Below are 243,793 nucleotides of genomic sequence, written 5' to 3' on the forward strand. Positions count from 1 at the left end.
AAATGATAATGGAATGAAAGTAAAATTTTCAATTGCTAGCTAATAAGTCACTCTATGCTACCACCCTTCTCCCATATCTTATTTAGTGGTGCATTCTCAATGGATGCACCTCATACTCATTTTTCAATGGATATCCTTGAGATGTGTCTTCAATTTAGGAAATAATTCAGGAGTCCATTGGAGCCAAAGTCTTAGCTGTAGGAAGAACACACTCATGTGCATCATCATGCTGCAGTGACTCCTTCTTGGTACGAACATACTCATTTAATTCATTGTTTCAAGTTTCTCAAGGTCTTCACATAGCTTGGTGAAATCAGTCATCCTTTTCACCATATAGTCCTGGTGACTGACACCTTTCTTTGCTGTTTCAAAAGACAGTTAGCATGCACTTCCAAGCAAAAGACTGAATTAGGTTAGTAATTTTTATTTTAGGGTCATTAATAGACTCAACTTTCAACCCTAATCACAGTTTTGTGACTGGAGTTGAAAGTTGAGTTGCAATACTAACAATTTGTCTCATCTCTTTCACTTCACTGGTCAAATTATGTTGCACTCAGCCACGTGCTATTGTAGCCCAATTCTGGTTGATTGTACTAATCCAGTGTTCAATTTCAATGCTAGTGATCTCTGACTTATTCAGTAACTTTTCTCCAATTAACTGCTCAACTTTTCTGCTTATGGAAATCTTCATTTTTGTGCCCACTTTGTTATTGATCATTAATGTCAACATTACTTTTTCTTGTTCTTTGTGTCCATCTATCACATAATAAAATCAGTGCAACAGTTGTTTCACTGATTTTATTATCGATGGTAAAGCATTTAACATTTTTGTGCATCAAAAATTCTATTACTACACTCTGTTTGGCATACATCAACAAATAGATACAAAATTAATAATGGAAAACTCACGTACAAAGATTATTTAATAGTATAATTTTTCTTCAGTACATTTTAAGCTCAAATTAAACAATAACTGACAATTCCAAAAAGCACCACCTAAGTAGCTGGTGTAAGATAACTAAAAAGGTCAATAAATTTCCTAACAAAAAAAAATATATATATATATACACAATAAAAAGTTAGGAAAGATTAGCTGATTTATAAAGTACTATCTCCCATAAATGGGATAGACGTAAACCATTGGATCTGTTTAAGTTAGGAGAATGAAGTAAAGTTTCACGTTTCTTTATAAAGACGTTCCATGAGGAACCGACTTTTGTGGAGGACTCTTGTCTTTCTCCAATGTCTAGTGAAGATGGCATGTTCTGCAAGTCCAGACTTTTCAGGTTTAAAGTATTCAATATAAGATTGGTGTTCTTCTAGCCGAATAGAGGCAGATCTTCCTGTTTGTCCGAAATAAGATAATCCACAAGAGCATTGAATTTGGTAGACACCTGGATAATTAAGATGTAGAAGCTTGTCCTTAGGAGAAGTGAGAAAGGTGAAGATTTTTCTAAACAGTCCAAAGGCAACAAAAATATTCAGCGGTTTTAAAACTTTTGCTATACGTTCACTAATGCCTTGTATACTTAAGGGAATAGGAATGTGCATTATTTCTTCTGTATTTGAAAAGAAAGACATATTAAAACTACTCAAATCCCTTTTAATGAAGCAATTCTTATAACCATTAGATAGAAAGGAAGAAGTTATATATTGCAGTTCTTTCTGTAAAAGATCGTCTGAAGAACAAAAGGAGTGGGCCTGATGTTCCTGCCTTTTGACTGGGATGGTGATGAGATTCAGCATGGATATAATGACCTGTATGAGTCTTTTTTCTATAGACTGAGAAATGTAGGTTACCATCTGGTTGACGAAGAATTAAAAGATCTAAAAAGGCTAAATGCTTATTTGCTTCTACTTCTAGGGTAAACTGGATCCTGGGATGAAGTGCATTTAACTTAGTGAGAAACTGTTGAAAAGTTCATCAGAAGAGCCATTCCATACAGCAAAAATGTCATCGACATATCTGAACCAATGAGTAGGCTTGGGAGAAATGTTGTCAAAGATACGTTGTTCAAAATGTTCCATAAAGAAATTGGAGATCGCAGGAGAAAGAGGATTGCTCATTGCTTCAATTTGTTGATACAACTTAATTTTAAAGGAAAAATAACCAGAATGTATTACAAAATCAAATAATTTTACAATGTCTGAAGAAAATTCCTGTTGCAGTAATTCAATGCTTTCAGAAAGAGGCATATTTGTAAATAAAGAAACATCTAAACTGATCATGATATCAGAAACGTCCAAATGAAGATCTGAAATTTTATTTTTGAAATCCGAAGTATTTTTTATACAAGTATCAGTTCTTCTAGTTGAAGAGGAGAGTAAATTTCATAAAAATTTTGAGATTTTGTAAGTGGGGCAACCTATACAATCTACAACTGGTCTAGATTTGAATTTTATATTAAAAAAAAAATTGAATATTTTTGTTGCCTTTCGACTGTTTAGAAAAATCTCCACCTTTCTCACTTCTCTTAAGGACAAGCTTCCACATCTTAATTATCCAGGTGTCTACCAGATTCTGTGCTCTTGTGGATTATCTTATTTCAGACAAACAGGAAGATCTGCCTCTATTCGGCTAGAAGAACACTAATCTTATATTGAATACTTTAAACCTGAAAAGTCTGGACTTGCAGAACATGCCATCTTCACTAGACATAGAGTTCATTGGAGAAAGACAAGAGTCTTTCACAAAAGTTGGTTCCTCATGGAACACCTTTATAAAGAAACATGTGAAACTTTACTTCATTCTCCTAACTTAAACAGATCCGATGATATACGTCTATCCCCTTTATGGTAGATAGTACTTTATAAATCAGCTAATCTTTCCTAACTTTTTATTATATAAATTTTTTTGTTAGGAAATTTATTGACCTTTTTAGTTATCTTACACCAGCTACTTAGGTGGCGCTTTTTGGAATTGTCAGTTATTGTTTAATTTGAGCTTAAAATGTACTGATGTCTCCTCACGGTATACCTCTTTTAAAACTTATACATTAACAAAGTTGTAAAAGATTTATATATTATGTATAATGGATTGAAGTTGTACTTCTCTGTTTACTGAAAAATAAATCTTCAGTTGTACACACAACTATTTACTAAATTGTAGGAGGAGGATGGAAGTTGGGGAGAAAAAAAGATTGTGTTTTAAGGCCCATTGCATGCTATGCCCCTCACACTTGCCACTTGTAGCTGACTTGCTGTTAAGCATTCAGAATAACTTTACAGCATTAGATGACATTTAGAATAAAGAAATGCTGTAGTAAAATAACTCGCTTTTTAATATTGCACTTAATACAGTCATTGAAAATAAAACATTTTAAATGGTTTTGATGAATTAATCTGAAGATGTTAATAAAAATGAAAGAAGTAATTGGTGGATCAATGCTTCCTTATTGGCTCAATTACTAAATCTTGGTCATCATAAGAAGCAAGGGAGGAGAAGTGAACAATATGACAGATACACAAAACCCCTAACACCTTTGCATTTACTAATGAAGAACTTTATATCTAGTGATTTTTAAATAATTCAAGAAATGAATTAAAAGGCATTCTACTTAATTGGACAATGAGTAATTAAATTATATTAGATAGGTAATAGGAACTTGGTTCTTTAGAGTCCTTTTTTTTTTAAAGTTACATCATTACCTACAATTTTCAAACAATTTTCCTCTAAATTAATCTGTTATCCCAAGACTCCAACGTTATCAAATCTTATATTTCTGTTTTTTAAGGCACTTTTTACTGTATCAATCCATCTGCATCTTGGTCTTCCTCTGGATCTTTTCCCTGGCAACCTGGCAAAGAACACTTGTTTTGCTAATCTTTCCTCTTCCATTCTATTTAAGTGACCATACCACCTGAGATTAGCCTTACTAACACATTCCTGAATGCTAACAATAGCAAGTTCTTTCCTAATATCCTCATTTTTAATGTGATACTGCCATCTGCTGACTCCACTAATCTTTCTCAGAACTCTCATATCAGAGGTCTCCAGTCTTTGATCAAGTGTTTTATTTCTAACCCAGCTCTCAGATCCATAAGTTAAAATTGGTTTGAATGCTGTCTTGTATACAGCTAGTTTATAGTGTTTTGATTAATTTCTCTCTTACTCCATATAAATTTATTCATTTCACTTCCTACCATACAAGTTTTTCTAATTCTGTTGTCTATTTCCATATTTAGTTTGCCATCTTCACTAAAAATTGTACCAAAATAGCTGAAATGTTTTACTTATTCCATAGGTTTTTCATTAGGATACCTAACCTGGTGTCCTTTGAAACTACAAAGGTGCTGGATGGCATGACCCCCAGAATGCCTATCCTTCCTTTCCACAATCAGACTACTGCTTCTACTCCACTGATCTAAACACCTGCTTTGAACAAGTCACAAAAATTATCCTCACTAGCATAAAGGCTTTCATTCTTCATTTCCATGCAAAATTCTCATCTACTTTCCAAGCCATGGTTTAACTAAGGTGTACCAAAGCAGTTGAAGAAAAAAATTCAGCATACTACAACTGGCTTGCAACAAGAACCTCAGCTTCTCACTCAGCTTATGCTGAAACAAGCAGTAAATGCAAAACAGTCATCAGTAAATCAAATCTGATTTCAGAAAGACCAACTATAGAAAATTTACCTCCTGTCCAAATGAAAGTTATTCTTCTGGTCTCATGCAAAGGCCACTGGACACACTTCTCATGTACTTTGACCGCTTTCTCTCTCATCCAGATGGCACACTTGCTACAGCATCTAAACATAAAAATAACCTACTTCTGCATAGGTGACCAAGGCTTCCTACAATACAGAAAAAAAGTACACCACATGCCTCCTTTGCATTTCTCCAGAACTAACACCTGTCCTCTATTGTACAATCTTTTTTTACAACTGCTTCTTATCACAATACTTTGGAAGGAAGCATGTATCCAACCTGTTTGAAAAAAAAGGGTGATAAAAGTTTATTGTTCAACTATCAGCTAATAGTCATCACCTCAATTCTCTCCAAATAATGGAGAAAGCCATCAACAGTCAACTTCTCCATTACCCAGCAGCCTACTGGTTAATCACTGGCCACCAGTATGAAATCTGCCACTCTAGATCCACAGCAACCTCTTAACCTACATCGCTGGACATGTGGCACAGAACGTTTTGGAGAAATGCATTGTCACTCTTGACATTTCCAGAGAATTTGATCATGTTTGGCAATGAAATCTGCTCAGTAAATTGCCATCCTTTGGACTACGTGCAATTGGGTAGCAAGCTTTCTCTGATCGTTCACTGCATGTCATGGTGGATGGCTCCTCTCTTTGAACTTCTCCACCAATGCAGTAGTTCCTTAGGGCTCTGTTCCATCACCTGCCTTCTTTCTCATGTGTATAAATGGCCTACTGTCATCAATATTAATTCCATCCTCAGCTTTACCAATGATAGTATACTTAATTCATTATATTCATTCAGTCAGTGCTTACTCAGGCATCTCAATCTTCAAAATTGTCTGCAGTGTGCCTTAAACATTGATCCTCCCTTACCTTCTGAACCAGTAGTGTTTGGTAGTGTTGAAGGCAACCATTCTGGTTACCTTCAAGATAGAGCTATTACTTGTCAACACAGCATTTTATTTTTAATGTTATTCCAGTTTATTAAAAATATTGCTCAGTTTGTGTTAATGGCTTCATAAATTTTATTAATTTTTCAATATCATATGTTAAGCACATTTTAAAGCTTCATGAAATAGAATTCTAAAATTATAAAATATAATTTTTTTTAGGAGGACTAATTGCAATTAAGGAATTACAAGATTTCAGGTGGTTTGATCGTATTGTTATTCCTGTTTTTCTTACAAATCACACAAAAAACGAATTTGAAAAAATAGAAGATCCCCGAAAATTATTGGAGGTAAGTATTTAGAACAGTCAGTTAATCTGAAAGTTAGTCTTGATAACTAGTTGCAAGTAACTGTAATCAAGAGAACGTAAGTTGAAAGCTGAGGTTGAGAAAGGAGATGAAGTGAATGCAGTATCAAATTAGATAAGTAGTTAATGAAAATTTGAAATGAAGAAGGGTTGTATAAAAATTAGAAGAGGTAAAAAATTAATTTGAGTGTATTAGAGATTCCTGGTCCGTGCGGTTAGCTTAGTGGCTATGCGCTTCGCAACCATATGCCTGGGGGAGGAGTGTCCTAGGTTCAATTCCTGTTGCCGTTGTGAGGAGCTTAAGGATCTTTCTCAGACATGGCCAAGTTGGCTGGTCTTGGGCATGGACAGCACGGTTTTTCTTCCCAGTTTATCTGGGGGTTTTCCTCTTGCGAACAGGCAAACTGGCCCACTGAGCGCACATGGACTACAGTCATGTGCGCTCAGTGCACAGTACTTCCCAGCCATATGCCGGTCCTGAGCGTAGATAAAATTGGAATGGGGGGGGGGGGAAGCAATGGTGAACTACCCTGTAAAAATCTCACTTTGTAGGCATTGTTAATAATGGATTCAGAAAATGACTGAAAAGGGAAAATCAGGCAGAGATTCCATTATTGGAGGTGTTCTAAATAAATAAGAGTTTGCAAGATTTGTTTCCTGGGTGGAAAGATAAGTAGGATGATTTATGGCCTTTGATCAGGTGTGTATGATTAAAACAAGTGGTAGAAGTTTATCAGAGTGGATATAAGAATGTTTCTGCAGAGGGTGAAAGATAATAATGTGATATGGAAAGCAGTTAGTATGCTACCCATAACAGTTGAGTTGAGAAAGTAAAATTAGATGTGAAAGAGTAGATAAGTATGTGATGGGGAGGTGGGAACTGCAGAAATGGATAGGGATAGTGAAGTGAAAGAATAAAATGTAGCACAGAAAAGTGGAAGACGGTTGGATTGGGGGGGGTGAAGCAAAGTGTATGAAGACTAGAAATAGGAATAAGTGTGTATCTGAGATTAGTTAGAGAAAGATGAGATGACTGAGAACACAGATTAGCTTTGTTTCAGTGTGATAGGTTATAATAATTATTATTATTTCCTGATAACCTCCACGGAGTCGAAGACTCATCGTGGGAGGTCAACACAAAGTCTATTACCGCTCCTTAAACTCATCCACAGTCGCAATGTTGACCATTCTCTCAGGCAGTGCATTCCATGCTTCTGCCACTCTCCATGTAAAAAAATTACTACTTACCCTTTTACTCGCCACCTTCTTTTGCTACTTCTAGGGATGGCCCTTGCTCCTTTCCCTTGTTCTACCATATGAAAAATCTCCTCACTGTTAATATGATAATAAGTGTTGAAGAATACCCTTCAACACTTAAATTTCTTGATCATATCTCCCCTTGGCCTTCTATCTACTAAACTCTGTAGTCCCTATGCCCTTAGTCTCTCCTCATAAACAACATTGTACAGTCCTGATATCATTTTTGTTATTCATCTCTGTACCCTCTCCAAGGTTACTTTATCACCTTTAAATCCCGGTAACCAGATCTGAGCACAGAAATCCAGATGTGGTCTAATCAAAGGCACAGCACACTTTTATCTCTTGCAGTCATTGTTCTCACCATTTCTGCAGTTCTCTAAGATGTCTTCACAACCTTCGCAATATGTCTCCAAAACTTTAAATATCTACCCACAAACACCCCAGGATCCCTTGCTTCCTCCACTTTTTCTAGTATAACTCCACCAAGTGGGTATGAAGCATCCCATTTGTGGATTCCGAATTTTAAAACCTTACATTTAGTTGCATTAAACTTGCATCCTCATTTATTTGTCTGCCTTTCCAGCTTATTCAAATCCTCTTGAAGAGCCAAAACATCAGCATTATTACTAATAACCCTCCCAAGCTTCACATCATCTGCAAACAACTTAATCTCCCTGTAGTCCTGTGACAATATCATTGATATAAAGACTGAACAGTAATGGTCCCAGGACTGAACCCTGTGAAACTCCACTTGGAGCCTTCATACTCCCTGATACTGCTCCATATACAACTCTCTGATATCCAACAGAGCCGATCACCAACCCAATCCATTAACCTGATATCCAAACCCATATGATGCAACTTAAATATCAACTTGTCATGTAACACCCTGTCAAATGCCTTGGAAAAATCCATTGTAAAAGGTAACCAGATTACTAAAACAAGAGTGCTCTTTAACAAATCCATGCTGGCCTGCAAAAATAATATTACCCTCATCTGCCCAATTCTATATACAAGTTCTTACCAATTTCTCCAAAATCTTAACAACTACAGAAGAAATACAAACAGGTCTATAGTTTGATACCTCCATTCTACCACTGCCCTTATGCAATAGAATTATTTTACCCTACTTCCACTCTCCAGGAACCTGCCCTATTGCAATATTTTATTAAACAGCCAAGTTAATGGCACAGTCAGTTCCATAGCACATTACCTTAAAACACATGGTGAAATTCCATCTAGTTCCCCCTGTGTTATTGACATTCAGCATACTCAATATGTGGAACTTTAAATCTCTATCCATGATCACCCCAGGATTCCTTGCTTTCCTCTTCATTCACTTTTAATACTTCACCAGTCATTATCCTTCTAGGAATAAAGCCTGTAGTACAGGGATGGAACTCTAATAAAGTGATAATTAAAATAGCTGAACTACGTCATTACTTTGGTCACCCATTTCCCATCTTCACCCAACAAGGTAATCCATCCACTATCATTTTTCCACCTACTTAACACATAGCAAAAAAAAAAAAAAAAAAAAAAATCCTTGGGATTCTTCTTAGATCAGTCACAGTCTCTTCTCATACTCAAATTTTTCTCTCCTTACAATACTAGTCACTTTCCTAGCCCAAGCATTATATTCCTCATTCAGCTGTTCTCCACTTCTCTCTTTATATGCCTTTCATAATCCCTTTTTATTCTGTCATTTTCTTCACTCAAGGTACACAATCTGTCGCTGCTGTCAACAATTTTTTCTTAAGTTTCTCCAATGCACTAATGACCTTTCTTCCTTCAGATTCTTTCATCCATTGTATTACTACAAGCTAAGTCTATAATAGTTGCCTTCCTTGTAATTCCACATAAATTCTTTCTGATTTTATTAGAAGAATAACTCTTCTAAATCCTGATGGTGTTGAGGGTTACAGATGCAGAAGAAATTGTTCAGTTAATGAGTGCCCGTTTAAAAGCTATCAACCTGGTGTACGCAACATTGAGCTCACTGTTACCTCTTCACTACATGAAGAAACGCAGGTGTATGAGGCCGAGGCATTAGAGCTATTGCACAAATTGAATAAGAATTCAGCAATAGGGACTGATGGGATATCAGCACATGTGCTAAAAGAGTGTTCAGCTGAACTGGCCATTCCTTTAAATAGACTGTTTAATATGAGTCTCAGAACAGGGAAGATTCTACAGGAATGGAAGGAATGTATAGTAATTCCATTGCACAAGGGTGGTGCAAAGACCGATGTATCCAACTATTGACCAATTAGTATCTCAGGAGTAGTGGTGAAGATTTTGGAAAAATTGGTTAGGGCTCGCATTCAGAAATGGATTGACAGTGAATTTCTACTTTGCAATGAACAACATGGGTTTACTAAGGGAAGATCATGTTTTAGCAACTTGCTGACGTTCTATAACAATGTTACCATTAAACTAGACAAGGGGAATGGATACACCATGATACTTTTGAATTTTGCTAAGGCTATTGACAGAATACAGCATGGCAGATTGTTGCATAAATTGGAGAAAATGGATTTGGGTTATAGAATATTAGCATGGATAAGAGGATGGCTGACTGACAGATATCAAAAAGTGGTATACAGGGGATGTCAGTCTGCAAGATTTAAGGTACCTAGTGGTGTACCACAAGGATCATTACTTGGTCTGCTGCTATTCAATCTGTACATTAATGATATTGGGAAGGATTTGACATGTGACATACAGCTGTTTGCTGATGATGCAAAGATAGGTAGGGTAATCAGGAATGCTGCTGATATGCAATACTTGCAGAATGATTTGAATAGGCTGGAATTGTGGGCATGGGAAAATGGGTGTCAGTAAATGTAAAGTCATTCGCTTCGGCATGATTAGATATCTAATGTCGTATTATATTGGTGGGATTAGGCTAGAAGAAACTGATGAGACTAGGGATCTTGGAGTGTTAGTAGATAGGAAGTTGAAGTTCAGGGGCCATGTGGCAAAGATTGCAAATACAACTCAAAAGATAATTGTAATGCTGAAATGAATGTTTCACATGTAAAGATAAGGATGTTATTTTGCCTCTTTACAAGGCCTTGATAAGACCTCACTTGGACTATTGTGTGCAGGTCTGGTTTCCATTGTGATTCTTATATATTGGAGAGAGTAGAAAGGAAAGTGTTAATACTGATTATGAAGACAGATTGAGAATGTGTAGACTGCAGACACTAGCAAACATAGAAAGAGGGCTGGCATGATTGAGACTTATAACTTCTGAAAGGGTCATACAGGATTTCAATTGATGGAATTTTTCAATTTATGAAGGGTAGAGAAAGGACAAGAGGGCATCCTTGGAAGCTAAGAATGAATGCTACTAAGAAGGGGTTAAGGACTATATTTTTCTCTCACAGGGTGGTGTGTGACTGGAATGGATTGCCATTGGATGTTGTGAGTGCAAGCAGTGTGAATGAATTCAAGAATAAATATGATAGCTGGTGTGTGTAGCATGTGGCCTCCCTTGATGAGTCTCTGACTCCCTGAAGGTCTCTTAATAATAATAATTTTATACCTCCATATGCCTATTCGTCCTCCAAGTCAAGACTACATAGTCACTCTCACCAACAAGGGAAGTATGGCATCTGTCACAATTAGATCTCTAATGCTATAACCAAATCCAAAACTCTTGATCCTCATGTGTTCTCTACCACATGCTGCCTAAGACAGTTGTCTCTCAAGAAATCCAAAAATTCAGTTCCCTTATTACTGCATGCTGTCTCCTCTGCCCAGTTTATATCACTATGTTTGAAGTCCCTCATAATGATTGCTTGCTTTGCACTTGTCAAACTAATTTGCCTAAACGTTTCCTGCTCATTGCCATCTGTATTCCCTGGTCTGTAGCAACATCTCACTAAATATCTTGTCTTATAAACATCTATCTCACACCATATACTCTCAAAGCCATTGGTGTTATTTCATTGAGATGCTTTACCCTGAGAGTGCACAGTTCATCTCTTATCATGAGTAACGCTTTTTTTTTTTATGTGGTTACCACCTATGAAAGGTTATTACTAAACCTATAGTGTACATTTGCACCATGGGTGGGCAAGGATTTTTTTGCACCTGAATTCTTGTTTTTTTTCCCTGTCCTTACACACTCACTTGTCCAGAAAACAAGTCTCTCCAAATGCCTGCACCCTTCTACATTCAAATGTAATCCATCTCTTGCTCACTACTCTCTTCTGTCCTCAAATGTACTCCATGCATCCACATGTTCCAGACCTCTTTTCCTACATTCTTGCTATCATCTCACTGCTCTTTTCTTCCCCTCTGCATTATTTATCGGAGAAACATGCTGACTATCTTTCAGACACATTTCTGCTGCACTATCTCTAACATCAACCTCAAATCTCTTGGTACACACTCCACTCCTCTCAGGTCATTCATCCCAACCATTACTATTATCTCCTCAAAACTTTCATCCCTCTTCATTGCATTGCCACACTCGCTATTGTTTCACCAGGCAAACACTCCTCTTGCACTCTACTCCCCCCCACACACACACACATCATCCAATCTCCATACATGACACTCCAAATAGATTCGATCATCCTTTTCTCACTGGCATCTCTGACTCTTATGACTTTCAATCTCTCTCTCTCTCTCTCTCTCTCTCATTTCTCTCTCACTTCCCCTTCTCCCAATCCATTGCAGCTCTGTGCCTTGCTCCCATGCTCACTCTCAGCTTTCTGGAGTTACTTCTCTTGCACTGACTCTCTCATTCTCTCTCTTTCTCGCTTTCTGATGCCTTGCTTTTACACTGTTAACTTTCTGCAATTTCCTCTCCCATTCTCTTGCCTTCCTCTTTCCCTTTCTCTCTGATGTCATTCTCTTACACCTACTCTTGTTCCTCTTACGCTAGCCAACCTCTCTAACTAATCTCTCAAGATCTTCATTCACCCTCCTCAACTCAGTCCCCATTCCTTCCATCTCCTTTCTCGACAATTCTGTTTCTCTCTCCACACATTCTGCTTTCAATTTACATTCACACACAATCATGGCCATCAGAAAAACCATCTCCATCCACTAAACTATGCAAGGCTAAATCCATATATACATCTTTAGCATTCTCTCCACCCTCCAACATTACTGGCACCCACAAACTGAAAATCACCCCTTTCTGAAGCACTGTCCCTGTTGCGAACTAAATTCTGAGATGGAAACATGTCTCCCAGCGACTCCCCCTGCCTACATTGAAATGCACACATACACATTCCCATCTCACACCTGCCACACTTTTAAACAGTGGGATGCATACTTACCATATGTGTAGCAACCTACAGAATTGTCAACTATGCTACAAATAACATATTGTTTAAATGGTGGGGGGACTAGGTGTAGTGCTAAACCTGCCGACTACCATGTTGAATACTTTTGATACACATGGAGACAATGCTGAAACAGTAAAATCCTAACAAAATACCACACGATCATACAAAAAATTATCAATTTGAATAGTGCAAACTGAAAAACCAGTATGGTCATGAAATAAACAATAATATCTCTCCTTACTACTAATACTTTTCTTTTTTTAACAGCTCGCATTGCATATTGCATTAATCTTCATGTGCTAGCAGCACCACCATCATAATGGAGAGGTAAATTTGACATCTGGTGAGAAATTGAACAACATAGCTTGGGATGGTGGTAGACCAAGCTGTTCAAATGTGCAATCAGAAATTGTTTCATTTGCAATCAAAAATGAAATTGTTCAATTTGCAATCTATGTCATTGTTTAGATACCAGAAGTATCAGGAATAAGGGAAATTTGTGGCACTGAAGAAAGTAATATGCCAAAAATTATTGGCATAAGACAAGATTGAGCACGGATGTTATACCAGTGGGAATTGAAATAAAAGGCATAGTATTTTCTTTGGGAGGAGGGAATACATAATGTTGATGATAGAAGAATAACATCCACTTATGAGGGGATACAAGAAGGTAGTAGTGGCACTAGTTTTGTTGATGCTGCATCATGGCGAATAGGTCGAAACATATAGTATGATGTTGTTATGACCTAAGAATGTGTAGGATTCTGATTGTAAAATGGTCAGGCAAATTGTTATGTAATTGTTTAAATTGTTAAAGAGTGGTTATTATGGATAATTTCAATTATAAAAATATAGATTGAAAGCAGGAATTAGCATCTGGAAGAAAGATAAATGCATTTCTTGCATTTTTTGAAGAAAAGATACTTGCACTAGTATATGACAAAAAGTTTACATAGACACTGTGAGTTTTGGATTGCATTGTAGCATTTGTGAATGAGGTGCCATTTCTGCCTCTAGTTTTTTTAGGTGATCATCAAATACTGAACTTACATATAAAAGGAAAATTGCTACCATATCAGAAACAGTTTCATATGCCGCCTTGGCAACTCCTCATTACTACTAAGAAAAATGTATGTTGGGTGCAGAATGAACAATTTGGAATTGATCAAAATATGACTTGCCATAATAGCATAAAAAGAGTAGTGAAGAGGGAAAGAATAAATCCTGTATGTGGACTGGGCTAGTCAAAAAAATAATTGACATTGCAGCATATGGATTTGTACCAAAAGTTAGGAAATCAAATAAGTTGGAAGTAAGGATGAAGGTGAAAATAGCAAGTAATCTGGAGAAAGAAATTGTTATGCAAACACCTACTGTACTTTTATATTTAATTTTAAAGTTCTAATAATAAATATAAGAAACTGATCTTTTGTGAATATACATAAAATTAAGATTTACAGTACATAATTGCTATTTACATAAATATAATATTATTTATGTGTAGAGCACAATTCTTATTGACAGGGTATAAAATGTATAAAGTGGGAAGTATCAGTATAAACTGATTAGTGATAAAATGATTACTATAAAATGCAAACAAGCATGTCAGCACATGGTAAGAAATAGGTATTATCAGTACAACCTATAAGCCTACTCCCCACCATATATAAAGTTTTCACAAAAAATATAAATAATAGAATAAAATCTAAACTAGAGGGAATGCAATCCTGTGAACAAGCTGTATTTAGAAAGAATTATAATACTTTGGACCATATTCACACATTAAGACAGCTCAATTGAAAAATCAATTGAATACAATAAACCCTTATGCCTAGCCTATATAGACTACGAAAAGCATTTGATTCAGTTAAAACATCTGCAACACTAAAAACACTTGAAACCCAGGGAACTGAGAAACCATATATTGAAACACTAAAACATATTTACAATAATGCAACTTCTGTAATTAAATTATATATAAAAAGTGAAAAGTTCCCAATATAAAAAGGCATCCGGCAAGGCGACACCATATCTCCCAAATTATTTACAGCTGCACTAGAGGAAGTCTTTAGAAGCCTTGATTCGGAAACAAAAGGAATAAACATAAATGGAGAAAGGCTGCAACATCTGAAATTTGCAGATGATATTGTCCTAATAGTAGATAATCTTGAAGATTTGGAAGAAAGGCTAGGCTAAATCAGCTAAATGAATCCTCCAGAGTAATTGGATTAAAAATAAATAGAGAAAAAACAAAAATAATGATGAATAAATATATTAACCATAGAACTGTCAAAGTTGAAAAACATGAAATAGAACAAGTTACTTTATATGTATATTTGGGCCAATTGTTATCTTTTGAGGAGTGCCAAAGAAAAGAGATTGAACGAAGAATTCACCTTGGATGGATGGCTTATGGGAAAATGAGAGACATATTCAGAAGTGACATCCCTATGGGTCTAAAAAAGGAAAGCTTTCAACCAGTGCATACTTCCTGTCCCAACATATGGAGGAGAAACATGGACTTTAACAGAAGCCCTAAACAAAAAGCCGAGAACAACATAACATCGCATGGAAAGAAGTATGCTAAAAATAGCATTAAGAGATAGGAAGACAAATACCTGGATAAGATCTCAAACAGGTATCATGGATATTGTAAAAATACATTAAACAGGCTAAGTGGAGATGGGCTGGCCATATTGCCAGATGCAGTGACGGGAGATGGACTAGAAAAACAAGAATGGAAACCAATGGATGGAGCAAGATAAAGCGGAAGAACGAGAAGAAAGTGGAGGGATGAACTGGAACAAATTGCAGGAGTGATATGGATGGGAGAGGCAGAAAACTGAGTGATATGGAAAATCATGGGGGGGGGAGACCTTCGTCCAGCAGTGGAGAGAACCAAAAGGTTGAAGAAGTAGTAGTACTGAGTGAACCATGGAAGCTGGTTATTTTCATATATAGCAGATATCCACTTACTGATTAATTAGGACAAAAAAGAAAAAAAAAACTTTCATAGTAAGCAAATTTCATGATCATTGAGCAATGAGGATTTTTTTTTTTTTTACCTTTCAGTTGTCTAAATTGTTTTTTTGTGTTTGATATACAGATGGTGTTTTAATAAAGAATATGTAAAAATGTATAATATGTTTCATGACTTGTTTTTCTTTTTTTCAAGAAAATATGTATGTAAAAGTAAACATGACTAAAGATTACACTTTACTTTAAAAATAAAATAATTAAGTAGTTTAACCAATAAATGTAAAAGAAAGATGCATTTTTGGAAACCTGCTCAAAAACAAAAATAAATAAATAAACATTGATAAACACATCTATTTATTGCTTTTTAATTAAAAAAAAACCTTGACAAATTGTAACAAGAAACTTAAATGAAAAATATTTTAAAGTGATGCAAAAAATCACACATTCACCTTTTTTTGTTTTCCCTAGCTTGTTCAGCAATACAAATTTTTATATTCAAATTGTGAACTCTTTTTTTTTTAGATTTCTTAGTTGTGCCTTGTTTGAAACTAATTTGCTAATTGCTTTTTTCTTAGGCGCATGAGAACTAGGTAAACAATTCATTAATTCAAATAGTTCAAAATCTCAAAATAGGCAAAGCATGCATGTCTACATGTACTCTGAGTACAGTTTCTTGATTAAGCATATGTGTGATGCATGACAACAAAATGTTTTTTTCTTGCATGCTCTTTTGCATAAGATGAGATGAAAAGCTGAAGATTTATTCTTTCTCTCTGACTGACTGTAAACAAAAACAAATAAGTTGGAAACTTGTTGTAGGTGTCACGTATACAAAAAGTGGGTTTGGTTGCTTGAAAAAATACATTGCACATTTTGGTTTAATATTTATTTTATAGCATGGTATCTTTGTGCGTTTTTGGGGGGGGGAGCAAGTTCAGTGCTTTGTCACTAATAACATCATCAGATTTTACCCATTTCAACTGTAAAAAAGAAAATTGTGTACCTTTGAAAAATGTTTAATACATTCCAAAGGAAAAATTGTGTATACTGTAGTAAGTAGACACCTACTGTACTTTGATATTTAATTTTAAAGTTCTAATAATAAATATAAGAAACTGATCTTTTGTGAATATACATAAAATTAAGATTTACAGTACATAATTGCTATTTACATAAATATAATATTATTTATGTGTAGAGCACAATTCTTATTGATAGGATATATCCAAATAGTTATATATGTATTTGATATTATAAATCAAATATCACAGTAGATGCTCACTATAACAAACTTGCTGGGACTATGGGAATATTTTGTTATTGTGGATAGTTAATAGTGAATTTCTTTTAGATAGCATTGTGCCTTTCAGGATTTGGTGAACACTTTTCAATAGTTATACCGGATTTGTGATGGTGTTTGCTATAGTGAGAGTCAACTGTTCAAATTTTTAAAATTAGTTATTTTGAATATTAAAAAATATATTAAGTTATTTATTGGAGATAGTGTGGGATCATTCCTTTTGGATGCAAGACCACGTAGGTCTTGAGACTACTAATAATCACTGTTGTAGGTGTCACATGCATTAATGAGTGTAAATCCTACTGACAAGTGCCGTTTCCCTCCCACATATAGCACAGATTGATGTAGCAGATAAGAATTCAAAGTGTACAGATGTTGGGTGAGATGGAAATGGAGTCTTTTTGTAAAAACCTATTCTTTCTGCCAGGCTAATACAAATTTTTAACTCAACGGATTTCTTATTTTTCTATTTCTGAAGAATACTTATGGGATTCAACAGCCAGAGCTCACTCACTCTCCTTATAAAGCATTTCTAGAATTTGTAACTTTTGTCATAGCTGTTGTTAAATGGCCATCTTGTATTTCTCTTTACAACTTGATAATATTTGTGTATCCCTTTCATCATAGTTTTGTTTAGTACAGATTTATGTCAGTACATTGTCCAGGTTTTGTTGTTTTTCAACTAAAGTAGTCAAAGTATTTTCTTAATGCAACTTCCACCCATGAATAATTGTGAACTTATAGTGTATTAGTACCATGGGTAAGCTAAGTTTTTTTTTACATAATCTAGAAACTCTGCTCTAGAGAACTAGATATGGAACATTTTCAAGCCATTTTAGGTATCAAATAAGTATATGCTTATGAGTAGATTCACATTCATAATGGCTGAGCACCCCCCCCCCCTCTCTGTTACAAGTCTGGCAAGATCTCATGTACCTGCAATGGGAACAAGGTCAGCAACTATAAAGAATGGGAAGAAAAATACCAAAATGAAAACAAGTGTGAACCACCAACTATAAAAAAAGGAATACTAGTGAAGAATCAAATGCTACTAATAACCAGCGTGAAAACCTAAATTCAAATGCTGCATTGAATTGTGCAAATTATACGGTTGATGGCAAACCTCAGAGAACACCCTCCAAATCTATTTCGTAAATATACTCATTTCTAACCTAAGTGCTGTTTTATTATCATCTCCAGTCTGCAAAACCTCACCTACTTTTCCTGACAGAAACTCAAATTTCAATCTCAAGCACTACTCTTCAGCTCGTCAAATTATATTCCCTTTGTCTCTTTCACCTCAAAGGTGGAGTTTGTTCTGTGTTCGTATATCATATCAAAGAGTATATTCTTACTAAATAGCTTAAGGAAATTACAACGTACAATAGAATATACATTAAAATAAATTTTAATACACTTCCAATATTTCGGCAATGTCACGTTGCCATTATCACAGGAACTTAAATATAAGACACGTGCACGCAAACACAACACGTAAATGAGGAACGAAGCAGGATGCTATTCTTTCTCCTTTGTATAGTTGTATACTATACAAAGAGTATAGTATACAACCCCAGCGAAGCCCTTTAGGCAGAAAGACCTGGGTTCGATTCCCGTCCGTGACATGAGGATCCTTTACCTGGTCTCTTTTAACATAAGGTGAATTAGTCAGTCTCATATGGAGTTGGGGGGGGGGGGGTTCACCTTGAAACTTGGGTTTTTCGTCCCCCAGAACAGGCAAACTGTCCCAGGGAACACACACATGGATTACAGTCAGGAATATTTAAGACCCAACCATAGGCATGAGTTGTAGTTATGCCAGTCCCGAGCCCGGATAAAATGGGGGGTGGGGTGAGATGGTGCCATACTTCCCTATAAAAAGGGCCTCATGGCTGTTGTATCATCCATCATATGCTAAATAAATAAGCATGCAACCTAAAATATCCTGAATTTAACTGCTGTTGGGTGAAGAACTTTTTAAATAATTAACTATAAGTAGTTTATATCAACTATGAATGATTAACCAAGTTTGATTCTATAAATTAAAGATGCCAAGAAATTATATTCTTGGTTTCATACTTTATCCAAGTGTAAACAAACAAAGTTTGTGCATGAATTCACTTTATGACTGGGCTACTTGTGTATAGAGGCTAATGACTTCATCAATTCACATCAGTTGCTTTAGTATCCTATAATGTAATGCACATATCCTTATGGATATATATAATGCTATGCATTATTGGAAGGGCCACTACCCAGACTGGTTTTGACCTTTATTGAGGTCTCATCAGAAGATGATGAGATCTCATCCAGAAGCGATACTAAGGTTGAAGTAATGCAGAAATCATATGGCCTTTCCCATAATGCATAGCATTATACATGTCTGTAAGGATATATGCATTACACATTATGAGATACTAAGGCAATTGATGTGAAGTCAGTAGCCTCTATTATAAAGTCCAGTCGTGAAGTGACTCCACACACACAAACTTTGCTTGCTTACACTTGAATAAAGAATGAAACTAAGAATATAATTTCTTGGCATCTTTAATTTATAGTATAACAAGGTGAAAAAAAAACGTTTCAACAGGTTTGATTATTTATCATCTTATTCCTGATATGTATCCTCAGAGGATTTGCAGGATATTATGATAGTATTACATGAAAACATTACATCATTACCTACCTCCGATCAATAATTTTCCTCCAAATTAATCTGTTTTCTGTCAAGACTCCAACATCATCAGATCCTATATTTCTGCCTTCTAAGGCACTCCAGCTACATCTTGGTCTTCCTCTGGATCTTTTTCCTACCAACCTGGCAAAGAACTCATCATCATCAAATTCCTGCCATGTACCCTCAAGGGGTGTACAGGATATGATAGTACTACATGAAAAAAATTACATCATTACAAACTTCCTATCTAAAATTTTCCTCCAAATCAGTCTGTTACTTGTCAAGACTCCAACATTATCAGATCTTATATTTCTATCGTCTAAGGCACTTTGTACCGTATCAATCCACCTATATCTTGGTCTTCCTCTGGGTCGTTTTGCTGCCAACCTGGCAGAGAACACTTGTTTTGCTAATCTTTCTTCACCCATTCTGTTTAAGTGACCATACCACCTGAGATTAGCTCTGCTAACATATTCCTGGATACTGACAATGTCAAGTTCTTTCTTAATATCCTCGTTTTTAATATGATATTGCCATTGATGCCATCTGTTCACGCCTCTATTCTTTCTCAGGACTCTCATATCTGCAGTCTCTAGTCTTTGGTCAAGTATTTTACTTCTGACCCAGCTCTCAGATCCATAAGTTAAAACTGGTTTGAACACTGTCTTGTATACAGCTAATTTAGTGTTCCGACTAATTTCTCTCTTATTCCATATGAATTTATTCAATTAACTTCCTACCATACCAGCTTTGCTGATTCTGTTGTCTATTTCTGTATTGAATTTACCATCGTCACTAAAAATTGTGCCTAAGTAGCTGAAATGTTTTACTTGTTCCATAGGTTCTCCATTCACAACACAGTTGACATTTCAATGATTCTGCCTATTTTCGTTGTCTTTGTCTTTTTATTGCTGACCTTCATACCATATCTATTACAAAAACTATTCAATTTAGTCAGAGAATCTTGCAGACTTGTAGCGGATTTATTTAGAAGTATAACATTATCTGCATAAAGCAAAGAGCTGATAACATCTCCAATTTTGATATCATGTTTAATACCACTTTCCTTCATAATGTGATCCATATAGATAATGAATAACAGAGGGGATAATGTACATCCTTGTCTCACACCAGATTTAACATTAAACCATCTTCTTGTACTTCCTTCAATTCTAACTGCTGACTTACAACTCAAATAAAGACTAAGTATTGCTTGATATAATGCTGCATTGACACCATATAACTGTAGCATATTGAATAGCTTCTCTCTTGGCACCTTATCATATGCCTTTTCCAAATCGACAAAACTTAAATATAGATCTTTGTTATATTCCCATGCTTTCTCGACTATTTGTCGTAAAGTGAAGATCTGATCTTGACAGCCTCTATTTGGCCTGAATCCAGCTTTTCTTCCACAATTCTTCTCAATCGTTTCTCAAGTATACTTGCATAGATCTTGCCAGGAACACTTAGTAGGGAAATACCTCTGTAATTCTCACATTCAGTTTTATTTCCCTTTTTATATATGGGTACTATGAGAGCTCTACTCCAATCATCGGGAATTCGTCCTTCTCTCCAGGCTTTCTGAACTCTGCAGTGCAGCCACTGTAAGACTTTTATACCACCATACTTCAGCATTTCTGGTCGAATATCATCTACTCCTGCTGCCTTTCCACATTTTAAGCCTTTGATGGCTTTTTCTACTTCAAGTATGGATATGTATTCCTGCCTGCATGCCTGGTCAGTGTTTTTTACCACTGTGCTGTCATCACTGCTTGTTTCATTTAGCAGTTTTTCAAGGTAATTACTCCATACTTCAAGGATATCTTTTTCTTCCATTTTCATGTCACCTTTATCATCTCTAACTCCTTTTACAGCACTCTTTCCTCCATTCCTAAGGTTCTTCAACAACCTCCAGAATTCAGGCAATGGCAATCAAGGAAAGAAGGAGTAGCAGTCAGTCTCAAGTGTTGTAATGTGGGCAGATATGAGAATGGGGAACTGGACAATGAGACTTATTTGTGCCTATGGTCCCACAGAAGGTTCTACTAAGGTAGAAGTGGAGGAATTTTTTGATGCTTTAGAAAAAGCAACTGACACAATGAAAAAGGAAAAGTTGGGGATCTAAATGCAGAGCAGGAAATGATTGTGAGACATACAAAAATATTTTGAAAAAATTTGGAGGAAAGAGCAAAGCTAATAATAATGGCAAATATCTGTTGTATTTCTGCTCAGGACATGGACTGGTTATTACTAACACCATGTTCCAACATAAAAATTTGCACTTGCACAAATTCACATGGAGAGAAGAGGCGAGGAAAAAGAAAAGTCTCATTGACTATGTAATTGTTGATAGTGATGTTTTCTCCCTGGTGCAGGACACCAGAGTGTACAGAGGATTTGAAATTGGAAGTGATCACTATTTAGTCTTGAGCAGGATAAAATTGAATTTCATATTGAAAAGAATGACATGTAAGAAAGTTTTAAAGCGAATAAAAGTTGAGCAGCTCTCAGATGTGAACTGTAGACTAAAATACACAAAGATTATTGAAGAAAAAATGAAAGAGTTTCAGAACAGGAATCAAACCTTGGAGATTCAGTGGCAAGCCTTGAAGAAACCCTGATTGATTCAGCTAGAGGGGCATGTGGTGAAGTTGTCTGCAAGGATAGAAACATCAGAACTCCCTGGTGGACACAGGATGTTAAAGAGGCAGTGAAGGAAAAGAAGAAAACATATCAAAAGTTCATGTCAAATAAGTCAGCTTGTGCTCTTAGAGAATACAGAGACAAATGCAAGAATGCTAGACACTGTAAAACTAGCTAAACAAAAGTCATGTAATGACTTTGGCAAGAATATAGAAAATAAATATCAAGAAGGTGGCAAAGAACTCTTCTTTTGTTAATCTTTCCTCTCCCATTCTGTTTAAGTGACCATACCATCTGAGATTAGCTGTGGTAGCACATTCTTGATTGCTAACAATGGCAAGTTGTTTCCTAATATTCTCATTTTTAATATGATACTTCCATTAATGCCACCTGTTCACTCCCATAATCTTTCTTACAACTCTCTCCCATGATGAGTCTTTTGACTCCATGGAGGCCTGAATAATAATAATAATAATTTTCTCCAGTCTTTGATAAGTGTTTCATTTCTAACCCAGCTTTTAGATCCATAAATTAAAATTGGTTTTGAACACTGTCTTGTATACAGCTGATTTAGTGTTTCGACTGATTTCTCTTTTATTATATATAAATTTATTCAGCTGAGTTCTACCATACCAGATTTACTAATTCTGCTGTCTATTTTCATATTTAATTTGTCATATTCACTAAAATTATACCTAAATAACAAATGTTTTACTTTTTCTATAGGATCTCCATTCAGAATATAGTTTGTTTTAATGTTTCTATATAGAATATCTAGATCATCTAGAATTATCTTCAGTTTTCATGTCACCTTTATCATCTTTGATTCCTCTTATAGTATTCTTTCCTTTATTTCTAAGCTTCTAGCTTTTTTATATTTTGCTGGTTTTATATTTCATTGCTGATTTTCATACCAAATTTATTATTACAACAGTTATTCAATTTAGTTGGGGAATCTTACAGATTTGTACTGGATTTATTTAGAAGTATAACATCATCTACATAAAGTAAAGAGCTAAGATTAACATCACCAAATTTGATACCAGGTTTAATGCCACTTTCCTTCATAATGCTATCTGTATAGTTAAATGAATAACAGTAATGAAAATGTGCACCTTAGTTGCATACTTTATTTAACACCAAACCATCTTTCAGTACCTTCTTCAATTCTGATTGCTGACTAACAACTCAAATAAAGAATATGTATTCAGTATAATTTCCCATTTATACTATATAGTTGAAATGTTTTGAACAGCTTTTTTCTTGTCACCAATCATCCAGAATTTGACCCTCTGACTAGACCTTCTGAATTGTGCAGTGCAACCACTGTGAAACTTTTATACTTCCATATTTCAGCATTTCTGGTGGAATATCATCTACTCCAGCTGCCTTCTTCCACATTTCAGGTTTTTGGGCTTTTTCTACTTCAAGTACTGATGTGCATTCATGTTGAGTGTTTTCTATTACTGTGCTAACACTGCTTGTTTAATTTAGCAGTCTTTCAAAGTAAATACTTCAGACCAGTGAAGAACATATAGAACATCTAGAATTATCTTCAGTTTTCATGTCACCTTTATCATCTTTGATTCCTCTTACAGTACTCTTTCCTCCATTTCTAAGCTTCCAGCTTTTTTATATTTTGCTATCTTCCTGATATTTATTTATTTATTATTATTGAGTGACACCTCCAAGGAGTTCAAAGACTCATCAAGGGAGGGCATCTACTCAACTCTGTCTCCTCCTCCTCAACTCAGTCCACCAACTACAGTGAACCACATAATCTAAACCAAACTTTCACCTGATAGACATCAAGAAAAGCTTATGTAATTGGAAAGTGAATAGTTTTATGGTCCTGATAGCATTCCTTTATTTCAAGACATTGGAGGGTAGGGGAGATAACAAGCACACAGTTACAGATATCTTTTCCTTCATTTCTTTATATACTGTTCTTGTTCAAATTAATACTGAATTTTTGTTTCAAAATCCTTGCCAAAAGTGTCCTTACCTCAATGGTTCTTCATATAAAGGAATCACCAACACAAAACCTGATCTTTATTTTCATGCTTGCACTCTTTAAAGCTCTGCTTTCTCGCCCCTTTCTTTTGGGTCTGTATCATATCATCTGCCAGGCATTTCTCCAAATACTCAATCTCATGTTTTGTTCTGTGAAGAATCCCATGTAAGTGGTCTATCCTTCCCATTATCATCTGATCATTCTCTTCATTTTCCACTGTGTTTTTCCACTCATACCACTTGCAACATCAACTATTCCAGTTTGCATTATCACTCATTTCATCTTTCAAGTCACCGCTATCACCCTTCTTACTCTCTCTTCACACTTGTTACATTCACTCACGAAACTCGTTCCCAGTTTCATTCTCTTTCCAAAAATCTCTTGTTCTGCAAAAGCTATTCATTTCACACAGGGCTGCAGCGAATGTGATCATTCACTATTAAAATTGCCCACCGTTGTTTTGTGTATCAGCACCATGATGCACAATACAATGTACAATAAAACAAATATTAAACCTGACAAACAAATATTAATCAGGAGTTGCACATAAAGAAAAGGTTTTGGAGGGATTATAAAGAAACGGGTGATCAGCATGCCCATGAGCGATATAAGGCACAGGCAGGAAGGATAACCAGTATGGTAAGGAAAGCACAAACTAATTATGAGAGAAAGCTAGTTGATAAGGCCAAAAGAAACCCTGAGGAGATCTTTTGCTATGTGGCAAGTAAAAGGGAATGATTATGGAAGGATGACTTCAAAAAGTGCTGATGGTGGAGAGATAAGAGAACTAAAAACATATAGCTGAATTTCTGAGTGAGCATTTTGAAAAGGTATACCATCTAGGTGGTGTCATTGCAATGCCAGATACGATATTGACTGACAGAAGAATGGAGGTGCTTAAAATATTGCATAAAATATTGTGAGAATGTGCAAGAGAATTATCAGCTCCTCTGACCATGCTGTTTAATTTAAACCGCAGTAGTGGAAAGTGGGAAAAATAGTCCTATTGCATAAAGGAGGCTCCAAGACAGAGGTAGCAAATTAGAGATTATTCAGCATCTCAGGAATAGTAGTTAAGGTATTGGAGAAGTTGATCTATTCTTAAGGTAAGTGACAGAGATTATGGCAGTCTGTGGAATGCTCCTTCTGAGAATAGATTGATGGTCTGTAGGCTTCAAAAATTAGCTGATAGATGTTTAAGTTATTAAAGGGGTTTTATAGGATTGACACTGGAAGTTGTGTAAGAGTGGTTAAGCAAGCATGTTAGGACTAGGGGTTTTTTGCTTGGAGGGTAATGAATGGGTGATTGTGGGTGCATCGTCAATGTATGAGTTTAAGGAGAGGTAGGATGGGGATTGTGTGAATGATGGCTTACGTGTGTGTGTGTGTGTGTGTGTGTGTGTGTGTGTGTGTGAATAAAGGGATCTCACAATAAGTCTTTGACTGCATGGAGATACCTGTATAATAATAATAACAATATCTGCTATAGTTAGTTTCTTTATGTAGATAGTTTGCATAAGACATCTGTCACTCATTTATCTTTGTCTTTCTATTAAAATGATTTGTACTTTTGCAAGTTTTTCTTTGATCTTTCTAAGTAAGAATGCTTAAACACTTACTGAAGCCAGTGTTACTTTTAGAGATGTTGCAGGTATAAGTGAGAGACCTCTCTTTATTACTCCCACTGACGAGACCTCAATAAAGGTTGAAACTGGTCTGAGTAGTGGCCCTTCCCTTAATGCATAACAGTATATACATGTCTGCAAGGAGATGTGCTTTGCATTATGGGAGATACTGAGACAAGGAGTGAGAGCTTGGTCCACCTTTGCTCGTAGTTGCCTGGTGTTGCACTACCTTACCTCAGTCCTGAAGATATTTTCAGGTGCAAACTTTGTTTGCTTACACTTGGATAAAGGATTAAACTAAATTTATTATACTAATATTTCTCTAGTATTTTGTGGTATTCTTGCATTAGCAGTTGTCTCTGGCCAGGTGCATTCAAAATTTATTTTTATTTTATTTTCCTTTTATTTTGGTCCAGATTATTTTTGTACGCTTTGCAATACTTGAAACTTGATTAACATTTACACAGAATATTATTGCTTAGTTTCTTCACTGTTTCAGTCTTTGTGAAACATGTGTATACTTTGAAATACATCAGTTCCAGAGATGGCTCCCCATCTTTGTACAATCTGAACTATAATGTTCCTTAATGTATCTGTATTTCTTTCTGTTATTTATTTCTTTATTTATTTATTAGCTATTTTATTTGTAGTTCTAAAATATTGCTCAGATACAAGTGAGCTATTTCAATTTACACAGAATTAAATTCTGTAAAATAAAAAAAAAAAATATATATATATATATATGTATGTATATATGTTTTGTTGTTTTTGCTTTAGATTCCATATGGTGTCAGCGAACAGGATTGGTGTTTACTTAATGATAAGAATGCTTCCCCTGAAGAAATATCTAATGCGGTGAAGAGGATTGTGAGCATTCTAAGAAATGAACACTTAAGAGAAAAAACAACTAAAATTGAGAGGAGAAAGAAGTTAAACTTACGGAATTTAAAAAGGACTTATTCTAAAACATAAGGGTAAAATAAAATTATTTCATAGATTTTTTTTTTTATTTAATCATGCAACCAGTCACTTTCTTAATGGAGGGGGGGGGGAGACTATATTTTGTCATGATGTGCTCGAAATCTGATTTAAATGTCCTGCCAGCAAACTTACCAGACACACTGAAGATTTTTTTAAAAAAAAATCACCAAAGATATAAATAAAGAAATCGTCTTACCCTTTTAGAAGTCCACCAGGCCATTACTGGTAGTTGAGTTCAGGGATGTCAATGATTTCAGAACTTCATAGTAAGAGTATGGCAGACAGTTACAACCTAATCCATAACAGGTGGTATTGTCTGGAATAATGTATTTGAATGTCGAGTTTACTGGTTTTGATATTAAAACCTGAGTTTTTGTAAGGGGAAACCCTTCTTGAAAAAGTGTTATAAAATAAACTTTAAAAAAAAAAAATTGTAATTTAAAAATTATCATTTTTGTGAATATTACACTTTCCATTTTATAGTAACAGTATCAAGTTAAAAATGGATCTTAAAATCTTTTATTTAGGAGAAAAAATTGTTAGTAAACTTCTGTGGAGTTTGAAGTTTTATTGGGGGATGAGGAGGGATCTTACCTTAACCACCGGTGTCATTGTCATATTACACATTAAACTCATTTATAAATTATAGCTGGATTAATTTTATATGTATATAGACAAATTGCTGAATTTCTCATTTTAACAAAACAAAATAGTGAGCTAGTCAGCATATTGAAATATGAATGCCATTGCTTCACTGATTTTGTCTCTTAACAGAGACCTAAAACTATTAAATTTTGTACAGTTTCCTAAATAATAATGTATTACAGAATTGACATCCATCATATGGCTGGAGAATTAATATATAAGAATATCATCGTCCTCGTTTTATACAAATATGGATCATTGCCTGTTGCATTCAGCTTTCTATTCCATTTACAGAGAATTTGTTTTTATACTGGAAATAAATGGTTTGTATTCTTGTGTATCATTCTATTTAATGGTATTGTATGTTTCTTGTATAGTTTCTACTTATAGTTATTGCATCATAATTCTGTGAGAGCTATTAATTCTAATTTGGAATATTTCTAGGTGATAATTTAGGCGGTAGATGGCGGTATTGTAGTTGCAGTTCGTTGTAGTGGGTGGAGAGAGAGAGAGTTGTAGAGTAGGTGCCCCTGCCTTGATGAGTCTTTGGCCTCCCCGGAGGTGCTATTTTGACATCATGTGCATTCACTATTGCTCTACCCAACTTTGCATCATCAGCAAACAAATGAATAGTTCCTCTCAGATCCTTTCCGACATCATTAATGAACAAATTGAATAGTAGTGATCCAAGAACAGAACCCTGTGGCACACCACTAGTCACAGGTCGTCTTTTGGACTCTACTCCTGAATAAACTACACTCTGATATCTCTCCATCAACCACCCTCCTATCCATCTCACCAACCCTATATCCATCCCCATATGCTGCAGTTTGCTGATTAGAATTCTTTGTGGTATCCTGTCAAAGGCCTTAGCAAGGTTCAGCATTATGACTGTAAACCCATTACCCTTATCCAGCTCAGCTGTCACTGTGTTATAAAACGTGAGCAAGTTAGTGAGGCATGATCTACCTTTCACAAAACCATGCTGTCCCCCATACAGTATCCTGTTATCATCTATCCATTCCTGTATTTTTCTCTTGACTACTTCCTCCAAAACCTTGACAACGACTCCTGATATGCTGATCGGTCGATAATTTGCAACAGCAGTCTTGGAACCTCCCTTATGTAGTGGTACTATTTCCCCCTTGGGATAACCCAGACCCAAGACTCAAACTAAACAAAATGGTCAAGGGCACTGACAATTCTTTTGCCGCTTCACGTAAGATCTGAGCTGGTATACCATCCAAGCCCACAGATGTATTCACATTAAGGTTTTGTAATATACTATTCACCTTCATTTCATTCATCTCAATTCCCATATAACCTGTTGGATCTTTCATTCCTGCAATATCACCACCTGAATGATATATTCTTGCAAAGTACTCACTCAGTAATTTCACTATATCAACTAATTCAGTTACGTCCCTACCATCGACATTCCTTAACATCATTCTGCCGTATACATTTTTTCTTTTACTTGCAGCATATCGGAAAAACTGTTTGGGATTCTCTTTAGCTTGCGTGGCTAATTTCCTTTCATAATCAGCCTTTGCTTTCCTTACCACACTCGTTACCTTTCTGGCCTGTGCTTTATACTGTTCGTGTACCTGCAAGTCACCTTTCTCCTTAAATTTCCTACACAGTTGTTTCTTTTTTTGCAGCTAACTCTAAATCCATCACCATTCCCTACATCCGAGGCACCTCAGAAAAAATTACATGAAGGGTATAGTATGTTCAGGAGGGACAGAGAGAAAAAAAAATGGGGGGGGAGAGTGTTATTGATGATAGCTGATGAACTGCAGCCAAGGAGAATTGAAGTTGAACTGCAGGATAGTGAAGAGAGCACATTTGAGGTTATTTGGTGTGAGATTGAGACAAGCAGAACAAAATATACAGTTGGGTTCTGCTATAGACCAGGTGATGGAATAGATGGTGGAGGTAGTATGCATAGACAAATAGATGCAATGAGTGGAAGGAGGGCAATTATTATGGGGGATTTCAACTATGGTAACATTGATTGGAAGGAGGAGAGGACACAGGGGAGGAAGGAATTGGATTTTATGTAGTTATTAAGGGATAACTACCTGAGACAGCATGTAATGGAAAATACTAGGGGTTCAAGAGTGCTTGACCTAGTAATTGCATCTGAGAATTTGACTGTAATGAATATGACCACTTTACCACCAATTGGTGTGAGCGACCATAAGGTTTTGACCTGGGAGGTGACCAAATGTGTGCAATTTTCAATTAAGAAAGGGTACATGTGGAAGTGCCGGATTGGTGAGTATGACAAGCTCAGGAGATTGCTTGGTTCAGTGCCATGGCATGTAAAACTGCCAAGGGCTGGATGTTGATAGTGCATGGGAAGTGGTAAAGGAGTGTTTGAAGGAAGTAATGGCTGACTGTATACCTAGAGTCCGGATAGTAAATCAAGTAGGGGTTAAATGAATGAATAACAGCCATATGGCTGGTTTTTGTGGGGCAGAAGGCTTTCTCTTCAAAAGTCTCCATAAAGAAGTTGGACTCCCAAAAATACATAAAGAAAATGTGCCATTATGTCTCATAGGGATGACATTGATTCCCCCACATACAAATTAGCTAAACATTTGGCCAAAGTGCTCACACACTATACTGGCAACACATCATCACACACAAAAAAAAACTCAGCTCACTTCAAAGCCAGCATAGAAAACCTTACACTCCAACATACTGACATAATGGTGAGTTTTGATGTCTCCTCCTTATTCACAAATGTCCCACTCAAGGAAACCTTAGAGCTAATTCAAGCTAAATTTCCTCCCAATATCTCAGCCCTATTTCAGTTCACAATGAACTCGGGCTATTTTGTTTGGCAGGGAAAATTCTACAAACAAATAGAGGGGACAGCCATAGGTTCACCACTCTCCCCACCCTTGGCCAACTTCTTTATGGAGACTTTTGAAGAGATAGCCTTAAACTCTGCCCCACAAAAACCAACCATATGGCTTCGCTATGTTGATGATGTGTTCGTTATTTGGCCACATGCCTCAGGCCTAAGAAACATGCCAAACCTCAACAAATTTGGTTGCATGAGACTGCCCCAAATTTGGGAGGCATACATCAGGAGCAGTGGGCGTAGCTAGAGCTTTTGCCACCCCTCTCAGTACACACCAAAAATACTACAAAAAGTCAAAACAACATATAGGGAAATAAATTTCAACATTCTAAAATGTTAATTTTCTTGCTTTTCTGTTAGCAAAATCGATGACATTTGCGAAGTCTATTTCATAGTAATGTAGGTAATTCTTAATCAATTTTATTAAGAAAAATTCCTTTCACGACTAGCAACACTTACAGCAATTGTGAGGAAAATTTGCATTAGTATGACAATATTTGGAACTGAGTTCTCGAGACTGTATTTTAGAATCAACTGTAAAAGTTCAGAAAGGTTCAAAGTGTCACCCAGGGCAGACCCCGCCCTAGCTATGCTACTGATCAGACCTTCAGCCCAACAGCCAAGAATACTTACATAGCCCGCTAAGGGGCACCATCAGGATTTTAGGAGAAATAATAGCTTCCTCACTTTGTCCTCGTTTACTGTATGTATTGCCTGCATGCACGTGTCTTTATTTTAAGTTCCTTTGAAGATGGCAACATGACGTTGCCGAAATATTGGAAATATATATTAATGTTTAATTTAATTTATATTCTAGTGTATGTTGTGAATTCCTTAAGTTAATTAATAATCAAATCTCTACGAGTAATATGTGGCCTGATCAAAGCTTTGTACAATGGAATCATAACATCCTTACTTCTACATGTCAGCATTCTCTGCATCATTCCCATAATCCACTATTTTAACAGAATGTCTACAAAATTTCAAGTCCGTATCCACTATCGCCCCAAGATCTTTCATCTCTGAAATATCCCCACTAATCCTATACATTGCTTCCCAAATTTTAAAGCCTTACTCTTTGCTATGTTAAACTGAATCCCCAAGGCTACAGCATGCATACTACTTCTCATAACTCTCTCCAACTTTACACCATCTGCAAACAACTGAATATCACCATTTAAGTCCCTTCCAATTTCATTTACATACAAATTAAACAGCAATTTGAAAACAGACCCCTGGGGCACATCACTAGTGACATTCCTTTTCTGTGATATTACCCCCCCCCCACCATAGACAATCTACCTGATACCTATCAGACATCCAATCTACTATCCAACCCCATCTGTCCCAATTTAACTGCTAGTTTTTGTCGTGTGGCATTCTATCAGAAGTCTTCGAAAAATCTAAATACAGTTGTACCTCGAAATAAGAGTTTAATTCATTCCATGACCGAACTCGTAAGTCAGAATGCTCATATTTCAAATCAGTTTTCCACATTGAAATTAATTAAAATGCGATTAATTCGTACCAGCCCCCAAAAAAACCACTCCAATTTTTTTTTATAGTAGTGTATTTATAATGAACAAATATTGTATACAAACAAAATAAAACCAAATACAATCTAAAGAAATAAACAGATGTTGGTGGAGCCGATTAGCGTATGGTATTAATTTTTTCTTTCGCTTCACTTTTGCTTAACTTAATTTTCTTCTTCACTAGTTTTTTTCTTTTTTGCCACGCTTTCATCACTTTCATCTGCAGGGTTTCAATAGAAACCTGTCCAAGGAGCTTTGTTTCTTCCTTCCTTTTAGAATGTTTCTGAAATGAGTTAGGCAAGTGTCATTAAATAGCACTGCTGCAAGACCAGTTGCAACTTTTTCAGGGTGTTTCTTTTCAATAAAGTCCGAAATTTTTCCCCACATTGCCAACACTTTCTTTATCTCATTTGAAGAGATAACCTCCTCTGTGGTTATACCAATTTCTGCAGAGCCTCTGTATGTTTCTGCGTGTGTGTAGTTCCATCAACTCCTCCGTCAGTTCCTCAGAATGTGTAGCGACAAGATCTTCGATGTCTCCCTCATCCACCTCCAGGCCCATGGACTTTCTGAGGGACACAATCTCCTCCAGCACTTCCTGTTCAGATCTAAATCCTTCAGCCACAGCTTTTTCTATGCAGAGGTCAAGGTCCTTTTTATAACACCCTGCCAGGCCATATCCATAATTTTGAGGCATATGACAATGTTGTAGTGGTCCTTCCAGAACTCTTGAAGGGTGAGGTTTGTGCTCTCCGTAACCTAAAAGCAGCGGCGAAACATATGTTTGGTAAAAAGTTTCTTGAAATTGGAGATCACCTGTTGGTCCATGGGCTGTAGGATAGGGTGGTGTTGGGTGGAAAGTAGAGAACCTTTATAAAGCTGAACATCCTCGAGGATGTCGTCATCAAGGTTTGGCGGGTGGGCAGGAGCATTGTCAAGGACGAGAAGGGCTTGCAGGGGTAAGTCATTGACCTTGAGGTATTCCTTAACAGTAGGACCAAAGACCAAGTTGACCCACTGCATAAAAAACTGCCTGGTGACCCACGCCTTTGGGTTTGCCCTCCACATAACCTGCAGTTTTTCTTTTAAAACCTTATGTGTCTTAAAGGATCTGGGGTTTTCTGAGTGGTATACAAGCAGCGGCTTGATACTTGCAGTCGCCACTCGCATTTGCACACAGTGCGAGGGTCAACCTATCCTTCATGGGCTTGTGATCTGGCATCTTCTTTTCTTCTGCCGTTATGTAAGTTTTGCTTGGCATCTTCTTCCAGGCGAGCCCTGTCTCGTCACATTTGAAAACTTGTTGGGGGATATATCCTTTGGCCTCGATCAATTCAGCAAAGATTTTTACAAATTCCTCAGCTGCCTTAGAATCGCTGCCTCACCATGCCTGACAACGGAGTAAATGCCGGTCCTTTTTCAGAAATTTTCGAACCACCCACGACTGGCTTTGAACTGCTCTTGTGAAGCCTCCTGTGCTGAGGTATCTGGGGTCTGCTGAGGCAAATCTGCGTAAATGGCTCGTGCCTTCTCGCAAATTATAGTTTCTGTCGCAGTGTCTCCTGTGAGCTGCTTCCCTGTCAACCAAAAAATCAGCAGGTTCTCCATCTTTTCATGGACAGAGTTGCGTAGCTTTGAAATAATTTTAACGCCCTTAGCTGGAGTTATAGCCTTTATCGAGTCCTTCTGCTTCAGAATAGTACATATCGTAGAAGTAGTGTGATCGTACTGCATTGCCAAGTCTATTACTCTTACGCCTTGCTCATGTTTGTCTATTATCTCACGCTTTAATTCCATGGATATCATCTTTTTTCTTTTCTCACCACTGTTCTTTACACTCACCTTCTTTGGACTCATGGTTATACTAAAAAAATTAGCTAAATAACTGTACATACAAAAAAAAACAAAATTAAAACTCAGCATGACAGAAATGCTTCTGTTGTGAAGTAAACATGTGAACTGAACGACGCGCAAGACTCGGGAATCTGAGCAGAATGGTGGTTGTGACATCACTGAAGCAGGCTCATATCTCAAATTCTGACTTGTAACTCAAGGCAAAAAATCGACTTGGTGACGGCTTGTATCTCAAAGTACCACCGTATACTACTCTATTCATCACCTTGTTATAATAAGTAAGCAGATTGGTAAAACATGTTCTTCCTTTAGCAAATCCATGCAGTCTGTTAAAGAGAATTCTGCTGCTGCTGCTGTCAACCAAGTTCTGAATCCTTGTCCTCACTAGTTTCTAAAACACCATGACCACACCTCCAGACCAGTTGATTGTGTTAGACTAATGCTTCGTTGAGCGTTGATTCTTAATTTTGAATATGACTTATCAGTTGCTTCCTTGTGGCCAGGGATCCTAAAATTCTCCCTGGGTCACAGACTATAACAAATTTATTTGTTCTGCGCCAGTTAGAGTTATCTATCTTAATAAACTATGGGTCCATAACTATCCTTCTTGACTCTAATCAGGTAGGATGGTGTCTGGATTTTTTGGAGATTGCAGTCATGCCCTTTTCTAGCCTTAATATTACTTAATCACTCTTTCCCCTTTTTTTACAGTCCGTATTTTGGTGAGTGGCAATGTTGTTCTCAAACACAATTCGATGACCAGGATTCAACTATAAACATAGTTTTATTTTCACACCAGTATACATGAAACATAAATCAATCAATTCGTTAATTCTCTTAAATTAGATTAAACACTTTACATAGCATTACATGACAATTTCAGAATATGACATATCTATTATAGTTCGCCCACCGATTTGAGGTCCCTCAACACTTCTGTGCATGTCAGAAAAAGGAGAATCCATTCCGATAATAGGATAATCAGTCTGTCTTCTGGGATGTAATAATAAACAAACTGAGTGTGTTTATTATTACAGGTCGGAAAATTTAGTTTTTCTTTTACGAACATTGCTGTTTTTAAAGTGTAACTATTTTGCTTGTATAACAGTTGGAAAAAATGTATGTAGAGTGTTAATACGTGCAAATACTGCGTTCTACATAAAACAGTGTCACTTCGCTCCATGATAAGTTTCCTTTTATTCTGGGACTCTTTAAAACAAAATCCGATTTCATGAAGTATTTTCCTTAAAGTTATCTTTTCCCAGGAAAATTAATTTTTTTTTTAAGCACAGGAATCAATTTCGGAACAGTTGGCACTCTTTTCTCGACCACGTAAAATTCGTGAATAGCTCTTATAACGTCTACATCAAAATCATTCAAAGCTACGGTTTTGATGATTTTCTTTCTCTGGCGCTTTTTTTTTTTTTTTTTTTTTTTGGAGATTTAAATTTTGGCTTACCTTCACCTTTTGATTCCTTACGAATTCTTTTAACAGTTGACCCCGATACGCCCGCAATTGCACTTGCACGTTTTATGACTTGAGAAAGGGGAACAAGAAGACGGCCTTCTGACGATTCTTTTTTGCAGAATGTCGCGAATGGCACATTATTCAATATTCTTTTGCAAGAACTACTGAAATGTGTAACAATAGAACTTGTTGACTGTACTGTATCCATCATACAAATTAATAATAAAAAAATAATGCAAAAAGAGAACAACGAAAATCAAGCTAGTACTAGTACAGCGATAGACAAGAAAGCACGTGATTTCGCATGTTGGCGACCAATTCGTACATCCCTAATTTCTTTCTCCCCTTCAGCATGAATCGACTATTCTTGGCACCAAGCCAAGAAGGGATCTAGAAATGGTGGGCGAACTATATCTTCTATGAGAGGGCATGCACATAGGTATATACTAAGAATTGTCTAGACATGTATCTTTAGGGAGACAGCTAAGGTAACATACACAAACAAATTCTTTTGCAAAGATCACATAACATGGCTCTTTGGACTACCAGTCCAATGTCCCTAAAAGCTCCACTAACTAACAAAATAGTCTCAGTCTTCCTTTCTGCAAATGTGCTTAAACTGAATTTTTCATTCAACACTCCCTCTTGAACTTTAGCTAGGTCAAAATTACCTTACCATTTCTTGCAGCATACGGTCTCCTTCAATCACCACGTGCGAGTCACGTGCATATTCTGGTTGGACCTTTGTTCACTCTGCAGATTGCTTTCTCATCTCATGGATTGATGCGCATTGGATTTCTGCCGTCGTTGGGAAACATCTGAGGTTCCTGTCTGGAACTTCTGTATTCTACAGGAGGGACATCACGGTTCGGGTTTCATTTTGGATCCGGGCCTTTTTTCATCGGTCTGCACTTGGAGGTTTTTTGTCAGACCTCCTTCTCACGTCATACTTCTTTCACCTTCTTCCCCACTCTCCCGATTTTAACAACAACAATGTTACTGGTTTGCTGGGTGAAGCATAAAATGCTTTTTGTTTTCCCTTTTGTCTGTGTCGAGAAGCTTGATGGGGGGAGGGTTGTGAGCCTTATGCTTGCACTTTGTGAACTATGGGGCTAGCTCTGTTCTGCTGAGAGCAGGATTGCCTTGGGTCTTTTATGTTTATGATAGTCATCTTTACTGTAACTGGAAACTTGTCTGATTAGTGGGTTAGGATGAGAGTGTGCATTGCTAAAGAACTTTTTGGCTTGGTCCTGCAGGAGGGAGTGGATGTCTTGGGTTCTGGTTTCTCTATGAATTGGCGTGTTTCTGACGAACCATGGGGCATTCAGGATCATCTGCAGGCACTTGTTTTGTATCCTCTGTAGTTTCAGGATGTTGGATTTGGATGTGTGATAATATGCGTATGTGATAACTGGTTATATTACCATCTGGTATCGTAGCAGCTTGTTGCAGTTGATCAGGGGGTAGAGCTGGGCTATGGCTCTGGATGTCTTTGTGCCTATGAGCTTGATGTGGCTTAGTTTTTGGTCCAGGTGTGCTCCAAGGTATCTGGCTTCTGTCTGCCAAGGTATCTTTTTTCTGAGCAGTTGAATGTCATCTTGGATGAGGGCTTTGCGTCTGGTGAATAGTATAGCTGTGCTTTTGTGGGGGTTTACTTGTATCCTCCAGTCCGAGAACCATTTCTCTAGTGTTGTGGTCTCCTGGAGACAACTGATCGCCAGGTGTGGTCGGAGAGATCTTGTCATCATGGCTATGTCGTCCGCGTATAGGGCTGTGATGGTAGTCCTTGGGTTCTCTGGGATGTCTGCCACATAGATTGTGAAAAGTAAGGGAGCCAGTAGGGAACTCTGTGGTACTCCTGCTAGGATTTTGCGCCTAATTGAGATGGTGCCATTTATTTTAATCTGCATAGATCTGTCAGTGAGGTATGATTTTATTAGTCTGATAAGGTTTGTTGATATGTTGACCTGTATGAGTTTGTAGAGTAATCCTTGATGCCATACCTGGTCAAAGGTCTTTGCAACATCCAGAAACACTGCAGCTGTGTGCAGGTTCCAGTTGTATCCTTGTGTGATGTGCTCCACTAGTCGGTGTATTTGTTGCACTGTGCTGTGTACATGGCGGAAGCCAAATTGTTCATTTGGTATTATTCCTAATTTGTCTGATTTTTTCAGCAATCTTTCTTAGGTTGGTTAGGAGGCTGATAGGACAGTAGCTTTGTGGGAGTTGTGGATTGTTTCCTGGCTTTTTTATTGGTATGATGTGGCAGCTTTCCATGCAGTGGGGAAGTGTTGTATCCTCAGTATTGCGTTGGTTATGTTAACCAGGTACAATAGCCTTTCGAGGAAGTAGTTTGATGATTCTGTTTGTAATTCTATGTGTATCTGGAGCTTTTTTGTTATTAAGATGTTTTATGATGTTGGTTATTTCCATTGGAGTAGTGGGGGTGATGCTGTCTGGGTTGTCCGTGGTCAGTCTTAAGGTACGCTTGCCCTGCTGGTGGATTTTATAAATGTGGGTGATGTTTATGTTGTCATATGATGGGCTGCATTGTTTTTCTAGGTTGTTTGCTATTGCTTCTGTTTTTTCTGTATCAGTGTGTGCAGTTCCATGTGTGGTCTGTATGGGGGGGTAGTGGGTTGTGTTTGGTGCTCAGGGTCTTCAGAAATTTCCATATTGTGTGATCTTCTGGGTTGAGTGATGAGAGTTTATTTTCCCAATCCTGATTCCTGTGGTTTTGAAGTGCTTTTCTGACTTGGTTGGTCAAGTTGTTCAGTGTTTTCTGGTCCTGTGGGGCTCTTGTGTTGTCGTATCTTTTCCTGGCTTTGTTTTTTGTTCTGATTAGGTCCTTGATGTTTTCTGGGAGCCGTCTGGTTGGGTGGTTGATTGTGGTTTTGATGACTGCTTCTAGTGCTTTTTTGATTTGGTTTGTTAGATTGCTTACTGCGTCATCTATTTCTTCTTATTTGTGGATGGTGGGTGTAGGGCCGATATATTCTGGTAGGATTTTCGCTAGCTTGTCTCATGATATGAAGGTATGCTGGGGAGCCAGTTGGTCTCGCGTGCCAAGTTTGATCAGGACTTGGTTGTGGTCAGATGATAGTTCATTGATCGTCTCTAGTTGGTACTGGTAACTGATGTTTTTAAGGATAGCTATGTCGAGTACATCTGATCTGCCATGATGGCTGTAATGAGTGTGCTCGGTGGGTACTGCTACTACAACTGAGTTAAGTGTTGAGTAGTTGTGTAGTATGCATCTACTTCTGTTATTTGTGGTGCTGAACCATGCTGTGTGTGTTTAGCGTTTAGGTCTCCTGCAGTGATGGTGAGGTTTGTGGTGCTAAAGATGGCATCCAGGTCTTCTGTCAGTAGAGGGTTGCTTGGTGAGTTGTAGGCAGCATAAATCTTGAGGCTTCCTGCATTGTTTCTGTGGACTTGTATTCAGGTTGGTAGTCTGTGGGTTGGATATGGCATTGTGGTGGAGGTATGGTTTGATATAGATGGCGTTCCCCCCCCCTCTGATACTGAGTCTATCCATTCGGTACATTGTATATCCTCTCACTTTTTGGTTGTTAGCAGGTTTTAGGTGGGTCTCGTTGATGAGTATTATGTCCCGGTTGTGTCTTTGTGCAAATTCCTGTAGTTCTAGTGTCTTACTGGTGAGGCCGTTGGAGTTCCAGGCGGCAATAAGGAGCGAGTTGGGTTTTACTTTGGTTTTATTCATTGTTGAGTACTGCCAGTATGGAATGGGTTCCTTGTAGGAATCTCTTTGTGGAGGATGCCATTGGGTTTGTTCTGCTGAATTCTTGCAGCATGGTGGCTAGCGAGGCAATCAGTATTGCTGTGATTTTGGAGCCTGTTTGTTTGCTCATATTGTGTCCTTTGGGTGGGTTGCTTCTGCATAGGTCTTGGGGGGGGGCCTGACTTCTTTGGTTAGGGTTCTGTCAGTTGGCTGGTTGGTCAACCAGGATGCTTTGAGTGGGGGAGGTTGGGTGGGTCTTGTAGTCCACACGATTTTTGGGGTGGTAGTTGCATCCTTTGTAGTTGGCTGGGTGGGGTCCTCCACAGTTGGCACATTTGGCTGGTGTGGTTCTTGGTTTTGTGCATGTAATGGTTTGATGTTTCTCTTCACATTTCAGGCATTTGGATTCAGCTTTGTACTTTTGGCAATGGTGGCATTGCCCTGCTGATGCCCTTTTCCTGAGTGGTTCCCTTGTTATTTTAAGTCTGCAGACTGCAGTTATGTCGTAGATTTGTTTTTGAGTATTGTGGGCCTCAACTAACACAAGTGGCATTGGTTGTTTGTTGGATTTGAGAATCCGGCTGACTTTGATTGGGGTTAGGCCCTGTTGTGTGAGGTCTGTTGTGATCTCCTCGGTGGTTATGCCTTCGGCTACCCCTCGGAGTACCACCTTGAGGTTTCTTTCGCTGCTCAGGGCAAAGGTGTGGTACTGAATCTTGGTGTTGTCCATTATTTTGGTCATTTGTCTGTAATCCGTGACCATTGTTGGTTGGATATTAACCACTTCGTCTGTGTTTTTGGCCCAGGAGTAATATATTTTGTGTTGTCTGAGGTTGCGTGCTATCGTGGTCCATTTGTCTTTATTGCGAAGGATTACTGGGGAGCCTTTTCCCTTTTGTCTTGGACTCCTTGTGCAGGTGTGTCTTCTTCCATTTGAATGTCAGCAGTCCTATGCCTTTTACTGGTGTGTTCTTCTGGGGGGTTCGCCTGAGTGGGAACTTCGGGTGGGGGGGACGTGTTGCTCCCCTCAGTCATATCTTCCTCGCTTCCTTCATCGTTAGTGCCTTCTGGTTCTACTTTAGAGTAATCCTTGAACGGTGTGTGTGTGGGGGGGGGAATTACTCTTATAGTTCAACCTTCCCTGGCCAGTTGTCATTAATAAGTTTTCCTAGCCTTAGGAATTCCCTGTATACATCATCGAAGTTAAGGGGTTTGTCCATTGTCGTGAATCTAGATTCTACTAATACAAAATTGGCTGGCACTTACCTTCAATGTTTTCATCACAGTTCCATGACTCACTGTTTTACTGCACAGTAGTTAATCCAAATTGTTGTACATTCGTCATTCACTAATCCACTCAGCGATCTCAACAATCACTCCAATAATCACTCGAGATCAGTCACTACTCCACTAACCAACTCACTCCTCTCCCAATTTTCCTATCAACTATCAATTTTACTGACATAAGGGGTGAAGCAAAAAGCGTTTCATATTCCCGGCTATCTTGAGAGAAACTGTGAGTGGAGAAAGTTTGAGCTAATTGCTCGCCCTGAGTGGGCTAGGAGATTAGTCCTCAGTGTTGAAGTTTAGGATGGCTTTAGGTCTTTTATGTTTGAAATAATCCATTGCGTCATAATCTGCAGCCAGTTGGATCAGTTTGTTAGGGTGCACAAATGCTTTTGAGAAGAATTTGATTGCTATAGTCTGCATGAAAGTGTAAATATAGGGGACATTTGTGTCCCGATGTAGCTGGACAGTTCGGATGAACCATGGGGCGCCCAGGATCATTCTGAGACATTTATTCTGGACACGTTGTAATTTGAGAATATTAGAATTTGAAGTATGACTCCAGGCCGGTGAAGTGTAGGTGAGTATTGGATGAACCATCAGTTTGTATGTGAGAAGTTTGATTCTGGTGCTCAGCTTACTGTTTCTGTTAATTAGCAGATAGAGCTGGGCTATGGATTTTGATGTTTTGCACAGAGAGTCTTGATATGGGAGCTGAAAGTCAGTTTTCTGTCCAGTATTACACCAAGATATTTGATCTCATTTTTCCATGGAATTTTAGTGTTCAAAAGGAGAATATCTTCATTAGGAAGCAGTGATCTTCTGGAGAATAGGACAGCTACACTCTTCAGAGGATTCACTTGGAGTCGCCATTTGGAAAAATATTGTTTGATTAGCAGTAGGGTTTCTTGATGGCTGGGTGAGGCTTTAAAGATCTGGCTAATATCGCTGTATCATCAGCTTACAGGGCTTTGAAGATAATGGGTTGTGTGGTATATCATACAAGTATAAGGAGAATAGGATTGGTGCTAGTAAGGATCCTTGTGGAACTCCTGCCAAGATGCGTTTTTGTGTCAAGACTACCCCACACATCCTGACTTGCATGCGCCTATCATAGAGGTATCTTTATAAGATGAATGATTCCGATTGGTACACCAGATAATATCAGTTTGTATAGCAAACCATAATGCCAAACCTTGTCAAATGCACTGGCTATGTCAAGGAAAACAGTCCCAGTGCATTGACGCCAGTTAAAACCCGTGGTGATGTGTTCCACCAATCTGTGTATTTGCTGCGTGGTGCTATGCGACTGTCAGAAGCCAAACTGCTCCTCAGGCAGGATATTTAATCAGAGTACTGAATCTTGAAGTCTGGTAAGAATTACCTTCTCAGCAATTTTGCCGAGATTTGAGATGAGGCTGATTGGTCTGTAATTTTGAGGCAATCTGGGATCTTTTCCAGGTTTATGGATTGGTATTATGTCCGCCAGTTTCCAGTAGGAAGGGAAATGTTTGTAGTGAAGGATGGAGTTAATTATATTTGTCAGGTGGACAATAGCTCTACGTGGTAGAAGCTTTATAACTAATATTTAAGGAAATTGACAGCGTATACTGGAAATATAGATTAAATAAACTTTAATATACACTTTCCGATATTTCGGCGAACGTCACGTTGCCATCTTCTTGGGAACTTATTAAAAGGACACGTGCACACAAGTACTAATACAACAAATGAGACTGAGGCTAGGACGCTAGCTTTTTCCTAAAGTCCTGATGGTGCCCCCTGGCGGGCTATATTGGTAGTTCTTGGCCTTTGGGCTGAAGTTCTTTTGATAAAAGTTTCAAAAATTAGGGGCAGTTTCATGCATCCAAATTTGTTGAGGTTTGGCATGTTCCTAAGGGCCGAGGCTGATTCCATGAATAGTCTTTCATACTTGAACTTGCTGCGGTGTATTACTGTGGCTTTCTTCCATCTTATTCTGTGGCAAGTGTCCAGAGCGTGGTCTGCAAGCCCTGAGTGGCTGTACTGGTGAAATCGGATGTAATCCTTGTGTTCTGAGATTCTGATATTTGCTGTCCTGCCTGTTTGGCCAAAGTAGGACAGTTTACAGCTGCAAGGGACCTGGTATACACCAGGTAGGTCTAGGGGAAGTGGTTGGTCTTTGGTGGAGCGGATAAGGGATGCCAGTTTTCTATGTGGTCTGTAACAAGTGGTCAAGTCATGTTTTTTTAAGATTTTATTGATTTTTTCTGAGGTGCCTCTGATGTAGGGAATAGTGATGGATTTAGAGTAATCTTTTTTGTGAAGGGGAGGGGGTGGTGGGTTGTGGATAACTGGGTTAAGTATTTTTTGGATTTTTTGGAGGGGGTAGCCGTTGGCTGAGAAAGTGTCACGGATGTGATTTAGTTCTGTGGTTAGGGCTTGATCATTAGAACAGATTATTTTTGCCCTGTTGAATAATGTTTTAATAACTCCATATTGTTGTGGGGGGGGGGGGGTTGTTGGTGAATGTATCTACCTGTATGGGTGGGTTTTCTATAAACTGAGAAAACCAAGGTTCCATCAGGTTGGCGGGTGACTAGTGTGTCTAGGAAGGGGAGGTTATTGTTTTCCTCTTTTTCCAGGGTGAACTTGATTCTAGGGTGTTGGTTGTTCAAGTGTGTTAGGAAGGAGAGGAGTGAATCCGGGCCATGTGGCCAAATAGCAAAAACATCATCAACATAGCGAAGCCATATGGAGGGGAACAAATAGAGGGGACAGCCATGGGTGGTTCACCACTTTCCCCACCCTTGGCCAACTTTTTCATGGAAATGTTTGAAGAGAAAGCCTTAAACTCAGCCCCACAAAAACCTACCATATGGCTTCTTGGATGAATGAGAAATGAATGAGTGAGGGGAGGGGGAGATAATTTTTCAAGGTTTCCCAATTTTAATTGTATTGGGTTATGGTCTGATGACAGATCGTTAATCGTCATTAAATTGTATTGGAGTCTCCGTACTCCACTCTTGTCTGCGTCTAGTATTGATGGGAGGCCTCAACGTTCAAAATCCAAAAATCTTATACAATCTTGATGTTCTTTGATTCTAATAGTAGCAGAATGGGAAGTCTGTCCAAAGTAGCAAAGATGACAAGAACAGGGTATTTGATAAACACCAAGCAAGGATAAAGTTGATAATGTATCTTTGATAGGTGGTATATCCTGTCATCTATCCTATCCTTTGATAGGATAGATGACAGTTTCTGGGCTGGTTTGAAGGTGATGTATAAATTATATTTGAAAGGGTCCTTGCATTTTTGGGTTTTGAAGGTCCCAGGTCTTGCTTCTTATGCCATTGACACTAGACACAGAGTTTACTGGAACTGTACAATGATGCTACAATACAGTAAGTTCAAATTTCATTATCTGTTTTTTGAATCGTGTGAAACTCTACACCACTATCCTAATCTTTATCAGATGACTGTATCCCTATTTCTAAGTTTTGGGAAGTGATTGCTATTAATTGTTTATAATTTTTATATTTTTACTTATTTTAAATTAATTATACATCTATTCTCACATTTCTGTCATCCATTTGTGGGTGCACATGTTCTGCTATAGTTAAGAATTTTGCCCATTCTCTCTCTCTTTCTCTTAAATTCTTTGGACAGTTTTGAATTGTTCTATGGAGAATTTAGTCAGATTATTTTTGAAGTACGGAAATTCTTGTGTGATTGTTTTTCAGTGAGAATGTCATTTTGACCACAGCAGAGAATGGAATGGCTACAAATTCAACAAAAGACATAAGGAATATTGTAAATATCCTATCCCAATGGCTTTAACAGGCCTTTAAGGCCTGCAACCTTCCAAGCATGCTTGGATTTCGTACCCGAAGTACGAGGATAGGATGGTCACCCCTATGCCTCTAAGTATTCCTGACTGTATCCCTGTGTGTTCACGGTTTGCCTGCTTGCAGGATGAAAAACCCCAGATAAACTGTGGGGGGGGGGTTTCCTCTGCTGTCCACGCCCAAGACTGGCTAACTTGGCTATGGCTGAGGAAGATCCTTCAGCTCCTCACGTCGTTGATGGGAATCGAACCTTGGACACTCCTTCCCCAGTCATATGGTTGCGAAACACAAAGCCATTAGGCTAACTGCACGGACAATATTGTAAATAGAAAGACAAAAATATCAAAGTTGAGAAAAAACTAAAATCAGAAAATTCTAATTAGCAGTGCACGCTTTTTCTCTCGTAACCTTCCTTCCTTATTCTACCACGTACTATGTTTATTCACCTTCCTATTTACTAGTCATATGCCTATGAACACTGGAAAATTTATTTGTAAGACTGCACCATCCATATATCAATATTCGACATAAGACTCAATAAAACGACTGGTAGATCTCTCTCTCTCTCTCTTACTAGCATAAATTCCTTCAAAGAAGTTTACATAAACAGTCATGATTCTTAAGTAATTAAACTGCACTTTTAATTCGCTTAGTTGTTTCCCGCTCACAAGTCCGATTATTTTTAGAAACAGTGCACTGTAAGATAAAGGATCAGGCAGCACTCTTTTAACAAATAATTAAAACACATTTATTTACATTAATATGAAATATACATGAATCAAATGACAGGGGGATTGCTTTCTCTACCCATCTATAAAATCTTTAGCATAAAATTAGAACCCTTTTACTTCAACACTAAATAATCTCTTTAACTCCAAAACTTATTTACTCTCTGCTTACAAATTCAACTTATTAAACTTCTAGTTTACTCGCAAAGAGGTTAGCTAACTCTCTGCTAAGTTATTTTACAAATTTGATATCAACTTCTAACATGCCAATTGACTCTCTTATGGACACTTCTTATTACTATTAAACTAATTTAAGTCTTACACTAAAGTCTTTCTGGCATTTCTTTCACCTCAGATCTTAAGCTTCCTTCAGCGGTATCATCTCGGGATATTGGCTGGCTTTTGGACCGCAATTTGCGGTACTCGAATAGCACATGCAAGAGGTTTCAGCATACGGGCAAATTCTCCTTTGGATCCTACTTCGGGAACTTCTGCTTCTTACTGCCACCACTTCTGCTACTAATTGGCGATGACTGTAACTGCTGCCGACTGGCTCTGGCTCTCTGGTAACAGCACTTTGCCTTACTCTGTCTCGACAACTGGATCTTGGCTCTCCTCTGTCGGCAACTGGACCTGGACTGTCCTACTTAGTAACTAACTGGGGCCTTGCCTCTCCTCTTTCTCTGCCACCACTGCTCTGGTTCCGACTGTCCTCTGTTGTGGTTCCGACTGCCTCTCCTCTCGATGATTGGCTCAGTACCCCTTTTATTTTGTGATCTCAGGATCTTGCACTAAGGGTAGTAAACCCCTAAGAATTCGGCATGACTCTTTAAGTTCGATCTGCTCTTTGTTCTTCTCCGAGCACTCCCCTTTTTTTTTTATCTTGCCGGTCAGCAGAAACTTGTCTCAACCTAGTAGAACTCTTAGATACCAACTTTAAAGGTATTATGCTCAGAGCTCACAAACAATTTTCTCATACACATGACTGTAAACAAGTTTCTTGTGCTCTCATATAGAGCTATTATACAAAGTTCTGGTGGCAAAGCATTGCCTTTGTTTTTGACGTTAAAACAGTAAATACAGTCGCTTCCTATAGGGTTAACTAGAAACAAACAAGGTTATTTACAGTTCTCATGGGACTTGACCTATGTAAAAATCGATGTAAAGTGCTTTGGTATTTTTAAGCTACATCGAATTTTACAATACTCTCTCAGTTACAGCATAAATCTATTAATGGATAAAAACAGTGGCTTGAAGAATCAGTACAAGAAAAATTGCTGATTAATGAAATAATTATTGAAAATAGTATAGAGTATCCTAAACAAAAACTAATTTTTTCATCATTGTCACTAATGACTTTGGGTATAGTACATGACTTAAGAACTGAAAAAATAAAAATGAAACTATTTTATGGTTTTAAAATTAATTATATTATACAAATAAAAATAAATCTTATTTTTAAGAATATTGCACATTTTGTCACCGCAAGACTGAAACAGCAGAAAAGAGTAAAATGCAAAATACCAAATGTAGAGTCTCACTCATGCATAGAGTCGATGCATGACTCAGCACTATGTGAAGCAGGTCCCTTACTTTGTGTACAAACATACAAACTGCAAGCACATATACATCTGAGAGTTGCAGGTATAATAATTACAGCTCTTGAAATGTTTATATTATGACTCTAGATCCGATGTATAGTTTATAACATATATACTGAAATGGATGGAATGGCATGCATACTTGATTTGCATTTCAAAGTACAGTTGATTCAGTAGTGGACTGCTGTATTAGGAGTTATATATAATAGAGCTATTATATTTTATTATGATTGATTGTATCTTCTGTGTCTGGATTTTATTCATTTATGAATTAGTGTACCGAAACGATGTATTATTTATCATAATGTCATGTTGTATTTATATAATGTCACTTTTTTAAAAAAAATCTTTAATAAAATCATGATAAAAGTTTAGATGTGTAAATATAAATGATCATAGTTAAAATCCAATAAATATTTTTTAAATATGATGCATTTTTATTTATTTATTTATACTTTCTACAGTATCACTTTAAATATCTAATAATAGTATACCGTAGCTCTCCCCCTCCTTATCCAAGGGTTCACTTCCACAGTTTCAGTTATCACAGTCAATCGTAGTTCGAAAATATTCAACAATTTTTCCAATGTATCCGCGTGTACTGTATACACTACCTGCCTGTTAGTCATGTAGTAGCCATCTGAAAATATTAAAGAGAAAATTCCAAATATAAACAATTCATAAGTTGCACACCCTTCTGAGTAGTTCTCAGGTATCAGATCGACTGTTGTGGTATCACAGTGCTTGTGTTCAAGTAACCCTTATTTTACTTAATAATGGCCCCCAAAGTGCAAGATTAGTGATGCTGTAATTTGGACATACCAAAGAGAACAGAAGCCATAAAGTACTTCCTTTTAAGTGAAAAGGTGAAAGTCCTTGAGTTCATAAAACAATAAATAATAAAAAAAAAAAACGTTTGCAGAGGTTGATAAGATTCAATTCACATTCAGATAACTTTTCTTACATTATATTGTTAAAATTGTTCTATTTTATTATTATTGTTGTTAATCTCTTACTATTAGGAAATAGTATATATAGGGGTCAGTACTATCTGCAGTTTCAGGTATCCACGGGGTGGGGGGATATCTCCCCCCTCCTTCCCCCTGTAAGGGAGACTACTGTACTAGAAAAACAAATAAATGTCTTCCTCATTTTCAGTTACACTAACCAAAAATATTCAGCCATACAATGTATAACTCTATCATATTTTCCCAACATTATGTTATATACTTTTTTGTAGAGGGGGAAAGGAGTATTAGTATGGCAAAGAATATTGTGTAAATGAAATATAAGAACTTTCAAAAGCAATCTTAACCACATGTTTACAGTATTATGTAACGTATTGCATCTATTTTCTTATTATTATTACCCAGAGACCCCATGGAGCCAAAGTCTCATCTAGGTTCTTTTGTCACACACACACAGCTCATCATACTGCATCCCAAACACACACTCAAATTCTCTGCAGACACCACACTCTCAGGCAAGGCATTTCAATCATTCACAACTCTGAATGCAAAAAAACTTGCTTCTTGCTCTCTTGTTCACATCCTCCTTATACAGCTTCCAGGAATGACCTCTTGTTCTCCCCCCCCCCCTCATCTCCCATCATTTTATGAAAAACCTCTTTAACATTGATCCTATAACAACCCCTTATCAACTTGTACATCTCTATCATATTACCCCTCTTCCTCCTATATATACCAGACTCTGCAAATTGCATCTTCTCAAACTTTCCTCATATTCAATATTCCAGAGATCAGAAACTACCTTAGTCAGTTGCCTCTGGACCCTTTCCAACATCTCTTCATCCTTTTGAAAACTAGGTGACTAAATCTGTGCACAGTGGTCCATGTGTAGCCTAATCAGAGCCTTATACAATGGAATAAGATTACCTAACCCTCCACTCCAAAAAAACACAAGGAGAAAACACCTACTCAAAATCCAAACCACAACATAAAGAAGCAACACTGGGGAAACGGAGAGCTCAACTATTCTCCCCACTACACAAAAATATTATACATATAGAAATCTACACTACCATCCCACAAAAATAGATGCCCCTGCTGGAGAATCCCACTGAGGCTAAGGGATACAAAAAACATCCTGCTCCCCACACGTGACTAGGGAAATGCCCAGGGGACAACGAACATGTACCTCTCTCATCTCTCCCCTTTCCCTCCACACCCTGCTCTTCCCCTCTCCCCACTTATGAACAGCTGGTACCCGGGGACAACGAACATGTCACCCTCTCTCCTCTCAACGTTGCTGGAACTCGCATCATCTGGCCCTCCTCACACTCAAGGGATCATAAATTCTGTTCGGAGCTCCTCCATGTATTCTTCACACACAGAATGATTCCTTCTAGTCTGTTTCAATTTTTTTTCTTTATTACTATCCTAAGTTTTTTCTTTAGCCTATCACCACTTGAACAGTAGTTATAGTATATTTTTTATAATGTATGTAATGCTACTTTTTACTATCTGTTATTTTCATTTGTGCTACTTCTTGAATGTTAATATTCAAGTTTTTAATTATGTTGTGTTAATTCATTATTTATCACAAATACATATAGAGCCTGGCTGTAACACATGCTGGCTACTGAGTTATAAACTTTTATTTAATACTGTGTTTCAGTATAGGCATGCGACTACCATCAAAGATCTCTTCAACTCCCTGCACGTAGTTCAGTGAGATATGGATTGGGAATAGCTTTCATTACATGCTTTGGTCAACTGCTGCACACTGGAAGTTCTGTTTATCCTTACAAGCCTTCTCAGATGATGGCGATCTCATTCCTCACAGACTCTCTTAGGATGACAGTTACACCTCTTAGACAAGCAATGCCGATTATTTTTTCACTGATTAAACACCTGGGATAGCTTTTCTTTTGAGAAACCAGTCAGGTGGGCACCCACAATAAGCCCTTTATCCAACTCCAGAACACATGATGTGTGTCATCATGTGTTGCCAGGAACACGTGATGATGCACTTGACCAAGTATTTTGTATATACGTTGCATAAGTAATGTTTACATATCTGCATAAAGTTTTCTAATTCATTGGCTGATATGTGTACATCTGTTATATTATGTTGAGAGGTCCTTGCTCTTCTTTCTTTTTTTTCTTCTTGCTCCTTTCTCCAATGCTATTAGAGTATTCAGAGGCTAGGGGAGCATCTTTCCTCCTTTACTTTTCTTGATCTCTTGCTGTGGGAGTCTGCCTTCTCTCCCAGGTATTTGCCTTAACTAGTAAGCTAAATACACACATGGAAGAGGGTAATGGGAAACCACTTCTGTATATATTTTGCTAAGAAAATCTTATGAGCAGAGGCTAAAGTTATTGTGATATGGTGCTGGAAGATGGGACACACAGGTTGAAAGAATAATCCTAATCAGAATAAAGGCATATCAGGCAAATGTTACACTTACACAGGTGTATGCACTCACTATAGATGCAAAGGAAGATAAGTTGAAAAATTTTACAGTAGATTGTGACAAGCAGTATACAGAATTGATAAAACAGATTTTCTCTTGATGTGAGGTGATTCGATATTAGAAGTCCGCGTGGTTAGCCTAGTGGCTGTGAGCTTCGCAACCATATGCCTGGGGAAGGAGTGTCCCAGGTTCGATTCCCGTCGGTGACGTGAGGTGCTGAAGGATCTTCCTCAACCATAGCCATTGGGCGTGGACAGTAGGGATTTTTACCCCAGTTTATCTGGAGTTTTTCATCTCGACATGAGACGATGAGAACTCAACACCACTGAGGACATGGGATACACCGGGATGTAGGGCTGACCACCTTATCCTGTGAATGGTTTGAGGCACGATGATTAATAAACCCTCGACAATGCAAGGTAGAAGAGGGTAAAAAGAAGGTGAGACATGAGAGATTAGGTGATTGGTCACTGGTTGGTATTAGGTGAGTCACTGACCTGGTTGGCCTGAGTGATTAGCGTATCCGCTGTCCACCCAAAAGGCTGTAGGTTCAAATCTTGCAGTGGTCATGGATGTTTGTGATTGTCTGTGAAAATACTAGTGGTAGTGGGTGGTAGGTGGCATTCGTGTAGATGATGATGATGATGGTAGTTGCGATTCATTGTAGTTGGTGGATTGAGCAGTGGAGACAGAGTTGTAGAATAAGTGTCCACCCTCAGTGAGTCTTTGGACTTCATGGAGTTCTCAAGGCCGGTTTGCCTTTGCGGGAGGTGTCATGTAATAATAAAAGAAAGAGGCATCACTGGAAAATTTGGTTTAGGACTGAGGAATGAAGCAGGAAAAAAGGATGTTGGAGTTTTGTGTTGATAACAATTTCTTCATAGTAAACACTTACTTTCGACAACATAAAAGAAGATTGTATACATGGACTTCACCTAATTGAGAATACAGAAATCAAATAGATTATATTGTTGCCAACAGAAGATATTTTATTTATTTAGTGTATGATGATACAATGGCCCTTTTTACAGGGAAGTATGGCACCATCTCAAACCCCCCCCCCCCATTTTATCCAGGTTCGGGACTGGCATAGCTGACAAATCAGGCCTATGGCTGGGTTTTAAGTATTCCTGAATTAATCCACGTGTGTTCATGGGGCTGGTTTGCCTGTTCTGGGATATGAAAAATCCAGGTTTTTTGTACCCCAAACAGTACCCCACAATACTGATATCATTCTTGACACAGAAGATGGTAAAGAAGTGCTATCCAAGTAGCAAACACACTATCTGGTGCAGCATGTGGAACAAATCATGACTTACTGATATCTAAAGTTAAATTGAAATGAAGGGACAATAACAAATTTGATTTAAATCATATATAAACGAAGCATTTAAAGTAGAAATCTGAAATAAATTTACTTTTTAGAGGACAGGAAAAGAATTAAAAGAACTGTGGGAAGAAAAATGTAAAGTAACAAAAGAAGCAAAGCAGACTAAGTAAAGCAACAAGAAAGAAAAATTGTAAATGGCTGTCAGAAGAAGCTACTCAAATAGAAGAAACATGAAATTTCGGAGAAACAAAGGGTTAGATAACTAGGTGGAGATTTTCAGAGACGGGTCAGGAAAGATAAGGAAAAAATATAAAAAAAACGCGTGCAAGAAAATTGAAGAAAGCAGTATGACACGTTGAACAATGAAATTATTGGGAAGTTTATCCCTATATTAGGAGTTGTAAAAAGTAATTTGAGAAAATGTTTGTTGGAATAAGGAGCAATGAAAAAAAAAATAGAATGAGTATGTAGAGGATTCATACAAGAAAGATGTTAATACTGAAGGAGAATTTGTTGAGGAACCCATGATAATAAAAAGTGGAATGGTGTCCAAAAGCAAAAGCTCCTGGAGCTAATGGAGTGTCAGTGGAATGATTGAGCTGTTGGAGATGAATTAGTGAATGTGTTAACTGAAATTTGTCAACAAGTTTGGAAAAAAAATATACTGGCCTAGTGATTGGGAAACATCAATATTTATCCCAATTCCAAAAAAAATTCCAGAAGGTATAAGAATTATAGAACCATCTCTTTAATATTACATGCAACTCAAGTTATGCTGAAAGTCATCCAACAAAGTTGGATCCCTATATGAATAGAAAAATGTGCAAGAACAGTCAGGCATTAGGAGAGGTGGAGGAATTTCAGTTAAATATGAGATGGATTATTGAAAGAAGAAGGAAATATTCATCTGTTTCGTTGATTATAAACTTTTGATTGCATGGATTACAACAGACTATGCATTTAAATGAGATCCATGGGAATACTTGCGCATCAAATTCTCTTGATAAGAGTATAAGGGGTTTGGCATGGTTGTATACTGCCCCCTATCTTTTGAATATTTATAGTGAATAAATATATTATGAGAATGGCTAACTTAGACAAAAAAGAATTTAAGATATGAAGATGCCTGTGTAGCTCAGTGGAAGTGGCGTTTGCACTCCGTGGTGCTTGACTGCACGAGAGAATATGGGTTCAAATCTATTCGCTGAACAGAGGAAGCCATTTTTTCGACCGGTTCCCGAGTTCGTCGATCTTTGGCTTGGGCAAGCGGCTTTTTCGTCCCATAAACTCAGGAAAATCGACCATTGAACCCACACTATTTTCAGACATTAAAAATGTGTGTTAGGGACCAAGAGATGGTGGCACTTGTTAGCTGTCTCTTCACTGCATGCCGATTAAATTACCGATGGCCTTAGGCCAAATATATCTGATTGGCTACCAGTGGAGATTAAACTGCCCACTCAGTCTCCAAAAGGTAGGACTGAAAAACGGCCTCGCATACTCCCTATACTGGAATAAAGGGCGTTAGCTGATTTTTTGATATGAAGATGATACAGCCCTCATAAAAGAAACTAAGGAAGATCTGGAGTAGTTGATTCTACTGGTTAAGAAGAAAAATCAACAAAGCTGGACTCGATTTAAACATCAGCAATACAATAGCGATGGCTTCCGGCAATTTGAATCAATTTATATTAGAGGGAAATAGAATTCGTTGAAAGTTATTATAGTCATGGGGATGGGGGGGGAATTATGTTAAACCTGCAAAAATTATGAAAGATAGAGGTGTAAAGTCATGAAAGTTCGGTTCGTCAAAAACAAGGGCAGTTACAGTACTGATGTATGATGTGAAAGGTTTATCATTAAGAAGAAAGACAGAAAGCGAATTGATTTGTTTGAATTATCGACGTAGAGCAGACTTATAAATCCCATTAACTGAAAGAATGACTAATGCGAAGATTTTAGATAATACTCCTTGATGGCAATGATTGCTGAACAGAAGTTGATGTACTTTGGTTATATTATGTGAGCTGGTGAATCATTGGAAAAAGCAGTTATGTTGGGGAATATTATTATTATTATTAAGAGAGACCTCCAAGGAATCGGACTCATCGAGGGAAGCCACATAATACATGCACCATCTATCACAAAATTAAAGGTTGGTCGATTGGTAGAGCCTCTGCTACTAATGGCTCAGTTAAGTAAGTTTGAGCGCGGTTAGTAGTTGGAAGGGGACAGTCTTTTGATGCTGTTGGCACTCTCTCGATGAGTCTTGGGACTCCCTGGAGCTGTCTAATAATAATTCATCAATTGAAATCTTGTATGACCCTTTCAGAAGTTTGTAAGTCTCAATCATATCTCTCCTCTTTCTCCTGTCTGCAGTCTACAAATTCTGTCTTCATAATCAGTGTTCCACAATCCTGATTTAATTTTTAACTGTCCTTTGTACTCTCTCTCCAGTATACCAGAATCACAACTGAGACCAGACCTGCGTGCCATAGTTCAAGTGAGGTCTTGTAAAGAGGCAAAATGACATCCTTATGTGAACGTTCGTTTCAGCATTGCAATTATCTTTTGAGTTATATTTGCAATCTTACCCCTGAACTTCAACTTCCTATCTATTAACACTCCAAGATCTGTAGCCTTTCTTCTAGCCTAATTCCACCAATATAATACAACATTGGACATCTGATCACGCCGAAGTGAATGACTTTACATTTACCGACATCCATTTACCCATGCCACAATTCCAGCCTATTCAAATCACTTTGCAAGTGATTTGAATAGGCTATCACATATCAGAAGCTTTCCTGATTACCTTACCTATTTTTACATTTCTACTATATCTATCTTTGTATTTCACTTGTCAAATGTTTCCCAATATTAATGTACAGATTGAATAACAGTGGACCAAGGCCTGATCCTTGTGGTACACCATTATTTATCCTAAATCTTGCAGACTCACAATCCCTGTATACCACTTTTTGATATCTGTCAATCAGCCATCCTCTTATCCATGCTAATATTCTAAATATACCCAAACCCATTTTCTCCCATTTATGCAGCAGTCTGCCATGCTGTATTCTGTCAAAAGCCTTAGCAAAATCGAAAAGTATCATAGTGTATCCATTCCCCTTGTCTAGTTCAATGCTAACATTATCATAGAATGTGAGCAAATGACCTTCCTCTAGTAAAGCCCTGTTGCTTATTGCAAGGTAGAGATTCACTGTCAACCCGTTTCTGAATGCGAGTCCTAACCAAATTTTCCAAAATTTGCTTCATTCTTGTGCAATGGAATTGCCATGCATGCTTCCTATTCCTGAAGGATCCTTCCTGTTCTAAGACATAATATAATAAATAGCCTGGTCAAAGGAATAGCTAGTTCAGCTGAACACTTTTTAGCACACGTGCTGATATCTCATCAGTTCTTATTCATTTTGTGCATCAGCTCTAATACCTAGTTCTCATTCATCTGAGTTTATTCATCCAGTGAAGAAGTAGCAGTGAGCTCAATATCGCGTACACCAGGTTGATACCATCTAACAAAATGTGCACTCATTAGCTAAACAACCTCTTCTGCATCTGTAACCCTCACGCCATCTGGATTTAGAGTTATCCTTTCATATTCATTCTTTCTTTTACTTAAAGCATATCAATAGAATTCTTGTTGGTTGTCTTTAGTACTCAGACTTTGCTTTCCCTACAGCAGTTGTGACTATTCTAGCCTGCTGCTTATAATTTTCATAACAGACATCATCATTTTCGTACGAATTTCGTTCTTAATAAGATTACACATCCATTTGACTCCTACCCTATTTATTCTTTGAACTCTTGGGACACACTCTGATATCGCATCATTTAAGTATTGTTTAAATGCTTCCTATGCACTGTCGATATTCTTCCGTCCAGCAACTGATCCCTTTGCACTGAACTCAGTATGCTCCCCAGTTGGTCATAATTTCCTGCTTTGTAGTTCAGCATGTAACATTTTCTGAATGGAACATTCATAAATTTAGTCGCTTCCCAAGTGAGCACTGCATGATCACCATCGCCAACTGGAGGCAGAATAGCTGTCTTTAACTGAAATGCCTTTTTGACACTATAATAAAATCTAACACTCTTTGACTTCGAGTTCCTTCTGCATGCTGCTTGAAGAATTTGTCCCACAACAGCTCAATAAATGCCTTTTTATTCTTCTCATGAGATTCTACTGCTATCCAATCAATATTTGGATAATTAAAGTCTCCCATTATGATTACTCTTTTTGCGCTCATCTTTTCTATTTGATGATGCATTTCTTCATCATTAGCAACCGATCCACCATGTCTGTAACAACACCCCACTATATAATTGATCTTGTTAGGTTCCACCTCACACACCAATTAGCTTCAAACTCACTGCCCATGAAATACTTTTAGTAGTAGTATTACTACAGTCCCTGCGGTTTGCCTAGTGGCTATGCGCATCGCATAGCCACTAGGCAAACCGCGGGGACTGTAGCACACTGAACTCAGTATGCTCCCCATATGCCTGGGGAAGGAGTGTCCTAGGTTCGATTCCTGTAGACGACGTGAGGAACTTAAGGATCTTCCACAGCCAAGTTCACTGGTCTTGGATGTGGAGAGCAGCGTTTTCCTCCCAATTTATCTGGGGGCTTTCATGCTGCAAGCAGGCAAACCAGCCCGGTGAACACGCTGGTATTAGAGTCATGAATATCGCTCTTAGGGGATGCAGCAGAGGAATGGCGAACTGGCTTCATTAATTCGCCAGTAAGCCCCTCCTAATGAGGGGACTCGATCCGGCGTAAGGGACGGATAAGAAGGATAGTAGTACTGCAATCATAAGTCTCAACTCTAACTGGATTCAAGTCATCGGATATCATTAGCAGCACGCCCATCCTCTCTATCCTTCCTAAAAATACTGTACTGATTACACTCGATACCAGTTAGTATGTCTGATTCTGATAGCCAGGTCTCACTAATGCCTATATATTGACTAAGGCAACAAACTCTACCCCTTTGCTGAAAGAAAAGGCAGGCCGAGTTGGATGGAGAGCCGTTCACAAAATCACCAGGAGTCGAAAACGATGGGACGGCACATACCAAGAACTATATATATTTTGAATAACGGCTTCACACATCTAAGAGAAAAGTAAATATAATTTATTGCTCCTATCTATTTCGCTCAATATATCATGAGCTTCTTTTAGGGAAAACACCGAAAAACTGGTAACAATATAAATTCTGCATGCAAAAATGATTTATACAGCATGCGTATGATATGGCTCGTTCTTGTATTCAGAATTTATGTTACCAAGTCTTCTCTCTGAAAGAAGCTCATGATATATTGAGCGAAATCTCTGCACACAGACACCATGTGTCCGGAAACAGTGTTGGGAAATATGAGACAGTCTCGCTGTAACGGCAGCCAGCCTTACAGCTAATGTTTTCACCACCCATCGGACTGTGCGAACCCTAGTGGGCACGGCAATTAAACAACTAGTAACATACCAACAACAACATACGCATATGCCTAACTTACGTAAATAAAGCATTACATAATTACTCAAAAAAATTGCGTCAATGTAATACGTTTACGCAATTTTTTCAAGGAAGCAACAGTAGACGTACTTTGAATTTTATCCATCATAATTAACAAGAATAGAATAAAACAAACAGTTTATAATTCACAACGAAAAGACCAAAGACACTGAGAGTAATGAACACCGAACACGTTGAGTTCACGAATGCTGAGCATCTGTTAGTCATGACAGCGTCCTGTCGCTATAACTGTTGCATGAGCAAATGCAGTGTCGCATAAATGGGGATTAGCCATAATTGAAAAACGTCGTATGGGAGGATCATCGTAAAGCGAAGCGTCGTAAGACTGCGTGTTACGGTAATCATCTGAGGGGAAATCACACCAACTCCAGAAAATACGGAGTACCACGTAACAAAAACAAAAATGTGTTCAAGGTCGGTTTGTGGGAAAACAGGAGCACCTGATGGAAAACGAACCCCATAATCACAATATGAGCAGACTTATTGAATGCTGAAAGAAATAAAAATGAAAAACTAAGTGAATCACACGAGTGTCCAAACCGATACTCGTTCCACGAAATTCATCCGCCTGTAAGAAAGCCTGTGTATATTCACTCATTCACTTATCTCTTCATGCCTTCTCTCCTTTTTATTTATTTATAATTTACTAAATTTGTTTTTAAATATAATCCATATATATTATACACAAGAGCTTGTAAAATTGAGTTAAATCTCCATATATATATTTCCCAATACTGTTTCCGGACACATGATGTCTGCGTACAGAGACATGATGCTGTGATCTGGTGTGGCACGGCTGTGAAACCACACCACACGGTTACTTTTGGAGAATGCAGTGGTACTTGCTGGATCGCTTGGGGATGTTCAGATGCCCAAATTCTGCAGTTGTGAGTGTTGACCGACCCATTCAGATAAAATGAGCCTCATCAATCCCACAATAATCTCCAAGGCCAGTCATTGTCGACCTCCATTCGGGCAAGAAACGTTATCGTGAAGGTCATGGGCTTATCATAATCTGCGGTAATTAGTGCTTGCAGACGACTGAACTTATATGGATAGAAGGGAAGCATTTTACCCAAGATTTTCCAGACTGTACCATAAGCCACATCAAGTTTGCGAGCTATGGCTGGTCTAACTCCTAGTGATCCAGTTTCTTCAAACTTCTTAATCATAGCTCTCAGTGCTACAGCTGACATAGGACCTATACGCAGGTTATGAAGCTTTCTAAATTCCCGAAGGGTCGCTACGGCATTGCACTGTTTAAGGTAAAACAACTTAACAAGTAAAGTAGGCTGAGGCAAGGTAGGACGCATATTGAGCACAATTCGTCGTCATTCGAATAACTGCCTAAATGTTCCCAATCCCTTTTTAAGTGGAATTGGTGGCCCTGCTGTCACGTACGCACAGTAAAATTTGCATAATCCTTTTTACCTGCGTTTAATGCAAACACTTGATTGCTTTCGGCTCTGCCAACGCCAAAATTTCTCCTATCGGCGACTTTTGGTACTAAATCTTTTTTCTTTTCGCGGAATTAATCTCCCCACACCTTCGAAAGTCTCAATATAAAATGTGGTCTCATTCCGTGTATTAGTTTTAGCTACAGATACCTCCAAAGAGGGAAAGTTAATTTATGGCCACTGTGATATCGGGTATATATATATTATTATTATTATTGTTATTATTATTATTATTTTAACGGTGTCTCCATGGAGTCAAAAGACTCATCGCGGGAGATCCGACATTGACACACTAACCATTATTTACACAATACCTGTCATACCTCTCCTTAAATTCATTCACAGTTGAAGCATTCACAACCAGTTCTGGCAAAGCATTCCACCCATTCACAACCCTCCAAGTAAAAAATCTAGTCCTAACACCCTTGTTAACCACACTCTTACACAATCTCCAGGGATGACCCCTCGTTCTCTCACATCCTGCATTGGTCTTAAGAATATCATCAGTATCAATCCTGTAAAATCCCTTTAACAATTTAAATACCTCTATCATATCTCCTCTCCTACGTCTATCAGCTAGTTTTTGGAGCCCACAGATCATCAATCTATCCTCATAGGGAACATCCCACAGACCTGCAACAATCTTTGTAACCCTCCTCTGAATCCTTTCTACCACTTCCGCATCACCAAGAAATCCTGGCGACCAGATCTGTGCACAATAGTCCAAATGCGGCCTTATTAATGCCTTATAGAGTGGAATAATAACTTCCCTATCCCTGCTTGTTAGTGTGTTCCTCAACAACCATGTAATTTGATGTGATGTTTTGGCAATCTTAGCAATATGCCCTTTAAACTTAAGTTCTCTGTCCACAATAACTCCCAAGTCTCTTATCTCATCAACTTCCTGCAGTTCAATTCCGTAAATATAGTAAACAGCATGCGATTTCATCCCCCCGAAGTGCATCACCTTACACTTAGCCACGTTGAACTGACAGCCATTTATGTGATGGCTGTCAGTTTTACAGGATGACTTAAATAGGCTGACGCCTATTTAAGTCATCCTGTAAAATATCCACATCATTTGAATTGATTATCGGTCTTCCCAATTTTGCATCATCAGCAAACAAGTGGATATTTCCATTCAAGGTATTTCCAATATCATTGATGTACAAATTAAACAATAGAGGACCAAGAACTGAGCCCTGAGGTACACCACTAGTCACTTGCCTTTTCCTGGACTCAGCTCCTCCGTAAACCACTCTTTGATATCTGTCCGCCAGCCATCCTTTAATCCAAATCACCATCTTCGGATCCAAACCCATTTGCTCTAATTTATGTAACAGAGTTCCATGTGGAATCCTGTCAAAAGCCTTTGCAAAGTCAAGCAGTATCACTGAGTAAGGATTTCCTTTATCCAACTCCACTGTTACTTTATTATAGAACGTAAGCAAATTACTTAGGCAAGACCTACCTTTCACAAAACCATGTTGCCCCTTATAAAGTATCATATTGCTGTCCACCCAGTCCTGAATTCTAATTTTAACTAATTTCTCCAAAATCTTAACCACCACTCCAGATATATTGATTGGTCTATAATTTGCAACATCAGTCTTAGAGCCTCCCTTGTGCAATGGAACTATTTTCCCCTCTTTCCACTCTATTGGCACTTTACCAGAACTGAGGCTTAAATTAAACATCCTGGTTAGAGGAGTTGCTAATTCTCTTGCACATTCTCGTAACACATGGGCCGATATGCCATCTAACCCAATGGCAGTGTTAGCATTAAGGTTCTTTAATATATTAAGCACCTCAATTTCATCTATCTCTATACTCTCATCTGTCAATGGCACATCTGACACTGCACTATCACTACGAAGATGGTACACTTTTGCGAAATGATCACTAAGCAACTCAACTATTTGATTAGCTTCAGTAATTTCCTTACCATCAACACTTTTTAAAGTAATCTTTCCATGGATATTCTTCCTTTTACTAGCCACATAGCGAAAGAACTCTTTAGGGTTTCTTTTGGATTCATCAGCTAGTTTCCTCTCATAATTAGCTTTGGCTTTCCTTACCATACAGGTTACTCTCTTTGCCTGTACCTTATATTGCTCATTGGAACGCTCATCACCTTTTTCTTTATATGTCTTCCACAACCTTTCCTTTATCTGCAACTCTTGTTTAATAGTATTAGTCATCCATTTTACTCCTACTTGATTTCTCCTTCTGACTCTGGGAATACAGTCTGATACAGCTTTCTTCAAATACTCCTTGAGAATCTCCCACGCACCATCAACATCTCTCCCCTTGAATTTCTCATGCCATAATACAGCTGAAAACTGACTTCTCAGCTTGCCATAATCACCAGCCTTGTAATTCCACATATACCCATTCTTATTAGAATATTCAGTACGTCTTTCAATCTCCCAGGTCAAGACCACATGATCGCTTTCCCCAAGTGGAGACAATGTAACTAAATTAGTTACTGGTATGTTCTCCGATGTTATGACCAGATCTAACACTCTAGAATCTCTTGTCCCTTCCATCACATGCTGTCTCAGGTAATTATCTCTTAACAAATGTATAAACTCCATTTCCGTTGTTCCTTGTGACCATTCCTTCCCCCAATCTATGTCCCCAAAGTTAAAATCCCCCATAATAATTACTTGACCTTTACTCATCGTGCTAATTTGCCAATACATGCTATGTACATTCTCCCTTATTCCCCTTGGATTATAGCAACAACCAATTACATATTTCGCCTTGTTAATCTCTATCTCACACCAAACAGCCTCTAATGAACTGCCCTCTACATACCTGTCACAGTGAGGTACTCCTATCTTTTTTGGCTTTAATGTTTCATCTATCATTAATAAAACCCCTCCCCCCATTCTTTCATCTCTGTCCTGCCTGAAAATACTGTACCCCTTACATTCAATCCCAATAACTATATCATTTTTGGTTAACCAAGTTTCGCTAATTCCTATAATTTTTGGCCATGTTGTACTCAGTAATGACAAAAATTCTTCACACTTATTCCTAATACTTCGAGCATTGGTATACATAAACTGCAATACACCCTTCCTCCCATAATATCCCTGTGTGCGAATTACCCCACTCTGTCTACTGTTAACATTCTGCAAACAATTAATCCCAGTTTCACAACGATTAATGACCTTAGTACTATTTACAGCTAACTCTATCACCTGCCTCCCTAGCAAATCCCATTTCCCTGTTTATGACCCTTTACTCTGTCCTTTATCAATAAATGTTCTAAATGCCAAGCTCCTAATCCATTTAAGTGCAAACCATCTCTCTTAAAATACTCCTTCCTTTTATCAAACTCATCCCAGACATTCATAAAATGAATATTCAGTTTCATTTCTTTGCAAAACCTTTTACACAATCTGGACACCATTCCATTTACTATAATTGCTCTTCTGTTCATTTCATCACAATCAAATCGTGGTAGCACACTCATGATCTTTCCACTCTCACTCTTTGCATTCATTGCAATCATTAAATTCTTCAAATCCCGTCTTACAGAAAATCTTTCGCTACGAAGATCATTCGTCCCTATAACTGCAATAATCTCACTCACTCTATCTTTCTGCAATTTCACAGCCCTAGTTATATCCTTAATCTTTGACCCTGGGTAACACGCTTTAATTACTCTACCATCCTTCACACCCTTAATTATAGAATTCCCATACAGCACAACATCTTTTTTGCTTCTTCTTAACTTGACATCGTTTACTCCCACTGATGCTTGTTTTTGTTCCTGAACCTCTCTCACATTCTTTAGTATATCACTCAGCAATATGTGTGTATCTATTTCTGCACTATTTATTCCATGCACATATTCACTTCTGTCATTCTCATACTTTGTCATTCTTAATCCCCCCATACTTCCTATTCCATAAAAAATATTAGAACATATTGGAATTCTAAAAGATAGATTATACAATTTGGTCAGATCAAAATTATAAAATATATTACAGTCATTTAAAAATGTCCGTTCATTTGTTTCAGGAGAACTTGCACAACACAGTCTACTCCACATGCTTCTATCCGATACATTGGGATATGGCTGTATAAAACATGTATGTTCCCTATGTGACTGATGGTAGCTAACTGCGAAGTCTTGATGATCACTTAAACTTGGGATATTAGTCAAACCAGATGTATCATCATATATTACATTAAAACTTCTGCGATCATACGAGTCACTTAATACAGGCAAAACATTTGATATATTAGATGTGGAATGGACTGCACAGTCTTTCGTTTCTACTTTGACATCAGATTCAAGAGGGGATACTATAGAAACACAAGATGTTAAGTAATCTGGATTGACATCACCAGCAACCACAGAAGAAATAGCTGACTCAGATGACATACCCAAGTTTGTGACTGGCAGGTGAGAATCAACCGTAGCATCAGAAACCGACAACACACTGCCATGCACACATTCACCTGAATTGATGAAAGGACGATCATCACCGCTAAAAACCGTGATTGCAGCATCAGAAACAGACAACACACCGTTATGCACACATTCACCTGAATTGATGAAAGGACTGTTGTCATCACAACCCAAGGTTGTGACTGTTAGGTGAGAATCAACTGTAGCATCAGACACTGAACAAGACAATACACCCATATGCACACTTTCACCTGACAGTTGACCCTCAGCAACCAAGTGAACAATGATCGGTTTCCCTGCTTCGTGACGATCATAATCTAAAGCGCTCTGCTGTATGCCTTCCACAGAATCATTGTACTTATTAGCAACTTCCAAAAAATCTTTCATTTTTAGGAACTCTGCAGATTTTAACAATGATGGAAGCATATCCCATGAAATATTAATTTCACCATGGTACATATATTGGATCATCAACCTTAAGTCGTTGAACTTCATGTCATTTAATGTCACAACAGGATGACTACTTGGGTTCTCTAAAAATAAGCTGTATAGAAAAGTGCTGCTTGCAGATAGTACTATTTTGTGAGCCTTAAGGGTCATTCCTTCACACAGTAATGTTACATCCACCAAACTTTCACTAGCAAGTAATTTATTAAAAACAGATAATATATTAGGTGTGTGATTGTGCCCTTTCAAACAAATTATCTGTGATCTTGTTATCATATTGAGTTCTGAACTAAGCTTAAAATAAAATACTCATATTAACCAACATTAAACAATACCTAACAAAATTTACATACGTTGCTTGAAATAATTATCTCAGTATTATACACTTATAATCAATAGATTTCATTTAACATCCAGTATATATGCTCAGAGAATGGCAGTAATAGGCTTAACAACAAGAACGCGATCACTATAACATATCATTCTCAAAATGTTTCATCAAACACGTCATTATATGAATAACCAAAAATATCTAACACAAGGATTTACATACGTAGCTACAAAGAAGATTTAACTGTCACAATAACGAGATTAGGCTTAGCTGCAACGATGCCTAATCATACAATCTGATACCAAATACAAACCATTATGTCAAATGCAAAAATACTCGACACAAAATAAAAATCAATATTATATATATATATATATATATAAAAAGATTTAAAAAAAAAAAAAAAAATCAGCTAACGCCTTTTTATTCCCGTATATACGGGAGTAGGCGAGGCAATTTAGCCCTATCTAACTTTTGGAGACTGAGTGGGCAGTTCAATCTCCACTGGTACCCAATCAGAGACAGATGGCCCAAGGCTATCACTAATTAAGCGGTACGCAGTGAAGAGAGACGGCTCAAATGTGCCGCCATCTCGTGGTCTCTAACCCTAACACAATATATTTAATGTCTGAAATAATGTGGGTTCTACGGTCGATTTTCTTGAGTTTACAGGACGAAAAACCCGAGTTTCCGGGAGGAAAAACCTGCTTGCCCGTGCCAGAGATCGACTAACTCGGGAACCGGTCGAAAAAAGGCTTAGAAAAATTTCCTCTAGTCGCCGACTAGACTCGAAACCAAGACTTCCTTCGTGCGGCCTAGCGCGGTGGTGTGCAAACGCCACATCCACTGAGCTACACAGGCTCTTGAGCTACACAGGCTCTTATATAAAAAGATTTAGAAATTTTAAATTTTAAAAAAATTCCGTAACCCACCCATTGTACTAATGAACTAGTGTTTTAGTTATACCACCTTTAGTCGGCGGAAAACATTAAAAAAAAGCAAAAAAACATTTCACTTTTCCATATCTGTTCTTCCAATATTTTAAGATCATCCTTACTACTTTACTTAACTTTCAGAAATTGAGCGATATTACTTTTAATATTCGAATCTAATTCATTTATGAATATGTTAAACAACAAAAGCCTCAACACTGAACCCTGTTATACTCGTCTCTTAGCAACCCGTCTCTTTGAAGATTTTCTTAACACTACTTCCTGTCGTCTGTCACTCAACCAGGTTCTTACTTATCATTATTTCGTGCATTTAGGTGAGAAGTCTCTAATGTGAAACGCTCGCCCAAGTTTTTGATAAAATTCAAATAAATTACATCATGACTATTACTTTGAGTCTGTTTCTTTCTTGACTTCATTATTTAAAAAAAAAAAAAAAAAAGTAAGCAGATTTGTGATCACTCTCATTAACGAAGTCGTGCTTAACAACTGATCTATGTTAAGAATATCCCGGAGAACAATTCGTAATTTTGCCATTACTTTGTCCGAACACAAAGAGACTCACTGCTTTGTAATTTTATTATTATTATTATTCGTGACACCTCCAAGGAGTCCGAAAACTCATCGCGGGAGGACACCCACTGTACAACTCTCCGTCACCACCACTACCAATCAACTACATTAGCGCCATCTACCACCTACAACCAGCACTACTTGTCTCTTCTGCTGTTCACAGTGATCGCATATGCACTTGGAAATTACTTATTCAATTCTTCTGCATCCAGCCAAATAGTTGCAGACGAACTACTAAGCTTAATCCATTTCTGTTATTCTTGCCTCTTATGACATATGGAGATTAAATCTTTAAATTAATCGTAGCTAGTCGTAATTCAAATTTTGCTTTATAATCTTCAATTAACATTTTACCTAATGTTAGGTGATGCCCATATCTAACATACTTCAGAACTGATTTATCAGATCGCTAGTAATCTTTATTACGAAATTTATTCTAAAATGCAAAATATTCTCATAGTGTACCTTCAGATACGAGACTTTTCGATACTTCTGCGCATGTCAGAAGAAGGAGAATCTATTTCGATAATAGGGTAATCGATCCGTTATTACATGTCGGAAAATTAACTTTTCTTTTATGAACATTGTAGTTTTTAAAGTGGTAGCTATTTTGCTTGTATAACAGTTGGAAACTTTTACGTATAAAGCACGTAATTTTGAGTGTTGATGACCAATTCGTACATCGCGTTATTTCCCCCCCCACACACACACACTTCAACATGAATTGACTCTTCTTGGCACGTTGCCAGACTAGGGTTTTTGATCTGTGATCCATTTTGCATTAACGTTTTTTCCATTAAATAATGTCTCCCAGTAAATATTGTTTAATTCTGTTAGCATACAATTAAAGTAAGCATTTTTTCCCCTTTTCGAATTCTACTTTTGATGTTTCTAATTATCATTTCTCTGGTGTTATTATTAAATCCAAGATATTACCTCTTCTATTATATTCATTATTACATACAAACCTCTTTCGATAGTCCTGTTAAAGATTTTTAACAGGACGTGTTGAAAATAATATTTCAAATCATTACAACTAGCATACTACGACGTGAGAATTTTTTTCCCGTTATTTTCATTTTCATTTATTTTTCATTAAGTGTTTAGAAACAACTAAACACTCAAAATATCGAATATAGGATCCTATTGCGCTCGAAATAGTATCTAAAATGCTAATATTTTGAAAGAATTCTCACAACCTACAAGCTGTGAACGAAAGAATTCCTCACTCCCAAATTATATTATCTATGAACAATTAAAGAAAAAATCATGATGAAAATGAGTTTTAATAATGTATAGATTATTTGGTTTGTCTGTCGTAAAAGCCTTGAATCAGCAATAGCTCAAGCCCACTGTCAGTGTTGGTTGAAAAGTGGAGACTGGCTGACTTCGATCTTGAAATGTTACTTAACATAAAACGATTAACGCCTAGGTGTTACAGATTTGTGTAATTATTTCTTGTTAGATTGTTTTATTGCTAAAGTGGATTGTATAATTATGCATACTTTGAAAAATTATAAAATACGTTATGGTTTTTTGCAATTCTCAAAATAATTTGCTCTTATGATTCTTCACCTATAAAAGTTCTGACTTATCCCAATGTGTGTTAAGGATTAAGTGCTGGGAAAAACTCATGATAAAAGTTTAATGAAAAGCACTAGGAAACGATTAAAAGGCAGATACATCCACAAAGTTTCCCATTTTCCTCCCACCGCTCAACAATATGGTGTAATAAGTTTTAAAAGAGGTATACCGTGAGTAGACATATCGATATAAAATTAATAACGGAAAAAACTCACGTACAAAGATTATTTAATAGTATAATTTTCGCCTGTGTGTGTCACAGGCATCTTCAGTACATTAAGCTCAAATTAAACAATAACTGACAATTCCAAAAAGCGCCACCTAAGTAGCTGGTGTAAGATGACTAAAAAGGTCAATAACTTTCCTAAAAATAAAAAAAAATAATAAAAAAATAAAATAAAAAAATAATTTAAAAAAATCAATACAATAAAAAGTTAGGAAAGATTATGGGAGATAGTACTTTACAAATCAGCTAATCTTTATATAAAAAAAAATAATAATAATATTTTTTTCCTGTCAAATAATACTTTATTATTATTTGATAACTTCAGGGAGTCCAAAGACTCATCGAGGGAGAGTGTGCCAACAGCATCGAACGATTGGTCCCCTTCCAACTACTATCTGTCAAATAAATTATATACATATACATACAATTTAGTAATACAGACAATTTTTATTCGTATGATACATATAATACACATATTTATATAATACATACAATTTAATATAATTACATACAATTTAAAAAATAATACTACAATTTTTCACTTGTGGTTCAATTCAGATTCCAATTTATCGCATACTTTGTACAGTGCGCAAGTCACATGGATCAACAATTCGCGTGTTATTAATAGTAGTAACGATTTTAGTAATAGTTTATAATCAGTTATAGTTCTGTTATACAGGATAGATTACACGATTATCAATCTATCAGTATTTTTTTTTTTTTTTCAGTTCAGAATGCTAGGAAAATATCTTATTTAAATTGCATAAATAATGATATTAACAATGTGTTTTACATCTTTTTTCACATTCATATTTACAATGATGATTCATTTAAATTTACAATGATTCATTTTTTTATTAAGTCGATTATAATATTTACTCGTTTCTTTGGGTGGTTTCTTCCTCGAAGCTTTGCAGAGCTTATCTGAAGAATGTTATCAGTATCTTCATTATTGTTATATCTTCATTACTGTTTTGTTACATAATCTGCAGTCTTTGATTATGAGGATTACGTGTAGATGAGTGAGGTGATTTTTAATCCCGCCTACTTCGAAGCTTGGGTTAGCTTTTATGAAGAGAGTGGGATTAGCCTTCACTCTTTAAGTTGTTGTTACTGTTTATGGATGGGATGTTGGCATTGGATGCTGGTGATTTGTGATGTGTATATTAGTGTTAATAGTAATAATAATAATAATAATAATTTTTTTAAACATTTTATTATGTCTCAGTATAAATTACATACAATAATAATATTTACAATATTTACAATAAGGATTATACAGAATTTTTGAATTTAGAATATACATAATTATAATAATAACAACAATAATAATTTATTTATTTTATTTATTTATTTTATTTTATTTTTTTTATGTCTCAGATGAATTGCATACATAGTTGCTGTAGTCATTATATATATATATAATATTTATAACGCATTACAAGTGTGTATAACAGATACTTGCAAGTTAGTAATTTTCTTCCTCGAAGCTTAGCAGAGCTTATCTGAGGAAGATAATATATGACAGAGGATGGTGGTTTCATGGTTGTGTTCCTATACTGGTCACAAGCCAGGTGTTGATTTTACTGTTTGTTGGTATGTGCTTGGAAGACTTCGACTGCTATTACAGTTTAACTTTTTTTTTCTTTTTTTCTTTTTTTTTTGTGCAAATAGGGTTGGATTTAGACATGGTGTGTTTGTTTCTTTGTGTTCTTGTAGTGATAGTTTTTGAGAGGGGGGGGGTTGTGATAGGTTTGTGTGTGTGTGTGTGTGTGTGTGTGTGCATGTGTGGTGGGGGAGAGAGAAACAGGAATTGCTCTAATTTTCATTCTCGCTATAATATTTATATAGTGCCTGTTTCAGCTCTCTGTAATAATAATAATAATAATTTCTCCTAATCCACGATCTCTTCAGAAAGATTTCAGTAATGCTATCACCATCCCCAATGTCGAGGCTGATCAGAAAAATTATCTAGAATCTTAAAGAAACATAGACTTTGCATCACATTCAAACCCTACTTAAAACAGATACTCTTAACCCCTTCACTAAACACAAACTCCTTCCTCTCTCAGTTCCAGGTATATATAGAATTCCTTGTTCGTGCAAGTTGGACTACTATGAACATATAGGAAGATCAGCTACCAATCAAATGGAAGAACATAAAAAAAAAAAATACACCTGCAGTCATTACTATAGTCAATCGAGCCTTGCTGACTATGCTTTGGATAGATACAGCTTACATAAACAAATAAGACCATCATGCTCCATCACAGTAAATTTAGAAGAGAGAGACTCAATGGATGTGGCGTTTTGTGTAAATGCTGAACGAAATACAGAATTCGGAAAGCATCCCAGAATATTTCAACCTCGGTTACACAACACTGATACCAAAAAATAAAGACACCACAAACAACGCAAACACACAATGGAGAAGCATTACACTCCTCAACACAGACTATAAAATCTTATCCAAAATCATATCGCAACGAATTCAAATACACATACACAAAATAATATCAGAATCCCAAACCTGCGGCGTAATAAACAGAAAAATAGAAGATAATATTCTGACAGTTAGATGTATATACGAACACTACCAGGCAACACAACAACCATGCCTGTTGGTAAGTCTGGACATAGAAAAGGACTTCGATTCGGTTAGTCACCAATGCCAGAAAGAAGTCATTAAAGATGCAGGTTTCGGGAAGATGTCAAACATATACAACATAGCAAATAATAATAAATAAGAAACTGTATGCATCGGTAAAAATTGAGTATCCGTAAAACAGGGAGGCAGTTTATCAATGATCATTTTTGCTCTTGCGAGCGATATCAGGACATCCCGGCATAGCAGGTATTCATATAGGAGATGAAGGAAAAATAAAAGTACTAGCTTATGCCGACGATGTTACGTTAACGCTGACCACAGCCGAGTCCTTCACGATTGCTTGTAATATATTTAAATGTTTTGAAAAGGCATCTGCACTAAAACTAAACTTTCATGAATGTCACGCGATGTTCGTCGGCAGGTGAGTAAATAAGCCAACCATGCCGAACGAAATTAAAATCAATGAACGCCTCCCTCTTTTAGGAATCACCATAGGGGATCAAACTCAACATAACGAACAATGGGCAGTAGTCCCATAACAAAATTACAAAAATTTCACAAATGAGACCCAGACAATTATCCATAAAAAGTAAAGCAAAAATATGTAACCAGTTCTTACTATCAAAAATATGGTACCTTGTAACCAACATTAATTACAATGGCAATGAAGCGGACAAAATTCACAGAGAATGTGCAAAATTTACTTAGGGTTCGAAATACGAACTCATACGGAGGTCTACAATATTTATAGAAGCTGGAAGACTGGGTTTAATAAACGTACATTTAAAAACTCTAAGTGCAAGAGCAAAAATTTCATAGAAAGAGATAATTCTGAACAAAAAGCATGGATTGCATATATTATACACTAGATGCAAAGAATAATGCCCCACCAAATAATTTGTTCCCTGCTGCAATCGAATGGCAAAATACCAAAAATGTTCCATGAAAAATCGGAAGGGTACAACTTCATTAATAACCAAATAGCAATAAAAGATTTCCTCATAAATAGCCTATATCACTCTCGCGCGAACAGTCATACCACCACAACACCGAGAGACGAAAGAGGTAAATTAAAACAATTCAATGTACTCAAAAAGGCATTCAGATCCTATAAACCGAAATTAAAAACATTTTTCTACAGAGTTCACCGCACTTGCATACCCACCAGAATATGATGCACATACAAAGGTATTCCACTTCAAGCCCCAGCCAAATGCTACTTCTGCCCTGAATCAGAAACACTATATCACATAATGCTACACTGTCCCCACTATCGGTGGCAGGTTATTTTGCATCCTAGGCAAAGTTTACAAGTGCGCCCCCTTATTTCTTAAACTAAAATGTTTCTAATTGACATTAAACAAAATAAAATTGTCTTTCAGCTTAAATTAATAGGACTTTTTTTTTATTTTATTTTTTAATTAATTTGAAAATTCTTTGTTATAATTCATTTATAAAAAAAAGTTATAAAATACCGAAATTTAATATTTTAAAATGTTAACATTTTAAAATATTTATCTTATTGCAGTTTGCCTAAATGGTAGTGCCGACAGATATACTCAAAAAAACTCAACAAACAACTAAATGAAATCCTAATATATATATATGTAGAAAGTTTTTTTACGTTGGGTATATATTATGTTAAAGATACCAGGCAATTTTAAAAACTAGGTTTTTAATCCTTTTTCCCAAGTAAGCAAACAGACAAGAAAGTCAAGTTTGCGGCTGCACGTAGTGCCACTCGTGGTAAAGGTGGAGCAAGCTCTGATCACTTTCCTTAGAATTTTCCCCTAATGCAAAGCACATTTCTTTGCGGAGATGTATGATGCTATGCATCTGGCTCCCACTGACGTGACCTCAATAAAGTTCGAAACCGGTCTGGGTAAATGCGTAGGAAAAAGGATTAAAAACCTAGCTTATAAAATTGCTTGGTATCTTTAACATATATATATATATATATATATATATATATATATATATATATATATATATATATATATATATATATATATATATATTCCCAAGTAAGCTAAGTTTGTGTCTGAAGTATTTTTAGGTCTCAGGCAATTTGTGGTAAAGGTAGCATAAGCTGTGATCACTTGCATAAGTATCCCATAATACATGATCAGCGCTTATGCCGCCTTTACCACAAGTTGCCTCAGATCTAAAAATACTTCAGGCGCAAACTTAGCTTACTTGCTTACTTAGGAAAAAAAGCATTAAAACCAAGTTTATAAAATTTCTTGGTATCTTTAACGTATAGTTTTTTATTTATTATTATTATTTTTTTTATATGTTGGGCCCATACACAGGAGGTTGGTTGGTCAACCTATAGTACATTAGTACCGTGTATGGGTAGTGGGTTGGGAAAGGAGAAACTTGTTTACATTTGATTTGAATGACTTTAAATTGTATTCCTTGGGAAACACAGCAGGTGGGAGACTGTTCCACAGTCGAGCAGCTGCAGGGATGAAGGAAGAGGAAAAGAAACTCATTCTGTTCATTTCTAGGTGTACTGTGAAGGAATGTTGTGCAGCTCATTGGAACACGTGCAGCAGCAGCTGCACGTGTTCCAATGAGCTTAGTACTGAGCGGGGGAATTATTGATTTTTTTCGGACGAGCATTTCCCATGGAAATATTTGTAGAATATACTTACTGCAGAGACAAAACGTCTGTGTGAAAGTAGGGGGAGAGAGCTGGTAAAGGATGGGTCATTGATAAGTCTAATTACCCTCCTCTGTATTGAGTCGAGCATTTTGTGAGAGCTTTTAGGGGCCCCACCCCATATGTGGGAGCAGTATTCAATAGTTGGGCGGATTTGTGACTTGTATAATGTTAGTAGCTGTTCAGGGGTGAAGTAACGTCTTGAGCGAAAGAGAAATCCTAGTTTTTTTGAGGCTGAGGATGCAATGTTTAAGATATGTTTGTGCCAGGAGAGGTTTGATGTGAGGATGATTCCGAGGAGCAAGATCTCAGGCTGTCTGGAAATTTGGGTATCATCGAAAAAGATACTGGGAAAAAGTTGTACTTTTTTATGGGAAATAGTACAGAACTGGGTTTTGTTGGCATTGAAATTTATGAAATTATCCGAACCCCATTGAAGGATGGCTTGGAGATTGGAGTTGAGGGTGGTGGTGATTGATGTTCTGTATGATGAGGCGAGTTGTGTAGGGTTAGGCTTATCAAATGCAAACGAGGAGTGTAGTGTGCTGTCATCCGCAAAACTGTATATTGGGTTGGAGGTCAATTGCAGTAGGTCGTTGATGTGTAGCAGGAACAGGGTTGGTGAGAGGACAGAGCCTTGTGGGACCCCAGCATCAATTGAGTGGTGCGAGGATAGGGAGCCGTCCTCCATCACACACAATGTGCGTCCAGACAGAAAACTGGCGATCCACCTATAGAAGTCCTGGGTCAGACCGAATGAAGGTAGTTTGCCTGGTAGGCCTTTGTGCCAGACCCGGTCAAAGGCTTTGGAGATATCTAGTACAACCACTTGAGATTCTCCAAACCTCTCCATAGCATTTGTCCAGAGATGGGTGACGTATGTGAGTAGATCTCCTGTTGATCAGCAGTGGCGAAATCCATACTGGCGGTCATTTATTTGGTGAGTATCTTCAAGAAAGTGTAGGAGGTGGAAATTGATGATTTTTTCCATTACCTTTGACAGGACTGAGGTAAGCCAGATAGGGCGGTAATTGGATGGCAGTGACTTGTCACCCTTCTTGGGAATGGGCTGAATATAGGCCAATTTCCAGTTTGTGGGATAGATTCCAGTTGGAGTAGGAGAGTATATATAGGTGACATAGGATAGGGGTCAGTTCTGGACCACAATTTTTCAGAAGAATTGGGGGAATGCCATCGGGGATTTTCTGTGTCTAATTGGGACAGTATTTTTCTGATTTCATCCTGGCAAAAGGATATAGGAGACATTGTATGTTGGGTGTCTGGAATGGTTGGACATTTACCATCGTCAGTTATGCATGCATTTGAAGCAAAGTATGAGGCCAGAAGATTGGCTTTTTCTGTGGGTGATGAGGCAGTAGAGCCATTAGGGTGTGATAGGGGTGGGAATAGTGTTGGACAGAAGTTACGGCCAATTGCTTTAGCAAGAGACCAAAAGGCTCGGCTGCCGTTTGGACAGGCTGCTAGTTTCCTGCTTTTTGCTCTTTCAAACTCTGTTTTGGAAGCATTGATTGTTTTTTTGCATCTATTACGGGCTTCGGTGTAAGCTTTAAAGGAGGATGAGGTTCTTGATTTCAGCCAGTTGTGGTATGTCTGGTATTTCATCTCTACAGCCTTGGCACATCTTTTGGAGAACCAGAGTTTCATTAGGGAATGGCAGTTCAGAGCGATGTGTGGAATGTGGGTATTCATGCCGGTAAGGATTACTTTGGTAATAAGCTCGGTGCATATGTTTGGGTTGGAAGGCCGGAAGCAATAGTCCAACCATGGGAATGCGGCATAGAAGTTGCGGAGGCTGTGTAAACGTTGTTGCATGGGGGAGGAGATGAGCACTAGGTTGTGTTCAGAATTACCTAGCGGGCTCACTACTTTCACTGTGTATTTGGAGGGGTCATTGGTGAGGAAGAGATCTAGGGTGTTTGGGGAGTGGCTTGGGTTATCTGGTATACTGGTTGGCATCTGGACAAGTTGTGTAAGGTCATTGGTGATGGCAAATGTTTCTGCATCTCTACCTGCAAGATCTGTACAACTGGAGGAGGAAAGCCAGCTAGTGTTGTGGACGTTAAAATCTCCTAGAAGGATGATTTCGCTTTTGGGAAAGTGGGATTGGAGAAAGTCGACTTTTAGGGAGAGGAAATTAAAGAGCTCAGGGTGGTTAGTTGCGTTGGGGGAGCGATAGAGGCAGCAGATGAATTGAACTGCGTGCGGACGGGATGTTTTCAACCAAAGAAGGTCAAAGTTGGGTGATTCTAGGTTAGGTGCTCTCTGGCAAGGTATGTCTGAGCAGATGTATGCGCAGACACCACCCTTGGGGCGAAAGTTGTTGAAGAGTGAGTAGTTTGGGAGGTTGAGATAAGTGGTGCTGGGATGAGGTGAGATTTGGGTTTCTGCCAGGAAGAGTAGGGGGGGTTTGGTAGACTGCAGGTGGTAGTGGACACTATTCAGGTTGGAGTTTAGGTCACGGATGTTGGTGAAGTGGATGTGTAGGGTTTTGTGGGACATTTGTTGGGCCGCAGGGGTCTTACACATTTCCTATGCGGTGCCTGCCTGCTGGTCTCCATGGTGGCTGCCAGTGGCATCACTTGGTTTTTTCACCAGTTTATCTTGTCTGTAGTTGATGGTCCAGCTGCTGTCACCATTTTGACGTTTTTCTTTGAGTTGTCTTCGAAGCTGGCGTTTTCGTTCGCTTTGTGCAAATGATAAGTGTGGTGCACATATAGTACACCCAAGATAAAAAAAAAACTTTCTACATATATACTGTATATATATACAGTATATATATATATATACATTTCTACACACACACACACACACACACACACACACACACACACACACACACACACACACACACACATATATATATATATATATATATATATATATTTATTTATTTATTATATATATATATATATAATAAATGTAAAAAAAAACCATTTAAATAAATTATGACTTACTGCTAGTATGTGAATCTACATACCAGATTACAAAATTTAATAACTGAAAATAAATGAATTTACAATTACTTACATTTATCTATTTTAAAAAATCTTTAATTGTTGATTGTTTTTGCTTTTCGTTTTTTTTTTTTTTTTTTTTTTTGATATAGCGCCAGAATGCTTTGCATTGAGTTCAATGCTTGACCTGTTTTTTACTATCGTGTTCATAGTGGACACAGAGAGCCCAAGATCTTTTGCTAAATGCACACGTTTTCCGGCATGCCAATCCACACGTATATATAATTAATTTAAATATATATATATAATGAAAACTTTTTACCAACAAACTTGATATTAATATTGATATAAGCAAGTTTGAGCTCGGTTAGTATTTGGAAGGAGATGAATCGTCCGATGCTGTTGGCACACTCTCCCTCGATGAGTCTTTGGACTCCCTGGATGTGTCTAATAATAATAATAATAATAATAATAATAATAATAATAATAATATCGATTTAACATTACAATCATTATTATTAAATTATATGTTTTAAAATATCTTCATTAAATACAGAATATATACAAAATATTGATATGAAAAAATACAAATGACAAAATGCAAGAAAAAAAATTATAACAAAATTCAGTTAATGCCTTTTATTTCCGTATAGGGAGTAGGCGAGCTGCTTTAGCCCTATCTAATCTTTGGAGACTGAGTGGACAGTTCAATCTAAACTATCACTAATTTAATCAGCATTCAGTGAAGAGATGGCTAACAAGTGCCGCCATCTTGTGATCTGGTCCCTACACTCTAAAAAAATATTTTTAATGTCTGAAATGGAAAAGGTAAAACGAAAATGGAAACCACAAAATATAATACATATAGCAAACTGGAATGTAAAAGGAATAGCATGTGGGTTCTATTTTCTTGAGTTTTACATGAGTAAAAACCTGCTTGCCCATTCCAGAGATCGACTAACTTGGAACCAGTCGAAAAAAATTAATGTTTAGAAAACGTTCCTCTGGTTGGAGACTACATTGAATCCAATTCTTCCTTCATGTGGTCAAGCGTTATGGAGTGTAAACCACTTCCACTGGGCTACACAGACCCTTAAAGAAATTAGTATTGAAATATAAATGTAATAGAAAAAATTTTTTAAAATTATAAGTAAAAAAAAAAATCAGCTAAAGCCTTTTTATTCCCGTATAGGGAGTAGGCGAGGTTGATATAAAGTGATTTCATAACAATATTGTTAAAATGATAAAGATGATCGCTCTCAAAATATTAAATGAATCATTGTAAATATCCATGTAAAAATGTAAAATACACTATTATTGTTGTTATTATTAACGTTTAGTTCTACCCACGAAAGGCTGTCTGCTGCAAACAATTTCAACTTCATTCGCTGTGAACAATCAGTAAGCACTGGGTGATTGTTGTCAGAGAGCAGTTTTGTTGTGTTAATCTAATTCTAGGAACACAGCTAAATTATAAATTGTTTTTTCTCTACTATACTTTCATTTTTATTAATAAAACAATAAACTTTTTTTTTCTTGGTTCTGTATGCTCGGTCATTAGGAAAATGATTCTAATGCTAAAATTTAGAATAGTTTAATGTAATCATCGCTAAAAGAGTGCTCGATTCAAGACTGTTCAATGAAAGAAATTCTTTTTTTAATTTATTTATAATTATTTCATTTTAATGGGGAAAGAACAAAATGATAATAACACCGATTATTATCATTTGCCATTTTCCCTTACATGTTAGGCTTAATGACCTGTTACGCCATTTAACTTGGATTTCATTACTGATCGAGCAGTTATTCCAATGTACACAGTAAAAATATAATAATAATTCTTTCCTGATTTGATGAAATTTGGTCGACATAGATATGCCAAAAATTAAAAAGAAAATAAAGAAAATAGCTAATGTACTCTAGTATATAAAAGTTTAACAGGATATGAATCTTTCGCCTTTATTTCCTATCAACATGTCAGATTCAATGACTTATTATTATTATTACGTGACACCTCCAGGAAGTATAAAGACTCATCGAGGGAGAGTGTGCCAACAGCACTGAACGATTGACCCCCTTCCAACTACTAACCGCGCTCAAACTTGCCTAACTTTTTGCGAGCCATTAGTAGCAGAGGCTCTACCAATCGAGCAATCTTTGCCAGCAAAGGTTGGTCGATTGCTCAGACAGAACAATTATTAGTGTCCTGTCTGAATGGATACATCACAACCATGGCCCATACATATAAAAGGAAGCACATGGTCTTGGAATTCTCATAGACAAACATTAACAGTAAAATAGGCCATATACTGAACAGCTTAACAACTTTCGACATGGTACTGTCATAGGTTGCCTGCTTACAACAACTGTCCGAGAAATTTCTACCTTCCTGCAGCTGCCAGATCAACTGTAAGCAATGCTATTGTCAAGTGGAAACGTCTATAAGCAACAACAGCAGCATATTTGGCAGACCACACAAAATCACAGAACGGAACCACTGATTGCTGAAGCGAATGGCACGAAACAATCGCAGCGTCAGTCGAAACACTCTTTACTGAGTTCCTAAATGTCTCCGAAAGGAACGCAAGCACCATAATTCGTTGGGAGCTGAAGACTATGGATTTCCATGGCCGTGCGGCCACACACAAGCTAACATCCGAAAGGGCAACTCCAAGTGTAGGGTGAAGCGGTGAACTCGCCACCGCTGTTGGACTCTAGAGCAGCGGAAACGCATTCTATTGAGGGACCAGTAACGCTTCGTCATCGGGCAGTCCGATGGACGAGTCTGGATTTAGAGCAGCATATCAAAATCTGTGGAAAGCCTTTCCAGGAGATTGAATGCTGTTATGGCAACAAAGAGCGGACCATCTTCACCCTAATGCCTTTCATATTAGATTTCGAATTGGGATGAGCAGTCGTCTAGATATTTTTGATCAGATGACGCATGTCTGTCGGTTGTCAGTACAGTTGGATTTGTCTGTTTTGCATAAGAAAAACCTGATTTTTGCAGCATGAAAAAAGCCTTCCACTATTGCATAAAACAGGATAATAACTCACCTTCGATTTAAAAGACATTATAAGGATTCGTTGCATTCTTCTACAGGGTTTGAAACCTTTTTCAAACCAAAAATCATCGGCATTATTAACTGCATAGCGAAGATTGCTAAATCCTAATCTTTAAATTCTGCCCGACAAGCATTGAATTATTAATATTAGTTCGAATAATTTTTCTGTATTCTCCTAAGAAAAATGCACATATTGCATTCAAAATTCAATCCCAATGGACACCTATGTAGTTTTTTCCCCCTTTTTTATGTGATTTCCACCCATGAAAGACTGTAAACCTACAGTTCATTAGCCCATAGACGGCCTAAGATACGTATATATATATATATATATATATATATATATATATATATATATATATATATATATAAAACAACCACCATTCTTGTCCATGGGATTCGACCTCGTAGCCTGTTGGTTGGAGAAAAAGATATGCTAACCACTCTGTTATCAGACTAAGAAATCTACATCCCAAATTTTAATAAAATACATCCAGTCAAGAGGGAGTTAATATAATATATCCTTTTAACACATTTTGTCCCTTTGTACCTGACATGATGCGATTTGTGATGAGAATACAAATATTGGAATATCTCAGCAGTTCCACTCTTATATCAGGGCAAGAGGGTGTAGAGGACCTATCATATCACAAACACACAAAAAATTATCAAATAAGAGGTAAAAAATAAAATATTCAGATTCAGTTTTATAAAAAATGAATTTTATGTAATAAATATAATTTAGAATTTTAATAATAATTCTAAATTATAATTTTTAATAATAATTTAGAATTATTTATGCATTTTATTACTCATCCAAACATCACCGTCAGTCAACAGAACACCCAGACAGTGAGGCACCCAGTGGGGATGAAGGAGAAGGGACCCAACCCTCAAAGAAAAAGGAAAAAACACTAGCAAAATTTTCCAAAAATCTTTTCCTAATTAAAATTTATTTATTTATTTATGTTGTGTCGTGTCTTCTATTTCTATACTGCTTACGAATTAACGATCATTGCTGATGCTCAGTCATTGGTCGTATGCGATGCGTAGTGTGTATTCTCAAATCGTCTACTAAACTCCCCCCCCCCAAGATTAAATCTTGTGTGCGCTACTGCATCCGGACATACCCAATAATAAGTATTCAGTGATCTTTGATATTTTACTGATTTAAAGAATCCGTAATCAGCTAATGCCTTTTATTCCCGTATAGGGAGTAGGCAAACGCCATTTTAGCCTTTTCTAACTTTTGGAGGCAGTTCAATCTCCACCGGTAGCCAATCAGGGATAGCTGGCACAAGATTAATATGAATTATATATGGCACTCGGTGTAAAGAGGCGACTGACAAGTGCCGCCAGCTCGTGTCCCTAATCATAACACTGTTTGATATGTTCTACGGTCGATTTTCTTGAGTTTACAGAACAAAAAAAAAAAACGAGCGAAAAAACCTGCTTTCCCGTGTCAGAGCGCGACTAACTGGGGAACCGATCGAAAAAAGGCTTAGCAAAAGTTCCTCTAGTCGGCGACTAGAATTGATCTTATGACGCTGTCTTCGGGCGATCAAGCACCATGGAAGGCAGATGCTACTTCCACTGAGCTACACAACCATTCCATTATATATATTTTTCGATTTTTGTCGTTATGAAGTAAAGTGTAATTGTCGAGGTAGGAGAATAGAACTTATTTAGTTTAACTGTTAATTAGCTTGATTTATAACTTTATAATATGTAGACATATGGTATGTGGGCATCCATTCGTACTCTTGTGCAGGTCCTGCAAATGTTAGGGATGGACTGTATCTTAATATATTTTTGCGAGAATACCTAATCTGAATAAAATGAGTTCATCGAGATTCCCTGGAATAATTTGCAGAAGAACGAAACGACATTTACAGGTGCTTACAGACCTATTCAATGTCTATTGAAAATCTTACCTAAAATGGTCCTCTGCTTTATGCAAATTGTAAACTTCGTTTATGTATATAGTTGTGTAATTAATTTTGAAGCATATAAATTTTCTATCTCTTGGTCATCTATTTTCATGTTCTTTTCTTACCTAAACTAACAACTTAGAGTTGGGATACTCATGGTAAAAGTTTAATGGAGTCACAAAACCCTAGGAAACGATTAAAAGTAGCATTTCATGCTTCCAATATTTCGCTCAATTACAGACACATCGTCAGGGAGCACAAAATGAGACTTGTAACACACACACACACACACACACACACACACACACACACGCAAATATTTGACTGCTTTCGGCTCCGCCAGCGCCAAAATTTCCCATATCCGCGAATTTTGCTACTAAATCTTTTTTTCGCGTAATTCATCTCCCCATGCCTTCGAAAGTCTCAATATAAAATGTGGTCTCATTCTTTGTATTAGTTTTATCTACAGATGCCTCCAAAGAGGGAAAGTTAATTTATGGCCCACCAACGCAGGTAAAAAGCATTATGCAAATTAGGATATTCTTATTATCATTGTAACGCGCCACATATCCAGCTGGAATGAGTGACGGGCTGTAACTTACACCGTCGAAATGTTATTATTCATTTTACCTGTCTTTAATGTAATTATCCGCTTGTTTTCGGCTCTGCCAGCGCCAAACTTTCCCCTATCGGCGAATTTGGTATCTTTTTTTTACGGAAATCATCTCCCCGTGCCTTGAAAAGTCTCAAAATAAAATTTGGTCTCATTCCGTTTATTGGTTTTAGCTACAGATGCCACCAAAGAGGGAAAGTTCTTTTATGACCACCCTGTATATATATATATATATATATACCAACCGTCTAAGTTGGTACATCTGTCAATAGTATTCATGTGAAATTGCAAGTCATTCTATCAAGTAGTGTGTATTATATAGCTGTCTGAAACAAAAGTGTAGACTGTATATCTTGTGGTTATAAAATTCTTTCTAAAAGAAGGTTTAACGCCAAAAGAAATTCATTCGAAGTTCATAAAAGTTTATGGACACTCTACTCCTACTCTACTCCTTCCTTTTTTTTTTTTTTTTTTTTTTTAGTAAATTAAGAAATGGACTGCCGAGTTTAAACGTCGCCATATCAGCCTTGAAGATGATCAACATGAAGGACGTCCAAAAAGTGTAACAACACCAGAAATCATTGATCAAGTGCATGATATGGTATTGGATGATAGCGAGTCATCCAATACCATATTATGTGCGTGAAATTGCGTCAAGTGCGTGAAATTACTTAGACTATAGGCATTTCAAAAGAACGTGTAGGATATATTTTGCATGAAGAATTGCAAATGAAAAAACTTTGCACAAGATGGTTGCTGCACTTGCTCACAGCAGATCAAAAACGCACTCGCATGAAAATCTCTGAAAAGTGCTTGGAGCGATTTATTACTATGGATGACACTTGGATTCACCATTACACACCAGAAGCCAAACAGCAATTAAAGATTCGTCTTCCTCTGACTTCTATTGCTTCCCAGAACTAAAACGCTTCCTCTCTGGTGAGCGTTTTTCTTCGAATCAAGAGGTGATTGCAGCTTTAGAGGGGTATTTTGCAGATCTTACTGTATAACACTACAGCAACGGGATAATGGCGCTGGTGCATCGCCTAAATAAATATATTAATCTTAAGGGAGATTATGTTGAAAAATTAAAATAATTTGAAATTATAAATTTGTTTTTTCACTGTTAGATCGAGAACTTTTCAGACCACCCTCGTATAACATTAAAAATATCTGAAAATAATTTTTAATATTATATATTAAATTTAATATTAATAAAATTGTTAATAATATTTTTGCCCGCAAGCATGCAATTTATATGTGGCGATACTGCTCGTTGAGCAGTGTCGGATTCACTTTTTACGTGCAGTGATAAGTGCAAACGAATATCGGTCAGTTTGGCCGCATTAGATCGCAGCATTTGTTTCGTGTAATGATAATTGAGAAAATATAATTCTTTTCATATACTCAGTGACAGTCGTCATTATTCGACTTGAATCTATAATAAATAAATAATTATATGTTATTTTTACAGAATAGAATAAGATTTACCAAAAATATTTTATCCTTACCACGAACATACACCAATAATAAAAGTTTCTTATGTCAGAAATTGCGCGCGCAATCATACAACTTATCTGTAGCGACACTGTTTAACGAGCAGTGTCGGTTTCACTTGTTACGTGTATGACAAGTGCAAACGAATACCGCCGAGTCTAGCTGCAACTGATCGAACGTTATAATTCCGACACTGCGTTAAATCGCAGTGCATTTGTTTCGTAATCTAAAGCGTTAATCGAACAATTCCAATTATTAACTATTCGATCAATCTCGAAACATAAGCTGAAATCTTTAACATGTTGTATTGCATTTATATAATATTGTAAGCATTGTTATTATTTATAAACACAAACAAATTTTAGTTTTTTCGTTTTTTCCTTGGGGGCGCTGCAGTGGCGCAGTGCTTATGTACAAGCTGCCACTGTATTCAACTATACCTTTATGTTTTTCTATAATGACTGTCTACTTAGATGCCAAACATCAAGTTCGATTTGTAGTAAAACTAATTTCTTTCAGCTGAAAAAAAAAAAGCATCTGAGACATGATATAGGATTTTTTTTTATTTCTGAAATAAATAAATCCTCTAATTTATTCAGGTGGAATTCTTTTAGCCATTGCCCTTATAAATCGATAGACAGACCAGTTTCAATTGTTAGTTGTTACCGGTAGATCAATTAATAACGGCCGATAACTTGTGATCTTTACTAATCACTAGAGGGCAGCACACGGCTATCTCAATTTCGTATTGCTAACACTTATTCGTATTTTTTTAATGGTGTGATTTCTACGGTCGTTTTTCTGAGATTCGGGTTAAAACTCCATTACAATCCCGAATAGCGGGAGAGTGAGACTTATCCTTCCCCCCATATATATAATTTTTTTTTAAAGTACTTATGTAGTCCTGTGAAAATGGAGCTTGCTTCTATAGTGCTGCACTGCAAGAAGATGACCATTTTAAGTTCAATGCCAGGGGATTGTTCTCATGGACATCGCTAGGTCTACCATCCTCTGTTTAACACAACTTGACCGCTAATTCTCACCTCGAAATTATTCCAGACGAGGTATTTCCCCGCATTGTGAGAATGTGGCCTGATAGATCTGATCTCCTTCAGCAAAACAATGCTCCATGTCACATGATTCGCATTGTGCATGCATGGTTTGAAGAGAATATCTCCAAGCATCCTGTGTGCTCCCCTGTCCCCCATAATTCTCTTGATTTGAATCCCAACGAATATTTGTGGGATCATGTGGAATGCACATCCACTAGTCGAAGCCAGTGCCTCGCTCGATCGTTGGCCTCCAGGATATTTATTGTATAGTTGGTTCAGAATACCTCACAACACTTTCCGATCCAGTAGAGTTAATGCATATAAGGGTATCTCGAACAAAAGGGGGCCCACCACAATACTAGATGGGTAGGAGGTCATATCATATTTTGGCTGATGTGTGTGTAGTGTCAGGGCCAGCTGAGTGAAGGCTATGGGTAGAGAATGGCTGTCAGTCTGTCTTCAAAAAATTTCCTTAGCAGCTAAGCGTACCCTCTTGAAGAATGAAAGGTATTAGTGATTTTTTTTATTTCTTAAAATAAATTTGTAATACCTTTTATTCTCCAGAGAGAGAGAGAGAGAGAGAGAGAGAGAGAGAGATGAGGTTAAAAGCAGACCTGAAGGCGCGGAAAATCTATTTGCTCACGACAAAAAATTGAATAACATGCGAACTAGCCAAAAGAAGCCAAGGAAAATTTCTTCTAATTGAAGACTACTTTCCAGCCAATAACCTATATAAATCGAGATAACTGGACCCCCACTAAAGGAAGCAAAGTATTCGCTTCTCGTGTGGCTGTCAAATTGATTTTGAGACAGACTTTGGACAACTGAAATCTTAGAATCAATTTTACAGCCTTATCAGTGAGAAATCAATTATTTTAATTCCTTTTATGGAGGTTCGGTTATGTCGGTCTGTATTCATGTAAAAATTACAATATGCATGATAAGCAACCCACACAAACAGATATTTATGAACTTATTTCCATTATCCCCAAAAGTTACGAATTATATCTTCATTAGATTCACACCTGTTGTTATATCAATGACCAAGAACTAATCAAAGTATTCCAGTAGCCAAAGTTTTTAATTAGCTGTGATCAATTATTAACAAAATTGAGTTTATTCATGACTATAGCTTAACAGCTCCACCTACGAGTAAATTTTTGACAAACAGAAGTGTGGAGCAGCCAATTCATAATTCAGTTGTGAATTGGCTGCTCCACATTGTGATCTTCAAAATTGCATCACGCTAGGTACTTTGCAGGTATTGAAGAGTGAAATCGGCACAGGCGTGCTTTTGCAAACTTCCATTGTTACTACACTGAATAGAATACATTCCTACAATGTGAATAAACCTGAGTATATGTTTTTAATATCCCTAATTGAAATGGCAACAGAAATAATGTTACCATCCTCAATTCGGGATATTGAGGAAACTCGTCCAGAATCTAGTGGCATCGAAGTGATTTGTGGTTTAAGGCAGACAGTGTTGTGTTCCACCGTGTCCTAGATGAACTGTCAGGACAGGGCGCTGCTGAACATTGATGGAGCATGATCTGTAACCAGTGCAGTTACCATGACCAGTAATGGTAAAAAAACAAGGTCGCTTTTCAGTACTGGCTTCATCATTTTTGCTGCTATGCTACAAGACGGGTTAAATACTTTTTGGCACAATGACAGTCAAGATGTAGAATATCCTCCATATTCAATGGATACGAGTCCAAATGACTTGGGTCTGCTCCTGAATGCATACGTATCTGCGATATAGTCTGAAAATTTACTCTAAAAGGTTCCAGAAACATTTTGAAAATAACCATTCCTAGCAGATTATGATGAATTTCTCCTGATTTTCATCACATTCTCTGGAATTCGGTTTCTCTTTAAATATCCCTGTCACATCCCCAAAATACCAATGGGATTGAGATCCAGTGACTGAAGGAATCGATTCGTTAAGTTAAACTCACTATCATATAAGCATTTCTGAATGATACATGCATTATGATATGGTACATGGTCCTATTAGCGATATCAATCAAATACAGTAAACAAAAAATGTGGAAGTTGGTGCTAATATTAAGTGGCCTAAAGAGGTCTAGGTAAACATGCCCGAAACTATCGCTTTGTTGCGACAAACATGACGACCACACCTTGTCCTTACACTGCATGAAATAAGAGGAATCAAAATTTATTCCACGTGATCTTTCTGGCAACTCTGTTGTTCACCGCTAATATTTTATTATCCCCTTTAATGGCAGTTATTTCTTACTAGATGAATCCTTAACACTTGCAGTTATACAGAATACGAATGCAATACTTTTAACCAGGTGTCAGCCATAGTCATTAGGCCAGTTAAATTTTTGTAATTGTTATTACAAAAATATTTTGTAATTGATTATTACTGTATCACTATGTACAGATCTCTTCTAGTTATCCAGCTTTCATCCTTATGTGACCCTAGATTTTTTATATGTTAATAATGGCAAATAAAACTCACAAATCTATTACGCACATATATATATATATAGCTGCTTAAAAGTGTTATTAAAAATATCACTTTTTTGTTTTTAATGTTCCCTCGGAAGGATATTTTCCTGAATATTTTATAGCTAATTTCAAAACCTCAGCAGAGAGGGTGAGGAAGTGTTTATTTACGCCTTAATCTCAAGTATTTAGTTAGATACAGCAGGGGCGGCTCGTGCACAGGCACTACAGCACCCCCAATTTTTCTCGATATATAAATATATTTATTAATATTTGCTTGTAATATTTAATTTTATCATCAATAATCCTATACAATTCTCTTATTTTGTATAAAAAAATAACAAAAATCTGTCTTGTAATACTTAGGAGGGCTAAGGACGCTAGCAGCACTGTGTTTACCATAGTGTTATATTGCTATGAGCGCAAGCATATGCACGTCATAGTGAGAAGCGAGCTATTAGCGTAATGCGGCACTATCCGTCGCGAAGTTCCACTGTTGTTTTATTCAGTTTGCGCCAATAGTAGTGTTCGTAGTGCTTATCGTGTTCACTCGTCTCTTTAAATATTTGGACATTACAATTAAGGATTTAATTGTAATGTCCAAAATTGTAATTGTAAATCCATTCATTTAATTACAATTAAAGGAATGGATTTTATTTTTAAGTAATTTTGAATTATACTAAACTGTATAATTTTATCGATAATAAACAATATTTTTTCATGAAACAAAACAAGAAGAATATATTTTATTTTTAAGTAATTTTGAATTATACTAAACTATAATTTTATCGATAATAAACAATATTGTTTCATGTTTAATTTTTTTTAATTTTTACCATAATTTTGATATTTTGATATCCAAACACGTATACACTGTACTTTCAGTGTGTAAGTACAGTGTATACTGTACTTAAAATAATAAAATAATAAAATTATTTTAAGAAAATAATTAAAAAAAAAAAAAATAAGGCCCATTTGGAATGCTTGTGAAAACAATTTCTGTAAAACTTATGGAATAAGTTTTGAAACTTATATATATATATATATATATATATAAGTTTTGAAACATATATATGTATAAGTTTCAAAACCTTAGTTTTCTTTTGTATTGTAAAAAAAATGCAATAATTAATGTACCTCCATGAAAACAAACAGAAAGAAAGCTTCCCTTTTGTCAAATAGGTATAATTTTTGTACCTAGCTGAGACCGTACTCATCATAGTTAATATAATGTAGAAAAAAATTAACGAAAAAATTTCCTTTTTTTAAAAAAGAAAGTGCGTGCTTATTATCCTTTTTTAAAATTTTTTGTTATTCAATTCTTGTTATATTGTGGATGTGTGTAATCAGAGGCTGATCTGCAGGAAGGGAACGAAACAAACCCTACTACGATTCCTTATGAGACTAGGATATGTGTGTGTGTGTATAAACATTATACATACAAATAAAATATGCAATTGTTATGCATCACGAAAGATAACTAAAATCAATTGTTTAATTTATGTTTATGTTAATAAACATTACTTTTTAATGTCCGAATGTTTCATTCCATTCTAATATTTTTATTCATAACTTTGTCATAATGGTATTTCTTAATAAGCGCACGAAACAACGACATCACATGACATACATAGATTTAATTTTTTTTTTTTTAAACTTCATTTCGGATATACGTAATAAAGTTATTTTAAAATTTGTTCTTGCCATTTGAAAGTGAAACTAAAAGAACAAAAGCAAAATCATAAAATACATAAGCTTTGCTCAGGATCCTGCTAATACAGTACTCTATCTGCTCGTGAGTTTTGTTTACAAAACACACACACACGACAAATTCAATCAGCCTGTTTTCTAAACGATTACATTAATAGTATTCAGCAAAAGTTGTTTTAATGCAGATACTAATAAAATATTCAAACTTTTTTTTTGTTGTTGGAAGGAATGATGTCTCCAATATTACAATCGTATTTACAAACACCTATTCCCTTCTTAGTTGGTACTGTAACATAAAATCAAAGTTTCAATGGGTGTGACAAGGATGTTTAATGTACATTTAAAAAAATGTTCAGAATAACATATGAAAATATATGTCCTTATATAAGAAAGAAAGAACATGTATTTATGGTTTTATTGATAAAATGCACATATGAACCGTCCAGGACAAGTTTTCATATCTAGTCCGCATTTGCAAAAAACTATAGTTAAAAAAAACAAACTTGTTACTTGATTTTAACCTTATATTTCATCTGCACCTTCCTTAATCTTCTCTCATGTAAGTTTAGGGACAGCTTGGTGAACGCAGTTCCACATTTGTAACATTCCGAACTTCTTTCATTTGGTTAAACAACACGTTTCAGTTTGTTTATGCTTACTTCAAAACAAGTGATTAAAATTTGGGCATTCTTGATACGTCACTACTTTCTGCATGTTATGACGTCTAATCGCAGAGGTTCTTCCGGTTCCATGTGACGTCAGGGGCTAGGGTGAAGACGAAAAATGGCGGAGTGCTCCATCGCCCGCTGTTCCCAAGAGCGACGTTTCTTTCGAAAGGAATTACAAAGATGGAGCAAAGATATATTATTTCTTGTGGGTAAGTACAACAACAAGTTTAAGGCCAGGTGATTGTTATCCGTACGGTTATATATCACAGGGAATACGAATTTATTTCCATTATAGGTAGTTTAAAACAGCAAGTGGTTCCCAAAATTTTGACTGTCGTACGCGGTCTCGTTCGTGGCCAGTACGGTGGTCATCGTCACCTCCGAATTTCGTTCACCGGTAACCATATTGCACCGTAAAATTAATAAACAGCGAAGCTGTGGTAACCCGTGAGCAGCCCGAGAAAAATTTTGAACGAACGGATATCTGAATTCAGTGTGTTCTTACGTTTGTAGCATTTGGTCAGAAACAAGTGACATTTGCCGAAAATTGTCCTTGGGCAGATCAAAGAACGAACGCCATTATGAATTTATGGCAACATTTTAATTACTGAACTGTTTGTGTAAGAAAATGAAAATGAGAGGTACTCCTTGAATCGTTGTTACTTATGATTGGTGAACGCACGTGAGGATTAAAAGGCTTAACATCTACCTGACTTCCGTGTTTGTTGATGTGTCGAAGAAATGAAACACTGTAACGGACTTACTCAGACGGTTTGTTTTCACCCTCAGCTCAACCTGCTGTCGTCTCAAGATGGCCGCCAATGACCTAATAACAGTTTATGTTACATATTCAATGTGATATCTGATATAATTGTGGACATGAAATACAATTATCAAGAATTTGCTGATATATTTGGCAGATGAATGTTTTGGTATTTTGGTGTCTCCCAGTGCAATAAGGAAGGTCATTAGTGGTTCCAAATCTTTTTATTGCAGGTAATGGTAGTTGTGGTATGTTCTTACCTCAAGGCCACAAAAACAGCGTTGCCTTCTCCAAGGTCATCACTTTGGACACGTGATTTCAAAATCAGATTATTAAACATAGACTGTGTGGTGCTCTCTAAGGTCATTGCATGAAAAATGTGAAGCATTGTAAGAAGGAATTATTATAAGAATCTCACATGACTTAAGTGGTATTTTAAGTAGTTTTGTAAATTGCAGTATTTTAACTGCCTTTTATAAAATTTTTTTTCTGCTGATGACAATTTTATATATCATCAGAACACTGTCACACTTTGTGAAAGAACAACTTGACTTTACAGCAACGTAGTTAATGTGTGAATTTTTGCTATTGTTATATGACTCTAGCCAAAGTTTCCTATTGTTTATTTTGAAATAAAATATTTTGTGTCGAAAGCAGATGAGCTCATATTTTCATCTTTAATTTATGAATTTCCCACAGTATTCTCACATTCCTTATATAGCAGTTTACTTAAGAGAAGAATGGAATGTAGATATCGTCTTTTAAGGTATTTCATATTTTTTGGAATTGCATAGGATCCATATCATGAAATTCTGAGGTAGATGGCTCTTGGAATAGTATTTATTTATTTTTTTTTAAATAATGCTTCAAGATAGAACGTTTTTATTATGAGAAATGCTGTTATCAAAAGGAAGCAAACTGGGTTAGTTTAAAGAAAGCTGTTCCCAAATTTTTCATCTTAAAGGGTGTGCTGTCCACTATATATTTTAATTGCTCAAGTTTCCTAGTGGTAATGTCTAACAAACTGAAATGGATTTTTAGTGATAATTAGTTTAATGATTTGATGATGCATACAAATCACATGCACAGTGAATTATAACAATCACTCACTGTGTTATAATTCAATAAACCTATTCAATAAACTGTCATCCTGTTGTCTGCTTTCCACCTGTTGCAATTGGTAGCCAGTTTCCACTTTAACTGTTTACAATATTTTATGGTGAATGACTTTCTGTATTCAGATTTATACCAGTGTAGGAGTACTCAGTGCACTACTCTTTCAGACATTTCCTCTTAACATAACATACATAATCCAGTTCAAACATCCTCTTACTCATTTGACAGTCCCTACCTAAAACACTGATTTCCCTGTCATTCTTCTGTTTCTCCTAGCAGTTCTGAGTATAAGACATTTGCCCTTGAGTACTTAAAATATATGTTTGACAACCATCTTTTTTTTTTTTTTTTTTTTTTTTTTTTTTTTTTTTTTTTTAGGAACAGTTTTGGTTAATTTTTTTATATGAAACTTTCTGACTCTTCATCACTTTTCAAGTGAAGGTGAAGTGTCTATTTTCATACAGAGGTAGCAAGGTTTTTGCCATGCAGAATGGCTGTTTTCCATACTGCAAACTGGGCTAGAGAACTCTTGCAATTAATCAGTCTGATATATTGCTGTCGCAGCCATAGTTGCTTCACCTGGTATTCCAACCTACACCATTTTTCAATAGCAAAAAGAACAGTTTGATTACTTTCATTGCTAACATAATGTAGTTCAACATATTCTTCCAGGTCTTGTCGGAGGGAGAGAGTAGTGGTATGCAGGAAGCACTGTTGAAGCCACAATATTAATTGGAGACTAGTGTTGTTCTCTATATGAGTGTCATGTTCAAGAATTGATCTTCTCTCTCTGCATGTCCCTGCTCTATCCTTTCATTAAATTCATAATCAATGGTGTAAAACAGGACTGCTCAAAGCACTGCCTGCGGGCCACATGTGGCCCGCGGTGTGATTTTGTGCAGCCTGCCTGTGGGTTTTGAATTTCATGAACGAAAAAATAAAATGACAATTTGAATCCAATGCGTATTAGATATTTTAATTCTATCACTAATCGATAATCAATGTTGGTAATTTTATTTGGTGCTTTTACATCACTATATACCCATGTGTTTTTCAAATATTAGATGTGTCAAAGAAGCGTTCTTACACTGTTTTGTTCAAACGCGCATGCTCTGGGTGCTCACAGGGAACGTGAGCTTGCGATTAGTGTGCAATTAGTGTTGTTCTTTTGCTCAGCTTTCGAGGTTGTGTCACTGCTGCTCACCAAATTACTAGATATGCATTGTGGTGTGGCCTTCTGATAATTTTTTTTTATGCAGCTCTCGAATTACCTAAGATTGGACAGCCCTGGTGTAAAACATGCAACTAACAGTGATAGTGTTATTGTGATTGAAATCACTTTCACATCCACTTCACCAACATCTGTAGCATAAATGACATACAGACATCTAGATCAGACAATCTCTTGACAAATCCGAATTGCAGATTATATCAACCACAGTCCACTTACTTTCATTGCTAACATAATGTAGTTCAACATATTCTTCCAGGTCTTGTCTGGAGGGAGAGAGTAGTGGTATGCAGGAAGCACTGTTGAAGCCACAATATTAATTGGAGACTAGTGTTGTTCTCTATATGAGTGTCATGTTCAAGAATTGATCTTCTCTCTCTGCATGTCCTTGCTCTATCCTTTCATTAAATTCATAATCTATGGTGTAAAACAGGACTGCTCAAAGCACTGCCTGCGGGCCACATGTGGCCCACGGTGTGATTTTGTGCAGCCTGCCTGTGGGTTCTGAATTTCACGAACGAAAAAATAAAATGACAATTTGAATCAAATGCGTATTAGATATTTTAATTCTATCACTAATCGATAATCAATGTTGGTAATTTTATTTGGTGCTTTTACATCACTATATACCCATGTGTTTTTCAAATATTAGATGTGTCAAAGAAGCGTTCTTACACCTTCAATCTCCAAATGGCTCCTGTTCTTTGTGAGAACCAACATTGCTTATTAGAGAGTGTCAAATTTAGACTTCCACTATTGACTTCCTCTGTCTTAAGATTTTCTTGCCTCATTTAGTAACATCTGTCTCTTCTCCAGATTCTGAAAACCATTCTGAATTTCTTCACCCCTTCCTATCCCAGAAGTTTGACTTTCTTTTATTCAGCTATGTCATCTTCCTAGTTAACCTAAATGTCCATAACTAGCTGATTTGATTTCCCTTTTCTAACACCACCACCAACTAAGCTGGATGAGATGCAGAAGTATTTCTTATAAGCAGTGACCGAATCCAAGTCATACTGTCTACCAACCAAAATTCTTTTTTTTTTTTTAAATCAGTTCTTTGTTTGTATATACTTTGAGATCACCTCTTTTGTCAGTAACTCAGATCACAATCTTGTACAAGTCTCTTTCCCTCTCACAGAATGCCTTCTATTGAGGCACTCTCGACCTCATGTCCTTTGGCACTACAAAGGAGCCAAGTGGGATGACCTCTAGAACTTACTCTTCCTTATCCTGTAATGATTGAAACACCTGCTCTGAGCAAGTCACAAAAATCATTCTCCATTATGAAATCCTTCATTCCTCCTCCACCAAAAATTAATGTCCACTTTTCAAGCTGTGCTTCATTGAAATACGCACTAAAAAAAAAAAGGATGCACTTGGTGACTTGCATCAAGAACACCAGCTGTATATGTTCAGCCAGTGCTGAGGCATGCAGTAAATGCAATACAGCCATCAGCAAATATCACCACTCAGTCAGGCAATACAAACTAATCTTTAGTTTATCCCCCCCCCCCCCATTCTACCTTGCCCTTATGCAACAGCATTAAGTTCGCCCACCGATTAGAGATCCTTCGACACTTCTGCGCATCTCAGAAAAAGGAGAACCCATTCCGATAATAGGGTAATCAGTCCGTATTGTGGGATGAGTTGTTTATTATTACCGGTCGGAAAATTAACTTCTCTTTTATGATTATTGTAGTTAACTATGTTGCTTGTATAACAGTTGGAAAATTTTACCTATAAAGCACGTAATTTCGCATATTGGCGACCAATTCGGACGTCCTTCATTTCTTTCTCCCCTTCAGCATGAATCGACTATTCTTGGAAAGACGCGAAGCAGGGACCTAAAAACGGTGGGCGAACTATATCTTGCCCTTCTTCTGCTCCTTGGGTATCTTTCGTGTAGCCAGACTTTTATTGAAAAGCCAGGCAGAGCTGCCAGTTCTTTAGAATGTTCTCTTACAATGTAGCTAAATTCCAGTCTCATTCACTGACATCTGGTATACATATTCTTCTCATGCACTTCTAAGCCTTGAATCCTATTTGTCTCTAGTAATAAAAAATACTTTTCAGGGTTTTTAATGATCACTTCAATAATGTGATCATTAAACAATTCTGCTCTGTCAGCTGCATTGGTCATTAGACCTCCATTTAGGTAGCAGGGTTTTTCTCCCGGAAACTCGGATTTTTCATCCCGCATACAGACAAATCGGCCCTTCAGAACACACGCAATTTACAGACAAAAAAATACTAGTTGTGGTGGTGGGCGGTAGATGGCGTTGATGGAGATGATTGGTAGTAGAGGTTCGGTGTAGTGGTGGAGACAGTTGTATAGTAGGTGTCCTCCCGCAATGAGTCTTCAGACTCCTTGGAGGTGTCACGAATAACAATAATAATAATTTCCATCTAACAATGCCAGTCTTCTGCACTCATTTCTCCTACTGACTACATAATGAAAGAATTCCTTAGGATTTTTCTTGGCTTTCAGGGCTAATATCTTGTATATCAGTTTTTTTCTTCCTTACAATGCTAGTCACTTTCCTGACCTGTCTTCCTCATGCAATGGTCCTCCACCCCCACTCCCTTTATACTTTTCCATAACCTTTTTTTCCTGTTTGATTTCATTAATCATCCACTTTAAACCAAAACATTTTATTTTTTCACTTGAGATATACAACTTGTCATTGAAGCTAGTTCTTCACTAGTTCCACTGGTGATATCTCTCCCTTCCAATTCTTTCATCCATGGAACTGCTCCAAGCTGATATCTAAGACTGTTATAATCACTTGCCTTATAATTCCACATAAATGCCTTTCTCCTTAATACTCCTACATGAATATTCATCCTCCAGTCAGGACTGCATAATAACTCTCCAACAGGGGAGAAAAATGACATCTCAGTTATGATGCTAGGAACAAATCCAAAACTCTTGAACCTGTTTCTCCTATTACATGTTGCCTAAAACCTTTGTCCCTCAAGCATTTCAGAAATTCTGTGTCCTTACTATTACATGCTGTTTCTTCTTCCCAATTTATGCCACTGTAGTTAGCATTTCCCATAATGATAATTTGTTTTGTGCTTGCTTAACTTAACTGCATAAACATTTCCTGCTCTTCTCCCTCTGCATTCCTGGCTTATAGCAATATCCTACTAAATACCTTACCTTGCCTACCTCCACCTTGCATCATATGCTCGCATAACCATTAGCACAATTTCCTGGTACTAATGGTTATAAATGCTCCACTCTGAGAAGACACAACTCATCACTTATAAGTAATACTCCACCATCCCAATTTATTCTTCCTTTTCTGTCAACCACATTTCAGTGATCCCAACAATCTTTGGACAGGCTGAGGCTATTAATGCCACTAATTCATTCTCTTTATTCCTGATACTCTTAGCATTTGTAAACAGAAGCATCAGTACATTATCATTATTCTTATACATGCTGTTATTCCCTCCAGACTCCATTTGACTACTAGCCTATCTCCGAAGTGGCTATCTCTACATGAGGCTATCTCCACCTGCCATCACCATCCTCCCTGGTGACTGTAGTTCTCTGCCCCATTATTCTCACTTGCCCAGAAAACAATTTCTTCAGATGTGTTCTTCCTTCCATGTTCAGATGCAGCCCGTCTCTCACATGTAGTTCTCTTCTATCATCAAGTGTACTCCAGACATCCAACTTACATAATCCAACATTATGCTGCATCCTTTTTAATGGGATTGGAAAAGCATGAGTGCATCATCCTACTCATTATGTTTTGTAACAAAAGTGTATGCAATGCTTCCTACTTAGCATTTTTACAGAAAAGACTCATGTTTGTTGGGGCACCAATGTCATGTTATGCTGTGTTTATGGTTTAAGGACAATGATGGAAAACTTAACTAACACGTATAGTGCCGATTTCAGCCCAGTAGATGCAAGCTAGACCAGCACATCCTGCAAACTATACATGGCCTGATCATTATGTTGAAGCAATACGAGGTGTGACAATGTAATTCCTGGAACAGATGCGTAGTGCTTCGGTTGGAGTCATGTGAGTAATTGTCTTTGTACATGCATGCGTTAATCTCAAGCCGATAAAGCCATTTGTTAGTTGGCTATTGCAAAAACAATAGAGATCTGTGTGTAAACTTTGGCGTGAAAATGTGCAATCGAAATTTGGAGCAGCGTGTTAACATCAAGTTTTGTGTGAAAATTGGCAAAACTGCTACTGAAACGTTGGAGTTGTTGAAAGTGGCATATGTTGATTTCTGAGTGTTCTGAAAAAGTCAAGTGTCTTTGAGTGGCATAAGAGATTCAAAGGTGGGTGAGAAGACGTGAACAGTGACCCCAGTGGGCAGCCAAAAACAAAAATGATGGACACAAATGTGAACAGAGTGCGAGATTTGGTACAATCTGACATACAATTAAGCATGTGATTAATGGCTGATGAATTGCAAATGAATTGAGAAACACTCAAGGTAACTGAAGAATTGGGTATGTGAAAGATTTCTGTGAAGTTTGTACCTCGGATCTTGACGGACGAAAAGAAGCAGTGGCGGCTTCAAGTTACTGATCTTTCTTCAAAATAAGCATGTTTCCAAGAGTAATTATGGGTGACAAAACCTGGTGCATCCAGTACGATCCCGAAACATAATGCCAGAGCATGCAGTGGAAAATCCTGAGTTTGCCATGTCCGAAAAAAGCATGCACGTCATGTTCGCAGACCAACATGGTCTGCGAACGTGACCATGTTGGTGTGTTTCTTTGATCACAAGGGGGATAGTCCACTATGAATTCATTGAACAGGGACAAATGGTCAACAAACAATGTTGGTTGACCATTTGTCCCTGTTCAATGGTCAACCAACGATGTTATTTAGAGGTGCTGACAAGATTATGAGAATCTGTTTGGAGAAAAAGACCTGAATTGTGGCTTAGTGGATCATCACGACAATGCACCAATCCATGGTGCGCTCATCGTGAGGGGGTTTCTGGCCAAAAAAAATGATTACCGAATTAGGTCATCCTGCTTATCACCCGACTTAGTTCCCTGTGATTTTGGACTGTTTCCAAAATTAAAGACTGCGCTAAAAGAACCAAGATTTTCTGACATTGCTGATATCCAGCAAAATGTGGTAAAGGAACGCGAGAGTATTCTGGAAAAAGTTCCAGGCATGTTTCCAGAAATGGGAACACCATCTAAACCAATGTATAAATGCATAAGGGGGACTACTTTGAAGGTGACAGTAGCTACTAATGTATAGTTCCAAATGTAGGTTTTTTTTACAAGTGCATTCTGGGAATTAAATTGTCAGACCTCGTAATGGTGCAAAATACTTGACTTATCACGAGGTGAAGAGTATGCCTAGGGCAGAAAGTATGATTTTCAGGTTAATTTATTCAGTTTCTAGTTTGTCTTTGAATTAAGTGAATTCAGTTTTCACAGAACCCTAGGATTCTCTGAAAACTTGCAGGAGTTCCCCAAAGTGTACAGACATTTATAACTTGTATTAGACGTAGTTTCTGAAAAAAACCTGGTGAATGTGGGAAAATACTAATTTTTATTAAATTGACTTATTTCTAGGATGTATCATATGTTTTCTTCATGATTAATGTATTTTGTAGGTAACGAATGGTTTGTTTTTATAATTCCTCTTGATAATTTTCTATCAAAAGTTTCATAGGGGTTCTGTGAAAAAGATATACTTTTATGTAGGGTTCCACAATCTCAAAAAGTTTAAGAAACATTGATCTCAAGTGTTGGGATAGTGTTTGGTCTTTATATATATATAAAGACCAAACATGGAACTTTTTCAAGCCACATGAGGTCTCCAGTAAGCAAGTGGTAGCCTTGCACTGAAAGTGGTAGATGAAGTTCATCTACCACCTAATGAAGTTTCACAGAAATCCATTCCTACATTGGGATTCAAATCCCAGCCTGTTGATTTGAGAGTGTATCCACCCTCCACTTGACCAACCAGACTGGCAGTATAATTGCACTATGGACATAATTTTGTTTTGCTCAGTTTTCATAATTTAATTGTTATTGTTATCATTTAATGGTTGATAAACCATTTATCAGCCATTACAATTTGCCTTTGAAACCAAAGTCGAAATGACTCAATACATTTTAATAGAGATGTTGGAAATCACAGTTTTATAGAACAGCATGAATGTTATGGTTTAGAATCACAATATGGAAGTAGTGGTCTGCTGCACCCTTGCTCTGATCTCTCTTTAAAATAGCCATAGGCTCAACTTTCAGTGACAGTTATAGATGGAGACCAGCTGTCTCTTGATTTCCAAAAATTACTTATTTAGGACTAAACAAGCACTACCTCCCTTTGAAGAATAAATGGAGTTAGTTTGGTCTTAATTAACATTTTATAACTAAAATAACATATTTTATTAAATTTAGTTCAGTTGATTGGTTGCATTGGATTATGGTCAAATTAACTCAGGCTAATTGTGTATGTTTTCTAATGGTTAGTTTACCTGTTTTGCGAGATGAAAAACCTGAGTTTCTGGGAGGAAAACCCTACCGAATGATGCTAGCTAACTTGCCTTCAATTGAAAAACTCTGATAAAGTTTCTTCATGTCCTAGATAGGATTTGGACTCGGGTCTTTCTAATGAAACGATATTGTTAAAACTGACTGAGCTACAGACTCCCTTCAGTTCAGTGAGAGTGAATTTATTGTTATCATTTAAAATCACTTTGCCAACAAAATAGCTATTATAGCAGGGAAGGGATCATTTATGAACCATTTTTAAACCTAAGAATGAAAAATTACACAGCAGCAAAGGCATATGATCAAATGCACACAGCATACCAAATACGTATCCCATTTTTGGCTTACCTACTGTTGACATAATTTTGTTTAGAAACCGGTCTGGGTAGTGACCCTTCCCATAATGCATAGCATTACACATGTCTGCAAGGAGATGTGCTTTGCATTATGAGATACCAAGGCAAGTGACGTGAAGTCAGTCCACCTTTGCCATGAGTTGCCCCAGTCCTGAAGACACTTCAGGTGCAAACTTTGTTTGCTTACACTTGGATAAAGGATTAAACTAAATATATAATTTGAGTGTTTTAAAAGAATTAACTTTCAGTATAGCAAACACCTTTATAGTGAATTTGCTTACTGTATGAGTAAAAAACTATGGCAGTTCCAACCGATGTCCCATAAGTATGATGCTTTTCTAAAGAAAATTTATTCTCACAAACTCTCCACTATAACAAATTCTTCGTGTGGTCCTTATAGGTACCCTATAGTGACAACTGTTTTCTTCTGCTGCTGTTAGGTCTTAGACCTGTTGAATCAATGTTATTGCAATCCGTCATTCCACCATTTTTGTGATCCTTCAATTAGTCGTCTAATGATTTAGAATCACAATATCGAAGTACTTGGTTTCCATTTTTCTGTTTGTCTAATTATTCTTTCTTCTAGCATTCTTTTGACATGAAAAATTTTGCCATTCCTTTTTCCTGTTTGCTGTTCATTCATTTACTGGTTGTAAGGGACATTTTTTGTATATTTATTCATTTTTTATTTTATCAAAGTTTGTTTTTCTCATAATTTTCCTTAGAGTTTTCATTTATGTGGCAATGTTTAACAGTTTGATCTTAACTGTTTTTGCTCTTTTTTCAGATATTCAAGTTAAAACTGGTCTTATTATACTTTTATATACACTTGTCTTGTAAGTTGCAATGTCTAGATTTTTATTTTTTCATATTGTTCTTTTTAAACATCCAGCAATCTTTGATATCACCTCACTTTTCACTAATGTACCTTTAGACCCTTGACCTTATCAAGCCACATTTCCATCCTGATATAATTGAATTATTCACGTTGACAATACATGCAAGTTCTTTCCTGTGAAGAGGAAAAATATACAAGCAGCTAGATGGGACTGCTATGTGTGTCCCCAGCAAACTTCTATATGGAGTATTTTGAAAACCAAGTCTCAATGCAGCCACACAAAAACCAACAGTTTAGTTGCACTATGTTGATGATGTGTTTGCTGTTTGGCTTCATGTTTCAGACACATTAGAAATTTTTGGCACATCTTAAATAGCCAACATCCTAAAATAAACTTCATCATAGAAAAAGAAAGTAACAATAGTCTCTCCTCTTCAGATACATTAGTGACACAATTTCCTAATGGCTCATTATCCTTCTCTATCTACAAAAAACCCAGTCACACCACCACCTTTCCCAACAGTATGGCATCCTCAAACTAGGGTTATTTGTTCAAATGACAGCCCTTGAACTTGAGCTTAGGGACCTTTGACACCTTTTTAGCCAATGGCTACAGCCCATGTAAAATGGATAAAATATTACATGCACCCCCCCATCCTTTCTATGCCCAACACACAGGATCACAGCAAAACCATTCCCATTCCATGTGTTAGGGTACATCAGAAAAAATAGCCTAAGTTCTTTACATATATGATCTCCATACCACTTTTGAACCTTTCATTCAACTAGCTTATATGTTCTCCTAAAGATTGACTATATCCTCTTGAACATTTGGGAGTGTATATTGCACCTTCAGTTAACATCTTGAAGAACATAAAAATTATATCTGAGATCATCTGTATGGCAAGTCGGGATTGGCAGACCATGCTCTGGATACTCTACACATAGGATCATATGGAGAAAAACATCTTTATTACATAGAAGTCATTACAGGTCTGAGAGGCTATTCTTAGAATCAGCATCACCTATGAAGCACTCTTCCAACCTCAACAAGTATGGGTGCATTAAGTTACCAAAGATCTGAGAGACTATCATTTTAAGACCTGATAGCCGGACTTCTCTGAATCAACTTTGTAGACCCATAGAAGGTACCATGTTAGGACGTTAGGTGTCATTTACAATTTAAATTGTTTCTACAGTTACTTGGTTTAGTGTTGTGTGCCTGTCGCAGTTTCATTGTACTCTGATGATGCTGAGTAGAAAACCAGCAAAATATTAGCGAGTTTAATAACTATATTTTTTCCTCTTGGTGTTATCTATACCATTCAGCTTTATTATGGATAATGAAGACCACCTAAGCCTTTCTATAGAATTCAGCAATCTTCTTTACCTTTAGCACTTGCTCTTTTACTTCTTTTTCTGTTATTCCTTCTCAATTCCAAGTTTTTAAAATTTATTACTTATTCAATTCTTTTCCTGTTTATTTTTAACTTACATCTGATTGGTTGCCTACTAATCATGAGTGTTGATATTTTCATATTATACTTTTATTAGATTTATTAGAAACAAATTATTTCTCTTTGCAGATTATCGTCCGTGTCTGCTAACATTTCTAAGTCATCTGCCTAGCAGATTGGATTTATTGTCTTATTAGCAGTTTTTATTTAATTACATTATCTTTTTTGTTCTGTTATTATTTCATTATTGCAGTATTTTATTACACTTATCTGTATAAATATCTTTGGTTTTATTATCTGTGTTTTTATTTTTCTTTTCATTATTATATATAAAAATCTTGTAATTTTATATTATTGAATGCTTTGTATAGATCTATGAAACATGTGAAAACCAGACGTGTTCTACTGATTTTTCTGGTTGCAAACATTTGCATCTTGCTGGATTGATTGTCAAGATCTAATACCTTGTTGTACATCATTTAATATTAGATATTCATTTTTAATTTTTGAATAAGTTTTGTACAGATCTGCAAGGTGGTAGTTGGTAATAGATTCATCTCTCTCTCTCTGTAATTATTTGGATCTGTTTTTATTTTTTTAAAAACTGTTGTATTCTGTTAATTTTCTATAAGCTTTTCTGCTAATATTGCAATTTTGTATGATCATCCATATCTAAAATCATCTTGTTTATCATTTAACATCAATGATTCCTTTTTTGGAATTTTTTGAATTAGTTTTTACAGATTTTCAAGTTAAGATTAATCTCTTGGTAGTTATTTGGATCTATTTTTCTCCTTTAAAAAAAATAAAAAATTGGCTCTAAGATTTTTTTCTTCATTCATCTAGTACTTGCTTTTCAGAAAATGCTTTTGTGGCAGTTTTTCTATTTCTAGCCTATCTAAATGTATCTTTTATTTCTTGTGGCATTATTTCTGAATCTTCTTCACCTTTCAGATTTTTAGGCAAAGTTATTTTTATCAGCAAAAAATGCAAAATGTTATATTAAGGCAATAATGATCAGCGAAAAGGATTAGCTATAGTATTCAACACTATGAGGATAATAGTGTTGAATACTATATGAGGGCAATATCACTACAGTGATATGAGCTGATATTGGAATGGAGAACTGGACAGTGAGACTTATTTGTGCTTATGGTCCTGCAGAAAGTTCTACTAAGGAAGAAGCAAGAGTTTTTTGAGGGAAAGATGCACATTATCTCCACTCTTATTCATGTATATGGATCACATTATGAAAGAAAGTGGCATCAAGACTGATATTAGAATTGGAGACATCAAACTTAACTCTTTGCTGTATGCAGATGATGTTGTATTCTTAAACACATCTAGTGCAAGTCTCCAGGATTCACTAACTAAATTGAATAACAGCTGTAACAAATTTGGCATGCAAATCAGCAATAAAAAGACCAAAAGTATGAAAATAAGCAGGAGCATAAAAAACTTCAGCTGCATTCTGAATGGAGATTCTATAGAACAATTAAAATATTTCAGCTATTTAGGCACAGTTTTTAGTGAAGATGGCAGGTTAAATCTGGAAATAAACAATAGAATAAGCAAAGCTGATATAGCGGGTAGCCAGCTGAATAAATTTATATGGAATAAGAGAGAAATTAGCCAAAACACTAAACTAGCAGTATATAAGACAATGATTAAACCAGTTTTAAGTCGTGGATTTCAGAGTTGCATTAGAAATAAATAAAGCACTTGGTCAAAGACTAGAGACCAGAGATATGAGGATTCTGAGAAAAATTAGGTGAGTGAACTGATTGGCAGCAGGGTCATATTCAAAATTAAGATATTGGAAAGGAACTTGACATTTTTAAGTGACCATACCACCTTAGATTAGCTCTGCTGACACATTCTTGAATGCTAATAATGTCAACTTCCTTAGAAAGGAACTTGACATTGAATGGGTGAAGAAAGGTTAGCAAAACAGGTACTTGATGCCAAGTTGTCAGGAAAGACCCAGAGGAAGACAGAGGTCTAGGTGGACTGATTCAGTCAGAAGTGCTTTAGAAGCACTTAGATACGACAATATTAGAGTGCTTACAAGTAATAGATTCATTTGGAGGAAAATTGTTGATAGGGGATTTACCTGAACACCCTTGGGGGTAATATCAGGAAATTGATGATGATGAAATATAAGAGGCATTAGAGAAAGCAGCTGGCATAAAGAAAAAGTTGGCTTATTGGAGTTCTAAACAGCAGAGTAGAAAATGATTACCAGACATATTGAAATGTTTTGGGAAAATTTGGAAAAAAGAGCAAAGCTAATAATAATAACACCATGTTCCAATAATAAAGATGTGCATAAATTCACATATGGAGAAGATGAGAAATAAGAAAAGTCTCTTGACTGTGTTATTGTTGATAGCAGTAGCTTCACACTAGTTCAGGACGCAAGAGTATATCGATGATTTGAAATTGGAATTGATCACTATTTAGTTTTGAGTAGGATAAATCATGTTGGAGGTTTAATGGAGTATTGACAGCACTAGGAAAGGATTAAAAACTAATTTTAATGCTTCCAACATTTCGTCTCCATCACTTGGAGTACAAATAACACTTGTAAAACACACACACACACACACACACACACACACACACACACACACACACACACACACACACACACAATACTTAATGAAACATGTGGATGACTCTAAAGTTCCATCTAGGCGGTGCCCCCCGTATGGGTATTTGTAGTTGGCCTAGGATGTAAATCGGGACCTCTGACGATTATCGTTTCCCAGATTTTAGGAAATTTTTGTACCTGTATTGATTTAAATTATGTTGATTTCTGAGTGCCACTGCAGATTCCAAAAAACAATCTTTCTTTTTTAAATTTACTGTGATGGAGCATGGTGGCTTTCTTCCAGTAGATCCTGTGAATGGCATCCAATACATGGTCTGCAAAACCAGATTGGTTATAGTTGTGATTGGAGATGTCAGCTTTGTATTCATCTAAATGGATGGTGACTGATCTACTTGTCTTTCTGAAGTAAGCCAACTTGCAGGAACAGGGTACTTTATATAATCCAGGAACTGAGAGAGAGGAAGAAGCCGAACTTTGGTAAAACAGCTAAGGGCAGCAAGTTTCCAATAGGGTTTAAAAGTGGTGTAGAGGTTGTACTACTTTTTTAAAAGACCTGGCTATTTTTTCTGATGATCCTCGGGCTTAGGAGATGGTGATTGCATTTCTGAAATCCTTCTGAAGCAATGACTAAGGACTCGGGGGGGGGGGATTGATTATTTTGTTAATTCTGTAAGTACTGTATACATTGGCTAGAAGGGTGTTGTGTATATGGTTGACTTCTGTTGAAAGAGAGGTACCACTGGAAAGATTATATGCTCTCATGGTTAGCTTTAATGATGCTATATTGTTGAGAGGGATGGTGGGAAAAGTTCTTGAATGTATCTACCTGTGTGTGTGTGTGTGTGTGTGTGTGTGTGTGTGTGTGTGTGTGTGTGTGTGTGTGTGTGTGTGTGTGTGTGTGTGTGTGTGTGTGTGTGTGTTTTCTATATACAGTGAAGGAGAGGTTAGCATTCAGAAGTCATGTCATGGTAGGAAGGGTAAACTATTGTTATTTTCCTTTTTCAACATAAACTGGATTTTTGGATGTTGACTATTGAGGTGACAGAGGAAGGTCTAATGTGTTTATGAGGTCAAATAGAGAACACATCTACATATCTTAGCCATATAGAAAGGGGGGGTAGGACTGAGTCCATAGCTTGTTTTCCATGTAAAAATTGGGAGTGGGAACCAATAGCAATTCCCTTTGTCTGTTTTTAAATTTGTTTCTCCAAGAAAAATAATCAGAATTGTGAAAAGAGATTCTGATATCGCAGAATCTCTTTTCACAAATGAAAAGAGATCTGAGATATCAGAAGGGAAAAAAATGCTTTTTTTTTTTAAGAGTGTTAAGGTGTCATTCAAGGAAATATTGGTAAACAGTGAGGTGATGTCAAAGCTTACCAATATATCTGTATTAGTTAAAGTTCAGATTTTCAATCAAGGTTTTAAAATGGGCTGAGTTTTTTAATATAGGATGTAAGTCCAGTGAGGAGGGCTAGAGAGTTTGCCAGCTGTTTTGACAATTTGTAACATGTCAGTGGCATCTACTATAGCAGGCGTTCCCAACCCTATGCCCGCGGGCACCATGGCGCTCGTCGACCAATTTGTGTGTGCCTGCAGCTGCTCAACCGTGTGCAGTATAGTTTGAAATAATCACGTGCACATCAAGCAACAATTCATGGCATGCTATATGATGCATGCGTTAATGACACATGACGAGTATTAAACGCATGCAAATGTAAAGTAGATGCGCATAATTTTAATGGTGCCTTGTACTTAAATTTTTGAATTATTTTGATTTTTAATCCTAAAATGAGTGAATCAAGTAAAAGACAACGAACCTATAATTTTAACACCGACTGTGAGGAAACATATTGTTTCATTAATTTTAAAGATAATTGTGTTTGTTTGTTGTGCAACAGTAGCGTTGCAATTCAGAAAAAACATAATGTTGAATGTCACTTCCAGATAATGCATGCCACTTTTAATATGAATTATCCACTTAAATATGAAATAAGAACGAAAAAAATAAATCAACTAAAATTGAACCTGTCTGCCCAACAGTCGGTTTTCACTAGACGTAATAACATGTAAAAATGCCACCATTGCTTCTTTAAAAATTTCTCACATGCTCGCAAAGAAGAAAAAGCCATTCCAAGATGGCGAGTTGTTAAAAGAGGCATTTTTGACTGGTGCCGATTGTTTATTTGAGGGATTTTCTAACAAAGGTGAGATTATGTTAGCAATACAGGATTTACAATTGTCAAATAACACCATCACAAGAAGAATACATGTAATTTCAATGGACATACAAACTCAGTTAAAAAGTGATTTGGAAATATGTAACTGGTTCTCTTTACAATTTGACGAGTCAACAGGTGTATCAGACACAGCACAGTTAGCAGTTATGGTGAGAATGGTATTTAGTAACTTCACTGTAAAAGAAGATCTACTGAAAATTTTACCCATGAAAGGACGAACAACGGGTGAATATATTTATAATACATTCAGAATATACGCCAAGTCAATAGATATGCCTTTGCACAAGCTGTCTGCGATAACTACTGATGGGGCACCAGCAATGGTTGGCAATATTAATGGATTTATTGCACTCTGCAAGAAAGATCATTCATTTCCAAACTTTATGTCCTATCACTATCCACCAGGAAGCTTTGTGCAGTAAAATACTGCCCTTTGGACATGTTATGAAAGTTGTTACAAAAATAATCAACTCCATTCGAGCAGCCCCTTTGCAGCACCAACTTTTCAAGGCTCTATTGCAAGACATTGAAGATAAAGAACCTGATCTCATCCTCCATACTGAAGCACGTTGGCTCAGTAAAGGTAAAGTCCTTACAAGATTTTTAAGCTTAATTGAAGAAATAAAAAAAATATCTTCATGTCAAAAATGAAACTTTTGATGAACGAAATGACTTTTGCTCGCTGTTGGATTTATGTTTTCTCACAGACATCATGGAAAAATTTAATTCTTTAAATTTGGAGTTGCAAGGAAAAGATAGACATTTTACTAAAATGATAGGCTCTGCAAACTCATTTAAAGCAAAACTGGATTTGTGGATATCACATCTGTAGATGGGATCTCCCGTTCATTTCCCAAATATGAAAAAAATGGTAGGCGATAGTGAATTTAACTTGTCACCATTTGTTAAACATCTTCAAGTGCTTAAAGAACAGTTTGAAAAGAGATTTCAGGAATTTATTATCATTGAGCCAATGATCTCCTTTTTTATCAATCCTTTTACTTGCCAAGTAAATATAATGGAAATAGCTGCATGCATTGCAAATCTTATTCAAGTATATGCTGAAGAACTGGAGCTAGAAATTTTGAATCTTCAGAATGATATTACGTTAAAATCCCATATAACAGATGAAAAAGTCTGGAATATAGTGGATAGAAAAACATTTCATTCTTAAAGAGAGCAACGCACAAGATAAAATCATTTTTCGGTTCCACATACCTTTGCAAATCATTGTTTTCAACCATGAATATCATAAAATCAAAATATAGATCACGACTCACTGATGAGCATCTTGATGATTGTTTAAGAACTGGAATATCATCATATTCTCCTAATTATGAAGCACTGGCCAATGAAATGCAATGCCAAAGATCACACTAACTTACACATTATATTTAAATTTTTATATAATGTAAACTTTTAAGAAATAAAACATTTGATTATAATCTAAACTTTGTATGTATTCATTTAACAAAAGAATTCAAAAAATATGCTTGACAAAATAAATGGTGCCCGTCGCCCTACCAGTATTTTAGAATGTGCTCTAGGAAACAAAAATGTTGGGAACCCCCAGTACTATAGTATAGGTCTTAGGGGGAAATTGGGTGTTTGAATTTTGGCAAACTTCATATCTGGGGGGGGGGGGAGCAAAGGGTTTGAGGTTTTTTTTTTTGTGTGTGTGTGTGTGTGGTATCAGGTGGCTAGGAAGATATGTTTTTAAGTAGGCTTTTTTAATTTTTTTAACATGTGTTTTAGTGGGATCTAGGTAGAGAATAATAAGAATAATATCCATTTTTTGATTATATTCAGTGGTGTTAAGGATGACTGTGGCATTACCCTTATCCGATTTGTTGATACATTACTTTTATCTTTTTTGTAAGTTCTTTACATAACAGTTGCAAAAACAGTAACAGTTGGCCATATCTAGTGGCAAAATATTCTGGAAGCTTTGAAAAAGTTTAGAAATGGAGGAACGACTGCAAGGTGATAGGATAACTAAAGGTAAAAGATATTCCAAATGTCTAGAGTAATTACTTTCAAAGTTTGGGTTGCTAAATGTAGGAAGTGGTGACAGCACAGTGGTAGAAAACATTCAAGAGGAATGTAATCAGGAGTACATGTCAATACTTGAGTTAGAAAAGCCACGAAAAAACCTGAAATGTAGAAAGGCAGCTGGAATAGATGATATTCAACCAGAAATGCTCAAATGCGCAGGCATAAAAATTTTACAGAATAGTTACACTGCATAATTCAGAAGGCCTGGTCAGATGATTGGCATAGAGCTCTCATAGTACCCATCTAGAAAGGGAAATAAAACTGAATGTGAAAATTACAGAGAAATTTCCCTACTTAGCTTTCCTTGTAAGATTTATGTGAATGTACATGAGAAAAGATAATTTGAAAAGGGAAGCTTGAAGAAGAACAAGCTAGATTCAGACCAAATAGAAGTTGCGAGGATCAGATTATCACTTTAAGACAAACAGTTGAAAAATCTTAGGAATATAACAGGGATCTGTATTTGAGTTTTGTAGGTCTGGAAAAGGCATATGACAAGCTGCCAAGAAAAAACTGTTCAAAACGCTACAGTTATATGGTATAAATGGGACTTTATATTGGGCAACACATAGCATTTGAGTTGTAAGTCAGCAGTTAAAAGTGACAGAGGTACAGGAAGATGGTTTGATGCTAAATCAGGTGTGAGGCAAGGATGCACATTATCTCCACTGTTATTCATCATCTATATGGATCACATTATGAAAATTGAAGATGTTAATCCCAGCTCTTTATGTTATGCAGATGATGTTATACTGCTAAATAAATCCAGTACCAGTCTGCAGTATTTCCTAACTAAATTGAATTACTGCTGTCATAAATTTTGTGTGAAAATCAATAAAAAGACAAAGACAGTGAAAATAGGCAGAAACATCAATTGCACCTGTCTATAGAAGAAGTAAAACTTTTCAGCTATTTAGGGACAATTTTTAGTGAAGATGGCAAATTAAATATGGTAATAAACAACAGAATTAACAAAGCTGGTATGATAGGAAGTGAACTAAATAAATTTATATGGAATAAGACAGAAATTGGTTGGTCAAAACACTAAACTAGCTATATACAAGATAGTGTTCAAACCAATTTTAATTTATGGATTCAAGAGCTGGGTTATAAATAAAATACAACAGTGGAGACTACAGATATGAACGTTCTGTGAAAGATTATGAGAGTGAACAGGTGGCATCAATTTCACTATTATATTAAAAACAAGAGTAATAGGAAAGAACTTGACATTGTTATCATTCAGGAATGTCAGCAGAGATAATCTCAGGTGGTATGGTTACTTGAACAGAATAGGAGAGAAAGGTTAGCAAAATTAGTGTTTTTTGCTGGGATTGCAGGAAAAAGACTCAGAGGATGGCCAAAATCTAGTTGGATTGGTACAGTAAGAAGTGCTTTAGAAGGCCCAAATATAAAATCCAATAATTTTGGAGTCTTGACAGATAACAGATTAATTTGGAGGAAAATTGTCAATATGAAGTTGGAAATTATGTAGTTGTAGAAATATCATAATATCCTGTACACTCCTTGAGAGTACGTCATGAATTTGATGGCAATAATGCTATTTTTCCGTGTACTCATGTTTTAATAAGGTGTTTTTCCCAGCATTTCTGTTCAGTTCAGTGTATGTTTGTAATTCACATTATTTGGTAACATAACACATGGGAAAATTGTCAGTCATATAACACCATACATGGTGAGACATTATCATGTGATTTGTCTCCCTGACACACCCACAAATGACACCATAAAATGCAAAAGTATAGCATGGCTGTCAGCACTGGGGGTAATTAATACTACAAAACACAGTTAAAATCACTGATGTTTAAGGATTTTATCACAGCACATGTTGCTTAATATCTTGACAGAGCATTAAAGATTATCATATATTATGTTTTGTCAGTATTTTGATGACATTAGAGTACACAAAGCACTCTGTAAAGAAGAAACACTTTATTTATACAAATAAAGACATCATACTAAATACTGTGCAATATTGAGTAAGTCAGAGTGTATTATTATTACTTCTAGCCTTGGAGGTTGTGTAACCACATCAACGTCATTATGGATGAAATACATTGCTCCTCATGCACTTCATATCCAACAACTTTGATGTATACATGTTAAGGCTGATTGAGTTGTTAATGGTCAAAACCAGATAACTGAAAGCAATCAGCACATCGCCTGTAAAGAATACAGAGAACTGTGCAAGGTCCCCCCCCCCCCCACTCAAAATCTCCATTCTTCTTGATGGTCTATTATTTAGATTGTCCACTGATTGATTGAAAATGAATGAATGAGTTGGCAGTATGGGACATAGCCACCCTAATTATATTCTTTATTGGCTTAAACCACAAATAGAACCTCTGCTGATTTGTAAGAAAATTGTTTATATAATATAATAATATGAACGTAATTGCATAGTACTATCGTAGTATCCAGTACTTAATACTCTTGCTGATATGTGTCAGGAATTGATGACAATGGTAACTTTTATGGAGTCCTTGAGCTCACTGTAGGAATTCCAATTTAGTTCATACATTGCCTATTATCTGTTTCCTTAAATTCATTACTCTCAGTACACTAATTATTGAATGTACTGAGAATGAATGAATTTGGAGGAAGGTGGAGATGCATATAAAGACATCAGATCAGTCTGCCGACTCCATGGAGGGTGTAATAATAATAATAAATAGTCTGCAAACAACTTGGATTATGTTATTTTTTTAACCTTTGAGATTGCTTAAGGATCCAAGCTAGATAGCTGAGTTATGAAATGCCAAAAAAATTAACATGTTTACACGCAGGCATTGGGGCAAGGGCACCAGTGACAAGATATTTCACTTATAAAAATTGTCACGCTGCAAAAAAGTTCATATCTGTGAATTTGTTGTGGGTGCCAAAAATCTAGCTGTGCCACTGTGTTTACATATGCAGTCCTTTTCTGCTTTGAAGCCTAGGCCAGGTGGACCTCCCTGAAGAGGATCTTGGATATTACACTCATAGCATTACCTTCCTCCCTCCCTCTCTCTCTCACACACATTAATCTGATGCCTTTGACATATTTGTTCCTGCATAAGCAGATTATCATCTCTTTCACATATCATTTCTTTTCATGGTCTCAGCCAAATCTTCACAACTGGTAAACATGCTTTTCTTAGGGAATCAGTCTTTGTCAACAACATGCTGATATCTCCTTTTTCTCACTCTTACAAAAAAAGGGGAGCAAGTAATATGCAAGAGCATAAAAGAATGTAAGATGGTATGTAAATACCATCTTACATTCTTTTATGCTCTTACATATTACTTGCTCCCCTTTTTTTCCTCCAATATTCTAGTCTTACAATTCATTTGCCATTCTTTCTCCAGACCCTTATTTCTCTATTATGACTTTGTCGGTACCATATTTTTTTCTTTTATTGCAACTTATTTCATATAATTTTCCTTACCTGTTTTTACCTTCATTTATTCTTGCCTTTTTCTTGCTGTTTTTCACTTGATTCTCTTTATATTTGTCTTTTTTTTTTTTTTTTGCTGACATGTGTTTTTGCTGATCATTGCTTTTCATTTGCTCATCTCACTACAGTCACCCCTCGATTTATGTCCGGGTTCTGTTTCATTCAGCAGGACAAAGTGGATATATTAAATCAATAGAGTTATAGGGGTTAGGGACTTAACCTTAAAAAGTATACTGTCATTTTAATTTTTAAACCTTATTATAAAACTGTACTGCGTGTGTTACTGCCACTATAAAAAGGAGAATAATCACCCAAATCTTCCACCACAATCACATCTTCATTACCTTCCCTGTGTGATTGATCAGGCTGTGGCTCTTCTAGTGTAACCTCTGTTTTTTTTTGATGAAAATGTCCAATGTGCTTTGCTTATTCCTCTTCTTCTTTTCATCATAAATTTGTTCATAGCAAGCAAATGCATCATGTACTTTTGTTTCTATTATTAAGTAGCGTTCAGCATTGGGGTCCATGTCTTCAGCCATTTTGAGAACATCGCTAACTGCAAAGAACATTTCTGCAAGACCCTTCACTGTAAATTGTTTAACTACCTTTCCTGTTTCTCTTTTCCCTCTTCCTTTTCTTGTTTTTTTCCTCTTCTGCAACAGTTGTTCCTCCAATTCGACCAATTCTTCGTTGGTCAACTCTTCAGGGGAACTTTCTATGAGTTGAATTATGTCATCATTTCTGGTCTTACAACTATGCCCTCTCTATAAACCTTACTATAATTCTTCTATAATCTACTCTTTCCCCCTTCAATATACCCTTCCTCCTATGGGTTTAAATTTGGAAAAAGGCTAGTTCAGAAGCCTTAAGGTAGCAGCCGTACCACTGACAATGTTGGTGCTAGTCAGGGGACTAGCCCTAACATTGTCAGGCTAGTCCCCTGACATGGAGAACATAATTCTACTTGTAAGCTGACAGAAAAAGATAATCAGATTGAATCTATGGAATGGAAAAAGTAAAACTAAAATGGAAACGACAAAATATAATACACAGCAAACTTTCCAGAATGTAAGAGGAATAGCATATAAAGAAATAGAATTAGACCAACTATTAAATGAAAGAAATTTTAAAATAGCAGTAATCACTGACACAAAAAAGAAATTAAAAGGAACTATGAGAACCGAATATTTTAATGTGATATACAGTGGAGTTGACAGAGACCAAAGTGCACAAGCAGGAGTCACGATTTGGATTCATAACTCCCTTTCAAAACAGTTAAAACATTATAAATTATGGAATGAAAGAATAATAGAAGCCAGAATAAAAATAGATAGAGGCTATTTAACAATAATTGGTTTATATGCCCCAGAAGAAGGAAGAGAACAGGATAATATTGATTTTTATAATCAGCTACAAAACATATATAATAAAATAAATAAAAATGATTACGTAATTTTAGCAGGAGACTTAAATGCAAGAATTGGAAACACGAAAATTAATAATAACATAGGAATACATGGAGAACATACTCTAAACAGGAATGGTAAAAATAATGAATTCCTTCTATAAACATAAAGACATACATAAATATACTTGGGCAACAAGAGGATGGAAATCAATATTAGATTATTTTATATTAAATGAAAAGACATCAAAATTTTCACTAGATGTTAGAGTTCACAGAGGATATGAAATAAGCAGTGACCATTTCCTTGTTAAAATAAAATTAAGATTACCACCTAAATGGCTACAAGTAACAAGAACAGAAAGAAAATTTGAAACATTTGTTTATAAAACTAGACTATTTAATGACACAAATGTACAATGGCTATATGAACAAAGAATTAACCAATATCTAGATAAAATAAAACAAAATGAAGAAATTGAAATAGAATGGCTTAATATAAAAATGATACTAAATTCAGCAGCAAATGAAAGCTTAGGAAAGACCAAAAAATTCAATAAAAGGAAAAAACTGAAGATCTGGGATCATGCAATCGAAGAAATAATCAAAAAGAAAAAAAGAAGCCTATCACAAATGGTTAAGCAGTAAAAGATTAGAAGATGAAATAGAATATAAAAGAATAAGAACCATAGCTAAAAGAGAAGTCAGAAAAAGACATAGAGAATCATGGAACAAATTTGTTTCTAATTTAGAACATGATTTATATAAAATAAGACCCAATGTATATAAGATTTTGAAACACTTAAATGCAGATACCAAAGAAAACATAAAATTAAACACCGAATTGAAATTAGAAGAATTTCTAAATTACTACACAGAATTGTGGACAGAAATATTTTAAAAAAGACAATTGGCAAACAATTAATGAAATTGAAAAGGAAATAACTAAAGAAGAATTAGAAATCAGCCTGAAAGAAACAAGAAACGGAAAATCACCTGGAGAAGATAAGCTCAGTTCAGAACTATATAAATATGCAGGAACAAGATTCAAAGAAAGACTTACTATTTTACTATCCTCCCAATAGAATGGAAAAAAGCAATTGTGATTCCTATATTTAAAAAAGGTAATAGAGATGACCCTAAAAACTATAGAGGTATCAGTGTACTAAATTCCTTCTACAAAATATATAGCAGAATCTTAAATAGTAAACTAATGAAATATTCCGAAAACTTTATTTTAGAAGTACAGAATGGATTTAGAAAAGGACGATCATGTATAGACCCTGCCTTTTGCCTATTTAGAAACACATATTGCATTTATTGACTTTGAAAAGCATTTGACAAAGTTAAAATCAACATATTAAAAGAAAGACAAATACCAAATAATATCCTAAAAGCTATCACAAGTATATATGAAAATAATCAAATACAAATAAGATTAAATCATGAGCTCTTATATATGAGAGAGATAAACCAAGGGGTCCGACAGGGATGTCCCCTCTCAGCAATGCTTTTTAATATTTACTTAAATGAAATAATAATAAAATGGAACAAATATTTACATCAAGGAATTAAACTTTCTCCAACAGTGAACTTAAACACTCTCCTTTTTGCCGACGACCAAATAATAATTACAAATTCTGAAGATAACTTACAGAAAGCTATTTTAGATCTAAATGAGATAGCCAAAGATTATCATCATCATCATTCATCAAATTCCTGCCATGTACGCTCAAGGGGTGTACAGGATATGATAGTACTACGTGAAAAATTTACATCATTACTAATTTCCTATCTACAATTTTCCTCCAAATCGGTCTGTTACATGTCAAGACTCCAACATTATCAGATCTTATATTTCTATCATCTAAGGCACTTTGTACCGTATCAATCCATCTATATTTTGGTCTTTCTCTGGGTCATTTTCCTGCCAACCTGGCTGAGAACACTTGTTTTGCTAATCTTTCCTCGCCCATTCTGTTTAAGTGACCATATTACCTGAGATTAGCTCTGCTAACGCATTCCTGGATGCTGACAATGTCAAGTTCTTTCCTAATATCCTCGTTTTTAATATGATATTGCCATTGATGCCATCTGTTCACGCCTCTAATCTTTCTCAGGACTCATATCTGCGGTTTCTAGTCTTTGGTCAAGTGTTTTACTTCTGACCCAGCTCTCAGATCTATAAGTTAAAACTGGTAAGCACCCCAGCCAAAGATTATGGTATGATAATATCAACAGAAAAATCAAAAACTATGGCCTTTAAAGGTCAAGATCCAGCAAGAACTAAAATAGTAATAGATAACAAGATCTTAGAACAGGTGAATTCATTTAACTAGCCAGGATGTATGATCACATATGAAAATGAAAAAGATATAAACGTAAAAATTGGAAAATATTTAAAAATAACAGGTGTAATTAACTCTATATTTAAACCAAACCTAGTTCAAAAACAAACCAGACTAAAAGTATACAATACATTAGCCCTACCAGTCTTAATGTATGGAAATGAAATCTGGACAATAAAACAAAAAGACAAACAAAGATTAATAACAGCAGAAATGAAGTTTATGAGAAAAACTGCAAAGTATACCCTATTTGATCACAAAAGAAACTAAGAAATTATGAAAGAATTAAACCGAGAACCAGTAATAGAAAAAATTAAAAAATATAAACATAAATGGATGGAACACGTTCAAAGAATGAAAACAGAAAGATTACCAAAACAAGCCTTAAAAGTGCAAGCCATTAGGAAAAAGAAAACCAGGACGTCCTCTTAAACGATTCAATGATGACTTCTAAGGCCAGAACAGGCCATCCTAGGCCTAAATCCTTGATACGCATGATGATAAATTACGTCGTCATCTTTTACTTCGAGATTCAGATTGTTTGTTAGGCCCACTATTACAAACTTCCAAAATCATGCACAAACCTTTTTAATGTCTTTTCCATATGCCACTCATACATTTATTTATTTATTTATGCTTATCGCTACATGAAACTGGTAAGTGAAAAGTACAATCACAATTTCTAGCAACAAATGATGAAAATCTTAACATATAAAATTTCATTACATAAAAGGCACAACCAGCTTTCTAAGTCTTTCCTTTTTTTTTTTTTTTTTAAATAAAGTAAAAGTAACTTGTCATAATCAAGCCAAGGACAATTATCGTCTTGCTGTAACAAGTATGATAAGGCTGCATGTTCTCACAACACTTCACAACATAAATGTAGCTGTATCCTAGGTTTAATTAGAGAACAGTTATGTCTTGTGTGAGAAAACTTGATCCATCAGGGGAGGCCCATTTCACATTAAATCATCTTCTAACATGAGGAGGAGTTCTGTTGATACCATGACGAGGACTATGAGAATAAAGTCTTCGTGGTGAGATGGGACCGTGATCTTCTGTTTCCTCCATAACCACCACCATACCAACTACAGGTCAAGGTCCAGGCTCATACATTGAGAGGTCACTCGTTCCAAGCCACAGCAATATTTTTAATAGCATGATAAATATTGAATGTTTTCCAGAATTGCATGAGAGTCTGGTCATTTCTGTCAGTAGCAGAAATGGCTTGTGAAAAAGTTCTCCATAGATAATAAACCTTAAATGCTGCAAGAATCAATGAAGTAGTGTTTGGACGGAGAAACATGACCTTGAACTTGGTGAAGATCATCGCTATAAGACGGATGACTTGGAGCATTATCTAGAATTAATAAAATGTTAAATTCTACATTTTCTTTCACACAGTAGCTTTTTATTTCACTCACATAACAGTTGATTAAGGCATCCTCAAACAATTTTTTAGAAATCCATGACTTCTTATTGCTCCGATAATGAACTGGGAGTATGCTTCCTAATGTTTTTGAAGATTCATGGATTCTCACTGTGCCATATATCACAAATGGTTTCAGTTATATCCAGCCACATTACCTGTAACAGAAGCATAATAGGCATTAAGAGCTTTGAATCTTGGTATAGATTTTAGCTTTTTGTGGATGAATGTCCTCTTGGTTATTTTTTTCCGAAACAAGGACGTCTCATTCATATTAAATATTTGCTGTGGCAAATAATTTTCCTCCTTAATAATTTTATCCAATTTTTCCACAAACTCCTTGGCAACCTTTTCAGCACTTGCAGATTCTCATACATTTTCACATTATGCAGCGCAAAACGCTGCTTGAATCTCTTGAACCAACCAGAAGAAGCGTTGAATTCGTAGTCATAATCGGGTTCTGCTTTCTCCTTCAACATGTTGAAGAGACAGTGCCTTAGCGGTTATGGTCGCAGTGCTAAGGGGTATGCACTTTTGGTTCAGGTTCTCTATCCATGATGCAAGTAGCTTTTCCATATCACTGATAGGACCTTGTCAGTGCTTCGTCACTATTGTCGATTTAATACGGAAGCAGATCCTTTCACAGCCGCTATGATTTTATCCTTATTTTTCAAAATGGTTGTCACTGTAGAATGAGACCATTCAAAGTCATGTGTGATCACATTAACGGGCTTACCAGCTTCATGTTGCTTTATAACTTGCAGCTTCGTTTCAAGATAAATTGCTCACCTCTTTTTCTGTGATTCTTCTAGGTTTTTTGATTGTACGTGTAGGGGGCCATGTTGCACAAAACATCATGAAATATTTAACGATAAATACACAAATAACGCTTTTCTCAAACACAAAATCAACAGAGGAACTGTTGAAGACACGTGCCAACTGCCGAGGGAGGCTGCTGCTGAAAGCAATGTTGCCACCGTGCATGCTTTACCTTACGTTTGCTTGCATCTTGCTCGAAAGTATAGCCAAAAATGTTATTTATTCCCTTATGAGATCATGGACCTATCTTCGAGAGGACATAACTCAAACGGACATAAGTCGAGAGATGACTGTATTTTTAAAATTGAAATCATACTTTTTACATATGTCATACTTTCTAACATAATGTCTTCTTACATAATAAGAGAATTAATTTGTATAAAGCTATCATATTTTAATTTGGGATGCTTATCGTTTGCTTTGCACTATTTAACATTTTTCTGGTTTAAACCTAGATCTGTTGAATAATGTATGATTAAGAGATAAGTTGGATATTCTGTTGTTTTAACTATGTGTTTTATTGCTGGTCCTTATTCACTTTAGATAATTTATGAGACATCTGTTTCTCCATATAGTAGCAGATAACATCTGACTGGATCTACTTCATGTCATACCGACTAGATTAATTCATGGCATGAAAAATGCATACCTTTTGGATACCTCAAAACTAGATAGGTATTATTTAACTGTGCACTGGTGACATGATGGTGACTTTGATATAATCTCACTCCTCTTGAATATATTTGTAAAAATGCTCTTTCTCATTCAGCAGATTTTCTCTAAATATCATTTATACATCAGTTTTTTATAAATATATATTTATGCATCTCACTGCAACACGAACGGATGTTAATGAAGTACAGTATATGTGATAGAAGCTTTTTATTGTCTGGTCTGAAACTGTCACCTGGCTTATTGGTGTCCTAAAGTAGCACAAAAGATGCTATGTCGCTAGAGGAGAGTTCTCAGTTGTAAACCGTTATAGGTTAACAACCTTTCATGTATGGCATTGTCATAAAAAAATTGTTGACATTGCTGTGGACTCACTGTATTGCATGCTTTTCATGACATATAACAATTTGTCTATGTCACACACTGACATATAGACAAATTGCTTACAAGTTTTCCTTAATGCCCAGTTTTTTTATAATCAATCCCACCCAGTGGTGTGCTGGGATTGATTATAAAATTTTTCAAATTTAGCAAGCCGGTTGTTAATGTTTTTAAGTCGGGCGAGCTGGTTATTAAAATTCTTTATGAATGGTGGTATATACTTTTTCTCATAAATATTTTGAAATTGTATAATAAACACTTACATATATTATTATTATTATCAAAAATAATTGCATAAAGGAGAATTCACAAAACACAAACTCAATTTATGAACGGGAATTTGGAAACGATTTTATTTACTAAACAATGTCTGTATTCATTAAAACACAAACATGTTATCAAAACTCCCGAACTGGGTATTTGAATAAACAATAATACCTTATTTTTCGGCAAATTTCCAAGAACTTTAAGTTCTTGGAAATGCAACCTTGTTGCACTATCGATAAATACAAAAATTCGTCACGAACAGCTACAGTCACTGGTCATTTAATCGACTACAAGTGGCAATATTAGTGTTACATTTTTTTTTGTTCAGGATTTCATTTGATAATAGGTAAGTTGTAGGTAATATAGGAAAATTTTCTTTAATATATGTTTTTATTTCGGTTCTTTCTTTTTTTTTTTAATCATCATCATCAGTATGGGCTGTTCCGGCCTTAGAAGTCATCGTTGAATCGTTTAAGAGGACGTCCTGGTTTTCTTTTTCCTAATGGCTTGTACTTTAAGGCTTGTTTTGGTAATCTTTCTGTTTTCATTCTTTGAACGTGTTCCATCCATCTATGTTTATATTTTTTAATTTTTTCTATTACTGGTTCTCGGTTTAATTCTTTCATAATTTCTTAGTTTCTTTTGTGATCAAATAGGGTATACTTTGCAGTTTTTCTCATAAACTTCATTTCTGCTGTTATTAATCTTTGTTTGTCTTTTTGTTTTATTGTCCAGATTTCGCTTCCATACATTAAGACCGGTAGGGCTAATGTATTGTATACTTTTAGCCTGGTTTGTTTTTGAACTAGGTTTGGTTTAAATATAGAGTTAATTACTCCTGTTATTTTTAAATATTTTGCAATTTTTATGTTTATATCTTTTTCACTTTCATATGTGATCATACATCCTAGGTAGTTAAATGAATTCACCTGTTCTAAGATCTTGTTATCTAATACTATTTTAGTTCTTGCTGGATCTTGTCCTTTAAAGGCCATAGTTTTTGATTTTTCCGTTGATATTATCATACCATAATCTTTGGATATCTCATTTAGATTTAAAATAGCTTTCTGTAAGTTATCTTCAGAATTTGTAATTATTATTTGGTCGCCTGCAAAGAGGAGAGTGTTTAAGTTAACTGTAGGTGAAAGTTTAATTCCTTGATGTAAATTTTTACTCCATTTTATTATTATTTCATTTAAGTAGATATTAAAAAGAGTTGCTGAGAGGGGACATCCCTGTCGGACCCCTTGGTTTATCTCTCTTGTATATGATAGCTCATGATTTAATCTTATTTGTATTTGATTATTTTCATATATACTTGTGACAGCTTTTAGGATATTATTTGGTATTTGTCTTTCTTTTAATATGTTAAATAATATGTTTCTTTTAACTTTTTTTTTTAATAATTAAAATAATTTTAATCAGGGTTAGAGTTTTGCGGTCGAAAAGGTGGATAGCCGTTAGTTGAAGAGAAATGAAATAGAACGAAACTTCTTAAACATTAAAAGGGCAAAATTTGAAGAAGCAGAAACAAAGACATCTGAAGATACAATAGAACTTTGTGAAGAATCAAATTTTTCATAAAGCGAGCCGGTTATTAAAAATTTACCAACACAGTACTGGTATGGCATTGTCATAAAAAAATTGTTGACATTGCTGTGGACTCACTGTATTGCATGCTTTTCATGACATATAACAATTTGTCTATGTCACACACTGACATATAGACAAATTGCTTACAAGTTTTCCTTAATGCCCAGTTTTTTTATAATCAATCCCACCTGAGTGGTATCAGAATTGTATGACACATTAGTAGTGTGTGTAGACTAGGGTTGGGAAGTAAGTACCTTTTGACATTTTTCTTGAAAATTTGGAAACTGTTGATATTGTTGATTAACCACCAGTCATGACTGCCAGTCGTGATATACTTACATGGAAATACATGGAAAGCAAGCATCTATTGAAATTGAAATAAATTGGATACAGAGATTAGTTGATATATTTCATCCTTATGGATGTTTGGTGATTCAAGGAAGGTTATTCACACCCTACTAAAATTATCTTTCAATAATATATCATTATTATTTCATTAGTACATTCACTATTGCAGACATTCTACAAACAGAAGGCAACAGTTGAATGTTTGGGAAAAATATCTCTGTTATTAAACCTTTTTTTTTTATGTTTAAATAGAGAAAGTTTTAAGTTCATAAAACAACAAGAGTTGATTAGTTGTTACCATTAAGTAAAATACATCTATTAGTTTAACTACCGTGTATTTAGAGTTTTTTGATGTTTAAATCCTGATGATGTCATCAGTTCTATTTTAGGTGGTGAAACTAGTAGGTGTATTTTACTTAAGTAACAACTAATAAATTTTGTTGTTTTATGATTTTTTCATATTGCTATTACTGGCTCTGTCCTGCCTACCAGAGTTTTGCATAGTTTCTTTGTTGTTATACCTGCATTTTCTACTATTTATATTTTATCTGCCCTGTTTTGGACTCGCTGTCATTAGCTCCGAGGAAGCTATTAACTTATGTTTTAAGATAAGAAATAAACATTTGGTTCCTTGATAAAGATTTCTGTAATGTATGGTCATAATTCTAATTATCATAATTAGAATTATGATAACTGCCTGACACAGGATTGCTTTGGTGGTGACTGAGAGTTTTTGTCCTCTTAAGGTTTCTGTCTGATTTCTGATGAGAACCAACAATTCGAACCTGCTGTCAATCCAGCAAAACTTTAATTTTTAAAAAAATCCTTAATAAAAGGCAAATATGTGGGCAACTGGACAGCACTTGTGTCTTTTAAGTAGTGCAAACTACTGTTCGACCCAGATGTGAGACCCTCGACTGGCAATATTCTGAGAAGAGTCAGTTCATGTTGAAGGGGAGAAAGGAATAAGGTGATGTATGAATTTGTTACCAACACGTGAAATCACATGCTTTATATGTACATTTTCCAACTGTTGTACAAACAAAATAATTGCTGCTTTAAAAACTAGAATTTTCATAAAAGCTAATTTTCCGACTTATAATAATAAACACTCATCCCACGAAACACCTTGATTACCCTATTACTGGAATGGATTTGCCTTCTTCTGCCATGTGCAGAAGTGTTGAGGGATCTCGCATCTGTGGTCGCACAGTAAGTAGTGCAACTTTTATGCCACAGGCTGTGTATTCTCATAAGTTTTCTGATCTTTTCTTTGAAACTTTCCAAGTTTCTATATATATATTTGTTTATGAAATAAATTTTATAAATCAATATTCTGAATAAAAAATATACTCACATTAAAATATTTTATGTTTAAATGAGTATTTATATTATTTTTTTTATTTTTTATTTTTTCAAAAAATTTGGTTATAAAATTTAATTCAGTATGCTTAATCTGAATATTTGGAATTTGGTTACGGTTCAATGCATCCCTAATACACTAGTGTCCAAAAGCTAAGAACGAATTACGTTTTTACCTATATATGAAAAAATTTTCTTGACTACAGCCAGATGTGGACATAAATTTATTGGCAGCATAGTAATAAATTATATTACACAAAAAAATGTGCTATAAATTTTGTACAAATTAAATTTCAATACATTTGTAGCAAATGTATTGAAATTTCTTAAGGAATTAATGTACAGTGTGTACCAGAAACTATGTGGAGAGAAATTTCAGTATGAAATATGTCCACCGTGAACTGCAGTTCTCACAACATTGTATCGTGCTTAGCACCAAGTGATTCAGGAGTTCTTGAGACAAACTGGCCCACTCCTCTTTCAGAGCAAGATTAAGGCCTTGTTTGATTTCTGGTGGGGAATTTTGAATGCGTTTCCCTATTGTGTCCCAAATGTGTTCTCTGGGATTGAGATCTGGGGTGTGTGTGCTGGTCACTCAATTCAATTAATGTCCTTGGTCTTCAGAAGTATCTCCACTGCTCATGTATGATGTGGTGTGGCATTGTCATCCATAAAAATGAATTCTTTGCCTACAGCACCATTGAACAATTGAACATGATCTTGAACAACTTCGTTACAATATTGTTCACCAGTCCATTAAATATAATGCCACCCAACACCATGACTCCAGCGCTACTGTATCTATCCCTTTCAAGAACATTCTCAAGATGGTAAGTAGTACCACTTTATGCCAGATCAAGTGTCTTCTAGAATCTTAGGAAAGACTAAAATGATTCTCATCTGTAAAGATTACATTAGCCCATTGGTGTCTTGTCCAATTTTTATGGATACAGCACCACTGAAAACGTGCTCTACGATAAGCTGTGGATAGAGGGATGCAGACTACAGGACTTTGGGCATGTGCCTGAAGGCCTGTAGTCTGTTGTGTAGCCACAGTTGTTGAGATATCTGCTTGAATGGAGCTGACTTGCCATGTAACAGTGAAATGTAATGCTCCATGGTAAAGTGAGGACGACCTCTCAGCAAACATGTGGAACACATTCTATTGGTTTGAAATGCTGCCCTGAGCCTGGATACAATGTTATGTGAGATTACAAACTCTCTGGCAATATCAGTAATTCTGCGGTCTTCTTTAAGCTTTTCAATAATTCTTCCACATGTGAAATCATGTAGATGTTAATCTTTGAGACATTACAAGACATCCAAGTTTGCAACTTTATTTGTTTACGAAAAGAGCTTCCTTCAAACGCAATTCACTTAGCACAAACTTTTCCCTTTTATCCTGTTGAGTGCTACCACATGACCACTTTGCACATAATTCGAAAATGTAAACATGTACCTGCTTTCTTCTTGAAATCATCAATTATACAAATTGCCACAAGCTGATTTGTATGAATTTTCATTTATTATCTTCACAAATTTGTCCTTAGGTTTTGGACATATTTATTAGAAAATATGAAAGTAATGAATCAGTAATAATTGTTAATTATGCTGCAGTTGCTCTCTGTAAATTTGAGTAGTAAGTATTGCTGGCAGTTCAGCTTTTCTGATTATATTAGTCTTCTTACATCCTGGATCAGAGACAGCCTGGTGCCTGATATTAGATAACAGGATGGTTTGTTTTTGTTGCAGTCTTCATGTTAATTCCCTGATTGGTTATTTGAGTTCTCTCTTTTAGTTTCCTGTGTATGGTCTCGGCTTCAGAATTCCATCATGTCCCTAATATTCTAGTTAGTACTTAATTCATGCTGCCTAGGCAACCTCCAGCACAGATCCAGGTTCCCTATCTCTAGGCTTCTAACTGGGGTATATAATATATATTCTAGTGTTGGGTAATAACCTCAAACCTGAGTATGTTCTCATGCTGAATGTTTGTTCATATTAAAAAATATCTTGCCACTCTATATGAGATTAATTCACCTCTGGTTGGAAAAAACAACAACAAAAAAATTCCTTAATTCTGAAGAAATGTTCTTCATGTTAGCAAAGGGAGGGTATCAAACATGTCTTCAAAACTACTCAAAGGTCATCTATCTAATACCACAATGATGATGATAAATTAACACTATTTTCTGGTAAGGTACATCGTTGAGACATTTCAGAAAAGCTCCCTTTTTAAAATTTAAACTTAAAAAAAAAAAAAAAAAATTAATTGGATCTACCTAGTGTAAAACATGTAATATATAGCATTGCATAAACGTGCCAAGAAAAAGAAAAAAAAAACGGTCTAAATTTTTTTTTTTTTTTAATATCCGATACACAAGAGGTCAAGAGACCTATAAGCACATCAGTGCCGTGTGTGGGGTGCAGATGATGACTAAGATAGAAGTTTATTGTTTTGTTTGAAGAGCTGTAAGTTGTAATTGTTTGGGAATACTTCATGAGGGCTGTTCTAGAGGTGGACAGAATAAAAGAGGAAGAGGAGAAGCAGGTTCAGTGCATTTGCAGTTGCACAGTAAAGGGATGCTAGACAGCTGCTGCTCTTGTTTTAACAGGTGCAACTGAAAGGGAAGGAATGATAGGTGTCAGTTCACTGGAGCACTGACCATGGAAGTACCTGAAACACTTCATCTGTGAGATAGAGGTTGAAGTGAATCTGTAGGAGAGAAATCATCAGTGAGCCTAACTGCTTGTCTCTGGACAGCATCAAGAATTTTAAGGGAAGCTTTAGGTGCACCACCCCAAATATGTGAGCAATATTCTAGGCATGGACAGATTTGGGATTTGCATATAGTTAAGAGTTGGTTGGGTGTAAAATATCCTTTTGAGCAAAAGAGAATGCCTAGTGTTTTGGATACTGAGGAGGCTATTGATGTGATGTGTTTATGCCAGTAGAGACTGGAGGTAGACATTAGTCCAATCAGAAAGACTTGATGTTTCTTTCTTTTTCTTTTTTTTCAGAGAAAAGACATGACTGTGTTTTGGTGACATTGAACATGACAAGGTTGTCCTCACCCCATTGAAGCATAGTATGAAGATCAATGTTTAGAGTGCTGGTGGTAGATGATCTTGTAATTATATATATACTCATTCAACAACCCATGCAGTATATAGTTAGGAGTTGGTTGGGTGTACTTGCAATAGGATGAGTAGAGAGTACTATTGTCAGCAAAGCTGTGGACAGGATTAGTAGTGATTGTGAGTAGGTCATTTATGAAGGAGAAACAGAGTAGTTGATAGGACAGAGCCTTGGGGCACTCTAGCAGGTGAAGCTTGAAGAGAGAAGCCATCTGTCATGACTTGCAGAGAAAGCTGGCTACCCAATCACAGAGGGCGGCAGGGAGACCAAAGAATGGCAATTTGTTGAGCGGGCAATGATGCCACACATGGTCAAAGGCTTTGGAAATGTCAAGAACAGCAGCACAAGTTTCTCTGAACCTTTTCATTCATAGTGAAGAATTTATGGAGACACAACACAACACAACACAACACACACACACACACAGTGTTAGAATAATTACTTTACTTAACATTAAGCAAGTAACAATCAACGTTTCAACATCTGTATTGAGGTCATCATCAGGAAAATATACGAGGGCTGTTCAATAAGTAATAAGACTAATTTTACTGTCGCGAAACCACTCATCACAATATTAATTTCTTTGGAATAAAGAAATTAATATTGCTGTCTGTATTAACAAAAGAGGTTGATAGATGGCGTATACGGGCTGATGTGCCAGAGTGTCACGTGACTAAACGCAAGCTTGTTTTGGCACACCTACGAACCTCGACCAGTCGTCGGAATGGAAGCGTCCTTGGAACAGCGTTATGCGATTAAATTTTGTGTGCGTTTGCAAAAATTGGCATCAGACACTTTTAACATGATACACGAAGCTTTCCACGATGAAGCAATGTCGAGGGCAAGTGTTTTTTGCTGGCATAAAACTTTTAAGGAAGGAAGGAAGGCAAAATGTGGAAGATCTTGAACGTGAGGGAAGACCTCAATGTCCATCACAGAGACAATGATCAACACAGCAGCGATTATCATCAAGGAAGATCGCAGAATTACAGTATGCCAGCTGCATGTTGTCCTGAATATTTCTGTGGGAAGTGTTCGCTCATTTGGGACTGAAACGTGTTTGTGCCCGATGGATTCTCAAACTCTTGACACCAGAGCAAATGCAGCATTGAGTGGATGTATGCACAGAATGGAAAGAAAACTGGAACAGGAAGGCGACAACTTCTTAAGCTTGTCTGATGCCGATTTTTGCAAACACACACAAAATTTAATCGCTCGTAAGCGCACCGAAACAAGCTTGCATTTAGTCACGTGACACTCTGGCACATCAGCCCGTATATGCAATCTATCAACCTCTTTTGTTAATACAGATAGCAACATTTCTTTATTCCAAAGAAATTAATATTGTGATGAGTGGTTTCGCGACAGTAAAATTAGTCTTATTACTTATTGAACAGCCTACGTACATATGTACAATATAAAAGCTACTTGCCTCTGCACTATACAAATGTAAAATGAATCGAAATGTTTGGTAATCATTTATGCTAGCCTAACGTCTGGTGAGGGGGGGGGGACTAATTTGGCAAAATAATTTTTACCTACAAAAAGAAGGTCCCCCCCCCAGCTAACTTTTACATGGAAGACTTTGAGCAACGAGCTCTAGATTTGGCCAGCCTAAAAAACCCAAAGTCTGGCTCAGATATGTTGATGATATTTTTACCATTTAGCCTCATGGCTGCGAAATTAAATACATTATTAAGCCATCTGAACAACACAAACATATCCAATTCATCATTGAAATCAAAAACAATGACTCTCTTCCTTTTCTAGACACAATTGTCACACGTCTTCCCTCAGGCTGCCTCTCCTTAATTGTCTACTGCAAACCTACATGTTCAGTCCAATACATACATAAAAATTCATACCGCCATCCAACACAATAACCAGGAGTCATCAGCACCTTCAAACACAGAGCCTTAACAATTTGCTCCAATGAACAAGCTCTGAACCAAGAATTTGAAATCATTAACCAAACATTTGTAAAAAAATGGCTACAATAAAAAAAAAAAAAAACAGTTCACAAGATCTTCCATAAAAATGCCATTAAAAGCAAAAAAGATTACAAGAATACCATAGCCATACCCTACATTAGGGGCATTTCAGAAAAAATAGATAGAACACTACTTAAATACAATATCACTACAACCTTCAAATCTCTGGCAAAACTAAGAAATTTGCTTAGCTCTTCCAAAGATCCTCTTCCATACCTTGCCCGCCCAGGGTTTACAAAATTCAATGTACTTGTAACCTATTTTATATAGGGGAAATGGGACGCAGCATTCTGATCAGCAAAGATGAACACAAATGCCACATTAAATACCTCCATTATGGTAAAACAGGCCTATCAGACCAAGCACTCCAAACATGCCACAGAATTGACTGCAAAAGCAAGCACCGAGTCCCTAATTTTCTTTCATATCAAAACCTGGTATGAAAGAAAATTCAAAGAAGCTTGTGAAATGCTAAAACATCATCCAAATCTGAACAAAAATGATGGATTAATTATTCCAAGAATGTGGATGACCGATCTTCAACCAATATAGCAACCAGAACAATCCCAGACAGAAGAAAATCTCAATACGAAAAGACTGTAGAAATTGCTTATTGTAGTTCCATTTTTTTTCTCACCAGAGTTCAGGCTAGGATAAATGATTAGCAAACATTTAGATTCATTTTACTTTTGTATAGTGCAGTAGCGTGTAGCTTGTATATTGTACATATGTATGTTTTCCTGATGATGACACCTCAATACAGATGTCAGAACGTCAATTGTTAAGTAAAGTAATTATTCTAACACGTGTGTTGGATCTCCATAAATTCTTCACTATGAATGCTCACCACTGTGTAACCTTAAAGAAATGAACCTTTTCATGGCACATGTCCAGTGGTGGATGATGAAAGCTACAAGGTCAGCTGTGGATCTTGAATGGTGAAATCCATACTGGTGGTTGCTGATTAATTGGTCGATAGTTTGATGGTTGACTTCTGCCACCCTTTTTTGGAATAGGATAGATATGAGATTGCTTCCATACATGTATAGTAGATTGTAGAGATGATGCAGGATGGGTGTTATTTCTGGAGCACAGTGTTTGAAAACAATAGGTAGGATGCCATCAGGACTAGAAGACTTTTTAATATCCAAGTTTTTTAGTAGTTTCCTGATTTCTTTTTTGTCAAAAAACTAAAGGAGGCATATGGTAGGAGAGGTGATTCTCCTTGGTCATCAATGCAGGAGTTTGAGAAAAAGAGTGGTGCCAGGAGGTCAGTTTTATCTTTGAGTGAAGTAACAGTGGTGCCATCATGATGGGAGGGGGGGGGTGGAAGTGCAGAAGAGCAGAAGTTGCATCCAACAGCCTTAGTAAGGGCATGGCTTCCATTTGAACAGGAGGCAAGTTTTTGCTGATGGCCTTTTTAAAATCACTTTTGGATCTGCTGATGACTGATTTACATATGTTGTATGCTTTTGGTGTATACAGTATAAAGCTGGTGCTTGAAGCAAGTCACTTATGGTATGCTAAATTTTTTTATTCAATTGCTTTGGTTGCTTTGGTACATTGGTTAAACCAGGGCTTGGAAAGCGGATGAGGATTATTCCTTGATTTGGGGATGAAGGTCTTCATTCCAGTGAGAATAATTTCTGTAACTTGTTCAGAGCAAGTGTTAGGATTAGATGAACAGAAACAATAATTAGACCAAGGAAAGGAGGAGTAGAAATTCCAGAGGTCATCCCAGTTGGTTCCTTTGTAGTGCCAGGAATGTGAGGTTGAGAGTGGATGGGGCAGAGCATTCTCTGAGAGAGGAGACTTGTACAAGATTGTGATCTGAGTTGCCGAGAGGAAAGGTGACTGTTACAGTGTATCTGGAAGGAGAACTGGTCAAAAAGAGATCCAGAGTATTTGGAGAGTAAAGTGGGTTATTGGGAATTTGAGTAGGTAAGTGTATGGTGTGTGTGTGTTAGGTCATTACTTATGGAAAAGACTTATGCTTCTCATCAAGCTTGGTCAGTGGTGTTGAAATAGGGGAGCCAGTTTGAATTGTAGATATTAAGATCACCAAGAAGAAGATCTTACTATTTGGATAGCTGGATTGTAGATGGTCGAGTTTCATAGAAAGGAATGCAAAGAGTTAGAATAATTATCAGTGTTTGGAGACTGGTAGATGCAACAAATGAATGTTACTAAATGGGGCCAGGAAACTTTGAGTCAGAGAATGTCAAAAGTGGGGGATTCTAAATTAGCCATTCTCTGGAGGGCTATGTTGAATTTCACAAAGGCACAGGTACTACCCTTGTGGCGAAAAGAATTATGAAGTGTATAGTTTGGGCAGTGGATGTGGACAGTAAGAGATGTAGTTGCAATCTGGGTTTCTGTCAGGAATAGGATGTCTGGCTGAAAGACTGCAAGTGGTGGTGATTGTCATTTATGTTTAAGTTAATGCCACAGATATTAGTAAAGCAGATGTGAAAGTGAGTTTTTAGTGAAGAGATTCTAGCTTTGTTTTTGTGTTAGTGACCGTTTGTGATGTGACTTTTTTGACGGGATTGGTTCATGAAGGAGATTCATTTTTGTTACAGTGTTGCTGTCATTCTTTGTAGGAGCCTTCCTTAGTTTAATTGTGATTAGCTGAAAATATAGTGGGGATGTGCAATGAGAGACACTCTCAAACATAACTTCTATAAAGAGAGAAACCAGTCTCCGTACCATGACGTGGCCTTGACAGTGTTCCCCCCCACTACTCAGACTCTCTCCATGGCCTGGCAGAGTATGTGGCAGTGGGATTATGTACCACTTGACTGGGAAGCCTCCTGACTTGTTACTGATAAGTTAGAGCCTGTGCACTAACTAGCGGCTGGCCTGCAGCACCACTGTTTTTACTGATGTACCCTCAAAATGGAGGAGGTTATAGGTCTCTTAGTATGTTCGTCATGTCTGTGAAGGTATCACTCACACTGCACGGAGAAGATTGGGGGGGGGGACAGAAACCTGAATTCCTGCTCTGGAGACCAACATGGCATTTGCCACTTCACACCTCCAATAAGCTGGGTGATGAAAACCATCTACCACCTAATGTTTAGTTGGTATATAGTTGTACTATACTATACCACAACACTTGCCAGCGAAATGTACTGTAAAGCAGTCCCTCCTTATACACTTCAACAATTAGCAGCATCTTCTGCAGAATAAAGTTTCAGTATGTATGCAATCAAAAAATTGAAGAGCTCAGAAAGTTTGTTTTCCTTGCTTTCACACACTCACACATACCCAACCACCCACCACTGGACTTTATTTATGGTCCTAGAAGACCTAGTAGGAAGAAAATAAAAGGTGTAAAATTTTGTGTCATTAGAGATAATATCAAGAAGAAGCCGATATAAAGAAAAAGATATTTCTTGTTGGAGACCCAAACAGCAGTAGAGTAGAACATAAATTTTAGATATAAAGAAAGGGTTTTGGAAAATTTGAACCACAGAGAGTGCCTTGTTTTATGGATGCTGAGGCAGCTATTGATATGATGTGTTTATGCCAGGAGAGAGAGAGAGTACATGTAAATGTTAGTCCAAGCAGATAGATCTGATTTGGTAATTTGTGTATTATTGAAGGTAAGGGTAGGGCAAGACTGTATTATGGTGGTATTGAACGTGACCAGATTGTCCTCGCCCCATTGAAGGATGGTATGTACATCAGCGTTTAAGGCACTGGTTGTAGATAGATGAACTTGAAGCTTGGGATGTCAGAGTGCTGCATGGTTTGTCAAATGAGTAGGATGAGTGGAGAGTACCATTGTCTGCAAAACTGTATATAGGTCATTTATGTACAGGAGAAAGAGAGTTAAGTTATTGGACAGAGTCTTGAGGCACTTGTGCATTGGTAGTGAAGCTCGAAGAAAGGAAGCCATCTGCTGTGATTCGCAGAGAACCGCCAAAGAAGATAGCTGGCTACCCAATTACAAAGGGTGACAGGGAAACCAAAGGATGGAAACTGAACTAAATTTCAGCAACTGAAGCCTTTAGGCTCTTCTGTCAGTGTATTTTTCATGAATTTATGAATCTATTTTTATTTCTATTATGATACTAATTTTAACCATCTCAAAACTGAATAGTGATCACTTCCAATTTCAAATCCTCCATACTACTTGTATACAGAACAGGTATCCTGAAGATATCACCCTCAACAGCATGGTCAGTAAGACTGAGGCAGTTTTGCATTCCCTCCATGTGAACTTTTGCACATCTTGATGTTACAGCAGTGCTAGTAATGACTATTCAGAATAGAAATACAGAATACAGTCATACCCCAAAGTTACGCGGTAGGTGGGACCAACAAAAAGCCCGTAAGTCGAATTTGCGTAACTCGGAGTATAATTTTGCATGAATTTATATATACAAACATATAATTGGGACCAAAGGTTTACAAAAACAGTTATATTTTTTAAGAAATATAATCATAATTGTAGTTTTTCGTACATAAAAAAAAAGAAAGTTATTTCAATGTTGATGGTTTCATAACATCTAATAGATTCGTCTGACGGCATAATGCGTTTTTCTTGTCACGCAAAATTTCTTCATAACAAGCTAATGATTTTTTTTTATTCCCTGCCTTGTGGCTACAATTTGTTCCTCGTTAGAATCTATGTCTTCCAAAATCTGTAAACCTTTCTTTTATGATTGTTCTTACTGTGGATTCCTGTAGATCGAACTTCTTTGCTAGCTCATAAATTTTCATTCTGCCTTCAAAATCCTTAATAATGTTGAGTTTTGTTTCCAAAGTCAATGTTTTTCTTTTCTTGCTAGCTGTAGAAGAATCGGACTTGATTCTTTTGGATGACATTATTATTTTTTATGTGATAAAATTTTTATCAAGAACATAACATTAAACAATCGCAAGGTTTGTCGACTATAAAAATTGTGCATGAATGGAGACCGTGTGAAACATGGCAGTGCTTGTTCACAGCATGTGCGACACTGGTGAATGCGGCCGGCGCCGGAAAGATACGACTAGTGGTGAGGCATGAAGTGGGACAGGAATACGTACATATAAGAAACCGCGTAACTCCGGATTCGCATAAGTCGGGGTATGACTGTACTAAGAATGCTGCTCACATGTTTGGAGTGGTGTCTAAAACTTCCCTAAAAATTCTTGGCACTGTCCAGAGGAGAGCAGTTCAGTGTCATTGCTCTGTTGAACTGGCACCCATCATTCCTCTGCTTTCTGTTGCACCTGTTAATATATGAGCAGCAGTTGTCCAGCACCCCTTTACTGTGCAACTGCAAACACGCCAAACCTGATTTTCCTCTTTCTCTTTTATTCTATCCATCTTCGTCCTCTGAAACAGACTTTTACAAGAAATATTTTCAAATAGCTATAACCTGCAACTCTTCAAAAAAAAAAAGTCTATAAACTTTCTGACTTCTCACCTGCAACTCAGACACGATGCTAATGTGCTTATTGACTGTTCAACCTATTGTCTGTAGGATCAGTATAAAAAAAATAAATTCAGCCAAATATGTTGAAATCATAAATTTTTGATACAGCTTATGAAAATACAACTTTTGGCACCAGAGTTCAGATTAATTAACATTTAATAAATATTAATTAAATGCACTAATAGAAGATGAATATACTTTGGGCATAGTGTGTCATCTTTCAACACTTAGGCACGTCCAATGCCCAAGGTTGTATTTTCAGAAGCTCTTTGTCAATTTTGAAAATTTCTAGTCTCAATATATTTGCCTGAAAAAAAAAAGGATATTTAAATATCCTTATTTTAAATAAATATTAATATGATATGACACTTCCAAGAAGTCCAAGGACTCGTTGCAGGAGGGCATCCATTCTGTACAAACTGCTGTGCTTTCATCTATACATAACAGCGTCTACTATCCATTAACTGCATTTTGTATCTGTAAATTTCATGTGTCCTCTGGCTGATTTGTCTGTATGAAGGATGAAAAACCTGAGTTTCTGAGAGGAACAACCCTATTACTTTTGTGTGAGAACAGCTAACTCACTTTTAACTGAAAAAGCCGATATAAAGATTCCTCTCATCATGACAAGAATGGAGCTCAGATTAGCTAATTCACTTTCAGCTGAAAAAAAGTCCACAACGATTCCTCTAATCATGATGATAATCGAACTCAGGTTTTTTCTAGTCAAGTCCTGTAGTTTCTTTCAGTTGCACTATGGAGGCACTTTTAAAAAGAATTAGAGATGAGCAGTTTTTTCTCGAAGGTTAACTATAATCTGACTTTAGAGAAACCCCAAATCTTAAGAGAATGTTGATTGTTTCAATCAAGAAGGCATGTGGTGAAGTTGTCTGCAAAGTTAGAAAAATCTGAACCTAATGGGGAACTGGAGAAGTTAAAGAAACAGTTCTAGAGAAGAAGAAATCATATTGAAAATTCCTAGCAAACAAGTCAATATGTGTTCTTAAAGAATATGCCCTAATAATAAATATACATGGACATCCCCAGATAGTAATATAAAGAACGGCATAGACTATATCATCATAAACAAACAATGTAAAAGATCAGTAAATAATGTATGAACATTAAGAAGTTTTGATTTCCACACTGACCACGAAATATTAACCACCAAATTGAAGATAAAATTCAACAGGAAAAACAATATCAGAAAAGAAGAAAACATCAATCTATCAAAACTAAAAGATAGCAGCTCAAGCAGAAGTCGATTTTTAGAACAGATGTGCTTGAAATTAAAACCCTCCATCTTCCAGAATAGTGGAAAATACTGGGAAGAAGGAAAAGAAACAGTGTTATCAATTGCAAAAGACATTCTAGGTACCAAACCCAAAATAAACAAACAGTGGGTAACCCAAGAAATCGTAGCTACAATAGAAGAGAAAAGAGAGGCCAAGATACTTGTAAACCAACAAAACAATGAAGAGAATAGAGAAAAATACAGAGCACTAAAAAATAAAGTTGATAACCTATACAAAAAAAAAGCCGAAGAAAAATGGTTAGAAGAAAAAGCTAAGAAATACCAAGAAGCATACCAACAAAACAACCTAAAAGCTTCCATGACGCTATAAGAGAAATTACAAAGGAATTCTCAGCAAAAGCAGTAACAATGATAAACAACAAGATGACTGAAACCGGGAATATTGAAGATATAAGAAAAATCTGGTCAAACCATTTTAAGACTATCTTTCACCAAGGAAACAAAACTACAATGCCAACAATAGAAGAAAATAATGACCACCCAAAAATTTTACAAGAAGTTAGATATGCAATAAAACAGATGAAAAACAATAAAGCACAAGGCATTGATACCATCCCTACTGAACTGTGGTCATATGGAGGCAGCATATCAATAGAATATTTAACAACCCTATTCAATAAAATGCCACAAACAGGAGAGATCCCAGATGACTGGAGAACTGGAAAGATCATCCCAGTATACAAGAAAGGAGACAAAAGAGACTGCAGAAATTACAGACCAATCAATTTACTCTCCCACACCTATAAAATATTCATAAGAATTATGCAAAATAGATTAAAAAACACTATGAAGAACTGATAGGCATAAATCAAGCTGGTTTCCGAGAAAACTATTCAACATTAGACCAGATTTTCACATTGCATCAACTAGCAGAGCTCAGCTGGGAAGACCATAAAGAACTATATTGTTGTTTTGTGGACTTTAAACAAGCTTTTGATGGCATCAACAGAGAAATCCTTCTTAAAGTTCTACTAGAAAAAGCAATAGACAAATATATAATACAGTTTCTGATAAAATATTACTCTAAGACAAATGCAATAATTAAAAAGGACACACTCACAACAGAACCCATAGAGATCAAAAAAGGAGTAATGCAAGGATGTCCATTATCCCCATGCCTATTCAACATATATCTAGACGAAGTTGTAAAGAAGGTAATTTGCAATGAGCCTGGAATCATTGTCAATGGTTTAAACATAAATAATATCAAGTATGCAGACGATCTCGTCCTTATTGCAAGAACCCCAAATGAACTACAAAGATTGATAAACAAGCTAAACGAAACCTGTAAAACATATCACATGCCAATAAACACACAAAAGACAAAAGTGGTGAAAATAGGGAGGAGCAGAACTACCATCTGAGCCACCCTAAATGGAGAACAAATAGAACACATAGACAACTTCATATATCTTAGATCAAAACTAACAGAAACAATAGATGAACTCAAAACAATCAAACACAGAATAGCAATAGGATGGACCACTATGGGAAAGTTACAGAAAATCTGGAAAACAAACAAGATATCTAAGCAAGCCAAAATCAAATTATATGAATCAATAATTATACCAATAGGAGCAGAATATTATACTATAATATTATACTGTGGAGCAGAAGCATGGACAGTTAAGAAAAGAGAGGAGAAAAAACTGCTGGCATTTGAAATGAAATGTTTAAAAAAAATAAATAGAACAAGTTGGATAGAAAAAAAAACAAACAGCACAGTCAGACAAGAATTATTGTATAAAAAGACAATAATAGAAAAAAATTAGAAAACAACAACTGAGATGGTTTGGCTACACTGCACTCATGGATGCAGACAGACTTCCTAATGTCCTAATCAATACTTTTCCAACTGAAAAAAGAAGACCAAGAATTACCTGGCTGAAATTAATAAAGAACATCTCGGGATGCAGAACATATAAGGAACTTTTTCGAACAGCAAGGAATAGAGAAGACTGGAATCCCGTCTTAGACGGAAGAGAAGAAGAAAGAATACAGACAAAATATAAAAAAGCTACATATTGATACCTAACTTTTTTGTGCTAAAGTTGGACCTTAGAAAGAATATAAAAAAAATATCGCCCAAGTGATAAAATGTTCTCGAGGCTGTTAAAAAAGCTTGGAATGGAGGAAAGAGTATATTAAAAGAAATTGGAGATGTTAAAGATGAAATCTGAAGATAAGGATATTCCCTTTTAACCAATATAATGCTGTTGCTTATAATGTGATTTTTTTCTGTATATTGCGTGTATTCTCTGGCCGATTTGCCTGTGCATAGAATGTTAATTCAGTTCCCTTTCCAGATCTACAAAACCTAAATACAAATCCTTGTTATATTCCCATCATTTCTCAACTATTTGTCTCAAAGTGAAAATCTGATCCTGACAACCTCTGTTTGGCCTGAAACCCAGCTTGTTCTTCTCCAAGCTTCTCCTCCATAATTTTCTTAGCCATTTCTCAAGAATACTCACATAAATTTTACAAGGAATGCTTAGTAGAGAAATTCCTCTAAAAATTCTCATATTCAGCTTTATTCCCTTTTTTATAGATGGGTACTATGAGTGCTCTATTCCAATCATCTGAAATTCGACCCTCTGACTAGGTCTTCTGAATTATGCAGCGTAGTTTGTGATGTGACAGCATGGTGATAGAAAACACTCAACATTCCTGTTGAGTGTTTTCTATCACCATGCTGTCACTGCTTGTTTCATATAGCAATCTTTCAAAGTAATTAGAATAATATATATATATATATATATTAAATATATTATATATAATGTTATACAATATGCTGGCCTTGTTGGCCGAGTGATTAGGTTATCCACACTCCAGCCAAGATGATACAGGTTCAAGTCCTGCATAGGGCATGGATGTTTGTGATCGTCTTTCACCTTCATGCATTTATTCATACAACTATATATATATATATATATATATAATATATGGGTGGTCTGAAAAGTTCTCAGCCTAACAATGAATAAACGAATTTATAATTTCAAAATTATTTTTATTTTTCAACATAATCTCCCATAAGACTAATACATTTGTTCCAGTGATGCTCCAGTGCTATTATCCCATCCCTGTAGTGGTTCTCAGTAAGATCTGCAAAATACCTCTCTACAGCTGTAATCACCTCTTGATTCAAAGAAAAACGCTAACCAGCATGAAAAAGTTTTAGTTTTGGGAAGAGATAGAAGTCAGAGAGAGCCAAATCTGGGGAATAGGGTGCATGTTCCAACAATTCATAATGCATATCCCTTAATTTCCGCATTGCCAAAACACCTTTGTGGGCAGGTGCATTATCTTGATGAAAGATGATTTTTTTCTTCTGCAAACCGGGTCTTTTCTCACAAATTTTTTTGTCTAGTCTGGTTAATTGAGCCAAGATCTTTCCGACCAAAGGGCTTCATCTGTAGTGACTAAGCTAAGGAGACTTCTTTATATATATATATAATTCTGATGTTTGTGTGTGTGTGTGTGTGTGTGTGTGCGCGCGTTTTAATTTTTTTTTTTTTTTTTAATTTTACTTAATATGATGAAACCTTGCTCTAGAAATACCAGATATGTGTAGATTTAGCAAGCTGCTTTAGACCTCCAGTAAGCTGGTCGTTTTCATTCTTAATGATGAAATTTATTTCCCACTTAAAACTTTCTTTCTTTTTTTCTTCCCTTTCTTTTAAAAATTTTTTATGACTTCATAATTTGTGAATTGAGCCAGAACCTTCATATTAGAAATTTGGAATTCTTTATTAAACACGTGTTATATCTTTATAAGTAATACATAAATGAGCAGTTTGAGGTTTCACTGCAGCGAAACTGAAAGGATTAAGCCCTGACTAAATTTCTTATGATCCTGACAAAGTAAAGAACATTTCTGTATTTTGTCAAGATCATAAGAAATTAGTGCTGTTTGGGGAATGAGCAGAAGCCAAGGACTTCACATGATATTATCCAGATTAAGGAAATTTTCCAGTATTTGTCTAAGTTGCAATTGAAGGAATATGTTTTAACCCAAATGTTTTGAATATTAGGCTCTATTTGTATTATATTATTGGATTTAAACTGTATAATACATTTTTGGTATGTATATATATATATATAAAGTAAATGATAAAGCTGATTACAGTTGCATTAAGTGCAATAATCTAACCATCTTGAAACGGCGGTAGGGAAATGTTTGTAAAATGTAGAGATCAGTAATATTCTATATAAGATTTCTTAGTGTGAAAATAAATTTCTTTTTTTAAGATTTCTTTAATTATACTTGTTTCAGGGATAAATGTTCATCATTCCAATATATTTGATTAAACTCTTGTACAGTTAACATATCAATTTTTGTTCATTATAAAAATTATAGTTATCTTAGAGATTGGGTGTTTCTGGTTATAGCTAAAAGCCTGATGTTTCAGTTTAAGGCTAAAATGTAAAGTATGTTATTTTGATGTTATATCATGATTTGATAATCAATAATGTATTTTTCAGGAATGGAAAGGCTTGCAGAAGAATTAATGGGAGCAGAAAAATGGCAGAAGTTTACTCAACCTTTTACAAGTATGTTTTTATATCCTGGTATTTATCAAGCATTTCATACTATACAGAATACAAAATTTATTTGAAAAAAAAGATCAAATTTAAATACAGGCTTCAAATAAAAGGCATTCACTGAATATATTTATAAATACTGTAAAAAAAAGTGGTAGTTAAGTTGGCTTCAGTGCTGTCATTTCATTGGACAGACATGGATTCCACTCCCCATCTATGACATGAAGAATTGTTATCGAGCTTTACAATTGGAGGAGAGTTATCCAGTCTCATACAGAGATTGCAGCTAGGTTTTCCTGTCTCAGAAACTGAATTTTCATCTCACAAAGCAGGCAAACCTGCCAAAGGTGATAGCCATAATATACAATGCAGATGGGATTAACTGCTCCGTCAGAGCAATCAAGAGTAACATGGCTTCAACAATTCAATTTTGCTGAATCCATGCTACTTTAGTCATACAAATTTAATCACTAATTTTACAAATTAGTGACTACTTTAGTCACTAATTTGTAAAACTATCAGCATTGTGCTTAACACACAATGCTGATAGTTTTACAAATTAGTGTGTAGAATCACCAGTTCAAAGTGATTCTGTTTACAGCTACTTATGAAACAGTATCATTTAACACATGCATTTTGCAATCTGCAGGGTGATGATAATTAAAGTTTACATTTCAAAAGGCTGTAACTGGGTAACTATTGAGTGGAACGATTTAATATTTAACATGATGATGTGTATGGCTGTGGAATTTTAATCTGCACAAAAACCAACATTAGTTCTAAAAGTTGCCATTAGGGCAATACATGGCACTGCAATACCATAGTAGGCAATTCAAAACATCACAAAACATAAGGTATACACAGTGCATTGTGTAGTTTGATATGCTGTCCTCCATTGTCAGCAACATGCTGAAATTGCAAAATCTCATGCTCAAGCACAGAATGTAGAGTTTCACTCGAAATGTGGATATGGCATGTAATGCTTGTCTTGAGGTCCGCTAAGTTGGCTATGTGTCCACAATAGACAACATCTTTGAAATGTCCTCAAAGCCAAAAGTCACAGATCTGGCAAGCATGCTGGCCATGTTGTACAAAAATGGTTATAATTCTGTCCTTGATAAATAAATGGTTAATAAATTATAACCATTTATAAATTATACTGGTTATAATTCGCTATGATTTTGTTCTTGGTAAAACGTGTTTGAAGCAACTGCTTGACAGGGATGGTGATGTGAGGAGGGGCACCATCCTGCATAAAAACTGTTGAATCCAGGCAATGATGCTGTTGAAGTGTTGGAATCACCTGATTGGCTAAGAGAGATGCATATTGCTGCCCATTAACAGTTCAGGTAATGAGACCAGCAGGACCGAGCTCCCTGGAAAAAAAAATGGCCGATAATGAATCCGTTGTAAAACCACACCAAACAGTGATCTTCGGGGAATGAAGCGAAATCTTCAGGGCAAATGTTTCTTGTGCACCCTGGTCAGGATTGAGCAATTACTGAAAATGGGGGGGGGAATCTTGCAAGGACAGTGCAGAGAATTGCCTTATGACTTTGTAAACCATACGGGTTTGTCTAAAGACCGTGTGCTGCTGCTTCCTCTGACAGTTACCATCCTTTCTTCCTCTAACTCTGTGGCTACTTCCTCCACTGTCAGCTGTTTGATGGGCTTCCATCCTCTGCTAGGTTTGACATCTAAGGAACCTGTCTCTTCAAATTTCTGGATCATTTTGCAACAACCGTTTGCAGTTATTGGACCTATTTTTAATCCCTTTAATGTTCAAGTTTTGCAGTGCTCTCAAGTCACAGCTGTTATTTTGGTGAAACAACTTCACTAGAACTGCACAATTCTTCGGTAATGGTGACATTGTGCTTTAATACGTCTACTCACAGGCAATGAACTGATGCATTCCACAGCTACCTGCTTTTATGGAAAGCTTCTTTCTAAGCATATGTCATTAGGGACATTTGCATAAATGGTACGGTTGCAGCACCATATATTTCCCTAGTGGCAACTTTTAGAACTAATGTTGGTTTTTGCACAGAATAAAATTCCATTGCCGCACACATTATCATGTTAAATATTAAATTGTTCCACTGAGTAGCTACCCAGAACTCTTACATCGTGTGATGAATACGGCAGGTTGTACAGTCCAATAGAATGATGCATTTTATAGCTTCCCTCCTTTACACCCAAGCTTAGAAGGTTATCAGCCATTTCTCAACACCTTTTATACACTCACTGAAATTTCATTGTCATTTTCAAGAAAGGCATTATTACACTTGCTAGTCCAGTTGGATGGGCAGATAGAGGTATCTCTACTTCCAACTGGTATGCTATCAGTTTGAGGCTCACTGGCTGCTCTCTTTTTTATAACCTTAAAGAAAAGGAGAGGAATGACAGATGCCTGTTTAGTGGAACAGCATCCACTAAACAGCAACCTGTTTCTGTTAAGATAGCAGTTAGAGAGCGGGGAGAATCTGTATGTGAGAGAGGGGAGAAATCATCAGTTAACCAGATTTCTCTCTTCTGGACACAAGAATTTTTGGGAAAGTATTTGGTGCACCACCCTAAATATGAAAGCGTTGTTCTAAGGTTGGGCAGATTTGGAATTTCTACAAAGCAGCTGTACAAGTGAGAAGTAATGTTATGATCTGCAAAGTACTGAAGTCTTTAGTTTTTTAGAGCCTGAGTAGGAACTATTGATTCATATGATGTATTTGTGCCAGGAATGGTGAGACCTAAATATCAGCCCAAGAAAAGAGATCTGATTAGATATGAGCATTGTGTACTTATCTGATTATTATGTTGATGATAAGGAGAGAGAGAGAGAGATCTTTTTTGAAAGAAAGACCACAGGGCTCTGATTTGATAGCATTTAAGTTGATTAGAGTACTGTCATTTCAGTGAAGAATGTCATGGAGATCAGGGTTTAAAACATTGGTTGTAGATCCAAAGCTTAGAATCTTCGAACAATGCTATGCATATCAAATGAGTGTGGAAATAAAGTGTACTATCATCAGGAAGAGCTATGAATAGGATTTATTCATTGACTGCTTGCTGACCACTTGCAGGTCAGTATTTACTGTAGTATGGTATTGTGTTTATTTATTAGGAATTAAAGATGTTTAAAACTGTAGTAGTGTTTTTATTGGGTTTGTTATTTATTTATTTTATTTTTATTTATTTTTTTAGTTTTTTAGATTTACAGTATAATTTTTGAGACTGTACAGGTTTTGTGTGTTGTGCTGCTAATCCTGTTTTTTCCAGAAGCCGTATTATTTTTAGGAATACATATAGTGTGTTATAGGAGAAACAATGGTAGTCAAAAGATCCAAGTTCTAGGATAGTCTAGCATGGGCTGTAGAGGAATTTGCTTCATAGTTATAAATGCTATAGGATCATAATTTGCTGAATAGGCCTCTATGTAAGACTCAATCATGGAAATCTCAAGAGTAGTTTCTTGGCATTTCCAAGATTCTCTAAACTTTTCCAGGGTATGTGTACAGTAGTGGGTGATGAAGGTGTGTAAATCCACTATGGCTTGAGTGCAGCATAATCCATAACGGTGGTTGACAATTAATTTTTGTGTATAGCCTTCTCCATTATTTTAGATTGGAGGACCGTGGTTAGAGCATTGGGTTGTTTGAACAAACTAAGAGGATATTTCAAAAGTTCTGCACACTTGACGCATGCAAGGTCAGTACGATGTAATGTTTTCACTTGCATATCAGTTGCAATTCTAACTCTGAGTACAAATATTACGTGCTTGTTTTCTGTTTCTCGTGTTCTTGTTTTGCAAAATAAGACTTCAGAATGGAAGCAATGTAACTCAACTAGAATATTGCACAACGATCAGTCACATGTTTCATATGAAATGTCTCATCTTATGGAAATGTATTGATGGCAGGTGCTTCCTCTCCCTATTTGATACATCCCAGACATGAGCCCTCCAGACAACGATCTTCCCTAAGTTAAAAGAACCACTCTGTGGGAAACACTTTACTACCATCAATGAGGTTTTTACTGAAATCACACTACTTGTAAAATGCATCAAAAGAAAAAAGTTTACTGACAGTAGTATACGACTTTACAAATATTGGACATCTGCGATAAGCAGAATAGAGATCTTGATAGCTATAACTGTATTTTGTTAAATAAGTGTTTGGTTTGAGCACTACTTTTCTTTTGAAATGACCCTCATATCATCTCCATTTGGCTGAATATAGGAATTGTTTCCATGAGTCACATTATTAGTAGATAACAATTTTTAGTACAGTTTTCTTTATTTATTATTTTATTTTTTTTGGATAATGGGACATCAGGATCAGAAGACTTTTTCTGGTATCTAAGTTATTCAAGATTCAGAAGTTGCAAATAACTTAGTTGCCGAAAATTCTTCTGTTGTCTTTCTGGAAAAAGTCCAGTCAAGGCATGTACTAAGCTGTTCCTGGTATAATAGAAATTACTTTGGTCATGTATACAGAAATTGAAATAATGTGATTAATGTCAGGTGGTGGTTTTATCTTTAGGTGACATGATTGTGTCATCTGGATGGAAGAGAGATAGAAACATAGATGAACAAAAATTACACCACTTTGTAAAGGGATCCAAAGGCGCAGCTGACATATATCAAAGAGGAAAATTAGAGTTGTTTGAGAGTCGGATTTTTTTTTAAAGTTGTGAGCTTCATTATATATATGCCAAGAATGATGCTGAAAATTTTGACTCAATTCACTTTGATAAGTAAAATTGTTTCTTGGAACTCTTCATGGCACACCGATTGGAAAGCCAGTCATGAAAGGAATTTTGAATTGAATGAGGGATGAAGGGCTTCATTTCAGCAAGAATTATGTCAGTAAATCAGCCAGAGCAAGTGTTTGAATAAAGTGAAATGAAAACAGTAGTCTGTTTGAGGATTTGGGAATGGAGGGGTCTTCACCCACCCTATTTGTCAGATGGGTGAGGCAGACATTGAAAGCCCAAGTTGTGTATTGTTTGTTGGGTTTCAAAGGTAGTGTGAGCAGGTGTGTGTTGTCCTGCAAAAGCAACATGTTTCTGCTCAGTTTCCCATGGCATTTTTCCTTCAGTTCCTACAGAGCTGCTGTAACAGTTTTACTTTTTTGATGTACTTGGTAAGGATTACACCATCCATATCCCAAAAGACAATGGCAAGAACCTTACCTGCTGACTTTTGGGTTCGGAACTTCTTTGGCTGTGGAGAACCTTTGTGTCTCAACACCACCGACTATTGTTTGGTCTCTGAGTCATAGTGATAAAGGCATGTTTCATCAACAGTCACCATATGAGCCAAAAATGTGCACCTGATTTCTCAAAATGACCTTAAATCCCTTGAGATGACAGCACATGTTTTCTCTCTTTTGGTTGACATTCAAACATTTGGGGGATCCACTTCACTGAGAGCTTCTGCATGCCCAGATGTTGGTGATTAATGACTCAACTCCTTCCCTGGATATCCCCAGAGTCTTAGCAATGTTTTTGGCTGGTATTTGTCTATCATCAAGGATAATGGCATGTACTACATCGATGTTTTCAGGTGTGATCGCTGTGGAAAGTCTTCCTGACCTGGGGCATCTGTTGTTTCAGAATGCCCAGTTTTAAACTAGGCCACCCATCTGGCAACTGTTGGATATGCTGGGGCACAGTCCCCTAAAGTCTCACACACAGTTTGGTGAATCTCTGTTGTGGACTTTTCTTGCAGCACGAAAAACTTCATGATGACCTGCATTTCTGTCTTTTTATGTATCCTAAAAGAAAAAGAACAAATTATTACAATTTGATGAAACATGGGGGGGTTAAAGGGTTTTAAGATATGTTCTTTCTTGTGGTTATATCGGTTGCTTTAATATCATTTTTGTTCTAGGTGTATTCAGAACCCCCCCCCCCCCTTTATATATATATACAGGGTGTTCGGGATAAATTTGACAGTTTCGTAAGGAAAAAGAAAATCTTCTTTGTATCTATTAAATTTAATGAATTGACAAAAAAACATTACAGGCAGAGTTAATTACAATACTATCAACAAGATTTACTCAAAATAACCACCATTAGCATCGATCACAGCTTCAATTCTGCTTCGGAACCTCGAACAAGCTGATGCTACAGTCTCCCTGGGAAGGGCCGCAAAAACTGTTTTAATTTTATCCATTAACTGGGCTTTTGTATTACTGGAAGTGCGATTGGTGTCTTTTTCAACTGCGCCCCATACAAAATAATCCATGGGGTTAAGGTCTGGGGAGTTTGGAGGCCAAACATTTGGACTGGTGAAGTCGTAGAAATTTTCAGACAACCATTTTTGACTTTTCCCAGAGGTGTGGCAAGGGGCCGAATCCTGCTGCCATACATACGGCCTACCATTGGCTACCCTTGTTATCCAGGGCTTGACTACAGTTAGCAACTCCACGAACAAAGCCCGAATTCCAATGCCAGGGTTCTTCAACACCTGTTCCTGCAGATTTGCGAGGAATTCTGCTCTACGAACGCAATCAGATCGTCTGCTAGGGATCTTTCTTCTTGCTACATCCTCGTAGTCACCATTGCAAGTCTCTAGTTCATGCCTGATTGTTTTTACTGTATTCAGGGAGCATTGGGCAGCAGTCGTAATATCCTTATTTTGATGGCGGGCACGAATCATCATGATACAAGTTATTCTCTTCCATGATTCAGGTGGGTTCCAGCTATCCATCCTTTCTGACATCTTGTATATGAATGAAGAAGGGTCCAAACTTTTAAATGAAGAGAAGTGTGTTAATACATGTAACTTACGGAAAAATATAATTAATTATAAATATGTCAAATTTATCCCGAACACCCTGTATATATATAGATGTAGTAGTTTATGTTATATACATGAAGTGAATATGGAAATATTTTTCTTTTGTTGGATTTTTGTTGTTTTGTATATTTCTTTAGTCTTCAAGAAACATACAAGATTTGTTTTTAGAAACCTCTTCAGAATTTTTTTTTTTTTTTTTTTTTTTTTTTTTTTTTTTGAGGATGGTTTTTGTTTTAACTGTAAGAGTATTGAAATTATTTGTGTTGCCTTTCATGTTTGGTGACAAAAAATAGGGGCATGCAGTTAGAAGGGACAGCCATTTGGATATGTCTAGTTTGAGAGCTCTCAGTCTCCTGGTCATAGCATGGCCTTGACATTGTCCCCATATATCGTACTACAATGAACTCTGATTATTCCTCATTATACTTCAAGGGACTACTGGAATGGTTTGCTATAGTGGATTGCTTGATATGGGGAATTTTCTTTATAATATAGCATCGTGCTTACCATATTTCATTTAAGACTTTTTTGGTGGTTTGTTATAGTGAGAGAGTGAGTTTGTTATAATGGTGTTTGCTATAGTGAGAATGAGAATCATCTGTGCTTTGACTCTTCCTTCTATACATGGTCTGACAGGCTAGACCATGTAAGACCAACATAAGAAGCATCAATTGAAAAGAAATGGAACTAGCAGAAGAATTGGATAAGTACCAGATTGACATAATAGGTGTTACCAAAACAAAGAAGACAAAAACAGGTGAGATATTTATAAGCTACAAATATAAAATATTATATTCAGGCAATAACAGTCAGGGAAAAGAAGTAGCTATAGTATTCAACACTAAATATGAGGATAATCTTGAATAGCAGGCAATTTCAAGTAGAGTGATGTGGATAAATATCAAAATGGAGGAACTGGACAGTGAGACTTATTTGTGTCTAAAAATTTGGAGAAAAGAGCAAAGCTAATAATAATGGTAAGAACCGACTAGATTTTTGCTTAGGACATGGATTAGTTATTACTAACACAATGTTCAACATAAAAATGTGCACAAATTCACATGGAGGGAAGAAGTGGGGAATAAGAAGTCTCACTGACTATGTTATTGTCGACAGTGATGTTTCCCACTGGTTCAGGACACAAGAGGATTTGAAATAGAAAGTGATCACTATTTAGTCTTGAGCAGGATAAAAGTTAACTTCATACTGAAAAGAAGGGTGTGTAAGAAAGTTTTGAAATGAATCAAAGTTGAACAGCTATCAGATGTGAACTGTTGACTCAAATACACAAACATTATTCAAGAAAAACTGACAGAGTTTGAATACAATCATCAAACCTTGGAGGTTCGTTGGCAAACCCTAAAGAAAACTTTGACTGATTCAGACAGAGAGGCATGTGGTGAGGTAATCTGCAAGGATAGAAAAATCAGAACTCCATGGTGGACTTAGGAAGTTAGAGGCAATCAAGAAAAAGAAGAAAGCATGTTGAAAGTTACTGGGAAGCAAGTCAGCTTGTGCTCTTAGGGAATACAGAGAAAAATGTAAAAAAAAAAAAGAGAGAGAGAGACCAGTATTGTGTAAAATTAGCTAAACAAAAGTCATGGAAGACTTCGGTAAGAACATAGAAAATAAATATTAGCAAAGTGATAAAATATTCTGGAGGCTATTGAAAAAGCAGAAATGGAGGAAAGAGTATCGTAAAAGGAATTAGAGATGATAAACGTGACATGAAAACTGAGGATAAAAATATTTTTGATGTATGAAGTAATTATTTTGAAAGCTTGCTAAATGAAACAAGCAGTGATAGCATGGTGGTAGAAAACACTCAACAGGAATGCCATCTGGAATATATATCTGTACTTGAAGTAGAAAAAGCTTATCACAAACCTGAAATGTGGAAATGCAGCTGGAGTAGATGGTGTTTAACCAGAAATGCTAAAATATGGAAATATAAAAGTTTTGCAATGGCTTCGAAGGTGGTCTGAAAAGTTCTCGGCCTAACAATGAAAAAACGAATTTATAATTTCAAAAATATTTTTATTTTTCAATTTTATTTTAATTTCAAGACTAATACATTTATTCCAGCGATGCTCCAGTGCCATTATCCCGTCCCTGTAAAATACCTTTTTACAGCTGCAATCACCTCTTGATTCGAAGAAAAATGCTGACCAGCAAGGAAGAGTTTTAGTTTTGGGAAGAGATAGAAGTCAGAAGGAGCCAAATCTGGGGAATAGGATGGATGTTCCAACAATTCATAGTGCAGATGCCTTAATTTTCCCATTGCCAAAACACTTGTCTTGATGAAAGATGATTTTTTTCCTTCTGCAAACCGGGTCTTTTCTTACAAATTTTTTAGTCTGGTTAAAAGATCGGAATAATATTCCCGGTTATTGTTTTACCCTTTTTTAAAAAAATTAATAAAGAAAATGCCTTTAGCATCCCAAAACACCGATGCCATGACCTTTCCTGCTGATGAAACCGACTTTGTCTTCTTCGGCGCTGGACAACCTGCTTCTGTCCACTGTTTTGATGCTGTTTGGATTCTGGTTTTTATTTATTTATTATTCATATGGAGTTTCCTCCCTATCCCCCCCCCCCCATCCCTATTGGGACGAGTTGAGTCCCCCTCATGAAGGGTTATATGGCTGTAGATCCGTGTATGTTCACAGGGCTGGTTTGCCTGCTTGCAGGATGAAAAATCCCAGATAAACTGGGGGGGGCCTGCTGTCCACACCCAAGACAGGCTAACTTGGCTATGGCTGAGGAAGGCTCCTCACGTTGGTGACAGGAATCAAACCAAGGATGCTCCTTTCCCAGGCATATGGTTACGAAGCGCAAAGCCACTAAGCTAACCGCACAGACTGGATTCTGGTGTGTAATGGTAAATCCAAGTCTCATCCATAATAATAAATCACACACAAAATCAGTTTTATTGTTGTTAAAATGCTCCAGCACTCTTCAGAGATTTTCATGCGAGTGCGTTTTTGATTTGCTGTGAGCAAGCATGGCACCCATCTTACGCAAAGCTTTTTCATTTGCAATTCTTCATGTAAAATATATCCTACACGTTCTTTTGAAATGCCTATAGTCTCGGCAATTTCACGTACTTGGACTTGCCGGTCATCCAATATCATATCATGCACTTGATCAATGATTTCTGGTGTTGTTACATTTTTTGGACGTCCTTCACATGGATCACCTTCAAGGCTGGTACGGCCACGTTTAAACTCGGCAGCCCATTTCTTAATTGTCGAATATGAAGGAGAAGAGTGTCCATAAACTTTTATGAACTTCAAAATGAATTTCTTTTGGCATTAAACCTTCTTTTACAAAGAATTTTATAACTGCATGATACTCAATTTTATCCACTTCTAGGGATACAGACAACACTTTTGATTCATACAGCAGTATCAAACAAACTACCTTTTTTCTGAGAAAAAAAAATCTTGCCGATAGTGTTGCCATCTATGGTCGAGGCCAAGAACTTTTCAGACCGCCCTCGTACACTGCATAATTCAGAAGTCCTGGTTAGAGGGTTGAATTCCAGATGATTTGAGTAGAGCACTCATAGTACCCATCTATAAAAATGGGAATAAAGCTGAATGTGAGAATTACAGAGGAATTTCTCTACTGAGTGTTCCTGGTAAGATTTATGCAAGTATTCTTGAAAAATGGCTAAGAAAAATTGTGGAGGGGAAACTTGGAAAAGAACGATCTGGGTTCAGGTCAAACGAAAAGCTTTTATATATATATATATATATATATATATATATCTGGTCTGCAAATGAAAGGCCACAAGACCTGTAGCACACTAGTGCCATGTGTGGGCAAGAGGAATAAAAGAAAGGAGGAATCTGTTCACATTTTGTTTGAACAGCTGAGGATAGTAATCTTTGTTTGGGGAAGGCTAAATGGGAGAGACTACTCCAAAGGATAGAAGTAGATGGAATAAAAGAGGAGGCAGTGAAGTTGGTTTGGTGAGTTTTAAGATGGACTGTAAAAGGGTGTTGGTTAGCAGTGACTCTTGTTTTAATGATTTTGGAGGAGGGTGGAGGAATAATAGTGACCAGTTCAGTGAGCACTGTCCGTGAAAGTGTCTGCAGAAGAGGTGCAAGGCAGAAACTGAATGAGAGAGGGATTGAAATGGATCTGTAATAGAGGGATCATTAATTATTGCCCTCTTCTTGATAGAATTGAGCAATCTCAAATATGGGAACAATATTCCATGACTGGGCAGATTTGAGCTATGTATAGAGTTAGCAGCTGTGAAGGTGTGAAGTAGTGTGTTGTGCAAAAAAAGTACACTTTTTTTTTTTTTTTGGCAGCTACAGAAGCCTATAGTTGAAATATGGTTGTGCCAAGAAAGATTGGAGATGCAAGTCAGCCCAAGAAGAGAAATCTGATCGTCAAGTTGTCAGAATCAGATTTTCACTTTAAGACAAATAGTTGAGAAATTATGGGAATATAACAAGGATCCATATTTAAGTTTTGTAGATCTGGAAAAGGCATATTACAAAGTTCCAAGAAGAAAGCTGTTCAAAACGCTCCAGTTATATAATATAAATGGGACATTATATCAAGCAATACATAGTCTCTATTTGAGTTGTAAATCAGCAATTACAATTTAAGGGGGTACAGAAGGTGGTTTGATTTTAAGTCAGGTGTGCAACAAGGTGTACATTATTTTCACTGTTCATCATCTTATGGATCACATTTTAAAGGAAAACAGTATTAAACCTGATATGAAAATTGAGATGTTAATCTCAGCTCTTTACTTTATGCAGATGATATTATATTCCTAAATAAATCCAGGAGAATTTTGCAGCATTGTCTGACCAAATTGAATAACTGCTGTAATAAATTTGGTATGAAAATAAGTATAGAAGAAAAAGACAATGAAAATAAGCAGGAACATCGAAAACATCAACTGCATCCTGAATGGAGAACCTATAAAACAAGTAAAAATAGTTCAGCTATTTAGGCACACTTTTTAGTGAAGATAAATTAAAAATGGAAATAGTAAAGCTGGTATCATAGGAAGCATGGAATAAGAAAGAAATTAGTCAAAACACTAAATTAGCTATATACAAGACAGTGTGTAAACCAATTTTAACTTATGGATCCTAGAGCTGGGTTTAGAAATAAAACACTTGATCAAAGACTAGAGACCTTTGATATGAGAGTTCTGAGAAAGAGTAGAATGAACAGATGGCATCAGTGTCAGTATCATATGAAAAATGAGAATATTAGGAAAGAACTCTCCATTGTTAGCTTTCAGGAATGTGTTAGCAAAGCTAATCTCAGGTGGTATGGTCACTTAAATAGAGTGGGAGACGAAAGATTAGCTAAACAAGTGTTCCTTACCATGAGGGCAAGAAAAAGACCCAGAGGAAGACCAAGATATAGGTGGATTGATACTATAAAAAGTGCCTTAGAAGATAGAAATATAAGATCTGACAATGTTGGAGTCTTGACAGGTAACAGATTGATTTGGAGGAAAATTGTACATAGGAAGTTAGTGATGATGTAAATTTTCATATAGTACTATCATAATATCCTGTAACCCCCCCCCCTCCAAAAAAAAAAAAAAAGTGTATGCCAGGAATTGATGATGATAGTTTTCCCCCAGAATTAGCTCACTTTGTGAAGCTCTGGTACACTCTACCTAGATCTTGATCTACTTCTTCTGGCTCTTTTTTTTTTTAATTCTATTTTCTGGCAGGTGAATATCATCACCTAGTTGGAGACAAACCATTCTACTTATTGGAGACTGGAATGGTTTGAAAGGTTTTCATGTTTGGTCTCTTGAGCTTTTGAATTAACTGATCCTAGTTCACCCCTGGTAGTAACACACACACACACATGACCTTTCATGGGTGAGATTCACACTTTTCAAAAAAAAAAGCTATCTTTTCAGGTTTCAGGTGTTTTTAGTATTGAAATGTATTCATTACTGTACATACTGATCACTGAATTAGAAACTTTATTTAATACAGTGGCTTCAGATAGGCATATGATTACCAGTGCTGATCCTCTTCAATTCATTATGCATACTTTGGTGAGATGTGGGTCAGGAACAGCTTTATTAAATTCTTTGATCAATTGCAGCACATAGGAAGTTCTGTCTGTCCATACTAGCCTTCTCAGACAACAGCAATCTTGTTCTTGACAGTGTGGGTTATTTTTTCCACTGATTAAACAGCTTGGATATCTCACCTTTTGAGAAACTTGTCAGCTCTGCTGTTTTCAGAATCATGGCTCTAGTCACAGCCACTCACAATATGCCCTTTATTGAACTCCAAAAGATATTTGTTTTTCCCATTCTAATCAACACTATTGATGATGACTGACCAACAGAATTCTTAAATAGTTGCCTAGAACATATGATGACACACACATTACCGAGTATTTTGCATATGCACTATGTGGTATTTCTGTATATCTAATTCAGTGGCCAGTATGTGTACATTCCTCCTAGATGTTGTCTTCCACTGGTTGTCTCATTTAGTAATTTTTAATGATCCTGAATATCCTTATTTTTGGTTCTTTTTCTAGAATTCTTTCCTTGGTTTCTAATCTTGATCAGTGGCTCCAGAACATTTTGTCACTGAAATTTATCTTCTGCATTCTTTTTATTCTTTCCAAAACTTTCCCACTGCTTGTTCATTTCCAAAACATTTTGCCACTGAAATTTATATATTCTTTTTTATTCTTTCTGAAATCTTTCCATTGTCATCTCCTCTCCCACCCGTCATACTTTTACACATTACCTAGCTTTCTTATATTTTTTCCTTGATGTAGCACATTGCACAAGGAAATTCAAAGGCTTGTCCTGTCTACTATGATTATTAATGCAAAAGCATGAAAAATGTTATTCGTTGGGTTTATATACAGCTGGTTATTATTATTATTCAGGCCTCCATGCAGTCAAAAGACTCATCCTGGGAGGTCCTTCCTAGGAAACACAGAGTCTGCCTCACCACTCAGGCAATGCATTCCACAGTTCAACCACCCTTGCAAAAGAAACCACTCCTCACCCTCTTGCTCACAGCTTCCTTTCGTAACTTCCGGGGATGGCCCGATGTCATTGCTCCTTCCTGTTGTTCCACCGAGCGAAATAACTCTCCAGTGTCAACCCTGTAACTACCTCTCAACAGTTTAAACGTCTAATCATATCACCTCTCCTTCTTCTATCCACCAAACTCTGCAGTCCACATTCCCTCAGCTGATCCTCATAACTAACATTGTACAGTCCTGAAACCATCTTTGTTATCAGTCCTTGTACCCTTTCCACGGTTAATTTATCCCCTTCAAATCCTGGGCACCAAATTTGAGAACAATGGTCTAAGTGTGGTCTGATCAGGGTCTTATACAATGGAATGATAACTCTTTTTATTCTTAATGTTTATTAATGTAAATTGTAATATTTCCTCCTGTGCATATCAATGATTCTTAGTTAGTTTCCTCTGGATTTTACTATCAAATAGAATTAACTTAGTTGGCTTAGCAAGTTACATGCGCTTGCAGTATTATCATAAAGAATTGTGCTTAAGCTAACTATCTTAAATGTTACAGTTTCTTATCAGCATGTAGTCTCTATGCTCTACTAATCTTGTACAGTTATAAATTGAATTTCTTGGCAGTAATATTTCGCGTAGTGGCATTTCTTATTTGAACATTGTTTTAAATCAACTTACCAAGAAATTATATTATTTAATTTTTTTTGTCTAAGTATAAGCAAACAAAGTTTGCGCATTAAGTATCTTCATGACTTGGCTACTTATATGAATTCATATATTTCCTATATACAAGTAGTGAAAAGGTGTATCAGCTTATTCTTATAATACTCTGGATTAGAGATAGTTGTAGGAAGTTTTTTCTTTTGATTATAATTTAAATTAAACTTGCTAAGAAAATGTCTTCTTGTTTAATAAGTCATATCCTTTATTTGAGCATGTATAATGCTGTGCATTATGGGAAGGATCACTACCCAGATTAGTTTTGACCTTTATTTGAGAGCTCATCAGTGGGAACCGAACCTAGAAGATATACCATGGTTGAAGTAATGCAGAAGTTATATTTTCATATCTTTGTATTGTGTGATACTAAATATCCCATAATCCATTGAATATAAATTGTATGATTCCGTTCTTTTCTCCATTTATTGATCTCAGCTACAGTTTTCTTTGCATTTATTACTTTTCAGTAATGATCAGGTAGTCTTGGCAATAAAATACTGAGTATTTATTAGCCCCCCCCAAGTAGCAGCATGCATTGTAAAATTGTGATGGCCAAATTGACTTTTGGCCATTAATTTTTTTTTCTTATTTTGCTATAGCTAAGAAAAGCTGGCTGTTTTCATTCATGTCTTTATAGTTGATTCACAGCATGACTTTGATTTAACTTCTCCCCATGCATTTTCTATTTTTAATACAGAACACAAATAAACTTCATACTTTCCACAGTACCTAATAACTGTATTTTGAACTGATGGATTTCAGCATCGAGTCACTGTAAATATTATGCAGAGCTCCTTCCCTCTAAGACATGATCTCCTTTCACATCTACTGCCATGCCAATGCAGATATTAGATTGCTGTTGTTCAGGGTACATAAAAATATAATATTTTTGTTATAGTTTAATAAAATTATAATCAGCAAATGAAAATTTCCTGGTGTGAATTTGACTTCATTTGCTAGGGATTTCAGTTTGCTATCATAAAAGTTTTTTAGCCTTTCCCTATTTTCAATATTGAGTTTAAAATAGATTCGTTCTGTGAGACTTGGACTGAGACTTTTGATTCTGTGACACTTATGCTGTTTTTAAATCCATAGTTCGCAATGGCATTTCATTTCGCTATACTGGTGTTTACTATAGTGTGTGTCTATGGTAGGGATCATCAAGCACTAAGCCTGTCAATGCAATTTGTATTCAAAACTTAGCTTAGTATATTTAATTCATTATCAGTTTCTGATATGTATCATTAGATGTATAGGATACATAGATTCCACAAACAAATATGGTTTTAGTTTATTTGTCATTATAAATGTCTGTTAATCTCTTGAAACCTTCATTCATTCACACCTAAGAATTAGCATTAGATTTATATGTAAAAACATGTAAAAAAGTTTGTTGGTATCAAAAAACACTTGGAAAAAAAATAATACAAGAATATACTTTGAATAGAAATATTTTTTCACCTTATTTCTGTCTTTTTTTTGTTATCTTATATGTATTTCTTGTTGATATTTTTGATATGAATTGTAATAAAAAAAAGAGGTTGACTTCATCTTGTCTGATTTTTCTTAACTTTTTTTTTTTTATCTTCTCAGTGTTATGGTCTGTGATAATAAAATTTTGTTAGGTTCTACACGTGAGTGCTATTTTGCTTTATATATTTAAATTATAATCATTATGCTAAATGTATTATAATATTTATATGTGCACATCAAGGTCTATTCTGAATTCAGATATAAATCATTTCATCAGAAAATTATGTTAATTTTTAAAATGCATCAGCTCAGTAATGCTTATTATGTTAAAGCAGTGATTTTCAACCATTTTCATAACACGGCACACCTACACTAATTATTAAAATTCTGCGGCACACTAAAAATATATTCTTTTAATTTTTTTGATCTGGCAAAAAATAGGCATAATTTTGATTGATTTACACACATAAGAAGATGGAAGACCAGACACTAATAAATAAATGCACAAACTACGACATTATTTCTTTCAATTAATTTGTTTTCATAAATCTCGCGGCAAACCAGTTTGCCGTGGCACACCGGTTGAAAATCGCTGCATTAAAGTATGCTGTGCATTTGCACTAAAACTGTTCTGACTTTTCACATCAACTGTGTGAAAAGCATGCTGCTATTTTCATATTTATGCCTTTTTGCTTTACTTTATTCCCATACTTAAGAGTGAAATTGATTTTCCTGTGTATATTATTTATAGATTTTCATGTGCTATTTAAAAAATCTTTCAATGAAAGTAATGTTCATTTCATATTTGATTCTTTAAGATTTAGAAGTCACCGAAGCAGTGGACTGGAGTCCTGAAGATACATGCTACTTTTGTAATGCAAAGAAACTCCCACCTTATGTAAGCTGTATATATTTTTTTTTATGTGGTTTTTTTTTTTTTCCTAATTGGAACCTGAATATTGATTATATAGAGGCTATGATGATATGTAGCAGAAGTGAGATGTCATATTGTTGGAAGTTTTTCCAGTTGGTTATACTATAAATTAAAGATACCAAGAAATTATATTCTTGGTTTAATCCTTTATCCAAGTGTAAACAAAGTTTGCACCTGAAGTATTTTCAGGACTGAGGCAACTCGTATATAGAAACTAATGACTTCACATCACTTGCTTTAGTATCTCATAATGCAAAGCATATATCCTCACAGACATGTATAATGCTGTGCATTATGGGAAGGGGTCACTACCCAGACCAGTTTAGACCTTTATTGTGATCTCATCAGTGGTAGCCATATCTAGAGGTGATACTAAGGTTGAAGTAATTCAAATATTACTTAGATTAAATATTAATTAAAACTAATTCAAATATTCAACCATAGTATCACCTGTGGATATGGATCCCATTATGGGAATGGGTCACTACCCAGACTGGTTTAAACCTTTATTAAGGTCTTATCAGTGGGAGCCATATCCAGAGGTGATACTATGGTTGAATATTTGAATTATTAAACCAATATACAAAATGATGGTACAACATGACAAAATTTCATGCCGGCTGGGACGTCGCCCGGTTAAACAAGGCCCCCGTTGTTTTCACCAGGGAACCAGGGCGAACAGCAAAAAGTCAGCTACTGGAACAAATCTGAAAACAAACTCCAATACAACATCACCAGAGTTAAAGATTGGTACTATCAACATAAGAAGCCTGAATGGCAAAGAAATGGAGCTAGCTGAGGAATTAGATAAGTACCAGATCGACATAATAGGGGTGACTGAAACAAAAAAGACCAAAACTGGTGAGATCTTTCTAAGCAATAAATACAAAATGTTATATTCAGGCAATGACAATCAAGGAAAAGAAGGAGTAGCCATAGTATTCAACACAAAATACGAGGCTAATCTTCTTGAATGGCAGTCAGTCTCAAGTAGAGTAATGTGGGCAAATATGAGAATGGGGAACTGGACAATGGACTTATTTGTGCCTATGGTCCCACAGAAGGTTCTACTAAGGTAGAAGTGGAGGAATTTTTTGAGGCTTTAGAAAAAGCAACTGACACAATGAAAAAGGAAAAGTTGGTCCTTGTTGGGGATCTAAATAGCAGAGTAGGAAATGATTGTGAGACATACAAAAATATTTTGGGAAACTTTGGAGAAAAGAGCAAAGCTAATAATAATGGCAAATATCTGTTGGATTTCTGCTCAGGACATGGACTGGTTATTACTAACACCATGTTCCAACATAAAAATGTGCACAAATTCACATGGAGAGAAGAGGCAAGGAATAAGAAAAGTGTCATTGACTATGTTATTGTTGATAGTAATGTTTTCTCCCTGGTGCAGGACACCAGAGTGTACAGAGGATTTGAAATTGGAAGTGATCACTATTTAGTCTTGAGCGGGATAAAATTGAATTTTATATTCAAAAGAATAGCATGTAAGAAAGTTTTAAAGCGAATAAAAGTTGAGCAGCTCTTAGAAGTGAACTGTAGACTGAAATACACAAAGATTATTGAAAAGAAAATGAAAGAGTTTGAGAACAGGAATCAAACCTAGGAGATTCAGTGGCAAACTCTGAACAAAACATTGATTGATTCTGCCAGAGAGGCATGTGGTGAGGTTGTGTGCAAGGATAAAAAAAAAATCAGAACTCCCTGGTGTACACAGGAAGTTAAAGAGGCAGTGAAGGAAAAGAAGAAAGCATATCAAAAGTTCCTGGCAAATAAGTCAGCTTGTGCTCTTAGAGAATACAGAGACAAATGCAAGAATGCTAAACACTGTGTAAAACTACCTAAACAAAAGTCATGGGAGGACTTTCGCAAGAATATAGAAAAAAAATATCAAGAAGGTGGCAAAATATTCTGGAGGTTGTTGAAGAAGCTTAGGAATGGAGGAAAGAGTGCTGTAAAAGGAGTTAAAGATGATAAAGGTGACATGAAAATGGGAGAAAAAGATATTCTTGAAGTATGGAGTAATTATTTTGAAAAACTGCTAAATGAAACAAGCAGTGATGACAACACAGTGGTAAAAAACACTGACCAGGCATGCAGTCAGGAATACATATCCATACTTGAAGTAGAAAAAGCCATCAAAGGCTTGAAATGTAGAAAGGCAGCAGGAGTAGATGATATTAGACCAGAAATGCTTAAGTATGGGTGGTATAAGAATCTTACAGTGGCTGCACTGCATAGTTCAGAAAGCCTGGACAGAGGGACGAATTCCCGATGATTGGAGTAGAGTTCTCATAGTACCCATATATAAAAAGGGAAATAAAACTGAATGTGAGAATTACAGAGGTATTTCTCTACTGAGTGTTCCTGGCAAGATCTATGCAAGTATACTTGAGAAACAGTTGAGAAGGATTGTGGAAGAAAAGCTTGGTGAAGAACAAGCTGGATTCAGGCCAAATAGAGGCTGTCAGGATCAGATCTTCACTTTACAACAAATAGTCGAGAAAGCATGGGAATATAACAAAAATCTGTATTTAAATTTTGTCGATTTGGAAAAGGCATATGACAAGGTGCGAAGAGAGAAGCTATTCGATACACTACAGTTATATTGTGTCAATGGGACATTATATCAAGCAATACTTAGTCTGTATTTGAATTGTAAGTCAGCAGTTAGAATTGAAGGAAGTACAGGAAGATGGTTTAATGTTAAATCTGGTGTCAGACAAGGATGTACATTATCACCTCTGTTATTCATTATCTATATGGATCACATTATGAAGGAAAGTGGTATTAAACATGATATCAAAATTGGAGATGTTAATGTCAGCTCTTTGCTTTATGAGGATGATGTTATATTTCTAAATAAATCCACTGCAAGTTTGCAAGATTCTCTGACTAAATCGAATAGCTGTTGTAATAGATATGGTATGAAGGTCAGCATTAAAAAGACAAAGACAATGAAAATAGGCAGAATCATTGAAAATGTCAACTGTGTTGTGAATGGAGAACCTGTATAACAAGTAAAACATTTCAGCTACTTAGGCACGATTTTTAGTGAAGATGGGAAATTAAATATAGAAATAGACAACAGAATCAGCAAAGCTGGTATGGTGGGAAGTCAATTGAATAAATTCATATGGAATAAGAGAGAAATTAGTCGGAACACTAAATTAGCTGTATACAAGACAGTGTTCAAACCAGTTTTAACTTATGGATCTGAGAGCTGGGTCAGAAGTAAAACACTTGACCAAAGACTAGAGACCACAGATATGAGAGTCCTGAGAAAGATTATAGGCATGAACAGATGGCATCAAAGGCAATATCATATTAAAAACGAGGATATTAGGAAAGAACTTGACATTGTCAGCATGTAGAAATGCGTTAGCAGAGCTAATCTCAGGTGGTATGGTCACTTAAACAGAATGGGTGAAGGAAGATTAGCAAAACAAGTGTTCTCTGCCAGGTTGGCAGCAAAACGACCCAGAGGAAGACCAAGATATATGTGGATTGATACGGTACAAAGTGCTGTAGACGATAGAAATATAAGATATGATAATGTTGGAGTCTTGACAAGTAACAGACTGATTTGGAGGAAAATTGTAATTAGGAAGTTAGTAATGATGTAATTTTTTTCATGTAGTACTATCATATCCTGTACACCCCTTGAGGGTAAATGGCAGGAATTTGATGATGATGATTCCTATTTCAAATCTCTCCTGTATACCTTGTGTCCTGAACCAGCATGAAGATATCACCATCAACAATAACATAGTAAGCAGTTTTCTTTTTTTCCTTAGGTCTTCTCTCATTGTGAATTTGTGCACAACTTTTATGTTAAAATATTAAAGCAGCTGATATAACCACAAGAAAGAACATACGAGAATATAAGAATATAAGTTACCTTTATAACTCTTCTACTAGTATGTTCTTTCTTGTGATTATATCAGTTGCTTTAATATCATTTTTGTTCTTGATGTTTATCAAAACCTTCCAGTCCTCCCTCATATAACCAACACCAAGAGGAAAAAATACATTTATGAACTCACTAATATTTTGCTGGTTTTCTACCCAGCATTATCAGAGCACAAAGATAACCGTGACAAGCACGTAGCACTAAACTAAGTAACTGTAGTAACCATTTAAATTGTTTCTATAATTACTTAGGTTAGTGCTGTGTGCACTAAATTTTAGTGTACTCAGCACTAAAATTTAACAATTTAAATTGTAGAAATGTTTTGAGGGATGAAAATCCCGAGTTACCGGGAGAAAAAACCTCCACATAGAGACCAGTTAATTCACCTTTAGTTGAAAGATACCAGGTAAAGGTTCCTCATATGATGTGATCGGAATTTTTACCGTATCAATCCACCTATATCTTGGTCTTCCTCTGGGTCTTTTTCTTGCCAACCTCGCAGAGAATACTTGTTTTGCTAATCTTTCCTCTCCCATTCTGTTTAATGACCATACCACCTGAGATTAGCTCTGCTAAGACATTCCTGGATGCTGACAATGTCAAGTTCTTTCCTAATATCCTCGTTTTTAATATGATATTACTATTGATGCCATCTGTTCATGCTCATAATCTTTCTCAGTACTCTCATATCTGTGGTCTCTAGTCTTTGGTCAAGTGTTTTACTTCTGATCCAGCTCTCAGATCCATAAGTTAAAATTGGTTTGAACACTGTCTCGTATGCAGCTAATTTAGTATTTTGACTAATTTCTCTCTTATATCATATAAATTTATTCAGTTGACTTCCTACCATACCAGCTTTGTTGATTCTGTTGTCTATTTCCATATTTAATTTACCATCTTCACTAAAAATCGTACCTAAGTAGCTGAAATGTTTTACTTGTTCTATAGGGTCTCATTCAGGATGCAGTTGATATTTTTAATGCTTCTGCCTATTTTCATTGTCTTTGTCTTGTGTGCTTAAGGGTCAAAGCTGTATAACTGAGAGGAGACCTTCACATAGCCTTTAAAGGAATGCGGAGAACCGACCAGGGCTTCTGACCTAATGTCCAATCCTCACCTTCTCGTGGTGCACCCTGTTAGGTATCTACCTGGATACCGAATGAATGAACAAATATAAATGTGTAGAGGTAAAGAACCTTTATTGGAGGCTTTTCAATTGAAGAAAACCTACAATTTCCAGTTTCATATGGAAATTGTAGGTTTTCTCCCAGAAACTCCAGTTTTTCCTCCTGTAAAGCAGACATCATCAAGAACACATGTCAGTGACAGTCTAAATACACCATATAGATAGAAATAAATGCTCTATCAGAGCATTAATTAGATTTCAAACATTCAAAGTTACTTGACTTCACACAGGGGAAAATGAGATAAAGAAAAAACTTTATCTCATAAAGTTTTTTTTCTTTATTGCAGTCTATCTACAATACCTACAAAGTAGGTATTGTAGTCTACCTACAAAGACTACAAAATTCTTTTTGTAGTCTTTGTAGGTAGTTTTCAGTGGCTTGCTGTAATTTTGTATAGCTAGGCAATTTGCTGCAACTTGTTTTTTTATGGAGTGGAGTTTTTTTTTTTTTTTATTTATTTATTGTTTTTAGTTTTTTGTTATATCTGACCCACACATGGAAGGGCACAAGGCCTATAGCAGATTGGTGCCATATGCTATTTCTTAACAATCCCAGTTGAGAATTAATTAAATATTTTAGAAGTGGAAATAAAAATCTGTATATTTTATTCAAGCAATGACAAAAAGGTTGCACTATGAAATTATTCTGGTTTCATAATGCAAACTGGGCTTCTTGCTTTACTGATCTGGTTGGCTGAGTTGTTAACATACCCACTCTCCAGCCAGGCTGTGGTTTAAATCATATCATGAGCATGGATCATACGTAATAGATGAATTTCATCTTTTAGTGTGAGACCACTGATATACTTATTGGAGGCTTGTAAAAGTTCCATTTTATTCTCTAGAGCAGGATTTCAAGACTGTGTAATCAAAAAAATAATAAAATAAAATATGATTTTAAAAAATCCTTAGCATACCCACATTATTGATGTCTTATAAGTTTACAGCATTTTGTGGGTGACACAAAATAAAATAAAGTTGAGAAAAACGATTCTGATTTCCGTGAAATTTTCTGTAGCATCCATTTCTGTATTTACCACCACATTTGTAGTTGCAGTTATGCAATATTTGGCTTCTTCATAAATTTTCTTCTCTCATTTCATGTTCCATTATGATACAGCAATCCCTCGATTAATGCGCCCAGTGCGTTCATTAAAACAGGCGCATTAATCGAAAATGCACTAATCGAATATAATAACCTATGGGAAAATGTATAATTTGTTCCTCAGATTTCTTTTTTGACCTTTAATTTTTTTTATAAAAGAATTAGGGTATGTCTCAGGGCCTAGTTAAAGGAAAACCATGAAGCTGAAAGACAATAAAACATATTCAGAATAAAAATTTATTATTCTGCTTCTTAACAAAGAATTGAGCTAACATAGTTTGGCAGGCATTCTATTTCTTTTTTTAATACAACTGAGGGTATGGCCCTATTGCCTCTTCTGCAAATTTTACTGGTTCTCTCTTCACCAGGGTCAGTCTCTAATCATTGCTACTTAAAAACTTCGATTGTACGAAAACTATTTTCAAATTGTTTCTGTGAGCTTGTTAGTGATTAAATTTTCTTCATATTCTTCAGGATATTCCCACTGTGCATCTATGTTTTGCAGGTCAGAGTCACCCAACTTCTCAGAATGAGATTTAATTAACTTAGATTTGTTGAAAAGCCTCTAAAATCATTTGTACAACGTGGAAGAATGTGCTTCCAAACGGCTCGTAGATTGCTAGCAGTAATTTCATTCGACTTTGCGACTTTATAACCAGGCTGAGATTTCTCTGATTTGGTTGAGATTTCTCTGTCTTTGATGGCATTCGCTTCCAAAAAAAAAAAAGGCCGGTTTCATCGACATTAAATATGTGTTGATCACAATAGTCCCATTCTTGAACAGTTTTCTTCAAAATCTCCTTATCTGCACTTGCAGCTTCACCTGTGATTAGAACATTATGTAGGCTATTTCTCTTTTTGAAATGCTCAAATCACACTGCACTAACATGGAATTCTTCTTCTTTTCCATCATTGATAGCCCTTTCTTTCCAGGTTACAAAGAAACAATGCTTTTGATTTAATAAGGCCAGTGCATAGTGGGATTCGTTTTTGGTTACAATCTTCGATCCATGTAAAAAGAAGTCTCCCTAATTCAATCATTATAATACTTTGATTTTCAGTGCATGCATGATGAACTTCAAGCAGCCTTACCTTTCTCTTTGTATTCAGCAGTTGATTCACTCATTTTTGTGTTCTTGTCCTATCTTTGCTCTGGACTTGCCTTGTTCATTTTTCTTAATTATTTCAAGTTTTTCTTCCAATCAGATTACTTTTCGAATAATTTTCACACTTCTGTTTTTTTGCTACTAATTCTTTTAATCGTGATTAAAGGTTAGGAAAATAATTTAAAATAAAAAAGTATGGAAAACAATTGCATGAGATATGATCAGCAAAAATGTAAAGCAGACAACATAAATTTTGGCAGTAAATTTGGAACATAGTGTACATGGAAATAGTGTAGTATGCCATTAAAAAATAACTCTGTAAAATGTTTCAAATCGGTAACTAAATTATTTCATTCTGGTGAGTGATTTTTTAAATAGTTAACCATAAAAAATATATAGATCGAAAATTTTTAAAATCTGTAACATTTATTTTTGAGATGTATATAGGTGCACTAATCGAATTTTAGAGGCGCATTAATCGAAGGATTGCTGTATTAGGCAATGTGGTGTGTTGCAGCTACGCAACTTGATTTTTTTGAAATATATATATATATAATATTTAATTTGTGCATTGATAGGATGGTTAATCGTCATATAGTTTGTTGTGCTGTCACAATTTTACCTCCCATTTGGCCAAAAGCAAAGTTAAACTCAATTGACTGATTCCCATATAAAGACTCCTAGTAGGATTTGAACCTAGGCCTTTTCATTCGAAGAGTAGTATAATTATCATCTGCACTACTGAGATGTTGTTTTATATAATTTTGGTAAATGAAGGATTTGTATATTTTTTGCAACTATAATTTTCACTGTCCACAGTAGTTAGTAGTCAGTCAGACTGGATTGATGTATGTGTGCTCCCTAATAATTATAGGTTATAAATGTTAAACCAAAAATTAGAAGTTTCACACTGAATGAAAAGAGCTAAGAAATTCTGATAAATTGTTATGGCTAATTATTTTGGTACTTTCTGGATTATAGTGAATAGCATGATCTTTTTTAAAACATGACTAGTTAAGGTATATATGATGAATATACTGCGATTACATCTGCTTGCTTTATTTGTACTGTAGGATCCTGCAAGTGGAATAATTCATCGGATTGATGGCTTAAATAGCTTGAAAGTAGATACTGATGATCAGTCTACATCATCAGATCAAGGGACAGCACCCGGTAAGAAATATTATAGTGTTTAGGTAATGGCAATGATGATGCATACCTGTCATTTTATGACCTAATATGCCTAATAATTATATTTCTTTTTCATTTACTGATTAGTAAAGTATTGTATCATTGATAGAATTCGGAATCAGTGACAGTTTCAAGTAATAACGAGAAATTATTATCATATGGCTCTCTGCCAGATAACATAAATCCCTCTAAAGGTGAGCGTCACTAAATGGAATCTGCATCTGGACTTCCAGTAATTCTTCCCCCTCCCATTTTTGCGCACACCCTTTGCAGAGACTGCAACATACCAGATCTTCCAGATTTCTGTGCCACATTTCCTTGGTTGATTTATTGATTAAATATCTACCTGAATGCATTACCAAAACAATTATCATTGATATAGTAACATTAATTTTCCATTTTACTTTAAATACTCATCCATTATTTCTTCCTTGTTTCTCCAGAAGTTTGCCTAGCTGTACAAGAAAAGAATCATTTATATTTGATTTGCTTTGATTGAAATGTCCATTTTTTATTTTTATTTTTTTATCATCATCAAATTCCTGATATATACCCTCAAGGGATGTACAGGATATGTAAAATTGTAATATCTACAATTTTCCTCCAAATTTGTTATCTGTCAAGACTCCAACATTATCAAATCTTATATTTCTATCTTCTAAGGCACTTTTTACTGTATCAATCCACCTATATCTTGGTCTTCCTCTGGGTCTTTTTCTTGCCAACCTGGCAGAAAACACTTGTTTTGCTAATCTTTCCTCTCCCATTCTGTTTAAGTGACCATACCACCTGAGATTAGCTCTGCTAAGACATTCCTGGATGCTGACAATGTCAAGTCTTTCCTAATATCCTCGTTTTTAATATGATATTGCCATTGATGCCATCTGTTCATGCTCCTGATCCTACTCAGTACTCTCATATCTGTGGTCTCTAGTCTTTGGTCAAGTGTTTTACTTCTGACCCAGCTATCAGATCCATAAGTTAAAACTGGCTTGATTACTGTCTTGTATACAGCTAATTTAGTGTTTTGACTAATTTCTCTCTTATTCCATATAAATTTATTCAGTTGACTGCCTCCCATACCAGCTTTGTTGATTCTGTTGTCCATTTCCATATTTAATTTACCATCTTCACTAAAAATCATGCCTAAGTAGCTGAAATGTTTACTTGTTCTATAGGTTCTCCATTCACAATGCAGTTGATATTTTCAATGTTTCTGCCTATTTTCATTGTCTTTGTCTTTTTAATGCTGATCTTCATACCATATCTACTACAACAGTTATTCAATTTAGTCAGGGAATCTTGCAGACTTGTAGGTGATTTATTTAAAAGTATGACTTCATACATATAAAGCAAAGAGCTGAGATTAACATCTCCAATTTTGATATCAGGTTTAATACCACTTTCTTCATAATGTGATCCATATAGATAATGAATAACAGAGGGGATAATGTACATCCTTGTCTGACACCAGATTTAACATTAAACCATCATCCTGTATCTCCTTCAATTCTAACTGCTGGCTTACAACTCAAATAAAGACTAAGTATTGCTTGCTATAATGTCCCATTGACACCATATAACTGTAGTGTATTGAATAGCTTCTCTCTTGGTACTTTGTCATAAGCCTTTTCCAGATCTACAAAACTTAAATACATATTTTTGTTATAGTCCCATGATTTCTCAACTATCTGTCGTAAAGTGAGGATCTGATCCTGACAGCCTCTATTTGGCCTGAATCCAGCTTGTTCTTCACCAAGCTTTTCTTCCACAATCCTTCTCAACCATTTCTCAAGTATACTTGCATAGATCTTGCCAGGAACACTCAGTAGGGAAATACCTCTGTAATTCTCACATTCAGTTTTATTTCCCTTTTTATATATGGGTACTATGAGAGCTCTACTCCAATCATCGGGAATTCGTCCCTCTGTCCAGGCCTTCTGAACTATGCAGTGCAGCTACTGTAAGACTTTTATACCTCCATACTTCAGCATTTCTGGTCAAATATCATCTACTCCTGCTGTCTTTCCACGTTTCAGGCTTTTAATGGCTGTTTCTACTTCAAGTATGGATATTTATTCCTGACTGCATGCCTGGTTAGTGTTTTTTACCACTGTACTGTCATCACTGCTTGTTTCATTTAGCAATTTTTTGCAGTAATTACTCTATACTTCAAGGATATCTTTTTCTCCTCTTTTCATGTCATCTTTATCATCTCCAATTCCTTTTACAGCACTCTTTCCTTCATTTCTGGGCTTCTTCAACAACCTCTTGAATATCTTGCCACCTTCTTGATATTTATTTTCTATGTTCTTATGAAAGTTCTCCCATTGCCGGCCTGGTTGGCCGAGTGGTTAGCATGTCCGCTCTCCAGCCAAAAGGCTGTGGGTTCGAATCCTTCTGTGGGCATGAATGTTTGTGATTGTCTGTGAAAGTACTAATGGTGGTGGTGGTAGTCAGTGTTGGTGTTAGATGATGAAGATTGGTGGAGTAGTGAGATAAAGAGTTGTAGAGTAGATGCCCTCCGTCGATGAGTCTTTGGACTCCCTGGAGGTGTGATGTAATAATAATAATAGTAATAAAGACTTTTGTTTAGCCAGTTTTACAGAGTGTTTAGCTTTCTTACATTTGTCTCTGTATTCTCTAAGAGCACAAGCAACTTATTTGCTAAGAACTTTTGATATGCTTTCTTCTTTTCTTTCACTGCTTCTTTTACTTCCTGTGTCCACCATGGAGTTCTGATTTTTCTATCCTTTTCGCTGTTCGCCCTGGCGAAAAATGGGGGCCTTGTTTAACCAGGCGACACCCCAGCTGGCATGAAATTCTGTCATGTTGTACCATCATTTTTTATTTTGGTTTAACCCAATAAAGAATATATTTGTTCGGCTAAATCCCAAACTGCCAGCCCATCCTTGTTCGTTCAGTATCCAGGCAGATACCTAACAGGGTGCACCACGAGAAGGTGAGGATTGGATGTCAGGTCAGAAGCCCTGATCAGTTCTCCGCATTCCTTTAAAGGCTATGTGGAGGTCTCCTCTCAGTTATATAACTTTGACTCTTAAGCACCCTTTTTTTTTTTTTAAATTAAAGTTCAAAATAGTTGCAAGTAAATTTCTAACTCATCTAAATCTGATTTTTAAAAGGCCAAACTAGAAAACTTCATATCCTAGTACTGCCTCTGTAGTTCATTCACTATAGACAAAGCCCTTTGGTTGCAAAGACTTAGGTTCAATTCCCATCAAAGACGTGAGGAATCTTTATCTGGTCTTTATCTAGGATAGGAATATACCATGGGTTACAACAGCTTTTACTTTTTCTGAGTGGAATTCACACATAAAAAAAATAATAATTAAACAAAAAAAAAAAAAAGAACTATTCTGCTTCTAGTTCCTTGCCAAATCTATTGGATGTATATTTTGTTCAATTGTTCTTCTACTTCTTTTTACACTTGGATGGTTCTGTTACATCATCGTTATCCACAGAAAAGCTAATTTCTTTGCCTGTTATATCATAGGCATCTTCAATTTGAAAAAAATTTAAACAAGAGTAGTCCTACATGACAGAAAAAATCAAACAGTAAAAATGAAATCATGAGTTTAATAGAGCTGCATTAGCTAATTATAACTGAAGTCCTAATGATATGTAATCATGATAATTATTATTACTAAATCTAATGAACTTAGATGAGCATTGTTAAATGGCACTATCTTCTATTACAGTCTTTCCTTAAGGAATTTGCTTTAGTCTTTTTCTGGAGAAAATTTTAAATTTCACTGGGTTTTATATATATGAAGGAGTTGTGCCTGTAATGGTGAATAGTATGATTGATTGCTCAGTAGGTTTGTAATTAGAACAGCCAATACAGTGTACTACAGGGCGTAATGAAATACTTTGTTTATGGCTTTTGGAAAGACCATATAGCCTAGGTAGATGTTCATGATAGAGCTTTAGTTTCTTCTTGAGTTCCCCATCCCAACAATATGTGAAATAATCTTGAAGCATTGAGGTAAGTTTCCCATAGTACTCCTTTCTGTCCTGAATTATTACTACTCATGAGTTCATTTTTACTGTTTGATTTTTTCTGTCATGTAGGACTACTCTTGTTTACATTTTTTTTCAAATTGAAGATGCCTATGATATAACAGGCAAAGAAATTAGTTTTTCTGTGGATAACGATGATGCAACAGAACCATCCAAGTGCAAAAAGAAGTAGAAGAACAATTGAACAAAAGATACATCCAATGGATTTGGCAAGGAACTAGAAGCAGAATTTTTTTTAATTATTATTTTTTTATGTGTGAATTCCACTCAGAAAAAGTAAAAAGCTGTTGTAACCCATGGTATATTCCTATCCTAGATAAAGACCAGATAAAGATTCCTCTTGTCTTGGATGGGAATCGAACCTAAGTCTTTGCAACCAAAGGGCTTCGTCTATACTGAATGAACTACAGAGGCAGTACTAGGATATGAAGTTTTCTAGTTTGGCCTTTTAAAAATCAGATTTAGATGAGTTAGAAATTTACTTGCAACTGTTTTGAACTTTCTCCTTATTGGTTCTTGTAAAGATGCACTTACTGTTCTTTTTTTAGAGAGTGACCTGTTCTGAGTTTAAAGCTTTAAACTCAGAATAGATCACATAATGGAGGTAGAGGTGTAACTAACTTTATAGAGAATCTGTGAGGTGGATAATTGATTTAAAAACAAAAGTTTGGAAGTTTGCCTTGTTTCTACTGGTCCATTGATTAGTCTGTACATGACTTTCCTTATTCGTCTAACATATTTTTAGGAGAACCAGTAGAATTATTTAGGCAAGGTTTTCCTACTGGTATTGTTTTTGTATTTATTCTAGTTGTTTTAGTTATCAGAACAAACTATTCTATCTCATGAAAGAGAGCGATGGGAAATCCTTTTTTTCATGGTTAACTGCTTAATGGAGCATATTATTATTGACCAAGATATACATATCTCGGTCACTCAGCTTATTTTCTTATTATTCATCCTCTCAGTTTTTTCAAATTCATTTATTTATTATTATTTTTTCTCATACATATTTATACATAGATACATAATCATACCAACATATTCAACATTACAAAATTAGATATACTTAAATTAGAATTAACCTACCCTTCATCCATAATAGTTCTCTTAATCTGTCTTAAAATTAATTAAATTCGTTGATTCTGTAGCATGTTGATGAAGGGCATTCCACATATTTTCTATCTAACAGTAAAAAAAAAAAAAAAGAACTTAAAGAAATATAAGTTCTCTAATAGAGCCTGATTTAGCCAATTGTACCAAACTCCTGGTCTCTATCTTATGTATACTGAATTAACTTAGAAACTTCAATTAAGTCTTCTTTCTGTCTCCTGCTAGATAGGAACTAACCAAACCATTTCTCATAATTATCATGATACAATCACTCTACAGACTTAGTCTTCTCTGAATATCTTCAAATTTCTTGACATCCATTAAAAACCTTGATGACTAAAACTGAGATCTGTAATCCAATATTGGCTTAAAGACTTGTATAATGGTATCATTACTTACTCATATAGGTGAAGTTGCTTTTAATTAATCCCACAATCTTCTGGGTTTTAAAGTTTTCTTACCACTATGAATGATTCCTGGACTTTAATTTCCTGTCAACCAAAATACCCAAATCTGTGTATTTATCAATTTTTTTTCCCCTTAGACTGCCCATTCAACTGATATCTATCTAATATCTATCTTACCCACTCAGATGTACTTGAATTTGCTAACATTAAATTTTAAACCCCATTTCCCCATCCACTCTTCCAATGTCTTAAGATCATCCTATAAATAAATCTCTCTCAACTTCAGAGAGAGAGAGAGAGAGAGAGAAATCACTCTTAATGTTTAAACCTAGATCAACAACAAGGATTTACCACTCTGTAGTACCCTGCTCCTAAAAACTTGGCTCTCGATGAAGGACATTCCACATATTTTTCTATCTGAACAGTAAAAAAAATATAACTATATACTTAAATAAAATTAAATAAATATAAAATAAAAATTATACTTAAAGAAATATAACTTTTTTCGTCACTAACTTTTTATCATGTTATTTAATAGAGTCTGGTTTAGCCAATTGTGACAAAAAAATTTCCCCTTTCCACTTCCTGTCGCAGAATTTCCCCCTTCCCACTTATCTTGCTAGCTGATTATAAACACCTAATTGGTATACATTTTAATCATCTATCAGAGACTGCTAAAATTTAAATAAATGGCATCATAGCCATTACCTTGATTGGTTTCCCTTGTGACCTCTTCATAAAAAGTAAACAAATTTGTCATAATGGATCGCCTCCTAATGAAACTGTGCAGTGTTTAACAAGTGATTCCTTTCAAGAATATCCTGAACATGATTCCTGATTAATTTTTACATGACTATCAGTAATGCTAAGAAGATTTTTAGTTGTCTTGTCATTCTCCAATTTATGTGATGACCCACTCCTATGAATTGGAATAACTTGCAACTACCATGAGAAAGATATCTTCCTACCTCCAATCTTATCAATTGCCAAGTTATTGAAGATGTCACATATTTCCTTTTCCTGCTTTAGCTCATTCAGTAAGTCTTGTTCTTCAAGTTATAATTTCTCTTCTAATTGACCAGTATTTATATATACACTAGCAAAATACTTCATCATCATCATCATCATCAAATTCCTGCCATATACCCTCAAGGGGTGTACAGGATATGACAGTACTACATGAAAAAATTACATCATTACTAGCAAAATACTTAATAATACAAAATACAAAATAATAAATTCTTCTACAACCACAGCTGATTCATTTAGATTTATTCCAGAATAAGTAGTTATGCTTAATTCATTTCTATTATCCTTATTCCTTTTTTACATATCTATAAAAGCTTGTTGGATTAATCTTAGTGTTCCCAGCTAGTTGTAATTCAGATTTTGCTTTCTCCTTAGCTCAGTCAGTATGGACAATACCCTTCTGTTGGAAAGACCTGGGTTTGAATCCTATCTATGATATAAAGAACCTTTCTAGGAGCTTTTCAGTTGAAAGTGAATTACCTAGTCTCATACAAAAGTGGCAGAGTTTTTTCATCCTACAAATCAAGCAAACCATCTGGAAGACCACACACTATTTGCAAACAGTGCAGATAGGAAGCTGACTTTCTGTTTTGCATTGATGAAAGAAATTCTGATACCTCCATATGAGACCAGCATTAAATTTGTGATCTTTGTAAACTTCATAAGAGAATTTACTTGATCACAATTTAACAAGTAGAAACCTTAATAAGAAAATCGTGCTTGCATCTAAGTATAAAATGAAATAAAAATATTGAAAAGAATAATTGTTAACTCGTATAAGAACATTGATTGTATAATATTAGAAAATATAGATAATTAATTTACAGTATTTAGTTATAAGAATTTTGCTTGTAAAAGGCTTGCTTGTTATGCACTTGAAACAAGAGATTGTAAGTTATGCTAATTCTTAAAAAAAAATAGGTGAGCTGATACAGTTTGATAAAGCTGACTCATAGGGTTACCTAGAACCGAAGTAAAGTCCAAGGTCACGGTTCCCGATTTAGACAATGCCGTGGGTCAGTCACGTGCACACGGCCCACCAAAGATGGAAGGTTCAGCAGGGAGATGCCACCCTAACAGGTTACGATAAACGTATCCTAATGTCGGCGGGGGGGGGGGGATTAATTGCAGGAGGTGCCGGTAGGGTCATAATATAAAAGGGTTAGAACCCCCACAAGGTCTTTTGTCAGTTTTTGTTTGGAGGTTAACATATGCACGCTTCCTGAGTGACGGTCAGGAGTCCCCTCTGTCCGCCACGACATGGAATATTAGTAAGTGGGATTTAGATCCCATTTTCCTACCATCGAGAACAAAGGACGCCACATGGTTGGGAAAAAAGGTATTTACGACATACTAAGCCAACCCTGGTCTAAAGGAAGGAGACTATCAATGGAAATTGTGGATATCCTCATTGTGAATCTGATGACTGCAGAACAGCAGATAGATTGTGTTTCTTAGGAAGAAGCCTGATATGCTGCAGCTGAGATGGCCCTCATTATCCGAAGTATCCCAAATATGTCCCACTACAGGAGGAATATTTCTTCAGAAATCGCAGATCTTGTGTGTATAGAGTCCTTTGTGGAGGCATAACAGTTTATCCCACGTGCTGGTGTGAAATTTTCATTTTTTGTATTTTGCTAGACTTATTAACATTGTATTATTTTAGTATTGAATTGAAGCTTTTAGAATTTAGCGTATTGTATTGTATTTATGAGTTTAATAAACTTTTACTTATCAAATATTGAGTTGTCTGAAATTGCCATTCAATGCAATGCTTGTAATAACGTACGAACCTATGTGGGGGGGGGGGGGGAGAGAAAAGGTTAAGTTACAAGATCAGGGTTATGACTGCACGATTAATTCACCTCTAGAATTATTTAGGATTCTGCTTCTTGTTTTAAATTTCGTTATAAACTAAATGTCCTAAATGGCGCAGCTTTAAAAAATAAATGTTTTAGGATACTAAGAAGGGCAAGAGTTTAGATTTATAGTACGGCGGTAACGATATGTGAAGAAAAAGGATAAGATATATGAAGGAAAGTAAAGTATAAGGGAAATATATAAATAAACAAGAATGGGACACAACATAAATGGCCTAATTAAACTTAGAGTATAAGCTAAGTTGGTTTTGAATGCAGATCAGATAACTGAAAAGCAAAAGTTATATTTTGTGTATTGTTGGAAAATTTTTGTATACTTTGCTGTAAACTGGATGCAAGTATGACAGATCTCTCTAGTAGTTTAGGCATGAATGATAGTGAATTTTGTTCAGTATATAAATGCCCCCACAAGTAAGAAGAATAATGTCAGCTTTAAAAAATAAATGTTTTAGGATACTAAGAAGGGCAAGAGTTTAGATTTATAGTATGGCGGTAACGATATGTGAAGAAAAAGGATAAGATATATGAAGGAAAGTAAAGTATAAGGGAAATATATAAATAAACAAGAATGGGACACAACATAAATGGCCTAATTAAACTTAGAGTATAAGCTATTCACAGCAAGTTGGTTTTGAATGCGGATCAGATAACTGAAAAGCAAAGTTATATTTTGTGTATTGTTGGAAAATTTAGATGTCAAGGAGAGCAGGAGAATCCAGTCTCAGACAGACAGTTCTCCAGGTACACTCGGTTTAGAGAGTGCATTGGGGCAAGTATTCCAAATGAACGAATGTCAACCAGGGTGGGGAAAAGGAACTATGAGAACCAGAATCAAGACAGGATTCGAGAACAAACCAGGTATAACCTCTCTACTAGATTCTACAATTTGCATTCCCTCAATCTGCCTTCATACTCTATATTCCAGAGACCAGAAACCACCTTAGTCAATTGTCTCTAAAGCTGTTCCAACATCACTTCATCCTTTTGAAAACCTGGTGACTAAATCTGCACAAAGTAATCCATATGTGACCTGATCAAAGTCTTGTACAATGGAATCAAAACATTATTATTATTATTACGGGTAACTCAAAGGAGTCCTTAGACTCATTGAGGGAAGTCTTAAACATCATGTCAAGAACTATTCAGCATTTGTCCAGTATCTATCATACTTTACATGAGCTTTGAACTCATTCACGGACATGGCACCCACAACAGACCTCTGACAATCTATTCCACTCATTCACCATTCTCCAAACAAAAAACCAGTTCTAATACCCTTGCTAACTACACTCTTACTCAGTTTCCATGGATGGCCCCTAGTTCTCCCACCACCATGCCTGATCTGAATTAATCCTGTAAAAACCCTTTGTTAGTTTGAATGTCTTAATCATATCACCCCTTTTCTGCCTATCAACCAGTTTCTGTAACTCACAAATCTTCAACCTGTTCTTGTAATGTTCATTCCATAGACCTCTACCATCTTCATCATTTGCCTCATTACCAAGAAACCTTGGCACCCAGATCTGCACATAGTCAAAACGGGGTCATATCAAGTAACCATGTAATCTGACGAGCTGCTTTAGCCACTTTTGCTGTGCCCCTTAAATGTTAACTCCCTCTAATTCACTAACACTCCCAAATCTCTGACTTCGTCAATTTCCTGGAGTACAGTTTCACCAATGTAGTATACAGCTGGTAATCTTTTCACCCCAGAATGCATAACCTTCCACTTTGGCACATTAAACTGACATCCATTCTTCTTTGCCCAGTCTGCCAATCTATCCAAATCATCTGGCAAAATTTTGACATCATGTGTAGTAACTATTGCTCTACCCAACTTTGCATTATTGGCAAACAACTTAACAATTGCTCTCAGATACTTTCCTATATCGTTAATGAACAAATTAAACAGTAGCAGTCCAAGAACAGAACCTAGCAGCACACCACTAGTCACAGGCCTTTTAAACTCTACTCCTGAACAAACTACTCTCTGATATCTCTCCATCAACCACCTTCCTGTTCATCTCACCAACCCTATATCCATCCCCATGTGCTGCAGGTTACTGATTAGAATTCCATTTGGTATCCTGTCAGAGGCCTTTGTAAAGTCCAGCAGTATCACTGTAAACCTATTACTTTTATCCAACTCAGCTGTCACTGTATTATAAAATGTGAGCAAGTTACTGAGGCATGATTTATTTCACAAAACTATGCCCCCCCCCCTCCTCATAGTATCCCATTTCCATCTATCCATTCCTGTATTTTACTCTACATCAACTTCTCCAATACTTTGACAATGACACCTGATATGCTGATTAGGTGGTAATTTGCTACATCAGTCTTGGCGTCTCCTTTATGCAAAATATCCTTCTACACGTCAGTGTTCTCAGCATCATTCCACTGTGTTGTCTTCCCAATTTTAGCATAATGTCCACGAAATTTCAAGTTTCTATCCACCATCACTTCGATCTTTCATCTCCTCCATCTCCTCTAAAATATCCCCACCACTCCTATACTCTGCATCTCATCTTTGCTTCCCAAAATTTTACAACCTTACACTTTGCAACATGAAACGATCATCCCCCACACACTCACCCATTCAGACAACTGTATATCACCATTCAAGCCCTTCCCAATATCATTTATATACAAATTAAACAGCAGTGTACCCTAAACAGATTCCTGGAGCACACCACTGGTGACCTTCCTCCTCTGGGATATTGCTCCCCCCATACACAACTTGCTGATACCTATTAGACATCCAGTCTCCAGTCCATTACACCAATCTACTATCCAACTCTATCTGTTACGATTTAATTGCCAGCTTGTCATATGGCAATCTATCAAAGACTTTAGGAAAACTTAGTATATCACCTTTGTATGCTATCCCTGTTATCCAATGAACCTTTCACCTTGTTATACACATACCAGCCACTGAATTAAAAACTTTTATTTTATGTATAAGCATGCATCTGCTAATACCGATCCTCTTCAGTTCCCTGAGCATAGTTTGGTAAGATATGGGTCGGGAACAGCCTTCATTAAATGCTTCGGTTAATTGCTACACACAGGAAGTTCTGTTTGTCTGTACTAGCCTTCTCAAACAATGATAGCAATCTTGTTCCTGAAGGACTGTTCCCAACCACTGATTAAACACTGAGATATCTCAGTGTTTAATCTTTTTTTGTTTTTGAGGAAGGGGAATGTAATTAAATCTCCTTGATTATTAGTCAGCATTCAAGTTTGGGATTTTAAGCATTCTGCTGCATCCAAAGAGTCTCTTTTGAGTTATTTGTATATTATTTTCAATTTCTTCAATTAATGTTTCTTTGACAGCCTTTTCTCTTAATGTATTTTACTAGTTAAATTCCTCATATAGCTCTTAATGTTCTCTGGTGATGGATCCTGCACTTTGAACTTTCATTACATTTCTCTACAACTACTTACATGTATTATTGAACAATTTGTTTTTCTTTCTGTTTGTGAATTGAAAAGTTTCTTTGCACAAACAAATGGATTCCAGTGAAAAATATTATTTTTCACTGGAATCCATTTGTTTTGTATATTTCTCTCAGTTGTAGGAAGACTGAATATTGTATTTCATGTTCTATCTTTTCTGCATATGTCTTTGCATATTTACATCCTCACTCTTCAATAATATGTCATTTAGTATTTCGGTTTCTCTTAACATTTCTCCATTTGACAACAGAGAGTCTCAGCTTGAAATGTGCTATGATCAGTATCTGAATCATCTTATCTGTTACTGCTGTTTTGTGTGTACCCAGTCCCCCAAAATCCCTGGTATCATCTTGCAGGACCTCTACATTATTTTTGTTATATATTGCCCTCTTTAGTTTATCATCATCAGCATCCAGATATTCCCCCTCCAGTATCATTAATATACAAACTGAACAGCAGTGGCCAAAGTACAGAGTCCTGTTGCATGTTGCTGGTCACTTGCCTTGTCTTAGGTTCAGCTCTGCTATTGCTCTCTGATATCTCACCATCAGCCATCCTCTCATTTATGTCACCAGCTTCATGTCATTCCCTATTTGCTCCAGGTTATATAATAGGGTTCCACTGCATGCTGTCAAATGCCTTGCAAGGTCTAGTAATATTAATCATGGTACAGCATTTCTCTTATCCAATTCAGCTGTAACTCTATTATAAGAAAGTGAATAAGATAAAAAAAAAAAAAAAACTCTGCAAAGTCATGCTGTTCCCCTCCCTTTGCAGAGCATTGTGTTCCTATCTCTCCATTCTTGAATTCTTCCTTTATTTGATAAATTAATGTGCTAATTCATTAATTGGTATCAATTTTGCTTTTATTGTTGACCACCACCATGTTTTTTTCTTTGCTTGTTTGTTTGTTAGGTGCAAATGCACCTAATCCCAAACAAAAACTGAGAAAATTCAGAAGACAGCTTGTGGCAGCACTGTGATATAAGTAGCTGTGAGAGAGGGGTACTAATAGTGCCTTCAGGGGATATTTAAGGAAAGCAGTATCAGATGGCATACTCAGTGTCAGGAGGATAAGTCAAGTAGGAGTTAAATAGATGAGTAGTATCATTATGCAGAAGATATAAGGAGAAAAGTGAAATAACTTCCTTTCAAGTGTAATGCTCTGCATTGTGGGAAGGGCCATTACTCAGACCAGTTTCGATCTTTATTGAGGATTAAGGATAAAAACAAAAATATAATTTCTTGACAAGTTTAATCTTATTTGTAACCAAGTGGGGAAAAAAAAAAAAAAAAAAACCTTTCCACATACAAGACAGTGTTCAAACCAGTTCTAAGTTATGAATATGAGAGTTGGATTAGAGATAAAGCACTTGATCAAAGACTAGAGACCATATTATTCATAGATGATATATGATGATTCTGAGAAAAATTAGGGGCCTGAACAGATAGCATCAGTGGCAGAATTGTATTAAAAAATACATACAGAACTTTTCCCTATAATCTTAACAAAACAGGTGTTTAATACTAAGATGGCAAGGAAAAAATCCAGAGAAAGACCAAGATCTAGGTGGATTGATTCAATCAGAAGTGCCTCAGAATACCAAAATATCAGATATGACAATATTTGGGGGAAAAGTTGCCGAAAGAAAATTAGTAATAATGTAAACTTAATCATGTATATTGTTATAGTAATTTGTATACTTCTTGAGGGTACATATTAGGAAATTAATAACGATGAATACAATATTGTGATTGGATGAGATATCCAATCACAATATTGGATATCTTATCCAATATTGTGATTGGAAAGTGCAAGAAAAATGGCAAGTTACAGTAGAATAAAAAGAAGGCAAGATAGTTTCAAGAAGAGGTAGCAGATTATAGATCAGGAGTGGCAGGTAAGGTATTGGAAAAGTTGATTAAGGACAGAATTCAGGAATTGATGATAAGAATATGATATAAATGATACTATAGAGGATGGGGGCATCGTGGTTTTGCAAAAGAGAGATTTTTTTTTTTTTTTTTTAGCATTTACTCACTTTCTGCAATGTTGAGATGGATAGAGGAAATAACTACATGATTTTGCTAGATCTGACATTCATCATGATGTCGCATGGAATGCCATTATGTAAGGTAGAGCAAATGGGAATAAACTTGAATCTGGTGACATGGATGAGAGGTTGCTGATGGACAGACCTCAAAGGAATAGTATGTAGTGGAGTTGGATCAAACATAATGCAGATAACTAGTGGTAGTACCACTGGACTCTGTACTTTGCCTGCTGCCATTTAATTTGTACATTAATGATACCTGAAATTATTTTATGGTGAATATCTAGTTGTTTGCCAGTGATGCTAAACTGACGATCGCAATAATTCATAGGTGATATTAAAGTCCTGCAGAATGATTTGAATAGATTGACAGCTTTTAAGGTTGTGAACTTTGTGCTGAAGAGAGATTGCAAGCTGTATATTTATAGGACTGCAGTGTAGGATATTTGTGAGGTTGAGGATTTATGGGGTTGGGGAATAGTAGGAAAAGAGTTAAAGTTGAATATATTGCAGAATTGGGCAAAATAGATCAAAGGATTGCTTGGATGTTAAACACAATGACAAGCAAGGATAAGAAGGTTATTATCTCTCTCTTTTTATAAGTCTTAATATAACCATATCTGCATTATTGTGCACAGATTTAGTTGCCTGAGTTTCTTGGGAATGGAATGGAAAGGCAGAAAGGAATTAGGTGAGGATTCAGAGGTATGTTTAGCTGATAAGCAGAAAAATAGCATATGATATAAAACATATTACATATTACTAAAACGGTTTCATTGAGTAGATGATAAAGAACAGTCTCCAGGAGGTTGTGTAAGGGTGTGATTAGAGGTGCTTAAGGGTCAAAGCTGTATAACTGAGAGGAGACCTCCACATAGCCTTTAAAGGAATGCAGAGAACCGACCAGGGCTTCTGACCTAATGTTCAATCCTCACCTTCTTGTGGTGCACCCTATTAGGTATCTATCTGGATACTGAACGAATGAGGATGGGCTGGCAATTTGGGATTTAGCCAAACAAATTGTATTCTTATTGGCTTAAACCAATATAGAAAATGATGGTAAAACGTGACAGAATTTCATGCCAGCTGCGGCATCGCCTGGTTAAACAAGGCCCTGTTGTTTTTGCCAGGGCGAACAGCAAAAAGTCATCTACTGGAACAAATCCTAAAACATACTCCAACTCAATATCACCAGAGTTCAAGATCGGTACTATCAACATAAGAAGCCTGAATGACAAAGAAATGGAGTTAGCTGAGGAATTAGATAAGTACCAGATCGACATAATAGGGTGACTGAAACAAAACAGGCAAAAACTGGTGAGATCTTTCTGAGCAATAAATACAAAATGTTATACTCAGGCAATGACAATCAAGGAAAAGAAGGAGTAACCATAGTATTCAACACTAAATATGAGGCTAATCATATTTAGCCTGAATGGCAAGCGATATCAAATAGAGTGATGTGGGCAAATATCAGAATGGGGAACTGGATAGTCAGATTTATTTGTAACTATGGTCCCACAGAAGGTTCTAGTAGGAAATGATTGTCAAACATACAAAAATATTTTGAGAAATTTTGGAGAAAAGAGCAAAGCTAATAATAATGGAAAATACCTGTGGGATTTCTGCTCAGGACATGGACTGGTTATTACTAACACCATGTTCCAACATAAAGATGTGCACAAATTCACATGGAGAGAAGAGGCAAGGAATAAGAAAATTCTCATTGACTATGGTATTGTTGATAGTGATGTTTTCTCCCTGGTGCAGGACACCAGAGTGTACAGAGGATTTGAAATTGGAAGCGATCACTATTTAGTCTTGAGCAGGATAAAATTGAATTTTATATTGAAAAGAATAACATGTAAGAAAGTTTTAAAGCGAATAAAAGTTGAGCAGCTCTCAGATGTGAACTGTAGACTAAAATACACAAAGATTATTGAAAAAAAAATGAAAGAGTTTGAGAACAGGAATCAAATCTTGGAGATTCAGTGGCAAGCCTTGAAGAAAATCCCAATTGATTCAGCCAGAGGCATGTGGTAAGGTTGTCTGTAAGGATAGAAAAATCAGAATTCCATGGTGGACACAGGAAGTTAAAGCGGCAGTGAAGGAAATGAAGAAAGCATATCAAAAGTTCCTGTCAAATCAGTCAGCTTGTATTCTTAGAGAATACAGAGATAAATGTATGAAAGCTAAACACTATGTAAAACTAGCTAAACAAAAGTCATGGAAAGACTTTTTAAGAACATAGAAAATAAATATCAAGGTGGCAAGATATTCTGGAGATTGTTGAAGAAGCTCAGAAATGGAGGAAAGAGTGCTCTAAAAGGAATTAGAGATGATAAAGGTGACATGAAAAGTGTTGAAAAAGATATCCTTGATATATGGAGTAATTACTTCGAAAAATTGCTAAATGAAACATTCAGTGACAGCACAGTGGTAAAAAAAAAAACTGATCAGGCATGCAATCAGGAATATATATCCATACTTAAAGTAGAAAAAGCCATCAAAAGCCTGAAATGTGGAATGGCAGCTGGAGTAGATGATATTCGACCAGGAATGCTGAAGTATGGAGATATAAAATCTTGCAGTGGCTGCACTGCATAGTTCAGAATGCCTGTACAGAGGGACAAATTCCAGATAATTTGGAGTAGAGCTCTCATAGTACCCATATATAAAAAGGGAAATGAAACTGATTGTGAGAATTACAGAGGTATTTCTCTATGGAGTGTTCCTGGTAAGATTTATGCTAAGTATTCTTGAGAAATTATTGAGGATTGTGGAAGAAAAGCTTGGTGAAGAACAAGCTAGATTCCGGCCAAATACAGGCTGTCAAGATCAGATTTTCATTTTACGACAAATAGTTGAGAAGTCATGGGAATATAACAGAGATCTGTATTTAAGTTTTGTAGATCTGGAAAAAGCATGTGACAAGGTGTCAAGAGAGAAACTATTCAAACCCTACAGTTGTATATTGTGAGTGGAGCATTATATCAAGCAATACTAAGTCTTTATTTGAGTTGCAAGTCACTTTCTATATGTGATATCTTCTTAGTCATGTTTTCAATTATAATAACCACTGTTTGTTCTGTTTGTTAGGTAATAACAACATGTGAGAATTGAGATAGACAACATCAAAGATCTCATAAAAGAAACATTAAGAACCTGTTTATAAAAATGAATAAAAATAAATGATTAAACCCTAAGATGGAGATGTCGGAAATTTTTCCACTTGGTTATACTATAAATTAAAGATGCCAAGAAATTATATTCTTGGTTTAATCCTTTATCTAAGTGTATGCAAACAAGTTTGTGCCTGAACTATTTTTAGGACAGGGCAGTTGGTATATGGAGGCTAATAACGTCACATCACTTGCTTTAGTATTCCATAATGCAAAGCATATATCCTTACTGACATGTATAATGTTATGCATTATGGGAAGCGCCACTACCCAGACCAGTTTCGTCCTTTATTGAGATCTCATCAGTGGGACCCAGAGCTGATAATAAGGTGTGATACCTTTTTGCTACTAAGGTGTGATACCTTAAGGCTCGTATATGGAAATATAACTTCTGCGTTACTTCAACCTTAGTATCACCTCTGGGTCTGGCTCCCACTGATGAGATCTCAACAAAGGTCGAAACCGGTCTAGGTAGGCCCTTCCCATAATGCATAGCATTATACATGTCTGTAAGGATATGTGCTTTGCATTATGGTATACTAAGGCAAGTGATGTGAAGTCATTAGCCTCTATATACGAGTTTTCCCTGTCCTGAAAATATTTCAGTCTCAAACTTTTGTTTGCTTACACTTGGATAAAGGATGAAACCAAGAAGATAATTTCTTGGCATATTTAATTTACCTAAGATGGAGAATTGTTCAGTGTGTGTGTGCATGCACATGCATCCATGCACAGGGTAAAAATATATATACACATTTCACACTTGGCATGGCAGTAATTTTTTTGAATATCATCATTAAAAAGTTATTTTTCTTGGTGTGATTATTTCTTTACTAGCTTATTTCATATTGACACTAATTTTTTTTTTTACTTTTTGTATTAATAATGAACCTAAAACGATATTGTTAATGTGGAAGGGGGTTAGGAAATGACTTATAATAAATTACATTCATTATAGAAGAAGTTTATTCTCATTTTTCTTTATTGGACATTAATGTAATTACTTTTACACGCATGCTCAAACAGGCTGAATCTTATCTTTCCAAAACGTTGTGGAAAAGGCCAAGAAATTGGTTTGTTCATGTGTGTAATAGGTGTGTTCATGCACCTGCATATGTGCACACACATATATTTAATGAATTCAGATTTTATTTTATTTATTTATTTATTTTTTGTTTTGCTCAAGTTAAAAAGTATCTGCAATTCTTTTTAAGGTTCGTTTACTTCAGTTTCATCAGTCTTGTCACCATGGTATGCTTCAGCATTATCTCATGGCCTCTCTAGTTCTCCTCCACCTTTGGACCAGCCTCTTGACCTCAGCATCCATTCTACACGAAGACCCTCAGAAACAAAGGACCAAAAGAATTTGAAATCTTCAGTTCGTTCTCTGCAAGCAGTAGCCAGCTTAGCAGCCAAGAAGAGCGAGGAGGGATTGGAGTCTACCTCTAGCAGCTCTGTGCTCAAAGTGCCTCAGATTCCTATAAAACCTGGGTATGTAGCACAGTTAAATTGGTACTTCAGTAACAGTTTTAATAATTGCCATATTTTTATATTTTAAGCTGGATGTATGACCAATCTGTTTATTCATGTTTTCTTCTCCTGCACTAATTACTTTCCATTCATCTTTGGTGAGATATCTTGAATCTTACTAAGTAATATCTTATGATAACATTCATTTGCTCTTACATCTTGATACTTCTTGCATTCATATACATTTATCCCAAATGCTTGATTTTTATTATTATTATTTTTTATGACAATAATGTCATCTAGGAAAGGTTGCATACCTGTAGCACATTAGTACTGTGGATGGAACTAAGTGTTAGGTAATCTAGGAACCTACTCCAGAGACCAGTGCTGGTACATCAAGCTTATTTGAACCTCCATTAAAGAGGATGGTAATCTCACATTAGATAATGAAAATCATCTTCCACTAGAGACATTCAAGAACCTTCTTGCCATGCTTCTAAGATGCAATAAACTTTTTCTGAGTAGTTTCAACTGATTTTGAGAAAATAAAATCCTTAGACCTCAAATGGAGATGATCACGTTCTTCCTCATAGAAACTTAGGTTAACCCATCTGTTAGATTTTCATACTTTTTGGGGGGGGGGGGAGTTCCCATACTGACAGTACTTGCTCAACATATTGTAAAACTCTATAGCATCTTCTTTTTCTCTCTTCGTTTATTTTTTTTTGTTTTACTTGCCTCTCCAACATGATTGGCTGTGTGAAGTCTTTGAAGGCTTGGAAATGAAAAATGCTCCTGTAATTTTTTTGTCAAAATGCTTTGAATTACAGTTGACTAAAATTGTTATATCAGTTTGCAGTGTATTCTAAAACCCCGTCTTCTGTGAATTTTCATTCCTTTCTTGGAAAATTAAAATTAGATCTGTTGAACTCTGACTTTATCATCATGATCATAATTTCATGATATGTACCTTCAAGGAGTGTTCACAATTAACTGATAATATTGCAGTATTACTAGCTTTTTATCATTGATTTTCTTCTAAACTGATATGCATTTTCAGGTCTTCAGTATTATCAGATGCTTACATTTTCGTCATTATATTCCATTCATCAAATATTGTTTTGGTGACCTTTCCTCTCCCATCCTAAAATTAGTTCTCACACTCATGTCAAATTCCTTTCTGATATCTTCACTTTTCTGCCATTGATGCTACCTATGATTTTTAGTCTTTGATCAACCTTTTTTATGTAATCTAGTTTTAAGATTCATAAGTTAAAATTGTTCTCAAACATTGTCTTTTCTGCTAATTTTCCTCTTAATCCTTATAAATTTAGTTAAATGGCTCTGCATCATGCCAGCTTTCTTATTCTGTTATCTATTACTGGTATTTAATTTATCCCTATCACTAAAATTGTTTAAATATCTGAAATACTTTACTTGTTCTGTAGGTCTTCCATTGAGAATGCAGTTGATGTTGGAAGTTTTTTCACTTGGTTGTACTAAAAATTAAAGATGCCAAGAAATTATTGGTTTAATCCTTTATCCAAGGCAAGTGACATAATACATAGCAAATCTCCATAATGCAAAGCACATCTCCTTTCGGACATGTATAATGCTATGCATTATGGGAAGGGTTACTACCCAGACTGGTTTCAATGTTTATTGAGGTCTCTTCAGTGGGAGCCAAACCCAGAGCTAAGGTTGAAGTAATGCAGAATTCATATTTTCATATACGAGTTTGCCAAAAGATGTCACACCTTATTATTAAATTACTCTGGATTAGAGAAAGTTGTTGGAAGTTTTTTCACTTGGTTATACTAAAAATTAAAAATATCAAGAAATTATATCATCATCATCATCAAATTCCTGCCTTGTACCCTCAAGGGGTGTACAGGATATGACAGTACTACATGAAAAAATTACATCATTACTAACTTCCTATCTACAATTTTCCTCCAAATCAGTCTATTACTTTTCAAGACTCCAACATTATCAGATCTTATATTTCCATCATCTAAGGCACTTTGTACCGTATCAATCCACCATTATCTTGGTCTTCCTCTGGGTCGTTTTTCTACCAACCTGGCAGAGAACACTTGTTTTGCTAATCTTTCCTCTCCCATTATATTTAAGTGACCATACCACCTGAGATTAGCTCTGCTAACGCATTCCTGGATGCTGACAATGTCAAGTTCTTTCCTAATATCCTCATTTTTAATATGATATTGCCATTGATGCCATGTGTTCACGCCTCTAATCTTTCTCAGGACTCTCATCTCTGCGGTCTCTAGCCTTTGGTCAAGTGTTTTACTTCTGACCCAGCTCTCAGATCCATAAGTTAAAACTGGTTTGAACACTGTCTTGTATACATCTAATTTAGTGTTCCGACTAATTTCTTTCTTATTCCATATGAATTTATTCAATTGACTTCCCACCATACCAGCTTTGCTGATTCTGTTGTCTATTTCTATATTTAATTTACCATCTTCAGTAAAAATCGTGCCTAAGTAGCTGAAATGTTTTACTTGTTCCATAGGTTCTCCATTCACAACACAGTTGACATTTTCAATGATTCTGCCTATTTTCATTGTCTTTGTCTTTTTATTGCTGACCTTCATACCATATCTATTACAACAGCAATTGAATTTAGTCAGAGAATCTTGCAGACTTGTAGCGGATTTATTTAGAAGTATAACATCATCCGCATAAAGCAAAGAGCTGACATTAACATCTCCAATTTTGATATCAGGTTTAATACCACTTTCCTTCATAATGTGATCCATATAGATAATGAATAACAGAGGGGATAATGTACATCCTTGTCTCACACCAGATTTAACATTAAACCATCTACCTGTACTTCCTTCAATTTTAACTGCTGACTTACAACTCAAATAAAGACTAAGTATTGCTTGATATAATGCCCCATTGACATTTGGTTATACCAAATGACACCAAATAACTGCAGCGTATTGAATAGCTTTTCTCTTGGCACCTTGTCATATGCCTTTTCCAAATCGAAAAAACTTAAATACAGATCTTTGTTATATTCCCATGCTTTCTCGACTATTTGTCGTAAAGTGAAGATCTGATCCTGACAGCCTCTATTTGGCCTGAATCCAGCTTGTTCTTCACCAAGCTTTTCTTCCACAATTCTTCTCAACTGTTTCTCAAGTATACTTGCATAGATCTTGGCAGGAACACTTAGTAGGGAAATACCTCTGTAATTCTCACATTCAGTTTTATTTCCTTTTTTATATATGGGTACTATGAGAGCTCTACTCCAATCATCGGGAATTCGTCCCTCTGTCCAGGCTTTCTGAACTATGCAGTGCAGCCACTGTAAGACTTTTATACCACCATACTTCAGCATTTCTGGTCGAAAATCATCTACTCCTGCTGCCTTTCACATTTCAAGCCTTTGATGGCTTTTTCTACTTCAAGTGTGGATATTTATTCCTGACTGCATGCCTGGTCAGTGTTTTTTATCACTGTGCTGTCATCACTGCTTGTTTCATTTAGCAGTTTTTCAAAGTAATTACTCCATACTTCAAGGATATCTCTTTCTACCGTTTTCATGCCACCTTTATCATCTCTAATTCCTTTTACAGCACTCTTTCCTCGATTCCTAAGCTTCTTCAACAACCTCCAGAATATTTTGCCACCTTCTTGATATTTATTTTCTATATTCTTGCCAAAGTCCTCCCATGACTTTTGTTTAGCTAGTTTTACACACTGTTTAGCTTTCTTACATTTGTCTCTGTATTCTGTAAGAGTAAAAGCTGTCTTATTTGCCATGCTTTTGATATGCTTTCTTCTTTTCCTTCACTGCCTCTTTAACTTCCTGTGTCCACCAGGGAGTTCTGATTTTTTTATCCTTGCACACAACCTCACCACATGCCTCTCTGCTGAATCAATTAGGGTTTTCTTCAAGGCTTGCCACTGAATCTCCAAGGTTTACTTCCTGTTCTCAAACTGTTTCATTTTTTCTTCAATAATCTTTGTGTATTTTAGTCTACAGCTCACATCTGAGAGCTGCTCAACTTTTATTCACTTTAAAACTTTCTTACATGTTATTCTTTTCAATATGAAATTCAATTTTATCCTGCTCAAGACTAAATAGTGATCGCTTCCAATTTCAAATCCTCTGTACACTCTGGTGTCCTGCACCAGGGAGAAAACATCACTATCAACAATAACATAGTCAATGAGACTTTTCTTATTCCTAGCGTCTTCTCTCCATGTGAATTTGTGCAAATTTTTATGTTGGAACATGGTGTTAGTAATAACCAGTCCATGTCCTGAGCAGAAATCCAACAAGTATTTGCCATTATTATTAGCTTTGCTCTTTTCTCCAAATTTTCCCAAAATATTTTTGTATGTCTGACAATCATTTTCTACTCTGCTATTCAGATCCCCAACAAGGACCAACTTTTCCTTTTTCATTGTGTCAGTTGCTTTTTCTAAAGCGTCAAAAAATTCCTCCACTTCTACCTTAGTAGAACCTTCTGTGGGACCATAGGCACAAATAAGTCTCATTGTCCAGTTCCCCATTCTCATATTTGCCCACATTACTCGAGACTGACTGCCATTCAAGAAGATTAGCCTCGTATTTTGTGTTGAATACTATGGCTACTCCTTCTTTTCCTTGATTGTCATTGCCTGAATATAACATTTTGTATTTATTGCTCAGAAAGATCTCACCAGTTTTTGTCTTTTTTGTTTCAGTCACCCCTATTATGTCGATCTGGTACTTATCTAATTCCTCAGCTAGCTCCATTTCTTTGCCATTCAGGCTTCTTACGTTGATAGTACCGATCTTTAACTCTGGTGATGTTATATACAAGAAATTATATACTTGGTTTAATCCTTTATCCAAGTGTAAGCAAACAAAGTTAGCATCTGAATAATTTCTTGGTATCTTTAATGCAGTTCATGTTTACCATGTTCCTGCTTGTTTTCATTGTTTTTGTTTTTTGGTTATTGATTTTCACACCAAATTTGTTACCACAGGTATAGTTTTGAAATCCTAAAGACTTTTACTGGATTTTGTACTGTATACAAATTTCTAACCAACTGGGCTCTAACTATCCAGGCATGGCTAAAGGAACGCTCATCTGAGTTTAAGACCACCCAGTGGCTCCCATGGTCCCCTGATTTAAATCTGATTGAATCCCTCTAGGATGCCTTAGGATGAGACATCAGATACATGTGTCTGGGACCGACATCGAAAGCTAACATCAAGGTGTCAAAAAGTATTCAGATGGTAGAGAAATCTTGGTTTTGTTAGGTTAGTAGTAGTAGTAGTAAGACACTGCATACCAAACTGCACAATCTGTCTGTGGAAGGGAAATTCCACAGAAGCTGAACATCACCCGTGGCAATTGACAACATAGATTAATTTGATGCGAAGAGCATCATGACTGGTCCATAAAATTTTAGATGCCTATCACATGGAAGCATGAATCTCATTACATGCTACTCTTATTGGTGAATTTGGGTGCATCGTGGAACACCTTATGTCTGAATGCATCATCATAACTGTGAAGTTTGGGGAGGGAGTTATTACTTCTGTGTGGAATTGGATCTTTGGTGGTGCTTCCTGGAAGGATGAATATCAATGTATCAGTATGTTTTGATAATGCAGTGTTTTGTATATACTTCTTATGCCTAAATACATACACAAAACATGAATGGCAATAACAGGATTTGAGCACACATCCTGCTGGTTAGAGAATGGATACACTTACTACTTAGCCAATCATACTGGCAGTATTCAAGCAAACAGAGAGAAGACAGAGTAGTGATAATTGATTTTGAATGTGAAAATAGACAGAGTAGTGATAATTGATTTTGAATGTGAAAATAAACTTGAATACAAGCGATTTTGTCGGGTTAGTGGGCAAATTTAAAAATGGGTCAATTGTACAATGAGACTTATTTGTACCTATTGTCCCACAGAAGATTCGGCTAAAGAAAAAGTAAAGGAGTTATGTGAATCATCAGAAAGCAACTGGCACAACAGACAAGAGAAAGCTGGCTCTCCTCAAAGATCTAAACACCAGAGTAGGAAATACAGTCAGTACAGTCAAACTTTGTTGTAACAAGCACAGAAATAATGAGCTCGTGGCTGTAATGAGCAAAAGGTCATGTCATAACAGTTTTAATTTACGCATATTCCCATACAATTGTTTGCTTTTATAACAAGCATACTACATTGATATAACATACAAATTTTGGTAACTATGCAGACAATTGTTGTTTCTCTTCCACACTTTTTCAAGGCATCTCTCAGGTTATGTTGCATAAATATTACCTGGAACACCAAGTAGGGAAATTCCTCTGTAATTTTCAGTCAGTTTTATTGCACTTTTTTTATAGATGAACACCTGTGAGGACTACTTCAGTCATCTGGAATTTCATCTTTGAGTTTTCAAATCCTAAAGACTTGTACTGGATTTTGTACTGTATACAAATTTCTAACCAACTGGGCTCTAACTATCCTTCTGAAATATATAGTGCAGCTACTGACTTTTATACTTCCATGTTTGAACATTTTGGTTGTGTATGGTTGTATATGATCTGCTACAGCTGCCTTTCCATGTTACAGGTTTCTGATTACTTTTTTTCTTCCTCAAGTATTGATAGGTACTCTTGATTGTATTTCTCTCAAATTATATTATGCCATTTGTCACTCTCATTTAACAGTCTGTTGAAGCAGTTAGAACTCCATGACAGACCATAAGCAAAAGAGGCAGCCCTGGAAAAGAAGAAGAAAGCATATTGAATGTTCCTAGTAAATAAGTTGGCAGGTGCCCTAAGAGAATACAGAGAAAAAGGTAAGAAAGCAAAATAGTAATTTTGCTTTCTTACCTTTTTATATTCTTACTAGTCTTGGGAAGACTAGTAAGAATATAGATGATAAATATGAGGAAGGTTGCAAAAAGCTTTGAAATGGAGGAAAGAGTGCTGTAAAAGAAATCTGAGATGATAAAGGTAACGTGAAAACTGAAAATAAAGCTATCCTAGATGTTTGGAGTAATTATTTCGAAAAAAAACTGTTAAATAAAACAAGAAGTGATATAACAGTGGTAGAAAATATTCAAGAGAAATGCAATTGGGAATACATATCAGTACTTGAGGTAGAAAAAAACCTATCAAAAACCTGAAATGTTGGAAGGCATCTGTAGTAGATATTTGAACAAAATGCTAAAATAGGAAGGTATAAAAGTTTTCTGAATTATGCAGTACAGCCACTGTACTGCATAATTCAGAAGACAGGGTCAGAAGATTGAATTCCAGATGACTGGAGTAGAGCTCTCTCATAGTATACACACATGCATGTTTCTCAGTATTTCATGAAGTTAAACCATCTTATTCTTCAAATACTCCTTAAACACCATTGATCAAAAGCATCAAGTCTCCAGAGAGCGCATGTCTCAGCTCTGTAATGCAAAACAGAGAGAACCAGACTATTGTAGATTATAAGTTTTGTTTTCACTTATATTTTCTGTCTTTCTATAATTTTTTTGAACACTCCTGAAGCTATTTCTAATCTTTTACACACATCATCAATATCAGTTATACAGCTACTAAGATAACTGAAGTGAGAGACTTACTCTATAGCACATCCTTGAAAAAAAAACCAGAAAAAAAAACAGGACTCATCTTTATCACTATCACCTGTTTTCATTATCTTTGTTATCTCAGTATTGATAATCAAACCTACTTGATTCTCAACATCATCATTTGCAGCAGTATATGAGTTCATTTTTCCCATATTATTTTTTTTGAATCAGGCCAAATTATTAACACAATCCTAATTAGATATTCTAAGATTTATAGATCATTTTAATCCCTAGTTCTTCCCTTGCAGAATCTTGTTCATCACAAAATGAATTACAAGAACTAAATAGAAAATGTGACAGGACACATGCCTATCCAGTTGTTATTTTAAACCATTCACTATATGCTTTATCAACTTGAACACAAGCCTCACTATTGTCATATAAGCAATCATAATGCTAATAAGTTTGTCAGGTATTCCATAAACTCTTATAATCTTCCATAAATTTTGCCTATCAACTGAATCAAAAGCCTTTTTGAAATCAACAAAACACGTGATCACAAGTTTCTGAAATTCTAAGCATTTCTCGAGGATCTGTCAGTGAAAATATTTGGTCTGTGCAGCTTCTTTCCTTTTAAAATGTTCACCTTGCTCATCTCTAAGTTGCTTGTCAACCAAGTCCTTCGTTTATCCTATTGAGCATAACAATACTGAGGACCTTACCTGAAATAGACAAGAAGCTGATTTCCCTTATAATTATCATAGTCTGCAATCTGCTTTGTTAAAATGGGCACTGTTGCATTTCTGTTGAAGTTTCTGGAAACTTTACTACTTCGATAGAAAACATTCAGGATTTCAGTCATCCAAGTCACTATGCTATTCATACTTCCTTTTAGCATTTATGCAGTAATCTTGTCACATCCTTGTTATCTCAGTATTGATAATCAAACCTACTTGATTCTCAACATCATCATTTGCAGCAGTATGTGAGTTCATTCTCCCATATTATTTTTTTTTGAATCAGGCCAAATTATTAACACAATCCTGATTAGATATTCTAAGATTTATAGATCATTTTAATCCCTAGTTCTTCCCCTGCAGAACTAGGGATTTGTGAAGTTTTAATTTACTTATGGCCAATCTAATTTTAGATGATGTAATGGGACATATGAAATTAGGAAGTAGAACCAGTATGTTTTTTTTTTGAACTCATACACGAGAGGTCAAAGGTCCTGCACATTAGGGCCATGTCTGGGGGTGCAAGTGAGGACTCTGATAGAAGTTTATTGATTTTTTTTTCTTTTCTTGAAGATTTGCAGGTTATAATTGTTTGGAAATATACTTCTTGCAGTAAGCTGTTCTAGAGGACACAGGTAGATGGACTAAAGGAGGAAAAAGAAAAGCAGATTCATTGTGTTTGCTGTTGCACAGTAGAGGGATGTTATGCAGCTGGTGCTCTTGTATTAACAAATGCAACAGAAAGTGAAGGAATGATTTTTGCCAGTTCAGTGAAGCAATGACATTAAAGTACATGTAGAATAGACACAGAGCTGAAACATTGCCTCTGTGAGATAATTTTTTGATGTCTTTTTATTGAAAACCTACAGGAGGCATATGGTCATCAATGCAGGAGCTTGAGGAAAAGAGTGATGCTAAGAGGTCACTTTTATCTTTGGTTGAAGTAACTGTGAGAAAGAGGTAGAAGTGCAGGTGAGAAGTTGTGTCCAAGGCTTTAGCAAGGGACCAGAAGGCATGGCTTCCATTTGGACAGAAGGCAAGTTTTCTGCTGTTGTTTTTTTTATAAAATTGGATTTAGATCTCCTGATAACTGTTTTGCATTTGTTACCTGCTTTGGTATAGGCAAAGTATGAAGTTCTAGTTGCAAGCCACCTGTGGTAAGCAGAATTTTTTTTCTTCAACTTCTTTGATACACTTTCTGTTGAGCTAGGGCTTGGAAAGCAGACAAGGATTCTTAGTAGAATGGAGGATGAAGGTCTTCATGTAAGTGAGGATAATTTCTGTGACTCGTTTAGAGCAGGTGTTGGATCAGATGAGCTGAAGCAATGGTCAGACAAGGGAAATGAAGAGTAGAAGTTCTGAAAGTCATCCCATTTGACACCTTTGTAGTGCCAGAGGATGCAAGTTTGGTAGTAGCTTGAGTAAGGGCATTCTATGAGAGAGGAGACTTGTAGAAGATTGCGGTCTGAGTTGCTGAGAGGGGAGGTGACCTCTACAGTGTATTTGGAGGAGAATTAGTTAAAAAGAATCCAGAATATTGGGCGAGTGAAGGGAGTTGTCAGCAATTCACGTAGGTAGATGAACGATGTGGTTATTTCTGCCTCTCTTCTATCTTGGTTGGTGGTGTTGGGAAAGGGGAGCCATTTGGAATTATGGACGTTGAGGTTACCTAGGCAGATGATCTCACTATTTTGAAGACTGGATTGTAGATGGTCAAGTTTCATGGAGAGGAATGTAAAAAATAATCTGATTAGCTATCAGTTTTGAGAATGATAGATGCAATAGATGAATATTACTAGACTGGGAAAGGAACCCTTAGCCAGAGGAGGTCAAATTAGGGGATTCTAAATTAGCCACTTTTCTGACATGCAATATGTTAATCTCACAAAGGCACAGGTGCCCCACCCTTATAGCAAAAGGAATTGTGAAGTGTAATTTAGACATTGGAGGTGAAGTAGTGCATGTAGATACTTTTTTATTGGGGAGGGGGGGGTCTGGAAAGTTCTGATAAACACCTACAACAAAAATGATATTAAAGCAACTAATATAACCAGAAGAAAGAACATATCAGGATATAAGAACATGAGTTACCTTCATGACTGATACTAGTATGTTCTTTCTTGTGATTATATCAGCTGCTTTAATATCATTTTTATCTGGGTGTTTATTAGAACTTTCCAGACCCCCCCCCCCCCCCATTGTATGCTTCTCTCTAAGAGGTCTGATCTGTGGATGACTGTAAGTGATGGTGAATGTCATTTATGTTGGTGGTAGTATCACACATGTTTGTAATGTGAGTGTTTAATGAGGTGATTCTGGATTATATTACATGGTTTGTATGTAATAATTGGTTTTGCTTTATAATTTTTACTGGAATTAGCCTGCAAGGGAGATTCCTTTTTGTCACAGTGACACTGTCATTGTTTGTTAGGCTCATCATTAGTTTGTGGTTAGATGGAAGGATAGTGGAAGATAATTGGGTCACAAGACTGAATATTATTTAAAAGATTATCAAAATTATCTACCACTTTAATATGATGGCATCTTGCCATTCAATTGTTTTTTTTTTTATCTCATCATCATCATCATCAAATTCCTGCCATGTACCCTCAAGGGGTGTACAGGTTTTTTTTATCTTTTAATGATTGCTCCATCCTCTCTCTCTTTTCCTACATATCTTATTAATAACTTCATATAGTCCTTTATGATTATTCTCTCTAGCTGCATTCTCTTCCACACTGTTAAATCAGAAAATTTTATCTGTTTTCAACTTTGCTTTCACCTGTTTATTAATTTCCCTATACCTTAGTCTATTCTCATGATTTAGATACTACTCCATCCTTTTTCTAAATTCTCTTCTTTCAGCAATTAACTTCATTGCCTCACTGCTCAAATAATTATGCTTTTGTATCTCTCTCTCACCCCAAAAAAAGAGATTGACTAGTTTCATGCAAAGACTTTTCAAAGTTATCCTACACACTTTCTGCATCCCAGTTTTGTACACTAGCTCTTTCATAATACCTCAGCAACTCATTCTGATAAATTCTAGTAGTATCAACATTGCTCAGTGCTTCAGTGTTAAAAGGGACAGCAGTAGGCTTTGGAGTACATTTTTGAAGCTTCATTTGCATTGTATACTTTTAACAAGGTAGTGATCAGATCCTATCTCTACCTCTGTAAGTCCTATTGTTCTGCACAGAACTTGCCCAGTTACTATTAATTGGAGCATAGTTGTTCATGTTTTTGTGGATACCATAATGTGCCCAAGTGTACATTATAGTATCCGCATATGGTACTTGTAAATATCCTTATGCTTGAAATAGCTGTTAGACCAAACAGAGTTTGTGATGATCTGATTTTTACTTTAAGACAATTAGTTGAGAAATCATGAAATTTAACAAGAATCTGTTTGAAGTTTTGTAGATCCAGAAGATCCTGTGCCACCTCATTCAGAATTGAAGGAGGTGGTGCAGGAAGAGAGTTTGCTGGAAAGTCAGGTGTGAGACACAGGCAGATACCTATCTCTACTGCTATTCATCATCTGTATGGATCACGTTTTAAAAGAAAGTGGCATTAAACCTGATATCAAAATTGCATTGTTAATCTGAGCTCTTTGCTTTTTGCAAATGTTGTTATACTCTTAAATGAATCCAGTACAAGTTTACAGGATTCCTTAACTAAATTAAATAACTGCCTGTAACAAATATGGCATGAAAATCAGTAATAAAAAGACCAGTGCAGTTATAGGGGTTTCTATGTTCCTACCCATTTTCAGGAACATAGAACATTCAACTGCATTCTGAATGGAGAACCTGTTGAAGAAGTAAACATTTCAACTATTACATACGATTTTTATGAGGATGGTAAATTATTATTTTATATCTTTAATTTTTATTGAACAGTAAAATATATGCATTTGAAGAACAAGAACTACAAACAATTTACATTGGGCAAAATATAGAAGGGCAAGGTTTGCTCTTAAATTTCATAAAAACAAAAATCAAGAAAATAGAAAGGAAGAATTACTCTCTCTTGGTGCGGAAAATACACTGCAGTTCTAGGTGCTTCTCATCCAAGAGAGAGTAATTCTGTTGCTCCTGGGTTGGGACAAGGGGAAAGGTATGTTTTCCAATATGTTTATTGGTGATTGTTTGGAGTTGACACTACACCAGAATCATTCTCTACATTACCTTTTTTCTCTGTGCAGATTTCATAATAGGCTCCATTTGAGGTTTTCCTTGGATTGGACAAATGATGGATGATCTTGTTTCTTAGTGTGATTTAGGCAGAAGTTGTGGATGATGACTTTTGCAGCAGTGAAGAGGTAGTTGCAAATTCTGTGTCTGTTGTGGTCAGCGTGAAGTCTGAACATAGTTGCATTTACAGGACAGGTGAGGTATGTCTGTTCCAGGTGTGCTGTAGAAATGCAGAGTTCTGAGTCGATGAGATTGAATCTGTGCAGCTGATTGGCATCAGCTTTAATGCTTGCAGTCTTGTATGGAAGGTTCCACTGGAAGTTGGATGGCATGCATAGTTGTGGAGAGGTAGCTGTAGATGAATCCACTGATACCAGATGGCAGTAGATTTTCCTGCAATTGGTGGATAAGAGAAGTAGGAAGGTGCCCAGTGATGTGAGTTGGAAATTAGGTGTAGGCATTTGTGAATTGCTGGTGGGGGATTTGGATGCCTTGCATTGTTGTGAGATCTGGAAAGGCTTTTGTGACTGTTAGTTTTACTTGCTAGTACTGTGATTTTGCTTTTAGATTTTTTATTTGCAACTGTTCAAGAGTTTCTTGCTGGTAGAACACTGGATTAAAACTTTTGAAGAATATACACTGTTTAGAAAGAATTCAATAGACACCCCCATGTTGCAGGCCTAATCGACAAATTGGGCCATCCCAGGTCAACAATCGGTGATACCGTACTGAGATGGAAGTGTAGGCAGTCAACCGCAAGTGTTACCTGCAGTGGACAACCCACCACACTGATCGAACATGACCATAGGGTGCTATGAAGGATAATATGTAAAAACTGCCATTCGTTGGCTGACACATTCAATGCAGAGTTCCGGGCATCGGCTGGAACACAAATCCGCACAAAAAACATTCAGAACCAAGGCTCACAACATGGGCTTCAATATGGTAGGGCTGGAATATGCAAGCCCCACATTATCCGAACCATAAAAGCTTGGACAGCTGTTATGGAGCGATGAATCACACAACCCCCATCTTCCCGAGCAGATGGATGGGTGTAGGTGTGGCGAATGCCCATGAACATCTCTTACCAGAAAGCGTAACCCCAATTATGAAATTCAGAGATGGTGGTATGATGGTGTGGTCCTGTTTATCCTGGTTTGGCCTCAGACTTCTGTTTGTAGTGCCATGAACATTGAACTATAAGAAGTATCTGAACATTCTCTACAATGCAAAGCTTCCTACTTTCTGGCATTTCTCTTTCTGCAGCAGCCTTATGGCAATGCATGTGTCATAAGGCTGCTGCTGTAATTGCATGGTTTTTGGACAGAGTCCTGATCTCAACCCTGTTGAACATCTTGTGGAATGAATTGGAGTATTTGGTGACATCCGCTCCACAACAGTCCAGCACCCCATTAAATGCCTTCAGGAAGAATGGTCCATAATTTCTATTGATTGCTATTGTACATTTGTGGAAGGTATGCCCTCTAGGATTGCTGCAGTTATCACAGCGAAAGGAGATCCCTCATCTTATTAGGGTGGATGACGTGGCTGTTTGTTCCTCACACTATGGTATCCATTGACTTCTTTCCAAGAAGTGTATTCTCAAGTGTGTTAATAGATGTGGTTCATCTGCAAGGTCTTGAGGAAGAAGATAATTCTGAAGGAAGTGATCTGGGTTTCAAAGATCAATCAGATCTCCCTTCTTTTAACTGAGACTTGCTATTGAGGTAGTTATGGGAGTCCATTAGAGTGGGCTTCCTCCAGTGTTTTGAGAGGTGTTCCAAGTTGATCCCAGAAAATGTGGAAAAACTCTGATGTGAATTTATCAATGCCTAGGGATTTGTTTGTTTTTTGGTAGAAAGTTGCATGCTGTTTTTAACTCTTGTAGGGTGATTGGTTTTGCATGGCTTTCTGAGTGGCTGAAGGTATGCTTTTCATTTCTCTCAGGAGCTCTCTGATAGTTTCCTTGGAGGCTTCAGTAGAGCTATATTTGGTCTGGTAGTACTGTAGTATTTCAGATATGATTTCATTTGTATCTTCCACGATGCTACCATCTTGAAAATGGACGACAGATGATGGGTTGAGTCTTGGCATCTTGCTTCGAGAGAGAGAGAAAGAGAAGTATTTGGTAGGGGCATCTGAAAAGTTTATAGCCACCCCTAAATTCAAGAAAAAAAAAAGTTTTATTGTTGAGATACAATTTTGCTGGTTTCTGCTGCACTCTAAACTTGTCACTCCTAGGCAATGCCATAGTCACTTAGTGAGTTACAGTAGCTCTTCCTGAATTAGTTTTAATGGGTTTTCTTCTGAAGGTATCGGACCAGGTGCTCAAATTTTCTGATCTTCATGTATCTGTTGGCTTTTCCTGGCGATTGTAAAGTTGTGTGAAAAATTTAGTTGCAATTTTAGACTTGGCCACCATGTTTTCATGGGCTCTTTCATGTCTTTGAATTGGGTCAGTTCTGGGATTAGACTGTAGACTAACTACACATTCTGGATCTTGCAGGAGGGTATTAAATTAAATATAATTAGCAAAACTGGTATGGTGGCTAGTCAGCTGAATAAATTTATTTGGATCAAGAAAGAAATTAATCAGAATGCTAAACCAGCAGTTTAGAAGACAATGTTCAAGTCAGTTTGAACTTATGATTAGCTGGGTTAGGAAAAAAAAAAAAAAAGACCACAGATATGAGAGTTCTGAGAAACATTAGGCCAGTGAACAAATGACACCAGTGGCAGAATCATATTAGAAATGAAGATATTAGGAAGGAACTTGACATTGCTAGCTTATAGGAATATGTGAACAGAGCTAATCTCAGGTGGTGTGGTCTCTTAAACAGAATGGGAAAAGAAAGATTATGACAGCAGATGTTTAATGCCAAGATATCAGGAAAAAGACAAAGATATAGATTGATTGATATGGTAAAAATCTTATATTTCTGTCATAGAAGACAGAAATATAAGATCTGATAATGTTGGAGTCTTGACAGATAACAGTTTATCCTGTAATCCCCTGAAGGTACATATCAAAAATTATTTAAAAAAAAAAAATAATAAAAATAAATTGATAAAGTGAAATGATCCCCAAAAATATTAAGGATGGAAATAGATGCTGTGATCAGAGAGATGAAAACCGATAAAGCTCTGAAACTACAAGAGTTTCAGAGAAACTTAGAGTGTTTCTTGCCGAATATGCCAAAGAAACTATAAAAGTTTCGGCAGATCCAAGCGTAAGCAAACCTTTCATGACAGGGGCAACTCATAGTAAAGGTGGAGTAAGCTCTGATCACTATCTTTAGTACATTAGTATTTCCCATAATGTAAAACATCTCCTAGCGGACATGTAATGTTATACATTGGGGGGGGGGGTCACTACCCAGACTGGTTTCGACCTTTGTTGAATGTTTAAGTACTGGTCAAACTCCAAAAACTCAGCATTGTTCCCCTCAGTAACAGGCTTAACCTGCCACTGAGAAGAACTCTCAGAACCAGTTGGCTTTACATTGTGATAGGCTCACCCCACCACCAATCAGAGCTGCTCATATCTCATCTGAGGGGTAACAGCAACAGCCGTGTCTCAGTTAACTTCATGGGCTACAGCAGGGGTCGTGACCTTTTTGAACCAAAGAGCCATTCTACCAAAAAAATTAATTAGAACAAAATTTTGGGAGCCGCAACTTCAACTTGATTTTTCCTAGTGACTCAAAGTAGCAGTTAGTTCAAACGTAGGTAAATTTGTTTTTAATTCAGTAGTTCCAGGTATCAAATACCACTTTTATGTTTGCATATAAATTTTTTATATGTTCAATAAATAAAACAGCATTAAGTTTGATTAAGTTTTTAGTCACAAAACATGTTTAAGTAAGTATAATATTGCAAAAAAGTCAGAATTTGTATTGCAAAAAAGAATTAGTGCGAACAAAAATAGAATATTATGTATTTTAATAGATATTTGACTTGATTTTGCATCTTCTCAGCCATAGATATAAAATCGGCAGAATTAATATCCATAATTTGCATATTTGAAACCTGCAGAAATTGTTACAATCCGTTCCTTGACAGTTCTAGCCGAAAGAGCTAAATCTTTAAATTTTTTTTACATATCTCGTCCTTGTTTTTCATATCCTTAAATAGAATTTCAGAGACATTATACATGCAGTTTTTTAGAAATTCACCATCGGTAAAAGGTTTTCCTGCTTTTACTATTTCAAGGGATAACAAAAAACTTGCTTCAATAGTATTCAATGAAGATTTCATCCAAGTTGACAAATTTCTTTGCTGAAGCAATGTTTTCTTTTGTAATTCTACAATAGCTTTTTTTTGATTATCACCCTCAAGATAACTTCTTGAAAATATTCAGGATATTTTTACTGAAGTCTAAATGTTTTCCTTGAAGATGTCGTTCGACATTACTTGATTTGTTATTTTGAAGTCGTAGATGGCAAATTAAACATTACGGATTTCCATTTACTTCTATAAATGCAAATTTCTCTATCCACATTTTATTGAATCCTCTGTTTTCTTCGATTATTTTTCTTTTTCTTGAACTCATATTACGAGGGTTATTATCACAAATTTACCTGCAAGTAAAAACACAAATTCAACATAATAACATAATAAAAATTAATTTGTTTATACATTACCTGACACTAAATTAAACACCAGTTTAGTACCACAATAAATAAGTTAACTAACAGAATATTTATTTTGACAGTTAAAATCCGTATGTATCTAAAAACCGTGGTGTTTGACAGGACAGCTGATCAATTAGTTCAAATTTTCGCCGTGGCGCTAGTTACCTTAGGCAGGGTTAACATTTAGTGGTATTTCAAATGTAACGTAGTTGTCAATTGTTCATGTCATAAAATTTCATGTGTAACACATCACATGCATAGTATCTAGCGAACAGGCCTTATCAAAAAACAATATTTAATTGTTTGTATTAATTATGTATCTTTTAATTCAATATAAAAGAGCCACACTTTGTTCAACCAAGAGCTGCATGCGGCTCCGGAGCTGCTGGTTCCCGACCCCTAGGCTACAGCATTGTCATTCATTACCCCCTCCACACACACACACACACACACACATCTTCCCAGGACCTGGGAAACAGCAGCAGCTGAGCCTCAATTAAAACTTCATGGGCTACAGCATTGAAGCCTTTGGGCTCTCTTTTTCAATCATAATAATAGTAAATTATACACTGCAGTATTTGAAATAATGCTGCTTTATTATTGTTGAAATTTGAATAAACACATTTAGTAAATAGAAACAAAGTTTGTAATGTTCAGCGTAATTTAATAATTATTTTTTTTTTATTAGTATTAGTTAATGTATATTTCAAAAGTACAGTCGGCCAGTAATTTATTTTTTATCATAATTTTGATTTTCTAAATTGTTCTGAACAGGCACAAAAAACGCTTGGATGGAAATTGCAAGCGATCGTATACTGAAGAAGAACTTCAAGCTGCTCTCCGAGATATTCAAAGTGGTAAGCTTGGAACTAGACGTGCAGCAGTCATTTATGGTATTCCTCGTTCAACGCTAAGGAACAAAGTTTACAAACTTGCTAATGAATCTAAGAGTCGTGCACATTGTCGGATATCTCATAATAATTCCAGTAGTACTGCTAATGTGGACAAGCAGAAAAGTTTGACAGACGCATCAAAGAATTCTGAACAGCAGTGCTCTTCTACCTTAAACCACACTAAACAGAACAGTAACAGTGCTTCAGCTAGCGAATCGCTACGGCAGCTGTTAAAGCACACAATCACCCAAAAGGCACAGAGTTTATCTAAAACTAGTGAAAATCAAACCAATCATCAGCATGATCAAAATCTACAGAATTTGTCTTTATTTTACAGTCCTGATGCTTTAGCTGCACTACAAGTGCTAAGCAATCTAGAATATAGCCAGACATTAGCTCCAGTTCTTTCACAGGTCAGTATAAAAGTTTAGTAAATTTAGTAACAATGTTTAGCAACTTTATTTCAGTTAATCATATTTCTTGCACAATATTTTTTTGTATACTATTCAAAATGTAGTTTGACATAATATGAGAATTTTAGGTAAATAAGTGTGTGTGTGTGTGTTCAGTCCAGATGTCATAATAGAAAAATTATCCCCTTCCACCTATCTAGAAGAAAGTTTTTTGAAAGCAACTTGAATCTCATTTGCTCCTGCATTTATTGCAAAAAAAAAAAAAAAAAAACTCTACTAAAAAGGTCCAGTAGATTTTATTTGTTTGTGTGGAGATGTTATTACAAAATCATTTCCAACATCTCTTATCTGACTATAGTCATTGAAATGTGAAATGGTATATAAAGGTCTAAATATACTATTTTGGCTGAAAGTGCTGAAACATTTCCTCTGCATCTGTCCTATAAAATCCTTTAAGCAACTTAAATGTTTCTATCATACCCCCTCTTTTTCTCTTATCAACCAACTTCTTCAATCCACACACCTTCAATCTAAACTCATAGGGCACATTCCACAGGCCACTCACCATCTTGGTCACTCGCCGCTGAATCATGTCCACTGCTTCCACATCCCCATGAAACCCAGGGGACCATACTTGAGCACAGTAATCCAGATGTGGGCATATCAAGGCCTTGTAAAATAGGAATGATAACTTCCTTATCTCTACTTGTTAATGTGTTCTTCACTAACCAAGTAATCTTGTGTGCTACCTTTGCAACTTTAGCAATATGTCCTCTAAACTTTAACTCTCTGTCTATCACCATCCCTAAGTTTCTAGCTTCATCTGTTTCCTGGAGTTCAGTGCCATCAATGTGATAAATGACTTGTAATCTATTTATCCCAAAGTGCATAACTTTACATTTTTCGATATTAAATTCACACCCATTACCTTTTGCCCATGCTGAGAGCCTGTTTAAATCATTCTGCAAACTCTCTACATCACCTTGATTAACTATTACTCTACCTAATTTTGCATCATCAGCAAACAGCTGAATATTTCCTTTCAGGTTATTTCCTATATCATTTAGATATATAAATTAAACAGTAATAGTCCCAGCACTGAACCTTGTGGCACACCACTAGTCACCAGCTTTTGCCTCGATTCTGTCCCTTCATATACCACTTTTTTATATCTGTCCAGCAACCATCCTCTTATCCACTTAACCAGTGTCATATCCATCCTCATTTGTTCTAATTTGCATAAGTGTTTCATGTGGTATTCAGTTAAATGCCTTTTGCAAAATCATCGTGTAGCCATTTCCTTTATCCAACTCAGCTGTTATTCTATTGTAAAAAGTTTGTATATTACTAAGGCAAGGCAAGTATCATATTTTTATCTACCCATTCTTGAATTCTCTTTTTTACCAATTTTTCTAATATTTTTACTGCTGATACTGATTGGTCTCTAATTTGCTACTAGTCTTAGAACCTCCCTTATGCAAAGGAATAATTTTGTCCTCTTTCCACTCCCTTGGAACTCTACCAGAGCTGAGACTTAAACAACTTAGTCAAATGCATTGCCAGTTCTCTTGCACATCTTCACAAAACTCTAGCTGATATCCTTCTAATCCCGCAGCTTTATTTACATTGAGATATTGCAATATCATAAGGATCTCAAATTCATCTACCTCTGTTCCCACAATAGTATCTGTCACTTAGGTTAAAGCAGTAACCGCAACTATTTTATCCACTTCCATCGCCTCATGACCATCACTCATTAAGTCACTCATAATCTTCCATAGTCATTCTTCCTCTTACTTGCCACATAATGAAAGAACTCTGGAATTTCCATTGGCCAGCTCGGCTAAATTCTTCTCATAATCTGATTTTGCCTTCTTTGCCATGCTGATCACCTTTCTTGCCTGAGCCTTGTACTGTTCATGAATTTGCTGGTCACCTTTCCCTTTATATATCTTCAACAGCATTTTCTTCTTCTGCATCTCGTGCTTAATGATATTATTCATCAATCTAACTCCTACCCGATTAACCCTCCTTACCAGGTATACAATTTAATAATGCTTCCTCTAGATGACCCTTAACTATATCCCATGCACTACTAACATCCTTACCCTGCAGTGTTTTATGTCATGGTACAGATTTAAGCTTCATCCTAACCATGTCATAATCACCTACCTTGTAGTTACATAAATACCCCTTCTTGATAGAATATTCCTCATGTTTTTCAATTTCCCAAGTCAAAACTGCATGATCACTTTCACCAATTGGAAGCAATGTTGTCAACTTGGTTATTATGGATAGCCCTTCTGATCCTATGACCATGTCCAATACTCTCCCACCCCTAGTCCCCTCCATCACATGCTGCCTTAAGTAATTATCTCTCAGCATTTCTGAGAGATAATTCTGTTTCCTTTCTGCCATGTGATATCTTTCTTCCTTCCAATCTATACCTCCATAGTTGAAGTCCCCCATAATAATACTCAACCTATACTCATTGCACTAATTTGGCAATGCATGTCTTCCAGATCATCTGTGGAATTCCCTTGAGTATAGCAACAACCACCTGTATATTTTTGTCTTACTGGTCTTAATCTCACACCAGATAGCTTCAAATGAACAGCCACCCTCCCACCTGTCTCTTATTCTTTTTGGTTGCAATTCATCTGCTATTATCAACAGTACTTCCTTCCTCCCTCCATCCCCATTCTATCTTTTCTATCTTCCCTGAAAATACTAAACTCTTCATATTCAATCCCTGTAACTACATCATCTGCTGTTAGCCAATAACTTTTGGTGAGGTCGCACTAATCAATGCAAAAACTCGTTCCTCTTGTTTCTGATACTTCAGGAACAAGAGGAATGTCCCTTTATCCCCCCCACCTACTTTTACTTTCTGAATTGACCAACCTATTCAATATTTTTGCCCGAGAGACTAGATTCCTCACTTGGTCATTCTCACACTCACTCGCTTCCACCCTAATTGCCTAATTCCACCCTAATTCCCTGAATTTGCATGTCAGCATGTTCGGTGAACAATAGTCTCTCTCCAGACATCTATCACCAAAACCATTCAGATGTAGTCCATCTGCATTGTATACAAATCCTTCTTTCAGTCAAATAGAGACCACAGATCCATAAATTCTACACAATTTCTTTTGCACAATCTACGTATAGACTCACTGGCCTATCAATGCCATCCTTCTCAATTCGCCTCTATCATAGCATGGTAAGAGACTTGTAATCTTCACCTTCTCGCTCTTCAGTTTTGCCTTTTCTAACAACTCCCTTACATCTTCCCTCATAGAATACTTCTCGCCTCTCAAATCATTGGCAAATCATGACAATTATTTCCTTCGACTTACCTTTTTTGCATCCGGATGGCAAATATGTGCATGTGCCTTGCATAACTTTTTGTAGGATTGTATATGCATTATTTAATTTTTAGTAATACACTACTAGCAGTGTCAACTTCATTCAGTCAGTATATTTTAAGCCTATCTTGTTATATCTTAGATAGTTTCACTCAAGAACTTCTAACTTTTTTGGTATGCTGCCAACTATGGATTTCAGAATTCTTAATTGCACCAAACAATATATATAAACATTTTCCCCAAAATGATTTGTGAGTACACAACTGATCTCTGTTAGGCTACAATTTTGATGAGATTACAATGAGATTATAATACGAAACCTATTATATATCGGTCTCGTATTCAACGTAAAGCTAAGTGCACGCTATCACCGCAGCAGGCTGTATCGCATCGCAAAAATGTGACAGTGCACACTTCAGGCATGCCGGACTGCAGCGCATCGCATTGACCTTTGCTGTGACGCACATTTCCTAGAATAGATACCTCCGTACTTCACTCGGACTCGGAGGTGTCAACAACAGCAGCTGGCTATTAGCCAGTGGCTGAGTCAAGGCCAGCGCAAGCTTGCCTTAATAGCACAATCCACATGCAAAGTGAGGAGCACCTGATTTTCAAACATGTTTGAACTTGTCGCAGCATTTAAAACCATTCCAGGCTCGTATTAATTTTGATAATTTTTCACGGAACACTTATTCACTTTCTGCAGAACACAGTTTGGGAAACCCTGGTGTATATTAATGTATGGGCTCATGTATTGTCTGTTTTATTGCAGATTATTGCACAAAAATTGTATTTATGTAACAAATTTTCCAAAAGACATTCCTAGAAATACCATGAAAGATGCCCTATCATTTAATGATTTATTATTATTATAACTATTCTAGGAAGTCTGAGGACTCATTTTCAGAGAGTCCATTTGCAGAACACATTTACCAAATACCAGTTACATGGTATTTAGTTAATGAATGGGATGGCCTACTCATAACAGTAGCCCATTCCACATATTCGCCAAATACTATGAGATGATCTGGACCTCACATGTAGAATTCCTAATTCAGGTGCCTCTGAGTTTTACCTAAAACCATTCATTAAATCACTTGATGGCCAAATTTGTGCATCACAACAGGAAACCTACCAACCTACCAAAATATGAGTACTCTTAGAAACTAATAACCATTACAATGAAACATGAAATAGAAGTTTCACAGTCAATAGCAAAAATTATATCACTCTTCCTGTTGAGAACATTGGCAGATGGTATTTGCTCCTGGCAGAATGAGAAAATCCTGGATTACAAATTGATTTCACTAAAGTTATAATTATTCTGGATGACAAGAGGTTGCAAATCTCTGTCAAAAGTTTGGGAGAAGTTTGCATTCAAAAACTCATTAAAGATGTTCAGACCAGAGTAAAAATCGAAATGTCCAGAGAAACATCAGTGATTTTGAAAACAATATATGACAGATATTGAGCCATTATTAGTAGATGATCAAAGAGTTGCCTAAATGGAATATTAGACAAATGTGAAAATGCTTATAGAAGAAATATTTTTCCTTAAAGCACTTTGTGCCTCAGTTAAAAAACATTTATCAATTATTTGTTCGTTACAGTAAGAAGGGAATCAGTACTAGATAACTGAGAGAAATTCTCCACATATCTTTTAACAAATGCAGAGTCAACCAGAACTTCTGATCCAATGATGCTGCCCATGCTGCACCTTTTAATAGGCATTTACCCAGATACTGGATAAATGAGAATAGGCTAGCAGTTTGGAAATTAACCATTAAATTGTAATCTACATTAACTTAAATGATAATAATATAACATAATTGAATGTTATGCTGGTTGGGACACAGCAAAAAGGCAGCTATAGGACCAACTACTCTACAAAATTGAAGATTCTATGTTGATGCTTCTAACATTAATTCTTTTAACATAGGAAGAAACATTGGAAAAGAGATGTAGACAGCAGAGGGCTTACAAAAATACTGTGTCGGTATAATTGGTATTCTGCAACCAAGATTCAAACAGACTGTTTTTAAATAATAACTAAGTTGATTTATTTGGATAGTGGTAATCAGCAAAAGGAAAGAGGAGCTATAGTATTCAACACCAAACACAAAAATAAATATTATTGGATTTGTTGAGCAACTTTTAAATGTGGCTGTTGGAAGAATGCAGAATATAAAAATTATTGGAGAAAGGAAGTGAAAGATTTTGAAACCAAGTACTATATGTTAGAAACCCAGTGATAAATCTGAATAAACATTCATTGCATTACCAAGGAAAGAAAGCATGTAGTGAAGTTGTCTGCAACGATAGAAAAACCAGAAAGTCATGGTATACTTAAAAAATTGATGAGACATTCCTAGAAAAGAAGAAATTGTATTATATGTTTCTGGCAAATAAGTCAGCATTTTTCCTTAGAGAAGAATATGTGAAAACCAAGTTATAGTAATAGAAGCTGAACAGAAGTAATGGGAAGAATATAGAAGATATAGGAAGATGTCAAAGGTTCTGGAGGCTATTTAAATAGCTTAGAAATAGAGGAAAAAGTACCACAAAGGAAATTAGATGATAAAGGTAGAATAAAAATTGAAGATAAGGATGTTTTGGATCTCTTAAATTATTACTTTGAGAAATTATTAAATAGCATTTTTTTTTCTCTTTATGTCGAGCTCATACATGAGAGGTTGGTTGATCGACCTATAATATATTAGTACCGTATATGGATAGTGGGTTGGAAAAGGAGGAATTTGTTTACATTTGATTTGAAAGACTGTATATCGTATTCCTTGGGAAACACAACAGGGGGAAAACTGTTCTACAATACAGCAGTTGCAGGGTTGAAGGAAGAGGAAAAGAAACTTGTTCTGTTTGTTTCAAGGTGCACTGTGAAGGGATGTTGATCAGCAGCTGCACGTATTCCAGCAAGCTTAGTACTAAGTGGAGGAATTATTGATGTTATTTCAGATGAGCGTTTAACATGGAAATATTTGTAGAATATACATATTGCGGAAACCAAATGTCTGTGCGAAAGTGGGGGGAGTGAGTTGGTAAGAGATGGGTCATTTATGAGTTTAATTGCTCTCCTCTGTATTGAGTCAAGCATTTTGAGGGAGCTTTTGGGGACCCCCACCCCATATGTTGAGTGTGAGAGCAGTATTCAATAACTGGGCAGACTTGTGATTTGTATAATGTTAACAGCTGTTCAAGGGTGAAGTAACGTCTTGAGCAAAAGAAAAATCCTAGTTTTTTTGAAGCTGAGGATGCAATTGTTGTTATGTGTTTATGCCATGAGAGGTTTGATGTGGGGATAATTCCAAGAAGAGAAATCTCAAATTGTCTGGAAATGTGGGTATCGTCAAAAAGAAATACTGGGAAAAAATGGTCCTTTTTTGAGAAATAAGACAGAACTGGATTTCATTAGCATTCAAATTGATGAGGTTATCTGAACCCCCATTGGAGGATGGTTCGGAGATCAGAATTGAGGGTGGTGGTGGTTGATGTTCTGTAGGTTGAAGTGAGTTGTGTACAGTAAAGTTTGCCAAATGAAAGGAAGGAGCGCAATGTACTGTCATGTGCAAAACTATGTATTGGGTTGGAGGTCAGCTGAAGTAGTCATTGATATATAGAAGGAAGAGGGTTGGCAAGAGGACAGAACCTTGGGGAACTCCGGCATTAATTGAATGGTGAGAGGATAAGGAACTATCCACCATCACACACATTGTGTGTCCAGACAGAAAGCTGGCAATCCAACTACAGAAGTCCTGAGACAGACCAAATGATGGTAGTTTGCTTAGTAAGCCTTTGTGCCAGATCTGGTCAAAAGCTTTTGAGATATTAAATAAGTGCAACCAGTTGAGATTTGCCAAACTTCTCAATGGTATTTGTCCAGAGAGGGGTGACATTGTGAGCAGGTAACCTGTTGATCAGCAGCGACAGAATCCATACTGGTGATTGTTTATCAGGTGGGTCCCCATCAAGGTAGTGTAGGAGTTGGGAATTGATGATTTTTTCCTTACTTTAGACAGGAGTGAGGTAAACGACTTGGGGAATATGTTGAATATAGGCCAGTTTCCAGGTTGTTAGATAAATACCAGTGGAGTAATAGAGTATATACAGGCAACATAGGATAGGAGTTAGTTCTTGTGCACAAACTTTCATGACAACTGAAGGAATGTCATCAGGGCAAGAAGACTTTTTTCTGTCTAATTTGGACAGTATTTTTCTGATCTCTTTCTAGCAAAAGGATATGGGGGGGGGCATTGTATGTTAGGCATCTGGAATGGTTGGAGGAGAGCATTTACCATTGTCAGTTATGCATGCAATGGAAGCAAAGTGTGAAGCCAGAAGATTGGCTTTTTTTGTGGGTGATGATGCAATAAAGTCATCTGGGTATGATAGGGATGGGAATAGTGTTGGGCAGAAGTTACAGCCGATTGCTTTGGTGAGAGACCCAAAGGCTCTGCTGCCATTTGGGCAGGCTGCTAGTTTCCTGCTTTTTGCTCTTTCAAACTCTGTTTTGGAAGCATTGATTTTTTTTTTTTTTTTTTTTTTTTGCATCTATTTCGGCCTTCAGTATAAGTTCTAAAGAAGGATGGAGTTCTTGATTTGAGCCAGTTATGGTACATTTGGTTTTTCATTTGTACATCCTTGGCACATCTTTTGGAGAACTAAGGTTTAGTTAGGGAATGGAAGTTCAGAATAGTGTGTGGAATGTATGTTTCCTTGCCAGTGAGAATTACTTTGGTGATAAGTTCGGTGCACATGTTTGGTTTGGAAGGGTGGAAGCAATAGTCCAGTCATGGGAATGTGGCATATAAGTTGCGGAGGCTTTGCCACTTAGCACTGTTTTAATGCCAAACTACTCTTGTATAGCTAAACTACTCTTATATGGATAAATGTTACATCATTGGTAAAAAAATATCCAGAAAGAATGCACTCTGGATTATATTTCAATATTGGATGTTCGAAAGCTGTCAGAAATCTGGAAGACATCTGGATTAGATGGTATTGGACCAGAAGTAATCCAATACAGATGTATATTTTCAGATGTATACAGCGAATTGAAGTGTATTTCGGATCGTGAGTGTGATATTTTTGTCAAACTTCAGAATGAAGAAAATAGCGATATGACAAGAAACGGCAAGGTTGTACATGAGAATTATGAGAGTGTGAATGATAGTATTAATGGTTTCTCAGAGAATAAAAAAGATGAGATAGATGCATTGAATGAGATCGCGTTGTTGAATGGTGCGATAGAAAGGGCAAAACAGCAGCTAGAGTGCATGAACAAAAGTCGACTGAATGAACCAACTAATAATAAAAGGTATGACAGGAAAAATAGGCGTATGAATGTGAACATGAACAAAATGAAGGATAGAGTGCTGTATGGAGACTCATTAGTACAAGGTGTGTTAGTAGAGGATTTGACAAAATCGTACCAACCTGGTGCGACCATAAAGGATGTAACTGAGTCTATTAGAGAGCAAAAGGAAAGGGTGAAAGAAATGATTGTTGTGGCAGGTACGAATGATTTGAAAGGAGATAAAATGGAAATGATAGAAGACCTGAATGAATTGTTTGAGGTAGCAAAAGAAAAGAGTGAGAGAGTTAGAATGATTAGTCTTTTGCCACGGAAAGACAATGAAATGTTTAAAAGGAGGGCCATAATTGCGAATGACTTTATGCGTGGGTTATGTATGACGAGTGGTGTGGAATTTGTTGACGTGTGGAGAGAGTTTGATGGGCGAAACGATCTATATAAGATGGATGGCTTGCATTTGAATGGTTATGGTGTAAGAAGACTTGAGAAAGTGCTGCTGAATGTAGTGGATGTGCAAATTCAGGGAAACTAGATTCGTTAAGGGGGGGGGGGAGTAGATATACAGTCCTTAGGGAGGCAGTTGAATATAAGGATGAATATAATATGCTAGAGCAAATAAGGACAACAAACCAGAGTGGGATAGTTAATATAAGGCATCAAGGTAGGGTTGGGGCTAATGGGGGTCTTAAATTCATGTACACTAATACTAGGAGTATTAGGAACAAGAAGGAAGAGTTTTTGGCCATGGTTGGCACTTCCAGACCACAGGTTATTGGTATTAGTGAAACATGGCTGACTCTAGATGATATAGCTAGTGGGATTGAATGTGATGGGTATAGTGTGTTCAGGAATGACAGAGAGAATAAAATGGGGGGAGGAGTATTGTTGATGATAGCTGATGAGCTACAGCCAAGGAGAATAGAAGTTGAATTGCAGGATAGAGAAAAGAGCACATTTGAGGCCATTTGGTGTGAGATTGTAGCTAGCAGAACTAAATATACAATTGGGTGCTGCTATAGACCAGGTGATGGAAAAGATGGTGGTGACAATATGCACAAGCAAATAGAAGAAATGAGTGGAAGGAGGGTGATTATTATGGGAGATTTCAACTATGGTCGCATTGATTGGAGTGAGGAGAGGACACACGGGAGGAAGGAATTGGATTTTATGCGGTTATTAAGGGATAACTATCTGCGACAGCATGTAATGGAAAATACTAGGGGTCAGAGAGTGCTTGACCTAGTAATTACATCTGAGGATTTGGCTGTAACAAATATGACCACATTGCCACCAATCGGCGAGAGTGATCATAGGGTCTTGACTTGGGAGGTGGCTAAAGGTGTGGAATTTTCAATTAAGACAGGGTACATGTGGAATTATCGGGCTGGAAAGTATGACAAGCTTAGGAGTTTGATTGGCTCAGTGCCATGGCATGTACAACTGCAAGGACTAGAAGTTGATAGTGCATGGGAGGTAGTTAAGAAGTGCTTGCATGAAGCAATGGCTGACTGTATACCTAGAGTTCGAATAATAAATCAAGTAGGGGTTAAATGGATGAATAACACCATTAAGCTTGAGCTGCAAAAAAAGAAACAACTATGGAGGGAATTTAAGGAGAAAGGTGACCGGCAGGCACATGAACGGTATAAAGCGCAGGCCAGAAGGGTGACGAGTGTGGTAAGAAAAGCAAAAAAGGATTACGAAAGAACATTGGCCATGCAGGCTAAAGAGAATCCTAAAGTTTTTTAGATATGTAGCAAGTAAAAGGAAAAATGTACATGGCAGAATGATTTTAAAGAATGCCGATGGTAGGGAGGTAACTGAATCAGTTGAGATAGCTGAGTTACTGAGTGAGCGCTTTGCAAGAATACATCATCCAGGTGGTGACATTGCAGAAACGAATAAACCAGTAGATTATACGGGAATTGTGGTGAATGAAGTGGAGGTGAGTAGTCTATTGCATAACCTCAATGTCAATACATCTGTGGGATTGGATGGTATACCAGCTCATGTGGTACGAGTGGCAGCTAAAGAATTGTCAGTACTCTTGACCATTTTGTTTAATTTGAGTCTCGGGTCTGGGTTAGTCCCGAGCGGGTGGAAGGAGGGGAAAATAGTTCCACTGCATAAAGGTGGTTCCAAGACTGCTGTTGTAAATTACCGACCGATTAGCATATCAGGAATCATTGTCAAGGTCTTAGAGAAATTAGTCAAGATAAGAATACAGGATTGGATAGATGAAAATGGGATATTCTATGGGGGACAACATGGTTTTGTGAAGGGTAGATCATGCCTCAGTAACTTGCTCACATTTTATAACACAGTGATGCTGAACTGGATAGGGGTAATGGGTTTACAGTGATACTACTGGACCTTGCCAAGGCCTTTGACAGGATACCACATGGAACCCTAATCAGTAAACTGGAGCAGATGGGGATAGATATAGGGTTGGTAAGATGGATAGGAGGGTGGTTGAAGGAGAGATACCAGAGAGTGGTTTATTCAGGAGTGGAGTCAAAAAGACGTCTTGTGACTAGTGGAGTGCCGCAGGGCTCTGTTCTTGGACCACTGCTTTTCAATTTGTTCATCAATGATATTGGAAAGGATTTGAGAGGAAGTGTTCACTTGTTTGCTGATGATGCAAAGTTGGGTAGAGCAATTGTGAGTGCACAGGATGTCAAAATTTTACAGGATGATTTGGATAGTTTGGAGAACTGGGCTAGGAAAAATGGATGTCAGTTTAATGTGGCAAAGTGTAAGGTTATGCACTTTGGGGTGAAAAGAATAGCAGCAGTATATCGCATAGGTGGAACCGTACTCCAGGAGATTGATGAGGCCAGGGATTTGGGAGTGCTGGTGGATAGGGAGTTGAAGTTTAGGGGGCACATTGCAAAAGTAACTAAAACAGCTTACCAAATCACTTGGCTTATGAAAAATACTTTGACATGCAGAGAGAAGCAAGTTGTTGTTCCTCTGTATCGAGCCTTGATAAGACCCCATCTGGACTTCTGTGCCCAGTTATGGGCACCAGGGTTTCTTCGTGATGGGGAGGAAGTGGAGAGGGTCCAGAGACGAGTGACCAAGATGATAGCAGGTCTGTGGAATGAACCTTATGAGAATAGGTTGAGGATTTGTGGGTTGCAGGAATTGGATGATAGGCGAAGGAGGGGTGATATGATTGAGACATTCAAATTACTGAAGGGTTTTTATAAGATTGATCCAGAAGATATTTTTGAAAATATGACTGGTGGCGGGAGGACTAGGGGCCATGCATGGAAGCTGGACAAGAGCGTGGTTGACAAGGGTGTTAGAGCTAGGTTTTTTACTTGGATTGTGGTGAATGAGTGGAATAAGCTTCCAGAGTCTGTTGTGGGTGCTACGACCGTGAATGAGTTCAAGGCAAGATATGATAGATACTGTGTGAATGTTGAATAGTTGTTCCAGACATGTTGTTAAGGCCTCCCTCGATGAGTCTGTCGACTCCATGGAGTTTCCCAGAACAGTAATAATAATAATAATAATAATAATTTACATTGACTGAACTGCATGATTTAAGAAAGAGAGACGAGAAATCATTGATTGAAACAAAGCTAGGATCTCTGTTTAAGTTTTGTAGATTTTTCCAGATCTACAAAATGTGATAAGACGTCAATGAAAGCTTCAATATTCTACAATTATTATACAGGGCAGTGTATTGCCTATACTTTAAGTGAGAAGTTAAAATTGAAGGACATAGGGGAAAGTGAGAAATTAATATGGGAAATGTAGGGCAATGCTAGCTACAGATTATTTCTGCTGCTATTCATCATCACATGTATGGATCATGTTGTAAAAGAAATGGATTAATCCTGATATCAAATTTGGTGTTATTAGACTCAGCCCATTATTTCATGCATATGATATTATAATTCACTATATCTATATATATATATATGCATGCACTGTGGATTCTGGTTAATTGGGCCACATCAGGAATAACATAATTTTGCCCAATTAAGTGGCTGCGCAATTACACAAAGTTGCATGTAAAGAGTTTAAAAGTTGTATATAATACAACTTTTTCATTTATTTAGTAGCAGCATTACCAACTTATAGATAAACTTAAACATTTGGCTTTAATTGAAGTAAAATATTGAAATGAAGAGGCTTTAATCTGGCATAGATTGAATTATAAATTATATGGATATTATTAATCCATTGATATTATAGCTTGATAAGACAGAAACTTAAAAAAAGTTTCAAAATTTACCAGAGAGATTATGAGAATATAACCATTGCTATAGGAATTATCTTTGGATTGGCACTACTTAAAAGATATAGATACTAGCCTGACAGCTGTTTTGAACTCGTTGCTCTCATCAAGACCAGGCAAAAACCCTCTATTCTGTACCATAGCAATCTCATGTCAGAAAGTTACATTATTCATAAATGAACTCTTGGTAGGTGCATAAATAAATTACTGAGATGAACAGCTGAAGAGGCTTTAGTTATGCACTTACCAAGAGTTCATTTATGAATAATATCTCTCTCTGACACAAGATTGCTATGTTAAAAAATTAAAAATAAATTATTGAAATGAATGGTTAATGCTTCTGGCAAGATGGACCCGACCTTTGGTTCTTTATCCCTTTATTTGTTTCTGAAAAAAGAAAGGAAAAAAATGCAAATTAGGCTTGTTTAGTGGGCACTTGACTCGCCCATTATGGGCTGATTAGTATTGTATTTTATACTTACCTGCAGAGTGCGGTTTTTTGGGCATTTGTGTCTTGAAGACGTGTTCCTCATAGTTTGCAGAAATAGCTGCAAAAGTTTGCAGATATTTCATGTAGAAAGGTTGTGATAGCTGGGATATTGGCTTCTCAATGAAGCTGTGCATTCCTCATGAACCATGGTGGATTGAAAGCTATATGCATGCACTTGTTTTGTATGATTTGTATTTTTTTGATATTTGAGTCTGCCTGTGTGTGTGTGTCCCCAGCTTGATTTCTGTGCCTAGCTGACTGCATTGGTTCAGTAACGGGTAAAGTTGTCTTATTGTTTTGTTTGCTTTTGAGACCAAACCCAACTACATGAGATACAAAACAAAGTCCTTTATCTAGCTGTAACCGTAAAGTATTTAGTGACTAGCTGCCAGAGGATGAGTTGTCAAACACGATTACTTCGCCTTCAGGGGGATGCCTGTTTCCTCATGAAGAGGGCAGCAACACTTGTCTGCATTGATGTGCCATCTCCTGAACCACTACTCTTATTCAGCTTTTCAGTTACAAGTACCAGTCTTGGCCTAAAGGATTGGGCCAATTTTGCAGTGGTTGTGGCTATGCAGGGTAAAGGTAACAGTAGGGAGTCCTGGGGAACTCCTGCTATAATTCTGCATTTGGATGATTTGATACCCTGTAGCTTCTGATCTTCGAGAAAGGAACTGATAGGGCTGATTATGCCTAATTGGCATTTGATGTAAATTAGTTTATAGAGCAGCCCTCTATGACAGACCTTATCAAATGCCTTTTTAATGCCAAGAAAGATGGCAGTGGTATGCTATTTCCAGTTGCATCCCACACTGATGTGTTCCACAACTCACAGTTTGTGTACAGCGGGGTGATTCTCAGAAGCCAAACTGCTCATCGGGTATAAGGTTTTTTTCCCTTATAATTTTTTGCAATCTTGTCTTTCCTAAGCAGGAGAGTAAGCTGATTGCACTGTAATAATTCTGAGGGAACTGCTTTGCTTTCCCTGAGTTTTTGGATTAGGATTATGTCAGCTTCTTTCCAGCATGGCGGAAAGTAGTGAAATCTTAACATTGCATTAATGATTCCTACAAGGTGCATAATAGCTTTGTGAGATAGTTGTTTAATGACCCTGTTGGAAATCCCATCTAGGCCGTGTACTTTCCTGCTTTTTAATTTCTTGACTATTTCCCATATTTTAGTGGGAGACTTTGTTTGGGTGTCATTTGGGGTATTTGGGTGCTTCAGCCTGCAGTGTATGCTGGCGCGAACTTTACTGATGAAATCTAGGTCTGTATGCATATATTGGCTGCACTATTTTTCTGAACTGTCAGTGAAAGCTTCTGCTTTTCTCATCATCATGATAGATCAAATCTGTTTCACCATCGATTGGTGGTGATATGGGAGGGGGGGAGTCCATTCCTGAGCACCTTGTTATCTTCCATAGTAAATAATCCTCAGTGTTTAGGAATGGTGGTTTAATTCCCACTGTTGGTTCTAGTGGGCTCTGTTGAGGGTTTGTTGGCCAGGGGGTCGCATCCTGCGATACTGGTGTCGGACTCTGTTCTTCTAGCAGATGAAATTCTTGATTTCTTCTGGGAGGTGGTCAGTGTTTCAGTATAGTATTGCAGAGGTAGCAGCTTGGAGTGCTGTTATCTGTTTTTCTATGTTGTTTATTGAAGTATTAATCACATCTTTAGATTTGATGGTTGGGACTGTAAACTTGAGGAGTGTGTTAGGTAGCTTTCCCCAGTTGATTACTAATAGATGGTGAGTGGTATTTTCCTGTTCTAAGCCTAAGTGAAGTAGTACTGGATTGTGGTCAGAACTGGGTTTATCCACCACATTCAGCCTGTATTGCTGAGCAACGTTTCAGAATATGGCAATGTCTAAAATGTTGGGATGTCCTGTCATGCTGTAGTATGTGTTAGAGCCTCCGTAGTTGAATCGGTATAGACAAAGCCCTTTGGTCGGAAAGACCTGGGTTTAATTCCTGTCCATGACGTGAGGAACCTTTATCTGGTGTCGTTCAACTAAAGGTGAGTTAGCCAGTGTCATACAGAGTTAGAGGATTTTTTTACCCAGAAACTTGGGTTTTCGGGTCCCCTCCCCCAAAAAAAGGGAGAACCCTCATACAAATAAATAATAATTAGTGTGTGATCTAGAGGTCCCACAACTGCAATATTCCTTGTGGTATCAAAATCGTCTAGGAAGCAAAAAATGAGTATTTTACTGTTCCTATTAGTGATCTTGCTATTCCAGGCTAGGTGCTTGGTATTTAAGTCACCTGTTACTAGCACAATTTGTTTCCAGTATCTCCACCAAGTCAGTTTCAATAATAGAGTTGTGTATAGAGTAGATTTCCAGGCTGTTGGCATTGGCTGTCTGAATTTCCACTCCTGTGATCTCAATGTTAGCAGTTGAGGGTTTTCGATTTCACTATGCTCAGCGTTGTATTTGATAAAGATACCCATTCTGCCTCCTCTGACATTGGATTGGTTATTACGTTATAGAACGTAATTTATGAGCCTTGTATTGTCAGCTGGGCAGAGATGAGTTTTGTTTACCAGGATTATTTTACTTCCTAGACTGTTGGCATTCCAGAAAACGATTTGAATGGAATAAGGTCATCTGTGTTCATAAACTTTCTTTGATTAGTGTGAGAATTGCTTACATTTGTCTCACAAAGAAGTTTGTGGTTTCTTGACCAGGGTTGAATTTGTAATGTCCAATAAGCATGTCTGCCAGAATGGCTGCAACCGTGGCAGTTTTATTGGAACCCTATTCTGATTCTTCTGACATCCGATTTAACCCTTAAGTAGGTGTGCAGTTGCAGTGTAGTATTCACATAAGCTTATTTTCACAACGTGTATAGTAATTATACACTTGAAAACATTTTACTTAATGATAATGTTATTTAAAAAATACAGTTACCTTGCAAAGATAGTCTGAGACTAGATTACATGGCAAACATTACATTGGGCAAAGTGAGTCTGGCTCCAAAGCACTTTCTTGTTATCTTTGTAAATTTTATCATTTTCTTTGAATTATTGTTTATGAATAATTTATATAAATTCACCTTTCAACAATAAATGATAAACAAAAGGAAACACAAACTATGCTTTTTAGTTTTATGAAATGGTGCAAAATTAGAGGAAAGAGTTCTGTTGTGTCATCAAGTAAGACATAACCTCCAAGACAGATAAATGGCTCAAAGAATTCAAATAGTTATGCTACAAAGACAATTTTTCATTTTGCATGTAAAACATATTCCAGAGCTGCTGATATTAACTCCAGATTACCACAAGGTTTTGATGACCTTCCAAAGTAGAAATATTTAGGTTTTTTTTTGAGGCATCCAGTTCTCACAAAAAATGCTTGGCTGGAAACAGTCAGAAAAACACACTTCTGCCTGCCAAAAAATGATGTATTCAAAATTGCTCGAATGCCTCAAAAGTGTATGTTTTGATACAGCATTTATAGAGCTAAATTCAGTAAACCATTTACTGACAAAAATTTGTTAGGTGTTTAAATTTGCAATACAGCTCCAGACCTGGTAATAGACCTTGTAGTTGTACCAAAATGACAGGAATGTAAAGAATTTGTATTTGTTATTGCTTGTATCATTAAACAAGAATTGGTTAAGGAAATCAGACTCCACTAGAGTGAGTGTTCTAGATGCTTCTATAGATCAAAATATTAAAGCATTTGTTTCTATAATTACTCTCCAAAACTCAATAGCTCAAGTACTTGGATACATTAGAGTGAAATGAACAAGTTATTCTTGCCATGGAAGACTGATAATTGCTTAATATCTAGATCTTATATCAACAACACCATATTGCACATAATTTGAATCTAGCTGTTTTGAATTTTTTAAAGATGTTTTCTTTGTGTTCTGAAATTGAAACAGTGGTAAAAAGATATATATAAATATATATATACCTTTTATCAGAATTAAAAAAAAAAAAAGACTGAAAGAATTGGAAAAAGCAGCAACCAAACAAACAATCCTCATATTTACATATCTATATTCAGTAGGGTGGGTGGGTGTCTAATAGTGGGCACACTGACTGCATTTGTTAACAACTACTCTGCAGTGGTTATGCATTTGGAGTAAATAGACAGTTGAAAAGAAGATGATGCTGCAACATAAAATGGCTTGTTAAAGAAAATGAAGACATATTTTCTTCAATCTTTTAGATTTTTTGCTTTTTTTTTGAAAGGAAAATCTGTTGCTTAATCAAACAAAATACTATGTATACAGTACCATTGACTATCCTGAAAGAAATGAGAGAAGTTCCACATATTTTGAGATGAAAATTTTAGGTGATGTGCTTAGTCTAGGTGTATATAATGGTATTCAACTAATGTATGCAAAGAGTCAAGTGCTGAACCGGAGGAGGAGGGGGGAACTAATAGATGAAGGAATAATGTATTTTATAAAAAGATTTGTTGAAAATGAATCAGAAATTGCTAAAGCTATCTCTGTATTTGATACATTTACCTGCCTGAAGATCTGATGAAAGGGTTTGGAAAGGAAGAAATTAAATTTTGGGTAAATGTGCAAATGTTTTAACGATAATAAAGAAACAGTTTCAGCAAATTTGATGAAAGTGTAATATGATTTCAGAATTGCAGTAAAACATTAAACATGCAAGATCTTTTTGAAAAAATAGTGAATAATGACAGGTTTCTATTTATCTCAAAACTGACGATAAAAGTTTGAGTGAAACAGAACTAGGAAACAATTAAAAATAGTATTTAATTCTTTCACTGTTTCATCTCAGTTACAGAGACGTCAACAGGGAGTACAAAATGAGACGTAACACGCACGCACACACACACACACACACACACAAAATTAACTGAAATACATGGAGGAAAAACTAGAGTTCTAACTAGGTGGGACACCTGTTGGTGGTCTAGGGTATAAACTGGGATCCAAAAGTATTAGTGGTTTCTATTTTGGGAAGTCTTATGCAACAATATTTATTTGAATTAGGCTGATTTTTAATAGTAGCAGCAGATTCTAAAAGATGCTCCCTGGAATCCCCCCCCCCCCATATATGGCTTGCCTAAGATTCATAAACCCAATTTCCCCTTACGATCCATAGCAGATACTACTAATTCTCCCTGCTATAAATTATCCAAACAGTTGGCAAAATCTCTTGCTCTCCTGACTGGTCATACCACATACATAAAATATCTTTCCATTTTAAAAGCTCCATTGAAAATATAATTGTTAATGATACTGATATCCTAGTGAGTTTTGACATTACTTCATTGTTCGCTAACATTCTCTTAAATGACACCTTATTGTTTTTAAAAAAAGTTTTTGCACTTGATATCATTAACTTTTTTTACCTTGGCTATCCATTCCAGTTATTTCTCTTGGAAGAACAAATTTATAAACAGATAGAGCGTGGTCTTCCCTTTCGCATACCCCCCCCCCAGCCAATTTTTCTATGGAAGATTTGAAAAACAAGCTCCTGGCTAAGCCCCTCTCAGACTTTCTATCTGGTTGAAATAAGGTAGATGATGTCTTTTCTATTTGGTCTTAGACAAACCTTGGTCACCCACCTACCTAACACATGCAGAGACATTCACAAACTCCCCCCCCTCTCAACAATATGGTGTCATAAAAACACCAACCCCCATAGAGCTTATGACCTTCATTCCAATGATACCTCTCTTGCAACAGAACTCAATCATATATACCACACTTTGCTATCTGCTAAAAAAAAAGTTCCCAAAAAAAATAATCAATCCCTCCCCCCAATCAACAATCTTCTCTTTAGAAATGTTTTAGTAATGTTATCACCATCCTATGTATCTGAGGCACATCTGAAAAAATATCCAGAATCTTAAAGAAATACAACCTTTCCACTATTTTCAAGCCCCATTTAAAACTATCTATCCTTATTTGCTTCACTAAAGATAGATTCCCTTTCCTCTCAGTTCCAGGTGTATATTGAGTTCCTTGTTCCTGCAAGTTGGCCTACTATGGACAGACAGGAAGATCAACTACCATCCAAATGGAAGAACATAAAAAAAAAAATAAATAAATAAAAATACATCTGCAGTCATGACTATAGTCAATCTTGCTTTGCAGACCATGCATTGGATACATTGCACAGAATCAGTTGGAAAAAGACCATCATGCTCCATCACAGTAAATTTGGAATAAAAAGACTTTTTTTAGAACCTGTTGTTGTTCTTAAAAATCAGCCTAATTTAAATGAATGTGGTTGCATAAAACTTCCCAAAATATGGGAATCACTAATACTTCAAGATCTCAGGTTGCCAACAGGTGTCGATAGGTGCCCCACCTAATTAAGACTCTGGTCTTTTATCCATATGTTTCAGTGCTGCCTTTGTGTGTGTTACAAGTCTCATTTTTTATCCTGATGATGCTGTCTCTGTAACTGAGATGAAATATTGGAAGCATTAAATACTCTTTTTAATCATTTCCTAGTGCTGTTACTCCATTAAACTTTTATCATTAGCTTTTCCCAGCACTTAAGCCTTGATGCATGGAATCTTTCAAAACTGTTGAAATTATAGCTGTGCTGTTAGTTATGCCATATACATGAACCAGTAAGAATGTTATACACTCTGGTGTCCAAAAGCTAAGGACGAACCACATTTTGATCTGTACATGAAAAAAATTTTTTTGACTACAGTCGAACAGAGACATAAATTTATTGCCAGCATACATAATTATATTACACAAAAAATGTGTTATAAATTTCATATAAATTAATTGCAATACATTTTAGGCCAAAGTTACAAATTTCCTAAGGACATAGTTTAGGAATTAATTTACAGTGCTTCCAGAAAACTACATGGAGAGACATTTCAGTATGAAATATGTCCACCCTCAAACTGTGATGCAGCTCTTGCAATGTTGTACCATGTACCATGCTAAGCACCAAGTGATTCAGGAGTTCTTGAGGCATACTGCCTCGTTCCTCCATCAGAGCAAGGATAAGACCTTATTTGTGTTCTGGATAGGAATTTTGAGCAGCGATGCATCTCATTATTGCATCCTAAATATGTTTTATGGGGTTGAGATCTGGGGAAGCATGCTGGCCACTTGATTTGATTAATATCATCGGTATCCAGAAGTATCTCCACTGCTCATATGTGATATTGTGTGGCATTGTCATCTATAAAAATGAATTCTTCACTTACAGTACCAAGGAACAATTGAACATGATGTTGAAGAACTTCATTGCAATGTCGTTCACCAGTCATAGTCCCTTTTTCCAGCAGTTGTAGCTTGGTGTGTCCATTAAGCATAATGCTTCACCACACCATTAGCCCAGCATTACCGTATCTGTCTCTTTCAAGAACATACCCTGGATGGTAAGCAGTACCACTTTTATGGCAGATCAAGTGTTGTCTGGAATCAGAGGAAAGACTAAAAGAACTCGCATCTGTAAAGAATACATTAGTCCATTGGTGTCTTGTCCAGTTTTTATGGATACAATACCACTGAAAACGTGCTGTATGATGAGCTCTCTGAATAAAGGGATGCAGGCCTTCATGAGTATGGGCCTAATTGTCACAGATGTGTTGCGACAAGTTTGCGATGTGTATGCCAAGATATCTGCTTACCTGTGCTTGAATGAAGCCGACTTGCAAGCTGACCTGTAAGAGCCTGCCTTTTATAATCAGTTTCAAACCTTCCTAACTGAGATGAAATATTGGCTTAAGTAATTTAATTAGTTAAATAAATTGAGTTAGTTAGTTATTACTTTTAGATGTTCGTCGGTTTCTCCACTAAATGGCATTATCATTATTGGATAAGTGATATTTTGCAACTAAAGGTGTTTTAAATCTGCTGGTGATTCAAAAAAAGAAAAAAAAAGTATTGGCCCATGGAAGTGATTAATAGACTAAAACCTTTTAACTATAAATCTCCCCCCCCCCCTCCCATATGGACTACAAAAAATCCATAAGCAAAATGTACCATTACATCCCATTATGGATGGCATTGATTCCCCCAAATACAAATTAGCCAAACATTTAGACAAAGTGCTCACACACAAAAACTCAGCCCACTTTAAAGCCGGTATAGGAAACCTCTCACTCCAACACTCTGACATAATGGTCAGTTTTGATATCTCCTCCTTATTCCCTACTCAAAGATATCTTAGACCTCATCCAAGCCAAATTTCCTCCTGATATCTCAGCCCTATTTCAGTTCACCATGAACTCAGGCTATTTCGTTTGGCATGGAAAATTCTGCAAACAGAGAGAGGGGACAGCCATTGGTTCTCCACCCCTGGCCAACTTTATGGAGACCTTTGAAGAAAAAGCCTTAAACTCTGTCCCACACAAATTATGGGACAGAGTCAATTTCACACATTTGGCTGCACTATATGGATGAAGTGTTCTATTTGGCCTCATGGCTTGGATACTCTACACAATTTCTCAACATACTTAAACAATCAACTCCACAGGATCCAGTTTACCTTGGAAAAGGAAAACAACAACAGTCTCCCTTTCCTAGACATGCTGATTACATGCCAGCCTGATGGATCCGTGGCTTTCTCTGTTTACAGAAAAAATTCACATACAGGTAGATAAATTCACCAGCAGTCCCCCCCCCCCTTCCCAACAATATGGGATTATAAAAACACTATATCTTCTCCTTCTTCTTCATCATCAACCTTTTGGTTCTGTCCACTGCTGGACAAAAGTCTCCCCCCATGGTTTTCCAGGCCACTCAGTTTTCTGCCTCCCCCATCCATCTTACTCCTGCAACTTGTTCCAATTCATCCTTCCATCTTCTTCTTGGTCTTCCTCTTCTTCTTGCTCCATCCATTGGTCTCCACTGTGTTTTTCTAGTCCATCTTCCATCATTGCATCTGACAATATGGCCAGCCCATCTCTACTTAGCATGTTTAATGTATTTTACGATATCCGTGACACCTGTTTGAGATCTTATCCAGGTATTTGTCTTCCTATCTCTTAATGTTATTTTTAGCATACTTCTCTCCATTCGATATTGTGTTGTTCTCAGCTTTTTGTTTAGGGCTTCTATTAAAGTCCATGTTTCTCCTCCATATGCTAAGGACAGGAAGTATGCATTGGTTGAAAGCTTTCCTTTTTACTCATAGGGATGTCACTTCTGAGTATATCTCTCATTTTCCCATAAGCCATCCATCCAAGGTGAATTCAGTCTCTTTTCTTTGACAGTCCTCAAAAGATATCAGCTGGCCCAAATATACATATGAGGTAACTTGTTCTGTTTCATGGTTTTCAACTTTGACAGTTCTTTGGTTTATGTATTTATTCATCTTTATTTTATTTTTTTTTCTCTATCCAATTTATTTTATCCTAATTTAATCCAATTACTCTGGAGGCTTCATTTAGCCGATTTAACCTTTCTTCCAGATCTTCAAGATTATCTGCTATTAGGACAACATCTCCAAGTTCAGATGATGCAGCCTTTCTCCATTTATGTTTTTTTCCTTTTGTTTCCCAATTAAGGCTTCTAAAGACTTGCTCTAGTGCAGCTGTAAATAATTTGGGAGATATGGTTTCGTCTTGCCGGATACCTTTTTCTATTGGAAACTTTTCACTGTTTTTATATAATTTAATTGCAGAAGTTATTGTAAATATGTTTTAGTGTTTCAATATGTGGTTTCTCAGTTTCCTGAGCTTTTAAGTTGTCTTAACATGTGAATATGGTCCAAAGTATTATAATTTTCTTAATCCAGCTTGTTCACTGGATTGCATTCCCTCAAATTTAGATTTTATTCTATTATTTATAATTTTTGTGAAGACTATATATATGGTGGGGAGTAGGCTTATAGGTCTGTAGTTTTTAATTTCTTGCTTATTGCCCTTTTTAAAAATTATTATTATGAGTGAATTGTTCCAATTTTTTTTGAATTTTTCTCTGTTTTAGGCGTTTATTAAAGAGTTTGGTCAGCTGTTTGATGACAGGACTTTCTCCCAACTTTAAGAAGTCTACCATAATTCCATCTTCTCCTGGGGCCTTTCCATTCTTCGTTTCCCGCAATGCCATTTCCACTTCACCTTGTAAGATCTCAGGGGCATTGTATTCTTCCTCACTCAAGTTATCCATAGGTCATTCTTGGATGTCTCGTTCCTTGTCTTCATAAAGTTCAGTATAAAATTTCTGAATTCTTTTGATTATTGCTTCTCTATTTTTTTTATAAGTTCATCATTTTTTCCTCTTACAGCAGCAATTATAGAAAGCAGTAGAAAAAAAATTGCTATTTTTTTCTATTGTTTCTTTAATTTTCCTAGTATTATACGATCTAATTTCATTTTTCATCCTTTTGCATATAGTTTTTACAAATTTTCAAATATTCTATTTTATTGGTTGCATTCAAATCTCTTTTCATATCTCTTCTTTAATTCATCAGATCAAGTTTTTTTAGTTTTTCCTTTCTTTGGTGCCTTTTTGCACCTCCTATTTCTAGTTCACATTTCAAGAGAAATTTAGTTAAGATTTCATTAGCATCATTAATGGTAGTGGCTGTGTTTAACTTTAGTTCATTTTTGAGTTATTCTCTATAACAGGTTTTATTGTGATAGAGGTTTTGTAGATTCACTAAATTGGGCTTTTTTCTTATTCCATTCCCATTTTTTGTTGATCCTTATTTTTGCTCTGACTAGTCTGTGGTCACTTCCTATATAAGCCCAAATATGCCCACCCTCCTATGATGATGATAATGAAAAAACCCTATATAACAGGGCAAAAATAATCAGTTCAGATAACAATACCCTAGCTGCTGAACTTAACCATATCCTTACGCCTTCTTAACCAATAGATACAAACCCCAAAAATATATTATAACCAGTAAACCCCCCCCCCCCCCCTTCATAACAGAAATTACTCTAAATCTATCATCATTCCATATATCCAGGGGTGCATCCAAAAAACTAGCAAAAATCCTAAGAAAATATGACCTCACAACCAGTTACAAATGTAATATATTAATCAATGTAATAAATTACAAATGAAATGAAATTGGCATCTCTTATTTGCTCCACCAAAGACAGCCACTTCCCCTAGACCTACCTTGGGTATACCAGGTCCCTTGCAGTTGCAAACTGTCCTACTATTGCCAAACAGGCAGGACACCCAATATCAGGATATTCAAATACAAGGACTACATTTGTTTTCACCAATACAGCCACTTAGGACTTGCTGACCATGCATTGGACACCCACCACAGAATATGCTGGAGGAAGGCCACTTTATTACACTGCAGCAAGTACAAGTGTGAAAGACTGTTTCTTGAATCAGCCTTAGGTCTGAAAAACTTCCCAAACCTTAACAAATTTGGGTGCATGAGACTGCCCCGAATTTGGGAAGCTTACATTCTAAGATCATCAATTCAGTGGCCAATTCAACCCAATTTAGTCTGCTAGGGGGCACCTTTAGGACTCTAGGACTGACTTCAGTTGCCTTTCTTCAGCTACATTTGCTTAGTGTGAGTGCCTGCATGCACATATCATTGTTTTGTGATTCCTGAAGATGGCAATATAACATTGCCGAAATATAGGAAGGTATTGATTAAAGTTTTAAATTAATATTCTAGTATCATTGTCATTTCCTGAGAAATTAAAAGCTATGTATAACCAACATATAAACTTATCTACAAGAATCTACAGGAGAAAAAAAGTCTTTCAAGTTTGTATTTGTTGTGGTGAAGCATAGTAGTTTTCTTCTATTTGATTCATGTAAAGTATCCAAGGCATGATCAGCTAGACTTCGTTGACCATATTTATGGTAGCAGATGTATTTCTTATGTTCTTCTAAATGGATGTTAGCAGATCTCCCTATTTGACCATAATACGAGAAGTTGCAAGAATAAAGAATTTTGTAAACACCTGGAACAGAGAGAGGAGGTAGAAGATCCTTGGGAGAGCAAAATGAGGACAACCAGCTTCAGATGAGGTTTGAGTGGTGCAGAGATTGTACTTTAAAGTTTTGGTTATTTATTTATTTTATTTTATTTTATTTATTTATTTTTTTTTTTTGAAGTGCCCCAGATATAAGGAACAATGATAGCATTACTATAGCCTGCATGTTGAGAGAGGTATAATGAGATGGGAAGAACAATTAATTTGTTGATCTTTTTGGCATTGTACCATTGGATAAGAGGGTCTTGCGAATAAAGGAGAGTTCAGCAGTAAGTTAAGCCTGGGTGGAACAGAGATTGTGGGGGCTCTATTGACAAGGATTTTTATAACACTGTGTTGAGGGGAGGAGTTTATGTATCTGCCTGCATGGGTGAGTAGATAAGTTCTGTAAACTGGGAAAGAAAGGATGCCTTTGGGAAGACGTGATGAGAGTATCTAGTAAAGGGCAGGATATTATTGTTTTCTTTTTCTATAGTGAACTGGATTCTGGGGTGCTGTCTGTTGAGATAAAGGAGGAAGGAGTCTAATGTGTCTGAGCCATGTGGCCAAATGAAGAACGTGTCAGTATCTTAGCCAGATGGAAGGTTTGACAGTAGTAGTATCAAGAACATGTTTTTGAAAATGCTCCATATAATAATTGGCAAGGGGAAAGAATGGATAGTCCACAGCTGTACCCCTCAGTTTGTTTATAAGTGGTATCTTTTCAAGTGAAGTAGCCAGAATGAATAGTAAAAATTAAAAAGATCAATGATATCAGGGTAGAAACCTTTTTTTTTAATAAATCCACTCTCACAAAGATCCTCTCTCTGTTCTAGGTGTTACCAAGTTCTTTCTTCTTGCAACATATCAAATTATGATCATACTTGGAGATCTGCTAACCTCTGCCTAGAAGAACATAAGAAATACATCTGCTGCCATAAGTATTATCAGTCAAGTCTAGCAGACCATGCCTTGGATACTTTGCACAGAATCAAATGAAAGAAAACTACTATGCTTTACCATAACAAATACAAAGTTGAAAGACTTTTTTTTTAGAATAATCAGCAAATTTAAAACACCAACATAATCTGAATAAATATGGTTGTATTCAACTTCCCAAGGTTTGGTAAACTAATTCTTCTGCCTCCCACCCAACAGCTAAGGCTAGACCAAGAGCATCCTCTATGGGTAAATGTTATTTAGGATTTTAGGCTTTCAGTCTAATTTTTCCATTTGTTTGGTGCATTTTTGTGTGTGTTTTTGTAATTTTAATATTGTTTCCCCAATGATAATCTCAGCAACAGGGACAAAATATAGGATTGATTAAGCTTGTTTTTAATTATTTATATGTACTATATTCATTCCATTAAACCTTATAATCAGTTCAAACCAGTACTTAAGTCTAAATAGTCACTACCAATGTTCCCTCTAAGCTGGTATGTGTGCACAAAATTTTTGCTTTCAGAATTTCTGATTTACAATCAGTAATTTTTTAACATATTATGAAAACGAATTATATGATAAACCATACTTGTCACTTATTTTATTCATAATTTCTTCAACATTTCCCCTCCAATATGACTCTAACCCATTCTAATGTATGCTTTAATTACACTGGCGTCCAAAACCTAAGGACGAACATTATTTCTGAAGATTACAACTGCAAATTCAGATGAATCAGCTTGTGGCAATTTGTATAACTGATGATTTCGAGTAGAAAGCAGGTACACATTCAAATTTTCAAATCCATGTACAAAGGTGCCAGATGGTAGCACACAACAAGATAAAAGGCAAAGAGCCATGCTAAGCGAATTGTGTTTGAAGGAATAAAGTTGCAAACTTGGATATCTTGTAATGACTCAAAAGCATCATCTAGATGATTTCAGGCAGGGAAGAATTATTGGAAAGCTTGAAGAAGGCCACAGAATTACTGATATTGCCAGAGAGTTTGGAATCTCACATAGCGTTGACCCAGCTGGGTAGCATTTCAAACCAATGGAATGCATTCCAGATGTTTTCTGGGGTCACTCTCGCTCTTCCATGGAGCATGAAGACAGGTTTTTGGTTATAACAGCCAAACATAATCGATGCATTATGGCAAGTCAGCTCCATTCAAGCATAGTTATACAGCTTTCTTAACAAACTGTGGCAAGACATCTGCGACAAGTAGGCCTATATGCCCGAAAGCCTATAGTCTGTGTCTTTATCCACAGCTCTTCGTAGAGCACGTTTCAGTTTGTATCTATAAAAATTGGACTAGAAACCAATGGGCTAATATACTCTTTACAGATTAGAGCCCCTTTAGTCTTTCCTCTGATTCTAGACAACAACACTTGATCTGCTTATCACAGTGAGAATGTCCTTGAAAGGGATAAATATGGTGGTGTGGTGAGGCATTATGCTTAATGGACATGCCAAGCTACAAGTGCTGGAAAAAAAAGGGACTATGACTGGTGAACAATATTACAATGAAGTTCTTCAAGTCATGCTCATATATTCCATGGTGCTGTAAGTGAGCAGTAGGGATACTTCTGGATACTGAGGATATTAATCAAATCGATTGGGCAGCATGCTTCCCATATCTCAAGAAGACATTTGGGAAGCAATAGGGAGTTGTCTTGCTTCTCTAAATTACCCTCCAGAAAACAAACAAGGCTTTATCCTTGCTTGGAAGGAGAAGCAGGCCAGTTTTCCCCAAGAACTCTCCTGAATCACTTTGTGCTAAGTGTGGTACGATGTTGTTGAGAGCTGCATTGCAGTTCAGGGTGGACATATTCCATACCGAAATAAATGTCTCTCCACATAGTTATCTGTGAACACTGTAGATTAATTCCTTAAGTATGTCCTTAAGACATTTGTAACTTTTAAACGTACTGCACTTTTATTGGTATGCTGGCAATAAATTTATGTCTACATTTAGCTATAGTCATGAAATTATTTTCATATACAGGTAAAAATGTAGTTCGTGTTTAGCTTTTAAGTTCATCAGTTCACCTACATGGCACTTAGCCTGTGCCATGTAGGTGAACTGATGCTGGCATCAACAAGTTGCAGAGGCATATTTGTTTAGTGTCTACTTTCTAGACAGTATGGTCACTTGCACTCATGCAAATGGTGATTGATTTTTGCAGCTATGCAGATTTAAGCAAATTAGTTTAGTGTTCACAGTTTTACAGTTTATAACATAACTAGAAGAAAACAGGGCAACATTAATACTAGAAATCGGTGTAGTGCGTTAAACCCTAGAATTTCCAATAGGGTTTAGGCATAGAATTTCATATTCTATGAAATAATTTGTTTCTAAGCAGCAGTAAGTATTTAGGTTGCTCCTATCGAAATATTTAGCATGTAACATACTAGATCTTTTAACAACGATGTTGTCACCAATTTTAGACATATCAAATTAAGAGTTTGTGAGTACATACTATTGCGTACATGGGCTGGCAAAAATTAGAGGGACATATTATCACTATCCAGACTGGTTTCGGTCTTCAGTGAGACCTCATCAGTGGAAACTAGACCCAGGAAGATACCAAGGTTAGATTAATGGAGAAGTCATATATGTTGCATATACAAATCATAAAAAGGTGTATCACCTTACGATTAAAATACTCTGGATTAGAGATATCAAACTTTGATTGGTTACACATGGATAAAGGATTAAGCAAGAATATAATTTCTTGGTAAATATAATTTGTAACCAAGTGAAAAAGCTTTCTATCTTTGAACCAGAGTATTTTAATAAGGTATATATGGATAATATATACAACTTCTGCATTAATACAAGGATGAAAGCTTGGTATCCTCCTTGGTCTCGCTGCCATTGACGAGACCTCAATAAAGGTCAAAATTGGTAGTGACCCTCCCATAATGCATAACATTATGCACATCTGAAAGGAGTGTGCTATGCATTATTGGCAATTGGTGTGAAGTCAGCTTCTTTATACAAATAGTCTAGTCATGAAAATACTTCACATGCAAATATAATTTCTTGGCATGTACAGGGTGGCCCATATGTCATGGAACATTCCATAGAAAGGGCCCTTCTTTGTGAATCTGAAATGGAAGGCATTTATGTGATGTGGTTTGTCATTACTATTAAAAAAGATCTGGTGATGTTAAAAAAACTTATGCAGTTACTTCGCAACGATGGGCCCTTTCTATGGCATGTTCCATGACTTACGGACCATCCTGTATAATTTACTGTAAAATCTTTCTACAGGATTCCTTAAGGACTATTAATCTGTTTTGACTCTTAAGTGATCCCTGGAGTGCTGTTTTTATTATGATATGTACTAGAATTATTGAAATGGTCATTAGTATAAGCAACATCACCTGTGTGATGTTGCTTATACTAATTATACTAATTCAAGTACAAGCTTATACATTGGTTATGCATTACTAAATCACTTAAGGAATTGACAACGTATAAGAATATAAATTAAATTACACTTTAATAAATATTTCGGCCATGTCACGTTGCCATCTTCAAAAGGGAACTTACAAAAAGGCACGTGCATGTATTCACTACAACACAGTAACTGAGAATGAAGTGATGAAGCTATTGTTCTCCATTGCATGAAACTGCCCCAAATTTGGGAAGCTTACATCAGCAGCCCAACGGCCAAGAACACCTACATAGCCCGCTAGGGGGAACCATCAGGACTTTTAGGAGAACAATAGCTTCATCACTTCATTCTCAGTTACTGTGTTGTAGTGCCTACGTGCATGTGCCTTTTTGTAAGTTCCTTTTGAAGATGGCAATGTGACGTTGCCAAAATATCGGAAATATTTATTAAAGTATATTCTTATGTACGTTGTCAATTCCTTAAGTGATTTAGTAATTCAAGTACACTCGCAGAGATAACCTGCTGGTGATCTCTGTGAGTGTACTCGAATTTTTTTTACTTGACATTGTAAGTAATTGATTACATTAAATGATAATTAATTAATAATTACATAAAATTGGTTATAGGAATATGAATAATTGATAAATTGTACTTTGCTATATTCTAATACTTTCCTACCATTTTAAATAGTATACTTCATTACAAAAATAAAGTTGATTAATTGTTAAAGATTGGTCTCTTTAATTGTCTTTGTTTGTTTGTTTGTGTGTGTGAGAGAGAGAGTGGTTTCTGGTGTTATTCTGAAATTCATTAATTTCAAAGAGAGGCTTCACACCCTGGAACTACTAAAATTTATAACAAGGCCAAAGCATAGTTACTTAATGAGCACATCACAAAATTAATAATCACAAACCTTTGGTTTGGTAAAATGCAAGACTAGAAACAATATTTAGTGGTTGAGCATTATGGCAGAATGTAATTTCTTTACTCAGTACACAAGTGGATAGAATTTATGACTTCAACAGAAATTAAACTCATCAGAAAGTTTAATATTTTAAAAGAGAAGAGATATGCGTGATGTAACCTCATAGTCAACTTCCCATTGTGAAAAGTAAAAATGTGTGTTAACCACAGCTGAATAAGTAGTTTTTAGTAAAAAGGCTTGAATTCTGTAGTTTGTCTGAGAAATATCTTTTAGCAAAAATTGAGTATGAATAGATTTCTTAATAAATAGAGCAAAACCTCCAGCTAGTTGATTGTCTTACATCACCAGAGAGAGATCAGCAATAAAGAGGCTAATGCAATACCCATATAGTGATTCTGTCAGCAGATAAAAATTCTGTCAGCAGAAAAAAAAGCTACAGTAATCCTCTGCACAGATGAGTATGATGGCAAGATCTAACAACTCCTCACAGATTACTTATTACTTATCTGAATACATAATCTGTACTGGACCATGATCCTACTGAAGAGTTTCAAAATTGCACAAATAGCCTCTTAAAAACGACTTATGAATTTGGTAGAGATACCAGATTAGCACTCAGATCTTTCCATACTACACCTTTATTAGGTCCTCTCTGTGCCCGGTTGTTGAAAGAATAGACTCTAAAGTATAATTTTTCTAAACATTTAGCAAAACTATTAAAGGGCCTGACAGGGCAGTCATTGAAAACTCTTAAAAACTCTGAACACTTTGTTCCTGCCAATATCATTCTTGATGAACTTTCACATGACTGCATGATTTAAAAAAATAATAAAATAAAATAAACAAATAAACAGCCCTTAAACATTATATAGCATCTGGGTATTTTGAGTATAATGATTTCATATAATGTACAAAGAGAGCTTTTTTGTTTTCTAGACCACATCTACAACCAGTATCCTGACATTAGGTTCACTTGTCAACTAGAGTCTCATGATTCACTGCTTGTTTGGGATTTAAAACTAACTGAAAGGTCTGGAATAAAAATCTCCATCTTCAGAAAACCAATCCATGTGCTTGTTCACACAATTCCCGAAAATGATGAGAATAAAAGATAACAGACACCTTCCTATGTGGTGGCTGTAATAAATGTACCATCTCTAGACTCCTTTGCCATCTAACAGAGACTCAATGCATTCTCAGTGGTGAGGAAGTCAAAGATATTAACTACTCTAATTCAGTAAAACAAGCCAATATCCTTAGCAGCGTTTACATCTTTCATCTCACACAGAGAATTCTAATGAACGATGCATTAAAAACTATACTAGAGATATAGAATATTAGATAAGTGAGACTACATCTCTGTTAACAAGTTGTCTTTGGCTAATATGCATGATGCTTCATTGGTTAGACATCAGGCACTATGAAACAAATTCGAAATCTTACATTGCCATTACAATAAACCAAGAGAAAAATTTGGGTGTCAAAGATATTATTAGATCTGCCCTAGCATTAATCTGTGTAAAATTTTCCTAGTTGTGGTCAAATCAAATATGCAAACAGGAGCATGTGAACATGCACAATAATGGGTACATGCTCACAACTAATTCAGAATCCAACATAATGCCATATGTGTTGTTGCCATACTAATCCTTTACTGTTTATAAATTTACATCCTGATATTTTATCTCTCTTTCATACCTGAAGAAGTCACGGGTAATGTGGATAAAACTAGTCATGTCGTTAGTAATTAATGAGTGCTTGTTTCATGTTAATCTTTTCTGGCTTTAGCAGGTGAACATTTCTGTATCTGTATAGATAAATAGCTAGATATACCAGATTTTAAATTTTGATGCACTGTATATTTTTTCTCCCTTTAGGTTTTTTCTAACATTCCACATTTAGCATTGGCAAAATGTAAAGAGAACTACAATCTACCTAACCATTCACTTGCCTTAAAAGATGATTTGAAGTTACCTCTTCTGCCTGATCTGATCCGTCGCTTGACAGAAGAACGGTTAGAAGTGGAAAGAGAGCGCCAGAAAGATGTGGACTCTACTAGTTCTGAAGATTTGGACCCAGCTACTAAGTTATCAAATGTGATACTGAAAGTTCCGTCCTATAAACCAGCCAAGTCACCTCCGGTAAATAATGAAACCACAGACTCTAGTAGTCCTCCTTTGTTACCCTCTGCACCGACGCCTTCAGGGACGTCCTTATCTAGTCAGTCAGCCTCGGGGAACAAGGGGATTACTGTTTCACTTAAGGAGCTGATAGCAAGAAGCATTAGCCAGAGGGTTAATAACAGTCATGTGCATAAAGGAACCACAAAAGATGAACCACCATCAAAGCGTCCAAATTTGTCTTCTAGCAGTAAATCTAGCAGCAGTGTCTCTTGGACAAATTTAAATCAGCAGTCTTCACCAGATGATAAGTACAGTGCTGCATTAGAAGGATCACTGGAAATGCTTAAACAAGAGAAACGTACGCGTCCAAAAAGAGGACGGTATAGAAATTATGACAGAGATAATCTAGCAAGAGCAGTTCGTGCAGTCCAACGAGGTGAAATGAGTGTACATCGAGCAGGTACTTTTTATGGTGTTCCTCATTCAACCCTTGAATATAAGGTTAAAGAACGTCATTTACTGCGGCCAAGAAAAAGGGATTCTTTTGCAAATTCTTCTAGTAATAACATTTCATTATTAACAAAAAACAACCAAAGTGCTTCAAATAATAATAATAATAATAATAACAACAACAACAACAACAATAAAATTACCAAGACAGGAACTAAAAGTCAGAAAAACAACAACAGTGTTGTGAACACAAACAGTGAACAGCCAAATGGACTAAGGACATTGGTTGAGAACAGTCACCGTCCATCCTCGGACACTTCTTTCCCGTCCCAACTTTCACTCTGGCAAAGCATGCCATTTTTTTCTCTGGATTTTTCTCAACTTAGTTCTAATAACTTTTTTGCTTCACAGATGATGAGAAAACTTCATGAAAATGCCCGTCTTCAGGAAGAAGCACAAAGAAAAAGAAAGAATCAAGAGTTGGGAATTCTTGAGAGCTTGATCAAATCTACTCTTGACAGATCAGTGTCACCAGACAGTAAAGTCTCTTTGTCATCCTTTCTTGTATCAGCAGAATCTGCTGGCTCCTTACCAGACAAGACTGAAGAGAGTGAGGTAACTGACAAAAAATAAACAATGCCACATACCAAAGTCCAGAAACTGAGTTGTGGCTGTCTGCAGTGCTTTAATGTAAAAGCACTCTAATCAGCATTCACTGGAAAGTATCAAACAATTTTTGTGTATTGCACAGGGTGCCTTTAGAGTAGGCTGTCATGTTCATTCGTTGTGGGTAAGGATTGTTTAAATGGAAAAAAAAAAAAAAAAAAAGGAAGCTAGTCTTTTCTTACTGTGATCTGTAAAGCTTGAACATTTCTGGAAATTATGATATCATAAGAAGTCTAGAATTTTGTTATATATTGTGTAAAAATGTCTTTTACATACTAGTAATTGTGAATATTGGCCACTAAGAAATTGGCATAAATTAACTATTTATGGGGGAAAAACTGCCAGTTACTGCTGTTTGCATAAAGAGCAGAAGGCTAGTTTAAAATTCGATGACTAGATCTCAGATATGTGCATGGAAAAGGACTGATTTTTTTTTAACCCTGTTTGAATAGCTATGTTTTTCTTATCCCCCCCCCTCCTCCTCCTTTTGTTTAAAAAAAAACGGCTGGTTTTCTCTGGGATGTTATGTAAAAATTGTGCTTGTATATTGTTAATACAGTTAATAATTCCATTTTATAGAAGAAATTCCATGTGCCTTTAAGGCATGTCTAATCTGTTCATTCCATTTTGGGGAACATTATTATTTTCTTAAGAATTTGTTCAAATTAGTGAGAATTCTGATGGTACCAGTGAATTTATCTATTAAATTTGTAAAAGCATCTTTATTTTTAATGCAATTCCTATTGTCAAAAAAAAAAAAGAAAAAAAAGCTCACTCGCAATTTACTTGGTATTGTAATTAATTATATTGAGTTGATTTGGTTGCAATTTAGTTACAGAATTTTGTTTGTTATGTAATAGTTTATTGTAAAGCAGGTCTGTGATAGAGTAATTTTGCATGCCACCAGAGCTTGATTTCCTATGGGATTATGGGAGCATACTTTCAACATAAATAAATATATATATATATATTATATCATACATGATACAATTTTTCCTTGTACATTGGTCCTGAAGAAAATTTAGGAACTTTATGTCGAAGATACTTTCCTACTAATAGTCTTGTATTGTGTTGACGTTTTATGTGGTTGTCATGCACTGCTGTTACTAATAGAGTACTTTTTTGAAGATGTATGTATGTATGTATGTATCTAATTGGGTATCTGATATTGTACAGACAATATTTTTTACTCTAAAGAATTGTCATATTGGCACTGCGCCACTAACATGCCTGCCACGTTCTCACAATACATTCAGCACTGACCTCCGTTTCAGCATTTCAGTATATGTGCTGATCATCATCTTTGCCATTTCGAAACAGGGGGCCTTAGTGGTACCAGTTTTTTCTCTCCAGCTCTGGAATTAAGAAACCATCCTAGTATAAAATGCCACGGTACCACAAAATAGTTGGTTGCTGTGCATATAGAGAATATGTGTAAAAAAAAAAAATCAACTACATCACATATATTGTTTGAAAAGCAATGGTTGATGGTTATTTATGACAGGGTTTCCATTGTCCATTTATTGCTGTTAGTATCATTGCAGTTCAGAGTAAAACATTTATTGAATAATCACCTGTGTGTGCGTGTGTATGTGTGTGTAACATTGAAACTTTGATGATAAATTTATCTATTTTCAAGAAAAATACTTGCTATACCGTATTTAAATTCTTTTGCACTTTCTTTTATTGGTAAGTTTCCCTGTGTGTGTGTATGCATGCATGCATAGGCATGTTGTTTATCTGTGGTATACTTGTCGCATGAGGTGCAATAGTTTTCTGTTATCATATGTGCAGACCCCCCAAAATAAGCACAAATATTGTGCCACAAAGATGACCTGCACATTTTATTTTAAAGTAGTGGCCAAAGTATTCTATCCTGTTGTCATTACATAAGGTTAGGGCTATATTTTTTAACTATAACATTCAAATTTTAAAGAGCATCGGTAATAATATTTTGAGAGACATATCAGGTTGTCAAAATATTTTTGGCATCGGGAGATTAATCTTTAGGTAAATATTCTACTTTATTTATTTTATTTTATTAGTTTGAAAGGTTTAAAATTATTGTAATGAAATTTAACACGACGTAGTTCGTAATAGAAATATAATTTAAGACAAGAACACGTTTATTTACTTACAAAACAAAGAGCTGTAATTATTCTTGAAATATCACAATATCATAAATATCTTGTCACATTTTCCCCATAATTTATATGTATAGAGAGTCTGCTAATGTACTGTTATGTTTGATCATAATTTTTATATATTCTGACCTTTCATTAAATGAAAAAGATATTTTTTGAACTTTAATAATAATTTTTATTGTTAATTGGGAAACGATACAGAAAGTACTCTGCTTTGGATGCTTTTCTTAAAATTGGTAGTATATTAACAGTTCAACAGAGACAGGTTCAGCAGTATAAAAATTCTTAATTATTAATAGTTTTATGATTAGTAAATCATCAGCACTTTTCTATTTTAATTAATGTTTCATTCTTTCTATTTAAGTAGTTTGGGCCAACATGGAGTAATTTTGTAAGAATCATAAAACTAAGTATCACAATTATGGTATATTAATCGAATATATAATCTGAACTTTTTCAGTACTGAATATGTGAAATTAAATGTGGAAAGGGAAGGGACTGTTGTACCTACTGTAATTGTTACAAATGTCTATAGTGCCTGAAGCTATCTGTTTAATACTGTATTACAAGAAAGCGATACAGTTTGCTGAAACATAGATCTTGATATATACTCTGGCATACCTCATGTGGTTCACCTAAAAAGACTGCTTTATACTAGCATTTGTAAATTTGTATACTTAGCTGTGAACCTTAATGCAAAAATGCATTCATTCTATATTTTCAGTGTATTTCTTATCTCATATTTAACCCAACAAGTTTCGTGTTTGGTCACAGGAGACTTTGAAGTTTGGTACGATATGATGCTGCAGTAGTGTTTTTGAATTTCAGCTCTGTTCTTTCCCACTCGCAGAATGTTTAAATGCATATTATCATTATCTTGATTTCTTTGCTCTGTAAAAAAATATCTAATTACTCGATTTAGCATTTAGTCCTGATTGCCAAGCTTGTTGGTATCTTTAGTGTAATTTTATTGCATGACAGGTATTTAATGTTAAAAAATAGTTATACATTTTGACATGTTGATAAATTCAATTTAATGATACATTTTAACAAATTGATTTAATGGTTTATTTATTTATTACTTTTTTTTAAGTTCAAACAAAACTATCTAATTTCAGCTTCATAAGTCCCACAAAGCATGATTTTCAAGTTATATTACTATACTTAAAAATGAATTAAAATTGAATTTTCCATTTAAACAATACATATATGCATTAATCTTGATAATTGTGGATTACCACAAATGAAATTTGTGGTAATCCACCTAAATAAAATTTTAAGATATGCACTGAAAAAAGTTAGAATAATTCCGAGAAGTTCTTCGTTTAGCTGATGACTTAAATGCTTGACCAGAAACTAAAGTGTCCTTTACAGGGTTGTATAGTAACTGTGGATTTTAGATTGACATTTTCACGTGTAGTTTGTAGAAAATGCTTTTAGTGCAATTTTTGACTCAAAAATTCTTTACACATTTATAAAGAAGTTAACGAGTTCAATCTTTTTTTTTTTTTCTTAGTTTGTAAAAAAAAATAAATAAATCATAGTTAAAAATAGTGTGATATTAACTTTACCTTTGAGAAAGAATGCTTGAGATTATGTTTTATGTTGTGAGTGTACTACACAGTAAATATGAATATGTTTGAACAGGTCATGCATAAGAGGCAAGCGTTTGAGATATTAAAATTTGATCGATAACTGTTATTTGAATAATATTTCATGGCTTACTGCTGGATTATATCTCCTGACATTTGAAAATATTTTTAAGTACCAGTTAACTATAGTGATACTTCTCCATTAGTCATTCTGTTGTATGTTATGTGCAATGTGACTGTTTGCTTTCTGGTATTGGTAAATGTCGTTTATAATCTCGCAAATAGCCATCAGGTATTTTTCAAAACATTATTTATTAATTTTTAATCTCCAGAAAAAGTGACTTAACCACTTGACTATATGGGGGGAAACAAGATTTTTTACATTTAAGCAATTTATAAATTAAAATCTAACCAACACCTGAAACGCTAAATATTTTAATTAGTACTTTGGAGTTAATTTTGAAAGTAGATCTAACATATTCTTTTTGCTGTGGTGTAAAGGAGGGAGGGAGGGAGCACTTTTTTTTTTAAAAAAAAAACAACTTTTGTCGCAAACAGTACTAATTTAACGGAATATGTAAGACAGCAAAGAAAATTTAATAAGTATTCGCATACTTAAGATGGCTGGTCACGTATGTTTGCTGACATTTTTGGTCCCATCCACCCACACAAATGTAAATTAAAAAAAATATATATATAATGAATTAGCTTATGTATAAATTCCCAACAGTCCATAACTATGGCATTTAGGTTTAATTTCTATTTTGGGTAAAAATGTATATTATGTCGAAACAGTATGTTCATGATTATGTTGAAGTGGCAATGTAATTATTCAAATGTTCTTGGTATTTTTATAAAGAAGGCATTTTACTTTATATAAGTTTCATTACATTGTTTTAGTAAATTCTACTAATTCCAGGTGATTAAAAATTATTAACCTGCTTTAATTTATCATTCTTTGGGTTAATATTAAATATAGTACTTTAGAAATGTATATTAAAATGTTTTTATTTGATTAACTTGTTATATTTTTGTACATTTATATTTTAAGAAATAATTGAAATAAATCACTCTTAATATTTATGCTTCATATTTCAACTGCATTCAGTGTTTTCATTTTGTTATTTCCCATCCTTTATTAGTCTTGTTTTTTAAGGCTATGCTAATATATCCCGATGGATGATGTGTAATATTTTAAGGGAGGCTGTACAAATTCTTAGTTGATTATTCGAGGGATGAAAATAAATGTGATAAATCCTAATTTTTTTTTTTATGCTGTTGTTATTTATTCTAAAGACATTATAGGTTGTATGTTTTTACAATCTGTATAATCACGTAATTTTCATAGCCATCATAAGAAAATTTTGCATTTCATTTTGGCTCCCCAAACTCCCCCCTGCCAAAGAATATTCATCTATATGTTAAAAAACTACAGATTTATTAGATATTTCATTGATTTTTTTTTTTTTTTGCTTTGATTTAAACTGTCTTTAGAATCGATATAGTTTTTAAAGTTTGTATAAATTTTTGTACAGTTAAGCAGTGTGTCATTAAAAAAACATTTCAGCTATACAAAATTGCATCACATTTGTTATGATTCACAGTGCATTAAAGTAACGGTCTGGAAATGAGAATTATATGTAATCTTGGCATATTTTTATTTGACTCAGTTGTGCTTTCTCTTTGTTTGTTGGAAACTGTTACATAGACTTGGTGCTGAGAAGATCTAAGGAACCTTGAACACGAATTTATTGTTTCCGTATCTGTAACAAGAAATGCTTTATAGACTTGCAGTTAAAACTGCCAATCGTAAAAAAGTACTTTTGATTCATATTATATTTCGGTATCTTAAATGAGCATTTTTATAAAAAAAAAAGAAGAAAAATTAGTAAAGTTTTTGGTTGTACATAAATAAAGATGTATGTATATACATACATATATGTACACATAAATACAGAGCCTGTTTGTTTCTAGTCAAAAATTTTTATTTATATAACTAGATTACATTATAAAATAACTTTGTAGAGAACCGAGTGGTATTTTTATGATGTAATGGTTTCCTTAAAGTAGCACTTTTGAGAGAAGTAAAAGTTTCGTGTTATTCCAACTCTTATAACTGAGATAATTAAATATTGGTCTCCACGTTTCCTGATCCCATTTGTGTATATGGGTGACATCAGATGTATTTTTCATGGGTATATAGTTCACATAACTTCTGTATTCACCAGAAGGGATTTTCAGATGTATATTTTGTACTGCATCACTTGGCTCTGAACCATTGCCGAAACTGTAACCATTCCTACACTTTTATATATATACATATTATATATTGTTTTCATTCCACCAACTCATCAGTACTTGTGCTGTGATCTGGTCCTTACATTTCTAGGTGGTGGGTCTCCATTACTGTGTATTGCATGGCTGTTTAATGGGATATTGTGATCATTCCTTTGTTACATCCACAGGTTTATGTTGTGATGGACAATTTTTGTTGGTATTGGAATTATGTGGAAGTTTGCTGAACTTTATAAAGATGTTGTCAAGTAGATTTTTGTTATTGCCATATTGTTTGCTTTGTGAATTTTGAAATTGATATTTATATTGTGAAAATAAACATGTGAAGTAATTCAAACTTGAGTTACATTTTGACTGAATTAAAAAAAAAAAAGCTGTAACAGTAGTAATCTAAGTGAATTTAATGATGTGTTAAATATAGATTTCAGTACAGTATTTAATATTTTTCCCAGACACATTTACATAGACACCAAGAGATTTTACTGAATCTTGCTACATTGCCCTGTGAGCTTTGAAATCGATATTTTTGAAATAAAGATTGAGTTGTGTTTTACATTAATCTGAGGATAATTTTGTTATTTATCAGTTGAACTTGAACCATCTTGCAGCACTTACTATACTAATACAAATAATGACAATTTTGTAAAAAAAAAAAAAAAAGTATTTTACATCATATAATATGAACCTAGAGAAAGAGATTGAATTAATTGACTAATTTTACCTCCAGTAATTTTAGATAATTTTGTTTCATAACTGGAAATGATAGCAAAATCATCAGAAGACTAACATAAATCAAATTAGATTCTGATTCCTGATGAGTATCCCAATATCTTGAACTCAGATCTTCCCTTTAGAGGAGTGATGTTTGTAATGTATGATGTTTTTTTAAAAAAATTCACTAATAAATATAACCTTTTATACTGAGTAAAAATTTGTACCTTGATATCAGCAGCATACTTATTTCATCTCATCTTCCATTTTGGAGATAAGATGTGTCTTAGACCCAATCAGTCAGGGTGTAATACACAACTAATTACAGCCAGATAAGTTGGATTTTATAAATCTAATCTTTGTTAGAATATTGTGCATCAGTCCTCTAACTAGTTTTGTTTTCTTGGTGTAGTAAAGGGATGACTTAAGTTTCAAGGAAGTTTGCACGTGAGATTGATGAATTTACTTTCATTTGGAAGTTCTTTAAATGTATCTTGCATTCTAGATGACGTTTGAACACAGGTCTTTCCGATTGAGGATGCTTGTCATTCAACCAGCAGTGTTACCAGTTATAAAGTTTATGGAAGTGAGTTGTTGTAGTAAGTAATCTTAATAAATTGTATAAAGAGCTTATTTTTCAGAGGTCTATCAAAAAAATCTTGATTTCACACTTTATGTTTATTTTGGTGGATATTTTTCCTTTCCTGAATATTGTTCTGCTTGAATCCCTTCATGTCCTGAAGAGGACTTTTAAATGACACTTCCTTTTAAAGGAAGATGTATATAAAGATATATATATATATATTTTTTTTTCTTTCTTCCCCCATAAGTCTTTTTTTTCCTCAAAAATTATATCAAAATGAAAAACAAAAATGTCACTGTATATAGAAATATTTTTTCGTGCCTTGAAAATTCATATGGAGATGAGTGGCTGTAAGTAATTATTAGTAAATGTATACATTTGGCTTAGATAAGGCTTTATGGAATTTCAGAGATTAAGCAAGAAAATCAAACTAATTCTTCGAAAACCGTTCTGTCAAAAAATTACATAAATAATCCCATCAGTGCTGAGTAACCCACTGATTATATAGATTTTTCAGTACGATTAGTACTCTGGATTGAAGATTAGCCATCTGATAGGTTTCTATATGGAGGAGCAATATTCCAGAAGAGGAACGTTGGTGTACCCCAAGGGTCTGTTTTGGGTCCATTGCTGTTTAATTTGTATGTAAATGAATATTGGGAGAGGTATGAATGGTGATATGCAGTTGTTTGCATATGATGCAAAGTTGGGAACTATCAGGGGTAAAGCAAATGCTGTAGTTTTGCAAGAGGACTTGAATGCACTGGCTGAACAGGTAATGATGGTTATCATTTCAGTGTTGTGAAGTTAAGGTTTTGAAATCTGGGAAGCAAAGATGGGATGTAGAGTACACAATCGGTGGAAATATCTTGGAAGAAGTAGAAGGTCTGGGAGTGATTTTGGACAAGGACCTAAAATTTCTGGGACATTGCTAAAATTGTGAGGACAGCACAGTGAATGATGGGAAGAGCACTGACTTGTAGAATTAAGGATGTTATGGTTCCCTTGATTAAGGCTTCGATCAGGCTACATGAAATATTGTGCACAGATTTGGTCGCCTGGTTTTCAAAAAGATGATGCATTGGAAAAGATCTACAGAGGATTAACTAAGGTGGTTTCTGGTCTATGGAATGTTGAGTAAGAAGAATGAGAAAATGCAATTAGTGAATAGGAGGGATGTGATTGAGACATAAGCTGTTATGGGATTATTACTAGATTAATGTGGGGTAGGTTTCGCAAAGAATAAGTGAAGACGGAGAGAACAACAGGTCATCCCACAAAACAAGGAAAGTGAGCAAGAGGATATAAACGGAAATCTTAACAGCGGGTACTAAGAAGCCAATTATTTCTGAACAACCTGTAAGTACTTATAATGCATCAAATCAGTTATATTTTCAATTAAAAATTAGCCACATGTAAGCGGCTGCTATGCCTACTGTAGGAAGCAAAGATAGGGCAACAACCCCGGTGGTAAAAGAGAACCGTGTCTCGTCGACAAACCCAATGATAAGATAATATAAAGTGCCGTAGTTGTAAAATTGATATTACCGATAAAAAGGGTTTGCTGTGCCTCCCTTCTCTAAAACAGCTTCTAAACTTAGGTAAATGAGTCGAAAACCTCGAACAGCACCTTAACATGACGAACAAAACCAAACCGTTCCTACTCTTTTTGGCAGAATCAAATCGCACTCCCCAGCACTATTCATCTCGACCTTCCAAACTACACGATCTTTAATTCCTTTCAAGCCAAGGGTGCAGAACGTATGTCTGCACATATATCTGCTCTGATATACCTAGCAAGAGAGCACCAACCTAGAATCGCCCAACTTTGACCTTTGGTTGAGAATATCCCTTCCCCACGTGGTCATATTCATTTGCTGTCTATCACTCCCCTAATGCCACCAACCACTCTGAGCTCTACTCTCACTCCTAACAGGAAAACATCCTCATGGGAGATTTTAATGTCCATGGCGCCAATTGGCTTTCCTCCTTCACTTGCACAGATCTTGCGAGTAGAGATACTGAAACATCATCGACCTTGCACAAATTGTTTATATGCCAACCAGATAACCCGAACCACTCCCCAAATACCCTAGATCTCTTCCTCACCAATCACCCTTCCAAATACACAGTGAGTATAGTAGATCCCTCTATGTAATTCTGACCACAACCTAGTGTGTTCACTCCCATGCAACAATGCTTATACTCCCATACAAGAGTAGTTTGGCATTATAACAGTCTACCAAGTGGGACAGCCTCTGTGACTTCTATGCCTCATTCCCATAATTGGACTATTGTTTCTGGCCTTCCAACCCAAACATAAGCGCCGAACATATCACCAACGTAATCTTCATTGGTATGGAAACACATTCCCCACGCTACTCTGAATTGCCATTCCTAAGTAAACCTTGGTTCTCCAAAAGATGTGCCAAGACTGTACATACAAATGAAAAACCAAACATCCCATAACTGGCTCAAATCAAGATTGTCATCCTCCTTTAGAGCTTATACTGAAGCCTGAAATAGATGCAAAAAAAAGTCAATGCTTCCAAAACAGTTTGAAAGAGCAACAAGTAGGAATCTTG

At 36.0% G+C, this 243,793-nt stretch overlaps 2 protein-coding genes across 2 annotated transcripts in view; both read left to right on the forward strand.

The window, feature by feature from the left end:
* The window catches only part of LOC150092364 (uncharacterized), a 295,890-nt gene extending 268,808 nt beyond the window's left edge, over positions 1-27,082 (forward strand). Inside the window, exons 18-19 of the mRNA XM_090414851.1 lie at positions 5,767-5,894; positions 26,499-27,082. Coding sequence (XP_090270977.1) covers positions 5,767-5,894; positions 26,499-26,693 — 323 coding nt within the window. The 3' untranslated portion in view covers positions 26,694-27,082. The remainder of the gene's footprint in view (positions 1-5,766; positions 5,895-26,498) is intronic.
* A 60,854-nt stretch (positions 27,083-87,936) lies between these two features.
* Positions 87,937-240,473, forward strand: LOC150092366 (mushroom body large-type Kenyon cell-specific protein 1-like). The gene is made up of 7 exons (XM_090414925.1): positions 87,937-88,056; positions 137,464-137,532; positions 154,353-154,432; positions 162,864-162,963; positions 181,358-181,634; positions 199,523-200,054; positions 232,522-240,473. The coding sequence occupies exons 1-7, from the start codon at positions 87,963-87,965 to the stop codon at positions 233,848-233,850; spliced, it is 2,481 nt and encodes an 826-aa protein (XP_090271051.1). The 5' UTR covers positions 87,937-87,962; the 3' UTR covers positions 233,851-240,473.
* The last annotated feature ends 3,320 nt before the right edge of the window (positions 240,474-243,793 follow it).

Source organism: Typopeltis vanoorti, chromosome 26, assembly GCF_054136105.1.
Source record: "Typopeltis vanoorti isolate ZY-2024b chromosome 26, IOZ_Tvanoo_1.0, whole genome shotgun sequence".
In the NCBI taxonomy this organism is placed as follows: domain Eukaryota; kingdom Metazoa; phylum Arthropoda; class Arachnida; order Uropygi; family Thelyphonidae; genus Typopeltis; species Typopeltis vanoorti.

Bases quoted from the DNA above. Each gene is read 5' to 3' on its own strand.
- LOC150092366 (XM_090414925.1), top strand. From the start codon at position 87,963: ATGGCGGAGTGCTCCATCGCCCGCTGTTCCCAAGAGCGACGTTTCTTT. The intron at 88,057-137,463 runs GTAAGTACAACA...TGTATTTTTCAG, and splicing joins AGATATATTATTTCTTGTGG to GAATGGAAAGGCTTGCAGAA. The intron at 162,964-181,357 runs GTAAGAAATATT...ATTCTTTTTAAG, and splicing joins AGATCAAGGGACAGCACCCG to GTTCGTTTACTTCAGTTTCA.